The following is a 288,358-nucleotide window of genomic DNA, read 5'->3' as shown; positions in this document are numbered from 1 at the left end:
CAACAGTCTCCAACCCTATAGTAAATACATAGACCTATGAATATGTACGTTTATTGTCCGTCGGATCATGCAGGGGTAAAGAAAATAATATAAATATATCACTTTACAATGTGCCAGCGGAGTTCGCAATTCATTGTAGTAGAAATCAATGTGTAACAGCTCTAATGATCAATGCATCTCAAACTTTCCCCGTCAAAATTCACAAAAAATGTAATGAATTGCATTTGTCGTTTAATAATGACTCAAGCTTTAAATTCACAGCATGAAGTGTACAGATGAAAATCTGAACATGGTCACTACAACTCGTGACATCGATACCAACCGAACACTTGTTAGGTATGCGGACTTAATTTCTCTTATCATTGTCTTTTTTTCAAATTTACAATTGAAAGGTATGTTAAATCTTGTACCTAAGTCGATTTGTGTTAAATTGTCCAGAAAATGGCATATTTCATGCTAGATTAATTTTTCTATCACTGAAATTTTAAAAAATTATCTGTATTTTTTTTTACGTGCTCATAAAGTTTGAGAGCCAAGTCTCGTCAAAGCAATACGCTGACGATCTGCTCCTAATCCGTGCACAAACTTCACGCTTATCGAACACCATTCAAAACAATTTCTGGCCTATTAAAACGGCCCAGGTAAGGAGCCCTTCAAACATGGGGTTAGACTCTTACGGTCCTTTTATGGTATGCCACAATCAACACACATGCTCGATCGATTTTAATTAAAGCAGACGTAAGTACTTTTTTAATGTTACGTACTACGAAAAAATAGTGAACCTTTAAATTGAAATTATTTTTAACAATGAAATTATGTCCAAAAAAAAATCGTAGGTAGGTACGCCATTTTTACTTTATTGTGGTAAATCCGTTACGAATTAAAAATAAATAAAAGAAAGTCGAACCTTCAATTTAAAATTGGTAACAAATTAAATAAATTTTTAAACAAAAATTGGATTCATAACTGAGAGAAAGTCTTTCACACGCGATCGTCACTGTTTAAGAAACGAGGGTGACAAAGGGAATCGATAATTAAGGCGTATTCAGTCGGTGATCGGAAACTATAAATAATAGAAATCCTGCCCTGACCGGATCTCCTTTGTGCGCAATTATTATAAGTTCCTTGGTAAATCGAACCCTTTCGAAAGGATCAGATTGGTTTAATAACATGCTTGAACATTTTCACCTCCTGTCTCGCAGGTAGCATAATTATTGTACGTAGGTACCTATATGAACCATGTCAAGTTTTAAATATCGTCTCTACATGAATAAAGAAGCATGTTAAAACTTCTAAATAGGTTTAAGATACTCGTAATAATTTTAAATACTACCTACTTAATATTTAAATAAAAGCAATTGGAGTGAAAACAGTGCCATATATTTTAAAACATACAATTGTGGCTATCAAAATAAATGTAACCTTAGAAACAACCAAAATATAAAGTTTGTATAACAAAATTAAATTTCGCGCATCCCAGCCGGTACATCGCAAAAAACTGCCAGTTTTAATCTCTTGCAGAAAAAACTGTTACAATTAGACGCTTTTTGTTCATTGGCATTTGAATCAAGAAAAAAAATCTTTTAAGTGACAAAAATAAAGAAGTACAATGACACGTCAGGTTAGGGTTGATGGGTTTTGTCCCCCAAGAAGTATTGGGTGACACCGTGATCGCAATTTCTGACGAAGGCCTTTGTCATTTTTTTATACATTAAAAAGTGTACCGACTTGCATAAATTAGCTGGTGTATTTAGAGCGGGACATGAATATTCCCATGTGAATTATGATTGTGTTCAACCTTATCTCTAACTGTAGGATACAGCAGAAATTAAAAGTCAACATGGTAATAGAATTGCACCTGGATTTTAAAGCGACGATGCTGTATTCATGCTTTAATTATAAGTCAACAACACGATTTGTGATTTTGAAGAAAAGTAACTAAATCTTTGTGTTGGTCTAAAATATCTAGTCAATTTTTATGCATGTAATGAGAAATATGAAAAACACGCACCATTCTAAACTAACTGCTTATATGTTAAGATCTGCTGTAGATATCCAGTATCGAAATATAAATATAGGTTCTCACTTGTAAGTTGATGATGACGATGATTATGTTAGAGTATATAAAATGTTAGTACCTAATCCGAGTTTCTACGGCACATATTTATAAACACTTGAGTTAAATCCAAAACACAAACAATGTTTCTAAGTCCGTTTACCTCTCACCACACTTCCAATATTGTAACGTAAATAAGCCCTAATATCACCCCAACTAAACAGGCCCGATATTCCGTGTAACCGGTTATTTATTGCCCCCTATTGTCTATATCCAAGTGGACAAATTTACGACACTTTACCTATAAATCATTTCTTTGGGGACGTTTTAAATACATTTTTATAACCAAGCTCGATATGAAACGCGATTCGGCTCCGATTCACGGCGAAGAAGTTCCAAAACGTGAATCTATCTCACGTGTTGTCATCAATTGGAACGGGACGGGTAGCTATTTTAGGAGCACGACACCAAAGCAACGTAGAATGATACGATAAAGGTAAAATTTATAAGTAATTTGCGAATAAATCTTCCTTTAGCTAGGGGACTTTTTTGCTATCTCCGGTCACAATGTAAGAAGAGTATTAACGTCTTGTTCCTATAATTGTCACACATATTTTAAAATTTCTTCTTCAATAGGCATCGAATTATTCTTTACGGGGGATATTAATGGGAACGAAAATGGTATTATTTTTGACGACACAATGCGTACAAACTTTTGGAGAATTTTGTAAAATTTCTTATTTTCATTGTTTAATTTTGAGGCCACCTATTCTGTTTCCTGACGCAGTTGTATTTTTTGTTACAGAAGGTGAGTCCAACTTCGGAATTCACATTTGTGGAACATCAATACGTAAGTTTAAAAAATATTGTTATTCAAGAAATAACAACAGAGAATCGACAACTTTCCTAACATGATTGACATAAATGTTGCGAAAGGAAACTTATGTAGATTTTGTAAACGCGGCAAACAATGCCAAATCAGACATCGTAGAAGACCCATTAGTAGACAAGGCAGTGATTATACTAACAAGCTGAAGCGAGGCGCGACGAGCGAAGCGGAAAACTGGGAGGGGGGGGTGCCCTCCCCCCAAATCGTCTCTATTTACGCAATCACGACAATACGTAATGATAAGTAACTGCGACTCAGGCAAGCTTGTACTCGGTAATTGACATTATTTTCCAATTTCTCCATTTTTTCCGTATAATGAAATCCGTGCGCAGTAGGCTGTTGTAGAACGCAATGAGCTCAAATCACCTGTTATGCCATATTTACTACCTATTTGAGGATAAACGCCGCAATAAAAATTACCCGCCTCGTATAATTAGGTAATACATTGTATTTTGCCTGCTAACCGACTATTTTTAGGCATCAATTCAGTGCACTATAAAACTTGTTAAAGAACTTGCAATATAGTGATCATTTTCCTTAACACGTCATGATTCACTCAAGTATCTGGACAAATTAAAATGACGTAAGGTTTTAACGAATCCGTGATACTTAATGAGTCACATCTTGGAATATCAATACCGATCGCAATGTTGCACAAAAAGGCAATATGAATCATTCGTAATTATAAAGAAAAAGGTCGATATAAAAATAAAAATAAAATAGTTTTATTTGCCAATATGTGTACAAGTTTTTTTTTAACCTATGACTGCCACACTAGGCTATGCCTGCCTTGTGGAGTCAGATTGAAAATACTAAATTGAGTTACAACCTACGCTGAAGTTTTGGTTTTCTAATAAGTATAAATAAATTGTGTGGCAGTTTTCTCTTTCAATCGGCCAAAATTAAGAACGAGAGAACCATGGATCGCAGAAGTAATATCACAGCACTATCTATCACCCACTCACACACGAACAACAGTTAGCTCTCTCTACATATAATTTAAAGCCATTAAAGACATCTGCAGACCCTAGCAATGAGCTTCGCTTACTTGGGATGCGTAACGTCCCTTTGGTGCCCTTTTTTGTTTCTACGTACGTGCGGGGGTGACTTTTTCGAGCAAGGGGTGAAAGTGTGGGGTGGTATGTTTATGACTCCAATGTTCTTGACTCATATACCTCGTTTTATGAAAAACTCTGTCTTGAATTGCCATTTTGGAGTCATTACCATGTTTTTGATGGCGTTCTGAGGGACGGATTACCGTTGCGCTGTATGCTTAAATGATATGAGGAATATTAGTAAGATACATGTCAAGCGAATTCAGTTGCGGGTTCTTATTTTAAGTTTTAACAGTATAGCCATTTTGTGATTAGGAGGGGTGTAATCAGCTTATTTGAATGTGGCATACTCGTAATATAGACTAAAAGTAATTCACCTGTGAAGTCATTACCTATAGAAGCGACTACCATTGTTTTGTTATGGTCGCAGGTCAGCAATATAATATATGAATGCCAGAAGTAAGTAATATGATTACCTGGTTACGCACGTAACATCATCAAAGAATATAAACAGTAATGAAAGCAACGACTTTAACAACCTTATTAGCGTATTGAACATCTATTCTCTCATTTACTATACTTAATACAGTCCGATTTTTTCGAAAAAAAAACTAAAGAAGGAATCAAACGTATGTAGTAATTAAAAAAATAGTTATGTAGTAATTGAAACTAAGTTATCTATGTATATAAATTTCATTCAGTGTCTTTGATTTTGTGTTTATAAAACTACCTATATAAGTATGTATACAATTACACTATAGTTGATGAGGTGTGGACCCTCAGAGCAAGTGCGAACCTTCCAAACATTGGCAGCTTTAATCAAAACGCGTTCCCCTGATTAAGGCGATCCTCCGCGGCCATAAAAACATTATCGTCCCTCCGTAAAAAAATAAAGAATACACACAATGGGAACGGATCCGATGCATCAGATATTGGCAGTTAGCCGCCATGCGTCTTTGCTGATTAGATCCAATGGCCTCGTTTACAGTTGATCTGTCCGTTCGTTTTATTGTTGTTATCAATTGCTGAGGCGCTAGCAGCGTCAGACGACATTAGCACCATTGAACACAGTGGCAGTTGGATTAAAAATTATTTCAATCCATTTGTAGAACAAGCCAACTTATTGGCAACAAGAATTTCAATTATTGTTTACTTCGTCCGCCAACTCGAATGAAATGTTAATACAAGCTTGATGCATTTGTATGACATGATATGCTTTCCTTTTGTTCTCATTGTAGACCGGTAACACTGGTTTTGCAGATGAGATATAAAAATTGGAGGCATTTGTAAAATTTGTATCATACATGCCCTGTGGCGTGGCGAAGTGTTCGCTTTTTGTACGATAAGTTTTTCGTCTGTACTGTGAAGGATAAACAAACATGTAAGCTTGAGGAAAATGCATTCAGATTGCTTAAAACTGCGGAGGTACTTAATTTACACCTCCGCATACAACCATGGGGAAAATTAGCAATACCATTAGGTAAATTTTAAGGGAGTTTTTTTCAATTTCTAATATGGACGGACCGGCAAAACAAAAATAAAATAGCCTTAGGGTTGGAATCTGAAAGCGCCGAGAAAAACATTCGAGCACAGTTCTGGCGATATTCTTAATGCACCCCCACACAAATTATCGATTAGAAGCTTTTTTATGCAAGAGGGAGTGCGTTAGGGGAGCATGCCTAGGGCGAGGAGCTGAAACAAAAAACGCGAGTGAAGAGTAAAATAAAAAGTTTAAACAAGTAGGATTGCAATGGTAGCCTCAAGACGCAAGAAAATCAATAGTCGATGCCGCCCCGATGCAAATCTTCTTGCATCCCCATTTGAATTTCAATGCAGCGAATTTGGAGTTTGGTGCATAATGTTTTATTTTTCGTAATTCCTACGTGGCAGTGTTTTTAACGATGTCGATGTTATTAACTTGATCTGAATTTAAATATATGTCCGTGGTAAAATTTCCTGACACGAATTTTAGAACACTTATGTATACATATTTACCTATCGTAGTTGAGTTTTGTAACAATTTATATGTATATATGACGACCGGTCTGGTCTAGTGGATAGTGACCCTGTCTGCTAAGCCGATGGTCCTGGGTTCGAATCCCAGTAAGGGCATTTATTTGTGTGATGAACACTAATATTTGTTCCTGAGTCATGGTTGTTTTCTATGTATATAAGTATGTATTTATCTATACAAGTATGTATATCGTCGCCTAGTACCCATAGTACAAGCTTTGCTTAGTTTGGGGCTAGGTTTGATCTGTGTAAGATGTCCCCTAATATTTATTTATTATTTATTTATTTATATCTTGTGATGAAAATAATAAACAAACTAATTAAATTAAGTTCAAAATTAAGGTTAATTAGTTTAAAAAGGTTAGACAACTGGGTTCTAACAGTCAGTGTATATGTTAAGAGGCATCAGGTTAAAGAAATAAATTACATAGTATTTCTTAATAAAATTCATTATTTGTAAGCATCCGCGCGTGTCTTTCAAATTACATTTCAATCGGCTTTAAAACATATAATTATATCTTGAATTCATAGGCACCAATCTCCATCAAGGAAGCTCTTGAAAATTTGGCAATCAATCAACGACATCTTTTATAAAAAATGCTATACACACCGGTGTACCCTAACACGTACATATACACGGCCCAATTAAACCGCCCCAGGCTCAGATATGCACTCTTCTTGATCGCTCGAGCGTCATCTTTAAATTTCCGTCGTTAAGATTTAATTTTTATCAAGGTCCCCCTTAAGGGGAGCGAGGGGCAACCTGTCGCACCAAATATTTTCCTACGTAGTTTTTTTCCTCCTTCGATGGCACTTACTTGCCTCCCCGGCCTCCCCTTGTAGGTACGCATTTTTTTATCATTAAAACCCGGAGTGGGGTCGCCGACCCGCCGTTGCCAACTCGCGCTGTCATAACACGACATAATCATACGGAACCACGGATTGAATACTATGTGCAACATCGCGTTTTTTGCTAACGATATAAGTTACGTAATGTAAGTACAGTTAATGAGAGTTATATATGTACTGTAATGTAGCATATTAACCACAACGGCTATTTGACTTACTCTAATTCTAATATTAAAACATCTTCTTTTCATATGGCCTTCATAAGTAATAAGTTGGAAGATGCATTATGCATTTTTACATGTCTTTGATATTAAGTATATATTTTTTAAATCATACTAATAAATCTTATTAATAAAAACACGACTAACCAATCTATTGGTTTAGCATATATTGTGATTCTTTTGTGTTTTTTCCAACCCAAATCGTAATTTATTTCAGAAACACTATTTGAGACTTGCACCATTCCTGTCTTATCATACCGTTTAAATTGTGAGTAAGATTCAGACATTAGCAGTTCAATGGTTGTAGAAACCACAGAAAATTTTCCTTATCTACATCTTCAGTCGAGCAAACATGAACAGTCGGGTCACAAGGCCATGTGTTCTCATAGATTGTGCAAACAGGGGGAGACAATCTGTGAGGCAACCAGTGTGTAACGTGACCTCATGTTCCATAACGAGTACGTGTAGTCTGATTGAGCTTTTACGCTGGTCGGACTGAGCGAGCAACTCTGCACCGTTCTGTAAGCGATAGGAATAACCCTCTGGTGCACCCCGTCGCGTCTGGCCACGTCTCGTAATCCGTCGAATTTCTCCCGAACTTTTTCCGACCACTTATCACCCCCGTCCGAGCTCCACCACTAATTGCGTCCGTTAATTACGAAACGTCATGAGTGTTTACCGAGAGAGCTAAGTGTGAAGTTCGCCTCCCTAATGCCTTGGCGTGAAATTACTTCCGGCCAAGTTGAAACTTTTTGTGAAAAACTTGCCCGGATTAATTAGCTGATGGGTGGATTAGATGTAGTCTAACAAGGTTATAAGAGTTTTGGGAGAGTTTTTGTGGATTGGATTAATCCTATTTTGTTTTTAACAACAGCTTAAGCTCTGATGAAATTTCGTTTGAAAAAAGATGAGTGTTTTTTTTTCTGCAAAACCTCTCATAAAAATGGCTTAGTTATGTTATTAGATTTGGCAAGATGTTCGCCCAACACTTACTTTTAATTAAAACAAATAGAGCGTTCGTCTAATTTAGGATCAACGTTGCGCAAAGAAAAACAAAGCTAGGGTCATGTCAAAGGAAATTAATCGAGGCAAGGTGAGGCATCAACGCGGTAATTAACACGTAGCGGCTTAATTACACAGCCACATTGAGGCTAAGTGAAACGTGTCATCCCTGCTGCCTTATTGAGCTGGCAGCCTTGATCCTTATTAGTGTTGTAATAAGATCAAGGTTTGATTGCCATGTTGTTAAGAGTACAACGCGCTAGATAAATTGTGTTCAGAATTGATCAAAGTTGTCGGCGTCTAAATTAGCTATATCAAGTAGACTCAATGTAGTAAGAGGTTGGTGCTTAACGTGCCTGTCATTTAAACGACACTTACCAAGTTGTACCTAGAAGTACAACATGCCGAAATAATCATAAAGTATCTAAGTATCTCAGTATCGGCTGTAACCACCGAGATGCAAGGCTTTTGAACGAACTGAGAAAATGACAGATGTTAGTGAGTTTTGGTTGTATGTATCTACATAAAATGATATCATAGACAGACACCAAAATAGTGAGTCTTTTTGACGATGTCCGAGGACAAAATGAAAAATATCTCCCGCCGTCTCGTCTTATTAACATTCCGCCCCCGTGCGTTTCCGATGAGTAATTACTTTCTTAATTCGCGTCATCCATCCTCAAAATAGGGCAATTTTTCATTCCGCGAGCCTTGTATGAGCTTAATGGCAATGAAAAAAACGTAGTATAGGCCTTGCTAACGGGAAACAGTATTAATATTCGCTGCAATAGGAAATTGTAGTGTAATTACTGTTTTTCGTTTGCATTCGTGTGAGTCGTTGACCGAGGCACAGACCGAGGGTAAACTGAGGAATATTCCAGTACTGCATGATGGTAATTATTTCAAATGAATGACTGCCTTGCCAAACTTAGGGAAATACCTAGTTTTCGGAACAAATATCATACTGCAAAAAAGAAACTTAGGTACTCGTTCAATGTCTTCAGAAAAATGAACAAAGATTAATAAGTTTAATAACCATGTTTAAGGGCACACATCGACTTAGCACCAACCAAAGCAAGTAAAGCTTGAGTACTAGGCGACGATATAAGTACATAGGTATTTATAAAAATAATACACGCTTAGGTCTTTCTAAAAGACAATACATATTTTTATTTTTGTATTCGATACGAAATACGGTGTTCCTGCTTTCGTAGAACCAAAAGAGTCGCATTGGAAGAAAATTCGTTTCATAATTACAATCTTGCAAAGCTTTGTAACAATTAGAGAACCGCCTTTCAAATTCAGAGCCACGAAAATGCTTAGAAGGTTTACAAACCCCGAAATAATAGAGCATCGTTAGTGAAATCCGGGCTTACAGGCACAAAAACCTGAGTCGTTGTTGGCCTCTTCCCTTCCTAGATTTTTAATTTATTCCCCAAAAATATAAAAAGGATTCCGGGGAGAAGTCGTTAGCGATATTGTAATTTGATTATTTGTATTTTTTCGAATACTTTTAATCACTGGGGCTCAGCTCAATGGTTAGGGGAAAATCAGATTTCAATTTCAATTAGTGGAGATCTTCGGAAAACCGAGGAGCGAATGAGCATTGACGAGGTTTATTCGTTAATATAAATGAGTCAATCGAGAGGGAATGAGTCAGCCTTTTTTTTTGGCTATTGTTTTTATTTGGGGAAAATTTATTTTAATGAATCATGCCGAATCAGTGGAGGCTTAATTATGATTTATTATTACAGCTATGGCATCAACGTCATAAATTTATCATAAAAATGACAATTTCTCGGAAAAAAAATAGCGTAGGTATGCATAAAAATGTTTTTATTTTGGCGATAAATTATTTATTTAAGTACCTATTTGTTGTCAATACATGCAATGTTTAATTACACAAACGGGTCTACCGCGATATAATTTCATTATTTTTACCTTTAATTCCGACGTTAAAGGTAAAAATAATGAAATTATATCGCGGTAGACCCGTTTGTGTAATTAAATATGTGTACAAAACGCGAGAGTTTAAACTGTTATACATGCAATGTTACTTTAACAAATTTGCTACATTCGTTGAAATATTATTTTTAATCGATATTTTTGTGCTGATATTTTTAAGGAATTCCCTAAACATTTCTTAAAAAAGAACTTGAAGAATAGAAAAATCTAGTTAGGAATATTGTAGGTATAGGTTATTACAAATTCACATAACCGCAACATCGCCGTCAGTAGCAAAATTAATAAATCGATCGTCCTTTGTATATTACCTACCACTTACTTATAAATTGTAACAATTCAAGATTCAATTTTATTTTCCTAATAACAACGTAACTCCATTTAAAAGACCTGCGCATGCAATTATGTAATAGTAAAAAATTACAGAACTAAACCTTTTACCTCTACTGAATTGTCATATGTAGGAAATTATTAGTAACTAGGCGGGCCGGCGGCTCCGCTCGCGTAAATGAAATAAAGAGTTTGTCTTATGTTTCGTTAATTACCGACATTATTATGTACCTATTCAACCCTGCCAGTGTTCATAACTCTGTGATAGGGACTTCTTATTTGTAACCGTTATTTGGATAAATTAATTCGGAAATTTCTCAATAAATGATGTCATTTGATAAGATAAAATGATGGCAAGATTGTATTTTTTTAAATTATTATTTATTTTTATAAGCCCAGTCCAGTCAGCAAAAATGTTCATTAGATTAATTTCCGCCTTAAGACGAATTCGGACGACCACCGCCCATATATCGCCTTTTCATACAAACGTAGGTAGTCCCCATTTTCCTTTCTGGACATAACAATACTTACTACGGTGACGCAACGATCCAAAAAGAGTCCTGGGCTCCGATACCAGATCACGCCATGTTTCTCGGTCTTGCGATAGCTCTCGCCAGTCGCTATGGCCGAGGTTGAGCAGGTCTTGAGCAACGACGTCGTTTCTGCGGTACCTAGGACGTCCAATCGGGTGTCTCCCATTTCGTTGTCCCAAGTACGCTCTCTTCACAGCAAGATCCTCTCCCATTCTCTCTGTGTCCGAGCCACTGAAGCTAAGCCGCTTTGGTCTCTCCAATACTCAAATATATCGGAACACATCCTTATTTCTATGGCAACAAAGTTATATTACGATATATTTGGCTACTTTAGCCTGATCTATTTCATACTGACTGTACATTGGCTTCATGAATGTGTAGTTGCATGCCATTAGATATATATCGTAGCCACCAAGGTCGCTCAACAATATCTGAACATGCACTTTAAAGTTACATTATAATTTACATTGTTCAGACTTCAGATATTTGTGAATACCTCATCCACTCCGATATATCTGATGGTGACTTTCAGCAAGAAGTAAAATCTTACCTGGTCGAGTCGTATCGTATTAAGCGAGAAAACAGTTTCCAAATTGATTAAGTATACCTATCTCTAAAGTCATCCCTTGAACTGATGGACTTCATATTAACGTATCCACTTTGTATTTCTGGCCTATTTCGGCAGCCCGTTCCCCGGACGAATGGCAATGTTTGCCGAAGTCGAATTTCTTTTTGACTTGATTGACTGTGAATTCAAATTGACTCCGAATAATATAACTCAAAATAAATTTAAAACAACAAAATACAAATTATTAATAATATGATAATATTAATTTGATTGATGTCATATTTGGCATAAGTCACTCGTATGGGCGTACACTAAGGTTGAGGTTGACATCACTTTTTATATTACTTCGTATAAAAACACGTAGGAATAACTGTATACCAACATGACAAACATAATTTAGATTACTTTACACCGAAACGAAACGAACCGAGAGTTGCCGAGAAATAGCCGATGTTCATACAATAAAGATTGTTATGAAAATTTCTTTTCCTTTTTGTAAATTAAATACGCGTCGAAAGTCGCGCGCGGTAGTTTTTACGTTCTAGTTCTATTCCCATATTTAGATAATTGATTTGAACAGTTTTTTCTTATCATACGTGCGTCGTATTCGAGAAACGTGTCAAAAACTTTTTTAGAAATTTGTAAGGCGCCATCTCGCTTCTTCCCTCGTTTTTTATCCCGTTCTGGTTTTTCAATTTTATATATATGATTTGTAATGCATGGGAAACCCTATGACACAAAATCATTTATTTTTACATAACCTACCTACATTCCAGACACAAAACGTACAACAATAATAGATTTTTTGTATACATGTAAGTAAAGTTACTGTACTTTATGTTAGGTAAGTACTGTACACTTGGATGATATTCGAAAAACCGCGGGGCACTTTTGGATGAGACTAGCCCAGGAGCGGGATAAGTGGCGTACACGAAGAGAGCCCTATGCTCAGCAGTGGTCGACTGAAGCCTAAAATGATGATGATGACTAAACGTTAACCCTTGAGCTTAGTATGCATTTAAAAATAAGAGAAAATTATATCCATTTAAACCCTGTTTTCGTTTAAAAAATCAAAGAAGAAAATCATTCGAGAAATCATTTAAAGGTGTTTAGTTCCCAAGTCAATCTTTATCGATGGTCCTCCTAAACTCAAATCTCCAAACCGTAAATAAAAATTGCCGGCACGTCATAAAACCAGACAATTAGTAGTTCTCAGTGCACGCGATGCACAAATAATTCATTACCAGGCCGTATTCACCGCATACAATCACTTAGACTGTCATGCAGGACGTTTAGACTTAGCAAGTGGAGTAATTACTGAACCGCTGAAAGGTTAGAAATAATTGGATAATGGGGGCAGGTTATGCACCGTAATGACACGTAGTTGTGGTCCTATCGATAGAAATAGAAGTTGGAAGACGTTAACGAGCAGGCTCTATTGAATTTCAATTATAAATGAGTGATTTCAATGCGTTTGCTGGTTACGTTCGCTTCCGCGTTAAGCTACTATCTACTATCTAAAGGGTTGTCGGAGGTCAGTCACAAAGTTGCTCACTGTTGATGAAATCTTAGTCAAGATAAAATGCTACATAGTTATATAAAAAAGTGTGTTCGTAATTATTTTCTAAAAAAATCTCTCAATTTTAAATCACTAATGAGAAAAATAAATTACAAATAGCCTGAAAGAAGGTTTCACGACAAATTCAATTTGTCAAGAGTTATTCGCCGACACGAACCAATTAGAAGCCGGATGTCAAGGAAGCCGCAATTAAAAGGAATCCTCGAATATCTTCCGACGTAATGACTTCTTTGCTTGTTAATTCCTTGTCGCGAAGGAAAAAACCGGAGTCGGATTAATTCCAAGTGCGAGTCGATTGTTTGCATAAGCCTCGGCTCGGAAAGCATCACCTCTCTGCCACCGGCTTAAAAAAATAATTAAAATCCGTAATCACTCTTGACTCGGGCTCCCGGGGGGACGGCGGTTTGTCTTGCTTCGGGCGAGCGCTTTCTGAACAACTTCAAATTTTTACAACGACCCCACCTTCGCAAATTCGTTTACGTGACGTTTAAAATGACTTGTGCTGTTGATAAAAATAGCTACATTACTGGCACGATTCATTTCACAATATTGTTCCAGTAGTGGCATAAGGGTATGTTGGAATGTTTATTGTCGTCTCAGAAATCCCAACGACACACACGACAGTCCGGAAAGTTTGAAAGTCGCTTCGTTATAGGTTACCCGCAAAATATGAAAGCTTAGTTCATCCCTCGCATGTTCGGTAGTAGTTTTCTGCCCTCTTAACAACATATTTCGGCATATTTCGATTACCATAAAGCGCTTGGCGTGATGTATATTTACGTTTCATTATACTTGTTCCAATACATGCACCTTACGGTGTAGTTATTATGGCAACTCATACTTTTATACGTCCAAAGATGTTCGTGCACTCGCTGATTCGAGCTGTATTGAAGAATTTTCATGGTTAAATTTATATTTCACGAACTCAATAAGATGTGAAATAACTTACAATAGGTAAAATTCTCCATTCTCCGTTGAAAAGAATTTGAGCTTATCACGGTCCTAAATTAATAAGCATTCAAGTCGAGCCAAGTAAAAATGAATAAAGCTCGTAACACCGAACAATGGCGTAATAAGGATGGTGCATTTTGTCTCTGATAGCTCGCTTGCAAAACAACAATAATTCTTCTTCCCGTGAAAAGATTTTCAGCGTTATTCCACTTGAAATTATTATATTTTTTTCTTGTCGTCGTCTTGCCATTGTCTCGGATGGGAGGTAAGTAATGAAGGAAATTGGGGGTTCTTGGCCGGGACGGAGGGACGCTAAGATTTGCGTGGCCGACCGCTGGCTAATGCCGAATAATGAAACAGCTTTGAGATATTCTCCGCTCAGCGGTTGGGATTTATTAGATTCAGCCAAACGGAATTAGGCACTTACGGGATATATCTACTCACACAGACATGCGGCCTCTATATTCAAACGGCCTAGGCCTGTCATTGCGCGGGATGTGTTGTTTGATTAACATTTCTCTCTCTACAATTAGGTAAACTGTTTGAAAACTTCAAGTTCTGTTTATTTTACGTAGGTATTAATAACAGTAATCTAATAAGGCTCTTCCGTAATTATGAACTATTAGCTAACAAATTAGCAGAAGACGTTTGATCGCGGTGAAACTGTTTTGTTTAAAACGTGTTTAATTCTCCCTACATTATTTTATTCATACTTGGCAACGTTTGAGTAACTGTTGTGAATAAAATGAACGTCGGGCGGTTCCATTTTATCCACAAATCTTGGTTTTGTTAAGTCTCGAAAGATTCAACAATTTTTAGTCCGGTACTTTTTACGCTCGTGGTGCATTTTCAAGTTAACATTATGCTCAGCATTTCTCCGCAGCCTTCAGATGTAGTATCCTAGTTTTATTGTGTATATGACCGAGTGTTTAATCAGTCAAGTTCTAAATTGGATCCACTTTCCCGCAAATTCGAGGCCGCAATAATCCTCCTCCGCTCACTCACACGACACGTCCCAACTCAAACATTACTTTTGTAGTTTCCTATTTACATATCCCCAAAGCGGCTTTCTTCGTAAACTCCAATATTTCTTGGCTCATACTCGACCCGGCTCAGAGCGGTCCGCCATCCAGCATTTTTAATCTCGTTGCCCGGATCTCGGGAGCCCACGTGTGCCCGCGACCCTCTGTGTTTACCTTCCGAAATAGTTTAACGGGAACAATTTGCATCTGCTTATGCACGGTCCGTCCTCGGTTGTTAACTACGAGTCTTTTCTTGTGACAAAGGCAATCGCAAATTTGAGAGCGTACGCTGCATGTGTTTACATGTTTTACAACCTGCTGATATTTTGAGATGGGCACACAATACATTTTTCAAACTGAATTTGCATTTACGTGATAATAACATTGTGTTCAAGTACCTACATAATGTTAGCTTAATGATACTTCTTGAGTATTGCTGTTACAGATTGTTATATTCAAATCAGCTTTGCGCGGTATTTTAAAATATTTTTCCTAAATCATGAATACAAAGGAGAAGTAGATTTTTAAGTTTACATATATTTTATTGTAATACGTTTTTTAATTAATATATCAATATTACGAGAAGAGCTTGTTATCACGACTGACCCTTAAACTTTTCGAAGTGTGATAAAAATGTAGTGTTTGCTTCAATCCTAAGCACACACGAGTGTTCCAGAAAGATATGGGCAGGTTAGAGACGTGGGCCTAATCGATATCCTTATAATGATTGCCAGAGGAGCTCGCATACGAAATAAGGAGGGCGCTTGACGTCGAAGGTGTCCGAGGGGGGGCGGGCAACGGAGGGGGGAGATATGAGACGATTTAGATTTTTTCCCTCTTCTATTCTTTCGTTTTTTAGGGGGAGCGCCCTCGAAAAGGGTGAGGAATTTAAGACGGTGCCCGATCGATTTTTCGCGCATGCATTGGTATTCTCGTAATGTCATACTCCAGATTAGAGTTATGCTTTTTTATATGCGTCATTGTTGAACTGGAATGAGATGTTGACATGGCAATGTTGTTTGTCGCCTAATACATTGTTTAGCGAATAACTGCATTCGACAAATCAAAAACGCTTTACGTATTATTACGGTTTACCTATTACGTACGGTCCAATCAACCTATTACAAATCTGTAACGAAAATAGGTACATGTATAAATATTTCCGCATGAAAAAGTTATTTTCATATTCAGTGATATATATTTACGTAATAAATTCGTGTAACTCGTTAAATGATGAGATGAGTGTAAAATTAACGTGTAGCAAACAATTATTTTATATTTAATAAACAAGACCTTGCAGGTGAACCTTGCAACAGTGCACAGCACATGAAGGGGTATGTATAAATACCTACACATTATACAATTGGAACTTATACCACGTTGTTTACATCCGTATACTTTATCTAGGACAGTTTTAAAATGCGAACGCTGAAGTAGGTATTATGTCTATAAAGTACACGCATTATAATACAGTTACGAGGATACGTACAATTTTTACTCGCATTCTTCCTGGAATATTGAGTTTTCTATTTCATTGGCAGCAACTTCAAGCTGTCACACTTCAATATGATGAATGATAGATCGATTACGAACAGTTGTTTAAAAAATATTATTAAAAATATTGACGGAGGCATCCTGTAATATGAATGACAGAAAATATAATTTTGAAGTAAATTGAACGGATGGATTGAAAAAGTGAAATGACTAATTCAGCAAAAAAAGATCTTAAATATTTGGGTATATATATCATCTAATAGGATGCTAATAGATTTGTTACGCAATAAAAAAATGTAACAGCATTTTTCGTCATTAATAGATGACCGTCAAACCGGCACAAAGGTAAGGCGCGAGACGCGTCAAAGGGGCTAAAAGCCTTTCGGCCCACAAAAAAGTCTCAATTAAAACCTGACGGAAGCTTTTAGAAGGTAATCCTTCAAATTGTTTCCAACGCCCCCTCATTAGCACCGAAAGTGTTAAAAAATAAACTTTTTAATCTTTATTACTCGACTCCGCTAAACGGGTTAAATTTTTATAGAACAACAATCTGGATCTCCTTTTTAACCCTTCTTTAATTTATTAGTGGGCAGGGTGTTGCTTTGAATTTTTCGTCTATGTTTAATTTAGTGACTGGCTGTCATAATTTGGGGAGAGTTTTAATGCGATTTATCATTAAGATTGTTTCACTTTTCAACTCGTTTAACTTTTTTGTATTTTGCGTGGTAATAAATTTCTTTGTTCACGACCTTCCTCACCTTTTTACCACGGCTCATGATGGGAGCCTGAGGTCCGCTTGGCAACTAATCCCAAGAATTGTCATAGGCACTAGTTTTTACGAAAGCGACTGCCATATGACCTTCCAATCCAGAGGAGAAACTAAGCCTTGTTAGGATCGTCCGGTTTCCTCACAATGTTATCCTTCACCGTTAATAAATTTCTTTGTTAGGTTTTAGTAATATATTTTTCTAATATTTATTAACTCATCGATGACTTAAGAATCATACTAAAAAGCAGATTTACTGTAAAAATTTACAGCAATTCTGCAAAAAAAAGCCAATCTTAAAGCCTGTCAAAACATTTATTTTTGAATCCACCTTTATAGACATTTATTTTTTAAATAACACACAGTACTAATTTGCATAATCAGTCATAAGTACAAGTAAATATATGTGTTTGAACTACAAGCCACATCTCTTTAAGTACTATGACAGTGAATAAGGATATTAATTCACAACAAAAAAAAACTTTAAATTCAACCAGCGTTCATTACGATGTAAACAATGTTCTATTATTCAACCGAAAAACAACGGAACAAAAAGAAAATTTCCGTCCTAATTTACTGTTTTACCAATAAGTATCACGAAAACAGAATTAAACAAACCGAATGAAACAAACTTCGCTAATTACACGAATAAATCCAAACAATTCCCCACAAACCCCGGGGCCCGCCGAATTAAAAAGAGAAACCAGCAGATTGGCAAAAAAACATTTCCTTGACAAGTTTTATTTACCATAAACATTGTTATGGCGACCAGGGCGATGAAAAAGTTTGCAGTCATTAGATTCGTTAATTAATTCAAATGAAACTGCGACGAAACATTTACATTCCCTTCCGTGGGAAAGGAAATCCGCGGGAGTTCTGTTCGCGAAAAAATCTGTGCGCTAAATGGAAATTAAGGATTTTTTAAGACGGGTGTTTGACGGAATTAATTACTTGTCTTGCAAGTTTCAGCCCCTCTTAAGTTTCATTAGCCGATATCACTGGAGTCAAGGGTCGAGGGGGCTCTATAATGGTGCAATAATTAAGACAAAGCCTCTTGTTTCTGTGAAAAGCTTGCTAATTATTCATTTCTGTGCCCGACACAGAGATTTTATGGGGTGACAATTTGTAACGATTTCTCCCGTTATCTTCATCTGCACTCCATCTTTCACTTTACATTACTTTTTACCTTTTTAATGGACTTTTAAAAAGAATTGAGGTTCTCGATGGTTATTGAATAATAATTTAAGTGAGAAATATCCTAACTTTTCTTTAATAATCCGAATGGAAACATTTTTGCTTCGAAACGCAAAAGCTTTGCTAACTGCTTCGTTTGAATTTATGAATATTATCGATAATTAATTTAAAAAGGCGTTAGATCTCCATTAAATCTTCGACCATTGATTATCATCTCATATACACAAAGCAGGGTTTGTCATAGGTTAGGTTCTGCTACCCAAAGTAACAGTATTCACCACAGTACATACTTTGTCAAAAAACACTGTTTTTTTACTGATAAAATTATACATCTGTATTTTTAAACGGTACTGAAGGGTATTAGGTTACCTATATGCTTTGCTAACTTCTAAAGTTCGTACGTTTTTTAACTATATCTTAACGATATTTAACTATAGCTTTCTAATTAGTGCCCTAACAAACTTTTCTTTCTGGTTACGGAGAGTCATATAATGAGATTTCTCCATCCATTTAGTGTTTTGATTTTAAAGCCTGCGTTTTATGGCTTTTCATTGTTTTATGGCCAGTCCCCCACACCACGAGTCTCACTTAGAAAGCCTCTTTTATAGTGTTATATTGTGGTCTAAAACGGGGAAAGAACAATAAAATTAAATCCTATTCCATAGCGTTCGATAGATAAGTACGTCATTAGCAAAATATACGAGTATCTCTTTCTCGTTAAAGTCTCTTATATCATGCATAATTTAATATAAACATAGAGATCTCCTGACATTAACACAGTGTGTACATTTGTCGATAATTTGACCACTTTTAATAACAACTCATGACATAACATCCATAACAAACTTTTTTGATATCGATCTGTATGAAGTTACTGATGGCAAACAATTTAATACAGACTAAAGCGGGCAAAAGGTAAATTGCGGGATTTTCCAGCCCAATTTGTTTTCACCAGTTAATAAAACACTAGGCGGAACCGCACCCTGTGTCCGGCGGTATCATCTCGACCCACTTCTTTCGACACCTACGCCCGTCGTGTGCCGACAACAACCGTGAAAGAATTAAAAAAGTCCACACAAAATTATCTCAACATAAACGCCATGTACGAGGTTCGATCTGATAATGCCTCCCATTAATTTGTGCAAAGTTCGCGTCGACACCGCCGCTCTCCTTATAAAGGTGAGAGGACAAAATTTATAAGTTCGATTACTTTAATCTCGGCTAACTTATGCGAGTACAATTTCGAAGCTGACAAAAGAAATGCATGCAATAAATCTGGTGTGCTTATCTTGTGAATATAGCCGTATTGTTGGGGGATGTCTGCGATCTAGAACTAACATGGTGTAATTAATTTAATGAAGTAGTGTTATAAAACACGCGAAGTTTTTCGTCGCGTGTGGACGGAAGGGGACGTTCTGGGGTGTTCTTCCGGACGCTTTTCTAATCCAATCTTTGGTAGACTAGTATAACGGCGCTCTCTAATTACGTCTAGTTGTTTAGGATCTCTAGGTCGCAATTAAACTGGCTAGCCTGAGCTTTCAACTCGAGAAGCGAGGGGAAGATACAGCAAGTTGGGCCTGTGAAATTGTGAATGCAGATGGAAGTGCTATCGCGCCGGGATTTATAATTTATTCGTCTGTCTGTACATTTTTAATCGGGCCATGTGTTTTGTGCAGCAGTAAACAGCCGAAACAGGTTAACTTATAGAAACACAATTATTAATGGTTTCAGTTTTTAGCTCCATCAAAATCCAGCACGATTACGACAGAACAACCTGATCAAGTCAAGGGTCTAAACTTTGATCTGAAATTCGATACCTTAAAAGGATGTAAATCCTTTTTACAGTTACAAATAATCAAATATTTAAGTGGGTACCGATTCCCCATAATTATAGGAAATTATGTTTTTAGGTAATTAAATATAGTAAGTAACTAAAATAGTCGTAGTTGAATCAAAATAAAATAAAATAAAGAACTATTTTTGCAAACAGATTGCTATAGTGGCTTCTATACCTATGCCATAAATGGTCACAGTCATGTAATATGATATATGCGCAGCTAGCACTAATCAACTTAGCACTAATGAGCGCAATATAAATCGCGTCTTAATCCGAGCGGGCAATAAATACGGGCATGAGCGCCATATTTCTCGATTAAGTGCGAAAGTGAGTGCGCGAATAAGTGTTACGCAGGCGGTATGCAGGCTAAGCGCAGACGCACACTTTGGTACATTTAATAAATACGCAAATTATGAAAAAAAATGTAGGCATTAATTGATGAGCATGTTATCATTTTGTGCAATAGCTAAGATTCTTTTTTTTTTCGGTGATAGAAAACATCGTGAGAAAACCGGAAATCCCAATAAATCCTAGTTTAATATACCTCCCGGGTTGGAAGGTCAGATGGCAGTCGCTTTCATAAAAACTGCCTACGTCAATTCTTGGGATTAGTTGCCAAGCGGGCCTCAGGCTTTCATGAGCCGTGGCAATGCGAGGAAGATGATGAGCAAAGTAAAATTATTCCAGTAAAATCATAAAGCTAGCTTTGCGATCAAGTAAAAAAGTAAGGGGTAATGTCATGACGATTGCAGCACAAATGAACTCCGACCTAAAAATTTTAACTACTTAACTATCTTTATAATGTTTATATTAAATAACGGAAAAAGGAATGGATATGGGTATGCGCCTCTAAGGCGTGTAAACAAAAAAAGGGATAAATGGAAAGATTCGCACGCATCTGGTAAGCTTCCACAGCTCAGTTCTGTTGGTTAAGAGGGTTATGTAGCATAATTTCTAAAATCAATTATCCTAAGTACGAAATTCCTAAAGACAAAACATCGAAAATCAAAATGTCTAATGTACGAAATTCCTAATGACGCATGTCCTACGGTTAATCAACCTATTTTTTTAACGTCTAAAGTACAATAATGCTAGTGCACGAAAATACTAACGACCTTTTTTCCTACGTTCAATTGACTTAAGTTTAAAATGTATAAATTGCGAAATTTCTAACGACATTTGTCCTACGTTTAGCTGACCTAGCTTAAAGAGTCTAACGTACGAAATTTTCTTTTCAAAAAACGTCTCTTTTGCAACTTAACTAGACGGAGCACCGCTTGGCGGGGCTCCTATTTCTGGGCGGTTTGCCCTTCGGGCATCTGAAGCTACCTAACGAACCTAACCTAGCTAGCTACCTACGCTTTTTCCCCCAAAATGTACTGTTTTCACGGACGTCATACTAAACTAAATCAATAGGTTTTCAATATATTGTCATTAGGCTTTTTGAACTTAGCTATTTTGAGCACTAGCACATATTGACTTTCAAAGAATTGTCCTTAGGCATTGTGTACAAAGGAATATTTATTTTCGAAAATGAGATCGTTCGATTAAAAGTGTATTAGGACATGCATCTTTAAGAATTTCGTACATTAGACATTTTGATTTTCGATGTTCTGTTTTAGGAATTTCGTACTTAGGAAATTTGATTTTAGAATTTACGCTATATAACCGTTAAGAGTCATCGGACCGGTGTGTAGAAAGGGCGCAAATTCGAGTCTTGTCGGCAGCAGTGACATTTTTCACTTTTCCTTAAGTATAAAATTTGTAATATCGCTCGCAGACGTACCTATCTGCTTGATAAAAAATTGTAATTATTTATATATTCCGATTTCTCAAAAATATAACTTTTCAAACCTGTTGGTCTGCAACGATCCCCTTCTGTGGCGAGTCGAGTGGTAGGCGTCATTAAGCCGCGATTGGCCACGCGCATCAGCTCCGCTGTCCGCACAATTATAATCAGCACTCGTAATTCTAAAGCAATCAAAGGTGTGGCCTGTTTGCATATAAATTTCATTGTGATCGTGAGCGAAGTATCCCAGTTTATGTGAGTTTCAGTAGGATATATCATGCGGTGTGATAAAATTCGTTATTTATATGTTTTGATGTAAATCTGGTACACAGATGTCACTTTAAATGTTTATGATGGTCGGTATTTAACTTGAAATTGTTAATGTTTTATTATTTTCAATTACAACTAAGTTTTCATAAAATTTTCAACTGACTATGAATGAAAAAATCTTCAAATGTTTTGCAATGAAATACCTAAAATTATTTAAAAATATGACGTAATTAATGAAAATTATAGTAATATTTAAAATAGAACATAAGTATATAGTTCAATAACTTGGTAAATATTAATGTACAAAAAAGAAATCTATAAATATTTTTGTCCGTTTTACTTTCCATGCAAAAATGTATACTTTCATTTTATTATGGGTCACGTGCAAGTACCAATACGTACCTAAATTTAATTAATGATGACAAAGTCAATGCCCGTTCAAAACTAGCAACAACACGGTTGATAATGAACCAAGATTATTATTTAGCCTTGTTGGCATTCTATCTACATAATCCTAAGCAAAGCTTCTTACCATAAATAATGCGTGTAGTCTTCCAAAGATAATAGTCCACGCGCGTAGGCGACTACGGATCGACAATCCTGATTGTAAATCAGCGTTGGCGATTCTATCTCACCAATCGACAATCGTATCGTATGGTTTGATAATAGAATCCTTACTGGCCACGTGTTCTTATTGCTTACGTCAGCGATTCAGGTTCTCAGGACAACCAGTGTAAAGGAACCTACAAATGTATCTCAACTATTGCGAATCTAAGTCCGCTCTTATGCTGGTTTCTCTGATTAACCCAAGTGACAACTTAGCAAGCGATTTCTATAACATTTTTGGTGTTAGTGCGGGTGAGACGACGCTATCGGCTTCAGTGGCCATTTTGAATTGGAACTGGTTTCAAAGTCGTAATACTGAAGTGACAGACGCGCAGATAAATTAAATAAAGGATGACTTTACACATCCTGAAATGGCATCTAGTGTTGTAATAATAATGATTCCTTAATTATTTATTCAATTTTTTTATTCATCTACCATCCAAAGTTTTGATTTTGAGAGCTCACGATATCGTGTAATTTCAAGGAAGACCAAGAACAAAATAAAATGAAACATCGAATAAAAAAAGCAGTTATGACGTACAAGAAAAACAAGAAACGACGTTAGATAAAAACCTAGATGGAGAGAGCTGCTTAATCAGCTCCACCGGCAACAGTTATCTTACAGGTAATTATGATGTTAGTGGTACCTTCATAAACCGGTACAGCACTTAGATTTCGAAACCCTTCGACTTTTAACAATCAAACTCCAAACCCGTCACCCGTCCGTGTTAATAACTGCATCCCAAACAACTATGTTAATCCATACGGAAACAGAGATTTATCGACTTGTAAACAAAAGAAACGCCTACGACCGCGGACCAGATACGAGAGTGTAGGTGTCCTAATAGAGAAATTACTTAGAATAAAATATAAGCGTATAATATGTAGGTATTCGTTGTTCCTTACACTTACAAAAGGGATTCTGTCCAAGGGTGTTATTCCAGTGGCATACAAAATATACACGATCAAAGACTCTGAAAACTAGTGTAAGTGCGCTCGCCTAGATGTTACGGAGTTCCAGATCATGTTAAACTGGCTCATTTGAAAAGTGGACGTGTCTGAATTCGACGAACCAATGAGAATACTGAACCTTATGTTTGCGGCAGAGATAGGTCCTTTTGGAAGGATAAAGGAGGATTGATAGGGAAAGTCTCGTACCCACGTGCGAACATGTCCGCTGTGTTGATTGTAATTTGTAGATCGCGAACGTTGGCCGGCCCCGGGCGAGTCTGCGACGAGATTTAATCCTATATCACTTCAATATTTGTATATAGTTACAATATATTAGGTGTCCCAATGTTACTTAAGAGCCCCTTAAAAATATGTCTAATCTGATATAATCGCTAAGGAGTAAACCTAAATATTGCAAGTACCTATTTTATTTTTATTGATGTTTCGAGAACTAGTCAAGACTAGCGTAACCTGTTTTAAACCGTGCATCGTATTTAAAGTATTCTAGTTAAGTTCAGTCTTTGAAGATTTTTTTAATGCGTTAAAATTGACATTACCTTTAATCAACCCAAAACCACTTACAATCAGATGATTTTAAAATTAGATTTCTTAACGGTTAGTTATTAGAGATTTGGGTGACAGGCGATCTTATGAATTCCGAACAATTTGACAACATACTCCATGTTGCACTTCGCGCTGCCAGGAACAGACACAGATTAAAATAACATCTCCTATCAGAAGAAAACTGATTTCACTCGACCCTCATCAACGAGAACACACCGCGAGGAAAAGGATCCTATCAGGATATGAGATTCGTACCTAGCTGTAAGCAACGGTGTCCCAAACGTTAATATTAAAAGCATTAGGTATATACCTAGCACTAGCAGAATAGCCCCGGGGTTTGTCGTCCGGCGGTACCGATCGCGTAATTTATCCCGCGCCCGCGGCGTGTCCGCGCGGGATTAGTCCATCACGGGCTGCGCGAGCGCCGGTTAACCCAGTCAACGAGGCCTTTCATAAGGTTTTTTGATTAAGTCATTATTCATATAAAATAATGACACTAGTGTAAATAAAAAGTTAAATACATTTAAGTATTAAATTATTATTCAATCTTTCGATCACATATTTTCAATGAAACATAATATGTAGATATTACAACATTGCAGGAAACGCGTATGTTCTCCAGGGGTAGCTTTATTAGTGTTAAGTATTTTAGCCTCAGATTAGACTCGTGTTAATGTTATTGAAATAAAGACGACATTTATTTGTGGTTTTAATCTCACAATTATTAAGGTCAATGGACCCTTTGATCGGAGTCATCTGCGCCTGGGCCGGTAATGCCGCGAATTATGGCACGCGCTTAATTGGAACACGCGATTCAATACAAATCCAACATTAAGGCTTCGATGCAGGATAAGGTATATCTAGTTCTGTAATTAGTTTATGTAGCTTCAGATACCATAGTTAAAAAAACACAGCGAAGTTAAGTTTTTCCTGGCATAACATGCCAAAAGTATCTGCCAACCTGGAATTATTCATTTTTTTTTATTCTAGCTATATATTTCAAATACAACACTTGATCTAGATTCTAGTTAATCCATTGCCACAGGCAATTGATTTTTATTTAAGCACCAAGACTAAAAATTTATTATAATAATATTGATTATTTGCATGTAGAAATGGTAGGTATATAATGTGTTGGAGCCGTGCACCTACACGTCACACCAGTAGTGTGTTGTCTCTCATAAGGATCTGTATATTACAACGCGCACGTGCGTGACTACGCAAACGCATCCGGTGCACACAGGCCTTTAACAACCAGTATTTGCTTGATGAGATGATTTTCTATATCTATTTATTATTTATTATAGCCTTTTCTTCCATATCCATTTTTAGTTTAACTTTGTATTTTTGAACTTGTTGTTTTATTTATTTATATGGATCCCTCTCTGGGTGAAGGCCTCCTCCAGTTTTTTCCATCTTTCTCTGTCTTCTCCTGTCTCCATCCAATGTTTTCCGGCTATTTGGGTAATGTCTTTGGACCAGCGTTTCTTCGGCCTGCCGGGGGGGCGTTTTCCGTGTGGTCCCTTCCATTTTGTGGTTTGTATGGTCCATCTTTTGTCTGTCATGCGGGCTACATGGCCAGCCCAGTTCCACTTAAGTTTGAGAGCATGGGTAAGAGCGTCGGTTACATGCAGTTCTCGTTCAAAAGTATCTGCTATGTATATAAATGCTACGTGTGTACATAATATTAATCTCGGCTGTCAGAGAATGGTACATACTTTTGACGCGTAGTCTGATCCGCTACTATTGATTCTGACTGTACTTTGTTTCAAAGGATCTTTAACATTTTTATTATTAAATACATACCACCTGTTATATCACCGACCTAATCAATCAGATTAACGCCAAAATATTTGACATTATTATGCTTGTAGAAAACTATATCATTGACATATCTCATCAAAAAACCGGTTTTGCTTAATTCCTTTAAAAAAATGGACAGGATGTCAAGTCTAATGACCCAGCAACTTCGATTTCTGATAAAAATCTAATCGGAATCGATATATGTAAATATTGCAATAAATGAACGTTTTGGATCAATAAAGTCAGTTAAAATTCGTAGGTAGAGCTGGTTTCTTCCATTCATTAAATGGGCATTTCTCAGGAGGGCCATTTTTACGTGTCCGGGGCAATAAATGATTGAATTTACTGTTCAATAAATCTGAATTAATTTAGGCCTTATCTTCAGCCTATATTCTGTCTGGGACACTATCAAATTATCTATTTATTATTTATATAATACAAGAAAAAAAAATTCAAATGCCAAAAATGATGTTCGGTGGGAGTGTCCCGCACCCAGATTTTATGAAACAAAAAAATATTACTCAAGATGGGGCATTAGATCGGAGTTATTATGGGTATTCACGCATAAGTTATTAGTTAACTTATCATATTCTTTATATCACAATAATGTGTTTGCTCAACTCATTGAATAAAACCAAATTTACGATGTGTCCCGGGCTAGTGCCTGATTTCGGTGTAATTTGCAAAACATGTCGGTACTCCTTCAAAGTTGTAAACCAGGAACTCAGTGTCTCAAACATAGTATGCTTTAGTTGTGTCTTAACCGTTGAATAAAGTAGAAGTACAGTCACAGTTTAATTAAGTGATTTTTTAAAGGTTTTTCCGTCCTTCGGTGGGTTTGGTTCTATGTTTTTTTGAGATCGGTGGTGCAATTTACTCCGGAATTTTTAGTGCATTTGTCGTTATGCAAGTGATTAAGAAATCCTCTAAAGTACGTAAATCCATCATTATTACATCTCCTCTGTATCACTCATGCTATTTCTGTTATTGCTAAAAAGCGATTAATTTTGACATCGCTGGTGTTGATTTCCTTGGTTTCGGTGGATTTTTTGACCACCGATATCAAAAAAGTGATCACTGAATTCAAATCCTGCTTTGTAAACTAGCTTGTTGTACTAATTTATCACACCTAAAAAGTGCAAGATACGTTGTATAAACGTAAAATTATGTTTGTAAGTAAATTAAGTCATAATAGGTACAAAAAATCACTAGTTTACTATGAGTAGTTTTTTAAACCAGTCGTGTGTTGAAACTCGTAGACCCATTGTTTCTTTCTCTGTCTTGATATTCTCTTCAAACCAATGAAGTAAATTATGTTAATTGTCCTCTGTATCACCTGAGGCCCTACACCTCGATACCTTTCAACGTGTCAGCCATGTTAAATGAATGCAGTCAATTAGATCCTACTTCTTTTAAAATAACTTGTGTATGTAAGTACTATGCAAGGTGCACCCAAGGGACAGGATGTTCAGAACAAGGGATTAAAAATAAAGTGGCCGTATAATGTCGAGATCGCTTCAAAGGCACTGAGCGTACCTTACTGATCGATATTTCTAAAGGATAGCCATAGACACAAATTGAACATAGCAAATGTTTTAACAATCCTCAATGTCTTATGTATTTATGTCTAAATATAGGAGTTACAATTTAGCCCAAGTGTTTGAGGGTGCTGGAGATCATAATGAATAGGTATTTAGATCTTCAAGCATTAGTCGACCACTTCAAATAGTTTTAAATTGACGGAGTTCACGCTTTAAAACTCTGTTATTCAAAAATACTTGTTTTCCGTATTGTATCACATTGCTTTATAAGTGCATTAAACATTTTTTGAGCATTGAACGCCACTCCAAAGTTTCTTGTTTATCGGGTGTAGGTAACATAAGTTTCTTTTTGATGCATGTGCGGTCGGATTGTGTGAAACAATCATCTTCTCCTTCATAGCATTAATGTGCGAATTTGTGGTCGACATGTCTGAAACTCGTTCCAGGACCATACATCGCCCTATTATATGAGGACAGTCAAATAGTGTAGGATATCTTCTAGAGATGTTGTTTTACAAGCCGTAATTAGGTTATTTTACTTATTTTTAAATCTTGGGTCTATATCTATTAAATTTATGTAAGCTTTCGAGATCATTAGCCTTGTTACATCGCTTATCATCAAATAAGATTGAAAAATATGATTAAAATGTAATATAATTGAGATATACAATTGAAATGTGATTTTTGTGTATGCATTATTGAATTCGGTGATCCCAATTGATTTCAGTGCCTGCACATGATTTCGGTGTTTTTTAAATCTCAAATATCTTAAAAACTATAAGGTTCTAATGGAGGCCTCCACTACCATTATTTTTTATATTAAGGCTAGATTTTAGGAAATAAAGTCGCATATCAAATAAGTAAAAAAAAAAATTTGGCACCGAAGTCAGGCACCGAAGGTCATCTCTGAGAATCACCCAAATAAGGCGTACGTGTTTATAAGGTAATTTATTAGTACTTAACCTAGTGTAACCTAGTAGTAACTTGTTAGTGGATCTAGTTCAAATCTTGGTAAAACAGTGTATGATAAACATAGAACACTAATAAACTGAAATAAAGGTCATATACTAAGAAAAAATAACCAAGGCCTCCGAGTGCCCCAGGCTGAAAACGAACCAGCGTCCTCTGCTATCGCGGCAGGTGCCTGTGCCATTCGGCCACCGGGCTACAGCGGCAAATAATTTCTGAAAATAATTTAATTTATTCAAATACTTCTAATAGTATAGAACACTAATACCTAAGTATATTTTTTGTTTCTGAGTCTTTTACAGGTTGCATATCTAAATATAATTTTATTTGTCTAAACATACATCGCCTAAGCAGCCTCTAACGATCTTTGTTTGTTTTGGGACTAGCTCGATTTCAGTAAGAGTTCACAGTCAACCCCTTATTTCAATTGAAACAAGTAGGTACCTGCGTAACTATGACAATGCCAATACAAAAGGAAATTATAATTACCTTAGCTTCAATACTGCGCAATACCAATTATAATGATTCCCTAATTCAATAAGAAAAACGTTTTAATAATAACAAGTACAAATGACTCCTAATCAACTTTAATCATTCGTATCTCGAATTGGGTTGCCGTTATTATAGTAATGGCTGGCGGAACACACAAACAAACATACATGCAGGTAATTAAAGAAGGGGTTTCGTAATAGGCCGATAATTTCGCCCCAACAGCAATTTTCTAGAATTATAAGAGTAATGACGGCGTTTGATTACGTTACTATCAAGTTTTGGAACATTTCTATGATAAATGACTTGGCGATAGGATTTATCGTGCTCTTAATCGGACCACTTAAGTTTGTTAGCGCGCCTTTAAAATTTAATTCAAAAATTATTATCGTATTAACGATCGGTTATTTTAAACTTTATTATACTAAAATAGGAATTTAAATGTTATTATAAGTACAGGAATCGGCAGTAATACCTACCTTTTTTTTTTTTTTTTTTTTTTTAATCTTATTTTTATAGAGGCTTTGGACACTCTAGGTGAACATGTCAGCCTCATGGGTGCTTTCATAGTTCCCTACTCAAGGGAGAGATCAATAAAGTGGTATACACTGATTGCATTATCAGATAAAGGTTCTGCCAACCAACAATTGATCTGTCCATTGTGCATGGAACCCAAACTACCAAAAATTCTTTTTCTCAAATCCGAATTCCGGACGCAGTCCAACAACACGTGAGACAAGTCATCAGTCCTCTGACAGACTAGACACAGAGGTGACGGTTTAACACCCATCATGCACAGAAACTTATTTGTAGGGATGTGTCCGGACCGGACTCGGAAAGCTGAGACTAACACTTTTCTTGCGAGATTGGCAGAATCAAACCAGGGTATCCACAAGGGTCTAGCTTGGATTGTTCTGTACCAGATTCCTACACCCCTTGATAAAGCTTGTTCTCCAAAATGGTATTCCCATTTTTGTAAACATCTTTTTTTAATTCTGGGAATTATTTCACATGGATATGGTATAGAATCTAATACAGAGCCATCCATTACAGCGGTTTTAGCAAGCTTATCTACTGCCTCGTTTCCTGCTAACCCTACGTGGGAAGGAATCCACTGTAATTTGACAACCTTATCATTACAAATAAACTCATGAATTAACTGGAGAGCTTCATACGCAATAGGCATGCCTCTTTGTCCATAAACACAACGATTAAGGTGTTGAAGTGCACTCTTTGAGTCGGATAGTATTACAACTGGAGCACTATTAACTAGATTCTTTGCATAACACAGAGCTTCTTTAATAGCTACAAGTTCAGCTCGCATAACGCACACGTCATCATGAAGCTTCCACATGAGAGAAACATTACACTGAGGATCAAACAGAGCTGCTCCAACACCTTGTACACATTTCGAACCATCAGTGTATATTTTATAAAATTGGATATACTGCTCAGTGAGCACCCTCAATGTAGAATTTCTTAAAGCCTCATTCTGTTGATGCCGCTTAGGAACATCAATATAATCAATGCTATCCTGTATACATGACTTGGTGTTGACCGAGGACACCCACGTGTTCAAAGAGTACATATCCAATTTGTCACAGTGATGCACAGGTAAATCTTTCCATTCATCATAGATGTTTGCTAACAAAGGAAAATTTTTATCAGAAAATAGATTACGTTTAGCCAAAATGCTCTGTAACGCGGAAATAATGGGGCTATTTGATCTTGATCTTATTCTTAATAAAAATCTACAACCCAACCAATAACGACGCACAACCAGAGGAGGAATGGAGAGTTCACTTTCCATAGCTATAACAGGAGTGCTGCGAATGAAGCCTCCGCACACACGCAAAGCTCTATTTTGTAAAATATCTAATTTCCGTAAATGACAAACAGCACAGCTTCCATAAATAAAACTACCATAGTCCAGGCGACTTCTTATGAGAGATATATAGAGGCGCCTGAGATGTTTAGGGTGAACTCCCCAAGACCTACCCGCTAGAACCTTTAAAATATTAATGTGTTTGTAATTTCTTTCACACAGCTCTTTTATATGGAGACCCCATCTCAAGGTTGAATCCAACCATAATCCTAAATACTTAGCTTTACCAACCACCTCGAGAGATTTGCCATTAACAACTATGTTAACATTAACAGCTTTCCGTGATCTTTTAAAAACACATACTTTTGATTTATTCTCAGATAGATACAAGCCAACTTTTTCTAGACATCTAATCAAACAATCAATAGAAAGTTGAAGAACACTAACTGTATCTGAAGTACGCCCTCTTTCCACTGTTTTATACAACACGAAATCATCGGCGTATTGTGAGATACAAACATTATTAATACTATTACCTATTTCCATGGTTGCTATATTAAATAAAAGAGGAGAGATGGGATCTCCTTGGGCTAATCCTTGGTGTGTATGTCTAATTAAAGGGTTACCTCCACAATTCAGAATAATTCTACAGCGCCTATCAGAAAGGAAATTCCATAGATATTTACATATCTTATTACCTATGCTTATGCTTTGTAAAATGTTAATTAATGAACTTATATTTATGTTATTATATGCATTATCGATGTCGATAAAACAAGCCACAGTAGGTTGTTTATTACCAAATCCTTGCTGAATATCAGATGTAAGTAAAGCTAAATTATCCAAACAAGACTGAGACCGTCTGAAACCAGTCGATGAACTGGGAAGGAGACCCCGACTCTCCACAAACCATTCAATTCTCTTCATAAGAATCAAGTGTAGAATTTTACACGGACAAGACATTAAAGAAATCGGACGTAAAGAAGATGGTAAGCCAGGGTCCCTCCCCGGCTTAAGTATAGGGACTATTTGGACATCTCTCCACTGATCCGGTACAACCCCCGTCTGAATTATGAGATTAAATATTTTTAGCAACATTAATTTACCATTGTTTGAAAGATTAAAAATCATAGAATAAGATACGTTATCAACTCCTGGAGAAGTATCCTTCTTTTTTAAACAATTTAGTAATTCAGGGAGAGTAATCGGGATTTCTAACACAGAAGATTGTACACTAGAAAAGGTCGGGTCCGGTTCAGCAACACTATCCGGGGTCAACGAATGTAGCAGATTCCTGGCGTTGTCGGGATCGACTCCAGCCCGGCCTCCAGAGTTTCCTTTCATCCATCTCATTTTCCTCCACATGGTAGTAGGTGATGATTCATGGTCGATGCTCGTACAAAAATCTTTCCACGCTTTCGAGCTAGCCCTTTTTATTAGTTCATTGGCTTTTGACAACTTGTTTTGCCAGCAAGAAAGATTTGATGGAGTAGGATTACGTCGCACCTTTGCCAGGGCTAGACGTCTCTCTGCTACAGCTTTGGATATTTCTGAATTCCAATAATGTTTTGGTCGAAATTTTGATGAAGGGTCTTCACTTGTTTTGATCCAAGGGATATGTTTATCAGCTAATGATTGGATGTTTTTCAAAAATATATCATAACTAGTTTGAACGTCATCATTCACTGAAACATCAAACACTGTTTCTGCTTCTTTATTGTACTCCACCCAGTTAGCCTCTTTATAATTCCTCTTCTTGGTAAACATTTTCGATCGGATATAACCACAGTTCATCTTTAATATCACATGATCACTACCTAAATTTTCATTACAAGTCTGCCAGCTAACATTAGTAGCAATATCCGTTGAAGCGAATGAGATGTCAGGTGAAGATGTCTGTAGGCTGCCATTAACCCATTTTATGCGAGTGTGTGAACCATCATTTAGACACACAAAATCATTATCAATCATAGCTTTGTACACAGCCTCTCCTCTCCGATCGGATTTACATGACCACAGGGCGTGATGAGCATTCATATCACCAAATATGAGACACTCTGATTTAACAAAACTGAAGATTGAGTCCCAATCATGCTGATTAGTGGTTACGGAGGGAGGGCAGTATATCGATATAATATGTTTAAGGCCAGGGATATTAAATATTTCAATAATCATAACTTGCATTTGAGGATTCGTTACATTATAAGGTCTATGTGAAAATTTAATTGATCTGTGTATGATGGCGCACAGGCCGCCATAAGAATCGGACCTGTCTGCTCTTACTACGTTATATCCATTAAATTTGAGAGTAGTTTCAGTAGAAAGCCAAGTCTCACTCACAAATGCCATATGAATTTTATCTTGTAGTAATAATAGTTCAAAGTTTCGAGCTTTAGGTTTTAAACTGTTAGCATTCCATTGGTAGATGCTTATCAAATCCTTTTTTGTTGTGTTACTGTCCATTATTGTGATTTTGGTATAGCTTTAACAACATCTCTATAGTGAAATACTTCTGAACTAAATTCTTAACCTCGCTCCAAATAAATTCCATAAATACCTTAATTTTATTTTCAAGATCTCCCTCGGTTGACATTGCTTCCTTTATCTTGTCTATAAACCTATCTATTAAGGACTTTCGTTCTTTGCGAGTTCTTCGAGATTGCTGAACGGGGACTACATCAATTGGAGGTCGGGTACTTTCTGTTTCGGATGATTCATCGGCACTCATATTATGTTTCTCTCTTCTCCTCGATTTGCGGCTTTTTTTGTCATTTTGTTTTTTGGGTTTGCTTCCAATATTCTTATTTTGGGGTTCTTCTAATTCGCTTTCAGTATGCTCTTCTTCAAAATTATAATTACTAACTGAAGCCCCAGCACATATATCTCTATAAGAAGGCTTCGAGGATTCCCCAGTTGAAAATACTGGGGGATTAGGATTCATTAGAAGAGTTTCTCTCGCCTGGAAGCTACTGTTTACATCAGTATTCTGTTTTTTTTCTTCGTTGATTTTCTTTAAGGCTACTTTATATGTGCAATTGTTTTGCCCCATAAATATGCGAACGGATCTCTCTTTTAGAAATGCGGGACATAAGCTTTTCATCAAAGATAAATGGTTTCCTTTGCAGTTCACGCATTGGAACTTCTTTGTTTCACAATTTTCATGTTTTTCTCCGCATTTAGGACAGATTTGTACCTTGGATGGACAAAAATTACTGACATGGCCAAATCGCCAGCATTTCGAACATTGCGTGACTGGGTACTTATACGAGTCTACCGCCATACGACATCCATACGCCTTAACGTAAGGGGGCAGGATTGACCCTCGAAAACAAATACGTACAGTTTCACACTTTACCCACTTACCCTGCTCATCTCTTTTGTTTAATCGTTTGACGGCTAGAATCTCTGTATCTGAATCACACACGAAAATATCTTTTAGGTCCTTTTCATCAACCTCAAAATCTATATCTCTTACTACCCCGTAGCAGAATGGCAACTCATTAGTATTTCTACAAATCCACTCATATTTCTTCGCAACTTCACTCTCCAAGAAACTGTTTGCGTTAGTATTGGTATTAAATCTGATTAGTAATTTGTAAGGACTCTTATATTTTACTCTTAAGACGCCCTGCACATTATGACTCAACAATATCTTTGCAAATCCCAATTGTTTCGGGAGAACGTTCTTGGAGCTAACTGAAACCTCATAGATAATATCATCAGACTTCGGTAGAGGACTAATCGAAGGGGGTGAGCGACGTACATCTCTACGTTTATTCCTAGATACGACCGTAAACCCATCATCATCACCACCTTCCTCCACCTCTAACCGTCGCTTATCACGTCGCTGGTCCGCAGAGTCCGGCTCCGGCACCACAACGCGTTGGTTACCGACATTCAAATCTCCTTCATCCCATTGTAAGTCCATCTCGCCATCTCCTTGAGGAAAGGATTCCTCGGAGCCCATGATAACCTTCCTGATTGATTCTGGGGACATTTCGGCACTCGAGGCCGGCTGCGGGGCCGGTTCCTCGCCCAAATCACTCATAATCACAAATTGAGGGTAGTTCGATAAAACCACTAAAATTGTGTTTACACGAAAAGAAACGACTAATTAACTTAGTTTTTCACTTATTATCAATACTATAGTCATTATAATCACTTTTTACACACTCGGAATTATAATACTCTTAGCAAAACAAAAAAAAACGGTATTACAATAAGGTAAACAAAGGAACGCGTCCTAACGTAATCGTTGCGCACGCCAGACTGTAATACCTACCTTGTGAGATGAATTACCTAAATCTTACTCGCATCTAAATCGCAACTTATCGACCGTTTCATACGTTTCGACTGTTCAAATGCCAACGTTTTCTATCACAGCACAAGAATTGCGAGTTTACCTACTAATGCAAATGATTCATGAATTCTACTTTTTGCTGTAAAACGTTAAGTCTTTGGAACGAGCGCTATGGCCCTTTACCTAAATTGAAATTTTCGCATTTCCTCCGCAAAAAAATGCAACACCGCCAATCTATGTGCCATAGAGGCTGTCTTGGAGGTTCATTGGTCTACCAAGAAATCCCGTAGCCAAATAAAAAGGTTCAATGGCTAAGTGAGTTCTTACTTAGATACTTCCAGCCTTTTCCGTTCCCCAGCTAGCCAATCAGCCAACATTGTCGACTGCAGGCAGGTGTGAAACACATCATAAAGGCGCGCCAGTGATGTATGACTCGATTTGTTCCAAGGCTTGTTTACATAGCTTATTTGTAACTCCATTTATTTGGGAGCCGTCGGTCGCAGGTCAAGCCTTGCAATAAGCTTTTTGGGAAATTGAGCACAAAACTAACGTGCAATCACTGAGTATAAGGGAAAATCCATACAGTGACATGTGAAACGATCAAACGATTTATGGTTGAACAATTAAGTTGTTTTTAAGCTAACGATGTAATTTTCACTTTAACTATACCTAATTAATGGATTTTATGGATACCCTGAACTTGAATTTAATTTAGTTTTGCAAGTTCCCGGCATTTCGCACTGTATCCAGCACCATCTTTCTATTTCGCTATATAAAAAAGCACAATTCTAAAACTAAGTAGTGGTTGTAGCGAAGAGAGATTCCGATGAGGGTTTGTAATCCTTAAAACAATGCATTATCCGCTTACGATTTTTGGCTCTTAAATCTTAAGCAGATTTTCCATTTTAATTAAGCTTTGTGTTATCCAAAGCACTCAATTAATTTAAATGTTTAATTCCCAGCCGCAAATATCCATCAAATTCTAACCTGTGTCAGGCAATAGCACAAAGCCAAGTCATCAAGCATCATTTATATTGTTTTGATTAATTAATTATTGATGCTTGAAAAAGCACGTTGGACCGGTCCGTGCCTCGTGCTGTAGCTGTATTCATATCGCTTAGAAAACTTTCGCCTGCGAGCGCACGATCATATATTTTAAAACAATTATACAGCCAAAATCTTCTGCTGAACGTAGACTTTTATGTTGCTCCATACTATTTACCTACTCGCTTCTGGGCTTTCCCCATTCAGCCACTGACATCAACTCACCTAAGATTTATAAGACTAAGCTAAACCACACTACTATGATTGCACTGTTTTTCTGTCCATTCTCTCTTTCATATACAAAATAAATGCTTTGATTTGATATACATACGCTGGTCCACTCGAGAAGTTCGTTCGGTAACCGACTATAATATCAGCAACATTAACATAAAAATTTTAATTGCCTTCTCACAAACGTTATTAATACAATATATACATTAGCAACATAATCATACTGATTGTGTTTCGATGTTAGTCTTGAGGAGCGCGGGGCTAGACGGGTTAGAGGTGATTTTATCTATTTGATATGTTAAGTTTAATTTGTTAGTGTTATCAGATCTTAGATGGGCATTGTTTATGTTACTTGATTTTATTTGTTACGTCACACTGATTTTTTTGTTGCACGATTACACATACACTTGCATTGTACTTTTTGTTTTGATTAATGCAAAATGGTAAGAATAGGTTGTCAAATAATTATTGCAAATCTTGAATATTATGTTACTAAACAGTACCTTAGAATACTCGTATTTTGTACAAGTAGATTTTACCCAAAGTTCCCTTTATAAATATGATTCGAGATAAGAATGGATGTTTATTAACCATTAAACGCTATGCGAATTAAGATAATATTCTAATTTACATCCCACGCAATAGTTATAAAAATTTATGAAACACCGGTATTCTGTATTATATTTTAATGAGAAAATAATAGAGAAGAACTGGCCGATAAAACAAATAATAGGTAAAGACATTTTTACTTTATATAAATGGTTTATAAAGGCAGTTTACCCAACTAGCAAAATAGTCGTATAAGAATTGATTTACTCAGCCTGTAATCGTATAACAGACGAGTTACGGTTGTTGAAGCACCAATATATCGTATAATAGCGGTTAACTCGACTATTTAGCAATTTTCGCTAATTAGTGCTATAATCATGTCGTATAAACGTTTATAGCACTATCTTTTAGCACTTTTATTCCACCTTTTAATAAATGCTGAGTTAGCGCTACTAAATCACTTTTATTCAGCATAATTGTTCTATTAAAATCATATAACAGCTATAGATTAGCTAATTGTCTGAATAAGGCGCTTTAATACAACTGTTACTTAACTCTCTTCTCTGTTGCTATAAAAGCCTATTAAAAGCAATCAAATAACCATTTGGCAACAATGCTGCTGTAACAGCGCGCTTATATCATAATTCGGGTAATGGGGTTCAAACCGCTGTTATAGGAGCTGAAGTGTATTTACAGGTTTTATTCAAAATGTATTCAGCTTAGAGTACTTTTAAAGAGTTTTGAACTACATTAACAGCACAAGTCAGCCATGTTGACGTTTCAATATAGCCCGGTGGCCAACTGCATGAAACCCTACCTGACAAAAAATAGAATAATCCTACTCTGTAGGGGTAGCTGACTTTTAGTAGCATCAACTGTTCTTGGTCGGCCGCGGCTTAATTTGGAAAATTTTGCGCTAATGGCAAAATAGTGGCACAAAAATTCATAAAAAAAACCCCCATCGTATAATAGAATGAAACTTGCATGGTAGGATAGCTGCCTTTGAGGACAGCAAAACAAAACTGGTCAGCTACATCCTGTGTTGGCAGGTTCTTGTGTCCGACCGAATTTGTGGTACCACGTGACAGCTACAATTTACCTCATCGAAAAATAGAATCAAAACAACTGATTGTAATACCTACATTAAATTTGTTGACATATGTCTTGGTCGGCCTCACCTTAGCCTGACAGCGTTTTCAGTCCGTCCGCATTAAAAAAAAAAAGTCAATGGCAGCTATCCTACCATACAAGTGACATTCTATTTTTCGATGAGGTAAATTGTAGCTCACTTGGTACCACAAATTCGGTCGGACACAGGATGTAGCTGACCACTTTTGTTTTTTTGATGAATATTTGTACCACTTTTTTGCCATTTGCGCAAAATTTGCCAAGTTAAGCCACGGCCGACCAAGAGCAGTTGAAGCTGCTAAAAGTCAGCTACCCCTACAGAGTAGGATTTTTCAATTTTTTTATCAGGTAGGGTTTCATGCAGTCGGCCATCGGACTATAAATCCATAAACATGGCGACATCATGTGCTATAAGTGTAGCAGTAAACGCAGTTACTCGACTTATAGTCGAATTAATGAGATATAACAGAAACTAGATCGTGTAAGCAAATTTTTACTTATTTTTATTAATATTTTTTTATTGAAATTTAAGAAAATAGGCGGCCCATGTATATATATGAACCAGTGCCTTTGGTTTTATCAATAAAGTATTTTTCGCGCTGGGTTTTACTGTATTACGTGTACTTACAGACAGTAAAAACTTATGTACACAATCACGGTAAAAATAAATGTCATGGATGACAGCAGTAAAAAATACTTAAGTACCTTTTTGTTTTATTAGACACGTGAAGACGATTAGGCCTCAAACTTAATCAAATAATTGAAATATAATCGCTTACCTGAGATCGTTTTTAGCACATATTAGTTGAATAAAAGCATTTACTGCACTCTTACACATTTAAAATGCCGAGTAAAAGCAATCCGGCTACCTTTACGAAACATTTTTGCTGAGAAAAAGCAGTGCGGCTGCTTTTATAAAACACTTTTACCGAGTAATAGTAAATTGCTAATGTTTATAGAACAAATAGTCGAGTAAAAGCACTATCGTTGCTATTAAAACACTAGAAGTGATTTTATCCACTTTTACTCAACTCTTACAGCATCGATTTGCTTCTTATACAGCGCTTACTCGATTTTTATAACACTTTTAGTCTGTATAAGTGCGCCTTTTCGCGTTGAGTAAACGCTTACAGGACTTTTACTCGACTGTTTTTACACCGTTTATAGCACCAAAAAGCGAAAATAAAAACGTGCTCTCAACTTTTATAGCACATAGATTTGCTAGTTGGGTAATAAGTAAACGGACTGTGTGAGAAACGATACAAAACGGAATGTCGCGATGACGTACTATAGTAAAAACGACATGCTACGCCAAGTACAAATAACTGGGAAGAGCCACATAATGGTGAATCAAATAGTTATCAAAATACGTAAGTACATGAATGAAAATTAGAACACAGATGTTTAGAGAATTACGTTCTGAGATGTAAGCGTGAACTTCAATTCCTGTGAAATCAAGGCAAATACATTTACGAAAGAAAAAAGTCACTACACCGCTGTTAATAAAGTAAAAGTGCACACATATTATATATATATCATAAAACTCGTTGATTATAACAACATAAGGCATTGTACATAAACATTATGCTGTGTAACAACCACGACGAGCCAACGAGACAATTATACCTACATGGAAAAAAGACATGTCATTAGAACGTGAAGTCTTCTTAATGACAAATTATGGATAGAGCATCGTTGTAGTATGGCGGCGAAGGCTGGTGGCGCTTTCACGGGCGGGGAGCAGAGTCCTGTCATTTTGTGTATGGCTGATTACCGCCTGTGTTTGACGAGACTTATTCTCAGTGACATTGTGGCTATAATATTCTGTTTTTGCTGTGTACTTAAACCAGGAGAGTTGGAATTAATGAATTGTTTATTATTGCGTGCACTTAAATTTTCGGCTGCTGTGGTATCCAACGATAACTATAGTCCAATTATAGTGACGAGTAATGCGTACCGCTAGGCCACTAGGTCTCAGGAAGGAAAAAAGTAGGAAAGCGAACCCCCGAACCGAACCCATGGCAATAGTTAAGGATGCATCTGGGATGGGAAGAATGCTAACATTATTATAATCACAGAACGGACATAACCATTCATATGTATGTGGTCGTCAAAACTACTCAAAACTCGTGGGTTCAAACCTTGGTTGTACCTACTGTATAGAGCAGAAAAAATCGTTCTCAAAAACAATGCAAAAAGATGAGTAAAAATTTGGTCAGGATCCTTATCAATATCCTACACAGACAAGAGGTTAATACATACGTACTCTCTCCTATCAGCTAAAAAAATGTATTACCCTCCCATAGAAAATGGACCAGCCAAAATGTATGAAACAGCCAAATTTTTTTTCCCGATTTCGGGGTTAGTCCCATAGTAAAAGTTGCTCAGTATAATCCCAAAACCTCCCTGGCAACGGGAATGCACGTATTTTTGGCCATCCTGCATATCCATGAACATGTTTTACTGTTTTACATTATAACTAAACCACCTAATACATCCTAGAGACTACCCATCAGGCATGCATTACAATTACCCCTCGTAAACGATATGCGATCTTACACCCATTCATTACAACCTACTATTCCTTGCACAACATTTTACGATCAAGTAAAAGCATTCCATGCTCGAATAATCATTGTAAAGACTTCTCCAAATTACACGCATGAGACAGCAGGCTGTTTACACTAAGCTAATAGCTTGTAAAGAACAAATTATAGCACTTGTCACTCACAATCTGATAACTGCTGCTTGCAACCCGGCGAATGTAACTAGGACGCCAGTACTGATTTGCATTCGTTTTACTGGGACTTAAGGCGATTCTTGCTGTTTTTGGACATTTTTACATAACTTCCTAAAATCTACACCTTTCAATGGGAAAATACATATTTATCGTTAGTTATGTACATATACACCAAAAAAAACTATTTACAGCAAATCTAATTTACTTACTTACTTGGGCTTTTTCGTATGGCCCAAACTCTTTTTTAACTCCTACTACGGATTTTAGTTTAATTTTATGTTCAAATAATAGGAGAATCGCGACCATTATTGGGAATTAGACAAAGACAACTGTTTTATAAAGAATCACTTTTTTTAACATGGAACATTGTTGGGCAAGTTTACCATAGTAAAAAAAAGATCAAGCAACATCTATAATACCAACAAAGGAAAATTATTAAACTCTGTAAGTCAATGTGTACCTAAGTATGGTTAGTTTTAAATAAGTACAGGTGTATGACTAGTGTTCAATTCCTGCATACCTAGGTATGAATTATGATTATTATTGTTAAATCGATAATGAATTTTGACATAAATGAAGAGATACACTTTAAAGTCAGTGGCAGGTATATGCGCCTTAAATAAATCTGGATTTGATGAGTCGCAGACGTTTTCTATTATAGGGCGGAAGGGAAGGAAACTAGAACTTTCTGCGCCGCTACAGAAAAAGGGGTCGCTTGAGGTAAATTGTGTAGTAGAAAATTCAATTCAGAGGTAATTATTTACGTACCTCCTCCGAGCATGGATCAAGTCAAATATTTAAGTATTAGTTAAAATGGAAATCACAAGGTAGGTTGTCGCATAACGAATTGTAGGTTCTATAAAAATAGGTAATATTTACCTACTGCTTTTTAGGGTTCCGTACCCAAAAGGTAAAACGGGACCCTATTACTAAGACTTCGCTGTCCGTCCGTCCGTCCGTCCGTCTGTCTGTCACCAGGCTGTCTCACGAACCGTGATAGCTAGACAGTTGAAATTTTCACAGATGATGTATTTCTGTTGACGCTATAACAACAAATACTAAAAACAGAATAAAATAAAGATTTAAATGGCGCTCCCATACAACAAACGTGATTTTTGACCAAAGTTAAGCAACGTCGGGCGTGGTCAGTACTTGGATGGGTGACCGTTTTTATTTTTGCATTTTTTTCCGTTTTTTTTCATTATGGTACGGAACCCTTCGTGCGCGAGTCCGACTCGCACTTGCCCGGTTTTTGCATATGAGTTTGGACAGTTTGGACCCAAACTAGAGTTTTAACTACGATAATAGCCAGCTTTAATTTGATTGGAAAGGAAACTATAGAAAGGTAATGTAGTCTCAATGGATTTGTTTTATCTAAGCTCTTTCTTTCGCACGGTACATTCAAGACAAGTATGAAACATATAAAAATTATAAATTCAGTTTGATTGCTCCTTCTGAAAGTTCCTTAAAATCCCTTTTATTATGCCTTAATAGTATTTGGAACTTGTCAGGTCAGGTGGCAGTTGCTTTTTTTAAAAACTGGTGCCTACGCCAATTCCCGGGATTAGTTGCTAAGCGGACCCCAGGCTCCCATGAGCCGTGGCAAAAAATACCGGGATAACGCGAGGAAGACGATGAGTACCTACATATTTGGAACTTGTATGTCCCTTGTGCACAAATCTGAAAATACTCCGTGTCCTTGGCAAAGTATTCGTAACCTTCCAAGGCTCCTATAATAAGATCAATTTCTGTTCTACCAACGGTACTTATTAAAATTCGCAGCTGCGGACCCGTTAATCCCGAATCTAAGTCGATCTCGACATTTATCGTCTCCTTATTCCTCCACAAAACAAAATAAAGCGTTAGGAGTCGCGAAGTTAGCTGCAGTGTCCATTGTTTCAAGGGGCTATCAATCACCTATCCCGGGGGGAGATAAAACAACCTCCTTTTTGAAGTCGGTTAAAAATAACGGTTATTGAAATGAGGGCCGCTCTTTCCGAATTTAAATTTTGATAAGGCGATGCCTCGTTTTGTGCTAACCTGGAGTTTTTGCTGTTGCTGTCTCTTAATGTTTGTGACAGGGTAGCATTGAATTTTTAAATCGTGAGGTTGAAACTTTCTTCCATATTTACTCAATTTGTGATATAAATATGTTTGATGTGTCTCCACTATAGTGATTTTAAAAGTTTCACTTGAAAAACCTGTGCCCAGAAAGATGGCCAACCATGAGGGTATACTATTAAAATGTAATTATAGAAAAGTATTTGCATACTTAGCATCATTCACCTGACTCCCGTTTATCAAGATGACCCGTTATCTTAACATATCTATGTAGGTGCCTAGTTTTATTTTTAATGGTGTCCCTTAAATTACCACACTAATTCCCTGTGTATTCCTTGAGAGAGTTAAACCTTCTGATATATTTGTCTCGGGATGCGTTAATCATTTAACTCCCAAAAATTAATTTTTTACGCGCCAAATGACGTGTATTGTAAATCCATATAAAATTCTTGAAAAGTAATTGAACCATATTTTTTATGAAACAACCAAATATGTACTTCTAAATCGAAACAGTTGTGATATATATGTCTCTGGACGCGTTAATTCGTTTTACACCAGTAAAAGCGCCTCTGCACGATCCCAAAAATTTCGTTTTTGCGCGGCGGCCCGGCCCGAGCCTGAATACGTTAGCGGATCCGAATTAACATATCCGAAACGGAGACGCGAATTGAGAGTTTTTGTTCTTTAGTGGCTTCTAGATTTCATTTTTGTATCGCGTTTGTATAGAACGATGATTTTCTTGGGTAATTTCTTCTAGGATAAAATTCGACATACCTAAATCACTTTCTGCCTTTTATCATGTTGAATAATTTTACGGTTTAGACTCACTTGTTTTAAGTCACTCGCGCAACATATTTACAATCTTAAGAAGAGCCTAGGTCTCCTTTCTCAAGCACTAATTGTGCGAGCAGCGTTCACGACGGCCGTCTATCGCGTAAGTGTATGTTATTATGTCTCACAACAGTTTAAATTCAATTTTATCATGTTGTTTATAAATCTATTTAGTGAAAAGTTGTATATTCCATTATAAGTAAATTCCAAGATATAAGATTGCAAACCTATATTACCTACAATTACTTGGTAAGTAGTTTTTATTAGATTTCATGTCAATTTTTATACCAAATATTGCATCATAAATTGATTCGATAGTGTTACATTGTAAAGGTGTTTGTCATTCTTAAACCGTCGTGTTAAGTACACTTGTTACTAAATTTTGACATAAAAACATACACGATGACCAGAATATATTAATGTATTATTTAGCTCACAGTCCACTTAAAAGAAAGGTTATATTTACGCCTGCGCCATTCCACAGTCATGAAAATATTTTAAAACAACTTAGGCATCCAAAGATATCCAATAAGAGCTTTCATACATGCAGCAAACGCAATATACTTTTATGATACGCACTAATTTTGAAATTCCATCCTTAAATTGTTTAAAACAGCACTCATTGACACCACAACGGTTTTTTACCCGATACAGTATTTATATAGTCTCCGGATCAAGAGTTGTAAAAGGTAATAAAACACCATTTTTATATCGCCTGTTTAGACAGAGTTCGAAAGATGATAACAAAACCTGAACAGTCAATACTGTTAGAACTTTTAAAGTCAACATGGCGTAAGCGTCATTATTTAGTAGATCGAGCTATAATATACAACTGAAATCGTCTGATGATTTTTTGACAGTTATTCTTGGTTCCTTTTATCGTTCGCTTGTGTCACTTACGTCGTTATAGCGTTGAATCGCTGTTGTATAGGACCGGATATCGCCGACCATTCACAAAAAACGCACACACACGACACACGCGCTGAGCGGTCAGTTCGGTTCATTCATAAGTATTTACAACGGTCACAAAATAGTTGATAACGCTGTTAAGCACGATAAAATACGAAAATTGAAGCCTAAAGGATGGTATTCTTAATTCGATATTTGAAATGGGCTACTTAAATTTAACGACACTCTATATATGATAATTAATTATAATTATGTTTCTTTTAATTTCTTCCTAATCTTGAGATGTCTAAATTTATTTTGAAACCAGTTATGAACATACTTAAATACATTAATTTTTAGACGTTAAGTATTTTGACAGATTTTTTTGTAAGATCAATGTTTATTAAACATGTTTTTAATAGGTATTATGCGATAAGATTGTAAAATATTGTTAAAGAATACCTACCTACCTATTCAGATACTAATTAATATTTTTTATTAGAACATGTGGGTGTACATAAAGTCTTTTTATACATTAAGTATATTTACAAAAGAAAAAAAAATCAACTAAATAGATGTATTTATACCTACCTGAATTAAAAAACACATTAATATATTGTCTTGAAATATGACAATGGACTGATCACATCTGTATTTTATTTTCCAAAACATACTTTTCTCCAATATTAAGTGTTTGCGTGGGTTGATCTTATGCCACACGTTGTAGGTTAGAGATGCAACCTATTTCAATTTACCGTATCGATAACAACAAAAACTGTTATCATTTTTAAAGACAAAATAGTAAGGAATAATAAAATGTCAACATGATGTACACTCTACCTGTTACGTTATACAGAAAGAACATATTTTTAGGGTTCCGTACCTCAAAAGGAAAAAACGGAACCCTTATAGGATCACTCGTGCGTCTGTCTGTCTGTCTGTCTGTCTGTCTGTCTGTCTGTCTGTCTGTCCGTCTGTCACAGCCGATTTTCTCCGGAACTACTGGACCAATCAAGTTGAAATTTGGTACACATATGTAAGTTTGTGACCCAAATACGGACATGTAACGTAAACAAATGAATTTTAAACATGGGGGCCACTTTTGGGGGGTAAATGAAAAAATGAAAAAAAATAATTTTTCAAACTATATCATGTTACATATCAAATGAAAGAGCTTATTGTAAGGATCTCAAATATATTTTTTTTATAATTTTCGAGTAAACAGTTTAGAAGTTATTCAAGAAAATAGGCAAAAAATGACCATTCCCCCCCCCTTATCTCCGAAACTACTAAGTCTTAAATTTAAAAAAAAATACATAAAATAGGTCTATACCTATAGATGACAGGAAAACCTATTAGAAATGTACAGTCAAGCGTGAGTCGGACTTAATTACAGTTTTTGATCCGACCGCTACGGATTTTTTAAAGAGATTTCACTCACGTTTCACATAAAATATACATTGTTAACAGTGCCGGATTACTTAGAGTAGTAGTTTTCTTAGAGTAATTGGTGATAATTTTCTGATAAGATAATCATTTTAAATATTTAACGGTCTTACCTACTTACGAGTAATTGTAAGGTCAAATTAAAAATAATGTTTAAAAAAATATGTTAAATTGAGAGCTAGCTCAAAGTTTTTTGTACTCGTCGACTTTAATGGTTGAATTAATAAAGACTTTGTAACCAATAAGCAAAACAAGCACGTGCTTACGGCACCACGTTCAGGGAGGGCACCAAAATGCCAGGTTGAAAAAGGTGAACAAATTTTAAAATTAGGGACAGACACATCGTCGTTTTTACCACACGTTTTTTTTAGCTGTCCAAAAGCTAATTTGCAAAAATAATGGCGCGTAATTCTTTGGGAAACAATCGGTAGCAGTAGAAGAGTCGTGATTACATGCATAGATTCGATTTCAACCCACTCTTTTGCGGTTCGGCGTTAGGTCTTATGCGAGGCATTCTGCCTTACGGCAAAGTTGATCTTCTGCCTTAATTACACTTGGGCGTGGATACAAATCCAAGCTTTCCTCTTTCGCAGCTGGGCCTACTGCCTTTCTCACACTTCGCTAATTCAATTCCAAGCTCTCTGCTTTCTTGCATATTTTATGCATGAAAACAACCTCGCTGAGACCCTTAAATATCGAGCCCTATGCGAAGCTAGGCTGATAGAAAACTGTCCCATCCCTTCTCTGTATGAAATCCTGGATTCGCGCCTGGTTGGGACTAAAACTAAAATTGCGTTTTTATATCGAAAAATTTCAATTACTTTATAAGGTATGATAAAGGTGACATTCAGGTGGCGACTGCAGCAACATTACTCTGTTGCAACGTTACTGCTGCAGTACTGTCAACTTCCGTGATAAAATGATGTGACTGATTTCCATACTAAAAGTAAAAATGTACAACTGTCTATCATATTGCGTTTTTATATCGAAAAATTTCTGCGCTCGCTTCGCTCGCGTTTCTATTACTTTCTACGCTATGATAAAGGTGACATTCGGGTGGCGACTGCAACAGCATTAGGTACTCTGTTGCAACATTACTGCTGCGGCACTGTCAATTTTCGTGATAAAATGATGTGACTGATTTCCATTCTCAGCTGTAATGCGGCAATGAACTTCTCTCAATTTACCAAAAAATCAATGTAATCTTGATGACCCTAGGGAGAGGGGGCACCTAGAAATGCTTAGGGCATCAAAATATCTTAATCTGGCACTGATTGTTAAAAATTGTGTAATATACGGAACCCTTGGAACGCGAGTCCGACTCGCACTTGGCCGGTTTTTTTATTACCACACATACTAAATAAGTGCCTATGTAATTATCAACTAGGTATAGCGTACCTACATTCCTTTGCATCTTAACTCTTTCCGTTTGCTTCCTAAAGGAACCCGAGGGGTTATGTAATCCTAACCCTAAAGTACATGAAGTAATTGACCTAATAGGTACCTACATTCCTTTGCATCTTAACTCTTTCCGGTTGCATCCTAAAGGAACCCGAGGGGTTATGTAATCCTAACCCTAAAGTACATGAAGTAATTGACCGAAGCGGAGCGAAGGTCTACGTTTTGACTCGGGCATTTTGCTTTTGTATGTCCGGATGTTCTCCTCTACGGCTCGCAATTCTTAACCGATTCTCGTGAAATTTTGTAACCGAATTCTATGATTCGATAAAAAATTTTTGTCGAGCCGGTTTTTGGAATTTTTTTAAAATGGATAAGTTGTGACAGCTCGCGCTTAAACAAATAGTCGTATCGGTATCATAAGAGTGTATTCTTTTTGAGAGAAGTTTACAGATTAAATGGCCAAAAATTCAGAATAAATATTTCGCTGGTTTTGGAGGTATTAAGATATTTTAGTTTGTATGTCCGGATGTTCTCCTCTACAGGTCGCAATTATTAACCGATTCTCGTGAAATTTTGTAACCGAATTCTATGATTCGATAAAAAAAAATTGTCAAGCCGGTTTTTGGATTTTTTTTTTTAATGGAAAAGTTGTGACAGCTCGCGCTTAAAGAAATAGTCGTATCGGTATCATAAGAGTGTATTCTTTTTGAGACATGTTTTTTTCACTGGTTTTGGAGGTATTAAGATATTTAGTTTTTACTTGAGAATGAGTAGCTAAATTTCGTCACCTTAAGTAAGAACCATCATGGCGTATTTTGCAAACGTTCGCTTTTTTTGTTTGCACAGAAGGTCTGGGTTCGATCCCCAGTAATTATAAAACTTTTTGTATTTTTCCCCAGTAGGATATAACTTTTTGTATTTTTTTTACACTTTGCGTATTGTTTTTTTTTATTTACTATATTTTCATCGTGCCCAATAAGATATGCTCGCGAGGTCTACAGCTCACAGAGCCACTAGTCATTTTGTGGCTAAATATAATGAGTGTAACACATTTGCACAGCCACACCTTAAAACAACGTGTTGTCGAGATCGAATGACTCATTGAAGTCTAATCTAGTGTCATAAAATTTCTATCGTCTTTCCGTTTCACTGACCTGTTGTGGGCGGTAGCTAAAAAAGTAAAAAAGTAATTCACAAAAAAGTTCCATTTTCAAAAGCTTTTAAGTATCTAGATGTTTATGTTACTCATGCACTGAGAAAAAAAATCGTTTAAATCAATTGAAATTGCATATGAGCCTATCGAACCAAGCAGTAAAGTTTACTGTTCGTACGTTACGTACGTACGTACGTACATTAGTTGATATTGTATATAGCAGTTAATCTTAATGAAATCACTTTAATGTGTGCTCGATAGATCATATTTTATTCAGTGTGCAAAATTTCGTATATTTATTAGGTATTTCCCGAGTCAAATATGTATGACAGAATATTAAAAGATTATTTTAAGTACATATTATGTATATTCGCAAAACGAAATAATTCGGGACTGAAGCATTACAATTTGAAAAATTTATAACAGCGAATAGGTACATTTAATAAACATTTTAAATAGTTAAATTAAAGGTTTCAATAAAATGTACTTTATTAATTGACTGGTGACTTCTCATCTGCCAACAAATTTAGTTTCAGTCCAGATTTTAACTTGCCACTCCGTAAATGCCATACATGTTTCCCCGTTTCTCAGTTGTCCCAGTTTTCAATAACGCAGGATTGTAAAGTCGACTGACTTGTCGTATCTGTGGTCTATCGATATCTAAGCCCGCTGTATCGACCATCACATGTTAATTAATTCCAGCGTAGGCGTCGTGCTACCATTATCGATAGAATTATGTGGTAGGCCCTATTTTATGGTACCATAGCTCTTGTCGGAAAATGATAAAGATGTTCTCCGATACTGGTACCTAAACTTATGTGACTTTTTGATGTTAATTAAATTTATGAGTGCGTTGCATGGAATGCCGGTCTCAGTTGTATGTGACGAGTTGACAAACAGTTTTTGCGACGGCTAGTTGCTACCTATTTGGTTTACATACAATGGCTTCATGAAGATGTGAAAAATAAAGGTATCTTAGGTATCATTTTAAAGATTTTAAATAGGCCTATTAGGTACTAGTATTACTTACATAAGCATTGACGGAACATTATCTACTTATAATTTCTTGGGCGGTGCCTACACAAAGTTTTGTGTAGTGGAGAGTTTATATGAACATATATTTTTACAGCTTTCTTCTAAGTTATTATGCCACCATATAAATGATCGTTGGCGCTCAATTTATTGTCATGCTAAGCGCAAAATACTAGGTACAGTTTGTGACATAACCGCATTTTACAAATAAGGCATTTGGTTTCCATGTCACAAAACATAATTAAATTAAATGAAAATGATCTATCATAATTTCCTTAGACTGTACAATATTTATCAATACTTAAGTAGAATTATATTTCTTTATTGTTCTACTCAAATTAGCATTCAATGACGCCAAAGGACAATTTTAATTGCCAAAACCGAATTCGAAATGCGATCCGGACAGGGAAAAAGTAAATAAAATTAATTCATTATTTCGTAAAGCAATTAAGAGGGTCCAAGCCGTGAACAAAGGGACAGGATACTGGAAATTTGATTTGGGCCCAATTAGGGTCATCTAAAATGGAATTGAATTTGAAAATCGGGCTCAACGATATCGGCAGTATGGACTTGGCATTTCCTGAAATTTCTAGTAGGTACTTGCATATTGGGCATAGATTTTTTTTATAATATAGGGGTCATCGTTTACTTGTTAGGTGCAATAATTTGATTGGAATCCTCCAGCAAATAATGCAAATATTGTAATAATATGCAGAAGGCGGTAATTTTGGACACGGCGCGTATAGTACGTCGGTTCCTCACTCTGCGGCCCTGACCACCGGCAGCTTGGGCCAAGCGCCGCTGCCGGCGGCACCCTAGGTTAGGTTTTTTATAATGTGTTTATATGTATTTTTTATTGTTTTGTAAGTGTTTTTATATTTTACTTTTATATTCATATTATAACAAACCTAACTTAAGACGAAAAATAAATAAAGAGAATAATAACTTTCCCATCTTACCTTGGGTGAAGACGAGAAAATTGGTGTTGATTTAAGTACCTATCGTTTTTAATTAATTACCCAAATTTGAAGCCATATAGTGATTATTTCTAGTGGTTTCTGGAATTACTGTACCTACACTAATATAAAAATATTCTTAATTTTATTATTTATACTAATGTGACTACTTAAAAAACACAAACCAACATATTATATAAAATAATTTGATGTATCAATTCCTAAGTTGCATTGACTTTAAACTGACATTTTCAAAGCGTCCATATCCCTCAGTCTATGGTATATCCGGATACGGGCCGGAGATCCGGGTGAGACGGATAACCGGGCGACAAGGACGGCAGACGCAACAGGTGGCGTTTTCAAGCCAATTAAAACCGGGCTTAATTAATAGGGGAGCCTGTTATTAGCGAATCTCTCGCTTTGGGGCTTTTGAGAGGCAATTTTAGATGTTTTACATTGCCGCTGTAGCTTTAGGGTGTCCATGGATTGAAGATTGGACGTTTCAAACAAATACTTGTTTCATTAATGATTGCTTATTAATGGTTGGACACTTAATGCTTTATTTGAATGAATTGGTATTGTCTTGAACACAGTGCTGCATCTTTTGAGTTTAAGAAGTTTACTGCTCCAAACATACTACATAAGTTGATACTGATAGAAATATTTATATACATAATAAAACTTTCTGTTTTGAAAACTAGATACTACTTAATAAGATTAACTCAAATGCTTGTTGTAGACTCTTTTGGCTAATTACCTAAAATAATAGTATACAGACTGTTTAACACTTTGACTATTTAACAGTCTAATTAAGACATCGTTTTGTTTTGAAAAATAATGGTTAGGTATACGTAAACAAACTTTACTTTCTTAACTTAAAACATACATATTAATGTACCTTTTCACATTCCCATTCAATAAATAGGTAATAAGTAAAATAAAATAAAAAGCCTTTTATTTCATCCAAGTAATAAAAGTGAAGTAGGTAGGTAGGTACCTACGTAGTTTAGAATGATGCCACAATAATAGTGGACTCAATGTTATTATGACATTTAAGCAACTATTGATACTAGCAGTACTTAGCTTTGCCACAAATGTCTGCATTTCCTTATCAAAAGGCTCCGCGCGGGGTGATTTTTAAAGGAAACCCCCTGTGGGGGCGCGTCAGCGTGTGCGTGCTTTAGCGTGTGTTACTATTCATATATGTGTTAATGCGTTTTCTTTTTACCAATTTGTGGGGTGACAAGGTTGAGCGATAAGAACGGACGGGTTTCAAATGTGATTGACGTTGAAACAGTTTCGTGATGCCACTCCATAGTTTGAGATTTATCTTATGTACCTTTATTTAGCGATTTGTTTATTTAGGTATTTATGCACAAAAGGAAACCTCACAATACAAAAGGTGGCCTTAATGCCATAAGGCATTCTCTACTAGTCAACATTAATAATATCATTGACTAACGTTCTTCTAGTTCAGTGATTTTTAAAATGATTCCGTTTACAATTTATCTCAACGCACCTTGTGTAATAAGGATTTTGCAATAAGGAATGAAAATAGCGAATTGGTATAAATTATTCCGCATTAATATGTAGGTACCTATAATAAACATTATATCTGTCACCTGATGTTGAAATCTTATGTACTTAAGTTTCAAAACCCTCTATAATCTCGATATTGCATGAGACTGACATTCGAATAACCCCACAACATCCCAAAACACGGTCACCCTACAAAATGTCTTCGTCGCACACACCGAAAGCTTGCATATGATTTGCACCCACACACATCCACATATGTGTGCGTCACTTCGCTATTCACGATTTTCGCATCGATGGTGTCGGTATTGATTTCGTATTGTCGTTAGCTGCGACATGTAAAAAGAAAAGGGGTGTTAAGGAGGTTATACACTAGCGGTGTCCGGCGGCGGCGCGGGAAAAAACGGACGGGTGACTAGAAGCGTGAGGGTATATTGGTTGTATCTCTTTTACGGTTCAGTGATAATATCGGAGTTTGATTACGACGATAATCACTTATAAGCTAAACTATATTAAGGTGTAGGTAATACCATTACTGGACTCTGTTTTTCTCAAATCCCTTTTAGATAGATAAAAATGTAACGTAGAAAATGGTTTTAATGTTAGCTGATGAGATGTTGTGTCTTTTTTTTACCTAGGATCTAATAAATATCGGCTTAGACTCATTTTGGGTCATCGTGCCAAAAAAAAGTACCTTTGTAAGTGTCTAATAAATATTTGTCTTTTCTATTCCCCAAAGCTGCATACACTCTGCACTCTCTATAATCTATGAAACAATTTCTCATAATTGTATACCTACTACATATTTATAAAATTTATCCATAATTATAAAACCTATAACAAGTAGATACAGTCGGTTCCTTACATAAGTCTCCACTTTTCTATACAATTAGTACCTATGGTACTTGGGTACTTAAGTTGGGGCACGGACCGTACGTGTATAAGCTCCTTTATAAAGAAAAAGGGTCTCAAACACGAGCCGCCATTAGAAAAACGTCGCGATAAGGATGTTCAATCATTTCGCTACCAATAAGGGGTGATATCGATTTTGCGAAAATGTCACCCGAACGATATCGAATATCACTCGAGCACACCCTCGTTTTAGGGTTACTACTTAATTTTTATGTTTTTAGTTTTGTTTTTATGTGTAGTAGGTAACTTAATTTAACAAGTTGGATACATTTTTTTTCCCAAATAGGTACAGTCGCTATCAGATAATATATTGGAGCGGCAAAGGTGCTTAATAATATCTGAACACGCACTCTAACGCCTTGACAATATAGGCGTGTTCAGATATTTGGGAGCACCTTGGCCGCTCCGGTATATCTGATGGCGCTTGTACATGAGTTTTTATTATGAGTTAAGTCCGTTACTTCTTAAACATTTACGTATAGTCAGCAAAACTATTATGTATGCAGGGGTGCTAAGCTAATAGTTTTGCTGACTGTACCTACACAAAACGTCGAAAAGGTTTGAGAATCAGAATAATAAATTTGGTCAATAATAATTGATTCACTCTGTTCATATATTTGTGAGCTGATACATTAATTTTATTTTAACCAGCTACTCGAAAGAGCCGCGATGCAATAATCATGTTCTTGTCTAGTTAGAGAATTTTCTGAGATCCTCCTATTTGTACAAAAATAACGTTTAACTTTAGTAGGTGCTAATTAATTTAATTTTAGATATTAAGAATTTGTCAATGTGTAGGAATGTATTTATTTTTGTATTTTGTGATTTAATTTTGTACGGATATTCTACAATATCGAAATATAAACCCAAGAATCACCAATTTTACGACGACAAAAAACAATGATTTTCTTTTTTCAAATTATTTCGTAATCCAGGAATTTAACTTAGATACAATTAGTTAATCTTTTTGTCACCCAATTCAAAATATACAATTAAAAAATCTTAGAAGGAGAAGAAGGAATTTAACTGGTGTAAAAAAGGGCAATTACTAGAGAAAGCTCATGCAGAATATACTGACTATTTTTCTTTAAGGCCATAAATGCAGGACTGAACTAGGACGACAACATATGATTAGAACGTTTTTTTAAATCCATTTATTTCAACATTAAGACTCGTGCAATTTTCTTATAATTATCATCAAAATACACTACATAAAAATATTACTATCACGGGTCTCATTACTAAATATTATTATTTGTTAGCCTGTTGTGTCCCACTGCTGGACAAAGGCCAGTCTCTTTTTAAAATATAAATGTGTAAAATATATTAAAATAAGTGGAATAGGCGAAATAAATATGTGTTTTGTTTTACTAGACAAACATCACTGCACAGGGGCTCGAATATCGCAGTAATCAATTAGTACCTAAGTCCTAAGTAATTAAGTTATCTTAGTGTTAAACTGTGTACCTTAGATACCTACTTATTACCATGTTTTGTTTCAGGTACTATTCAATTTCAAATCACCCACTGCTGTTTTATGTAAGTTAATTAATCGAATCTTATTTTAAATGTGTAAATGCAAATACGAGACCTACTTACCTAGGTACATTTTCATTTTGTTCGTAAAAAAAACCAACTTATTTTTTTTTAATCCTCCAACTTCTAACGCGAGGTATTAAAATTAATACAATACAATAAAGGAACAAACTTTAGAAAATATCAAATTAAAAAGTTACAAAGCCTAGATGCACGTAAACCAGTTCTCAGGCTCAGTGTGCCACCTAATTAGTCCTTAAGAACTAACGTCGCACCCTACCCGTCAAAAGATGGCAGCACTTTCTTCGCGAGCCCGCTAAGTAACACACTCGCTCCACACACGGATTTTTCTACAGTTTTCCTCATACGCGGAAAAGCTGGGGTGGTTTTCTGCGCTAATAGTTTTAACTGTATTACATAGGGGGCGTTGTGTGAACCAAACATGTGTGTGGCATAATGTCATGTTTTTGCTTGGAAGTTAGGTTGAAGAAATCGAACATATGAGAGCAAATATTAATGTAGGTAAACTTATCATAGATACAAACAAGATATATACAGTGGTTTTACTAAAATAAATTAATAACTAGCTTAAATCTAAAATAGGCCCTGAGATATATTCTTGTGAGATAAGTGGCTTAAAGTACCTACCTAGGTAGACCTACTACTCTTAGTCGGACATCGTGAATTTAAAAAGGTTCTGAAAAAAAAACTTTTAAAATTAATATAGCTGGTCAAGCAGATCTTGTCAGTAGAAAAAGGCGGCAAATTTGAAAAATGTAGGCGCGAAGGGATGTCATCCCATAGAAAATTTGAATTTCGCGCCTTTTTCTACTGACAAGATCTGCTTGACCAGCTATAAATATGCCTTAACGTGTCGTGTATAGTGTATACATAAGAGTCGTATAATTTTATATAAGGTTGACGAAATATAAAATGAACCGATATCTCGAACATGTCTTAACAAGATCGGCTCACTTTATAATTCGTCAACTTTACCTATAGGTATATATTTTTGAATATTGAAATTAGGTACCTGATAGGTACCTACAACTGTACCGTGCCGCGTGTGAGTCAAGATAATGCCAAAAAGACCCACAAAATATACCTATACTTTTGTATTTAACACGCAATATTTTTTTACTGTAAAGCTTACTAACACGTACAGTTAAGTAAATACCTATAAAGCTTAGATACACGTGACAGTGTCAGTCGGCTGGAAGCGCGCATCGCGTTTACGTTTGGTACAAGGTCAGGGGTTGGCCGCGCGGGTCAACGGCCGCGCTGCTTTTGTAACCGAATAGGTTAGGTCGAACTTGAGCGGATTTCGCGCCAAAACTTATATGTAGAACTGTATTTTTTAACGTGTTTGATGGAAATAAAAATGTGAACAAACTTGACATTGGATTTCTCAATGTCAATAAACAAAAACATTCTCATGCATTCATTATAGCAATAACAAGCTTTGTAGCAAACTACTAACTTTCTTTGTAGATAGGTACTAATTAACTAACTACATACTTATGAAATTTTCTTACATAATTAGGTATGTACCTACACATCTACAAGTTGTTCAGTTTGACCATAGGTAGGAGTCAATCCCTACATTTAAACGCCCGAGTCTTCAACTCTTGGAGACCCGATACAACTCTAAGAATAATCTGATACTTAATAGTTTTTATATAGGTATAGGGTCATTGCGCTAGTTTTCGTCCGGTGTCAGTTTCCGTCCACTTGAGAAATTTGAATATAAACCTTCATTGCTGCACAAATTTGCCTATATTATTGCAATCCTTAATATCTAACCAATTTATCTATCAACATAAAAATTATATTTCGCAAGAAGCAAATTAATTATAAATGAAATGTATTATTTGCTAATCCGTCAAGTGGACGGAAACTGATACCGGACGGTAAACTGACGCAATTACCCTATTCGATTTTTTTACTGACACTTTTACGCCAACAGGCGCTTTGATATTGTTTAGGTAGGTAGGTTACCTACCTACCTAAACAATATCAAAGCCTACCTACTACTTAACTATTTTTTTTGTGTTATTCGACATGTAGAGACTGCATACATTTTTAAGTACCTACTTACTAACTACCTAATTATCAAATGTTTCATTGAATTTAATATTTGTAATAATTATTATTATCTTTATTTATTTCTCATCTTAAGTTAGGTTATTTTATAATATAAATATAAAAGTAAAATATAAAAACACTTACAAAACAATAAAAATTTATATAAACACATTATAAAAAACCTAACCTAGGGTGCCGCCAGCAGCGGGGCAAGGCCCAAGCTACCGGTGGTCAGGGCTGCAGAGAGAGGAACCGGCGGACTATCCGCGCCGTGTCCAAGATCACCGCCTTCTGCATCTGACCCTTGATCCAACCACCCTATCTTTTAATTTGTATTGCTTCTAAAACAACATGACGTGTCCAAGTGCCCGTGTGGCCTATTTGCAAAATAAATGTTTAAGTTTGAATTTGGGTTCAAGGCCAAAAACAGCCGATACCTAGTATACCTACCTACCTATTTATAGGTAGTTCAACAAATTCCGTATAGTCGTCGTGGGTGGGCTACCGCACAATGGAAGATGGCAGCTCATCCGCCACTTCGCACTTGCCTATAAAACAGCTTTTTGCGCAAGGAAGTCTGGTGGTCAACATAAAAAACAATACAGTTATGATTTACAACAAAATAAGTATGCGACAAAAATCAAAAATTGATTTCTTTAATAATCTTTTGTCGCCGTCTGGACATCGCATTGAGACAATTATAATAAACTCAGTTAGGTACCTACTTGATAATGGTACCGTTCCAATAGCAGAGTTGGGCAAAAATTAACTTGAATAAGAATAAGAATAAAAACAGAAATTTTATTCTTATTCAAATCGATTTGAATTAGAATAATTCTTGCACTAGTTATTTTAGAATAAAATTAAGGTGAATAAATCATATGACTTTTATTTTAAATGCGGAATAAAAAACAGAATAATGATTCTAGAAGTGGAACTATTCTAAATAAAGTTTTATTCAATTAAAATGTTATTTAGAATTAAGTTAATTTTTGTAGTACAATCGGTTATATTTTGTAAGTTGATTTTCACCCTTCTATTTAAAAGTCGGATTGAATTGATATTTATTACTTTAGTTTAGGTACAGTACACATTGAAGAGTTCCGCTATACACTATCTAGTTCTATCATCCGATCAGGGTGCTTAGCCAATATGCCAAACGTTAACGCTCCGTAGAGTTGCGTATAGTCTCTCTCTATCACTCTTACATATTAGTGCGATAGAGAGATAGATAGCGTTTCGTTGTCGTAGCACAAACGATTGGCATGTTGGCTACGCACCCAAGGTGCCTAGCCAAGATGACAATTTTTCTTTTTAATTTAATAACCAAATCATTAGGTAAATTTAGCTGTTCTGGGGGCCTAGCCAAGATGCCAATCGCTTGTGCTCCGACAACGAAGCACTTTCTGTCTCTATCACTCTTACATATTAGTGCGATAGAGAGACAGAGATAGCGTGAGCGTGAGAGACAGAGACAGAGGTAACGCACCCAAGGTGCCTAGCCAACATGCCAATCGTTTGCGCTACTACAACGAAACGGTATCTGTCTCTCTATCGCACTAATATGTAAGAGTGATAGAGGCAGAAAGCGCTTCGTTGTTGGAGCGCAAGCGATTGGCATGTTGGCTAGGCCCCCAGAACTGCTAAATTGTACCCAAAGATTTGGTTATTAAATTAAAAACAAAAATTGTCATCTTGGCTAGGCACCTTGGGTGCGTAGCCAACATGCCAATCGTTTGCGCTACGACAACGAAACGCTATCTCTGCCTCTGTATCGCACTAATATGTAAGAGTGATAGAGACAGAAAGCGCTTCGTTGTTGGAGCGCAAGCGATTGGCATGTTGGCTAGGCCCCCAGAACAGCTAAATTTACCTAATGATTTGGTTACTAAAATAAAAACAAAAATTGGCATCTTGGCTAGGCACCTTGAGTGCGTAGCCACCATGCCAATAGTTTGCGCTACGACAACAAAACGCTATCTCTGGCTCTCTATTGCACTAATATGTAAATGATAGAGACAGAAAGCGCTTCGTTGTCGGGGCGCAAGCGATTGGCATCTTGGCTAGGCCCCTAGACCAACTAAATTGAACCTAATGATTTGGTTAGTAAATTAAAAATAGTACGGTTACTGAAACTATGCGACAGTCAATTTGTAAGATTTTATTCCATAAATTGGGTATAAATTAGACAAGAGACTAACTACTACTACATCTACCTAACTATACGCAATTAATAGTACCGGTACCCAGACCACATTTTTATTCGTGGAATATTATTTCGAATAAAAATCATGATTATATTTATTTGATTAAGAATATGTTATTCTCATTCAATTTTTTCCCATACGAATTATTCCCGACCAAAATTATTTGAATATTTTTGACGGGAATAAAATCGAGATGATTTTATTCCTACAAATTCTTATTCAAATAATGATTTTATTCTTGAATGCCCAACACTGTCCAATAGTGATCGGATTTCTCCTGAAGAAATTAATATCATTATTAGGTAACTACCTACTCACTTCATCATAAAGTTGACCACATATTTACTTTTAACAAAAAAACATATTTTAAGTTAAAGTAAAATAAAAAAAATATATTGATAGCTTTAGCACCAGAGTCTGTGCGGAAAGAGAAGAGTCGTGGAATGTAAGCGAACCCATACATTCTACGACTCTTCTCTTTCCGCACAGATTCTAAACTAAGACGGAATATGACACAAAACAAACAATTGGTCATTCTAACAAACCGTTAAATTGTTCCAAATTTGGAAGCTCAAATATTGGCCGCCTCGTCTCTACCTCATTCCTTCATTTGTTATTTTGGACTTTATTATACCTACACAAGGAGGCTTATAATATTCTGATTTTAATAACTGGTTATAAATTTTATCTGGATTTGTTTTTGATATAATTTGTTATGATTATGGAAATCTCACTGTTGCTGTAGTTGGCAAATCATATCAAAAACAAGTCCAGATCAAATTTATAACCAGTTGTTAACAATCAGAATAAGATCAAGTTCACTTAGGTGTTTTTTTGTTGTGAGATAGGTAGGGACCCTAATCTATACAGACATCGAATTTTATAAGGCAAAATTTTATGACCGATAGGGAGTTCCTATTATCGATAAACTCAATTATCGATCCTTTGCGCTCAACATTTCGATGTCTGTCTCGTACCTATTTTATACCTATAGGTGTCATAGGTTGTAAAAAAGATACGAGTTAATGTGATATTTTTCAATCCGTTTATTAGAACAATTATTTAGGTATACAAAGATACTTATTGTTAAGTTTTGGTGTAAGCATAGTATAAGTCTGTTTAGTTAGTTCCGATCACAATATCTATCCTAAAACCACTGTCATACCTCCTAGTGGGAATTGTCGTAGGATATAGGCTACCATTTTGTAATTTTGCCTGTAAATATTAGGTACTTATATTGGCCTGTATCTTTTTTTGTCTCCAATAAAAAATAAATAAAATAAAATACTTTTTTACTTTGACTTTGACTTTGAAATATAAAACAACTAGATAAATAACTTAGTTAATATGCACTAAAATGGAATATTTCAAAGATTAAAATTTAACATTTTAAATTCCTTTAAGTATAGGTACTCGGCAAAGATAAATAGGTAACCTTAGTAGGTATATTTATTTACGTACGTTCACATTAGTAAGTACCTACACTCTGCCACGAAGATCGTCTTATAGAAAAGTTTTTTTTTCTGGATGACATGGGTTTATTTGTAAAGTTTTGATTGGAAATAATAGGCAAGATACTAAATTACAATTATAGTACACGATTGATTTTTTTTCGTACGGTGTTACGTTTTTATAATAATTTCCGCGAAATAGTAAGTACCTAAAAAGCCGGTTTTCATTATATATTTATTTTAACAATTTTGAAAACGATACAAAAGTTAATACTAATCAAGTAATCACGGTTCATATCCCGGTCGATATAAGTCTATTTTTATTTTACTTCCAATATTATGTAGCTATTTAAGTAAAGGTTAGGTACAGTTAATTTTGAAAAAACTGGGCAAGTGCGAGTCGGACTCGCGCACGAAGGGTTCCGTACCATAATGAAAAAAAAACGGAAAAAAAATGCAAAAAAAAACGGTCACCCATCCAAGTACTGACCACGCCCGACGTTGCTTAACTTTGGTCAAAAATCACGTTTGTTGTATGGGAGCCCCATTTAAATCTTTAATTTATTCTGTTTTTAGTATTTGTTGTTATAGCGGCAACAGAAATACATCATCTGTGAAAATTTCAACTGTCTAGCTATCACGGTTCGTGAGATACAGCCTGGTGACAGACAGATGGACGGACGGACGGACGGACGGACGGACGGACGGACGGACAGCGAAGTCTTAGTAATAGGGTCCCGTTTTACCTTTTGGGTACGGAACCCTAACAATGTCAAGTAATGTAGAAGAATTATTAAAAAGATCCAATATAATTGATCTAAAGTTATAGTTTTCCCCTAATTTTCTTTTTTCCAGTTTCCAATTTCCAGCTATAGTTCTCGTCCACTAGACTAGACGCAACGGAGTAGCAACTACTTTTTTTTATTCGCGACTAGCGAAATATTTTTTTATGTATTACTTTGAAAAAAACTCGTATCACGTTTTGTCAATAAAAAGAATAATGTGGTAGGTAACTGCATACGAGTTGCATTAGATGCATATACAGTTACTGCGTTTCGACTTTGAGTTTATAGCGGTGTGAGATAGTGTAGGTAGGTACGAGATTTTTTCAAAGTAAGTACCTAGTGACGAAGTATTATCGATATCGTTTGAAAAATCTTTTTTCACCACACCAGCTCGGAAAGGCTTACTTTGCACTTCGAAAACTAATAGCAAAGTTGCATTTTATTCACATGTGAGGCATGTAATCAAATGCTAATTTTGAGTTGTTTTCTTATGTTTGCTGGTAGAATTGACTTTTAAATGATGATTTTGGACGATAGGTACATATTTAATGACATTCATTTTGATTTGATTTGGTTTCATTTTGTTTGATATTTTACATTTAATATTTGCTTCGGGTTGGTGTGGTGAAAAATTTTGTGTTTCACTCGGGGGCAAATTTTGTTTAACCCTCGTGCTTTGAAACCCTCGCAACGCTCAAGATTCCATTTTTCGAACCACTCGCTACGCTAGTGGTTCAATTTTGGAATCTTTCGCTTGCTCGGGTATATTAACACGAGCGGTTAAACAACAACTTTGCCCCCGAGTGAAACAAATAACTATTGTCGAAGAAATCATAGGTAGGTATTTTGCACCAAATATCTACCTAAATGCGATTTCTGCCTAAGAAGAAGAAAATAAATGAGTAACTATGTACCTCGGTATAGGTAAACTTAGGTATACCTATAGAGATAAATAATACCGAGAAAAAAATGTACCTATGCAAGTTGGTATCTAAAACTTAAATAAAATTTAATTAACATATAAACATTACCTAGCAAAAGCAAGATTTTTCATCAGTATTAGGTACTTATAAATTATATCTAACATTGTCTAGTCAAGTAAGTAGGTACCTATACCTACCTACCTAATTAGTTATTTGCTTTCCTAACTAATTATCTATTTACCTTTTAGGTAGGTATCTACGTAGGTTGGTTTGTTTTATTTGCCACCTGCCATCCATCCCGGCGCTTGAAATGAGTTTCCATTACTTTTGCACTTATGTTTCTAAATAATTATCATCAATATTTATTAATAATTGTTTTAGTCGATAGAACTCCTACTAATTGCCTTCGTATTGACTATTGACTTTTAAATAACGATATCATCTCTTTTTAACGAGCTCTATCATTAATTCCTACAATAAACAACACAAATAAATGGTCAACATTTTAGTTATTCAGGAGCCAGTTAATTACCTGCCAATTAAGACGAGGCATCACCTCGAGAACAATCGCGCAAAAACAATTAAACGATCGTAATTAAATCGAGGCGTGGCCAGGCGTTAATGAGGGGCCTCAGAGGCGGCAATCAACATTAAAGATTGGCGGGAGATGCGGCCCCGCACCCCTCATTACTTATACAAAATACTTAAGACGAGTCGTCCCGCTCTCCGTGCTAATAGATCGCGCCCACTCGCTATCGCCGTCCCGCTTCGCCCGTAGCGTAATTAAGGCTCGCCTCGCCTCGACTCGCTCGGCGGCCCCGCCCCTCGCGGGGCGCGGGCGCACGCCGCGGGGGGGCCAGCGCGCGCGACCGCGTAGTGTGCCGGCGACCGTTGGCAGTGAAGCGTCGCGCGTCGTTACTCCGAACTCACACACACTAACTTTTAAGTTCCCAAGTGTTTACGGTGTAGTTCCTTGTGTTTTGACTGTGATTGTTTCATCATCCGGATACTGGACAAGTGATATTGTGACTGTGAATGCGATGCCGCGACGTGTTTAGCCGTTCAGCGGGCGATGCTAAAAGGTTGTAATTATTATAATTATTTTCTTGTGAGAATCTCACTGGAAAACCAGAAAATGATTCACGGGCGCGGTATTAACATTGTTGGCCGATAGCCCAAGTCGCCGGAACGGGCATGATTGCAACTTTCAAATGGCAATTAAAATCTTAAGTGCAAATTGGCAAACCTCATAAAGCCCGGTACAGTGTAATCGGAACCTTATTATAGGTATCTCATTAGACTGTAGGTGTTAGTTTATATGTTAATTAAACCAGTGGTTTATGACCGAAAGCTTATTAACGTGCATTAATGAGATTTTTGATTATAAGAATTATAAGTGACTTGAGTTGATTGCGCTCCGATTGTAGACCGATTCATTACCTATTTTTCCTTTGTGTACACAATCTAATTAGAAATCGCGGGGACAAGTCAAACACAAAAAAGTTGGTAAGTAATCTAAAATAATCATGAGGACAAATAAAGATTGAAAAAATTAAAAAAATTTCCGGTACCTACCTAATAAATGACGCCGAAATAATACAAAAAAGAAAACCTCAATTTGTTAAATACTTAATTGTACCTAACGAAAAACTTTTTCTTAAACTAATCGGATGAACTAATTACAGAAATAGTGCATTTTAAAACAGTAAAAACAACCTACTTAATCACTTTTAAAAACAACCTAATCACTTTAGAAAAAACGCTTGCCGTGTCGGACCTAGATTGTTCTTTATTTTTTAATAAAACGACTTATTTTTTTATTACTTCTACCTATCATTGTTCTGATAACGGACTGCCAAGATGAATCCAGCGTTTATTTTTAACAATAATCGAGTTTGAAACGCTTTGCAGAAAAAAAACAACGTCTTTGCTAGAAAAACATAAAACGAATGAATCATAACAGCATCCTTGGACTAAATTAATTAACTCCTTATCAAAATAACTTTATTTTGGTGCGTAGGTATTTGTGACTAAGAAAGTAATTTCCCGTGCCAATTTCCTTCCTGTTATTGTTAGGTTGTTAGAAATACCTAGTGAGTAGAAGTTATCTACTTTATGATTTGTTTATTTATGTTGGCCAAAATTATTTGCCTACAATTTTTCAAGATAGTTATTTATAGTAGTAGTACTAGAACATCGGGATATTTTGATTCAATTGCTTCGATAAAAGAAGTAACTTAACTACGATTAAATTCTTATTTAGACATATTTATGAATTAATTAATTTTCGGTGAAACTGGGACGAGGTATACCTATACATACATATTAAACATTTCTGATTACAGATTATTAACCTAATTCATTACCAATTTAAAAAAGAAACAAAAATATTATAATTAAACTTGACCTGTAAACAAAAACATATCGGACTAAGTATTTTTTTAATCAACCCACAGGAAAGATATTGATTAGTAGGCATATTAGGTACCTACATATCCGGTACCGACTTATTATTTGGTTCAATAACAGAACGTAAGCGAATTTGACTTAACAGATCGGATATTACATGAGCAATTTAATAAAAAAAACTATGGGTAGTAAGTAGGCATGTACATGTAGTTATGTATTAAAAAAACTGCTGAAAAAAAACCTGGCTAAAAACAAAACGCGTCGCATTCTCACAACGGGGCGGCCGTAATATCAGAACCGTTCCCAATCTCCCGAAGATCGATATGCACAGATTGATTCATTAATCAAATACCAAAGATCCTTATCGCCGAGGGAAAAGTATTTAATTTATTACCACTAGGTAATTGATTTGGCTGCGTAGGAACAATGCCACTGTTGGTATGGTAATCAGTTTGCTTAACTTACCTATTCAAAATGGATAGGTATTTGCGAAAACAAGCGTAAGGTGGAGCTAGTGAATTTATTAATAATTCTTATACGATGCTTAAATGTGTAGAATATTTCATAGGTGAGATTCAGTTTTTAAAACGATGGCGTATTTTTAAAAAGTAAAAGAAGTAAAAAAGAATTATTTTGGTTGATAAAATTACATTAAATTAATTATTTTTAGGTAAGTATACCTACACTAAGTTACGAAGCATAGCTACCTAAACCACACCACATGTAGCGTATGTCTCCGTATGATCATTAGGTACGGCAATGTTACGTACCTAATTACCTACCTATTCATAATAATAGGTATGAAATACGTGCCATTACTATACTATTGATATAAAGGTGCAAAAGTATACGGATAAAGGATTATTTGTCTTGAATAAAAGACTCGCAATTTAAGGTTACCTGTATAAATTTAAATATATGGTGTAAAAATTTATAGTTCACGAAACCTGACGCAAAGTTTTTGTCAGAATTTTGACAATTACAATTTCTATTGGTCAACATGAATCTGTCAGCGCACATGGAGTTAATATCTATAGGAATAGCTAATACAATCACCTGCTGTAATAATATCTTGTACAACAAAGGGCGCAAAAATATCTGACGCTATCTTATTTGTCCTTAAAAGCGTTTTGACGGTGCCAAAACTAGCCTAGTCGGTAGTGACCCTGCCTACTAAGCAGGAGGTCCCGGGTTCGAATCCTGGTAAGGGCTTTGTTTGTATCACCAAATATCACACATATTTGTGTGATACACAAATTTATCACAAATATTTGTTCCTCAGTTATGAAAGTTATAAGTATTTATTACATATCGTCTTCTAGAACTTACAACACAAGCCTTATTGAACTAAATGTGGGACTAGCTAGCGATTTGTGTAAAAATATTGATTTATTTAAAAGAGTGTCATATGTTTTACTCGCTTTGTTGTGCAAAATTTAATTGTAGATGACTGTACCCTACTTATCATGATAAATCACAAATGTTCCATCAACAATTAAAATTATTAATGGTCTGTCCGGTATTACACTTCTAAGGAAAATTACAATTTGCTTAGATTATTTAATTGCAGAAAATAATTACGGCAGGTTACCTAGGCAATACCAGTACGAGTGTGAATACCATACCCATACCCTTATAATAGGAAGCTATGATATTACGATCTAAATATCTAACATTCACTGAAAAAAAAAAATGTTCACTTCGGCCAAAGCAGGTACTAATTGACCGGCTCATGTGATTTATTGTGGATTCATGATCTTAGTTAAAGCAAACACTTTTTAGTGTTGTATTGTTATGACAGGTACTAAGTCTTTGACCTTAAATGCTTTTTTTATAAGAAATAAGATCGCAGAAATAGTTAAATATGCTTCTTATTGGTTTTTAATTGCCTAATTCGATGTTGAAACTAGGGTACTGAAAATTCCTTTTTAATACAGTTGCTCACAAAGTGCTACTTTACGTAGCTGTTTAGCGTGCGGAAAGTTGGTTATGTCGAACTAGTGCTTTTTACTTTTCCAATTTTTTTAAATTTATACTTGTTCCAATTCACGACTACTTATTGATGAGTGTTAATATTAGTTTCCTTTAAACGTCGTAATCAGCATAAAAACCTACTGTTAATGTAAGAATATGAAAAATATACATATTTCATATTTTAATACTTACCTCTTCATCATTATAACACGTTTATTTTTTAATATTGAATATTGAAAATTCCGTTCTTAATAAGGTGTCTGAATGGAACGGAATAGCTGCCAAACGCCCATAGATATAATATACTTAAAGACGACGTCTAAGCGAGCTGTCACTGTTACCACTTTTGTTTAGTGTACGATTAACAATGTTTTACTTATTTTTTCGCAACTGTATTAAAAAACGTCGTTCGATACACGTGCGGAAGCACTAGCATCGAAATGTACTATTCCCACTTCCTAAATAAATGACTTGTCATAATATTATATAATATGTAAAGTATTTATTTTATGACTCTTGCATGTTATTGAAGGGAAGGGATCACATTTTGGGCCTACTTTATAGCAGAAAATCGTATAAAGGGTATCTAATTTGACCCGTTAGAAAACTCGCGTAGCCGCGAGTAGCGCCACCAGTCACGCCATCTATCAGGCGGTAGTGGAACTAGAGCCGAAACGCCTGGGAAACTCGTCAAGCACAGATAAGACCATCGTGACAGCTCGTTGAGATGGACAACAGATAGGGAGATAACAGTAGATATGTATGTATTAGCTTGATTTAAATTTAAAATTGGAACTTTGATAGCGTGGGTGGAAATTTCGCTTTGTTCAAATGTCAGTCATATTATGTAAGTATTTGCTAATAAATTTAAATGCTTTGGTGCTTCATATTTTGATTCTCTTTATGACAGTCAAATGTCGGGATTTTAAATCGAGTATGTGCGTATTTATGAACAAAAAAATTACCTGCTTTTTTGTTACAAGTAAATTACTTACGCTAATTTGTAGTATAAATGTATGCTTAATTTGGTCTACTCTATTCACAATGAATATACCAAGTATCAAGTATTTTTCGTGATTTTAATGTAAATATCATATTGTAGGTACCTAATAGTTTTTGGAATTAACCTAACGATCGTATTTATTTCTTAAGTACCAAACTTAAGATTTAAATTTCAATATTAGATAGGTACTTACAACACAACAGAACAGGTATCATCACCACACCAGCTCGGAAAGGCTTAATTTGCACTTCAAAAACTGATAGCAAAGTTTCATTTTATTCACATGTGAGGGCAAAGTAATCAAATGCAAATTTTGAGTTGTTTTCTTATGTTTGCTGGTAGAATTGACTTTTAAATGATGATATTGGATGATATATATTTAATAACATTTATTTGAATTTGATTTTGTTTGATATTTTACATTTAATATTTGCTTCGGGTTGGTGTGGTGAAAAATTTTGTATTTACACACGGGGCAAAGTTGTTGTTTAATCCTCGTGCTTTGAAACCCTCGCAACGCCCAAGATTCCATTTTTTGAACCACTCGCTACGCTCGTGGTTTAATTTTGGAATCTTTCGCTTGCTCGGGTATCAATATTAGCACGAGCGGTTAAACAACAACTTTGCCGCCTTGTAGGTAAAACAAATAACTATTCTTTGTGTGACATTAAGAGATCAAGCCTACCACTTTACCTCTTCACGTGACTTTTACTTACCTACATATATAGGAAAATGAATTTATATTTCATTTACTTAAATAACCCTTTTAACGCATACAAATAACCGAATTTATACTGTCGTGAGCGTGAGTAATGTATAGATAGGACATATTCAGTATGATTTTTTTTTCTATCGCTCGATATGTTTCGGAGAGCACTAACAGTGCTTGAAAATTTAGATCTAGGCTAGAGATATATTTGGGCGTTTTCAGAAATAAATATCGAAAACCCGATTCTCACAGATCCCGGTGTTTTTGGGTTCTTTCAACTCAGAATCACTAGCATATTCAATTCTGATGATAAAATAAAATGTCCCAAAAATTTGTATGAAAATTGTACATTCCATTACGTCACGCACATACAAGTGAAACATTTTTTCATACTAAAACGTGACGTAATGGAATGGACATTTTGGGACATCTTTTTTTAATGGTGGGATGGAGAATGCTGTCGATTCTGAGTAGAATGAGCCCAAGAACGTCCAGATGTGAAAGAATCAGGTTTTCAATATTTATTTCTGAAAACGCCCATTTTTGCATCCAATTAAACTTTTGGGAATCGGGAGTTATGGAGAACCAGGGCAGAGGCCTTTGCCCAGCAGTGGGACACACAAATAAGCTAAGAAAAAAAATTAACTTTTACATTACATGGTAACATTTACGCAAACGGACGCTACTAGGTAGTTTATTGCCAAATATTTTTAATAATACTAAAACAAATTTAAGTTTAATACGTGACAAGCATAACGTGACTTAAAACAAATATTTAATTAAGGCTCGAAACCAACGGGTTTAATTAAAAAAATAACCCTTAGTCGCAAGTTTTCAGCACACGTACAAAATGATAGATTTATCAGAATCGGCATAATCTTAGTGTAAAGTCACCGACCTGAGACCGTTGGCACCTCGCCTAGATACATCGCATTACGTCGCAGAATCACAATGCCTCTTTATATTCTACCCGGCCGATACTGAAACATAAATAATAACATCTACGTCTTAAGAATAACCATGGAATAGAATAAGGTGTTATCACAAAAAATTATAATATTAAACGAATTAATGAGAACTTGCATAAATTCCTTATACACCTACTCAGTCTGATGTCACTGAATAATTTTTCGTTTCAGTTACCCCATAAATAAGCCTAGGTAAATGTTATAAAATAATAAAATAAAGTAACATAAGATGAGACAATTTTACTAAATAAAATAGAACCGCATTTAAATGTCAATTGAGGACGACACGGGTGAAAAAACCGTTACAATTTGACACGTATCCCTCATTCATCGTCGCCGTGTCAACCGTTTACCTAACAAATTGTTCTACAAACGTTAAGTTTTTCAAATTCAATCTAGAAGTGTTCCATTTCCGCCGCGCACCCGAATGTCAACAAAACGTGACGCCATCAGAACTAACTTCCGAATTTGAATAGGTACCGAACGTTTCGTTGCAGCTAACGTTAGGAAATGCAATTATGTTTTCTTTTATAATAATGATAGAAACTTAATTGTGAAAAATGGAATTTTGTAACGGTTACACTTGGCTGGCGACAAAACATCGCTAATTGAGTTGAGTTGCAAGAAAAAATGCATTTCAACGGTCGTATTTGTAAGCACTTTCTAGTTCAAATTCACTCGTTAGAGCAATTTATGTCGAGCGAGCGACATCAATAAGTTTTTCGTCGATTCCGTACGCGCATATATGGGTATGATAATTTGTTTCCGGCGCGTGCGCGGACCACGACAAACTATTACATTCATGGCGTTAGCACGATTTGCATTTGAAATATTTCGTTCGCCTCTAGGACGTACAATACGTACCTTCTCTTCTTAATAATAGATTATGTGCCATATCAGATTTCGTGGTACATTTTTCAGAGGCTCGTGCCGTCTTTCAATAATAGGACCCATTCGGTCTGCACGTGCGTAGAGAATGGGTAAGTCTTCGGGTTGTATTTAGCCTCTATAGTAGATCTAACGGGTACCATTTATTACATACCTTAGCATCTAGTTACGTACATCTTGTTAATATTTAGACCGACACGGTTTCAGGATCTTTGTCGCGTTGTAGATATTTATGTCTTACTTTTGCATTACATATTAACATGCTTGACTTCATCGTTTAAGCACTGTACGCGATATAGATACCTTTTAATTAGAGCGCATCTCTCTCGCGCCACTGTTCATTATTCCAAGTTGAAATGGGCAATAAATTATTTATATATACAGGAAATAAAATTTAAATCTCTTAGCAATGGTAGCGATATCGCTGAGCGTGCACAAAAAAGCCACTCAGTTGAATGGAAAGTATAAAAACCTCTTCCTATTTGGCAGTTACTTGAAAAATCAAATTAAACCCGCATATAGCGTTCATGAAATAAGCACGTACCAAAATATCGTCTTAAACTGAAAGGAGTAGGTAATCAAAAAATAATTATTGTAACTTAGTACTTATAATGGATTTGCATCGCATTTCTCTGGTAAAAGTAAAATGGCGCGATGCTTTTGTTTTATTGAATAATTGCCGGAGTTTGGGCCGAGAACTGGTTCCGCCAAGGCCAGCCGACGAACTCGCGGCTCTGCTCTCAAATACTCAATCGGAACAATCACTCCGTCCCTCTTCGTTCTCGGTCATACAAAAACTGGTCCGAGAGAGACGGCAAGATCGATGGTCCTGAGCTTTTGAGCGTAATTTGGACCTTAATCGTTCTGACTCAGTGCAATCGCGGTGCTACAATATTTAGCAACTTTTTAATAAATTTAAAAACATATAATTTTATTAAGTAAGTAGGTAGACGTGGGAAGTACATAGGTACAATTCTTGATAGGTAAAGAAGGGTATTTTGTTGTAGGTATACCTATAGTAACTTGTTTATAAGGAAATCATGACCATTACCAGGCGTTTAAATACCTATTTAAGGTAAATTGTCTTTTGTTTATGTACTTTTTATGACCATTTAAACATTTTAAAAGAAATAGCATGACACGGTCAAATATTAAAAATATTTTCAAACAAAACACTGTCCAATACAATTAAGACTATTTTTCAAAAATGGAACCTCAACACAACATATAAACAAAAAGATATTTCGTTGATAAAAAAAAGCCTCACCACCAAGACGGATGCCGCGCGGCGTTTCGCGTTGACATTGCGCGCGGTTTTTGACGCCTCCAACGAATTACGTTTTTACAGAATCGGAAATCGATTGTGCTGTCACCGAATAAGGCTTTTTACTATAGAATATTTGCACGATCGAGCTTTATAGATATTTCTTAATTAGATTTCTGGTGTTAAGCTGGTTAATTTCACTTAAAGATTTACTTACATTTTCTTTTAAATTTTTTCAGAAAAACTGTTCTAATCGTGTTTAAATATAAAACAAGTATTCTTATGTGAGATATAGATGAGTAATTAATTAATATCATCAAGGTTTGTTACGTCTAGATCAATAAAGATACATAGACAAATAAAGTACCTACATGAATTATTTGATAAGAGCGGTATCTTGTAATCCTGTCCATATTATACCTAAGTATATTGTCGGGTACTTCAGTGTGGTAATAAACGGGTTATCTGTCAATAATTAGTGATAGTGCCCAAAACGTTATCGCCAATGTTTGCTATTAAATAATCGATAAACGGTCATTGATATACGGTTAACTAGACAAAAACTTAAGTGGGCATTCAAACACGTGTAAATGCAAATCTCCAAAGATGAGTAGAACCTTGAGTCGTTAATCGCCGAATAATTATTTTAGCTTGAATGGAAACGGTGTCTGAAATGTAAAAATATAAAGTACAATAATCACCTGTATTAAGGTCATGATAAGAGCAGTGTAATGAATACAGTCAAAGCAAAATAAAAAGAAAAATAAGCGGTTTTAAAATATGATATGATTGTTGGAAGATACCAATGCGGATTCCTAGTTTATGCAACCAAGAATAATAAAAAGCAGACTTGGCTCTTAAGTAATTTAATAAATACCAACATCAATTTTTACACTTTACGAGTCCGTTCCGTACCTGAGTACATTTTTTCTTTTTTTGCATATTGAAACTAGTATGGCCACCTTACGAAGAATTTGCATTAAAAAAACATGTCCGCATATTACTAAGTACTTTGTATCATTTAACTTAATCCTGTTATAAATACAGTGAAACCTGGATAAGTGAGACTTCAAGGGACGAGCAGATTTGTCTCACTTAAAGAGGTATTCCACTTACCCAGGCTCTCAGTTAGCCAGGTATAAATAAATTTCTGTCTCATTTACAGAGGGTCCCATTAATAGAGGTGAGAATAGAGGATATATCTCAGTTATAGAGGTGGTTAATAAGGTATTTTGTAATTATCTTTAAATGTTTACGTAAAATAATCCTTGTCCCTAAATATTTTTTAAGTCTGTTTAAATATTTCTTTGAATTTATTTTGAATGATTTTTAAAGGATAGATTTTTTTCAATTAACACGGACTTCATTGCGTCTTAGAAATTTATTAAATAAAAAAAAATGTTTATTCTTGTTACACAAGATTTCAGCTGTCGTTTCGATTATTTTAATTACATAAAGTAACTAAATGATACTTGAAGTCGTTTAGACACAATTAAGCACATGCGGAATTTGTGGATAGACTAAGAGTTAGTACGAATACGGAAATAGATCAATAAAGTCCAAGTTAGAGAGGTCATAGATTGACGTTATCTCAGATACAGAGGTAATTCGTATAAAATTCTAAAAAAACAATTAGGAAAATGTAATCTTATAAATATAGTCTCAGTAAAAGAGGTAAAATACACTCTCTGTCTCAATTATAGAGGTAAATGTGACTATAAAATTACAACAATTAATCCCAGTTATAGAGGTTCGTTTTATCTCACTAACAGAGGTAATTCAGTGCTAAAGTGTCGGGACCGCACCATGAGTCCCAGCTATAGAGGTTTCTCACTTATCCAGGTCCCACTTAACCAGGTTTCACTGTATTAATATTTTTCATTGCGTTGGACTCTATAAATATGTGTACGCATGAATAGGTATAAATAAGTAGTTTCATTTGTTAAGTACTTGAAGTTCCACCACTTTTCCTTAGGCGCCCTCACCTCTTTTGATATACGAATTTCACAATTAGTATTTTAGGTAGGAATCAACGAGTAGTATTTTCGAAATTAAAACTGAGTTTATTTTGACTTCAACTTGCATATCCAGCACCGTTTACAATGGGTAAAAAGGTGCATTTAAAACTTTTTCCAGTGACAGTGGGATCCATCTTGGCGGCCATTTTTATTCCCTCGATTGTGCGTGAATCATTTCATTATGCATGCGGAGTGTCACTTTAATTAAGTTTTGTGTTTGTAGCATTGTGCTGCTTGTTATGAATGAGACTGCTTCGAAAATAGCTAAGTAATAAATAATCTAGAGAATTCCTACGTTTTAATGTTTTTAATAGTGTATTTTATTCAGAAGGAAAGATGTGTGTCAATAATAAACAGTAGCATTGCTTCGAATATATTTGTTCATTTCAAATATTTTTCATTATATATATCGTGACGTGACTATGAAAAAGAAAAAAAAAGTATCTTGTTCTGTCAATCAAAAAAAAATGTGGTAACTATGTATGGGATGCATACAGAGTTACTGCGTTTTAACTTTGAGTAGCAGTGGATACGAGATTTTTTCAAAGTAGTGACGACATGGCGGTTTTTATGACCTTAAAAAATGCCATAAGTGAATAGTGGTATGTCAAAAAGTTTTTAATGAAACATAACATCTTATGTTCTCTTTAATTTCGTTATGTGTTATGTACCTATTAACGTTTCTTTATTTCCCAGTTATCAAGTAAATCATAAAGAATTTTCCGTACATTACATGTTATCGATAATTAAAATTGGTGCCAATTAACTCGTAATTACACTAATTGTAAATCAGCCTAGATTAGGCGGCGTTCCATTTGATCGTGCCTTATCTTTGTTTATGGTTTAATTATGTTTTAATATTGGATAGGTGTGGATGGAATCGAATGTTCGCGGCAATATCTATGGCTGTAAATGATACGAGTGGAATGGGATTTTAATTAAATAACTGGGCCATCTGAATTGTATCATCAAATACGTAACATTTTATGTAGTAGTCAGACGTTGTTGTTTAAAGAAGCATCACTTTTGAAACTGGCATATCTAATGCATAATATATATCGTATCTAGACGTAATATTTGACGTATCTTAATGTTCGAATCGGGCCGAGAGTCACGCATGTTATTAAATTATAGGGACCCACACAGTCCCTCAAACTACTCGTACCTACTTCTGAAATGAAAAAGTGTATGTTGCGTACTTTAAATTAACCTTTCTTTTATTTGTGTTATGTAGCTTATCCTCGACCTTCCCCTTCCTCTCTTGCCTGCAATCTTTCCTTCTATTATATTATTTATAAAAGCGTCATGTCGTATAAGGTGGCCAATCAATTTCCCTCTCCTACTCTCTATTGACCTCAACAGTTGCCTTTTCTCTCCTACTCTTTTTAACACTTCTTCATTTGTGGTTCTTTCTGTCCATTTGATCTTTTCCATTCTCCGCCAGCACCACATTTCAAACGCTTCTAGTAGTTATCTCTCTCTTTCATAACACAAATAAAAGAAAAGGTAGCTGTAATGTCGTATAAGGAAATCAAGGAGGCGGCCATAGATAGAGTCAAATGGAGAGAGCTACACCGACAAGAGTCTTACTCTTAAATTTACGACGAAATTAAAATTGTATTTAAACAAACAAGTTAGTTCAATTAATAATGTTGACTTACAATTACAATCCTCAAACTTTACTACATGTCTATTATAATCATGTTTTTCTTTATATGGAATTAATTCCTAATTGCTAGTACTTATATATATTTATATAATAATTTAAAAAATGCCGACAATCCTCAAACTTTACTACATGTCTATTATAATCATGTGTTTCTTTATATGGAATTAATTCCTAATTGCTAGTACTTTTATATATTTATATAATAATTTAAAAAATGCCGATCCGGCTCTAGGGCAAAGTCTACAAAACGGCAGTAAGACCAGCCATGATGTATGGTAGCGAGTGCTGGGCCGTCAAAAAGCAGCATGAACAAAAGATGCACACGACTGAAATGAGAATGCTAAGGTGGGCAGCCGGAGTAACAAGATTGGACAGAGTGCGGAATGAATATATCCGAGCTTCTTTTAAAGTTGCTCCCATAGTGGATAAGATGGTGGAAAGTCGTATGCGATGGTACGGTCATGTAATGCGACGGGACGAAAACAACGCTGTAAAGAAGGCCCTGGCTATCCCGGATAAAAAGAGAGGTAGAGGGAGACCGCCCGCCACGTGGTGGACAACCGTTGCTAACGATCTAGAACGAGCTCAACTGGACAAGCAGACAACCCAAGACCGACTGTCTTGGCGCCGTAAAACGAGGAGGGCCGACCCCAAATAAAGGGATAAGGCACGGCAGAAGAAGAAGAAGAATTTAATAAAGTATAAGCTAAAAAAAATCAACTATCCCAACATTGCAAAAAATTTAGAGAATGTACCTACTTACACCCAAAGCTTCTTCAATTAAAAAAAAACCTCGAATGTCCCCTGGACTTGCATCCGACGTCCCAAATTACCCTCCCAAGTATCCCATTGTTCGGAGTTACCAAAAGCAATAAAAATCATCTTAAAACAATAGTACCCCCGGGCCACTGCGGGATGTGCATAATAATTACAAGCCGTATACGCATCGGGACAGGTGTGGCTGTATTAATGGACTAAATATTTTATTATTAGATTTAAAATAACTTAATAGTGCTGCAGATGTAACAGAGGTTCATTTGCGAAATGTTAAAGATACTGCACATACAGATAAAAGTTAACCGTTTGAACGTCGCCTATTGTGTGGACCGCGCCATCTTAAACCTTGTCGGAATGTACTAAGGTTGATATTGGGCTATAGCCGCGCGCGTCAGATGACGTGTTTGGCGATCAAAGATAGTGGTACTAGTTTCCAATTTTTTTATCGTGTTTTCTTGTATGAATCTTATTACCCATGACCTTTGGGCTACCAAATTATTGCATGCTTTTGATATGTATTATTACTGAATCCATTTGGTACCTTGGTTGGACAAATTTTATTTCATGAGAATCTGTATTGAGATATTTGAAATCTTTAGGATGCGGGGTCTTAGAAAGAACACTGCAGCAATGGCATCGGTGTAATAAGTAGATACTTCTAATTAACAATGCTACTATTTATTTTCCATTGGTATACATATCATCATTGTGATTACATACTTGGGTGAATCAACTTTTTCTTGTCACTCGTTACCATGGTTATGGTCGCCTGGGTCACTCTTAAAACTATGGTTTTCATGGTATTGAAAATAACCTAACATACATTTTTATGGCGGTTGTAAACCCTTTCCAAAATGGGACATCTACTTAGCATATTAGTAGAACGAAGTTTAACATTTCTTCTAACAAACTGGTGCTACTATTGTCGCCTGGTTGACGGGACAGAATAACAACAAAAAAGTTGATCCACTCACTTACACTATTTTCCAAGGCTAGTAATCAAAGCTGTCCCTTTACAATGAGATTATGTCCTCAATTTTCCCCACTCAGTGCGCGAGTTAAGCGCGTTTTAATAACATTTTCGGATGTGGTTACGTATATAATTATGTCCATATAATCAACACTGCCCAGCACAATTAAGTTTTTGGGAATGCGACAATCACCATTTGATGACGGCGGCAAAAAGGTGGACATGCTGTGTCGCTCGGTAACGATTATACGAGCATTAATGTTTGAGAACCAGTGATTTGTTGGCTTGAATTTAGTTTTATATTCCTGTGTCTAAATAAGTCCGAAAGCAAACCTGAAAGGAAAACCTGGAAGGTCCTGTTGAGAAAGGAGACCTAGGCTCTCCGAAACATGTCGCGCGAGTGACTAAAAACAAGTGATTCTAAACCGTAAAATTATTCAAAGTCCGAAAGCAATCCCTCCAGGCATCCACTTTGCCATATCTTTGATCAAAAAGAAAGTTTCTACATATGTACCTACATGGACTAGTTAAGTAGTTTACTTATTGTATCTGTTTCAACTTTTTTTCTCGTTTTTCGAAATAATGATCAAGTCATTTCATACGGGCATTTTTATAGATTTCTTTATTTGGCGGCTATCCAACAGCTGTAATTTCTTTAAAATAAAACTTCATCATCATCATACCGACCGGAAGACGTCCAGGCTCCGGACCAGAGATCTGCTTTTGTCCTGTTGCATTTTCCGGTTCGCGGTCGCCACTGCAGAACCTTTCTGCCCCAGCGGCCATCGGTTTATGAGCAATGTGCCCCGCCCCTTGCCACTTACCAATGCAAACAACTATGACTCTCACCAAAAATACGTTGCCAAAGGATTGTTGATAATTTTCATAAATGTGTGCGTTTGTGTATCAAAGCTAAATGAGGGTGTTTTAAAAATAATTATTAGATTTTCTTTGTAATCCATTATGTAAAAGACGGTTAGGTACCTATCTCATCTCATCTCCGAAAATTTTAAACTCGGATATTATAATCCCAAAATTTTCATATGACCCAACGCGTTTTTTAAATAAAACGATTTTTTTTTAGAGGGGTCTTCAATCTATCCTAGCCTAACCCAATGGTTTCTACAGGTTGCAGTTTTCAAAAGTTTGGATAACTTACCGGTGTGTGAATTATATCCATTTTTTCACCTTCTTCATTCGTAATGGCATGTCCACGCTGATCCAACGTGCCAACAGTTCACATCACACTAATGCCCGTTGGCAGTTATGTTGTTTCGGTCACATTTAGGCGTCACTATTTAATTGGTGTTGAAAAAATATAATACCGTGTCTCACGGAAGGCGCAGCTCAGGCAGATTATATCGTGTAAACTACTCTTTTTATTAATTACGGTCGTTCCATACTCATTGTTGCGGATGACATTTCGACTCGAGGCGAAAAAAAATAAACTTTATATTCGAATGAATTAAACAGACCTCACACTGTCACACTTATTCTTAACGATAACGCACTATGTAGACAGGTACGCTTACATTCAGATTTAAATTTAAATTTTAAACGAAATGCAATCGTATTATAGTTGAGATTAGGATGTGTATAGCTTGGCAGTCGAGGTGTTAGTTCGTTAATTAATGTGAAACACGGTTCTGAGATTAATTAGTGCTGTCCCGGCGACACTTACTCGACTATTAATCGAATAACGAACAATTCGACTTACAAATTGAAATCGAAAACCCGTTTTGGGTCCCAAAATATTTTATTTTTAAACATTGGCGCCGATTTATGGAGATTTACACTTGAATAGCGCATGACAATGATAACTTACCTTCATAATGGATGAGGGCAGATTTATGGTCAATTTTAATTAAAAAAATAATAAGCTTCGAATATCCGTCTTCGAATCGATAGTCATAAATATCTGTTATACAAATCTAAACTTGAACATAGGTATTGAACAGCGTTTACGGCTTGAACAAACAAATCGAAAAAGATCCGAAATCAGTTACGATGTAAAATTTCTACTCAAACAAATTCTACAAATTTAAATATAAATTGTACGAGTATAAGAAAAGGATGGAATGTATTCACAGCCACGTACGGAATTTCAGTTTATCAAACGAGCGATTATCGATGAATATCAATCGATTACGAGTCAGATATTCCTTTTTAACATTTTAACACGAACGGCATTAGTGGATCAAACATTCATGTCGCGTAGTTAATCGAAATTAGGCAGTATCGAAAATATTTATACATATTCATATTTTATCGACATAGTTTATCGATACTTATTAAAGACCGGCTACCACACGCTCGAGGTGAGAACGATGGCGCCCCCTGCTGCGCCGTTCAAGCTGATACGGGAACACACTGCACAGAATTCAAAATGAAGTTATGGCTTAACGTGCCTTTTTTCTCTCCTCTTATTTTATTTTATAACCCTGGTCAAGGTATACTTGTTATAGCCGACGCACAAAATACCAATATGTGTATAGCTACCCAATTATTAAATGGTACCTACGATTATACATTTTTGAATTACAACATACCTAACGTTTAAGGCTTGCCTTAAGTCACATATCATTTTTCACTCATACTTTTTTTGGTATGACGTGCTCTAGATAAATGTTTAACCATAACGCTACCATATTGAAATTTGTATGTTGTGTGTTAGTTTTCGTTAATTACAGTAGCGGTCATGTGAATCTCACTAGCGCAAACAACTCCCGAGCGCCTCACGCCATTTGCTCGCGAGTTGGACAAATATCGAGTGCCAGTGTTTACCGTGTTCGGGTAAATATCGACATCGGAGTTTGCGTTACGCATCACTAGCGCGTGTTTGTCGAGCGCGCGCCGCATGGGTGTGAGCACGTAAAGGGTTGCCCACTCGACAACCTCATGTCGATAAATATCCTCGTTTACCTTGTTACCTTAACAAATATTGTCGAGTGGACATTCATTAAACTAGCCTCTTGAAACTCATTATACCTATTCCATTATTTTCTCTTGCAAAATTTGCAATTATGATTTCAGCTCTTACTGATTGCTCGTGTTTCTATTAACATAATTCTCTTAGTTTATCTGTAACGAGCAATTATACTATTTATTGCTTTTACATAAATTCTCAATAACTTTTCCATTAGGTTTGACCGTCATCCATTATGCATGAGCCACCCATATTGTTTCCAAAACTAAAATGTCAAACGATTCATGCAATAATTCAGATTAAAACTGTACTTAGAATTATGTCACTTGCCTAATAGATTTAATATTTAAATGGGAATCGTGCTCGGGTTTAATGTGTTTAATCAATCATAAGCCACGATTAATTACTTAGATACGCGGCTCTGTCCGTCGCCTTGATTGTTCGCTATTTGACTAACTAAACTTATTTATAAACCTCCATTGTCCACTTCTTAGTATCAAAAGTTCAAGGCTTTTGTAATAGGATGTGTATTAATTAGATGAGTGGAATATACCAAGATAATGTCGCGAAACCATAGAGATAACAATTAATGACGTGACTTGAAATTTAGTGTAACATTATAATATCACTGTTTTAATATAAAAATGTCGTATTCGTCGTAAGCGTATCTTCACATACGTCTTTATATTCTCAAAGGCGCAATATGTCATATCCTACACGCCCAGATTCCGCGAGCAATATGCCGTCATTTCTAACAACTAATGGATGATCTAAATCTCATGTTTGTGTTATAGATAAATTATTCTAATCTTAATTAATTCACTTCCTATTTCAATTATGTCCAATGTCGAATTTTAAAGAATCTACAGCTAAAATGGGTTCACTACATCCAAATAACACTTAAAAAATAGAGGAACAGGCTACCGTAATCAAGTAGAAAATTAATCAACAGCAGTTTTGATTGAAATCTGTATTACCACATCGTTAATAAACAGAATGTGCAAGTAATGACCCGAGATGGACCTACTACCGGTTTTACTCGACTGGCTTGGCTCTCATTATCGCTGCGCCAGCCTCATTTTTGGACCCTAACGTATTCTTAACTTCAACCTCTACCTTTATGAATTGATATCTTGGCTTCTTTTACTTAGCAATGCGCTTTACATTTCTATTGCATTTGGATATTTACGGGCATTCTAAACCATCACTACCTACGTAAATGCTTAAATGCTATAATAAACTGCTATTCTCAATTTCTAGTTCGTTTAAAACGGCCAGTAAATCAAAATATGAGTCATTCTGGTAACCGACATATTCTTAAATCCTGTCAGAAATATGTACCATCACGCTACGCGATTGTTGCGCCGTTTAGGGTCCCAGCTAAATTGGTTGTTCAATACTTACGCTATAAAATTTCCAATTTAGCAAGAACCCTAAATGGCATAACAATCCCGTGTGGTGACTGTACCTACATAATTATATCTTTCTGTACGTTGACTCTCATACAAGTTCAGTGTATCCTGACTTGAGAAAATATGAGAGAACCTGTCAATAGTTTTTAGACAGTTTAACCTCTACGTATTTAAGTAAGTGTTATCTATGCAATGATCCTTTAGTTATAAATGTTATAATTCGAAAGGTAGTATAGACCATCGTGTGTGTCTTCTGTCAATGCTTTATTTTAAATTTCTACGGCATTATATTACACTCCATTGCCACGAGTAATCCCCAAGGTTGCTAGGCTTATAAATGCTTTGTTACTGCCACCGGTTTTACGTATATCGTGTTCATATCATTGTCTAGAGATGATACCTGCCTGGGTGACACCAGCGTTTTTGTCAGGTGTCAGTGATAAATTATATTTATTATGCAAACGATATCACAGTCGATTTTATTGTGAGTTGAATATGTTTTGGCATAATGTTTACATTATATATATAGCTACCGATTAAAAATGTTTACACATCCGTACTTCTTTTTGAACTAGGATTGGCGGAGTGTTTTGATGAGTTATAAATATGAATTATATATTATTAAGACAATTAATATTAGGTACCTACAATTCATTCGGTAGGAAAAGTTTCAAGCCAAAAGTAAGTAAGACATCTATATAGACACGCGGTAGCGTATCGTGTCCAGCCAAGTTCAAAGAAAAAGGAACTGGCCACGCATATTACTTAGGTACTTACATGTACTAGTAGATACGTCCTTATGGTTTTCCGATATTTCAGACACAGCAGACAAGGTGGTGAAAATTCCGAACGCGCACATACGCCTCATTCGATAAAGTTGATTTTAGAATCGTTACGCTTTGTCAGATCTGATATTTAGATGCTGACAATACCTAAATCAATAATTTATGCATTACTGATTATAATCTTATAAGCTTCCTCGCATACCTGCAGCTGTTTGGGACTATTAATAGTAGAGTCGTTAACCTATAAAACAAAAAGGTGTAACTTTGTAAACTTTTGTAATCTCTTATCCTGTTCAGGCGTATCGCGACAAATCGAACCCTTATGTGGGCGAGATAAAGGTGTAATTCTACTAGCAGGTTGAAGAGATGTACGATGTAGGGGGTATAGTTGTGAGTATGTTATAAGGCAACGCATGTACAGCCATAAAGCTCGTCCACGTGTGCTCGGAATAATTACGGGCATAAAACTATACCTAAGTGGTCCGGCTGAATCACGACTCTGCCATTGCATACTAGATCGACGTGTTATCGCTCAAAAAAATTACGAAATGTGTATTTTAAGTGAGGAGAGATGAAAAATACATACACTACACTTACTTTCTACACTTATTCGTCATCACCGCGCTTCGACAAATATGCAAGTGCGATTGTAAACACTGATATTAACATTATATTGGTGTCATATATTTTCCTTAACATTTTTCATGTATGTGATTAACTGCACTGCACTCGTGTTCCTAATAATGAGTCCTTATTCTTTATGATATAAAGGCGTATGCCACATCAACTTATCGTCGCGTCGTCTTTGTTGACCATTCGAGTCTCTCTTAATCCGAACTTTGTACGTATATTACAAACGCAATCGTTAATTATTTTTACTTTGGATCTTTAATTACGCAATTAAATCTTGTATCGAGAACGGCATTAAGTAGCAATAAGCTTACGAAAACACGCTTGGGCTGTCGTTAGCCGCGCCTTAAACATAATAATATTATAATTAAATCATTGAAATAACAGTCGCTTATTAATATTATCTAGGTGCGGATTTCGATATCCAGTAGCGATTCCGCAGATCCGTTCTATTGGATGAACCTAATAAAATCGATCAGCGGAAATATCACGCCGCGTATTATTTACGACTCCTCGAAATATTTGGGATTCCCGAAGACCATTTCCATTCATAAGTCCACTAGCGTTCGTAAAACCTGTTTAGATTTTGATAATTTTATTAGAGATCGAATGCACGGAACGCGAGGGACTCCTAACGTCTCATATATTACAGCTTTAACACAAATTATACGAGTTTAGAGGCACAACACAACGAGCGTGGGCGCCTTAATGTTAAAATGTGTCATATGTAATTATACGATCCAGAGAATTTTAATGTCTTCGAAATGTCGTCTTCTTTATTGGAATAGAGCTAATAGAAGCTTTAGTATACTGGCTCTATTGTGTCACAACATATTTTGTTTAATGTGAATAACAGAGGTATTTAACACTCAATACTTACTTGACACAGCTCGACAACGACCCTGCTCAGTAATAGGTAGTAAGTTTGGGTGGATGTTGAGAATAACGTTCCCTCATCTTTCATCATATAACCATCATATAATAAATTTTGGAAAAGTATCTACGAATATTTATTATACTATTTGAAGATAAACAATTATTCGATTCACACTTGTTTCAATCTCTAATGATAAAACAGAACAGCTCTTGCGGCTTGAAAAGGTAACTAAACTTAGCCCTAGATAGATACATTTAAAAACTCGAAATAATCGCATCTTTATCTCAGTAAAGACTCCGATTTTCAAAACACAAATGCGGTAAAATCGAACAATAGCAGCAGAATCCAAGTTTGAAAGAAACGCTCGACAATTAACGTAGTGACGATACGCACCAAAGCATCTCCACTGGTGCACACAGTAATTACCCCGTTGTCCATTCACTTTACATCATTACCCAGATTTCTACATCATCTTTATGTCTCCATATTTGTAGCACTGTTGTTGTGTGGCGTAAATAATTTCTTTTACTTGCCCCGGTATTCATTAGGGACACATTGTCTCTTTCGATTGTGATGGCGTCAGCTTCGAAAGTTTATTACAATAATTTTCCACAATTACCTCCACATAATAATTATAGTCATCAGCGCGCTCAGTCGTGGAGATCAAATGGTATTTGTACGCAATGTTGGCTATCCTTGGCGGTAACGAAGTGCTAAAACGTAAATCACAATTACATATCTATGAACACTATTAGTATCCACTTATGCAACACAGTATCTACAAGTGATCCGCTAATCATTCTCGCTTTGATCTTTAGAAACGTTAACTCCACAAATTCTTAGCACAAACAGTGCTGAGACTGGAGCTCGCTTCGGCGAATCAATTGAACAAATCGCTTTCGGCCACTAATAGAAAGAAAACGAACCGTGTTACGTCAGCTAGCAGATTAATTAAACTTCTTACTACTAACTTTATGTACTTTCCTTCCATTTATGTCACATCCATGTAACATAAGTACATTGATCAGGAGTTTTCCATTAATCGAACGCTGGGTAAGCTTAGCTTTTAATGGTTCTTAGACAGACAAAGTACCTACTCTAATCTTTAAAGTTTTCAAGTTAAGGTTTAACAAGCATGTTGGGTTTAATATTTACGACGTTTCTAGAAGAATTACGATCCCAGGGCATCATTGGCCCGCGGTGTTAACGCAGCAATCACGAGTGAAACATATTCAAATATGTAGTTACTTGTACCATAATTTGGTAGCCGTACATTGTTGCCGACTTGTGAATTAGCTTATTTTATTTGTCTTTGCATGCTCATGCTAATTTATTTTTTAGCTTTTAACGGTTTCATCATGTAGTTTAAATAGAACAGCAATAAGTGGTATTGTTGCGCGTCTTCGTATCCGTTCGAGTTCATTATTTTCTTTAGCTTTTTTTAGATCTCTCCGCGTTTGAGTATTTCTATGTAGGATATAAAAACCAACAAAATAATAAATGATGAATGATTGAATATCAAATGTAATGTTGTAGTGTAGTGCTTTGTCCCGCCGCTGAATGGAGCCGGGACGTCCAGGACAAATGTGGGAGATCATTCTTCATATTTGACGTCGCCGTGCATGGACATAATGCCATCCATTTAGCGACCCCGTGTCTACTATTGTCAACTAACATTCGAACGAGTCATTAAATTTAAAATCCAATCAATTATTACACTTTGAATAATTGACTGTCCTCCGCGCTTCGGGCGTCATACACAATTATCGACTTTCTACAAATCGAAACGGAATCGCCTGTAAACAGTTTTGCAAACAGTTGCTTGTTCACGTCGACGCCTAATTTCTTGTCGCCGTTTTTGGTGTCAGCTCTAATGTCGATAATTAAATTTTGAAGGAAAGGCGCGCTGCCATGCCTAATAAGTGTTACACGAAACTACCAGTTTTTGTCGCGGGGCAGGGACAATTAGCAGTAGATGTGTTAATTATACCACGCAATCTGTTATTGTAGGTCCACATGCCTGTTACCGCCAGTTCCACGAATCCGTGATAGGTTCATCATACGGCGCGACTCTGAACATTAATGGAAACTACATTGATATAAAATTGGACCGTAAAACGTTTAATGACGTCTCGTCAATCTGTAGTTTAGAAAATAAACAAATGACTTGTCACGCTTTTCGTCGTCCACAGCAATCAACAAGCCCACCCATTGAAAATGTAAAATATCCAATAACGGTAAAACTAATTATAGTTTCGGTAACGAATCGAGCATTCACGACATCACTGCGTAAGAAGTGGTCGGTGGAAACAGCAAAAAACGAGTCGTGAGGTGAACACATTCAGAAACTTCCCAAATAAATGGGCCAAAAATAGTTAATGTAACCAAGTGTTTTCAAACTACGACTTTTTCCGAATGAACACGAATATAGTTACGATGGATAATGAAGTACATGCTGATTGGTAAGCTGTAGTTTTTTCTGATTCAATTTTGATGTGGCGAGTTTGAGACGTGACACGAAGGGCTGAGGCTGCGGCGACAAAAAGTGCTCTCATTTACTAACATCGGTATCAATAAGTCGTGATTCGTAATTTCATACTGCATTTTCACTTCGACACGCATCGAACAGCACTTTGCCCTTTCCACTTTCGTTGTTTTTGTTACAAAACATTACAAAGTGATCTTCTTTACATCATCTTTTTGTCGAAAGATTATTCCCCTAAGTCAGAATAAATAGTATCAGGTAATTGAGTGTAACTATTCTAGAGTATAATATTTTAAGTTGTGTTTTTTTCGTATATGTCCATTGTCTTTCAGTACGTCACATCGGGCAGATGTTACATTCAATAATCGCAACATTATGAAATATCGCAATTAGTTCCAAATGCGACAAACTGTACGCACATGTGACATTATCACTATTTTGTCTTATTGTTGCCCGCAAATATGAACCCACACAATTTGGGGAATTAGTTATAATCCACGGCGACTCTATTGTTATGCATTGTTAGGGAGCCGGGATAGGGGAGACTGAATGTAATAATTTACGAATTTTGCCAAAAGATTGATTGATCTTAAATCAAATTCGCAAACACTAGAATTAGTCGATCGGGAATCTTGCATCAATACGGTCATTAAAAGGCATCGTGAATAAATTAAAGGGTGATGGTCAGGCTTGCTCGCGACGCAGGTGGAGGGTCGCTCGGGGCGAGTCGGCGCGGGCGCTGGCGTTATTAATAATCCGCGTGGACCGAGCACGAGCGCGCACGACCGGCCTGCGACGACATTCCTCACCATTGTGCCCGCTCCGCCCGCGACACTTTTGTCTATTCACACCTATAAATCACCTCCTCCGCTCAATGCGAGCATTATTTACTTCTAACGATCATCGCGCTACATCGATTAATTAGTCTAACACTACAGATAAGATAGCGGGGAAAGCGATCGCTTTCAATTTTCCTCTAGAGGGGCGACTTCTCAAGTGCGCGTTTAACGCGGACAATCGGAGATAAAACGTGCGAGACGACTCCCTTAATCCCGATCCAAGATTGCGAGAAAACGTTTTGACGTAGGGTGGTAACTCGCTATTGTCTGCTGGTCTAATTCGATTGCCCACACACAGACGTTGACGTGGGCGACCGGAGTACCCCTAATTAAACCTTTGCGACGTTAATGGGATTCGTTCGTCGCTAGGTCATATTGTCGATTGTAACCGCTTTATTAGGTAGGTACTTTAGTAAGTAAAAAGGTACAAAAACATGCATTCTTTAAAATGATAATAATCTAAACACCGTGGCGTGAAATTTGTTAGACTTGGTCTGCGTTCATTAGATGTGATCAAGCAGAAGCACTAAGCATCGCCCTTATTGAGTTAGCCACACGCGACGTTCGGCCGTGCCTGTGTGCTGGCGTTTTAAATTGATAGTAATGGGAATTAATTCTGAATAACAGTGATTGCAGTGAGAACTGAACATCTCTTGCTTTCATTAGATGTTGAGTTTATGTTTACATGGTCATTCCTCTCTGACCTCGCGAGATTGCGTCGATGACACGCTGCGCTGGAGCGACTACATCACTACAGACGCTTGGTAGCGAGAACCGCTCGAGGCCGCGTACTATCTATATAATCGGCCTGGTTAATTTGGTTATTAAATTATGTCGATGGCAAAAACCGAAGCCCGTTCGTTTAGCTTTAGGGAGTAATTAGCGGAATGAGGCTTATCTCGCATCTAATCACTGCCTCTAATTATTGGGTGAGGCCGCTAACATGCGCCGCGGCATGCGAGCCCTTCCCGCCGTTCACCTAATTGCAACAATCTTGCAAGTATTTTCTGAACACAAATCGACAATGATTACTCATTATCGTGAGAAAATTGTACCCAACAATAGTTAGAATCATTACGAGTTAAGCTTGTAAATACAACCAGTCGGACAAAGTAGAGCACGGGACGGGCACCGCCCGCATCGGTAATGGACAACTTTGCATATCAATACCTACTTTAATATCGACATGCATCATTTCATTTAATTGTTATACCTGAATGGACTGATCAGTCGGTAATTCGTCATATACTTAAATGACCCGGCCGAGCCGAACTGTTCAATATTTATAATCACATGAACATGTTAAACGTCAATTAATGTTATACGGGAAAATAATTGACATGAAAATGTTATCAATTATGCAATCAAATAATACCGACGCTCGCCTTATAAAGTCTTCTGGGCAGGCTAAAGTACTGGCTACCAAATGTAGACTTACTATTTTTTGCACTACTACTGAACGGGTTTGCGCAGCGATTTGTAAGTTTGTTTATTAAAATGTTACAATAAATACAACCGGTGAGGATAGCGTTAACTGTATTTGGTTGATATGACTTAATCACATAGGTTTACTTACAATATTGTTCAAAATATACAACCTAGTTTACCGCGAGCCGCATTCATGTAATTACTAATGCTTGCAGATTGACCAAAGAGGGAATTGTATAGACTGGTCTGGAATCCGTTGCCTAACATGGAGGCTGAACCTAGACCGAGATACAGCGTTGATGAATTGCTGTATCATCAAATTCAGACGTCTGCAGCGGCACTTCGAGCCGCGGTTATAAATGTTAACGATTAAAGCTGTAACCAACGGTTCCAGTTTCATCCGCACATTTGTCCCCGCGTGTACCACCTACCGTCAAAAGAATCTGTTCAAAAGTGTTAAATCGGTTAATATAATGATGATGGATGCCGGCCCGACCAAACAGCCCGCAGCGGGGGTGTTTTACCCCGCTATACAAATAAAATATTTTTATTATTAACCATGGCCCTGTGCTCCTCGCACCCACACTAGCACCCGATCTTCCCGTCCCTATCCCACCATTTAATCGAAATCATATTTCTGTTTTGTCATTATGGTATCACGTTTAGAGAGTTCCTCTCTTTTGTCCCGGATTTCGAATCGTTGGTTTCTTGTTTCCAATGCAGCTTACTTTTTGTTTTCTTTTTTAATAAGTCACAGCGGAGTAACCCGAGAGCGTAGGCAGAGCGCTTATTTGTGCTTCATCTATAATTGTCATCAGGTAGGCGACATTTGCGAGAAGGTTACAGTTAGACGCATTCATTCGACCTCATACTCACGTCTACGTGGTTTTTATCTCACAGTAGTGAACTCCTGTTTCCGATGCATCATTTTTTGCCTTGTTTACCGAAGCTAGTTCCAGTGAATGAACTCGATGTTGCACATAAAAAGGTGCAACCGTGTCAAAATCAGACATTATTGTTTAAAATCTAAGACAGACGCGTATGAGTTCCTTTCATCATCGCGGTCCTAACGTCTACCTGTAGGGTGCACAAAAAACATAGCAGGTAGCCCATTTGTTTGTTATTAATTCTCGCGTCGAATCTCGTTTTTTTTCCGCCGACCACCTTAATACGGTGAGAATATTAATTATAATTATAAACGGCCTCGTCGCGTTCGAGGTGCGCTGCCTTAAGTTTTGGTTCCTAAATTTAAATCTGATCATTTATCATGCGACAATGTCAATTTTATCTTGATCCCTTTTTTATTATGTTCCACTTTTAAGTCAGAAGTGCTGGTCATCAAGAGCACCTTCGAGTTTTATTTTAGAAAATAAAACTTCTTAATGAGTTTTCAAGTTTTATATGTTGTCCTAAACTCTGATGAGCTTAAGATACTCTTACAACTTTTAAAAACGGTGTAGGTGGCTCTTTATTTGTTACAATTTCCGATTCGGAACGTAGCACAATACATTGACGAAGGTTAGTAAACTCGTTTAACGAAAAAATAAGTAGGTGATCGTTAAGTAAGGATCGCGTCCCCTTCCCCAAACAAACCTGTGGCGAAACGGCGGAGGTTCCGCTAGGTGCGCCGGGGCAGGCGCGACGCAGGCAAATTATCAGGAAACGCCCGCACACGCTTTCTGCACACAGTAAGAGGCTAAAAATCATACTTAGCAGCTACTAGGCGATCGGTACGGCTACAATACTCGATTGTTACTTTAGCGTAATTGCAATAATAAGGAAAATAATGAGGTTTGTATTTAAAATGATAGCGGTTTGTTAACTGGTTTCGTAATCGTTATATTTATTATTACAAAAAAAATGTTATCATTGTCAGTGTTTTAAAAATCAGGTACGCCTACTAGTCTACTTAATAAAATTTTCGGAATTGGTGTCATACTTTATGATAAAAATATCCAGCAGCAATTAATATAAAGCAAACATTAGGTACCTATTCATAAGGAACCGCACTCAGAAAATTATATTTGAGTTCTTGTGAAAGAGTATTACCTACTTTGCGTGGATAAAATACAATCGCATATTTTTGAAGGTCTAAGCGACACGGGCTCGAAATCAGGTCACAGCGACCGAAGCTTGTAACGTGTATTGACAAATGCAAGTCAGTGCATGCTGGTGCATCGATAGGGCCCGCATCGCCTCGTTTTATTTCTCTTGCATTTTATATTGCCACCGGATATACAATAAAACTATCTTTTTATGAGGTCACTCCCACACGACAATCTTCGACGTATCTAGCCTATCCTTACCTTGGCTTCAAAGGTCTATCTCTAGATATCGTGCTCGTAGGGAGTTTTCGAATCCACGATCCATTTTAAACAATGCCTGACTAGAAAGTATGGTTTGTAAATTGCGCATTACATTGTAACCAAGTTTAAATGAGTCCGTTAGGTGTATGCTCAAGGTGTGGTATGGTAATAGGTAAGCATTAGCTCCTAGGCTAATATATCACGATCTAAGCATTATCCGTCTATCGCCCCCTGTTTAGGAGCAGTCTGAGGAAATCGCCTATTGTAACCGGTGAAATTTATTTTCTTCGGCCCGTTGGAATGAAGCAATTATCTATAGATCCGAGGATCACCTCCTATCTGTTTCATCAATACGGTCCCGAATTGATAGCCAAATGTATAAATTAAAAAGGAGATTTATAAAAGCAATTTCGTAGGCGTTTATTACAAACATTGACAACGACAAGCAAGAAACCCGAAGAAAACGCTCAAAGTCGAGTAAATAAATAAAAGATGGCGGCTCGAGCTCGCGATACTTCTCAAATTGAATATTAGATTGAAATTACGCGCTCGGGCTGCGGCTCTCTCCGCCTTTTGTTACGAGAATGATACATAAAGCGCGCGCGCATACAAACACGGCAATAAGAGTTTTAAATTAGCATTCTTTTTGTGTTACAAGCCACCCCAGCGCACCCCACAATCTTAATAACGTGAAGAAATTGAGTTGTTATACACCCTTTTCGTAGGAGGCGCGGGTGCAGCGGCACACCTCGCGGAGAAGCCTTTTTGTAATTGAATTTAGATATTCTTTCCCCGGATATAACGACGGGGAGGTCGGGCCGCTAGTTCTGCGAATGGAATACATGTAAATGTGGTGATATGAAATTCTCGAGTCGTCGTTGCCGCGGTGTCGTACGTTATTATTGCTAACGTTATTTTGCTTTTACCTTAGGCTCGCGGCAGTAACTTTTTCTATTAGACTACTATATTTTTCATGCCGTTTTCATACACCATTTCTTCAGAATCGTTGTAAATGTTCAATTTTCTTTCTATTTATTATCATAAGATTCATAATAAGTAAGTAAATATTTTTAAGCGATTTCGGAGAGGCGAAAAGGGGGATCATGGATTCCTTCCTACCATCACGTGACAACTCTTTATTTATATAGGTACTTACTGGTATGTGTTAATTAAGTACATAACACAAGTAAGTTTTTTTTAGGTAGAAACGTTCCTTCATTTGGCGCTAAAAGGATGGAGTGCATGAAAACTACCAGGACATGGTCAATCCCTTTTCAATTTTACGTTGCTTAAAAAAAGAAGGTAAAATTTGTAGTCAAAGCAAGCAATATAGACCAAACTAGAGCAGAGTAATAAAACTGCGAAAATCGATTAATATTCCAATTCCGCGCAATCTCTATCCCCTGTGAGTTATCAGTTATTGGAAACGTCAATAAAATTAATATTACATTTCTCACGAGTAAATCAGGGAGAGCTAACTGGTGGATGCGTGTGCGCAATTAAAACGAAACCAACAATCATACGCCATGTTTGTACACGGCCGATGTTAATAGCCTCATGTAATTACATACCAGTATCATGCTATCGTTGCTTCTCGGAAGGCTGATCGAATTAATAGAACCTTTTTCGTGTTCGCTTCTAGCGTGATGTCTAAATATTTTAACAAGGTTTATAGAGGGTAGCTGAATTTTAATCGTAGGTAGGTATAAGAGTCTGGCTGCCAAATGTTGTATTGAAACGAACTGGATAAAACATGGAATCATTTTTGCATCCTTTTTGATGATCGTTGCAACTTTTGGTAAACCAGAACATTACTTATAAATTACTTTGACTTTGTAGAAATAATTTGATACAAAGTGGTACATTTTCTACAACTTGAATGATTGAATCGGACTCACCACCACATTTCGGTGAAGGTAAACAAAAACAGTTCACAAAACCGTCATCAAGCTTTCTTTCATTCAAATCTTCAAATTCCCACAATTTATTGAAACTCTTTCTACACTACCATTATAAAACGACATTAAATAATAGTTAAAGTGAACTAATTTTCCAGTCGCCAGTGACCCGCAGACCATTACGAGTCAGCACATTACAAGACCAAACTTTGCTGCTTAATGCCCTCGCTGGTAATTGTTCCGACATTACAAGTCGACACCATTTATATTCACAAAATTGTCTCACTTGCCTGTGAGCTCTACCTTATACTCTAGTATAACTTGACTCTAGAATCCTTTACAGGTTCGCCTCTCTGCAGCTCAGACTAATGTTGAATATCCTGAAGCCAACTCTCGGTTACCTATAGTAATAAGCCCTGTAATTATTGGGCGACAACGTCTCCGACGAGAAAGCCTGTGTGGTTCCGCACACTAACGAACCAACACAAAAACTTGAGACACCGGAATCCCAATTCAAATCATAACCAAGAAAAATATAATAATAATCATTCAAATTAACATTAATGACACATTTCTCGGGAACTTTAAGATGGCGTCACGCTCATCGCTGAGATATAAAATTAAAACTAATTCGAGGTCTCAAATTATAGGAGATGTGCGGCGGATGTCGCGGCGCCAGAACCAAAACCGCACGTCATTGTTTTTTGTTCCGAGCCTTAGGATCGACCTGAGCCGCTAATTAATTATTTCACATGTATCGATCATTAATTATTGGGAACCGACCGATACCATCCACCCGTTATCATCTTAATGACGGCCAGCAATTTGTCGATTGTAATTATGCTCCGGCTCCGGCGTGATTATTTAAAGTTTTAACACGATCGAGGCATTATGTAGGTTTTAATAGCAGAAAGCATCGGGATCGAATCAATCTTAATCTCGTACAGAAACGTAATCCAGATTTATTTATGACGGAGCTGAGCGTGTGCTATTATGCTCGTCTGCGGCAATTTGCCTCGGAAATTGTCTTAATCGGCCGCTCAAGGGACTATTTATGTATAATTATTTCCAAATTCGACGCTCCGTTTGATGCCTTTCCGCTCTCTTTGAGGTCGTTCGACAAAAAAGTCATCTGTTGCAACAATTAAGTGAAGAAAAAATAGAAATAAGTATCGAAGGGTCCGCAATAATTACAGACGCAAATTGACGGTTCCTAAGAGTAGATTGGCGGAGTGGCGCCGCCAGGGTACCTGCAGCTTCACGCGATGTCTACCTCACGAATCACTGCAGCTTTGTTTAAATACTACAAATCATCAAAAGTACCTAATTGTATAAAGAACGGAGTGTTTGTTAATCTTTTTCAAAGCGAGATTGTAATCGCCGATAGAAGTAACAAGTCTGATATCTTCGGGCAGCAGCGATCGAGGTTACAATGGCGACAGCCGGCGGGCGTCCATAACAATTAGCTTTCCAAGCAAATAAATCATAAAATCATCATCTCCCTCGATCTCAATTCGGCGATTAAGTACCTCGTGAGTATTTACGATCCTTGAAGCTCGGTTTAACGTTTAATTAACTTCGTAATTTGGTTAATCACGCGCCGCTTTGTTTTGGGGTTAATTAAAACTCAAATTAATGGAAAAGTAAAGTCGTCGTTCGTTAATCAACAAGTGAGGCTCCCATTTCACGTCTCGTCTTTGTAACGCGTCGTGTGGTTTACGAATTCGCACTGTCACTTCATTATCGTGTGTAATGACAGACGTTTTAATTATGGCTTTCACTGGGATTTCAAAAGTTTACGAAAGTTTAATTATACTTACATAAAATACCCGTTAATTAGCAAATGATGGAGAAATTTCTGGATGTAAAATCTTGCACGGATTAAATTTTTATCAAATACAAACGAATTTTCGAGTGAAATACGTTTGGGATCTTAACGAGAACACCTGTTTATCGTAAAAACAATCTGAATACCTAATATTGGACCTAATTTTCAGCAAGTCGACGCGACATTAAATTGTTGACAGTATAGTTAGGTATGTGGCTTACTAAAAATTTTATGGCAGCCATAATTCTTAGAGAAAGAGCTTATTGGCACATGCAGAAGCTTATTACATCTCATAGAGGGAAACATCCCAGGAATCTCATAAGACGTACACTTGCTGGTCCGGAGCCCCGTGTCGAACACGGCTATTACCGTAACGCGCCTCGCCCGGCGCTCACGCAAAAAGAGCCATTCCCAGCCTCCAAGTTCAGGACCATTACCATTAATGAAGGTTTAAAGTTAAACCCTAACGGTAGACATCGCGATCCTTACCATGTAGTAGCCGGATTCGATCCCCATCGGCTTTCCCACGTCTAACGAGACTACCTCCATTACGTGCAACATTTTACATACATTCCCTCCACTTATTATCAATGTATTAAGTAAATCGTTCTCTCAGACTTCGCTCAATTTTATTTCCATTAATAGCTTTTCGACATTTTCGGTCCGGCCTGACAACGCGGGCTTAATACCTTATTTATTGTAATTCCTCGCGCCGACTTAGTAGATGTTGTTTAATGCGCTTTTACGATGTTTTCGTGAAGAAAGCGGCCGGGGGTAATTATTTAGCAGTGTTCTGCGGTTTCGTGGGGCGAGCGGCGGACGACTTAATGAGGGCTCGCGTAATAACCCTCGATTATTAATATGGACGTAGTCTACCGCGGCTCTCGTTACCGCGCATCTCTTTGCCCCTGCGCATGTTTGCTCTGGACTATACATTTTGTCTCGACTGTCAGCACACCCCAAGTATAACTTGCCCTCCAGATTCGTGACAAGTATATGTCGCTTAGAGCACTCTTATGATGATCTTCCTCAGGCGATGACGAAGCTTTTGTGAATTACCGCTATCGACTTCGCGACGACACCTTTTGTTTCTATTGCACAATCATAACGTATATGTAACACTGTGACATGACGTCGGATGATACTCGTTAGCCCGTTCTAAAGCTTCGGCATGAAACATTTAATGACTATGAATGTCGCAGTTTCCAGCCAGTAAATTCTTATTGGAAAGTGATCCGTGGCTCACGAATTCCCATTTCGCCGTCTACCGGTAATGAGAATGCTGATTGACTCAGCATGTTGTTTGCTAATTTATATATACGATATATATGTACAGTGGCGTTCAAAAGTGCATGGATAGATGTGGACCGTAATTCCTTAATATTACGGTTGAAACATCTCCATGCATTTTTGAACGCCAGTGTACAGTTGAAGCAATTGCACTGGCATCAGCTACTTCTCAGTTTCACTTCCATTGACGCCTTATCAGCTTAAATTATAATACATTGACTTTCTCCTTAAACAAATCCCGCAGATTAAGTAGCTGGTGATCATGCAGTCTGCCGCTCATTGGCTATTGACAAAATCATCCAAAGTATATAATGTCGATAACATTGTGGGAGCCTCATTAATGAATTGAAAAGCGCGCATCTTCATTATGACGGACTTTGTAAAGTATTGTAGCACTAGTCTGATGCGGGATCCTCGATTGTGTGCGTGCGCCGATAACTGTGTGTGTGGTGAACGACGTATCCGAACACAGGAATCGCATTTGTATTGGTGCACACAAGCATCATTATTTCCGTCGTAGTTTTCTCACGCTCACACACACATCGGCGTAAGTAATTTGCACTGAAATGTAACTACGTATTATGTTTATTTGTGTGTGAGTTTATCGGATATTCGTTCTGGTGCAGGCATCGGGGTATTTATTGGTAGAAATTGACAACTCCAGTGATTGTCATAGTGGGAAACTGAGCACGTGTCTCCTCATTAAACATTGACTCCACCACCACCAGCACTTGCAAATCCCAAATTATAGTTTTAACTATTCAAGCCTTATGATTTCGCATTTGTTCCATAATTTAAAAATAATGCTCCATTTGAATAGAAAATATTAGCTTTAGTAATGTCAATGTATTGACAAAGAGAGGTTATACTATGAGCATTTTCATATGGAAATTCCAACTAGAAATTCTTATAAGACTTGTTATCAACTAGTTGGCTGCAAGTCTAGCGAAAATGAGCCTTACTGCTAATAGCAAGTAGGGCGTTCACCTCAGTCTAATTACCAGCTCTTTGCATAATATCCAAGGCGTACACATTAGCACTGCAAAATGATCTACAAATTGCCATTGCTGAGACATACTATAATAATTACATAATTATTTTGTATTCCTTTGAGATTTTTTCCTGTTTATGATTAGTAGGTACCTGCCTACCATGTGTATTAAATATTTAGTTACATGTGATGATGTTAAATCTTTCAATTGGAATTTACAATTTAACGTCATAACCAATGGTAGGTATCTAAAATACGATTCAAGTCAAATCAAACTTACTAGGTTAGTTAACCAAATCTAATCTTACGCCTAAAACCCAAGAAAACTCCACGAAATAGATAAAATCACACAAGGAAACTCATTCACACAACTCGTAACTGTCGCCTGGGCCAATATTTGTTCAGAATATCGCCTGATATAATTTATCACGCATCAACTTAATTTCAAGGACCACACTCGATAGAGCAAACATGGATAGGTGCGGGCATTTGGGGAACTTACAAGAGATTTTGAAGGACGTACTCATCGATTAACTACATAATTGTATTGTTTTTTTTTTGGGTGTTAACTACCAAGCGATACAACCTTTGACGCTCTTAACTTAACATACAACAAGGTATTCCCTTCCTGAGGTATTTCTTTTGCGCTACAGTGGAAGCGTGTATTCAGGGTTCTCAAGGGCTCCTCCGATGTTGCTTAGGTTGGTATTCCACCTGTAGGTACAATTTCTTGGTCGAATGTGCATTGCGTCTCACTCTCTCACTATGCAAAATGTGAGACGCAAATACACATTGGACAAAGAAATTAGTCAGTTGGAATACCACCTTAAGTTATGTCTAATATGGACGAGTTGGACGACGGTGACTGCTTTTCATCAAGCGGCTCGTCTGCTCGTTTGCTGACTTTCACAAAAAAAAATATTTTTTCATATTACATAGATATTTATATGTATTATCACTTCGTATAATCTTACAAACATACAATTCATAAATAGACAATCTTGTAAGATAATTCAGTAAAATAAATCTTGTTTAAATACATATACCTAACTTAGCTGCTTATTTAATGGTAGTTATTTACAGAGATTCTAGAAAGCAAAATTTTCATTTTATTTTCAACGCAACGTAATGAATCTTACAATAACTATTCTCATTATTTAATTTACGGGTTTAAATATGTACTTACTTATCTCTTAGTTTCAATCTTGTAAGACAAAGTCTTAAGTCAAATAATTTACTGATAGGCAGCAATTTCAGTTTAAATAAGTCAAATACATAAATTGACGATCTTCCGCACTTAACTAATTCAAGCCTAGCCGACTCCTTATCAGACATATCCGGTGTAAGGAATACCCGATTTCATATTAACATTATAATAAACATATATTATAACGTTATCAGTCACATCCTGCCAGTTATTTATTCATTAGTAATATGATTAGTGCATGGCGTAATCCGCGAATTAGTCAGGCCATTCGATGGAATTTGAATTACCTACCTATATTCATTACTCCATGCAGATTTTCAAGGAAAACAAATGCTTATAAGATAATAAACAAGCCGGTTTCCTATAGATACTTACGTATTTTTATACCTTTAAGTATTATTTTTCGTTGATTTTTACTGACGCATCTGTATACAAAAAAAGCAGATATTTAATTACATTGTTTCAAGGAATATTTACATAGTGTAATGTCATTATATTATAAGTACCTATATGATACAAATCAAGTATCATTTATTCTCAGACAACTAAGGCCCATAGATCCATACCTACTTTACAAAACGAACATACCTATACTTACACAGTAAAAAAAAATATTAAGCTACAAAAATCATGTCGGCAATACAGTTTTCTGTTGCGGTACTGCGATGTAGGATTCGGCACCTACAGGTATCCATATACTTTCTGAAATGTTAGTAGGTGTCAGTATGTAGTAATATAAAACTTTAATAGCTGCTCTCAGGCTGTCCTCTGTATTAAGTATTTAATATAAAACTCATTTATCAACTTGGGACGGTTTGAGTAATCAGACTGATGATCCTCTGGAATTTAAAAACATAGGTAGGTACTTTGGTAGGTAGGTATGTATAGTGTGAAGTTTATACATCTCAATCATTATTCGAATATTTCGTGATATTGATTATCTCGAAGCTGTCAACTAAGTAAATACATATTATACCAGTCCTAGTTGCTCGGGCATTTGTAGGACACATATCTCTGATAACACCGAGATAACGAAGATGAAGTGTTAATCTTGTATTTTTAACGAATTTTTACTTTATTGATCAGTCGGAGTAATCGGTATAGACACGAATGATTCATCACCATACGTTCTTATGTAGTGGTTATAAGGATTGTTATTCGGTGAACTTTCTTAAAATGTTTATAAAAAATATTTTCTCAGGTTCTTGTGTTTGTTGGTTTGTTAATTGTAGAAGTGTCGGTATTGACAGCACTGACAGGCTGTCAGGCCGATAAATTGATCATAGTTGTTTGCGCAAATGTCTGTTAGATAAGCAACGATTACCATGTAGGTATTTTAATTTGGGTAAGCTTAGTTCATACTATGGGAAAGTCTAATCTTTAAATAAATATTTTTTTAAACGAGTGACAGTCGAAGTATTTATAGTCGAAGTATTGATCGAATACTTATAGCTGACTGTAGCTACAATTTTACGGTTGACAAAAAAAACAAAATTAGTGCGCAGTGTATCTTTGGAAACAAAAACAAGTGACATAAGCGAGCGACCCCTCCTTTTTCCGGTTGGGTCCATTCTATACAAAAATCCATTGAGCGGTCACCTTCGGCTAACTAGGTGAAACTAGCCCGTGAGAAATGTCGGACACATTCAATGTGCACTGATGTTTTAAATGGCCGATTGACTTTGACTCATTGATCGGTACACGGTTATCAATTAAATAGAAAATGAATCAGAGTTCAATTAAATACTTAGTCTAGAAAACACGCCTGCTATCTATAATAATTAATAATATTCCAGATAGTGTATTATAGATATAATAATATAATTTACCTACTACTATACTAGTACTAATAAATTATACTTAGTTATAATTGTCAATGCAGATTTTTTATTTGATTCGAATTTGTGTAGGTACTTAATGGGAATTAAATAGCTTGATTAAGTCAGGCTAGTAGTTACTTCCCAAGGCACCTCATAACTCATACCTACTAGTGACTCAGAGCTTATCGTAACGATGTTCTTTATTAACATATTTGTGTTACTTGTTACAGGAGAGCATGTGATGCCGGCCCTTGACGCCCGGCGCCATGCCCACGCCGCTGCAGCCCGGCGGCCCCGCTAGCGGCCCGCCTCCGGAGCGCAAGCGGCGCCGCAAGCGCGACGACCCGCAAAGTTCCGCCGCGCTAGAGCCCGACGACGACGACGACGGCGACATGAGTCCTGAGGAGGAACCGCGCAACGCGCCCGCGGCTCCGGCGGCGCCCGCGCCGGCGCCATCATCCGCGCCCGCGCCCACTTCACCCCCCGCTGCTCCCGACGCCGTTGACCTCACCTCGCGGAGAGACTCGCCACCGCTCTCTTCCGATGTCGAGCGCTTCGACGGCAAAATCGTCTACAACCCCGACGGCTCCGCCTACATCATTGAAGATCCCGAGCTATCGGAGGGTGAGACGAGCTTATCCGATCTCCCGAAAATAGAACCTGGGTGTATCGTCGATAGCCGTGACAGCAACGTAGTGGAGAGGCAGCTTGAATTCCCTCAGATAGCGAGCGCGTTTTACGTGTCGAGGAACCCATCCCTGTACGGTGCACTTTATGGCAGGCTCGCAGCGGAACGAGCCCGGGCGAGACCCGACGCGCCTGTCATGCACAGCTATCGTGTGTTCAGTTTTCGGGGTGGGAAGGACGCCCCGAGACCCCAATCCCCGTCTGTGGAATGTCCTGTCAGCGTGCCAGTGAAACCAATCCTTATGTGTTTTATATGTAAATTGAGTTTTGGATACGCCAAATCTTTTGTAGCGCATGCCCAGTCGGACCATAGTTTATCATTACTTGACTCGGAAAGAGACGCCTTATCAAGAGAAAATGCTTCCGCCATCATACAGTGTGTCGGAAAAGATAAAGAAGCTTTAGTCTCATTTTTAGAGCCAGTAGGCGCAACGGCGCCACCACGAGCGTCGGCTTCAGGAAGCCCCGCGAATGTGTCAGAATTATCGAGTCCATCAATGGACAAACGACCTGATATGGTGACACCTATTGATAGAGATAGTGACTCAATGTTACCCAACGGAACGTGTGATGAAAGGAGGCCGAGCCCACCGGCATGGAGACCGCCTCGGTCAATAGCAGAAGCTATGATTCCACAACATTCCCTGATCTCCGTTGCACACCCACATACGATAAACGCGTCAGTCCAGCCACGCGCAAGTCCAAATTCTTCTCCGCCATTCCAAGCAACACCTCCAGCATTTCTATCTGGCACGACGATAGGAGTATGTCCAGACCACCTCGGAGGACGACCGTCTGGAGCAGACTGCCCGAAATGTGAATTAATTTTGAATTCTGGCAGACTGGGAGGACCCCTTGCTGGCATGCACAGTAGGAACTCCTGTAAAACACTGAAGTGCCCTAAATGCAACTGGCATTACAAATATCAAGAAACGCTTGAAATCCATATGAAGGAAAAGCACCCAGAAGCTGAAACGAGTTGTATTTATTGTATAGCTGGTCAGCCACATCCTCGGCTTGCACGAGGCGAAACGTACACCTGTGGATACAAACCCTACAGATGCGAAGTGTGCAACTACTCCACGACTACGAAAGGCAATTTAAGTATACACATGCAGTCCGATAAGCATTTAAATAACATGCAAGAGCTACAAAATGGAGGAAATCCTGGGGAAGGCACTTTACCTCCTGCTCCTCAGCACACGCCACCAGGCCCGCATAAGCCGCCTCTACCGCACCATTCTCCTCTGGGTCAGAAACCAAAGCCTACATTCCGATGCGATGTTTGCAATTACGAGACAAATGTTGCCCGAAACCTCAGAATACATATGACATCTGAAAAACATACACACAACATGCTTGTACTACAGCAAAATGTCAAACATATGCAGACTTTATCAGCCTTACATCACAGACAACAAAGCCAACAACAACTGGAGAGCTTGCTCCACTTCCATGGCGCTGGTGATGCCCCTCCACCAAATCCGGAGGCTGCTTTAGCTGACATGGCGTACAACCAAGCTCTGATGATCCAACTCATGACGGGTGGCCCTGGGCCTTCTCCACCTGAACTAGGTGCTCATCTAGATGTCGGCCTAAACCCTGACGCGATGGAGCCTCCACCAGAGCCAGCCGATCCTGAACCGGAGAGAACCTTCCACTGTTGTATATGCAACTGCTTCTCAACAGACTCTCTCGAAGCGTTGGGCCACCATCTCGCGCAGGACCGCACCAAGATCAGAGAGCAGGAAATCCTAGCACTGGTGGCCGGTCATTACGTATGCAAACTCTGCACATACAAGACAAACCTCAAAGCAAATTTCCAGCTACATTGCAAAACTGACAAGCATTTACAGAGGTTGCAGCATGTGAATCACGTAAAAGAAGGGGGTCCGAGAAACGAATGGAAGTTGAAGTTTTGCGGTGGTGTGGGAACCGGAAGTGCTGGCGTCGGTGGTGTTCAGATTAGGTGTTGTGCTTGTGATTATTATACGAATTCTGCGCATAAGCTGCAGCTGCACGCAGCTGGGGCCCGGCACGAGGCCGCCGCGCTGTTGTTGAGACATCTTCGCGAGTGTGTGTCGCGAATTCCCCGTGAACGCCCGCGCGTGTACCGCTGTGCGCTTTGCGGTTTCGGCGCACCGCACCGTCTGCCGCTCCTACAGCACGTGCGCTCCGTCAAGCATCTTCAGATGGAGCAAATACATCAACTGCAAAGGCGCTCTGAAGGCAAAGATCCCACGCCTGATGTCGCCGAGCTCTTCCAAGTCATCCCTCAGCCAGCGGAGCTATCCAGCCCCTACGATCAACAAGACAATGGTAAATACAATATGTTAAATTAGAATAGTAATATCAGTCTAAGACGTTAATAAAAACTCCTATTTATTTCATTCTAGTTAATACAAAAACCCGTAAAGTATTGGATTTTGTTTTAATATGTAATTTAGAAATTGATTACCGTAAAATGGGGTGAGTAGGGATTGCGTGGAGAGTTGGGTTATGAATGGGGAGAGAAGGATGCCAGGGGGGTGAGATGGTTTTTAAAGGCTACTGCTAATACCTAAATAATGTATTCGTATTACATATGGAGCTATAGTGATATTCATAAGAAAAAAAAATCGATCCAACAATGTTCCAAAATCACCTTTGTATGAAATCCCATACGAATGAGCCCCAACTTCGAGGTACTACGGGGTGAGGAGGGATTTTGTGTTTATCGGTAAAGTTATGAAATGGAACTACCCAAAATCATATAAAAACTAAAATACAAACGTCCGGAACATTTATTATATATACCATTCAGTTTACATATGTAAAAATAAAATGTTATCGAGGTTTGAATGTCAGTTTTCTCCCTACTCACTCCATTTTACGGTAATTCAGCGTCCACCTTGTTTGCCTCTACTGAAATTAAAGTAGGTATAGCTAATTTAATAAAACAAAACCTCTTTTTTTAAACCTTCTTTTCATGTTCAGCGATGTGACAAGAAGGAAACAAGTAGTTTGTTTGATAATTATCGGGGCGTTGATAGCCTATTGTTAAATTTTTGCGTTCGACTTCCTTTTAAGCCATCTGTCTTAGTCTAATTATTTCGTTTAAGAAACTCATACCAATTTCTAGCCTACTTTATCATAAGATTCCTAAATTAATAAAAAAAAAATTACAACATAAACAAAAACAACATTATTAAAAAAAAAGAAAAAAAAAACTTCAAAGTAGATATACTCGTACTTAATGTAAATACATAATCGATATAAGGCAAACAATTTTGAGTCTTTTTGCCTCTACAGAAAGACTAAAAGGACTATTTTGCCCAAAACATTTTTAGGCAATATTATCCTCCAAAAATATCCGCTCAGCATCTGTTACGCTACGCGTCATAATTCAACAGGTTACTTAACGGTGATGATAGTGAACTGATTACATGCGGCGGCGCGTGCGCCCCTCATTTTTTCCAACTCGTTTTTCCACCTTACGCCAGATGTCGCTACTCGCAACAAACGTCTTTCAAAACAACTATGGCAAAATAAATTCATGATTATTTATTACTTTGCCTAAGCATATTTCAAAACATTTTATTCTATAAAGCGTAAAAATCCCATTAAAATTAATTCAACCAGAACCATTACCGGCGTTCGTATCGATAAAGTAATACTGAATCGACTTATGAATGTGATTTCGAAACGTCACTATCGCCTTCAATTTAAACCGATTCGTTCCTTAATCAATTTTGTGTTGCGTTTTTACTTGTGCTTCGGTGGATCTTTAACAGACATGTGTTTTGTGTTTTTGGTAACTATTAAACAAGTTAACAGACATTAGGCAATGTTTGCCTCGCCGCGTGACCGTCACTTAGGCAGGCAATCTCCATTCCGAGCAGCATTTAGCGGAGAATTCGTAATCACAATAATGAGATAATTACACACGGACTAAATTTAATTTAAAGCGCGCAACATTAGAACAGGTTTCTTTAATAACGTACGCCTTACACGGTGTCGCCACCAGGCGGAGGCTGTCATTGGCCGGAGGCGGCTCCGCCCCGCGCGCGAGGGAGACGGAAAGAAGATTTGAATTGAGAACGCGAATTTTCCATAAGTACCACACGCGGGACAATGACTCGCATTACGTATGTGGCCATCGCGCATTAAGGATGATTGCCCCTTGTGATGAGGAGCTACATCATCGTACAATGTCGCCGGCCGCATCGCCCATCGCATGTTTATGGCCGCGGTGAAATACGATAAACTTCGAGAGAAACGTGGAGGCGAAAGAAATCCGGCTTACACCATTGTGTCTCATGTTTATGCTTATTACTTATTTTCACCTTATAGAGGACCGTTTTAAACGATCGCTTGTAAGAAAATTTCAAGTCCGCAATGGAATTCCGTTAATTTTAAACCTAATTGCTAAAGTAACTCTAAGAACTTGTACGAGAATCATTATATTACTCAGTATCATAATTGGATATGACGCGTTTTTTGTCCCTTGGTTGCTTTATTCATTAATGTTTCTCATCATCAATTACAATTAAAACCAGATTATAACCGGTCTGAAATTACCCCTTCGTATTGAGTCAAAGAACCAGCTGGATCTCTGTCTGTGTAATAACTTTTTTGCAAAGCAAACTTGTAATATAAGGATTTTTTGTTAATCTTGGAATTCTCATAAAATGACCCCTAAATAAATTTAAAGAGATTTAGCCAGATTTTGTCTTTCAAATCTTGTGCATGTGTGCAATCAATTTCCTAAAAGCGGAACACAAAACGCAACACCTCCGTCTCGGCAGCAAAAAATCGTTCAGGCTCCATTGTGTTACTGACGCCACATTGTAAAAATCCTGACCTAAATCTTGCAAAACAAAACTTACATCGCACTGCACAATACCTACTTTACGACGCTATAACGATGTGGTGTTTCCTTAGAAAAGACCCTTTGTCCATTGACAAAAAGCGTTGGAGATGGCATTTATGCAGACAAGGTCCCTTTACCTGGGCATTGTTCTTTGCTCCCGCCAGACGGTGGGTCGGCGATTCTCCATCATAAATAATTACATTCACTGGTCACTTCGCCCTGGATTTAGGGTCAGTTGCGCTATTATTACTCGGATTTACTTACTTATCCCTCTCCCCTTCATTAGATGTAACGGTTTTAACTGATTAAAACTATGGAACGGGTTCCGAACAGGGGACACGACTGGTTTCGGATCTGCTCGACTGTGAGATATTTTTCGAGTTTTAATTAAGGGAAATATTAGTCCCTTACAATTTAATTTTTTGCACTGGCTGTAACTTTGATTGAGCCAAAAAAGGCTGCAAATTGTTACCTAAAATGTACATATAAGATTTTGAGAAATAAAATTTCATGACCCATTTTTCAAATGCACGTTGAATTCTTTTGTTTGACGGTTATCCTCGGATTTATTTGTGTCATTTTTTCTGTATCTTAAATGAGTACAATAGCCGGGTAGGCTGTCAGTTGCTCATCTAATAAAGCGTGATTGTAACGTTACTTAACGAATCTGCGCCCCTGCCGGCCGTTTCTTTCACCTTCCTTATTTGAGCGTAAACAATGCGGCCAGCTTCTTTCACACGCCGCGGACTTATCCCTGGTCAAATAATAATTGCACTCTCACATATCTCCACACTACCTGTCCCCCTCGCACCCACCGTCATATCCGTCAATGCATTTGATCCAATGCGAAACGAAATATTCGAAACCTTTTGTAATAATGAACAATGATTGTTTGCCCGTCCTGTATCTTCTTTGTGTGCGAAATTACAATATACTTGTTACCTTAGCATTAATGCATCTGTGCGTGTGTGCGTACGGGATGGATAGAGCGATACCTTTGTCTTGCCGGGACATCGCAAACAAAACGAACCTACTAATAATATAAAGGAGGAGATTCTTATTTTTAACTTCGATTCAGAAAAGTAACAAACGTTCACGCCGAACAATAGTGAGCTTCATTTATAGAAATAATCTTTTTTGTAGATAAATCTCGTGTATAGGTAGACATTGTGGACGTGCGGCTTACAGATCTGTATCCATTCGCATTGCGGATTCCGTAGCGGGAGGTTCGATGATCTATTTTTAACTTTTACTGATCCTATAACCTACTTACTTAGTGTTTATTTTTAGAACATGCAAGTAGACCATAACTCACGTATTTTATTTTGTTCACAGATAACAAAGAACCGGTTGATCAGAAGCCTGAATTAACGCAAGAACAGAAAATGATGCGATTTTTGGAGCAACATCAACAGCAAGCGCAGCAACAGCTACAACAGCAAATGCAACAGCAACAACAACAACCGTCACAACCAGGGTCCGGCGAAAGGGACGAAGAACGAGAAACTCCAGGCCCACACGCTTGCCCTTACTGCAATTTCAGTTGTGGAAGCGAGAGCCGACTACACGCTCATGTGACCGCATCGCACGGAGACAACGTCAGACACTTCATTTGCCCGCTTTGCCAGGACGCATTTAAGGAAAGGCCAGCTCTTGAACGACACGTGATGCAAATCCATTCCGTTAACTCTGAGGGCCTGCAGAGATTACTACTACTTGTCGATCAAAGCCATTGGCTAAACGGAGGTGCCCAAGCGCAAGGAGATGGACGCCAGGGCGATGAGGAGCGAGAGATCTCATCACCACGCTCTGAAGGAAGTGCGGACGGAGAAACAGAACGATGCTCAACTTGCAATCGTACTTTTCGTAATGTGGACGAATTATGTCAACATCAAAACGAATCTGGTCATTTCGAACTGAAACAAACACCTCAAGGCCCAGGTTACGTTTGTTGGAAGAAGGGCTGTAATCGGTATTTCGACACCGCTCATGCACTACAAAATCATTTCAGAGAAGCGCATGCCCGCAACTCCATCGCTAACATGTCTGTATCTGAAAAACATGTATACAAATACCGTTGCAATCAATGTAGCTTGGCTTTCAAGACTGTCGAAAAACTTCAACTTCACTCACAATACCACGTTATTCGTGATGCTACTAAATGTGTACTCTGTGGACGAAGCTTTAGATCCATTCTTGCTCTACAAAAACACGTAGAAACTTCACACCCAGAACTATCTGAAGAAGAGCTCGCTGCTTTCAAACGTAGTCTGGCCTCCAACCCTTTGCTACAGGCGAGCCAAGGAACAGCTTTAGATGCCGCTACAGCAGAGCTATTACGCAAAGAAGCTCTAAGAACGCCTGAAGATGAGATGGCTGAACTGGAAGACAGAGATTCAAGTGCAACCGTAGCAGATGAATCGGGCCACAATGATGCCGAAAACTCAGATGATTCCATCATTTACAAAGACCAACAGTTCCTAGAAGACTACCTAAATTCACAAGCTATGGCAGAAGATTCTTACAATGATCCAAATAGAAAATACAAATGCCACAGATGCAAAGTTGCTTTCACTCGTCAGTCTTATTTGACAGCGCATAATAAAACACTCCTACATCGAAAGGGTGAGAAACTCACATATCCAATGGAGAAATATCTTGACCCTAATAGACCATTCAAATGTGATGTATGCAAAGAGTCGTTCACACAAAAGAACATTTTACTTGTTCATTATAACAGCGTGAGTCATTTGCACAAATTGAAACGAGCCATGCAAGAACAACAAAATAACAACAACCCTCCCGTTTCACCGGGAGCTGGCTCAGCGCCTTCCAATTTAACCCTAACACCTAAAAGCACATCAAGTGAGGAAGATGAACGCAAGCGCTACAAATGTAACATTTGCAAAGTAGCCTATACTCAAGGCAGCACTCTCGACATTCATATGAGATCCGTGCTACATCAAACGCGAGCTGGCAAGTTGCAAGAACTCGCGGCCGCCGGACACGTGGACTTATCGCGCCCTTTGGTAGAGCAGCCGGACAGAAACGACCCCGCTAAAATTTTACAAGACGTGTTGTCGCCGAAAAATACATCCCCTTCGTCAACGAGCAGTGGGGGCCCGCGCTCATCGCCCCCCGCGCGGCCAGGTAGCCCGCGCTCCCCTCGCGCAGGTAGCGCCTCGTGCGATCGCTGCCACGCGTCATTTCCTACCGGGGAGTTACTCGACGCACATCGCGCAACTTCATGCCCGTTTGGCGATGCGCGGGCACATTCGCCGCTAGCTGACGCAGACGCAGCTGCTCTAGACGAGATGGTCGCCAAGGGCAACCCGCCCAAAAGAAACTCGCAAATGTACAAACAACTACTTGAGACATTTGGCTTCGACCTCGTCATGCAATACAATGAAAACCAGCGGCGAAAAATGCAAGAAGAACGAGAGATGGCGCGTGCGCCGAGTCCGCCACCGCCGCCGCCCGAGGAGAAGCCTCCGGATGGTGAAACCAAATCGACGTGTCAACATTGTAACAAGGAGTTCTCTAGTGTGTTCGTGTTAAAAACTCATTGTGAAGAAGTGCATAAAGATAAAGTTCCTCTTGAGTTCCTGGAGCAGTTCGCTGAACATTTCAAGTCAGAGTATGAGAGGAAATCTGGTGCGCCTAACTCGCCGCGTGCTGCCTCGCCTGCGCCTCAAGAGGAGAGGTCGCCCTCGCCCCGCGGCGAGAGTGCCGGCAACTTTAGTAATGAGAACGGAAACGGTACTAGCGAGGCTCAAGCCGGGGCCTTGCTGGCGGCTCAAGTGCAGGAGATGCAGGCCGCGCTGAACATGCTGCAGCTGCAGCAACAGCTCGGTCAGCTGCACCCGATGGTGGCTCAGATGATATCGCTGGGCCTGCCGCTGGGTCTGAACGTGGGCGCCCTGGCTGCCATGAACCTGCAGCCGCCGCTGGTGCCGCTGATGCTACCCCCGCCGCCCTTCGACGCGATGCCTTACGCTCACGACGCTCAGATGAAACAACAACAAATGTTGCAGCAACAACAACAGGTCAGTTGTAATAAATTATAAGTAATAAATAATAACAATTGGCTCTGTAATGCTATTTAAAAAGTTAAACGAATCTTTCATAGCTGTTGGAATTCCTTGTATATATAAATAAATAAACTAAACACTCACGTCAACTTACTATTCAGTATGAAGTTAATTACTAGTTGATTTTTTTATTTAAGTATCTTATTATTATTATTACATACTTGCACAATCAATTAGGTACCTTAGTACTTAGATTTAATTAAGGAATTATTCCGTACACGGCGGGAAGAAGTTGAACTGATAACTGGCGGGAAAAAATTGAAGAAATTTGAACCTTATGTGATTCTATTTTAAGTTCAAATTTCTTTGATTTTATATCTCGAGTTATCAACTTCTTTCCGTTGTGTACCGAATTGTGCGAATGTAAAATCATATCAATTAAATTAATTCTAATAAACCAACAATCACGTTATAAATAATCGATTCAATTAATTATGCAAGTTTTAGCTAAAAAATACTTTTGTTTACTTAAGATATATTAAAGTACATACCTATATACTCGTATATACTAACAAAATATTAAATATGATGTTTAGGAGTAATTGGTACATAAGTAAACGCTCTACTGCTTGTCATGCTAATAACTACACCTTATAAAACAAAGTCCTCCGCCGCGTCTGTCTGTTTGTGTGTATGTATGTTCGCGATAAACTCAAAAACGACTGAACGGATTTTCATGCGGTTTTCACCAATCAATAGAGTGATTCTTGAGGAAAGTTTAGGACTTTAGGTGTATAATGTGTTCAGGTTTTGTGTAACCCGCGAAGCCGGGGCGGGTCGCTAGTGCTAGCGCTAGCTCAATAAATAGATGAGATCCTGCTGTCACGTCTATTGACAATGACTTAAGTTTAAAGATGACATGTACTAGACAGTAACGAGTACTCTGACGTGTACAATATTAGGTATTTAAAGCAATATTGAGTTAGACCAAGAGAAGTCTGCAACGATTTTGATAGCACACGCAGTGCAAGTTTTACTTTAAACTTCAAACTTCTGTGAAATTATGACGGATATTAGCTATACTTAAATAACTTAAGATTATTTCAGTTCAGATAGGTACCTAAATAATCAATACCCGATTGCTGTAATTATTTTAAAACTATACTTCTTATTTAACGTGTCTATGAAGCTTATTTTCCCAATAGAATTCTTGGTAATCTTACAGTCTGTGTAAGATCACAGTAATAACATAATTATACGAACGTTTTACGATATTTTCTCAAATTTAGAAACTTATTCTTTAGCCATGCATGTACCTATCTACAGACCACGCAAAATCGTTTTTTACAGAGCACTCAGCGTTATCTAAGTTTTATTTGTAACATTAGGTATACCTTGTTTGTTTAACGATCACGAGGCACCGGTCTGATTATTCCTGTAAGCTTTACTGTTTGAACTCCGTACGGCAAGGATATCGACGGCTATTGTAAGATAACGATTCGAACGTTAGCTATCTGTTTGCATAAAGGCGACAGACGATCTTTTGTTAACTAGCTAGGGTCGAATCTTATTATTAACAACGGGTCTTGTTATTCTAACTTACCTGCGAACAGCGATCGATAGGGCCGTAAACAAATGCTTTTAACATTCCAGTAGGGCTTTGTCTATTACGAGTATAGGATGATTATTTTTTGTATTAAAAACCGTGTCTTAATTTGATTATTTTTTGTTTGTTAGCAGGCAAATGCTGCAGCTGGACAGAAACGCGCTCGTACTCGCATTACTGATGAACAACTGAAGATTTTGCGAGCGCATTTCGACATCAACAACTCGCCCAGCGACGAAGCCATCGCTAAGATGGCCAAGCAATCTGGACTCGCTACCAAGGTAATCAAGCATTGGTTCCGAAATACGCTATTCAAAGAACGACAGCGTAACAAGGATTCGCCGTACAACTTCAACAATCCGCCATCGACGACACTCAATCTCGAGGAGTATGAGAAGACCGGAGAGGCGAAGGTTACACCATTAGATTCCTCTGCGAGCTCGGATGAAGGGAAACCTCCCCCAGAAAAGAAAGTCAAAATAGAGGAGCCATCTATGAACCATCAGGATGTCAAATCGGAACCCAACGATGAGCCTTCGATCGAAGAAAAGTACAATTCTTATGATGATAGGCATCAAGAAGACAAAAGTTTCGTCTTTCCTCAGGCACCATCTCAAAGCCCTGCTCCCAGCCTAAACCATTCTGATCACCACCAACACATATCAAGGCCGCAGACGCCCACCCATCTGTCTCTGAATTCCTTGATCCAGTCGCAACTTGACTCTATCCCGGCTACGAGTATACCGCAGCCGCCTCACCCGTCGATGCTACCACCAAAGTTAAATCCAAATTTCACGTCCCCAAACTCCGCGCCCCCGAACGTCCTATCTTTGACCCCAAATCGCAGCCTCAGTCCCGGCAGGGGACCGGCCGATTTCGGACTTTCCGGGGGCAACTCGAACGGATCCAACAGCTCGGGGTCTTCTGGCAAACGCGCCAACAGAACTAGATTCACCGATTACCAAATCAAAGTTCTACAAGAGTTTTTTGAGAATAACGCATATCCAAAAGACGATGATTTAGAATACCTATCGAAACTACTAGGATTGAGTCCTAGAGTAATCGTAGTTTGGTTTCAAAACGCTAGACAGAAAGCAAGAAAAGTTTACGAAAACCAACCGGCCGCAGAACCACCTGCAGGTGCGACCGATGATGCGAACCGATTTCAAAGGACTCCCGGGCTTAATTATCAATGCAAAAAGTGCCAATTAGTTTTCCAGCGTTATTATGAATTGATAAGACATCAAAAGACACACTGCTTTAAGGAAGAAGATGCCAAAAGATCGGCACAGGCACAGGCGGCTGCGGCGCAAGTAGCAGCGACTTTGAGTAGTGAAGATTCAAACTCGAGTATAGTCGAGCACCACGCACCTCACGTGCCCGTATCTCCTGCGCCGCCTCGCACGCCAACACCCGCGGCTGCCACCTACCCGGTGTCTCCGGCGCCACCCACTCCCCATACGCCAGTTACACCCATGGCACTCGCACCAAGAAGTGATGAGAAAGATGGAAACTTTCAATGTGATAAATGCAACCTAGTCTTCCCTCGGTTTGATTTATGGCGGGAGCATCAACTTGTTCATATCATGAACCCAAACTTGTTTCCCACGTATCCACCGGATTCCCCATTTGGTATCCTGCAGCAACATGCACAGTTACAACAACTGAACGCTCAACTCGGCAATGACGAGGCGAGACACCCTTTAGTTGCAGCGATGAACCAACAGGCTGTAAAGAGGAAATTCGATGAATACGAAGAAGTGGACACTGGAGAACAGCCTAAAGACAAGCGTTTAAGAACTACGATATTACCTGAACAACTAGATTATCTCTATCAGAAGTACCAAATTGAGTCGAATCCTTCTAGAAAGATGCTAGAAAATATAGCTCGTGAAGTTGGACTAAAAAAAAGAGTGGTACAAGTATGGTTCCAAAATACACGTGCGCGAGAGAGAAAGGGGCAGTTTCGTGCGCATGCACAAGTCATCAATAAGCGATGTCCTTTTTGCCCAGCATTGTTCAAAGTAAAGAGTGCTTTAGAAAGCCATCTGAGCACCAAACACGCCGACCAATGTGCGCGAGGTGAAATCAACGTTGATTCTCTTCCAGACGAAGAACTAAGCACCGAATCAACTCCCAGTTTTGGCTCCCAACAAAGTGACCGGCAGCAAAATTTTTCGCAAGCGGGGGCTCCCATGTTGCCCCCTATTTTTCCACCCTTTCACTCAGACATGGAGAAATTTATCAAGCAGTACAGTGAGGAATCTATGAAGCGCTACGTTAGTGAACTACAAGCGCATGCTGCTGCCCAACAAAATGGCGGCAACAATGAGCCCTCCGAAAGACGCAATGAACATGGAAAACCGGAGATACCCTTAGATCTCAGCAAACCAGTCGACCTCTCAAGACCGGGATCAGACGCTGACGAACGCTCAGATACCGCATCTGAGACCATGGAGTTCTACGAAGAGGACGAGCCGACATCACCACTGCCCGGGCAACAGACCCCGAGACCGCCCGGCAAACGCTACCGCACCCAAATGTCCTCTCTACAAGTCAAAATAATGAAATCATTATTCAGTGATTATAAAACGCCAACGATGGCCGAGTGCGAGGCGCTCGGGCGGGAGATCGGGCTTCCGAAACGCGTAGTACAAGTGTGGTTCCAGAACGCGCGTGCGAAAGAGAAGAAGGCGCGGCTTGCGGCTGGCTTATCGGAAGTGTCGGACGCGCCGCCACCCGAGGAGTGTCGAGTGTGTGATTTCAAATACAGTCACAAGTACTCGGTGCAAGATCACGTATTTACGCGCGGGCATATCGCCACGGTCCGCGCGCGGCTCGAGACCGGCGTCGGCGTCGGCGTGGTCGGAGTCGGCGCGGAAGACAGCACCATGGCGCTCATGCAGATGGCGGCGCGGCTAGAGGGCGGCCTCGGCGGGGAGCTCCATAACGCGTTCCTGCGGCCACAGCTCGCTGGCAACGGTGAGTGCACTTGACCGCGGTTTGCGTCGCATACCGCTCCCGAGCGCTACGCGATTCGATCCGTTTACGTAGAACCTCGCAGCGGCGAGCTTCGCTCACTCGCGGACTAAGCATGTGTAGATCCATTGACCGCAATCTGAGCAAAGCTCATTTCGTGCCGTGACGGTCGTTGCTCTATTATCCTACTAGTGAGTCCTGTTGTATATAAAATTTAGGTTTAATTTCAAATAGTTTTATGCTTCCCATGTAGTGTTGGTTTTCCAGTGGCTTTGCGGGTCGATTTTCATTTTAAACTTGGTTGGGTTATATTGATTACTTGGTCCATGTCACCCGGCGTTGCGGTGCGGCTGGTAGTGATACTGCAAGCATTGTCGGTGTGAAGGCGGGCCGCCGCTCCGACCGGTGGGCGGCCTCTGCGCCGCCGCTATTCAAATGCAAACCATTCTCAACAATGGTAGGACGCGTGAAGGACGTTCGTATATCAAATGGGACCGATCTGGCGCACATGCATTTCGCTCCACATGAATAATCAATGATTTAAATGACGCCAATCAAAAGACTTTCTCGGAAATTGTACGTCAATGTCTATTGTCTCTTATTTTCATTTTGCTCCCGATGTTCGACTTCTGATTTGCTCATTGAAAAACCAACACTCCGTGGCGTGTAGACTAGTAATCTGTTGCATAATATTATTCTTCCTAGTTGTTCATATTTAAAACTCCTATTAGGTATTAGAGACTTGTCGATTGTTGTAGGATTTTAATGAAAACCAAATTTATATATTTTAGAGAATTTAAAACGTTTTAGTTATTTTGTAAAGTCATAGCGAAGCCTGAAGTCTATATTACTATTTAAATAAGGTGCCTTTTAGGATTCAAGTGTCTGTAAATTATTTTCTTAGGACCTCCACTGTATATAAGTTGATCGTGTAAAAGTATACTATTAGATGTAATAATAGTGCGCTGTACAATTGTTTCTGACGCCGCTCGAGATATGTATTGCGATAGATATATCTGTTTAGATATATAAATATATTTGTGTTTGTTTTGTAGAGGCATCTTAAGAACTTGTGATATAACCGTATCTTATTGTTTAGTTACTTCGAATATCGATCGAGGCTAACGTCTGACGGCGCGGGCCTCTAAGGACAAAAATATATACAGACATAACACTACAGAAGTTTGTCGAATTTTACATAATAATGAGATCCTTGGTCGCTTGTGGGGTCTTGCCGGCTGCAGTTTTTGCTATTCTCCTGACACATTTACATAAGAGTGGGTCGAAATTGGGGAGTTAGGCGATATGCAAATATTTAGTTGAAATTGAAATGGCGGCGCGTAGCGCAGCAACGCGCGGCGCACGCGCCGCGGGTGTTGCCATTATGGTTCTATTTACTCTGTGGAAAGTCGCGCCTCCCGCGGCATAGCGTCTTGATACGTCTCCATAGACCTTTCAAATGCAAATGTTCACTTCTCGGCACAAACACAATACAGCTATATACAATGTCACACGTGTTATTTTGGCTTCATTTTTATTTGCATATCGCATTTTTGTTATTATTTTCATTTAATTTTTAGTTATGTTTGTATTTATTTTTGTTTCTTAGTTTTATTATCTACGACTTTTTGTTTCATTGTGTAGATAAATGCGTGCTGAACGCATGCGCTTGTTTGTATACCTGGAGAGGTATTTGATGAACATGCCTCCAATACGACTTCCAATAATTTTATTTTAATATGTATAATTTAATTTTAATGTAACTATGCGCGATCTGCATTTACTGTTATTCAGCCTTTGGTTATTGAAACAAAGCCCAGTGCCAGCCAGTGAAAGCATTCTTTGGTATTGTTTATGACGAATAGAGCGCCAAGAGAAAGATTGAGAGTCTTGTAAACTGATAGTATTATTATAATTATTCTACAGTTATTATATTTGCAGAATTCGTTGAAATAAATGCAATATTTATATTATTGAATTATGTTTTGTTATTTTTGTTTTTCCTTGGTTCCTTTATTTATCTGAGTTGGTTTCTTTTGTTTTTGGAAACAATAAATTGCACGTGATTTATTATAAGAAAGTATGTTAAATAAACAAAAGGAAGCCCGTTTTAAGAAAGTATCCAGCTAAGTTGGAAAGTGGAGGTATTATACTGAGCAGGTGAGCAGAGTAATTGAAATAGAGTATTAGTTAGTTTTTGCTGGACCGCATTGTGCGGGGCGTGTACCTGGCAGTTTAAAACAAAGACCGGTATTGTTTCTCCATCCGCAAGTCTCGATGAGGTGAGACAATCCCCGCCGGCGTCGTGGGAGGTACTGCATTATAAGCCTGCCTTTTATAACACTGTCAACATTGTAGAGATGTTAACAGATTGCTAGTTGTATGCATTGAGAGCTATTCTTAAAACAAACAGGTTTTTTGTGCAATTTTTAATGTAAGTTCCTGTGACGATCGCAACGGCACGCTGCTGAGGATCTACCTGCTGATATTTGCTTAAATCTTAAGCATGTATCTCCTACAAATCGAAGAATATTGTTATTTTTCGCATATTTATAATAATCGTAGTATTATTAATGCACATGCTGTATGATTTTTTACAACATATACATTTCGAAGTACCATCTTTCTGATAGAAAGAAAAAACAAGTTGATTTAAAAGGGAAACTAAACGAGAGAAAGGTTTTAGTAAAATTCGTAGGGTTGGTCGCCCAAAATCTCAATGCCATTTCTGACATAATTGCAACCTGGAAGTCTCTTTCCGCAGATTAAGTAAAATTTAGTCACAGATATTCAATTTGACTTAGGTAGGTAATTAATAATTGGTATGGGAAATATTGTTATGTCTTCTGTCAAAAAGTCACAGATTGTCGAAAATAACCAATATGAAGCGTACAGGTTAATAGTAGGTATTATGTCTTGGAAATTATCGTTCAACTTAAAATGCAATAATATTTGAATGATACCTTCTCGATATTAAGGTACTAGGTTGTCCCTGGAGTCCGCTCGGCAACGTAATCCCAAAAATTTGCGCAGTCACTAAATTTTTACGAAATAATAACAACCTGAGAGGATAATCTAACCCTTTTGGGATAAAATACGTTTCTACACGATATTTTCCTTCAACGGAAAACGAATTGTAAATAACAAATACGTACGTAATATATTTTTTGATATTAGAGTTGATAACCCAAGTAGCATGGAAGTGTCGGCAACATCAATATAGTAGCCAATTAAGAACTTAGAGTGATTTAAGGGACGTATAAGAGTGTCAGAAAAGATTTAAGCTGTATAAAAGGTACTTTACAGACATTATACAGCTCAAGATGTATAAAACCATTATAAAGGATTCTGCGGAAGCATGGGGTGCTTTATCAGAATATAAAAAATCTACTACAAAACTAAAAGTGTTGTGAGAGACTACAAGCTAATTCTATCGTAAAAGCTGTATACAGGCTGTATTGTAGTAACACTTGGCACTTTTAGCTGTACAAAAGTATCTGTCAACTCCATTTTAAAACATTAAGTGTTGTGAAACACTACAAGGTAATTTTATCGTAAAAGCTGTATACAGGCTGTATTGTAGTACCACTTGGCACTTGTAGCTGTACAAATGTATCTGTCAACCCCGTTTTAAAGCTATTTCTTATGGCGTAATCTTACTCTCCTATAAGAATAGTAGTTGTATAACTTCTGTCTGTAAGGGTATTATAAAACCAAATGAATAAATGGCAGCTATAGTACAGCTTTTTTCTGTATTACTAATAGAGTCGCTTATAACAATCTTTTGGCGTAATTTTACACTCGTATAAGTATAGTAGTGTAATGATTTCTGAAAATAAGTGTATTATAAAACTAAAGGAATATATGACAGTTACAGTACAGGTTTTTTATTTGTTATACGGATCTCTAAAGAGCATTATAACTTATGTACGGAGAACCGAAATACAGCCAAACTAATACAAATATTCTATTATAAAGCTGTTTTAATTACAAAAGCTGTAAAAGACACTCCATTTATTACACAGCACAGCTACTAAGATTAACTATCCTGTAGGCTGTTTAAAAATTGTCGCCATTTTACAATAAAAAAAAAACGTATTTGTAAATATAATTAAAGAAATACTTGCAAATATTTAGCAGACTAACGCCGTGTTATGATTACCAGCTAAAATAAATTGTTTAGCCTTAGAATTAATATTTATAAATATTTTTGATACTCTAACCTTAAAAACAAACAGTAACTTTACCGATTTTTGACATTTTCCTTATGGTTTCTCTTTGTTATTTTGCAGGCGCGTAAATATTTTGCCAGAAAAGATACACAGGTTCACAATAAATAATAATCCGCATTTACCAATAATGTAATATTCCATTCAAGTCCTGTATAATATTTACTTTTACTTTTACCATCCACTATAACACTTTATTGTCGCCATTACTATATTACGAATGAACAAGATTAAGACATTTTAGTTTCTTAAATGATTATTATTCTCTTGTAATTCTTTCTTATAACTCATTTAAAACTTATATTCTTATATCGTACTTATAAGAGATTATCTGTAGTGTTAAGGTTTCCTGTTACACCGAAATATAGCTGTAATGCAGCTTATGTATTTCTTATACAGCTACTCTACAGCTCTAATAACGCCAAAGGCTGTATAATTTGGGCCCTTTTTTTACTTATAAGGGCTGTATAAGCGCTTATACAGCCTAACTGTACAGCTTATAGTATACAAATAAACTTTAATACAGCTTATATACAGCTTGCAATGCTACTTGGGAAGCCTATAGAACGCAGGGCCGTCTTATACTATGCTGGGGCCCTTGGGTACATAAGAATTTGGGGCCCTTTTAGAAAATAAAGAAAGCGAATTAAAGTAACATTTTTCTACTCTGATCTTCTATTTATTATGAGTAATCATATATACTGTTACTGTCTGTCCTTCGGGCCCCCTGAGGATGGGGGCCCTGGGCACGGGCCCCGCGTGCCCTTATGGTAAAGACGGTACTGATAAAACGAGTATTCAGCCTGCCTAATGTTTTCGTTTCAACGAGAGACGGCTACGTGACCTTCCACATCATTTCGAAAAAGGCTATTAACAGGCTAACCTAATTAGCTATTGTTTTATCTTTAAACAAATTATAAGTAGTCTGAGTACCTATTACATAGGGGAAACCGGGAAAATACGGGCCCCTTAAGCATATGCCGTGATAACGTGAGAATAGATTAAACTACACCATTACTTGGATAATCATTCATTAGAATAATCCACTGACTTCACTTAAAATACAAAATAATTAGCTCAGTCTACCATTTCTTTGGACCAGAGGCATTAAATAAAGTACAGATTGCTCATATTGCCCCGTGCCCGGGGCAGGAGGGTCATACCTGGGGCTTTATGGGCCGGAGAACTTTTCTGTAATATGTAGTTACCTATACAAAGATATGTAGGTACCTGTAAATAGGTATTTAGAACAATTAGAATGTGACAGATATTTTAGAACGCGAACTGCAGAGGACATATCTGGAAAATAAAAGGCAGTGTTTATTTAACGTAAATAATACAAACTTAATACTTAAGTACCTCATAAAGTAAAATAACTGTAGTGTCCGACCGAAGGTTCGGTTTCGGTTTCGGTTTCGGCCAGTTTCGGCCAAAAAATCATGTTTCGGCTGTAGTTTCGGTTTCGGCCAAAAAACGGCCGAACCTTTCGGCCGGGCCGAAACTTACGAAATGGTACTTCGGACAAAGACCAAAAGTTGGGGAATAAGTAGGACAACAATATTAATACATACCTACATATACTGATTCATGTATAGGTACAGAAATTAATTGGTTTATTATAAAACACAATTCCACTAATGAGAGCGCCACTGGACGGTCGACGCAGTCTTAAGAGGCTGTCAATACCTATAACGCGCACACTGTCTAATTGTATCGGAGTGAATGAGATAGCACTGTCGCACGTAGCCGTTGGTCGAGTATCAGCTCGGCACGAGTCGAACGATGTCTTTTTCGCTCTTATTCACTCATTTTTCTATCTACCTCTAATGGCAAATTTTAAGCGAGGCTAAAGGCTACGCTCAACTAGGGCCGCAAAGTTGATTTTCTCAATAGTTAATATTTTGCGAAGCTGAACAGCTGACTATTGATTAAAACGAAGAAAAAACCCTTAAAAGTGTCCCCAGTACAGTTTTTCATACGAATGCTCGACCTTAGCCTCACTTTTTACCTCAATTTACCATTGGTTTGTGTTCCACATGTCCTCTACTTCAGCTTAGCCTTTGGTCTCGCTGCGCCATGCTCGGCCTGCGGTCTCGCTTTTTAATACAATGGACATTGGTTGGAGTCTGTGCTTAACTACTTATCCTGAAGCCTGAAGCACGGCTTTGACTTCGCATGAAAGTTCGCCTCACTGGGGCACTTCGGACTTTTAGGCCCAGGGCTATAACCGCGAAAATCGAAGTTTGCAAATTGCGGGCATTTTTCTCTGTCACTCTAATTACGCCTTCATTGGAGTAAAAGAGAAAGATCCCCGCAATTTGCGAATTTCGGTTTTCGCGGTAGCCCCTCAGGTGAAGATCGGTACCCGGCCTTGCGATATTGTTAACAAAAAATTTCGCGCTCGCTGCGCTCGCGTTTTTGGTTGGTTTTTTGGTTGACCCTGTATCTTAGCTTGACTGGTGAATGAATAGAGTTAGACCAAGAAAATTCTGCAATGATTTTGATAGCATACGCAGGGCTACTAGTGCAAATGTTATTTATACGTCAGAATTTCATGGAAGTTTTGACGTTTAAAGTAACACTTGCACTGCATGTGTTATCAAAATCGTTGCAGAATTATGTTGGTCTAACTCTAGTAATTTTCTAAAAAAACTGCTTAAGTAACATCAATTACAAGGACATTGGGTGTTGACAGCCCCATAATATGTGTGTAAAAGCGGTTTTATGACATTTTTTCAGCGATTTTAACAAGTCTACAAAAGTTTCGGTTTCGGTTTCGGCCAAAACTAGAGCCAAAGCCGAACATTCGGTTTCGGTTTCGGTTTCGGCAAAAAAACATGTTTCGGTCGGACACTAAAAATAAGTAACTAACACTGAACCTAACAAAAAAAATAAAAATCCCTAAAACCTACCTTCAAAGCCTAGGCCCCTCGGCAAGGTGCCCATCGCACAGGCAGCATTCCCGCGCTGTAAGTTACATATAGCGATGGCAATCCTTTGCGCGAGAAAGCTGCCTGCGCGAGAGAAAAAAAATGTCAGGATGGCAGATAGGTACTTTTGATGTTGACTGTACCAGACGTAAGCTGAATCGATAAATCGAAATACACGTCTGTAAGTAGGTAGGTACCTGTAAATTACACGTCTCACTGACTCCGACTAATTCACAAAAACTAAAGGGCATGTAAGCGATATCACAATTGAACCTTTTTCTCTTCTACGAACAATGAGGTTTTTTTTTTTCAGTCTCCCACTCACCGCTTCGAGTGTTCATTACAAAAAAAATATTAAATTACAAGCACACAAAGAAATAAGGCTAATCTCGGTGAAAAAATATTCCGTTACTGAACTACCTAATTATTTCATTGTTAACTCACAATATATATAGGACGTGCTTGCCAGAAAACAGCGCGTTTTGTTAGCCCACAATGGAGGTTTTTTTGCATTAAACCAATATCATGGCTGTAGGCAATTAGGCAGATCAAGGATAGAATCAATTCGATGGCAATGGGTTACACGAAGTACCGCAAAGTACTGTGGGTAGGTAATCTAGGTTAGTGTTGTTTAATTTAAAAATAGAAGCTGGTGACATTCGACGAATTAGAACTTGGTCAACGATCACGATGTAAACCTAAAGTAAACTGAAAAAATAGGAATGTGAAAAACGAGGATGGTATCCATCGAAGATACATAAGGCCAGTCGTCGTGGAGAGCATATTATTACCTACATAGGTACCTAATTAACTGAATAAGAGCCCTAAAGTTACATTAATATATGAAACCTTACAGAATACCTGTTCTCTAAGTTCTGACGTAGATAATGAACAAAACGCGACAGCATTTAGTAGTAAGTATCTTATCAGCCAGAAAAAAGTTGAGAAGCAACAAAGTTAGGCACCTATTTAGATAAGTACTTACTTTATACTTATACTTAGACTTATAATTTATTTATTTACGTTACATGACCGTCTTTGGGTCACTAATTTACATATGTGTACGGACGGACAGACAGAAGCACGAGTGATCCTATAAGGTTAGATCCTATTAGATTATACTTTAGACGCAGACGAAGTAAAGTCTGTCTTTAGGGCTGACACAATCGTATCCCTTTCCCAACGGATTGCAACCCATACCAGCAAAATATAGCCTAGGCTACATACAGTGCATCTATTTCAGTCCATAATTAACTTCTCGTATGTGAATGATAAGGATACCTACTGACCAAATTATGAGTCAACTTTTTGCTCTTTCCCGAGAACGATTTTTTCTGCTCTACATATATGGCACGAGTGGCACGACCAAGGTTTGACCACCACACACATAGGAATAGATTAAGGTAGGTAAGTAAATAGGGAATATTACGCAAAACTCTGCGTAGAGGGCGTCACTAACTCAATCACATGGCCTACCGTGAAACACGACAATCAAAAGTTCGGTTTCTGCCTCTCTATCACTCTTGCTTATTTGATCGATAGAGAGGCAGATAACGAAATTTCGATTTTCGCGTTTCGCGGCAGGCCACCTGTTAACAAACCGCCTTGATGCATCGATGTCATAGAAAAAACTTGTCAAAAAACTGTTTAAGGCGTAGTGGGTATGTATAAGTTACTCTATGGTTTACTAAACAAATTAGTGCTGCACTCTGGCGGCAGAACATTGCAGTAATACTATTGTGTGTGAAATTTCAGACTCCTAAAATAAAGAGGAGTGCCTAATTAGATAGCTAAGACATCAATGGCCAATTTGCATAAACGTGCAGCGAATCCTCATATAGGTAGGTATACTTACTTAAATCGCAAGGAAGTATAAGCAGTAGGTAGACCACAGAGAAGACGTAGCTATACCATAGAGAAGTAAAGGTTCCGTCACACAGGCGCGTTTTACGGGCGGGGCGTGAGCGCGGCGTGAGCGTTTTATATGTAAAAGCGGGGCGCCCCGCTCACGCCCCGCCCGGAAAACGCGCCTGTGTGACAGAGCCTTAAGTAAACTAAATAAATAGTGATCACTCCACACATCAGTTTCCTTACTTAATAAATACCTAATAAGTTATTCGAGTTTAAAACTCGCTTAAAACTTGATACTTATTAAGCGTTCATTTTATTACAAATAATTAAGTCTTACTCTTAAAACGACAATTTCCAAAAATACGTTTTCCGGAAATACTCGTTGTCTATTTCTTTTCTCTCGTCCCTCGTCTTAGACCCCACAAAGGTCTTCCTAGCATAGAAATTATTCGATAAATCTTCCATTACCTACTCACTATCTTTGATTGATCCTAATCGATAATGGTTCACATCAAAACCAAAACGCAACAATACGGATCGATCCGCGAATTCTGTTAATCGTAATGGCCGCGGCGCGGCGCGGGCGCACGCGGTCACGTCGACCCTCCCATTACGCGCTCCAAACCGTATCGACAAATAACCACCAATTATTGGATCGCTCTACAATCTTTTTACAATTTCTTCTCCGTCCAACGTTATTATATTTCTATTAAGCCTTTTTTGTAATCAAACTACTAATGATTCGATTCCATTTCCTAGGCGGACGTGCCGTCTCCGCAATGTTAATGACACTGGTAATTAGATCCGGATGGTTCGAGGGCGTTGCTCCGCCGGTAATGGCCAAGTGTCAATTTTACTAAAATATGGCAATTTACAGGACGCCATTTTGTCGTGAGTAAATAGAAACAAAGCGCTAACGAACCGGCAGAAACGGTAAAGCGTGGCTTGTTGCACATTTAGACACGATTAAGTGCCGAAACAAGTTTAGTTCGAAACTTTAGAAATGTATTTAATATAGAACCTAAAAACGTCCTTACATATAGATAAATATACCTCCTTACTTAACCCTTTTTTGATTTGGCATTTATATTCGATACTTATTTAAAACGTTTTCATTTTACGCATGGCGAAAATTTGATCCCAATTTAACTACATACGTATGTAAGTATGTACATACGTATATCACTAATACTTACATCTACTTCTTGTCTATGTATGTGAACGAATTCGCACAATATCCCTCCCTATCACACACCATATCCTTTCCTATTTACCTAAGTCTAGGAAGGGAACTTACACTGGGAAATTTTGGGAATGTCCACTACACTTGTCTTGTCTACTTAGACATAACACTTGTAACCTTGTTCCAATTATTCAATTTAATGTTGATTTCACTTACTTAACAAGTACTAGTTAACAGGATACCAGTTTTTCGTGACTAAATAGAAGGAAATCAACTAGCCTCATTACAACGTTAGTAATCTGTGGATAAAGTAGGTAGCTGTGGGACATAATGCGTGATTTGAACAGGGACATGACATGACCGAATTAAGATTCGTAATAAGTATTTATTCACGTGCAATTAAGTAGTAAGTATTATGAATATTATGATATAAATGTCTCATTGTCGGCTCAGTACTGAGGAATAAGCGAAAATCAAACATTTTAAAACGTTTCCCATCAAAATTCTACGAATAATACGAGAGAGAGAGTACTTAAATAATAATACATAAGATCTACCAAAATTTAATTTGCTTATGTAGGTAGGTGCCTACCACTAACCTTTTACAGAAAACGCAACTAAGCAATCAATCCGTTGGAGAATTTGGAGATACCTACATTTTTCATTAAATCGTCCGTTACACCAATGGTAAAAATTAAAATTTACATATACTATGCTGTCACAGCATACTACAATCGGCCATTGGTCTCACGGAAATAAACGCACTTTAACCAACTAGCCACGGTAACCATTTAATAAAACGCATAGGTTCACATGATAAAGCCTGTTTAGAAGATAGCAGCGGTCGTGACTGCGGCGTAGCCAATGACACTCGGTGCCAATTAGAAGTTCACTCACCACGCCAATGAGGGAAGGAAAAAAGTGGGCAAGGGCGAGACGGTTTCATAGTGCGGGTTCTTGATTTTCATAGAGATAATTAAAGTAGGGGACATTGATTCAAAAACAGCTCCACATGATAACCCCCCCCCCCCCCCCCCCGATTTTATATATCGATCGACTTTTTAAAAATCAGGAACTGCATTCAGAGACTGACATATATTTAACCTACAACATTGTGAGCTTGTTTTACCAAGAATTTTCACCATGACAGTAAAGCTATTCTAGTGCCCTTCTGGACATAAACCACCTCCTCTTTTTTAACTTCGCCATTAAGCTCGATCTCTGGCCATTTTGGCAGTCAGCCTACGAATGTTTATCTATGCTCAACCTAGTGTAGAGAAAACTTTCTGCTAATTAAAGGCAAATTACTCATTCACTCTACATTGCACGGAATCCTAAGATCGTCCATTGTGCACGGAGTCATGTTTCAATTTGCAAAATTGATTTGTGACGCGACGACATCAGTTCCTCGTTTCGCTAAGTGCGAATTACTTAGTCGTTGGCTCATTTGCGCTGCTAACTGTACTTAATTGATGATAAAAAATCTCACTACACGATGGTGACAAACAAGCGTACGGCGCATCTGATGGAAAGAGGATTGCTATGACAGGTGTCGTGAATATGGTTCCAGGCACAAGTTTTATTATTATTATTTTGATTAGGGCAATTGAATAATTGTGTTTCTTCATTAAAACAACGTATTCTTGTGTCAAACAAATGTATTCTTACAAAACATATGTATTAGGCACTTGTCCCACCGCCGACGATGAGCGATAAGCGAGTAGAACGATAAACTAGAAACGAGTGGGCGAGCGGCGAGAAGCGAGTGTTAGCTCCAATAGTTTTGTCGCTCGGCTATAGGCGAGTGTTCGAGTGCGACGGGCTATTACTCGCGTCACTCGCTCGGGCGGTGCAGCGTAGCCGAACACGCAGACTGATTGGTCTCGCAGCTCGTGTTCTAACTACGAAGCGAGCATCGCCGAGCGAGTACCGCTGAGCTAGTTTTATCTTATCGCGGCGACAAACTAGTAGAGCGAGTGTTCTCGCCGGCAGTGTGAACAGCCAGCGATGAACTATTAATATAGAATAGAATAGAAATAATTTTATTCGTAAGCACAAACACAAAATAAAAACTTATACTAAACAGAGAAACATAAAGAAGAGAAAGTGCCACGAAATGGTCTCACCTCAGCATGTTGCTGGCGACTTCCAGCGCTGATCTTCCGATAAGACCATCCGGTGAAACAATCTATGTGTCTCTTTTACTAACACAGGATCCTAATATTTTGTTCGTTTCTTGGGCGAGAAAATCGCCGATAGTTAATCGCTTACTCGCTCTTTGTGGGACAAGTGCCTATAGTACCTAGTATAAATATAGTAGAGTAGTCACGCCGCAAATAAGTTCAACATGTTCCTAACTAGGTACAGTCACCTGCAATAATATGTTACTCTTCGAAACCGCAAAAATATGTGACACGCTCTTATGGCTCTACACATAAGCTCGTGTCAGATATTTTTCGGCCTCCGAAGAGTAACATATTATTGCAGGTGACTGTACTTGTATCTGTATTATCACCAAGAAATGTTGATGAAAAAGAATTTGCACATTTTACAAAAAAAACCTAGGATAGTGATGGAATAAAAACAGCACTAGTGTTGAGCCTCAACCGTTATTTTAAATTTTGTAAATTATTGTAAAAATTTAAAATACACCAAGTAGCAAAAAATTATAAGCATCATTCGTTCACGCTCTAAACGGCGTAAACAGGTCTTTAGTTCAATTTACTTTTGGCTTTAGCTTTGTATGGGGGATATACAACTATCCATCCCTATCTTTGTGGATGATCAAAGAAGGATAGAAAGTTTATCACCACTCACTCACTTAGGGCCCGATTCGGATTTTGAAATAGACATCTATTAGACATCACCAAGATACGATAACGATATTTTTAAGATCTAACCTGTCAATTTTGACATTTGTGCGATTCTGGAGATACTGTTGAACGATTTCCACAGGATACGACTTAGAGATCCAATTCACATCTAATAGATATCTCTATCTAACGTAAAAGTGACATTGGTTGCCCGAATTGCGCTGCAAAAGAGAACTAGTTGATATCTAAACTATAACTTATCTAGAATGGATATAGTACGTGTCGTCTCTTGTGAATATCTTGAAGTTCGAATACGGCAGTTATATAATCCCTATTTGTATCCCTAGTTATACGTTGTTTTTTTGTAATGTTAGAATTAAATATGGGGTATTTATTTAACCAAAACCATAGTTAAATAACAATTTAGATTTTAATTAACTAAGCAATCTGATTCCTGAAAATAAAACTTTACTGATGACTCGATCCCCCAAAAAATTCATAAAGTTTTGCTAGATCTTACTCACTTTAAATTATGAATGCGCAATCTTTTGTTCACATTTATAGCAGGTTCTGCTGAAAGAATTAAATTTTAAGTACCTAGGTACCTTCTTGGCTTGCTCAAAAGTTGTTCACTACTTATTTATATATCTACAACCTCAAGAAAATCAATCAATCCGTTTTGATAATAAACCATAAACTGCGATATTAATTCATAAATAATAAAATAAATAAATAAAATAAACTGCCATATAAAATGTCTATTTTCCGTCGTGCTAAAAATTAATAAGTACCAAATCACAATACTTGCAATACTTTACACAGCTTCCTCTATTAATTAAAACATATCTCCACCATTGATGTATACAGGGTGATTCATGAGACGTGAGCAGGATTAATCCTGCACACTCAGTAACTGATAATTGATCGATCACCGTCGTATTTAGGTGAATCAACCACACTTTTTCCTATTTTTTTACTTTTTGTGAGGGCCAATTTAATTCTCTACAATCATGGTCACCCTACAAGACCTAATTAATAAACATAAAACCTCTTTAACCGTAATGACAGTATTTTGATTACGAAGAAAATAAACTATCAAACTTGAGTGAGATACGAGTTTTCAAAAGTAACCAGTCCGTGATGACAGTGATGACATTCAATTTGACACACAATATCGGTAGCTATTAGTGCCATGCAAGTCGGAAATAAATGAAAAACATTTTTTTTTCAACACGATTAGAAAATTAACGTTAACCTCACTAATACTGATACGAAACAGTTGCTTACAATTTACGAAATGCGCAGTGTTAGTCCTGCTCACGTCTCCTGAATCACCCTGTATGTGACAAATTAGTTGCAGACATCATAAAATCGGTTAAACAGATTTGTAAATAAACGAGAATATTAATTCACTAACAATAGAAATTGTCCAAGTTCTGTCGTGTCAAGTCGCAACACTAGTCAACCACAGCGACACCTATTCATTAAAGGCACTTACTAACCAGGAAGATGTTGCCTCATTACTGAGTTAACCAACGATTATTATTTTAATCGCTTCTTAACTAAGTATCCGCTGAGACTAGACCGTAATTATTATAAATCCACTTTTGCCTTGGCAACATTGACGCATTATACAGTTGTTTTTCATACTCTTCAATTAGGATGAATACGTTTGTTAATAACAAATGTCAATTATATTATTGTCTTGAATAGATAGATAGGCTACCTTAAAAATTAATCAAATCGCCAAGAAATACGCCACAGAGCCATGCCGATTTGACGAGACCGTCAAAATTAAATTGGTACTCAGTTAAGATTTTTCTATGTTTATATGTATATATATGGATTTTGTCCTGCAGGTTCACTTACCAATCATTCAAATTATAATACACAAACCTGATGAGTAGAAAAATCCTTAATGCAATATGAAAAGGCAATGATTCAACTTAATGCGTTTTTACAAATTTAGGCTATAAAACCAACAACATATTTGTTCACACATGGGACTAAAATAGGTCAACAATCGATACTTTGAGTCTAGAGAAAATAAATATATTTAACAAAAAGCAAAAATAAACCTCTCAGTACCTTTCATTGTGCACTTAAATAGTTTTTATTACAGAGCTCAATACTCAAATCCCGAAAGCTCGGTACTTAGTAATAATATGCTTTGAACAGGGTTACAAGGAGGCCGTTCCTAATTTAATAATTATTTCATAAAATTTTGATCTTGTTCTGCTGCTCATGATAATAAGTGTAGGTGAAAGGAATCCGTGTCAGAAGGCATCTTGCTCGCACTTTTGGTGCGCGTGAGATGCCTAATGACATCAACAACAAAATGAGAATCGTCTTTAAGGAGGTAAAACCGAGGATAGACAACGAGGTGAGGTCGTGGTCGCCCGTGCCGCGGATTTTCATTAGCGGCGGCATGCGCGCAGACTTCGCTGATTGCTTACCGCTTAAATAGGTAATACCTGAGACGTCGACTTTACACTCTCAGGTAAGTAGCTACTTGTTTACTTGCTGCTATATTAGGGAAATTTTAATAAAAATGCTGGGAAGCGTTCCGTCCAAACAACTACTACTCTAAACGAATCCTATTTAAATGGTTTTCTCGGTTTTTTCGATTTTAAATCAGTCTTAATTAGAATACTCCAGGTACGTTTATAAACCTAAAATGTTTATGCTTATTTTTAACGGCGTCTGCAGACACCTAGAGTACAATAAACGTAAATAAGCGTCCTGTTTTTACTAACTTCAGTACCTACTGAAAAACGTAAGGGCATGATCGAATTCTCTGTTATTCCTATACCTACTTTATATTTGTATGAAAAATTATAACTGGGCTGTACTTTGGAAGGAAAAAAACAGTCGTTGCCGGATCTTTTTTTCGTACAGTCTACGTAAAAGATAATGTTAATATTTTTCGCCTTATTAGAAAGGGGTAAAGTGCAAAAGTTTAAACATATCTTTACGTCGACTGTACGTAGGTACTTACACTTTCTTTTAATTCCTACTACCTACCTACGCTAGTTTTCTACACTAACGGAAGCTACGGAAACCATCTCCCCAAATGTAACATCTAGCTCGTGACTGTATCTCGTCTAGAAAGGTTCAATCCAAAGGACCTACCTGTTAAATAACCATTTATACGCGAAGAGGATCATTGAACGTAATAAATGAATAAGTGAACATCGAAGCAATGCGTAAACACCCCGATGACGACAGAACGACACGCGATGCAATGGAACTTTTCCAGTGATCCCAATATGTCCAAATGAATACTTAATTATACATTTGAGAACGTTACAGGGCTATTAAGCACCCAGATTGTTCGATGTGGAGTACAGCACTTGCGATGCTAATTTTATAGATAACGCAAAGTTACGTGCATATTGAGCACAGACAAGTCGCCTTCCATATTTGATTTATAATAATGAATACAGAGCGCCTGGCTTTGGTCCCCAGTGTGTCCACTTTGAGAGTCAGATCTTGAATTGCAGCTGCCGCGCGTAATAATCGATTCAGCCTGAAACTTTATATTCCTTGCATAATAAATGACGTACAAAATCATCACAAATTACCTTATAGATTTGACTGTGAGATATATTTATGACTGACCGAGCTATTTGCGCAACAGGGTATACCTATTTACCTACTTCGTCACGGAAAATTCCAGCTTCCCTTTGGTTACTGAAAATTGCTATAAATATGAAAAGTACGGTTTTAAATTTTATATTTTGGAATTTTTCATGAATCAAGTCCATGTGTCGTGACACGTGAATGGCATCACGTGTAACTTCACAAACATAAAGTCTTACAAATTCCTGAATCAATTTATATCTCAATATTTCTATATGTAAAGAGAATCTGATTTAGAAATAGAACATCCACACGTGAGTCTGCACGTGTGAATGATTTATTTCTAGAACTTTCTGTCTGCATCAATAATAAATAAATATTATAGTTTCAATACTACATCCCAATAGTTCTTTCATCTGAAAAACAGAAACTCCCGATTTTGCCTGATTTTCCCTTAACTGATTAATTTAGATTTCCATAGAAATAATAACCATTTGAAATAAACAGCATAAATGGCAGCAAAAATAATAAGTAGTTACAAAATAAATCATTGTTGAGTCTTGTCACTAATAGAACCGAGAATCAGTGCGCTCTACTGGGCAACTAAAATGTTGCTCGCCAGCAGTTAACCACCATCTCTTTCCCGAGTAACACTAGGTATAGTATTTTTTTAAATAGGTGGTAAGTATTTAACATTCAGTTTATATTAGATAGTAGAGAGTAGTAGTGTGCATCTAAACATTAGAGGAGAATCAGTAAAGTTGTCCTTACATTTACAAATAGCACAAGATCAATTAAGATGTCATAATGTACCATGTAGGTATGTGTATATCATTACGTTCATAATATATTTTTAATTTTAGACAACTATAATTTCCTTTTGCCTACATCCAAATAGGCAGCAACGTCTTATTCGTTTCGCTTTTCTCAGAAATGTTGCCGTGGAAATGGTGCTTGAACATCTTTCAAGCCAAAGTATGCACGATCTTTAGCGAAAGCGTAAAAGGAAAATGCAGTAATATCACGATAAGATGCGCAAGCGTCGTTTTACGTGCCCGGCACCAGCAGGGGCCCGCATATCCGTCCTAATTGAGCGCGCGCTAAATAGTCCAGATTGGGCCGGGATTGTTATCGCATTGAGCAGTTAATACAATAAGGAAGTCCAACAGGATGCGCGTGAGTGGATCCGACGGCGGTGGGAACAGATTGGGTGCTAATTTGCCGATTTCGGTCATTGGAAATTATCTTTTAAATAAGTACGTTGAGTATGTGGTGTAGGTAGAGTCAGACCAAGACTTAAAATGCAGTGACAAAGTATGTGGGTGCCACTGGAAAATAAACTAAAAATATGACGTCTATAGTGGCATAGTGGCACCCTCACACTTTGTTCTGTCAAAGTCAGTGCAGAGACAGCTTTGATAAACCTCTTTTTTATAAACCTTTTTTTTTCTATTTGATAAATCGCATACGCCATACGCCAGCATTACTGCCTCACCAAGCATAATAGCAGTATAGGTAAAGGGCTTTAATTGAAACTCCCGAGAGTACTTACTAAACTTACTTGTTGTCATTGTGTTTATTTATTTCATAAGTATACTTTACAGCTCACGATTCTGAATCTTACACACTTGCAAGCAATTTAAATTACAAAGAACACTCGTACAAAACTAATTAAAAGAACTTAGAGAAATTACCTATATGATTACTCTCCTCCTAATAAAAATGTCCTAGCATTTTTGTGATCATTAAGCCGAATATAAATGTAGGTACCTAGGTAGGTATGTGTATTTTAAAGTAATCAGGATAAAAAATATAATTACAAATAAATATTCTTCGTTTTCGTTCCCATGTGACGTTAAACCCTAATCTTTTATCAGATCTTAAATTAAGCAAATAACGAGCACTCAAAGTAACGCTTAAGCAGACTCTTTGAAAGTAACATATTGCAAGATCGGACTTTATTTTAAGGGTCCTTAGCACAATATGCTGGCCTCATTATGAGGGTCCTTTGTCCTAAGAACCCGTTTCTTTGATTCTATTCATTTGGCAAAGGGACACTGGAGAAGTGTATCGAACCCAAGTGCCCCCCTCGGACTTTTCTATTCATGACCTCTTCAATATTTCTTCGTTACGAAAGAGCTTAACTGACTCCACAATCCTTTCGGAAAAGGCTCTTTTTGTAAGAAGAGGTAACCCTCGAACTGCGACTTAACTTTAGTTTTAATTAAACTTGATTGTGTTTTAATAATAATAAGGAATCCTTAAAGAACCTTTTGTGTACGAAACAATTGCAATTTTTTTACGATGGGTAACTTTGATAGTGAAGGAGTGGACATAATATTTTTTTTACTATCTGTGATTCCCACAGTCTCTCAACAAATGAAAGAATATTCGAGTTCTCTGAATTAAAATATTTCATTGTAATACATATGAATACTTCTGTCAATTTTTTTATCGGCTACTAAGGAGGGGTGTATTAATTAAATTACAAAGATGTTGAAATAACTTTGCTGAATTCAAATTATTTAAGTATGAATATAGTTTTAATCACGTATCTACTTACCACGTTTAACCTCTTTGATTATAAAGGATATAACTATGTACCTACGTATAATTTGTATGTTTTCTCTGCAGCATTATATTTAATGAAGTAAGTATTTACTTCACTCACACTCGATAAAACTTTCTACTTAAGTGATTTAAAATACCGGGTGGGGCTGGGGCCTGTAACAGGAGCAAAAAATTTAACTGTAGGCTGTACTCCTCAAACTGACCAACATTTGTCCAGCGAATTTAAAAAGTAACCTGTGTTTGTGTGTAGTTTATTCTAAGACGCATTTTTTTAATCTAAATATATAAACGTGAAAGACCTGACTGACTGACTGACTGACTGACTTAAATCAACGCACAGCCCAAACCGCTGGGACTAGAAAGTCCAAATTTGGCAACTAGATTCCTTATAAGGTCTAAGGGTGCACTAAGAAAGGATTTTTCAAAATTCATCCCCTAAAGGAGTGAAATGGGGGTCCAAAGTTTGTATGGGGAAACAAGATTAGTTAGACTATTTTATTCCAAATTTCACAGGAGTATTCCTAAAGATAAATAAGTAAACACGTGTTTCAGGCTTTTTGAAAATTGAACCCCTAAGAGGGGGAAAAGTCCCCAATAGGGTTGATATCTCAAAATATCAATATGGGTATCGTTTTCATAGTATTTTGAGACGCTAATAACAAAAATGGCATCAAAATTAAAATTAACGTAGCCGAAGTGAACACTCATCCCCTGGTGGGGGTGCAATGGGGTTGAAATTTCCAAATATCAATATGGGTATCATTTCCATGGTTTTGTGGGATTAGTTAGACTATTTTATTCCAAATTTCACAGGAATATTCCTAAAGATAAATGAGTAAACACGTGTTTCAGGTTTTTTGAAAATTGAACCCCTAAGAGGGGAAAAAGTCCCCAATAGGGTTGATATCTCAAAATATCAATATAGGTATCGTTTTCATTGTATTTTGAGACGCTAATAACAAAAATGGCATCAAAATAAATATTAACGTAGCCGAAGTGAACAATCATCCCCTGGTGGGGATGCAATGGGGTTGAAATTTCAAAATATAAATATGGGTATCATTTCCATGGTTTTGTGGGACGCTAATTACAAAAATTACAAAAATGGGATCAAAATTAAAATATAACGTAGCCGACGTGAACTATGGCCCCTGGTGGGGAATACTAATTACGAAGATAGCGTAGACGGTTGTAACATACACGCTGATTTACAGCCACACGTGATCCAGACTTTTGAGAATGCAATCCCTTAAAGTAAATTTTTTGAGCTACAAAATTATAAGATTACAAATACCTTCTCTTAAATATATATAAATATATAAACGTGAAAGACCTGACTGACTGACTGACTTAAATCAACGCACAGCCCAAACCGCTGGGACTAGAAAGTCCAAACTAGATTCCTTATAAGGTCTAGGTGTCCACTAAGAAAGGATTTTTCAATATTCATCCCCTAAAGGAGTGAAATGGGGGTCCAAAGTTTGTATGGGGAAACAAGATAAGTTAGACTATTTTATTCCAAATGTCACAGGAGTATTCCTAAAGATAAATGAGTAAACACGTGTTTCAGGTTTTTTGAAAATTGAACCCCTAAGAGGGGGAAAAGTCCCCAATAGGGTTGATATCTCAAAATATCAATATGGGTATCGTTTTCATAGTATTTTGAGCCACTAATAACAAAAATGGGATCAAAATTAAAATATAACGTAGCCGACGTGAACTATGGCCCCTGGTGGGGAATGCTAATTACGAAGATAGCATAGACGGTTGTAACATACACGCTGATTTACAAGCCACACGTGATCCAGACTTTTGAGAATTCAATCCCTTAAAGTAAATTTTTTGAGCTACAAAATTATAAGATTACAAATACCTTCTAATAATTGAACAGTACACAAACATCGTTTTTAAAATAATTATCATCTTAAACGGTTTGTTTACATTCAAAATACCTAAAACCATTAAAGTACATAGATTATTAAAAAAACTCTCCTGCGCGTGCGAAGCCGCGGGCAAAAGCTAGTATAATATAAATATAATAAATTTTATAAATACTAAAGATAAAATAACCACGTACTTCAGTAGGCGGAGCGCCTTAATAGTTAGATAACAATTTTGCTGACCAATTTTTGAATAAGTAAGTACGGTCTCCTAATTTAAACCGACAGCCCATATGCTTTCATGCTGAAACTTTCTTTTGCCTTTTTAAAGAAGCAAAAGGAGACCTTTCTATTAATTTGTGAATGCTGGATTCTTCGAGCTTAAGTGTCTATAAGAAACACCATAAATTAGAATCCGTTAATCAAACTCACCTTTATCAAAATACATAGTCTAGGGCGCTCTAAGTATTCACGAACCTATTAATTACCTAGGGATGCTCTCGCGCACGACCACGCCGCAATCTTATGCAATACTGCCAAATTGAAAAAGTCGTAACTCTATAGGAATCCTTAGAAGTTCATACGACTTTTAGATGAATACGGTGGTATGCACTTCGGGTAACTGACGATCTCGACCTGTGAACTGTGGGTCTAGCCTCAAATATGCTACAACGACACATTGATTTTGGTGCGTTAGCGACACATTAACGAGTAGGTACATAGTTTGCAAGTTGGCATGAGCAATTGGCGGAACGGCATACATTAGAGGTTAACACCAAATTTTAATCGTATTTTTTTCAACTTTATTAATTACATACTATTTTTGTTTCGGTAGTCTAATCATCGATAGGAGAGTTTTAAGGGTTAAATGTTGGTTCCTAATATACGCGCGGGCGAATGGTTCCTATTTAAGCCAGTAGTTTAACACTAAACTGGCTGCATTTGCATCATGCTAATGCACTGCCTATTCAGCACGATGACTGCGCCAAACAATGCAAACTGCCACTTACTGTCGCATAAACTATATGTGCAACTAATTATTAAGACAATACCTATTTCACAATCATTCAGTACAAGTTGCCTTCCGTTTAGACTGTTTAAATTTAACAATAATTTAAAAACGAACCTAAAATATACATTTTTGGCGAATACGTTAACCATTAATTTCCTGTCGTGATACGCTTGGTCTCTTCCTTACAGATACTAAGACCCCTTTTCACATGCTCCATATCAAAGTAACGACAGCACTATTATTATCACTCCGTACAATGCTACAATAATCGTCCAAATGACAAACCGTAGACTGTAATTGTACATTTAGCAAGTTTCACTTTCGAAAACGGACAAAAGCGGTTTATGATATTTAACATTGCCATGGTAGGTGCACTTTATGGTAAAGTGGCGCTTACAGGAGCCAGTGGCGTTTTGGAGGGTGAGGTGAGGTTAGGATGGAAGGCAGTGTGGCGTGGTTCCCTCTGCAGCGTATTGTTTACACAGGCATTATGGCAGTTAATGAGGTACTTAATGACCCCGTGACGCGGTAATTAATACTCTTAGACTTCTCATTACCTGCCGACGCACGGTTGTAGCATACAGTGGGTTGTGTAGTGTTGTTAAATTAAATTGTACACACGTAGGCAACACAACACGTGCAGGCAACATCAGTAACAGCAACACACTTGACTGACCGTTGGGAGACCTTATCACGGTGCTATAAAGTTTAAAAATAGTCAATAACAGTGTCAACTATGGTGCCTATGAACACGACATTCAAAAGTTATAGGTATTTAAAGATTTGACAATGTCCTGTTATTCAAGATACGTGTACAGGTGGGTATGTAGATTATTGCAGTAAAAAGGGGTTAGGAAAAACCTTTTCCTTCTGCCAGACTCAAGTATTCTGTGCCGAAAAGTTGCTAACTTTTGTCACTATATATCATAATATTAATCTGTTTGTGTCTTGTTGTAGATTTAATTTCTTTAACGACCTCCTAAACCTAGTCGGTAGTGAGTAGTGACCCTACGAAGCTGGAGGTCCCGGGTTCGATTTTCGATAAGGGCATTTATTTGTGTCTTTATTTGTTCCTGAGTTATGGATGTTATCTATGTACATAACTATCTTTGGGTATATATATTTTCTATATGCCCAAAATAGAAGCTTTGCTTAGATTGATCTGTGCAAGACTGTCCCCAAATATTTAATTTTATCTTAATCTCTGCTGTTTTCACGTCAAGTTAACCTACTGAGCTATTCACTATGTAAGAGCAATGGCGGCCTCGTGTCTCTAATTGCCGTACGCCTCTCGGCTAATAAACGTTGCGTCAATTTTAAGGGTTAAATGTTGGTTCCTAATATACGCGCGGGCGAATGGTTCCTATTTAAGCCAGTAGTTTAACACTAAACTGGCTGCATTTGCATCATGCTAATGCACTGCCTATTCAGCACGATGACTGCGCCAAACAATGCAAACTGCCACTTACTGTCGCATAAACTATATGTGCAACTAATTATTAAGACAATACCTATTTCACAATCATTCAGTACAAGTTGCCTTCCGTTTAGACTGTTTAAATTTAACAATAATTTAAAAACGAACCTAAAATATACATTTTTGGCGAATACGTTAACCATTAATTTCCTGTCGTGATACGCTTGGTCTCTTCCTTACAGATACTAAGACCCCTTTTCACATGCTCCATATCAAAGTAACGACAGCACTATTATTATCACTCCGTACAATGCTACAATAATCGTCCAAATGACAAACCGTAGACTGTAATTGTACATTTAGCAAGTTTCACTTTCGAAAACGGACAAAAGCGGTTTATGATATTTAACATTGCCATGGTAGGTGCACTTTATGGTAAAGTGGCGCTTACAGGAGCCAGTGGCGTTTTGGAGGGTGAGGTGAGGTTAGGATGGAAGGCAGTGTGGCGTGGTTCCCTCTGCAGCGTATTGTTTACACAGGCATTATGGCAGTTAATGAGGTACTTAATGACCCCGTGACGCGGTAATTAATACTCTTAGACTTCTCATTACCTGCCGACGCACGGTTGTAGCATACAGTGGGTTGTGTAGTGTTGTTAAATTAAATTGTACACACGTAGGCAACACAACACGTGCAGGCAACATCAGTAACAGCAACACACTTGACTGACCGTTGGGAGACCTTATCACGGTGCTATAAAGTTTAAAAATAGTCAATAACAGTGTCAACTATGGTGCCTATGAACACGACATTCAAAAGTTATAGGTATTTAAAGATTTGACAATGTCCTGTTATTCAAGATACGTGTACAGGTGGGTATGTAGATTATTGCAGTAAAAAGGGGTTAGGAAAAACCTTTTCCTTCTGCCAGACTCAAGTATTCTGTGCCGAAAAGTTGCTAACTTTTGTCACTATATATCATAATATTAATCTGTTTGTGTCTTGTTGTAGATTTAATTTCTTTAACGACCTCCTAAACCTAGTCGGTAGTGAGTAGTGACCCTACGAAGCTGGAGGTCCCGGGTTCGATTTCCGATAAGGGCATTTATTTGTGTCTTTATTTGTTCCTGAGTTATGGATGTTATCTATGTACATAACTATCTTTGGGTATATATATTTTCTATATGCCCAAAATAGAAGCTTTGCTTAGATTGATCTGTGCAAGACTGTCCCCAAATATTTAATTTTATCTTAATCTCTGCTGTTTTCACGTCAAGTTAACCTACTGAGCTATTCACTATGTAAGAGCAATGGCGGCCTCGTGTCTCTAATTGCCGTACGCCTCTCGGCTAATAAACGTTGCGTCAAACGTTTAATTGTGGTGTCTTTGGCCAATTACACGCATTGGTGCATCTGGGCCGACCGCTTGATAAGATTTCTCTTCTGACCTGAAGATAGAAACTTGGTAAGCTCAAACTGCTATCTGCGAGGCCGTGAGGTGACAAATGGAATTCATTAGGTATTATTAGTACGAGTCACATCTTGTTTAAAAATATTGAACAACTCCCTTAGCTATCAGATTCATTCACCAGAAACGGAGCCTTTCTGATAACAAAATATTAGTGTCCGACCGAAGGTTCGGTTTCGGTTTCGGTTTCGGCCAGTTTCGGCCAAAAAATCATGTTTCGGCTGTAGTTTCGGTTTCGCCCAAAAAACGGCCGAACCTTTCGGCCGGGCCGAAACTTACGAAATGTTACTTCGTACTATGAAACTAAACTATGTGACAAAGACCAAAAGTTGGGGAATAAGTAGGACAACAATATTAATATGTACCTAGCACTACTTACATATACTGATTCATGTATAGGTACAGAAATTAATTGGTTTATTATAAAGCACAATTCCACTAATGAGGGCGCCACTAGACGGTCGACGCAGTCTTAAGAGGCTGTTAATACCTATAACGCGCGCACTGTCTAATTGTATCGGAGTAAATGAGATAGCACTGTCGCATGTTACTGGGCCTGGGCAAAGGAATAATAAGAAAACTCATCATCTTCCTCGCGTAATCCCGGAATTTTTGCCACGGCTCATGGGAGCCTTGAGTCCAATTGACAACTAATCCCAAGAATTTGCGTAGGCACTAGTTTTTACGAATGCGACTGCCATCAGACTGACCTTCGAACCCAGAGAGTAAACTATTAGGCCTTATCGGGACTAGGCCGGCTTCCTCACGATATTTTTCCTTCACCGAAAAGCACATAGTAAATATCAAATGATATTTCGTATACCTATAAGTTCCGAAAAACTCATTGGTACGAGCCGGGGTTTGTACCTGCGACCTTCGGATTGAAAGTCACACGCTCTTACCGCTAGGCCACCAGCGCTCAAGGAAATATCTCGCTTTTTAATACAATGGACATTGGTTGGAGTCTGTGCTCAACTACTTATCCTTCAGGATAAGTAGATCGGCACCCGGCCTTGCGATATTGTCAACAAAAAATTCGCGCTCGCTGCGCTCGCGTTTTTGGTTGACCCTGTATCTACATGTTGGCTTGACTAGTGAATGAATGCAACTAGTGCAAATGTTATTTATACGTCATAATTTCATGGAAGTTTTGACGTTTAAAATAACACTTGCACTGCGTGTGTTATCAAAATCGTTGCAGAATTATCTTGGTCTAACTCTAGTAATTTTCTTAAAAGACTGCTTAAGTAACATCAATTTCAAGGACATTGGGTGTTGATAGCCCCATAATATGTGTGTAAAAGCGGTTTTACGACATTTTTCAACGATTTTAAGAAGTCTACAAAAGGTTCGGTTTCGGTTTCGGTTTCGGCCGAAACTAGAGCCAAAGCCGAACATTCGGTTTCGGTTTCGGTTTCGGCAAAAAAACATGTTTCGGTCGGACACTACAAAATATTTACAGTGTATAGGGCTTGTGCACAAATCACGCGAGGTTCGACAGGGGGAGGGGGGTCACGAAAAAATTACGATAGATCACGTTGGAGGAGGGGGGGTATAAGGAAACCTCACGTGTATTTTTCTACAGTGACCGAAACTAAGAAAAAAAATCTACCACACGAGTAGATACTTTTTGTCGGTTTCTTTAAACATAAATCTTCACTCTGCACTTATTTAACGAAAATAGAAAAATAAACAAGATTTTCTATATACATACAATACTATTTATCTTAAAATCAGGTCGAGTGAAAAAATTTCAAAAAAATACACGTGAAGTTGTGTGGGGGGAGGGGGAAGCCAAAAACCTCACCAAATATCACCAAGGGGGAGGGGTGATAAAAAATAGCCGAAAACACTTCGCGTGATTTGTGCACAACATTTGTGTACCTAAGTAGATACCTACATTTCGCACCGGGATTCATCGACAGAGTTATAAATATTATTTAATAAGTTAGGTACCTACCTATTTAATAGTATTTCACTAGAAGCGTGAAAGATTCGCTGCTACGAGCGAATTGTTTATGAAGTACTTGTATGTAGGTATTCTATGAAATTTAAATGGCGCTATTTGCATTTTGAAGACATTAAATACCTATTTCTAAGGTTCAAATCAGAATCTCTAAGAAGTTTGATATGAATTAGTATGGTCGACGAGTGCTTTTATAGAGTTCGCACCATGCAATAGTTAAATAGGATATGAATCAAAATCGACATGCGTACTCGATACGCGCTTAGGGTTCTAAAGAGACTTAGCTAGACCAATAGGTCTCCTCACATTAAGAATACTAAAATCTAGAAACTTAGTTCCACCAAGTTGAACTAAAAATAAGTAAAGCCAAAATACTACTATACCCATCTATCGCTATTACAATAATCAGTTGAAAGAGAAATGGCCAATTGGCCATGTATGGAAACTGTGGCAAAATATTACAGTTTAGGTAAATGGCTTCACCACGGTTGCTGGAACACACTTTCTAGGCTTTTTAAGCTAAGTACTGACACCTAAAATCAGTTCTCGTTAATCCGATTGACAGTCTGTTTATTCATGTATACACTTTGGTATTAAAAAAAAAAAAAATTATTATAGGACATTTTTACACAAATTGACTGAGCCCCACGGTAAGCTCAAGAAAGCTTGTGTTGTGGGTACTCAGACAACGATATATATAATATATAAATACTAAAACACATAGAAAACAACCATGACTCAGGAAGAAATATCTGTATCAACATACAAATAAATGCCCTTACCAGGATTTGAACCCGGGACCATCGGCTTCATAGGCAGGGTCACTCACTAGGCCAGACCGGTCGTCATAGTGCGCGATTTTAGTATCGTGCATAGTGCGCGTATAGCATATAAGTAGGTACTAAAATAAACATTACTTATAAAAAAAATCTAGACAACGAGATGAATAATCGAATTCCCAAGAATCACCGTTAAACTCAAAGACTATAATGAATCTAAAGTGTTGCAATTTAAATGGTATACTTTTGGTTTTTTAAGCAAGTTGTGACCGTGATATAAAATATTAAATAAAAATAATTCCATGACGTTCCCGTTCATTTAAGGTGTTAATATACAAACGCAATAACCTCAACGGGTGATTTTTTGCATAATTAATTCCAGTAAAATGTGCTATTGGCACGTTCACATTGTTACTCAAAATGAGAACGTTGGAAAAAATCGTCAAGCGACAATAACAATGGTCGAGAATTTGTCATTACGGGAGTACGTGACTGTAGCCCAAACAGTGCGACTGCGCCGTGTCTCGCTTATTTTAATATCGCCCTGATATTTTAAGGTTCCGCCTAATCCAACTTATTAATGAAACATACAAAATCAGCAAGTAACCATATGTCGTATTATCGCAAATTTAAGAGTTAGACTCTTGTCGGTGTAGCTCTCTCCATTTGACTCTATCCAGGGCCGCCTCCTTGATTTCCTTATATGTACTACATTACATCTACCTTTTCTTTTATTTGTTTTATGTAGCTTATTCTCGGCTTGTCGTATTATGCTAACCGCAAATTAGAAGCCATTAATTGTTTTTAAAATAGTTGAATAAATAAAGTTTGTAGATAATTTCCAAAGCAATACACTCTTTTTCTAAAAGAATGTTCGCGATGAATCGATGCCTGATCAATATTAATCTCCTCAGAAGGAACCCACTTCATCGCCTCTGTATACATAACAAAGTTTTTATACTTTATTTTCCGTCGCGTCGCTTTTTTTTATAGTTTTTGTCGAGCAACGTGACACTGTCTGATTTTCACGTAATCTGATAAATAATAAACAGTTCCTGAAGAACCTTCGGTACTATTATCATACGGCCTTGTGGCCTGTATAAACCCGCAAAATCACGTAAACACCCGCTGATAAAAGTTTCATGATCGTTCACGTGTAACCCCTTAATGGGAAAAGTTTCTATGTCCCAGTAATTGAATTCTATTCGCAAAACAGAATTCCTTATCCTTAGAAACGTTTGAAGTTTAATTGATTACCGGACTCATAAAATTTATATTACCTTTAATGTGAAAAATAAGATGCTGCGTAGTACGCATTCTAACTTAAAACTTCCTTAAGTTCCTTATTAAATATTAAAAGAAGATACATATTTTCCTACCTTGGCGTTCTATTGGGTGTTTTACAAACATAGGTAACGATTATTATTTGACACTGGCTTTTCATCTTGACTTTTCTAGATCGTGTAGTTAGGTACCTACCTTTTCAAACAAGAAGTGTAAGACGAATTGTCAAACCGGGAAGAGATGACCATTATTATAACTTAGCATATCATTTGTGAACCTACTGCAATCGCACAAGCCTTTGAACGTAACCCTAAAAGCTTTACTTGTTCTTAACTACCGTGTCTTTCATATTGTAATTGACCTTTTTGTTTCATGTACTCGCTGCCCATAAAAGTATAAGTAGGTATTGATTGTTATTAACTCTAATACGTTTAATTAATTGTCATATATGATGGATGGGGTCCGTGCCTTATCTCAACAATAATGCACCTTGGGTCATCTTAATATGGCAAGACGTTCAACGCGAGGTTGACGACGAATGTGGCCTTCTGTTTATGGGAACGTATATTAGAATAAGCTAGATTATTCTTTATTTACATTAAGGTACGGATCGAGAGTATATTAACATTATTTACAATTCCACTGACGATTGAATATCTAATAAATATATACAATACTGTGGAATAGAAACAGAATAATAATTTAAGCACTCTTATATTTATCTATGTACTTATTTACTTATAAGTCTTGTAACATTCGATAATTGCGTTAAGGTAAAATCGTCGCGTAAAAAAAGGAAAATGCATGTTCAAAGGGCAATAAATAAGTTCAAAGAATCAGAGAAGATACATTCATAATCAGAAACATGTATTCACATATCCACCTTTAGCGCCATGACATAAGGTGAAAAACTGTGTAGGTGTTTATGACCGTTAGTGTACAATGGCCAGCGCCTAACCCCTAAGCCCGCGCATATTTCCAAGAACACTGAATTATTTCACATTCTAAATACAACTCGCCGACACAACTTTGATGTCATTTAGCGAAAACAATGGAAAGATTCGCGCGCACAGTTGCATACTAAGCGCTGCATTTTATTTAAATAAACTTATTTTTATTATGGCCGTGTCGCTAAATTCCAGGTGCTTGCTAGTAAAATTTTAATGTCTAACTAAGTGACTCATGTCTTGATAATTTGAATGGGTTCTTTACTCTCCAGCCTATTCATCAGTAGATTGTATGAATGACATTACATATTAACTGTAAGTTTATTAAATATTCATGTTATTTCTATTAGTAAATAACTACCTATTAAAACATTGGTATATACTACAATCTTGCTGAGAAGCGAGATTATTTGATACAAAGTTTTGTTCAATAAGGAAACATAGTACTCGTAGGTACGTTTAGGTGTAGGTAAGCCGTTCAACATAGCATCACAGGGAAATCAAGTAGTATCAAGACATCATCACAATTTCCTCAAATCGTCACTTTCCGTTATGAAGATGTCCATCCGATCTTCGGTCACGCTCATGTAATATCCATCTTACTTCGTTACATTCAACTTAATCCGAGCCATTTGCATTTCGCACATTGTGAGCTTTCCCGCTGTTAAACCAGGTTTGACTAGCTCTTATGCCTTTAAACATAGAGGTCTTAATTTTCGTGATCAACGATGCACCTTGGGTGAGAAGTACATGTGTAAAGAAGGTAGTTTTCGCTATCATAAAGTGATCAGAACCCCGTTCAAATACAGCTATAAATCAGCCTGGGACTTTCCCTGGTCGTTATCATTCTCCACGCCTCGCCATGGCTTCTGATATTTTGCCAGCTTTTTGTACGCAGTTATATATGTAATGTAATGACTAGCTGTCATATTCCGCAAAACTATCAAGCGTGGCTGTGAATCTTAAATGGTGCCAACACCGTTTAAACGTTACGAGCTGACAATTGCTGGTTTTCTAATATTGTTGACACTTTGTTAACCTCTCTGCTGTAAAATTTGTAGTAAAACTCGAAATAACAACATCATTATTAGGTTTCTAAGGTTTAAAACGCTATTGTCTTATGTTGAATCTCATTTAATAGTGTCTAGTTACAGTCAGCAAAATAAAGCGCAATATTGATAATGTATTTTTTTTTTTCAATCTGACTGTTCTTTTCTTTTGGCTGTTTCTCAATCTCATATTAGTTAGATAGATACATTTTTTAGATTTTGAATAATGTACCGGAACAAAATAGAAAACCTAAAGTAGTTTCAACTTTTGTATCAGCAAAATTAACTTCAGCAAAAATGACGATTCTAAATGCAGAAATATCTATAATTAAACATTAAAACGACTCGTATGTAGGTTTTTAGAGAAGTTAATTGGTATGCATGAGGCGAGGTTGCGAACAAAAGGCATTATAGCATCCTGTTCCCGACACCAGCTCTTATTATTATCTTAATGATAAAAATTTATAGCTCCTTAAATTCGCCGTGACGTAAATATTAATATGTAATACCTATATATTTTTTTGTTATTGCGAATTATCCGTACAATGTTTTTAGTTTCGCAATGCCCGTTTTTTAAGCGGGCGGTTGTTTTATACGATCAAATGCATGAAAATGCGCTTCCGCTGCATTTACTGTGTAAAACAATATATGTTATTTTATTATTTTATTTTATTAGATTATCTAATGTAAAATGTAATTTTTCCTGCATTCTGTTGATCGCATGCGTTCAACGCTGCGTTTATCGCATAAAACAACCCCGCGCTTAAAGGGTTCCTCCCTTACCTATAGGTTTGCTATAGGTATACGTCAAGTGGGAATACTTACATATTTTCCCTTAAATCCTTCTCTGGAGACAACTGGATTGGTAGATTCAAAACGAATAGGGGTCTACATTGACCATTTTTTGATGAAATGAATATTTTCGAAAACAATCGCATTGGAAGGAAAAATAATTTAAACTAAGAGGATTTGTATCATTATAAATATTACTTTTGACACCTACGAACATGATCAATTTCCTCAAATTCAACTGAAGGATATAATTTACAAGGACACCTGTTTAAATTACTAGTATATTTTAATTCTCTGTAGGTATATGTCGGCGGCCGATCGTAAGATCACCAGATCGTGAAATTCCTAGACATGAAATAGGACCGTGAAATTTTTTGTCTCGTTCCCTGAGTCGACGGAGCCTCGCTACGTGGCGAGGCTCCTATTTCTAAATAGTTTGCACTTCGGGCATCTGAAGCAAACTAAACGAACCTACCCTACCTATCTATTGGACAGTATTGGTTTAATGTAACACCAATTAATGTAACTCACTATTACTATGTAACACCAATGTAACAACCATGGATGCAATAAATAAATTATGAATTATGAATGTGACTACCGTCAAAACATTACACAGGAACATTACGGTCAGCCTGATCTTACTATCGGTCACCGACATATACCTACCTAGGTATGTATACAACAACGCAAAATAGGTTTTATACGTACAGTCAGCTAAATTATTAGCTTAGCACCCCTGCATACGTAAAGCCACGTACTGTTAAAGCAATTGAACAAAAATAAGTTTTTGGCAAAAATTTCATTTTTGGTACAAGCTTTTGCGTTTGGTAGCGCTGACTGTACTTTTCTTACGACAGACAACTAATACTCATCGAGACAATTCTAAAAACCCCTAACACAATTAGGTTGCGCTGTTTCATCACAGAGTTCCTATGGCCACCTCCTGTCTCCATCATCAGATCAGCTCGATGGTACTATAATATTGCATTGTCATCCGATTTATACATGCATGCAAAATTTCAGCCCAATCGGAAACCGGGAAGTGGATCAAATTTAACTTGCAAGATTTGATTACAGACAGACAACGGTCAGGTGAAACTAAATAAAAGCTTGTAAAAAACTGGTCGTTACTGTTTAGTTAGATGTCAACGCATAATATGATTACTTTGATTGCCGTTACATACTAATCAAATCAACTATAAAAGGATAATAACTTAATTGTCAAGAAAAAGTAAAACGGTTCTTGCCATATCGGAGTATAGGTAGTCATTTCATACAATCTGAGGTCACATAAAAGGTTTTATGATAAGTATGTTACATTGTAAAACATTTATTCACACCTTGGTACATTTGATATCTTTACGGCCTGATTCGAGCTTTAAGTTAGGTACGTCAAAAATTTGCTGAAGGTACGAAATGTGCTCAAAATACATATGAAAAAAAAAGAAATGAAAGATATGATGCTGGTAAAAGATCCATGGTAAAAGTTCGAATCACACCGGTAAGAAATTCCTACTATATATATACTCTGTATCTTTAGGTATTTAAATAAAAATAAACAAAATCTACCCTCAAATGACTCCTGAAGACAGTTGAGGGTAGATGAAAACATTACATGATAAAATAATGTAGGTTAAAGTCAGTTCGTTCAGTGTCTGATCCAGGCGGTTTTGTATTTGGTTGGTTAACCAATAAATGTTATAACTACCCGAAAATGTACAAATTGTATGTTTACTTTTTTTACATACCTATATATAAAGACTATAGCTGATGCCCGCTACTTCATCTTAAAATAAGTGTAGTTAAATGACGAAATCGAAAAAAAAAATACTTATTTACCTATTATGCTTACGTTACGTTTACCCATATTAAATTATTGCTTTCTAGTATTAAAGGTATCTGACCTAAACAGCAAAGCGAGAGACAGACGCACGTAGTAAAACTTTCAGAGTATAAGTTGACATTTTTTAAAGTGACCGTTTAAGAATATGAGAGCTCATAGTTAATAAATTTCAACTATACCTACGTTGTTAACTACGGAACTCTAAATATCAATTTGTCATTTATGACGATTAAATAAATGCGTTATTAATAGACAAAAGCGCCATTTCATTGCTCAAATTCCACTTTTTCTGTTTCAGGTAAGTTAACGAGCTGATATCCTTTTACACCTACACTAAATAAGGTAAGTATTAAAATAATGGCCTATCTTGTATTGAATTTCGCTTCGGTTACGACCTAATAATTTTACAGTCAAGTGAACTCGAAGCCTATTAAGAATACTATAAATTAAAGCAGGTGGCGTGTGTTTTGACATTTTCAAGTATTTTAAATAAAAATGAGCCTAATTAAATGACCATTGTTCAATAATTCATGTAATTTAATATCGAACTTAAGGTATGCTATCAATGACATTAATTTGCTGGTTGCAAAGCTATAATAATAGGTTTTTAAATGCCATGTTCTACAATCATAAGTAAATTGTAGATACTACATACGATTTTGAGTCATATTTAGTAGGTACCTATTTCTCAATATCAATTTGGACGATGTACGAGTATGATAGAGCTGTTTCCCACTGACGTCCAATTCTGTTTGCGGGATCCTACATGCATACTACAGAAAACTGGATCCTTCAAAAAACCGTACCCGCAAAAAACTGGACGTCAGTGGGAAACAGCTCTTAGACGAATGTTAATTTTCAATTCAAAGGCTCCTCGGCTATCCATCAATTGTTTAAGTCCTGCACTATACATACTTGTGTATATTTACAAACGCTAAACATCACAAACCTAATTTGCATATTCCAAAAGCAACTGTAATTCATTCCTTATATTTTATTTACCTCGCAGTTTGAATCTGCATTTAAGGCGGTCGTCCAGGCATGTCCCTTCGATTTTTATGCAAATGTTTCGCGATGCTGAGATGGAATGTCCATCACTCGGTTTCTATAGTTTCCTTTGTTTTAGTATATAATTTGAATTTCTCTTACGCCAGAGACATGTGCCAAGATGTTTAAGGATGATGACAAATTCTAAAGGGACGTGTTTTTCACCTTATGACCATGGGTGATTTATTTTTAAATAAAGAGTTATGTGTTATATTTAGAGGTAGAAAACAGACGGTCTCAATATCGCTAAAACGGTATTAGGTATTTCGACACAACCTTTAGTTAGGATTATTCTCTCGTAAACTTAAAAAAAAATTCTCTCAATTAGAGGTTCAGGGGATTAAAAATTCCAAATAATTAAAGACTGATGATGACTGATGAGACGAATTCTTATGAAAAAAGTATTTCATTGCAAGACAAGCGGTCAGTCAAATTATTTATATACCTACCTATTAGGTATACATATTCTGGCCATGAAAGTAATGGGGTCCCTTTGTTTCCCATAAAGTTTTAAGTCATAATGTATTGTTTGTCATATTTTCGTTAGTCATAAAACTGAAACCGTTAACTTTCAGGATTTTCGTAAGGTTATTCTATAGATAGGTTAGGTTAGATTATGTTTGTTTTATGGCAATCCTGAAAAGTTACGCGTTTCTGAGAAAAACCAATTATGACTAAGGAAAATTCGGACAAACAATATATTATGACTTAAAACTATTTGGGAAACAATAGAGACCCGAAAGTAATACATGCACCCAAGCGCGTGTGACCTCATTGTACACATATGTATTAGGTACACATGTGTAGACGGTGCTTTAAGTCTTAAAAATAAGACTATCTCTTGGTTGCAAGTTGAGAATTGATTCAGATTAAGGCTTTGTCAACTTACGTAAATACAGGATCGTCCTCCGTTTTTGAAATGGACATTCAAAGCATTTGGTTCTTATTTTATTGATGACAAAACTGTTAAAATCTATATGAAATCTTGGTACAAAACATAAATATTGGTGGCAAATTTTAAAACTTATTAGAAATCTCTAGCTCGTTTTTTGCTTATAAGTTTATTTATACTATCAAAACAACTTTCCATAGTTTTCAACTTTTCATACACAAATTTTTGTCCCGTTTCTCATAAAAATTCTTGTACGGTCCCAAGTAACATACCTACTCAAATAGTCATAAGTATGTAGTAACATGTCCCGTTATTGAAAGCGTTTTCCTCCAAACTCCAGTTGTATAATCAACGCTTTTCTCGCGTATTTTTATTGATTCTCCCCCGCCTCCCACTGCAAGGAAGCTGGAAGCTACCTCCTACTGCGCATTCATAATCGTATCGGCACACACGGCACACACCACAAACCAAACGACACTTTAATACCTACCCCATAAGAATCATTTTCTATTAGAACCCCCTGAAAGAACAGAACAGAATCGTGCGTTACCAGCTATGAGACATTAAGCATCATATAAATTACATTAGCATATAAATAAAGTATTTTTGTTGTTGGTCTGGACGCAGTGTTCGGGTTTTTTACGATGCACGGTAAGCCGCGACATTTTTGTTTTCTTTTTTAGATATATACAAGACCAAAACGACTGCGAGCAAATATCATATATTATCATCGATGCACATTTATGACTATCCAAAGTAATAAATAAACCAAAAGGAATTGAAATTAATTAAGTTAGTAAGTACTTACTTAAATTATAATTGCAGAATCTCGAGTACCTATGTGTACCTACTTAGATTATAGCAAAACCTTCGCAGCAGCAACTTCAGCATTTGCAGAACCTTCGTCAATTAGGTAAACTAAATTGTTATGAAATCCTACTACTATTTTACTGCTTCCCACGTAAGTACGTTACTATAAACTGTCTATAATGTGAAATGTATATTTACCAATTATCTACTAAAAAAACTTCCTTTTCCAATAAACAATTGAGGCACATTAAAGAAGCATATAGCTTGTACTAGCGTCCGTATAGGTAGGTAGGTAGCCGATGTTTCCAGGATAAACGGGACAAACGAAGATGGGGTGCGGCGACGGAAGATAAGGAGGACACTTTGTAAAGCGTAATTATTTCACAGAGAAGACAAAACTAGACATTTCCCCTAAGAAGTTAGCAATCTGTTTTTCGTTACTCATTCAAATCCTTTATAACATTACGTAGCACAAGTAAAGGAAGGAAATTCCACGTAATACTCTATCTTTATTATTCTCTAAGAAAAATTTATTTGTATTGAGGAAAATTATTTATTTCTTTTTCCGAATCAAATTGACAATTCAACTATGAGACACGTGTAACATCCCACCCTAACAAATCCATTCCCATGGGCATAACGCTCAATCATTGACATTTTTTCATTTTCCTCCCAAACGAAACTCGAGTTTTCCTTACGTTCCTTTACATATACATATGAAAGGCATTAAGCATGTCGGGGAACACATTGTGTCTTGAATACTAAGGCAAGAAAAATTACGGGAGAGATAATATCTTGCGGGATCGGGATCGAAACATGTTCGCCGCATAATTCGGGCCGGAGCGACACGTAGACAAATGAAGGCAGTAGACCTTACGTCGGCCGTAACGCGGGCCGTGATTGAAAGCCGGGTAACGCCCGTCCTTTATAAGGGTTCGTAGATCTTTTGATTGACAAACTGCGCGACAACCCAGGAACTATTTTAAATCAAGATTTACTCCGCGCTTGCGGCGAAGTTCGCATCATTACGAATCAAGATGAAGGGTACGCGGAAAAATTGCCTAGGCAAGAACAAATCAAAAATATATGCACCCTTCCTCCCTACGTGACGTGGTTCTCAAAAGGCGATTTACATGAGTACCGTCACCTCGTCGCGTGCTACGATTTTTTATGTAAATCATACTATTTAGATATGCCACTAGACATTTCTCTTTACCCGCCCGCGGAACCTTCAAATGAACTCGATTTTTAAGCGACTCCGAAAAATGGGGTCGGTTCGACGGCACGCTCCGCGACGCGCTGCCAAACACACACAGTTTTAACCGATCTCCATCGTGATCTTGCAGTAACAAAGGTAAATAAATATAAAAAAAACATATTTGTTGCCAATATACTTTCAAAGATTTGTTCTTATCGCAGAATAATGAAGTATTTGATTTAGCACTGTGTGTGTGAGTTTAAGGAGAAGGAAGTGCATTAGTGTTTTATTTAATATGTAAAATTAGTATACCTATACCTATAAAGCGCATTAGACAACTTTGGCATCATATAAGTAAGACAACCATAATATTTTTATATTTTATTAAGGACATCGAAACATGTTTCTTTAGGTATACATATACGGTTAATTCAAAAGTTAAGGTACTAAGCTAATAAAAATACCAATTTAACTACTTTAGACTCCAAAACAAAGCTTACCGAGTTATTTCACCTTAAAATAACATTTAACCTAAACTAAACACAAAGAAACACCCCTTCGGAAACCTATTTACTTCCCGAATCCCAGCATTACTGCTCTGCCACCTGTACTAATACGTTTTGAAATCACGTAGCAATGTACCTTTATTTATATTAGGAAGCTGAGAGTAATGCCCCCTCCCACCCCACGTCACCCCCTTATTCCCTCATAAAGCCTCCTTATCTAGGATTTCGAGCCCATTTCATTTGAATGTGCGCCAGATACGTTAGTTTTATTTATTCGTATTATACATTATTACTTATAAATAATACAGTTTATATATGTGTCGTAAATCCAGTGACGTTTTGATGAGGCGCTACTAGATGTAAAGGTTGGTTTGTGCGTTAGGACTTACAATTTTATAAAGCTAATTTATTAAATATTTTTTAATGAAATCTATTCAGTAAATTAATAAATAAATAAAACAAAAAGCGTTTATTTTCAGACAATTTATAAGTCCATAGCATTGTTAGTAGGTACTTAAAAAACAAAAATTAAAACTAAAACTAACTTTATTAATACTAAAAACTAAGGTACTAAAACTAAAATGAATAAGACATGAATTTACATTTCGAGTAAGATCATTGTATCGTTCGTTAATAATAGTTTACTTACCTATTCAATAATATATATATTTTTATTAAATAATGTATTATGTTTTGTACAATTCAAAACAACTTTTCAATTAAACCTAGCCGCCCGCCCAAAGCCTTTCCTACACTGTACATAAACATTTTCCTTTGTCGTCCGCCCCATTATTATTGCATCTCGCAATTCAGTCTCAACAAGCCTTAAGGAAAACGCGCACATACAAACATAAGACAACATTTTCATTACATAACACACCTACACTAATCACCACGCCCACCCTGCCTTAATGAAGCGACGATGAGCGGTAATTACACCCAGTACGCCTGCGCGCCACGCCCAGCCGCGCAGCCTCCCCCCACCCTGCTTAATTACTGGGATATCACCCCTTAATGTAAGGGGTGCTAAGCGTGTGTGGCTGAAAGGGGCTGAAATTTATATGGGGAAGTGGGAGTCATATAAGGAAAGGCTCGTGTGTGTACAGTTTCACCTTATTGTTGATTCTAATTATGTGTAAAAAATATTTGTGATGTGCTGTTATTTCATGTAAATAATTGAAAAGCTATCTTACTGCCTGTGCCTTTGTACAAGTACCTATTTACTATAGCGGTGTAGTGTATGTGAATTCTCACATAAGATAACGTACTTACTTGAATTGAGCCCTTTATAATTTAAAATTCTCCACCATACCCACAGTTCACTATGTATAATACAACCACAAACGTAATAAGTATATTTGTTTATAGGATATAATGTTTTACGAGTACAAACCCGGTTATCTTATCTAGTTATATTCAAACGTTGTCAGGATAATTTAATTGAAACAGAAGCTGAAAGTTGGAAGAAGTATATAAATTCACCTTACATTTTGGTGCACTTCCAAGTCAGTCTAAACCCCCGTTTCCACTAAACCTTAAAGTCTTTGCAGCGTAAACAAACGAAAGGAATAGAAACAAACAATAATTCACACGTAAAACCAATGTAGTGAAAAATGAGGAAGCTCCGAAACGTGAGACGCGTGCCGAGCGCGCGCCCTAACAAATGACCACATTTGCTTCGCGTGTGCCGAACGGTATACAGCCAATGTAATTATGAAAAAGTCTGAAATATACATGAGTTAAACCAGCTTTATGTATACAGAAATGTATCTCCCATTTCTGAAAGGAACACATTTTTGCGCATGAGGTACTTTCTACGCGTTTTTGCCTGTTTGTGTACCTATATTTAATGCTTCCGTGTCCTATGGCGTACCGTACCTAACTAGTAGAAAAAAAAGTCAAATACGATCTTTAATCTGTCTTTATTCTTATTTAAGTAACATCTAAACAATTAGTTGGGTATATTTGTAGTAACCACCTGTGCAGCTTAATCCTTTGTAATAAAGCGAAAAATGTAAACATACTCTTTGACGTTGACTGTACAGTACGTAAACACTTTCCAAGTTTAGTTAGTTGGTAATATTCATTTTAGCGATCAACCCTAAAAAGGACATAGCTGTCATGTTATCTTGTTTTACATATATAGTCTTACTAACATTTTAAATGTTTACAAGCTTATTTTCTGCCGATTTCTGACATCATGTCGTGATTAAAATAATATGTTGCTAGAATTACATATATATCAATAAAAACACCGAATATACAACTACAACGGCGTTTTTAACATAGATTGAGCTATTACTCCCTCAAACATAGCCCGGTATATGCAAATGGCCCCCAAATTACAACAGAGATAGCTATGTGCGCGGCTCACACGTCCCGTATTTACATATGAGTAATAGCCAACCCTCATTTCAAATGCACGCGAGCACTCTTACCTTATTCGAAGTTTTCAGGCTCTTTGCCTAGTCAAATTGGTAAAGTCGCTTTGTATAGGTGCACATTAAAAGTTGGAGCGCCGTGGAAATTGAGAATCCGTTCGTATTGACGGTGTGGAGGTGCCTTAATGCTGAATGGAATTGATTTTGGGAACTGACTGGGATTATATTGAAATATTAGGTACGAACTTTACTTATGGTCGAAATCAACTCTAATAAGTGTTACAAGTACCTGAGAGCACGGTAGTATTCGCACCAAGTCACCAAATATATAATTAACTTTTTGAACAATTTAAGGGCGTGGTATAATGTAATTTACGGCCAGCTTTTTTCCATGCTTTTGTAATTAAGGGTTTATTTTCAAATCTGTCTTTAGTAGATATCCAGTCTGACAGTAAAAACCATAAAAGAAACCCGATATATAACGTGTATAACTAACAAATCAGGATGTAGTTGACAAATACATTTTGTATCCCGAAGCACCAACAAAGACTCCAAATTCAATATAAATTTCATTTTACGCCCCAACTATCACGTACGGGCATACAGAATACGTTCGCGGCAGAGCGTCCGCTGTCAAATTTTAATTTCTCTCTCAAATATTTACCCAAGGAAAAAGGATTCCCCGGCGGGCCTCGGTCTAATAAGTTTTCCATAAGAGCGAGGGAGGCAAGAAGGCAAGAAGGGGGCAAGAAAGAAGGCAAGATGAGGCAAGAAAGCTCTTATTGTGTTTGCCGAAGCTGGCGCATCCGGGCGCATACCTAACAAGATGAATATACCGCCACCCCTTTCGGACCGCCCCTACTACGATCAGATAGTGCACTGAAATTGCATTGTCGAATACTAATTCCGTTTTGCTGACCATCGGGATGGTGACAGTGGATTTACAACTGTCTAGGTATTATAACACACAATTATTTGACTGAAACCATCGGCTAAGTATTTTTATCACAGTTTATATGCACTTATCATAAATCTTAACATCCTTAGCACAATTACAACGGGCTATACGACTAGTTAAATACCTATATTCAATGGGTTAGGAGATGATGAAGTATTTAAGCCATTAAAAAAAATATTGAAAAATATTAACAAATTACATATAAACTTGCAATATATTCCACCCCGACCCCGTTACTATGCAATAATTACATGTATATTTGTAGCTATGTAGGTAATGTAACAAATATCAAATCTATATAAGTTGAGCTCATGAATGTATTATTAGGAATTTCAATTGAAATTTTCGACGGTACCTGTCTGCCGCCGGAGGTGTCATGCCCCCCGTCAAATCATGCAATATGAGTTAGCGCCAGACGCCAAACGTGTGTTGGTCTTATGCGAGCTACGAGTACGTAGCTATGCCATAGCACGCCATAGTATCAGAACTGAACACAGTAATCCATTTTTGAATGTGTAGAAAATTACGTTTCACGTTCTAATATCAATGCCTGCTTGTCGAAGCTTTCAGGCTAGTTAGACGAACAAATATCCAAACATACAAACTTTGCTATTTATAATAATTATAGTATGATCTGTAAGTATATAGGATATTTATTCTGACTTATTTAATAAAACCCTACTGTACCACACATCACAAGTAACCCTCATTTTTCTAAGCGCTAAAAATATTTACTTTCGTAAAACTATTATTTATTTGTACAAAAATGAAGTATTCACTCCAATGTCAGCTCAATTCTAAAACGATTTGCTGACGTCATTTCGAACGTAAACAGGGTATGTTTAGGTTAGCTACGTCACAGCTCGATATACTAGCAATAATGTGGAGCCAGGAGACCCGCGACCCCGCGAGTAAAACTAGCAATAAAGGGTAAGAGCATTGGTAGTAGTACCTATCATACCTTCGAGTATATACCTATGCTACGGGAAGTTTTTTTAAGTAAGTTCCTCACTAAAATAGTGTTTCTTTTGAAACGGCACTTAGCCTTTTTATTTTAAATAAATTAATCTATGAAAATTAAGATTACGGAATTTCTTACGTTGTTATACCCAGTAAAACCTCGAAAGATTTATAAATTATTTAACCGCGTGTAACGCGTGTTTGCTTTCTGTAAGCCGCATTGATAGTCGTTTGTGACTTGTGAGTTATTTTTTCAGAATCAACAAAAGCTACTTACCACCTGTGTACGTCTGAAAAAGATTTATTGTGCCTGGGTTAGAATGTAGCTTAATTAAATATTTAAATCACTATTTTTTTTTATCTGTTGAGGTCACGTAGGGTAGTTAGAAAATGATACACAGCACCTGCATAAAGGTACTCTCCGTAACAACCTCGTAACACTTTCATCATCACAAACAGGTGCGACTAAAAATAGTTGTTACATCCCTTGTGCGTAACAGCGCTGTAGTTGACAGGTTCTATAGAACTTGTTTATAATCCCCGCTGGTTCCGTGGCCTGACCTTGTGCGCCCTTCAGTCGCAGCCGTTCCGCCGACTTACTTATATTCCGAGTCAGTAAATATATAAAGACATGACGTAGGACTTGAGAATAATAAGAAAATGCAACTGCATGGGAAGTGCAACCCGGAAGTTGTTTTAGATTACCTCGTGAAATATTTTTGAAGTAATGCTCTCGCAAAGACAGTTTAACATCAGATAATAAGTAACAGGTGTGTCAATGATGAGAAAAATCTTAACTCGCATTTTTGCTTTACCGGTTAGATTGTGAACCTATTATTCACTTCTTATAGACGAGCTGTAGCTTTCTGACTGATGAAGATGGTGTCAAGCACTCAGCTCGTTTGCAAAACACAGCCATAACTAAACCGAGGGCTACCCTGGCTATAACTCGCAGGCCTTTTTTAAAGTCCTGAGCTCGGTATCACCCGCTTTGAAACGGCCATACGCCGACGCAAATATAAAAGGCTCACGTCCTTCGCCGTTGTCGCCGCGACCAAATCGGTCCAATATCGCTTTTTCCGTTCGATTATTTCAGCGCGTTAATGTTTTTATTTAAGCGGTATTGAGCGGTGTCGGCGTCGCCGCTGGCCCTAATTTATTGCAGGTCGACGCGTTCGCGGCGCGTGTTTTTGACGCGGCAAAAACGCGATGCTTGGCGCGCCCGCGCAACGCCCGCGGGTTTTTCGCCGCGTAGCGCTTTAATTACGACGAGTTAGGCCTGCCGCGCACTAAGTAGCCTCGGAAGGCTATGGGATTGGGTTGCCTTAAATTCTATATCCAACGATGTTTGATCATAGGCTGCGGTGTCCGCTTAAGATTAGCATGTCATACGTTTGTTCTATAAAATATTGGCAGCTAAGGCTAGTAGGTAACAATAGAGAACAGAACGTAAAGACTGTGTTATAATAAATATTATAGTCTGCTCTTTCAGGTAGGTAAATAAAATAACGTTAAAAAAACCCTGTCTCGGTTATTAATTAAGAATGTTTTAAAACACAACTTTAAGGATGCAACATTTATGAAAGTATCCACTTTTTTATCCTTTTTTTTATTTCCTTTACATTGCCCTGCTTCATTTTTATCCGTCAGTTTTGTTTATAGCACTAATTAAACGTGTAATATCAACATTAAGATTATGATTAATTTAAACAAAAATCGCAGTAAATATTAGGTATAACATTGGGGTTATTTTTAACCCTAATATCCCTGATTTGCCACGAATTTGTTCCCTTCAAAATCTCGATGATTTAAAAGATAACTGCTTAGCTAAATCTTTTTTTAGAATGTATGATGATTGGATGGCACGTGTGCCCGAGCCCTAAGAGAGCCTCTTTTACACTTGGGTATGCAGCGCCAAGCTGACTTATATTGCCGTATTTCCATGCTTCGAAAATACTTTCAGCCAATTTACTTTATGAATAATAAGAGAAAAATTGATTAGTTTGCCAACAAATTTATCACAAACTCATGTATTATAAATCACTTAGTAATTGGAAAAGTTGATTCAAATAGAAACGGGGCGGATTAATTTTCCGTAGGTACCTACTTAACTAGAAGAGACTGATTTATTGAAAAGTAATGCGAAAGTGAAACAAACGAGGAGCGTATTTCACGCACGTACCCGTTTTATTCTTTGGAAAAATATAAATCTTGTGAGCAATATTAAGTGGAGAAAGGGAGTATCTTTTATTTGTTGTCTCGTATCATAAACAGTGAGTGTGTAGACGTCGGCATGTTGGAGAGGCCCCCGCTGACCGGCCGGGAAACATACATTTTTAACGTCCCACCCCCGGGTGAGAAGGGAGAAAATTACAAAAGAAAACAGCCTTAATTTCCAATGTCATCTCCGTTTCGTCTAATCCGCTTATCGTTTTATATTTCGGCTTTTGAATTTTCATTTATTTTTGTTTGTTTAAGGAAAAGGAACGCTGAGTGGTCTCCTGGGTTGACTCGATTTGTGAGTTCTTTTTAGAAGTAAATAACTTTCGCGTATTGACCGTAAACCGATGATTTTACAAATGCAAGATTATTTCGTCAAAGTTTGAAAAAAACTTTAGTTTATTCAAATGTTTTTAATAATTCTGCTACATTTATTGAAATTTTACACCTACTTTTCATTACACTTTCAGTATTTAATCATTCCTATTAGAGAACTGAACGTAGTACTCTAAAGATTTTCTTCTAATCAAATTAAATAAAAAATACTTCTTCGGGCACCTAAAACCTCATTATTAGTCGGAGCTAGATGAAAAGACAAATAAAGTAGACAAATAAACAGGGACAAATGCTGATACTTACACACATTCCGCATCCCGATCTCACTTCTTTCTTATTGGATGCAGATTCAGCACACAATAGTACGTCAGATGTGGACGCGCATTAATCAGGAGCCCAACCACCATAATTCAATCACTACCTGCCGTTCGAAGGGTAAAGGCACGAAGAACTGACCGTCTTCATACACAGTTACTGCGTTGTTCGATTGGGCGAAGGTATGGGCATCGGGCAGGCTGCTTTATATCTGTAAGGATGACCAGCATGGAAGATGATAATGTGCAGGCTATACAATGGATGCGGCAGTATGACTGTGGTTTTAACATATTTGTGGTTGTTTATATTTTAAATATTAATATCATTCTAATTTTCATATTAAATTTACTTGTTTTTGTCATTTACGATAAACAATAAATATTTATGTACCTATGGTTAGGTAAATATAAATTATCAAAAATATTATTCATTCGATTTGCGGTATTTAAAAAGAATTAGGTTTTTTATAAGTACATACATGTGTAATGTGTAAGTTGAGACACTATTAGGTATTCAAAATGTAGTTTAATAAGATGCCATATCCACCGATATGTCTGCGGATGCGACTTCATATTTTACATAGAATGCGTACTGTCAATACAGCAGACCTCAATCACGGACAAGGCCAGCATTTGCAAATTAAACGCGATACCATCGCAGTACCACTAATAGGCACTTTTACCCTTTCTCACGTCAAGAATCATTTATAATTTTTGTTAATAAAAAGTGTTATTGTTCTAGACATATTGAGATATTCGAGACGTTGTATAATTTTCGACATAATTTTTTAACAATATTTATTCATTTTGGACGATAATACTGTTTGTCAATTACCTAAAATCGTTTGTTAATTATAAATAATATTGGTATTCGATTTAATCAGATATGGCTGTAAATTTACTAGTGTAACTAAAATTAGGAATTGTTGTTGTCTGTCCTAGGGCACCCCTGAGGTGCAAAGGGCCTCCACAAAATCCTTCCACGCCTTTTTATCTTGAGCAACCATCTTGGACTCGTTCCAGCTCAGTCCTAGGACTAGGAAATTAGGAATAGGTAGTCTAAATAATATTTATTAAAAATTACGTGTTAAATAATTGTTAATGATTTGCCTATACAGCTTACTATATTTACTTACTGAGTACCTACATTAATAAATGGACCGGATAATGACCAGGTTGTGTGTAAAGCCCACATGAGTAACGTGTTATGATAACATCTCGGCATTAGCGTAACGAATCGCAGTTCGAATCTTTATGCCTATCCCTGCTTATGTTCATAAGTTTAATGCTAACTACGTAACCACCATCAAATAAGGGCTTACTATAAAGTTGATCTTAACGCGTCAGTGAGATACGGCAACTCGTATAGCGTAGTCTTATTTGAAGTTATCCTTATTGTTATGTCGTAGTAGATATTATATCAAGCAAACCTAAACAATACAAAAAAATATAAATCCTTCAAACTAATACTTTAATGGGTTTGAAATGTTAGAATTTGTATAAAACACGACGTATCCTTAATCCCAAACAGTTAAATCTAAAGTCGGTCCAGCCAAGGGTTCATTTAATGACTAAAAGACCGTACAAAAATGTAAATTAGTCATATATTATGTGAGACTGTTCCGGGAACCGCATTAGACGCCATTAATTGAGCTAAACCAATAGAGACGACATCAGGACACGTGTAGCCCTCCGTTACTAAAAACTTAAAAAGCGGACTTGTGCTTGGCCGACGTATTCTAAATATTTCTTTGGGCCGCCGGGCCTCACTCTTTAATTGTTGTTTTTGCCCGGATTCCGTTTTTTGTGATTGATTCAGCATCAGCATGCAGTTGTCATTGTGTTCCTTCAGGTTTTGATCATATTTTTTTCTCCGACCGTCCAATTGTTTGTATGTTTTAAGGAACTGTTTCTTCTTTTTTAAACTCAACGGCATGGTAATGCGAGATCTTTAAATAATCAGATGAATTTCAAATGTGATGCATGGATACTGTTTAAAATTGTACATTCATAAAGCATATGCATTTATAAGATGTATTGACGAATAAATTGACTGACTGGAGGACGGACGGGTGGCTGGGAGGAACGGTTTAAACAAAGAAGGATAAATAAACGTTAAAGAATTTTAATAAATGTGTGAAGCACTAGGCGGGCCTACCTGAGCTCAGAGAGACTTCAGGCAAACGTGACAAGGAAGCGATGCTATCACGTCTGAGAACACGATTTTGGTTTTCAATTAAAGTTAAGTAACTAGTGAATTTTTGCACCATCAAATTTTGTTTAAGGTAGCACTATTGAAAACATTACCTTTCTATGTAGTAACTAACTATGAGTTACTCTTGAAAAATGTAATGGATATTCAAAGTGGGTTTTATTTAATTTATTTCAATTGGTCTCGTAAAATTAAAAGTATTTATGTATGTAGAGAAGTATTATATGGATAGAGACAGAGTCAGAGGTTTGATAATAGTCGTCCGTAGTCGCTCTACATAATAGTAGTCCGTCGTCGCTCTACATTCCACAGGGGCCTACCATACCATGTATGGCTCGCGCTGACGCTTGAATAAAGCCTATAAGGAGGGCCTGCCTTCTAATGTCGAGCCAATCGGGAACCGAAGACGGGACTTCGCGCGAGTCATCCACCACACATTTATCATATCGACGTGGCTGCACCCCTAACATTAATATGTAGCCATTCATAATGTTTCATTAAGTGTTAATGCGTTTATGATACGCGATCAAAAGCAAAATCGCCTTGACTATATCTCTATACGAGATCTGTTGCTTAAGTAATGGTGACTGACGATTTTTCACCGAATGACGCAGATACATTAGCGCTAACTACCTCAATGAAAGTAATAAAAAAATGAATTGGAAATGTGTGGTTATTGAAAAACATCAAATCAATTAAATTAACTAAAATTACCACCTTACGATGTTGTATAGAACTTATTCTAATTAATGACGTTTGGTTTTAACTTTTCTTTATGGCATATGTTAAGAGGTAGCCTCGAAGAAATGCTTAATGTTATGGTAGTTTAACCAGTAACTGGATAGGTATGTCGTCATCACTAAAGCATTGGTTTTGTAAATATGTACTATAAACCAAAGTTCACTGCGTACTGTCTTACCTTTCAGATATATGATTGTACATATTTTACTGATTTTAAAATGTCTATAGATACAACTTTTTCGTAGGAATTAATTGGCATGCTGTTAAAAAAACATAGGGGTGTTGAAAACCAGTACGACACATCACAGAAGTGAGTAAGCTCTCATCTCCTGAACATAATTGTGGCTGGCGGATGTTTTAGTGCGGTATACATTAGTCTGCGGATTCGCCCAAGTATTCGCCAGAACAAAACATAAAGCGGTTTACGACCGCCCCCGTTGATTTATTCCTCATTCATAATTTTGTATTTCGGAACATCAGAGGATTTAATAACACCAGATAGAGATCGCTCGAACTGCTGTAAAACCGCTCTCGTCTTGTATACCAATCGTAAAATACACATTAAGACGCATTAAGAGACCGACGTAATAGATTCAGCCAGCTTCAAGTCTTTTATCCTTAATCTAGAGTTATTTTAAAACGCAAAGAGATTTGGGAATTTTATTGGCCAACATCATAACCGTTTTTATTGCTATAAATCATTATTACACTAATAACATTTTATTATTTTATTACGGTCATCTAAAATGTGTACCTTAATAATGTTGTTTCGATCGTCTAAAGTATTTTTATCTTATCAACGCCAAGATGGAGTCAATGATTCTGTAGATAATTTCTCATCACGTGATAATCAAATCACTTGATCGACAGAAGTGCTCGTATTTACTTGCGTAGTTTTTTTGGATGTCAACGCTCTCTTTAGACCAGTGAAAGCACAGTAGCCGATGAGTGACGTGTCGTCAAACAAAAAAGATCGGCGCGGACGGCGCTAGCCACGACTGTCAACAATGTTCCGGCGCTAGTGCCCCTAGCAACGTAAACACTTAATTAACATCGTAAAGTACCAAGACGCTGCAATCTACCAACACTTATCAAGCGTCCATAATAATTTGAGACGAGTTGTTATGGTGAGGTGCAAAAGTGGCTGACCTGACATCACGCTTGTGACCCTCGACGTAGCTTCGTCCTCCTTGCTCCCCGTTAGCTTTCTCTGTCCCGCATCACGCCCCCACTCTTCCAAATCATCTTCTTATAGTCGCATGTTTTACTGGCGTCTTCAAATTAATGAACTCTAAATCAGTGACAGTAAATTCGAATTTGGATCGGGACAGGCGATGCGTGGAGCGCGCGCGCCGCCGAACGCTGCGAAGTCTCGGTCCATCACCGGCGTCTATTGTCATGTCGTCTTCCCTAGCTTTATAAACAATCTCTTTTATTTTCACCTAGAAGTTTAATCGGCTCGCGCTTGTGGGATTCCTGTCTCTATTCTTATCGGGTGGTCGTTTTGGAGGTAACAAGAGGACAAAGGTTGTTGTGAGGTGCCACGTCGTGTCAGCGGTGCGGTGCGGAATGAAGTTTCGTGACATCATTGTTTAGTTTTTATTATGTTCGTTTTTATAACCGATGCTATGTGATACAGTTAGTTATTTAGAATATAACTGCGAAGTACGTTGGCACCAAGTTCTACAGGTTAAAGCGCTAAAATTAGATATTTTATGTTATTTTCAGACATAACAGATAAAAAACATATATTGAGAACACAATAATGTTTTATGGGTTTCGCCAGATCTATACAACTTAAAGATGTTGACTAATTGTAAGCAATTCGTCATTCTAAGATAATTTTGTTGGTAGACCTGTCGGTATTACAATGCTTATTGTTTACCTAGCTTAAAATTGTGGAGAATATAGTACACAAGTTTCAAAGTTATCAGGACAGAAATGATAATATCCAATAATATACCAAACATGCAACAAAAATATTTAAATTTAAATTACCTCCTTAGCGAAATAGCGCGGTCATTTCAATATAAATTGCCGCAGCCAGCACCCGCAATATAAATAGTTATGAGAGCTGACAACAGCTTGCATTCGGCCGGCTATCAGCCCGGGAATCTCGCATTCGCACTTATTAAACTCACTTTTTATCGAGGGCAATTTGTCATTTATTCTGAGCTAGTTTTTGCTTATATTATCTCATATTAATTGCGTCCCCTCGCTCCTCGACTCATTTCCTAGCTGTTGCTCTTTAATAGAGGCTGAAGTGGGAATGCGGTCATAATTTGTAATGAGGATCGTGAGATATTTCTCTACGCTTCGCTTCTTTAATAGGTTTGCCTCGTTACAGCGTTCCCATGCTCTCTGTACGTACTGAATCACAGGTTTTTCTTGTTGTACTTAAATTGGGTGTGATTTAGGGTTTCATTGCTACTATGTTGATGAGAGCGCGGATGGGCGGTCGTTAGCGGAATTGACCGGTCACAACGAGGTTTGCTCAAGGGAATGCCCGTTGACTGATTAGGCTGTCTTTATTGCCTTGCCCTTTTACGTAACAACTGCAGATAGACCAGCATTCACTTTGATTTAGCTTGAACACAAAGGTGTTATGTAATAGCAGCTTTAAATGCCAAAAGTGTTTTAATTATATGAGGCAATGTTTTGGTCAAGTAAAGAATTTTATGTAGCTCATTTATTTTAGTCGCAAAGAAGAAATTATATTCGTAGATTTCATGCACTGGTGCTTCGCACACTCGTGGCCGCACTTATGTAATAATCCCCTGTTTTAGCGGATAATCTAGTGCCAAAATAATCCCGAATACGAAAATGAAATGGACTAAGTCAGAAAACAGGTTGAGCAATGTTAAACGGCGCGGACGCAAGGCCGTATTTAAACAGGCACGAAGAAAAATTAAGCGCAATTAGAGGAGCGAGACGGCGTGAGGGAATCTGGTGAAAAAGCGCAGGAATGCGCGAGCGACGCCTGCGACGCGCGCTCCGGTGCGCGGGAGCAGCGCACAGTGCACGCACTCAGCATGTGACAGTGCTAGGTGTGGGTGTAAAGTATGAGTACTTGATTTCATTAAGGGTGGCACTTTTCTTTTTCATCCTCATCTTTTCTTTTTCGTATCCTTGTAAGATGAGATGTGAGATCGTTACAGTGCATCTCAATGATCTGCGAACGGCTTGATTTTTGACTAAAGAACCATGGATGGCAGTTGATATTGAAATTAAATACCTAACTAAGTATATTCATTAAAAGATAATAACTTAGACTATAGGTATATTACTAGATGAATTTAAAACGTAAATAAACAATATTTATTATTTAATACACATCTCATAATAAAAAGTTAAAAAGAAACATTATTAGTCGCGAAAATCTTTAATATTTGATATAGATCAGCCTTTTATGTAACAGACACTATTTAGATGCCTTTAAAAGCTTAAACTTGCTAAACATTTAATTTGACGTTGATCTTTGCTTACTGTTTTAAATCTGTGTAATACGCGCATGTGTTGCGCAGGTCACTTTTCTTGCTGCCGTAGGAAGTTGGGTTAGATTAATTACGGTTTTCCTGCGAATAATTGTAGTTTCACACCTACCGGCACTTTATCCATTCTGATCTGAAATAAAAACTAAGCTAGAATTCAAGTCCGTTTATCACTAATTAATTGCTAAATATGTGGTTTCTTCTAGCCATATATTATAGGAGGTATTTATATTATACCCTCTTTGAGAATTAACTGTAGGTACAGTCAATGGTAAAAATATGGGTGTACAAATCATTTCAAAAATATGTCCCATAACTCTTATGTCAGTGAATTAAGAACTATGGGACATATTTTTGAGTAAGTTGTCTACACCCATATTTTTACCGTTGACTGTACTACCTCTAAACTAGTTTGTTCAAATTCTTTTTCCATTTTTGACTACCTTGTGGTTTGTGCACGAAGCAAAGTTATAGGCCACTGGTTGTAAAATTGATTAGGGGATATTTGTATGTTCATATATTTTTATACCGGGTGTGGCCTGTAATATGAGCAAAAAATTAAACTGTAGGCTGTACTCCTCATACTGACCAACATTTGTTCAGCGACTTTTATAAATAACTTGTGGTTTGATTTTTAATACACTTTAAAGTTTATTCTAAGATTGCGAATTTTGTTATGTTTAAGGCGTGACAAGAAACGTCAATCACAATGATATGGCGTGGCGATGGCGTCCATTGAAGATAATATTTATTTTGTATGAAAAATAGGGAGTCTAAATACTTCATAATTTTTAAAAGTTGTTGAACAAAAGTGTCACCGTTTGAGGAGTACAATCTATGTTTTAATTATTTGTTCGTGTTAAAGGCCACACCCGGTATAGTACACACCTTATAAGTACACACATATGTTACAATTTAATAGGTATTGAAGAAACGTCAATCACAATGATATGGCGTGGCGATGGCGTCCATTGAAGATAATATTTATTTTGTATGAAAAATAGGGAGTCTAAATACTTCATAATTTTTAAAAGTTGTTGAACAAAAGTGTCACCGTTTGAGGAGTACAATCTATGTTTTAATGATTTGTTCGTGTTAAAGGCCACACCCGGTATAGTACACAACTTATAAGTACACACATATGTTACAATTTAATAGGTATTGAAAAAACGTAACGCATTTTTTTTCTTTACAGGTACGTATCCGCCGACTCACATGACACTGCCATATTTGTAAGTACCTACTTAGTTTTAGGGATGACATGTGGGATTTTGCATCTTAACTACTAACCCCCTTATTCATAAAACTTTACGGGCCTGATTTGGTTAAATTATGTTTTATCCCTTTCTTACAAGTACATAAGTCTCAATGACAGATACGGACAAACGATTATTAGCAAATTGAGGTTTGTAGCGCGTTTATGAATTAGGGGGTAATTCATTACTTCTAATCCTAAATTTTGGCTAGCCAGTAGGTATGCTAATTTGGAATTAGGTATACGAAGCAAAATTTAACTGCTAAATTTTATTAAACAGTGCTATTAATTGTTACTACCAGCTATGTTATGAGTTCAATTGTCAAAACTTTTAATAAGTATAAAACAAAAACTATGACTTCATTAAATAGCAAACAATGTTGTGTTGCAGCATTCTGCAATTCAACATCAAACAAAACGAAAAGACATAAACTTAATTTTAAGTCATTTTGTTCACACAAAATTAGGTGGTGAAGTAATTGTTATTGTTCTCAGTGCAATTGTGTGTGTGACCATAACGGGGAACTGTTAATTATATAGCACACATTCTGCGGTATTCCGATACTTGGCCTGTCGATATTTACGAGAATTATGACTGGGCCCGTTGCGTGCGCTTCGGAAAATGTTATTGCTGATAATTGTATTCGTGACTTTGTTTGTGAAATGAGACGGGGCATGGATCAGAGTGTTTGCAGTGTGAATGGGCCTTTCTAAAGCTCAGCTTTAAGCGCTTTCTAAAGATAGAACAGTATGACTTCATCAGTTTTTCTGGTTTATGGCTGGGGCAATAAATGTAGGTCTTTTCATAACGAGATTCAATAGGTATGCTGTCTCAAAAAAACATAGATGTGGATAATGAGTTAATATCTTGATATCGTATAAAATTGTGGGCATTTAAACTTGACCGGTTACCCTTGGTGAAGAATCCTCATCATTTCGGATATAATTCCGCAGCGCAGATGAAAAACCGCACGAGACTTTTACGGCGACAGTGAAGATGGTTTATGGCGATGTTGACCAGTCAGTCGACCAGTCGGTCGGTCGATTAAACCTGCAATTAACCAAGGAGCTCATTGTCTGCTAAACTGTTGCTAACGTGCCTTAGCACTCCACCTGGAACGCAAAATACACAGTTGAAGTGTGATGTGATAAACCGAAATTATTTTTGAATTTAGCCTCATTTGATTATAAAAAGTATAAAAACAATATTTTATAGAGACCTTTATTTAAATAATAACTGTGTACAAGAATTTGTCCTTCCGGCGTGGCCTTAAAGTATGTAAACAGCAATGCAAATGCTTTCATACCCCCCAGAACTAAGCCATACATCAAACAGTTAAAAAGGCAAGCACGCCGAGCGACCTCTCACAATTAATTCCAATAACAACAATTAAACGGGCCCCTAGAGTGGACATAAAACAAACTGTCCGGCCAGGTACAACAATGGCCTCGGACGAGCGGACGAGGCAGTATAAAAACTCTTACGACATAAAATATTAATAGAAATGCACGTGTGTTCATTGTCAATAAATTACCCAAGTGACAGAGCAATAAAAAAGTATATTTCTTACGGAGTGAATGGGAGGCTGCGAGGAGGCTTCGATGTGAGGTAGCCAATAAAAGTGGCTGGCGTTCGGTCGTAAACTTCCGCCGTAGACTGCGTGGCGAGACGCGCCAGCCCGGCCTCCTGGCCCGGCCAGGCGGCCGATGCACCGAACAACACCTGAATAGATGCACTTCTAGAGCTTCCATCGGCGCCATGCACATAATTCAAATCGGAATCAACCAAAACATTTAAAATTCATGTCGTCGCCGCACGCATCTGATTCCCCGCGTTCCCGAAACGTTCCGCCGCACTCCGCCTAATGCGATTCCTCCCGTAATACAATAAGTGCCATGAAACTTGCATGAGTCACGTGGATTCTAAGAGGTATTTTTCTAGAGCCGATGCAACACCGAAAGGTCAGGGGAGATGTAAATTAAATTAGATTGGATAAATAATTTATAGAGAGCCTCGACAGCGGATGGACGGCTTGACGTAGGTACTGTCGAGATATGATCGGTGACCCGCTGCTCCAACCTCACCTCCTAATCTCCACGACTCCATCTCCTAATACCTCGTCTTGTTTCGTTATCGAACAAAAAACATGTAATGCTTTTAATTAGATTAAATTGATTTATTTCATATCGATCGGTTCTGTAGATAGCGTTGAATAGGCCAGGTAATTAAGCTTAGCAAATAATGACCGTAACGAACGTGCCATAGCTCATTGTTAGCTCTTTTGTAATGAACGAGGAGACGGGAATTCCTGGGATAGCTGCGATGCTTCATTATCTTTACATCTGATAATTTATATGATCTCAAGCGTCCGCGTGATTTAACTATTTCGCTTCCAGTGCAGCGCGTGGTTTTCAAAGAGCGTTCTTAATACAAAGGATAAAAACGTTATAGATTTTGGTTAGTCGAAGGGATAATTAACGAGAGTCTGTTAAACAAGGCGGAACGGCAGCTGGGCTTTGTCGATGCCGACAAAGTGATCGTCCACATCGCAATGGGCAGGTAAACTCACATTTCGCTAATGTGCATCGCTTTTGTAACCGCAGTACTCAGGCTAATGTAATTATTCTTCCCGGCCTTCATAAGTTCTAGACGGCTGGTATCACTTTCTTCATGCCTATTTTACTGGAATTATAAACTGTTAAACGTTGTAGTGAAACCGTTAACAACCTGTATTCAACACACGGTGACATCGAATGTGCGGTATATACCTAATAGTTATTTAAGGCAACAAGCATGTATTACTTGTGATGTGGCATTACCGTGTTAGAAGGTTAGTTAATGCGTAGTTTACACATGTTTGTGCGACGATATGTTATTAGGCTTTGTGGTCGGTGCGGCCTTATTAAACTACTGCACGATGACCAAACAATGCATTAGTATTACTTCAACGCTTCAACGTAGGTAATAGTCATTATAGGAGCAAATATGTACGTATATTGAATTGCTTTTAAGTTTAATAATAGCAAGTGGGCGATTAAAAGCTGAATTATTCAAATCTTAGAAGTCCCTCGACGTATCTACGCTTACCTCGCCATTCAAACATACACACACAAATACCCTGAATAAACAAGGCTAAAATAAATTACACAAACTCAAAAACTCGGCCTAAAACCGAAAAAAATCAAACCACCCAGCTTTTATTGACAAAATTCTCATGTATTTGACGAAACAATGAGACACGTCCGTCTAACCGTCGATCGTGATCCATAAAGCGCGAACTTAGCTAATGAAAACTAAAAAAATATATAAGTACACCTGGACAATATTAACTTAATGCGTTCCGGATCGTGTAGCTCTGCGAGCCTGTAACCCTTAATGTCATGACCAAAAGGGTGGTTTTGATCAGTGTAAGTGTTTGTGCAGCGGTAAAAGGCGGTGTTGTTTTAGGAAGGTACGTCTACCTGCGCGCGCGCTTCGCAGTGTATTGTCTAGTCCTGACTAAATGCGAACTGCACAGCCGGCTAACTGATGTAGGGTTGTCAATCTAATTAGCTGTTTTGAATTTATGTTTCAAATTAATTATTTTTGTACTCGAGTTTCTGGACGATTCTAATAAACGAGTAAATTATATTGGTTTAGTTTTCTCCTTAGGTACAAATGTGTGTTTCATCATCAAATGCATCAGTAGTGTGTATTTCAACTCTAAATGGCTGTACTATACAAAAACTTCATGACTTCAGGCAGTAGCGGATTTAAAGGGGCTAAGGAGCCCAAACCAAAAATAAGAAATATAAGGGTTCTTGTTTGTTGTGTTTGGCTTCCATTGATTACCATGGAAATTAATAAAAATATTGATGGCGTTATGATTTAATCCTCATCTAGTCTCCGCAATCACAGTATATTACTTCCACTATATTTATTTTAAAGTAAAATTTCGGAAACGGTGACAACCCTAATCAAGTTCATACACCTTCCTTTAACAATGGGTGAAATAATTATTATTTTTCATCTGCCACCTTTATGTCACAGTTATCAATCAACGCTAGGGCAAGCGTCCTTTTTACTCACATGCTATCTCGGAAAGCGCCATCCTTGTCCACAATATATATTATTTAATGAAAGGAAGCGAAGATGCTTTGCTACGTTTTGTGGTAGAGTTGATTTGACGCATGCCGAATTTTTAATTTGATTTTGGTATAAAGAATACGTTAATAAATAGTATATAGTAGGTGCAGAAAAGTACACACACGTAGCTTCCATTTTTTAATTTTAACATTATATAATTTCAGGCCTCTGTATATCTACTAATTATACCAATGTTTTAACCACAAATTGCAGTCTTTATGTCCTTGTAAATCGCAAAATTTGCCAAAAAAATCAGGGTTTTGTACTAAATATCTCCTTTTATCGTACCTATCCTCATTTATATTTTTTTATTTTATGTATTTTATATTTCATTATTTTAAGCCACTGTATATATTATCGCATTTTCCTTAACTTAACCTGCAATAACATGTTACACAACGAAGGCCGCAAAAATATCTGCTCTTATTTGTAGAGCCATATTAAGAGCGTGTCACATATTTTTGCGGCATTTGAAGAGTTCCTAACATATTATTGCAGGTAACTGTCCAAACAGCGAAAGCTTAGCTCACAAAATATTTCTTGTACCTACAGAACCCCAAAAAATCAACGCACCTGGGCAAGTGTCGCACAAAGAGTAATGACTATCCGAATCCCGATCGGGTTCCCTTCAGAGAAACCTTCATTAATTGTGAAACACAATAGTTTACTTAACATTATAATCGTTCGAGTTGTCATGCGAGTGATAAATAGTCTCGAGTGCCTCCTGTTTACTTTGTTTATTTGTCGGTGTTCTTAAATTTAAGCGTGTTTAGATATTTTGTTTTTTTTTCTGTACAAATACTTTAGGTACAGTCGATGTCAATAATGTAAGTACTTTTCTACATTTTTCCGCTGCCACGAGGCGAAACATTTATTTTACATTTTGACTACGGACATATATCCTATTAAATCACAATTTTAGGCAAGGAAAGATTAAGCAAACCCATGCAGGTTTTGTAAATTTGTACCAAAAAAAATGACTAGACATATTTTTCTTGGCATTAGAATTAAGGCGTAAGGCTCCCTTTGCATAAAAATAAAAAAGTCAATATGCTCGGTTTACAATACTGCACCGGCCGTGTACTCTCTGTGGCACGTCTTTAATGAAGAAATATTGCACGCGGGCGATAAAGGCGCGATAACGCGTCGCACCGCCCCGGGACTTGAATGAAGCTTACAGTATTAATTATAAAGCGCGGAGAATGGCGATCTATGGAACCTAATTCGAACTTACATTTCGATATCAAAATGATGTCATTTTGCTGTCGTTCGCGCGTGTGTTTCGCTCGTATTTGCTCGTACATGTACAATTGGTGCGAGCGAGACGCATGAAAAAATAATTTTGACATAAAAATAGAAGTTCAAATTGGCCATTATGGCTTGCGTTGCAGAAATGCCTAACAAGTATGTGTAATCGGTGAACGCGTTTATACTGGACTGCCTGGGCGATCAACTGACCGTCGCACACACGTGGATGGAATGACACAGCTTGACTGTATTCCTATTGGTAACCAAGCGCAGGCAAGCGGTTGACTCTAGTAAACCAATTCACCCCGAGATCCCGATTTTGCGTGCTTAATCGAAAATGGCTTTAAGCGAATCTCTCAGTTGCGGTTAGTGACCAAGCTCGTCTCGTAACAAGATGCATACGTGAACAAAATGTTAAATCAGAATCGGATACTTTTCGACTACTTTTCCCACTAAAGGAAGTAAGTGGGGGTGTGGTGTTGTAAGTGGAAAGTGCAAAATTTTGGCTATTTCCGTCATAGGGACTATTCCGTCCACTAGCGTTTTCTCGAACAACGAACAACATTGATAATTTCGTCGACAAAGCAGCGATTGCTTTTAGTTTCAGCAATAAAAAGCGAATGGTTTTTCCTACGATTGAAAATTAAAGAAATATACGCTCGTGGACGGAATAGGCCCTATGACGGAATTAGCCACATTGACCTTAGGTCCATAGGTACGAGGTCAAGTTAGACGATGAACAAACTAAAACCTGAAAAGTCAAAACTTGTTGTGTATAATGAGCCTGGTTATGTTTGTGATGACGATTATGAACATCGATAACGTTCAACTAAAATTTTAATTAAGGTCAATGTGGAGAAGGCCGGCATTTTTTAGAGCAAATATAAATTTCTTAGAATAGGGCAAGAGTTCTGGTATTTCTATTGATTCACTCAGACACAGTCAGAAAGGAAGAGCCTTGCTCCTTCTGCTCTACCGACCTTCTGTAAGAAATTGAAATTGAAGTTTTATGTATTTAATTCCTTTAATTTATTTATTATCATGTACTTAATGCCTTCAACTTCCTTAGTTAAGCGGAATCATATAAATATTGTTAACTAAAGTAGAAAATAACAAATACTTCGACTTAATTTACTTAACTTATCTTTAGAGGGTTAAGTTTTTGCGAGTCAGAACAGTACCGTGCGAAACACCTGAGCAAACAAGAGACAAGATTATCAGACATTACTTATTTCCGCTATTGACTGTTGACATTCAATATTTATTACCTTTACGTGGTTATCATGATAGACAGTGACAAATTATTATGAAACTTTAAGTTTTCTTCATTAATTACCTACCTTACCTACCATACTGTTTTTCCTTATATTTTTTTATTACCGAGCAATATGAACGACCGAGATTGCATAGAAGACGCCGGGAAAAAAATCATAAACAAATATCATCCAAGATAGCGGACTATCCATCCATTACATCCAAGAGACTATCGACCTTAACAACAAACCGTAAGACCTATTTTTGAGAGACAGGAGACGTGATGAAAAATTCGGCGTATTAAATTGAAACTACTCGAATATCGGCCGGCAAATCCTGAATGTGTTTGTTTAGGGCGGCCCACCCTAAAATATTTATTTTATCTCGGTTTGCCGAAGTCACTCCAATACGTTTGTTTCCATTTTTACCCTGTTCTGAGATAGGATCGATATTGGTTATAATTTATATGGCATATTTGTTTGTCTGTCCGTGGTGGAGATATGTAAAACTAACATCTGAGCACGTTATCTGGTCCAAATATGGTCACGCAATTTGAAGATGGACGATCATTATTGATCTTACCTTATGAGTTCACGTGTGTTTGAGGATTTTATATCAGTGTCAAACTAAAAACCAGACCATTATCGAAGATCTTGTTTGTAGAACTACAGCTACAGATATTACATATGTATTTTAAAAGATAGTGTCGTTTCACAAAAACTGACAATCAAGTTTTGTATTTAAATTTTCTTTACCAGATCAGTTTGAACTGCCAGTTTCATTCTAATGTATTATACAAACCAAAGCCATTTGTGTTCAAATCGGTACAAATTTAATTTATCTTGGCCAAGCATCACTGCTAACAATACAGAACTTAACATTTTTGTAACTTAAGAATAACAATGTGCAGTCACATTAGTTTCGCGGAACCTACGTTCTCGTTTAGTCACTTTCCATTTGCCGAGGTTCATATCATTCTTAAAGTCTATAGTATAAGAGCTATATTTGAAGATTTTTTTGTATATTGAGCTGTAAAGTAAAGATTGTAAATTTTGTAAATAGGAACAGCTACCTGAACTCATACGCATTGTCTTGGTACAATTGCGGTGCAGTCCCGTATCTCAAGGGATATAATCCCTTAACAAACGCCTTAGCTTCTTTTATTTTAAACCTGTGACGTAAATTCTTTTAAACAATAAGTACGAGTGAAAAACGACCTTACGTAACGATGATAAGATTTAAGGTTGGGTAATAAGTAAAAGAAGATTATAACAGCTTGCTAATCTTTTGTACAATTATTATTACCTTGTTTTAAAAAAACAAAAGGTTTTCATTCCTTAATCCCTTCCTTAAACCCTAAGGCACTAGATTAGAAACAAGTTTTCAAAGTGTTACAATAACAAACAATGCTATAGAAGTGCTATGTGTTAGATAACACGTCTTTACGCAGTTACTATATATCTCCTAGTTACTATAAGATGGATTGTTTTTAAAAGGTTAAGCTCCGATGAACTTACCATAATATGGAGGCTAATTAGATATATAGATATCATACACTCCTCAGTAAAAGATACATAATACGTAGGTACATAGGGAAAAACAATTACATATACTAATTATTTTGTTTGTCTTTTCATCGTTAATTTTCGCTTTAGGTATTAAAATAAATAAATATAACTTTTTTATAAACAATATAACTCATATAGATATTTTAAGTTATAATGCCGTTCTGGCGTGTAATGAAAATACACGACGTAAGTACGTCACATTTACAGCAGACAGTATAGCAACATGTAGCACAGGGTGTTATTAATTTATCGCGCTCATCAAGCGAGGCCCATTGTCACAAGCCTCGGGTTCACACTTCGATGCGTCCGCGCATGCAGCTGCCGATTTTAACAAATAGCTTTTATTGATAACCCTCTGTTGAAACGTTTTTCGTACATATTGTAAGTCGGGTATTTAATTTTTTTCTTGTAATTAATTTGTGTTGAACCAACTTTGGAACCGGTCTTCCTACGGAATATAAATCCGTGAACCAAAATGAAAACTAGGCGTTTACCATGAAACTGATTTCGTTGTAATGTGTTTTTTTTATTGGGGTAAGCATCTAAGTATTTCATAAATTTAGTAAAAGTTACAAACATTTCGTCTTCTGATAGTATAGTAGTATAACTTTAAACTATAGAGCAATGCAAATAAATGTTTATACATATATAATAGATGTGCTCATTCCATTTGTTTACCTTCTTTCTTCTTCGACACAATATATATAAATATATCAATTATTAATTATGTATATTCATTGCTCGATTACTGGAAATGTTCACCACAATATAATAAACGCTATGTAAACACCAGGCAGTGGATTTCACTTTACATAACGCCGAAAAACTCGCCTGTCATGCCTTTCGCTCATCATTCCACAAGTAATTAATATCGAAAACTTTCTCAATACCTAATATTTTTTCACGCAAAAAAATATTGGCATGGTCCATTGATACGATTCCATTGTCCATGCCCACCCCACATCGCCCTACCTGTTGTGAATGGCCAGCGTTACAATGAAAAAAATGTACATTTTTTCTCTATGCCTTTTGTCGGTGGCAACACTATATTTCACGTGGAACAATTATCATTGTCTTTGGCACCTCAGAACAGTGCGGTTGCGTTATTTCGCGTCTCTTTTGTCCTCTTCGAGATGTTTATAGATGCCGCTTTGTTTAACTAAGGAGGGGCTATTGTAGTCTTTTAAAGAGAGATGAAACTGGAAATTTATTAGCAAAATGTCACTTCAGCTAATCCCACAAGACAATAAGAATCTATAAGTATGTATGTACTTATACTTTCTATGTTAATAATGCAAGATCTAAAATAAGTATCATTGGCTTTAGAATTTTAGAGTGGGGGGGACCTTCAAGATATTCACAAGAGACGACACGTACTAGATCCATTCAAGATACGTTATAGTTTAGATATCAACTAGTTCTCTTTTGCAGCGCAATTCGGGCAACCAATGTCACTTTTACGTTAGATAGAGTAAGATATCTATTAGATGTGAATTGGATCTCTAAGTCATATCCTGTGGAAATCGTTCAACAGTATCTCCAGAATCGCGCAAATGTCAAATTTGACAGGTTAGATCTTAAACATATCGTTATCGTATCTTGGTGATGTCTAAAAGATGTCTAATAGATGTCTATTTCAAAATCCGAATCGGGCCCGCGTTCTCATTTGATCGTGTTTCGTCCCAACTTTTAGTTGTATTTAATGGGTAGTAATGTTAGTATTGCAGCTAAAAGCAATGTGGAACAATATCAGCTCCATCTGCCAATTATTGGAAAAATAACAAAGATAATTACGCGGGAAAGGAAGCCGGGATTTGGCAGCGATTTAATTTCGACTGCAATTTACGACTAGCAATAAATAATGCCGACGCATCGACTCCGCGCCATTGTCGCTTTTTTAAAACCATTAAAAATCCTATCAATGGCTTCCATTGGGATGACAAAATCAATTTGATTAGAAATCGTGTGAGGCATACGCTTGTCTCTTTCTGTTGCATATAAATAATCAATAAAGGAAAGTGACAGAATTAGTCTATGCATTTGCTAACTAAATGGAAATATTAAAACCCGTTACAAATTTCAATAAATAGGCAAATAAATTGCTACCCGATAATGTGCCATTGTTGCCCGGTAATGTTGATTTATATGAATATTCATGTAGTTAATTTCGGAACGGTGGTTCGTTTTATATATCGTATTTATTTTAAATGTTAAATTTATTGATTTGTAATAAAATAGCGTGACTCGAGCTGCATGCAGGCCGCACGTGTACCTTGTTGTTTTTAATATCATATTTATTATAAATAAAATGTACAAATATTCTATGCATTGTAACATTTAAAATATTTCTTTATGACAAAGTTACCCATCTACCTACCTAAGTGAGAGTCTGTCCTAGCTGTATTGAAATTATTTACCTCTGTTTAAATTTAATGTCCTGTTGAATATACAAGTACCAGCAATTTAGGTAAAAGGTAACTTATTAGAATACATTTCTACTTGGATCTATACAATATCTAATAAGTGTTTACCAACTCGAGTATATTTGCCCAAATATACTGCACACTGCATTCCCTTTCATTTTCTTGTTTTAACTCTAGATATTGTCTAAAATGCAGTTAGCGGTAGGTCGTCGCTGAGCTTAAATACATGGCAAAAGAGGCTTTAACTGCCAACGATTAAGAGTCAAAACGACGGCACGGTAGGGTTGTCGCCAGACGTTCGGATGCGCTATAATATCATGTCTAGAAGCGATTCGTCGTTGAACAAACAAGGTTTTTAAATGCTACCTAACTTGTCTTTTTTATATCGCCATTTGAATATTTCGATCGTTTCTGTTAGGTTCGTGACACGACACGGCACGGGTTCACGTGAGAGATATTTATAAAAGAAAAGCGGTGTATCGGCGATATAGCGTTATTTCCAATTTAATGATTGCTAATACCAAATCGGGGCCGTCGGCACGTCAGACTATCGTCGTTCGTAATCGGCCGCTATTGCCGAATCGTCCGCTTTATGCGTGCCTGCTTTATGTCATCGGCGGGCTCGAGTGAGGGGTGATAGCCGTCTTTACTGACGGCAATTCTCGTCTTTTACATGCGAACAACTTTTCAACTCTCTCAGTCAATTTGCCAACCTGTCGATTGAACTGGCGTGAAATCCTAACGAGCCATTCAACTTTTTTTCATTCACATCACCCAAATGTGCACATTTATATTCACACTCGTACAATATAGGCAATGTAAACACTTTAAAACCACCCCTTCCATTATAAAACCATGCTTCTGAAATATTAAACCGCTAACTTGAAATAATGCACGCTACAAACAAAACAAAAAAAAAACGTTTAAAAAAACCTCATCAACAAAAGTGACGAAGAAAAAAGTCCCCGCGTATATGCAAATGTCACGACTGCTCATTACCGCACCATAAAACCATAACAACAGTCATTACGGGAGCAATTAAAAAAAAAACTTTGCAACACTAACACTCTGCAAGTGTGACGAAAACCGCTTACTGCGCCCACATAGTTTGTTTCGGTATAAAAAAACTTTGAAAAACGAGGGCGCCACTGTCTTATGCAAAAAACTCCTTACGTATTCACCCCTCGCGAATTCTGTTTTAATGAATGCTCCTCGCGTTTTTTTTTTCTGAGCACTCGACGCAGTTGTTTTGACGGTACGCAATCTAGCCACTAATTGCTTTTTCCTCGTCGGGGCGAGTACCTCGCGAAATTACATTTTATTAATTGAATAATATTAATGATACTTCCTCAAGACGATCAATCTTTAATGACGTTTTTATTCGTCGTGAGAGTGACGCGAGGCGCTCTCCCTTTCCTCCGACCACTCGAGATGTTGTTTTTTTACGTCGATCGATGTTAATTACGTATCTAATGGCTCCCGTGATACACTTCCATTAATAATACGCCTGCGACATCGTCCCGCTTCTCCAAGATTTAATAACTACATAGTATAGAGATTAATAGTGCATCTGTGCCGACGTTATTATAAAAATATGTCCGCCTCATAAAAGCACTCCTAGCCGGTTTGGGTTTGGATAAAACTGTTCATTCCATACTCATAATTTATTTATAAATGCACTTTAGATAAGGTGGCGCGTGTTTAGTCACAATTGCAATTCTAACTTGCATTAGTTATTATAAAAGCGGACAGGCGAAACAAAACGTCTCATTTGAATGCAGTGTTCACTTCGTTCTGAGTGACTTTAATCCAAAAATTTGCGGCAGCTGCCAACTTGGGTCGCGCGCGAACGTTAAAAAGCTTAATCTATGTCGAGCCTAGCTAAACAAACCTTGATTCATTTAGGAGCGCATAAAATGTAGCATGCGCGTCATTGTTCTCCACCGTTATTATTACTGCTTTTTATTTAACCATTTTATTTTATTATCATAACTATTTTTTTCGCGATGAATCTGCGCGTCGGTATAATTTCTTTTGTTCCGCACGCTGTTGTTGTTTCTTTTTTGTTGTTTTTTTTATTGTGTTGCGATGTTACCAACGTAGTGTGCGGTGATTTATTCCCCCTTTCGGGTAAAACAACACCCGTGCGAGTTACGATTAGCTGGGAGTCGTAATATCTAATTACTATGTGTGGGCACGTACGGACATAACTCCCATGTTTCCTCCAACCGATGTGCTTTATGGAATTGGATCCTCATATTTCGGCAGTCTTGGTACGGTAGTTTGTCCGTGTCTCGCCTCTCGTTGCACTTTCTCCGTAATCTGATATCTTTATGTCACTTCGCCCCAACTCGGGTGAAAAAACCCGCAAATTATATCTCGTATAAGTAGGTAGGTACGGAGCGTTTTTTATGCATCTCCCTCGGGAAGGTAGCTAATGTTGGTAATTCCAAATTCAATCATCTCAAACAAAGGACATCTCACGCGTAGCTAAATGGCATTTTTTAATCGGATATTATAATTAATGTTCCTTTTGTCGCGTGCTGACGCGCCCTCGCGCGAACAATGGGATTTCTAATAGAGAGAGATATAAATATTTTTTCTTAGAAACTGAGACTACCTGACGATAAAACACAGGCGACGAAGACGCTCGGAGCCGAATTAAATTAGAATAATAAATAATCAGGAGAATCTCATTGTATAGACGACTAGGGGACGCTTGATTCCAAATGAATTAAGATAACTTGTTTGCTCAAAGTTTCCACTTACGTTTCGTGCGACCAAACTCTTTATTAGAACGCTAAAAAATCATATTTAATCACTGCATACCGGACCCTGCTTTGCTTGATTGCAAGAAACTATTACAACAACTCTCAAATGACCCCAAGTTCATCCTCGCGAAACTAGGCGTAAATTTTTTATCAAGCGGAGCTTAACCCTCTGACACAAACCCTTCTCAGACACATACAGAAAAAACGCTAATAGTCAAAATGCGTACGGTCAGTGTTATAAACCTTATTTTCAAAACGTTAAGATATAAAATTATTTAGTTTTTTTAGCTGTGGGTAAGGAGTGCGCAATAAAAAAAGTGCATTATATCATGCTGCCCTCCCTTCATTACGTGTCGCGAGGGTCGCCGGCCGCTGTTTTTCCATAGGGATGTTGTATTGTATACGAGTGAGTGTAAAGCAAAACATTTAAAAATTTAATCATTTTTCACTTTTCATGATCGTAATACTTTACGTAACTTATTAAGCAGAGACGCATAATAAGATATACACACTTAAAGACACTTAGATACACTTAAAGTTTTGCATAGGTATTTGGAAAATAAAGTTAGAAAAAGAGCACAACGAAATTTTATTTTTGAACGATTTTGCGAGAAAGACGAGTAGATTATACGACTATTAGCTAAACTTGCCACAAAAATGCAGCAGCATGTTGGCAGCATAAATGCTACTGCTTCTTTTGCCACGTCCAAATTCTTTCAATAAAAAAATCATTTTCATACATAGTCATCCTTTACTTTTTTGCGAATACAATTTATTTATAAAGTCCTAGTTGAACCCATTTCTCTCCTGCACCCGAGCATTACGGACGGACAAATAAATTACGCTTTGTGTCCCATGTATTGATTCATGTCCGCTTTTTTAGAAGCCATAAAACTAACGAGCTTCTCAATTGTGACTGCAATAAATCGGAACGACGCGTTTCCTAGCTTCGATTTCAGTCATTAGCTGCAAACATTAAATTTAATTTATTGATTGGAATACAATCTAGCACGTAATCGAAATGACATTGATACATAATGTTTAATATAGACTATAGAAACTTTAAATTAAAGAGAAATTATTTAAATTCTTCAATATTCAAGGATAAGTAAGTGCTTACCTACACCTAAAATAAAATAAGTATACCATATCTGTCTACTCACTGACTGTCCATTTTCATTGTTGGCGTAAGCTCCATGTTACTATTGTCAGTGCTTTACACAAACAACTACTTAAAAAGAAACATTAATTGAGCTTTTTACTTTACCCATAGGTACTATAGCTACATTTACTCAAAATTAACAAGTCCCATAAACTCGTTCCATATACAATATTTAATATTAAATTCTAGTAAAACAAATAGACATTAAGTCCGAAACCGGCCGTATCGCCATTCCGCGCCATAAAAATAATCAAATATATTCGTTCCATCTCATTTGGCGGCGTCTTAAACGATTTCTCTCGTCCGTCCTTTATTACCGAAAACATAACTCCTCATTTTCTTTTTTATCCCCTACTCACGCCGCCCGGCCGGGCATAAACCTAAACCTACAGGGGTAGCTGCATATTTTTATGTATATTCACAGACAAGGGGTGCTTCTTATAATATATTTTATTTACCCAATAATTACAACCAGAACGCTTACCTCAAAAGCAAGAAACCGTAAAGAATTTTTAACAAATAAAAAATGTTTATGATTCCTGACTTGTGTATTTTATAAACGTCGTTCATTCCAATTTGAGCTCAATTTTTATGGCCATAAAGTTGATTACGCTTCACCGGTAGTATCGTTAGAACTGTCAGGAATACATAATAACATATTGTTTCATTTACGCGAAAAACGTACATAAAGCGTTTTATCAGTGGGAGCCCACATATTGCGAGGGGACGGGATTTTTTCCTCGTGTAACGCGGTTAATTTCCTTTTTCCTTTTTATTTATAGTAATCCCTTTATAAGGTGATTACGGAAATGTGTTTTTGTGGACGTAAAAGAGCGCAGCGTGGGGCCCTACAGCCCTACACTCGTTCTTTACGGGCTTAGGCGCGGCGGAGGAAGTCGTAAACAAACAAACTCACACGACCACTCCGTCGACGAATTAAACGTCTCGCTAATGTAAGTACAATGCCTGGGAAATACTACTTTGTCACTATATAAGTGTTTAAACCAAGGAATGGATAGGTACTTGGTACTCTGACAACACACCGCTTAGACGTGTAAACCATCATTTTTAACAGTGGCGCTATTGTTTTAACTAAAACGGAACTTAGCCGCAAATAAACCAAGTTTCAAATTAACTCCTCATTAAATGTGAATTTACTATTACCTACATTGTTGAAAAATAGATGAACTTTAATCAGAAAATAAAATGGTCTAGAAGTTTTTCTTCCCTAAACAATTATCACTAGAATACAGTCATTACCAGACCTTGACCTAATTTTGCCACAAAAACTATTCTAGCACTTGCTATTCTATTATTTCCTCGGTTTCGCTCATGTTTATTGTAAAAAAATTCTAATACATTCGATAAAAAATACTTTGTTACACTCGCGAACAATGAAAAATTGTAAAATGGTAATTGCAATACTATGTGACCTGTTTAAATTCTTCTTGAGTGTACCATCACCTCTATCCAGTAACATTTAAGAAAAAGTCTTATTTAGTGATTTACGTTTGTTATGATTATGTTTGTTTGTTATTAATGTGGTAATTCTTGATAAGTAGATTAATTTTTGTGTTGTTCAATGATTAGGATTGGAGGTTTTCTAAAAATATAATTAAAATATACTCTACTAAAGTAGCAAAAGGCGGGCCGGTACAAGGAAAACCTTATCACCGTTGCACGTTGATAAAAAAAATTGTTGACATAAAAATATGTAAGAGCCCATACCAGTAGTTTTTGCAGCTCACTGAGTACAACACTTCTCATTCTTATCCCTTACCATTATAATCTTAGTTTTCCTATTAGAAATGCTACGCAGTTTGTATCTACTTTAGTGAGATAAATAGTCTTATTCGAAAGAAATAATGCGGATCTACTAACTTTTCTAACAACCTTTGAAACCGAAGAAAAGTGCCTCATTATTCCTCTCCCCTTTGCATATAATTGCATCTTTTTGTTTGAGCAATGTACCGCCCTGGGCCCTGATTTACGCATACAAGGTGTGCAATAATAATGCCGCCTCGCAAAAATATTATTCAAACACACAAACGTGTTCAGCAGAAAATAACTCTTAAATTTCAACCAGCAGAGCTCATTTTCGTGTTAGCCAGTTTTAATAAACGAACCATATTTACTGAAAACGTTGAGTAAAGAAATTGAGGGAGGTCTCACCCTCGCTTTTTTAGGGTATTTTTCTTGCGCCTCCTTAATTTATAAAGAAACTAGCTGCGTGGCTTTGATGTTAGAAAATTGAGAATTAATAATTGAACGTGAACGTATTATTTTATCGATCATAATCAACCATCAAAGTGGTAATAGCTAATTTTCTAACAAGTAAATTGTTTGCATAGATTCGATGATTTTCTTATTGGAGTTAGACGACTTACTACATAACATATCTATTTTCAATAACAATAACAACACTTTATTTTTACAATAACTTCATAACTATTAAGTAATCCTCAACTTGTACATTTTTGTAATTCAGGGTAAAATGTATTCAATAATTCATATTAATACAAAGTAAATATTGTTATTGAACTTATTAAAGTCGTTGTAATAAACTTTAGTATAACATTTTTCTTTTACACTTTCTTGTACATCCTTGTTTATTTAATCGCATTTAAATTAAAAAGTATTCAAAGCGCCTTTACTAACTTCGCACTGATCACGACAAGGCTCTCATTTCCGCGAAAGGAATTCCTTATTCCGTGCGATGACTTTCTTTAGCGTCGTTATTAAAAATATATCCTCTGTTCCCCTCCGAAAGAAAGTTGACTCATAATAAAGGCCGGCATAATTTTTCCTTTTAAAACTTTTTGATTAGATAAAATAATGGGGAGGTGGGGTGGTACTGAGGGTGCTCGCGGCGATCCGCCGATATCGGCATTATTCTAATTGTTGTTTTCTCTGAGGATGTTTACATTCCTTTGTATTCGGAAAAAAATACACTTCGTTAGGCCGCAAAGTTCAAATCGAAAATACGAAGGTAAAAATAGCTTAGTCTTCATTTATATTTACTTATTGCAAAAATACATTTACTTGAGATTTATTTTAAATACCACCCACAACTGAAGCTACCTACCAGAGTTGATTGGTGTTTTTGATATCCCTTGTAACGAATTTATTAGATAGGTCAATACAAAGAAATCATTGCCAAACAAAATCACTTGCGCAAACAGAGACCAAACATCGGCTCCTATATTAAATCCTTTTGGTACAGACTGCCTAATCGATTTAAATTGAAAAAGAAATCGACGTTTGTATTTGATATGTCAACGTCGTGTGCACTAACAGAATGTTTCAACTCAATGAGGACTTTATTGTTACAGAGAGAGGGTTGGTTTTAGCGCTGTTCTAAAAGTGTTACATATTAACAATCACGTGCCGGTTTATAACTGATTGGTTTTAATTTATTTCACTAATGTTTACATTACGATCGTGCAGATGTTCTGATTTAGACTGTCCATATACTTAAGACAATTTGAACAGTGTCAAAGTTGAAAGCCTTAATTATCTAAATTAGCTAAAGTCGTGACTAAACGTTATAATTATTTGTAATCATTCCTTGTTAACATTGTTTAATGCCTATTCTTAAATAAATATCAATATTGAACTTTCCATAGTTTGTTATATTTCTGACCGTAGATATTGTTATACCCTATGCCCACAAAATGCCTATCAAACCTTCAATTACAACTCAGTATAATAACTCCCCAAAAATATAAAATGTCACATTCTCCGTTTTAGGGTTGTCCCCTATTTTTTTTTCAATTTAAACCATTTGACAAGCGGCGCGTCGAACGCAGCTCCGGTCTTTCCGATGGCATACAATGGCAGTTTTCAATAAGATTGGTTACACTACACTAAGCAATGCAATCAATCAAAATTGCATCGATCTATACGGACGCAGGCCGCCCTACCCACGCCGGCCCATTAAACTTGCGTGCAACAAAAGCAGCTAAACAACCCAAATTTTAAAATAACCTTTCATGCAACTTATTGGCTAGGAAACAAATATTTACTTCAGAAATAACATGCATGATACCTATTGTGAAATAGTTAAGACATATAATAATTCATAATTCATTTATTTATTGCTTTGCATGTGTGTTTTACACTACCTACACGAGTTAATTGTTCCCATGACAAGTGCTAGTAAATAAACTATTAAACCAACAGAAGAATGTGTGTAATTATGGAAATTAATTGTAAAAGCGCTCGCGTGCCCACACGAGCTTCTTCAAGCCAAACAGAGCGTGAAATGCTTACAAAAACCCGACAATTACTCGTATCTCATAATTGTTCTTAATTGAAACATGTTATCATCAGTGTATCGTGTAATTTTTTATAATAGCCTCGTGTTCTTCCAACACTTCTATAATTTAATAACCATGTGTTTCTACCGCTTGATAGCATGCTTCGTATTTAATTATTAAAAGTCAGTGTTTTTCTGTTTGAATTTTATTCCTTCGGGTCAGAAGCGAGGGTTTGTTTGAAAGAGGCGTACAAAAAACAAAGTGGGAAGTTCTCATTAATACTAATATAATTGTAAGGCTGTAATTTCTCCGCTCGGAACGACTTATTAGTGAATAATAAATGCATGAGGAACGCCTCCGATGTGTTTTGAAATATTTCTTCATTTGTCTAACAAGCGTTTTGTCGTTTTTAGCTTTTTAAAATTCTCCACGCTAATTATAGTTTGTGTTTGTAACAGATAAATACACATCGTATTTGTTGGAACCAGCGGTTGGATCTAGTTAAAAATTAATAAAGTGGATGTAGTAGCATGTTGTTACATTTGCCGTTTGATAAAAGATTTCGATTTATCAACGATACCTACTATTCACTGCTTATACAAAAAAAAATGTAACTTATTATGAATATTACTAACCTTATAAATTACCTTCTTTCTACAATTGTAGTGCATAATTGTTTTCCATCATATTTTCATAGAAACGTACTAACGTGTCTTGCTATTTCAGGCAGTCTCGGTACAAAAAGTACTAAGGTTTACTAAAGTAAGTATCATGACATTCATGACAAATACGAACGTTTCCGAGAAAGTACGATCGAAAACAATTATGCACTACATCTGTAATCGTGCATAAACCGCGACTCAAACTGCAAAAACCGCAACGCACAACTTTGTAAAACAAAAGCACCATCGGCAGGCCCACAAAGTGATAATTAAGCCCCGCAGTTTCCCTGACCTGCCGCAATTTTCCCACGAGTTTTCCTCCTACCCTCCTAATTGTTGCCCTAACGAACCTCCAGTTAACCCTTCCGACATGCAAATCAACCCTTCACAGTTTGCCAGTTTTCGCGGCTTCATTGAATTAAAGCGAACATCGGCTAATAAGGAAAGGGTTGGGTGTATTTGTTTGCGAGATGATTCTGGTTGTTTAATTAATGATCTTGCCCTTCTGAGGTTTGTTTAATTGCGGAGTTTAGGGCTGGAGGCTGTGAGGTGATAATTGCTTTGTTTTGGGGAAGTGAATTATTTAATTGTTTTGTTGAGACTGATTTTTATTTCTTAAGTATTCAAGCATAATTATTATCTTACCTTACCGATTAACTACTTATTAATAACTGCAGCTGTGAATGCAGGTAGATTAATGATATTTTACATTTGACCTGTCTTAATTAAGTGTAATTATGATTAAGCCCACGTTCACTACTAAACCACAGGAAAATAAAAGCAATCTTGTAAATATTTATAGTACCTACCTATAGATTCCCTCAATCTTCCAAAAAACCTTTAAATTAAACTTAGCGTAAATCTTACATTTCCGAAACCGCCCAAACTTCACAACTCCTAAATCGCATTAACAGCAAAGTCTGTCCCCTCCTGAAGACCGCAAAAACCGAGTGGAGGAAAATCAAAGGAAAGTTAAATGAGCGAGTGTCCGCCCTCCGGCGTTAATTGCTTAATCGTCTCGTCGTGGGCGGGCTTAAGCCTCGCTAGAGGCCTTACGAGACGACGCCGACACGATTTTATACAACAAACCTCTTGAATCTTTTCTAAATTCTTTGAGTAAAGTTTTACTTCCAGAAGCATCCTAAAAAAATCCACCTGCAATTGTTATATTCTGAAAGTATAATTAATTCGAATTAATTATCCGGCTCGAAAGACCACCCTGTTAACACCATCGCAATACCTACTCAACTGTACTACAGATAAATTGGCGTAGATACAAGTAAGTACTTGTAAAAGGGTGAAATGAAAATAAGTAGAATGCAGGTTATAGATTTATAGATACAGTCGCCATCAGATATATCGGAGCGGCCGAGATGCTCAAAAATATCTGAACACGCTCTCTAACGCCTTAACAATAGAGGCGTGTTCAGATATTTGTGAGCACCTTGGCCGCTCCGATATATCTGATGGCGACTGTACTTAATGAATATCGTGAAAGAAATAGTCGTGTCGGCAACGTCTCCCAGCCTGACTAAGCCAGCTTAATTGTCCGGACTGACCGCTTAGCCGAGCCCCGACTTCCTACAAGTTGGTAATCACAAGGCTGCTTAATTACCCGCCTCGGACACCGGGAATTAATTCCGAGTTCACTTTGAGTACTTGTTTGCGAGGGGAGTCCCTCGGAGGTGTCGAGCGCTTTGATTGCTTTAATTTTTGTTTCTAATTGCGATTACGAGGTTGTTTTAGGGAAGATGATTTTGTGCTTTATGTACCTATTTAAGTATGATGCTATTAATTTATATGTGAAAATAAACGTTTTTTGATTTAATGAATGAAAGCGTCAAGTAAATCCCTTTTGTGACTATAGTCACTTAGTCTCTTGATACATATATCAAGAGAGGAATGGAAACTATTCAATTTGGGTTTTGTTTTCATATATCAATATGTTGACGGAGCTTTTTAAAAGCACTATTTGGAAAATATTGTGAATATCACAACTTTAAGGCATCTGTCCGTACTCGTGTTACATCAGTGTGTCGATCAGTGAGTGTAATGGACATTTGAGTCAACGAGAAGCCAGTTACCCTTTACCCCATTACCTGTTCCGATTAATTAGTGGACACGCGATTGACGGAGGAGGAAGTCGTTACCGCTCGATCTTCTCGAGGACTACGGTGATTCGCACGCCCTGAGATATGTCACGTCTTTCGTCTAGGGGACTCTTCAAAGTCAAAATCGTTAAGTCGACCATAGTAAACAAAACTGATAATGGAAATAATCTGTTTGCGCAATCTAGGGTGGCAGATAGTAAAGTGACGATTAGAGTACAACACAGTTAGGTGGGTGATTTGATTTAAATGAAGCTAGAAAATGTATTAAAATGAGAAAATTAAATTAAAAGAACCCAGGCTAACAAGTCTCGATTACAAATTAAACAAGCCAAGTGTCAGCGGCGGTGATTTAAGGAGATGAGGAAGAATCTAATTACAACGAGTCTTTCCGTGGCCTTCTTTAATTGAGAACTTTCCAGTGCCGCCGCCGCGGCCCCGCCGTGTTTGCATTTCCCCCTAATCGTAGCCCCGCGTCGATTACACTTTTTCACATTTTTTAATTTCGTTCGAGCTTTTAATTTTCTTCGCGCTCGCCTTTTCTTTTATAACGCCTCCTTTCCGTTCGCCGGCGATATTTCTCACCGCCATTATGCCGGGCCGTAATGAGATTTTCTTTCATTATGCTTAATCTCCCGATTAATTCAAATGTTAATCTCCTCTTTTCACGTAGCTTTTTTTACGAGCGAATCGCTACCGTGGCGAAACAGCGAGGCGTCGCCATCGTCGACGGATTTCGGGCGCGACATTTAAAATAATTAAGCGACGTGACTTTTAGGCCGGCGCTGGTTCCCAGTGGGCGAGCACGTCCGAGGAATAGGAGATCGGCCGGGCCGATTAGGTCATCAATAATTTAATTCGCAACAAATTCAAAACGCCGGTCGGCCCCCAGATAGGTGCGTCGGGACGTGTCCGGAACGCCAATGGCGAGTCTAGGACTGGGCAAATTGAAAACACCTCCGGCGCGGCTGTAAACACGTCACGTGATTTAGGTTTTAATCAAGTAGGGACGCGCCGCCCAGTCGTAATTGTGACAAATCCTCTGTTTGTCCGAAGGAACTTTTAACTCGCCGGCGAAGCGGCCGTAACGTCTGTTCGCACGTGCCGCTCCTACCGGGGAGACGGTTTTTTGTCGACACATGTGCTCGCTTCCACCCCCGGAGGCTTGATTAATTTTTAATATTTTTTCTTCCAGTTCACGTACGCAATTTTCACTTTACCACTTACACGGTGCACTTTGTTCCGAACGGGAGTGATCAAGTCACGTGCCTGCAGTAAAACTATTGACATTTTGAACTCTTGCTTCTTAGTGTCGGATCCAGGCCGTTTTAATCAAAGTTCAATGCAGCAATGTGACTAATTCCTATTACTATACGCGCGAACTGTGTTACTTGAAATTTAAGGTCTATATAAAGGGCTATTTTATTTTATTTTATTTTATTTATACGAGCTATGGATAGGTACAGGTGTCTGACAAAATTGTTTGTTCTCATGCCACTTTTACTATTAGGTATGTGGTGTAACAGAAGTTCACCTGACCTATCTTCATGCTTAAAGTGTAACAATAGTTAAATTGTGTGTCACTAGTACATGCCATTGAGTGAGTTAAGGCGACGTTTAGCTCGCCCGCGCTACTCCTACGGGCTCATTACCAATTAGCGACGATTAACACTGCAGTCGTCCTCGACGAGGTAATAAAGTTAACTCGTCCGCAATCTGGCGACGCGACGTAGTCGAAGAGACCTGACATTTCGCACTAAACACCTTTACGATTACCTATTACCAAGGACAGGATACTGAGAGGTGGATTCTCAGAGGCGTGATACAAAAAGCGAGTTAGTAAAAGGAAACAAAATCCGATGTACTCAATTCGGTTGTTTGAAAGTTTTTATTTTGTTACTTTAATGTAGGTTATCAAATTAGGTGTACGGTAGGTGTATGGATGACCTGATTTGTGGAATTCTATGTATATTTATGTTATCTATAGTTATAACAACTCCAGGTGATTAGTAGACTCTATAAGTAAACTTGTCATCTAAAGAAAGCCACATCTTTCCTCAAGATGGCGGTTTAACGATCTGTGCTCGGAAAACACAATGTACTCACCCAAAGAAAAGGGGTGTCTTGCGTACTGTAAAAAGCTTCAAAAGAATCCTTTGTTGAACCTCGTTTAAACCTCATCTTTCAGCAAGACAAAGGTGAAAGTGAAATGAAAAGACCAACGATCTCCGTAATCCCAGATTTATGAAACTCACTTACGGGTAGACGTTAATCTGTTAGCGGAAGAAATATCTTTAACAGTAGAATCTACGGAGCTACTAATAATTATGAACTGACTTTTGGGTACAAGAGTATGAGAGATACATATAGTCATATCAAACTTTTTGCTCGAGTCATAATTTATCCAATACCACTACAAACATACCCAGTGCAGTACGAATATGATGCTCGTTCTTGTCTACGTGACAGCACGATAAAACGGTGTCGTCACTTTCTATCCCACGGTGTTTTAACACTTTTTAAAGTGACAGTTTTATTTATCATGTGGATAAAGATGGCTTCGTTGTCGTCAATGCACTTATTTTAGACATGCCGTTAAACACACTTTGCATAATTACCTATTTTGGCATGAAGTTTTGGTATTTTGCAGAGTCTCGGCGCCTCTGTCCGTATAAAAGCCGCTTGCTCTTTAAGTAATCTGTCGCAATTATCGCGTGGCGCATATCCCGATTAGACGGCGCGACGACAATTAGGGCAGCGGACACTCGTGTTAGCGCAATGAGGAAACGCCTAAACACCGCTCGTTGTGCCAAAACGACTGCTTCATTGACAACCCGACAACGAGCTGTCCAAAAATTGTATTTCCTTGTAGTTTAGATTGCAGAGGTTGAGCGCCCAAAGAACTAGATTTTTCCGGTTTAAAATATAGACATTAGTTGCGACTTGATTCGGATTTTTACGCAATCCCGGCACTGCTAGTACCTACCTATAGGCTGCCTCATCCTAAAATTGAATGAAGATATTTGTACATACTAACCCGATGATTCCAGACTCAGTATTAGGTGTTATAGTAAGGAGGTCTGTTTCCGTTCGGAGTTATACTTCAACTAAAAGGTAGTGGCAAATAATAAATAACCACTTTTTCTTTTCACATACATACATTTATATATATATATATACACACACACAAACACAAATTCACTAGCAACAATTAACTTGATTGAGTCGCACGCTGATGGATAAGTTTAAATTTTATCTAGGTTAATTTATTTTTATTATAATTTAAGATAGTTTTACAATTGTTTGTGTCTTAATTCATTTATTGTAAAAATGTAAAAATAATTTCTGTTAGTAAGTATTTCCCCTTCCTTGGCTTTAAGGTTCAATTGTATAAACTCATTTGAGTCTGGGTTACCTACGAGACAGGCTGAGCCTAGTGTAGGATCCAGAGCAACCTGATATAATATACTTCTTAGCTGAGGTACCTACACTTTGTCAATTGTACATAATTAGGATAATCTTAGCCCCCCTGAAAATGTTTTTGTGTATTACCTACAATAAATTTTAGAAGTTTTTTTTGGAGTTTATATCAAATTATGATATTTCGTACATAAGTTATACCACAAAACTACATGCCGTACAAGTACAAGCAAGGAATCGAAACCATGACCTACGGATTAAAACCAGCGCCCTTAAAAACAGTCGGCTACCGGCATTAAGTAGGTACTCTTACGGTTGACTCCACGCCTGATTATTTTTAAGCCTAATGGAAAAAACCACTAACGAAAACGAACGGTCAGCACACGCATCTACTCCCCTATTTATAAATCACATCCGCACTCTTTGTAAATTCACCTCCGTAACCGTAACCGACCCTCGCGGAGTTCAAAGAGTGCGCCGTCCGGGGCAATGTCCAAATTATAAATTCGCATTAGATCGGACGCGCACGGTTCGTTTACCATTTCATTTTGGTTCAATATCGCCACTCTACTTTGTTCCACACACTCCCTGCGGCCCCCACGCCCCCTCCAGCGCCTTAAGACGCCGGGAAATATCTGCGTTTTAAGCTATATTTCTTTCATCCCTCATTTTTGCAGTTCGTAGCAATCTGAAATCCAACACGTCCCCCGCAGGGCCCCCTCCTCCGGGGGGTTCCCCCTACGTATTCTTGTTCCCGGATAAAAAAAGCGATATCTATTTATAAAATGTACGCTTGTACGTAACGTGTGTGGACGAGGATTAGCGCATGTGTGTGTAGGCACGCGAGTGTACGTGGCCCGCTCATTTGCAAACCGTCTCCTGAGATGACGTCCTCCAGTTGGTTATCCCGTTCTTATTGCCCCCTTCTTTCCTTGATTGCTGTGTATGTGGAAAAGTTTGGAGCTCTTTCAGTGATGGAAATTGATTTTGTCGCGGAAACGGAAAAGTTATAATACGACTTACTTCCAAAGTGTTGTCATTAATACTTTTATTCTCATAACGTCCACGGGATCTTTTAAACGATGTTCCCGAAGAGAGAGTATAGAGTTGAGGAAATGCTTTCACCGGGCGTTTATTTTTGCAATGCTTTTAGTGCATTTAAAAGTTAAAGTAATTTCAGAAGCTATTTAATAATTAAAAAGATCTAGCTAGTGAGAGAGGACGGTGTCGGGAGGGAAACTATTCTAAATAAGTAATCTGAGAGTGGAGGCGGGCGGCACTCGGCGGCTGGCGCAGTAGCCGCGCTCACGTATGAACGTAATTATCTCTCCCTCGCTCCCGCGGCGTCGTGCATTTTTTCGTACATATTAAACTCCCTCCCCGCGCCCGAGCCACTTCGCCCCGCGACTCCTCTTTTTAATCGATTTTCCCGACACAAGGGGTGAGTCCTCTGGGGTGAATGTAATTTTTTATGCGTTTTTTCCGACGGAGGAGACGGCCGCCGGAGGTGCCATTACGCCACGGCTTGCTGAGAATATTTTAATTATAAGGCATTAGCGCGTTTTATGATAGCACTCTCGCCAGAATTTATAAACGATCGGGTCTTAAAGTAATTAAATATTTGAACGCGGTGAGATTTCCCGAGCAGCCAGGGAAGTGGGATAATACTCCAGCCACTCGAGCATTAATATGATGGATAGAAAATTCGATGAAATCATTGCTTAATGGCCGTTAGGATTGCCGCGGGAGTGAAATTGAGTTTTTTTTTGCATTTTAACGTTACGGCGCAATCTGCACTAACTTATTTTTATTGCATTAGAAGGAAGGAAGTTATCGGATCTTTATTCGATGTTATAACTTTCTGATTGACATAATTTTATTACACATTGTTTTTACTTTTTATTTTGCTATGAGCGCGCTCCACTTTGCATATTATTGTGTGTGTGTGTGTGTGTGTTATTGTGTGTGTGTGTCAGATTCACGTTAATCAAACAAACTTCAAAATTCTGTCGAACTTACGAGTACAACACATCTACGCGAATTTTTATAGTTATACAGATTGCATATACATGTTGATTCAATAGCACAAACGTTTATGAACAACTTCAAAGTGTCCCGGCCACCCGCTGATTGATGGTGACCGTCCCTCTGCAACTGGCCAGTGGCGATTATCGCTTTAGATAGCGTGACACATCGTTTGCTCGGCGGTAGTAACGCTCGCCGATTGTTTTTGTTGCAGCCTAATTCTATCCGGTTCAAGGGATATGGATATAATCTTTAACAGAAAAAAACAGACTTCACAAAACAGTTTGGAATGCAATTTAAATTATTTACGATCCAGGCCAAATGATCGTCAAAGCCGCAGCAGTAATGTCACTCGATGGGTAGGATGACAGGTCATTTCAATACAATTTTGCGAGATTTGGCGTTTTTAGGTTACAAATTATACGGAGATGACACCTGTCATCCTACCCATCGAGTTTGGAAAATACTATAATGCATGCATGCAGCTGCAGTTGCCATCCGAATGTCACCTTCACTTGTGTAACTGATGTTCCTATGAAAGTCATACTATCTAGAGAAGCTAATATAATTTAGCAACTGTAGCTATCAAACAAAAACCGGCCAAGTGCGAGTCGGACTCGCGCACGAAGGTTCCGTACCATTCCGCAAAAAACGACAAAATAATCACGTTTGTTGTATGGGAGCCCCACTTAAATATTTATTTTCTTTTGTTTTTAAGTATCTGTTGTTATAGCGGCAACAGAAATACTACATCATCTGTGAAAATTTCAACTGTCTATCACGGTTCTCGAGTTACAGCCTGGTGACAGACAGACGGACAGCCAGACAGTCTAGTAATAATAGTAATAGTAATAGTAGTAATAGGGTCCCATTTTTCGGAACCCTAAAAACTAAACGATACATATCAAAAGTACTCACTGCAAACTATATTTTAAACAGAAACACGCATCTATCGTGTAATAAGCACATAACATCGTATCTTAATTCGATTACTGCGGTAAGTAAACGCGGACAAAGCGGATTCGAGTACTTACTACCTACTTACTCTGGTGGCGGCACAAAGCGCCGACACCTAAGGCTTCGTGTTAAGACGCCCTGGCAAGGGTTACATGACGAGTCTATATCAACCCACATGCCTATCGTAGTTTCTAGGTTAGTCAGGAGCGATGAAAACAGGTCAGTTTGTATAAATCTCATACGAAGTGCTCTGATTTGCTATTTTCTAAAAACTTTAATTTTTTATTTTCATTCGTAATTTAACTCGTGATGAACAATACTTTATAATTTTTATTTTTATTTACGGACCTATACGACCTTCAAACCTTCATGAAAAGAGCGTACCTACCTACTCCCGTGTTAAAAGCCGGCAACACATTCTGGTGCTGCAGGTGTCCTTAGGCGACGGTAATCGCTTACCATCAGGCGATTCGTCTGCTCGTTTGCCTTCTATATCGTCACTACACCTTATAAAACAAAGTCCCCCGTCGAATCTGTCTGTGTGTATGTTTGTTCGCGATAAACTCAAAAACTACTGAACGGATTTTCATGTGGTTTTCACTTATTAATAGAGTGATTCTTGAGGAAGGTGTAGGTTATAGTTTAGGTTTAGTTTAATTAGTTTAGTAATTCGATTCGAAGAAGCTCGTATTGAAATTTCATAAAGTAAATACGCATATCATGCCATGCCGTTGCACTCATCTATATAGAGACGAGACAGAGGGAGACAGATACTTGTATTCATCAAAACAGAGACTTTGAAACTATGTTATGAATTATATAGGTACACCTACTCTACAATACTCTACATTGTATAAGTAGTATACAATTCAAAGATAAATGTACGGAACGGAACCGTTCTAGCATGAGTGATCCTTATTTGATACTTCGAAGCAGAGGTCTCCTAACTACGGCTTACGGAGCCCGCGACATCAATAAAAGTTAAGGTTTGGCGTGCAATATTTTGTTTTGTTTGAATGCAAAGCAATAAAAACCCTACCGTGTATTCAGAATTATCCAAATGACCATCAGAAGGCTAAGGTTAACGCTGGCCTTATTCCACTAACATTCGCTCTAAGTCGAAGCTCCGTTAGCCTAATTGCTCGGCCGATGGGCGGGCGACAGTGATGCGCTGTCACTCGCTGTCCACTCCACTACGCTTACGGAATACGATGTTCGATGCTGAGATCGATTCAATGATAGAAATGCATGGTAACTAATTCAAAACCATACGTATCCCCTTAACATACCTACAGAAAGAGATAATCAATTGCGAAGTATTCTAATAACTCGCTTTATACTCGTATTCTATCAGCAAAATGTTTAAATTTATCAATTTCTTGCAAAGAAACCAGAAAATAAAATTTTAAGTTAATCTATGTTTACTGAGGAAAACATTTCTACCTAATCGCTTCAAATCTCTGTCGTTTAGATGTCGCTCAGTCCCTTATTTTGCCCAGTCTAATTACGATCCATCACGCCGGACTGACTGGTATCACTTCGAACTGCCCTTTAGATAGTTGATACCTTTAACCAACGTCGAAGTAAATATTTATTTACCATTTAATGCTAATACCTACATACATTCCCCAAATGCCATGTTACAGAAGAAAAGAAGTACCTAAAGCATCATTCTATGGAACTTGCTATGTACCTAAACAAACCGCCATATTGAAATTGTCTCTGAATGATTAATTTACTAGTGACTTTTGTTTACATAGTTAGCAAGTTCCATAGAATGACACTAGACTTTATACAAGCTAATTAAAATGTATAATTGATTAGCCTACAGCTCTGAAGTCAGTAGAAGCCCTGAACAATGCGTCCTCTAGTCCAATAATAGCTTCCTTAATGAGATGTAAATGAGCAGAGAAACGCCGTCGCCAGCGCGTTATAATAACGCGTAACGACCTACAAGTCCGGATTAAGAAGCCCTTTGACTTAAACCTGGCTACCAAAGAAACTGACCATTCCACGCGCTTTCCTAACAACGCAAAACGAACTCTAAAACCAACAGAGTAAAGTTCAATCTTGATGTTTGATTTACGTTTCTTGGATGCGATGTGTGGTCGTTTTAGTATCACAATAGTGTGGCTATTTTGTAACTAATTGGCAGAAAGGGTTGCGAATTAACGTCAGGGCCGCGGCGTGTTGTGGCAGCCGGCTTTGTGCTCCGTAAATACCTCGTTTATAGGTTTCAATTATACAATCATGCAGATAGGATAGGTGAATGCGTTTGTTGGAAGCAAATATCCTTAATCAAATTAGACTGATCAAAAAGACTAGATAATCTAAAGGCTTGTCTTTCTATGTGAATGAATATGGTTCATTTTCCATGTAGTTGACTGTATATAGCCAGACAGTCATACGTCAACCCTATTAAAGTGGTGGAACATTTGGCCATTTACGGCGATCATTAGCATGTCGATCCATGACATGCGTATGAGCAACGCCCGCTGCTGTTCTCATTACCAAGCCCACGATCCACCAATCGGAGCGGGCGATTGTTAACAGCCTGATTGAAAGCTATGCTCCGTTTCGCACGACATTATTCAAGCAGATTCCCGCATGAGATTAGGCCGGGATCGCGTCGGTGCCGAGATAAGTATAACTTAGGAGTCTGTAGAGGCAGTTCAAGCTATGATCGTATAAAGCTCGGTTATAAAGTACATATATACTTCCTGGTGATATTTACGACTTCTTTGCAAGGTTGTACAAAGTCATAACAATTATGATCTACCAAGTGTATACAAGTGACAGTCAGCTGCAGAAATAGTTGACCCCCCCCCCCCCCCCAGAAAATATTTTTTTACACAGAGGGGTTGGTTATCTCTACAGCTAACTCTACATCCCAACGTATTTAATATGAAAATAAATGTTATTCCTATTTAATCTTCGTTTCTTATGCAGCGGCACTATAACTGATGGCGAGGTTTCTAAATACATATTATTTAACTTTGAATATTATTAGTGTCAATCGAATCGAATCCATTCATCGGTTATATTAAAGGTGTCCATTCCAAAAAGTTAATATGTATCCGTGGGGCCCTGAATCTTTTAAAATAAATTTCATCTAGCTGCTTCATTATACAGTTCGCACTAGCGATATAAGGCCTGGTACCTTTTAACCAGAGAAAATAGGAGGGAAACTGGAGAGAGTATCTGTATCGGTGCACAATCGCTCTTGTGGCATGGCCCTTACTTTGAGGCTGGTATGTATTATGCATTCGCGAATATAGCCCGCATAAAGCAGCGTCCGAATCAATTACAGCGCGGGGCTCGTTAGAAACGCATCACGCATGTAAAATAACCTGCGCGAGCGACTTTCTTGATCCTGGAACAATGGAGACCCCAAATTGGATGGTGATAGTGTCTTTTTGGTTCGGTTTATATCTATGACAGCTGGTGCGAGTATTGTTCGGAACTAGTTTAAATTGCTATGTTTAGTTTAAATAGTTTACACGTTACTGTTTGTTTACTTAAAACAAACATTTGTTGGTAGGTACATAAGTCAGTTTACAAGGTTTTAAACGTACAATTTGTAAAGGCATTCGTAGCGACGATGACCCTCACTGTAAGAGGCTTAACCCCTTTGCAGCCGCGTCTGAGAGCTCGCGAGAAGGCGTTACACTGAAAAAAAAAACCTGGTACTGGTAACCAGAATCTGGTTAGCTGTACTATATTGTCTTGTTGTATATGTGACGACAGGACACTTTGTAAACATAACCAGACCATTCTTGTTAAATTAAATTTGTTAATTCTATGAAGTGTATAGTAGTGGGTATAAGACTTTTAGTAAACCCAACTAGCCGGTCTGTTAATGGTTACTAAATAATACAGTAACATATACGTTCCTGTCCTGTTGTTATAACAAGGTATTCAGTATATGTAACTGAACGATTTGTGCGGTGTACTGGTTTTATATTGTTCACGTTACCAGAACGCACTGTGCTAATGGGGCTTCTAAGCGAGCCATATGTTCACTGCAATATGTGGCCGGCAACTATTGGTGTCCTCTTACTCACATGTTAGAGAGGGACACTAATAGTTGCCGGCCACATATTGCAGTGAACATATGGCCCGTTTAGAAGTCCCTTCAGCACAGTGGGTTCTGGTTACGTGAACAATATATAACCAGTACACTGCTCTTCTAGTAAATACAGACAAGTTTTACACACTTATTTTTTTTTTATTTTATTGATCAAATAAGTAACACAGCATTACAGTAAAACCAAGGCACTGTGACACTACAAAAGAAAAAAACATTTTGTCTCCACAAAGAAAACAATAGACACAAAAATGACATACAAATTAAACATTGGATTTGGGCGACGACGTAACAGCGTGGCTCCGTAGCGTCGTCTGACTCGGCGTAGGATTCGGCAGGTTGCCCCGGAACCGCCGAAACACCACACCCTTCGGCCAGAAGTCCGCGCTTGCGATGGTGTCCTGCAGAGGCCGCGGCACGCGCACTACAAATGAACTGAAGTGCACATAGTGACGCGACTGTAGCTGGTGCACCCTCAGCGTGTAGCCAGTCTTCCGGCGGACGTACTCCACCACCTCGTCGGCCCCGGCGGAGTAATGCAGGCGAGACACGTAGAGCGCCTTACTCGGTGTCGCAACTCGTAGGCCAGAATTAACCGGCTCCGCAGTGCCACACAGAGTTTTACGAGGCGCCCTGCGCGCCTTGCGTTTCCTTTCCACCAGTTTGAATCCCTCCTTATCCACATCGGTGCGGGAGGACTTTTCCTTAATCGGAGCCCGCACATTTCACTGTGTCAGCAACACGCAAACAACACGCACTTATACTATACACTTGTACTAGTTTACAATAAAATTATGGACAGGATCTACGTAAATAAAACATCGACCGGCCGGAACGTAAGACGCTGGCGTAATGGCTGCCGTTCTGTGAATTGCGCAATTCCTTTCTCCGCCCCCCGCCACCCGCGCATACACCGTGGTGTTGGCACAACTGTTTGATTCGTTCAGACTACAATGCATTATAGTAACCACAACATAATAACTTGTAACGTGTACACTCGTATCTTTATTTTTATATATCAATAGTTAGTGTTACGATGCATATATTAAACGAGACAAACGTTTAATATTTACAACACTTGCATCTTTACATATACAACGAAATTGTAAGCAGTACTAAATTGCATTTAACTAGAATTAAACAGTGATGTTTAAAAAACAAGTTTTACACGATACAACATTTTTTGTTATTACTACCGGATTTTAGTAGGTATAACTATATTTTTAATTACTATACGTTCTGGTAGTATTGTAGAAAATTATTTTTTTCGGTGTACACATGTCGATACTTAACCCTATAGACAGCTGATTTATTTATAGCCGTATTGCCAGCTACATATTTACACGGTGTCAAGTAGCACATATTTTATTTAAAGATGCAAATTCCCATTTTGTCTTATCTGAATAGCAAGTGTTATTGATACTTTATCTTATCTTCCCATGTCGTACTTTGTCTTACAGGTTAGGTAAGATAAAGTACCTTATAAATTTAGTAATAACCAAAAAACAAGAAGACCAACGTAAGGTTTCTTTTGTTACAGGTGGCAACCCTAGCACCCCGCAACCTCAACCACAGCCGCAGGGTCTGATCGTGGAGACGGGCAACGGCGCCAGCGTGCTTCAGCTGCCGGCCACCACGCTCGAGCAGATCCGCCACATCGCCTCCGACCCTGGAGCGTCGACCTTGCGCCTCCCACCGCCCGCGCCTGAGCCACCTGCCGGCGCTCGCGAGCTCGATTTCGATCTCTGCTACGTGTGCAAGCACTGCAAAGTGGCATTTCCCTCGCCCGGGCCACTACAAGCGCATCAAGCTCGTTCGTGCTACGCGGGCCGAGAGAACGCGCGCGGCGTTATCAGAGTCGTCCAGCCCGCACTTGAGTGCCGCGCCTGCCCCGGGGAGCGCTTTCGCACAGGGGTAGACTTCCGTCGACATGCGGAGACAGAAGCGCATTTAAGGAACGCAGCGCCACCTCCGCCCCCTCCCGCCGAACCTTTGACGCACGAGATGGAGGACGTGGTGAACCAGATCACTCTGTTGGCTGCGCGCGCCGCGCAGGACGCCTCATCTCCGAAGGATTCCAACGCCAACTTCTGCGCGCCTAGCCCTCGCTTTCCCCCGCCCGGCGAACTACCCCTCGCCAGCGCCGGACACTAATCCTAATCTGACGAAATGTATAGTTACTATCCTAGAGCCCCTCGCTCTCTCCGTTGTCCGACAACGCAGCAGTTCACTATTAGATCTTAACGCTTCTTTTCGTTGATGAATGTAGCCGCAGAAGCGGCACTTTCCTAATGAAACATTTAAAGCTTTTAGTTTAAGTATTAGGTTAATCACGAGCCGACCGTCGTCCCGTTTTAGAATCTAGTCGGCGGGCTGCGCCGACGGCCGGCGTTTAGTCGGCGGGTCGACGGCGCCGACGCCGCGCGCCGCGCACTGGGAGGCGGCCGCGGCGAGCGCCGCGCGGCCGCGTATCGCGTGCGCACTCATATCATACGTTAGACAGGTTTTATTATATACGTTTATCGTGACAGCACGCGACCGCGGCCGCGTCGGCGCCTTCTCTTCTTTAACATCAACTCCCAGGAAAGCAAGTTCCTATCTTTATGGCATATAATATTATCGATATTGATAATTACGATTTAATTATTGTTTAAAGCTATGTAATACATACATATAATCGTTCTAATTTTAGGCATAGATACGTTCTCGTAAGAAGTTCCTGACGCATCGTAAATGTATGAAGATATATATAGTGATATACGTATATGATTTTTTAAAACATGAAGCGAAGTTAGGTACGTATGTTAAGCAGTAGAGCGGTGGCGGCCCCGCGCGGTCCCAGCTCGCCGGGCGCGCCTGTACGCGGGCTCGCCGCGCGTTACCTTTCGATGAAAGTGATGTCTGTACAGGCCAGGCCACGGCCGCGCCCGAGCCGCTCGCGGGGCGCGACACCGCGTAGGCTTATTGGTAACGGTTAATTATAATTATTATCGTAGCAAACTTTTCCAAAACGAACGAACTCGAAACTCGGGCTGCGCGCCAGCGCTCAGCCTACCTCGCAAACAAGTGAGTTTATTTTGGAACTAAGTGTGATTCTTGAATTTTTATTGATATAGTAATGATTATTAGTAGTGGCGTAAGTGAGTCCAAGGGCATGGAGGTACATGCGGCGCGGCGCCGGCGTCGCGGCCCTCTCGCATGTACATTCATCACTTTACCGTGTGCGTGGAGTCCCTTATATTTTCGATGGCACAGATCAAGTTATTTGAAATATTTTACATATTTACATTTTATCTAGTGGAGTTTACTACAATATTTTATCTACGAGTGAATCCTACTACAACATTGATTTGTTTTTTAGTAAAGTGCAATGTTTTATTCCACCGGTTACCGGAGGTCCTTGTTATCCTATAGGTATGTGTGCAATGACTGCGCGCGCGTCGCCTCCGCCTCCGATCCGCTCCTCGCTCTGTTCGCTACTGGAGTTACCTATACCAACGTTTTGATTGAAAATTTTATTCTACTCTCAATATTGAGGAAATTATAGCGAAGAGCGCGCCTAGTAACTTCGTAATGCAGACGAAATGCTTAGAGATACGGGAAAATGCTACTATTTATACTTAGTCCTTGCACGACTCATATTATAATTCGTCTCGACGACAATTACGCAAATTAAAACTTTTGACAACTATTTAAAAGTGCATGCTGAATATTTAAAGCAAAGTTGCTCCAAATCGTAAGTCGTACGAATTAAATGGCTGCAATTATATTTGGAAAGCGATGACAGCTTCATCGAGTGTTATCGGAAGCGGAGGCGACGCGCCCGCGAGTTGACGCGAAGGCGCGCGTTACTACAACATATTATTTTATTTGGTGGTTGAGTACATGAGTTAAGGCTAAGTATTACGAGCGACTGCTCGCGCGGTAGTTGTTGAAGTTGTGTTCGCCCGCGCTCCGCGCCGCACCGCGCCGCACCGCGCAGCGCCGCGCCGCGCCGGGCCGCTCTAGGTTCCTTAGGAGTTTTATTTGGATCGGTTTTGTAATCGGAAGTATGTAAGTTTGAGTTAGCGTAGGTGGACAAGTCGGTAGTACGATTGTGTCTCCGCGGACGTCAGCCCGCGGAATGAATCATGGTTCCTATGTATATTTCAATATTATCGCATCTAGAGTTTCACTATACTTTCCGAATACAAATTTTAATATTTAAGATTAATTCGGATTAGTCTGTTGTATCTGCTGCAGAGTGCCCACGGCCATGTTATTTGTTTATTTGTATAGGATACTTCTCTTTGTTTTATCATTTGTATAAATGTAATCTCAGTGTACCTTGATATTAATTATTATATTTTTTTGTTATTCTATAAACATGAAAGTGTGTAGACTGTCCTAATCCTATAGGTAATGTTGGTTACGAATAAGTTTACGATCGTAAAAAAGGTAGCACTTGTGTCTATCATAGTTCCTAATACTGTGTAAACGAGAACTTATTTTAAAAATTCTTTACTAGTGAAATATACCGTTCCTACTATTTTAATCTAACGAAAAATGTTATACTGATCCAAGTGAATAAATCATTTTCAAATTGTAAAATTTTATTGATGCTTCGAAATGTCAATTTGTTCTTAATTTGTTGATTGGTGTGATTTGGTAGCAAATGTTTGTCACTTCTCCGAGAAATATTGTTTTAGATAATTTCGTAGCGTTTAGTTTCTTGTACCGCATGGCTGCGCGTAGGCCTCTACGCGCTACGCGCTACGACCGCCGTAGCCACAACAGATAACGAATACATTGTCAAGTGTAAATGGTAAAAATAAACTCAAAGTTAGTTTATCAGATGACGGAGTTTTATTTTACTATCCTTCAAATAACTGTCTAGGACTTTATAATAATGCAAAATCATAGGAGTATAATACGAGCGTAGTTCTTAAACTGGCTCAAGTACACATAGGGAGCATTTTCCTCGTATTAGAATAAATTCTCAAGCGCAGGAGGGTAACTTAACAAGGAATAAGCATTTGATAAAAGAGGTAAGTATCGTTAGAGAAACAACTAGGTACCTACGTTGGTAATTTGAGTGCCTAGGGTTTATTTTTAATGATTCTGTGGATACTATTCAGCGGCAGTTCCATTTCACTACATATCGTTATCTAAAAGAAAATACACGAATTACAGCCGTCTTCGAAAAATCGGTGACTGTAATTTGTATCTTCTGCAAGCTTATGTTGTGTAATAAATAAATCTACATCAAGTCATATATTTAAAAAAGATCCCGACTAATTTGAGAACCTCAGTCAAAATCTTAAAATCAGTTTAAATAAAGACTTTCAAAGTGGCACATTCAGATTAAAAAAAAAACAATGTGATTTTAAGGTCAGTGCGCATCAATTGCACTATTTGCACTCCTATATCGATATAAGACGAACACCCTGAGATCAAAAATAATATTCGAAAGTATCCTATCCTGCCTAGGGCTTAGCTCGATCTTGCTAAATACGAGTATTCAGATGTATATACAACATATGTATTATAAAAGACAAAATAGTTTGATACATGCCACGGACGCCTCAGAAATTCCATACTGACCTGCACGATGGAGGACGAACGTAAGTACCAGTAAGTATGTAATCATGTATACATACACATATATTATATAATATATACACATATCAACCTAGCCCCAAACTAAGAAAGGCTAGTAAGTAGGTATCTGGTGATGTGATGATACACATACCGGTAAGCTGCGGCGGCAGCACGGTCGTATTTTTATCGCCTGTCAACATTCCTGTCACGTTCTAACAAGTATGTAAGTGCGAAAGTGACAGGCGTAGTGACAGACGATAAAAATGCAACCATGCTGCCACCGCTGGTGTTACTTTGATTCGTGATGTAACATTGGTCAGCTATTTTTAAACTATAAACCGTAAAATTAACTTTCTAAAATTATAAAATTCTTAAACTAACGTCCATAAACCAACTCCATATTCCTAAAAAAATTATGATCAATGTTACACCACGACTCAAATTCACCCCAGTTATCGGTACCTAATTAAATTAGATGTAAATATCCTAAACTTAGAAACAATTATCCGTTATAAACAAACAAATAAGTAAATAAATGTCCTTATCGTGATACGAACCAATGGCATCCAGTTTTGTAGGCAGGGTCACTACCGATTAAAGGGGCCCACTGATTAACAGTCCGCCGGGCGGTATCGGCCTGTCAGTTGTTCGGAACTGTCAAAATTTTGTTCTAACTGACAGGCCGATACCGTCCGGCGGACTGTTAATCAGTGGGCCCCTTAAGCTATAAAGCATCACGATAATTGATCTAAATGAAGAGTAAGATGCAATGGAGTAAACACAAAAATGGGGTAATTATGAAAATAACTAATTACTACTCAACTTTTTAACGGTCTAGTACCCTTACCACGAGTCACTGATAGTGTCAACAATTACATATAAGTACGCTAACAGCTACGTAACTTACTTTCTATGCATCTCTCGTACTGACATATTAGTGCGAGCGAGTAAGTAAATATTTTTTATTGTTCACCATACAGTTAAAAATATACAGAAAATTAAATACAGTTAAAAGCTAATTAACAACGGGCGGTCTTATCGCTAAGATTGCTAAGAAGAACGCGCGAGATGTTTCTATGTAAGTACATCGTTGAGATTACCTATATAAAGTAAATTACGTAAGCGTGTGTCACTGTGACACTGTCAGTGACTCGTGGTAAGGGTACAAGATTATAAGAAATCAACAACAAGCCTCATTGCCACCTCCTCCTCCAGTCCTAAAAAATCTGCTTAAGAAAAGTATAGAAAAAGATAACATTACAGGGTAGTATGTAATTTTTAGTGTTCCGTACAGAACTTTGTTCACGGAACATTTTATGGGATCACTTCGGTCTTGTTTCCTTATAATATCTTATTGTAGCCCTGTAAAAAACAAACCATCAGCGGAAACAACTGAAGTTGACGATATATAGTTTGCGCGTATTCGCCATACAAGTTGTTTGAGACTTGAGAGTTCGGTGTAAAATATACGACCAAACTAAGAGCCCTGGAACAGTATTCTGATGTAAATAACTATTAGCAAAAACTCTGTTTCATCATCATCATTTCAGCCTATATACGTCCCACTGCTGGGCACAGGCCTCCTCTCATGCGCGAGAGGGCTTGGGCTATAATCCCCACGGTAGCCCAATGCGGATTGGCTTAAAAACTCTGTTCATCTGCTGAAAAATTGTTTTAGGTATGTCACTTTAAGAACAGCGTTGATACTCTTAGGCCCACTTGCACCATTCCACTAACCCGGGGTTAACCGGTTAAACCTGAAGTTACCATGGTTACCAGTACAATTTGACACTGGGTTCACGGTTAAACCGCTTAACCCCGGGTTAGTGGGATGGTGCAAGTGGGCCTTACAAGTATTTTTTAAATTATGTATGGCTGTAATATTTTTGAAGTGTACAAGCACTAGTTGATTAACTATTATTATAATATTTCTACATGACACTAAAGCTCTCCAAAGGGATCAAAAGATCGGGGTTTATAGGCCCGTGAAACCCAAAATAGAGATACAAATTTTATAATAATGTTTATGGCGTTTTATTAAACATTAAATTATAAAAACAATATCATAAACCCAAATACACTCTTCGGGTGCATTGCAGAATGCAGACCCGATCAACGTCAGAGAGTTATCTACATATGTCTATCACACTTACTGCTTAAATATGTCTGAAAAAAAATGTTCAGGTTTTGATCTTATTATGGTACAACCTTGATGACCGCTCGCATTTTTTGATGCACACGAGATGTACTGTGAGTGGTATCAAAATTCAAACTCAAACTCATTAACAAAGTCCAAAAACTGAATATCGTTCTTGCTTCTCCTTACTTCGATTGCGTATTCTTGCGTCGTCTTCGTTCTTTAACCCAAAAACGTCACTGTTTACTCTGTCAGATCACATCCATAACATACCCAGATCAAATTCATCATGTTGTTACAATCTCAATACGCCTTGATCATAAACAATCAATTTTGAGAGGAAGCCCTTGAATTTCAAGTAATTTAATGAATCATGCGTTATTTTTGCGGAAATGCATTTTAATTTAAAAAATAAGATTGCTTTGTTAATCCAAAATAATAACGTGCAACTCAATTATTTTATTTTACTATTTTCATTATAATCGGTGTTTATTAAATGCAATGAATGTTAGCGTCCTCAATTTTATTTAATTATTCATATTCATTCTTAGGCTACGTAATGTATCATTTACATTTCATTAACCAGAAAGAAACGCATCAACGCTGAGATCGCTGAGAGATAATATCTATAACAAATCCAGATCAAATTTATAACCTGTTGTTTCAATCAGAATACGCCTCATGTACACGGATATGATGGTCGTTCTTGTCTACGTGACAGCGTGATAAAACGGTGTCCGTCACTTTCTATTCCACGGTGTTAAAAAGTGACAGTTATTTTATCACGTGGATAAAGATGGATAAAGCTATCCATAATACGCCGTCTGTACGGATATGATGGTCGTTATTGTCTACGTGACAGCGTGACAAAACGGCGTCCGTCACTTTCTATCCCCCGGTGTTAAAAGGTGACAGTTATTTTATCACGTGGATAAAGATGGATAAAGCCATCCATAATACGCCGGCTGGTCTATATTGATGCAAGCGATAGATGCAGATATCAAAAACATACCAAAATCAGATACATTGTTGTTTTTTTTAAGTTGAAATATTAGAGGGAGGTACAGCTCGTTAGGTTGCGTCGCTTATAAATGATAACACCTCATATATTAAGTTCCAGCGCCGTAACTCCTAACCTGCACAGCCAACATTTACACAACTTATGCAAAAAGAGACAACATAAAGTAAACATTATTACGCCAAGCCTGGAAAATGAGTCTTTCGGGGGCAAGCCAGTCGTGAAACAAAATCTTCAAACAGCCCCAAACACGGTCTCTAATCAGGCCGTGTTTGAAGAGAAAAGTAAAAAACAACCCTTAGTTCGATTGGCGGCACTGTCACACGGATGCAAAGGGGATCTCACTAAGTTATTGATTATATCGGAATAAGTCGCGAGGGGGGAACCCCACCGCCTTGAGGAGGTAAAGGATACATCAGCCGCATTATTTTACATATATGAAACATAGTTGCAGTGAGGAATTTAGGAGTGTGGGCGATGGAGGACCGTAGTTATATACGGAAGGGGTCCGGACCCAGATGCGGGGTAATCTTTTCTTTTGTTGATTTATGTTAATGCTTCCTAGATAGTTATAATTGATGGATAGCCTGGGTCATTTTTTAGGGTTCCGTACCCAAAGGGTAAAACGGGACCCTATTACTAAGACTTCGCTGTCCGTCCGTCCGTCCGTCCGTCCGTCCGTCCGTCCGTCCGTCCGTCTGTCACCAGGCTGTATCTCACGAACCGTGATAGCTAGACAGTTGAAATTTTCACAGATGATGTATTTCTGTTGCCGCTATAACAACAAATACTAAAAACAGAATAAAATAAAGATTTAAATGGGGCTCCCATGCAACAAACGTGATTTTTGACCAAAGTTAAGCAACGTCGGGAGTGGTCAGTATTTGGATGGGTGACCGTTTTTTTTTTTGCTTTTTTTTGTTTTTTTTTTTTGCATTATGGTACGGAACCCTTCGTGCGCGAGTCCGACTCGCACTTGCCCGGTTTTTTTACGTCTGCTAACCATTTTTGTGCATTTATCGGTGATTTTATGATCTGTTTTCTACATACAATCATAGTTGGTCATTGCAGATAAAATTACTAAACAGCAGGCCTATTATGGATGGCTTAATCCACTTGAGAAAACATCCGTCACTTTTTAACAGACCGCGAATGAAAGTGACGGATATCGTTTTATCACGCTGTCGTGTAGACAAGAACTACCATCATATCCGTACTGGTTACAACTGTAAATTTTTTCACAGCTGACTGCTATAAGGGTTTTATATATCAGCCCTAAAAACCAACCTGTTAAACGAATAATTCAATAGATAAAAAGAGAAAATTTAGCGAGCATTGCCTCGGGAGGGCTACTTTATATCCATTTGTGTTGCAAATCGAAGGATCCGGACATAAACAAGGCGGCGGCGAATTAGTAGAGGCATAGTGCTAACTCCGCTATTTATAAGGGCACAATTGCTTCAGAAAAGCTCTGCTTCGCAAGAGATGAGAACATATGAGGGGGCGGGGCGGCGGGGTCTCCACCCTTTACGCATTCACGCCAAATCCTTAACGCGCGATTTAAAAAAGAAAACTAACGGCGGGTGGCGAGCGGGGAGAGCGATTGAGATGGAAATGCCGATTGTCCGGATCGGGCTTGCGCCGATGCACTTGTCGCCGATTTGGCAGCGATCCAGATCCAGGATTTCATTTACGATAAATATCCAAAGGAACCACAATTATCAAAATACCTATGTTGATTTGTCATGAAACCCCAATTTGAATATTATACACAAAAAGCTAAACGTTACAATACTAAGTCAGCCATCAGTATAAATTAAAAAAACGTAATCGTTGAATCGATCAAACATGATATTGCAATTTTCAGCTTTTGTGCAAAATTTGTTACAAATTTTTAAGATGCACTTTAGACCTATTTTCGTGATTTTTTTCTATCGAGCTAAAAAGTGAAAAAAAGCAGGATTCGAACCCATTCGAGCCACGTTTTCTATCCCCCATGACTTTTTTCCATATATGTAGTATTACAGTATCACTTTTTTTCCATTATTATAGTACAGAAATTACAGATCTCGTTCTCTCACTAAAAATGCGATCACCGGCTCTTATGAATCAACTTATACTAACAAACTCGCCTTCTCGGATTAGCGTGCCGAATCGGCGGCGGCACGTCGGTCGGGAGCGCACCGGCCCGGATCGACTCCGATAACTCCGGTTATAACGACTGAGAGGGAATTTTAATGTGCCACCATTTTGGCGCAATGCTCAAATTTTACGACCACCGAGTCATTATGAGGGAAATTATTGGCGCTCTGATTGCTTTAGCTGTGATAAAAATTCTCAAGTCGGCAATAAGGTGGAACTAATTCGGAGTTAGACAGAAATGGCGCTTTCTTAATGGAATTATTTTACATAACTGCCTACTTAGGGATTAATGATGATGACTACGTAGTGTTGACTTTTGGTTATGATTAATGAAATGTTGCCAATCGATTATGAAATCAGAGAGATTTTACTCAAGAACGATATAATAAGAACCGCTATTTTATGTAATGTTAGCTAATAATTTGTTAGATTAGTGGGTACCTAGGTAATAGTGCTTCCACAAATCAATACAACACAATACGTATAAACTTTTTTCTTTAACACCTACACATTAGCTTACAGTTTCCAAGTAATATAAATTATGTGGTAGGAACAAACAAACATATGTAGGTTTTTCTTATATATTTAGGTACCTACCAAGATAAACTTCTTAATAGCTCTCGAAATTCCAATACCTAATTACATGAACAACAAGAACTTGAATAGATGATTATATATGTAAAAAAACATGATAATATATGTAAAACTAAATATCAACCTTAATAATGTGATAAATCAAGCTCCTATCAAGAATAACGCAGCTACTAGTAATCCCTTAAAGCGCTACAAAGAAGCAGCGACACAAGATATATTACTATTCAACTTACTTAAAACTCAAAGTCCATCAAAACTTTGAACAGAGCTTAAAAGTTAAAGGAAAATATCCCGTCAGGTGGAGTTTGCGAAGTTGGGTGATTAATGAAGGCGGCGTTCGCGCAGGCCTCATGTTCCAGACGTGTGCTGAGTAACCGACTCACCACAACCATAATAAAGTGACCTCGAGACACAGTTATGTATACAGTTCTTGATGTTATGAGAAATTTTCATGTGAAGTGAATTCAATTTAGATTAATTAAAATGAAAAAAAAAAACAAATGTCGCGGTGAGACTCAAACTCACATCGATACGCCTTTCTAGTCTACCTAAAAACCGTTTAAGTAGTCAAATACGAAATTCTGAATTTAGACTTTTCAGTACGGTACTCCATTTATAGGTATGTAGGTATTATTAGTATGGGTTTGGTATTTAAAGCTATCCTGGCTCTGTAAAGGCAAATATCGATGCGAATTCGAGTCCATTTTTTATTTTACTTTTATCGTTTGTAACCTGGAGCCTGTTCTGATTTAATTTTTTTGCGCTGAAACTGTTATGGATTTGATTGGTCAGTTGTCAAACAGTGACAATTCTAGCCCAGAAATATCAGTAGAGTCGGACCAAAAAAAGTCTGCAGCGGATTTGATAGCCCACGCAGTGCAAGTGTCATTTATACGTCATAATTTCATAGAAGTTTGACGTTTAAAATAACACTTTCACTGCGTGGGCTATCAAATCCGCTGCAGACTATTCTTGGTCCGACTCTAACAGTTTCAGAACAAGAAATTAACATCAGAATCGGGCTCTTGGTATCCGTAATAACTCATCATATCGGTCCAGAGCTCATCAAGAAATGACTGAATCGCCTGTAAACTACCTACATCCGTGAATATTCAAAGGTATGCGTGAAGTCCCAAGTCTCCAGTGAGCCAACGGGGGCTTACCGAAACCTTTTCGTGCAAGGAGGCATAGACGCGGTGACACGTACCATATGGGCTGTAAATGATGATGATGTTGGACCAAATTCTTGCCTCGTCCCTGCTCAGAATGGTATAATATGAAAACTATGTAAATACTCGTAAAAATTGGAGACCACACTTACGCTGGTACACTCAACGGCCGATAAACGATTGCATTAACAACCTAGGATTTCTGTAGAGAGTATTAGCAGCATCACTTCGTGGCGAGAATGCCACAAGCTTGCTGTTCTAGGGTAAGTTTTTGCATGGGTAATATGCATTTTTAGAAGATTCTTTATCCCATATCGGTGGCCAACAAAAGTACGATGAAGTTGACATCGTGTTTCGACTTCTTGCCATACAATAACGTCATTATAAGTTTTAAATTGATTTATCAAACATTGATTTATAAAATCTTGAATGGAAACTTATTATTTAGAACCGTATATTAATAAAAGCTTTTTTTGTGATACTGTACAAATATACAATTAGAGTCAGACCAAGACAAGTCTGCAACGATTTTGATAGCACACGCAGTGCAAGTGTTATTTATACGTCATAATTTCATAGAAGTTTCAATTTTGAATCAAAATCGTTGCAGACTTATCTTGTCTAGCATACTATACTTATCTAACAAGAATGCATGCCTGCATTTTGGAAAGTCCTAATAGGTAATTTTTTACCATAAAGCAAAGACTGTATTCTGCAGCTAAATTTCTAATGTTAAAAGGAAACGTTCCCTCTAAGTTCCAATGAGTCAGGGATCGGAAAATGCATCCCTTTCGGCCACAGTTCCACTGTGCTTAGTGTGTCTTCAACTCACATAAAAAAGACAAGGGTCATTGACGGAATTATATATGAAATAAATGCAAGCAATGCCATGATTTCAGAAATTTTATCTTTAGTTTCGGTATATTAACTGAATAATATCTGTTTAGTAAATCAGTTTTTTCATTTTTAAATTTCACTACTAACTAGATTAGCTTATTTTCAATTCTTAAAATTTAAAATAATCAGATTATTTTAAATTTTAAGAATTGTCACCGTTTACTTTTTCATTAATATAAATACTCTTCGAGGTTATCTACTCAGCTATTTGAAAGAAACCCGTTCTTAACTTGCAAAATTAAAACATCTAAAAGAGGAATCTTAACTTTTATTAGGGACCGGACCTTCACTCACCCCTACCCACTCGGACGTTACAGGGTTGTGTCGGCAGTACAAATTGCGCCACTGTTTACCCGAGCTGCAGGGGTTGCGATATCTTCAACCCCTTTCGAATGCGCTTGTTTGTAACGTCCAAATGCCAATGTCAAGTTGGATTTTGAGATTAGCAGATGACTTTAAGGGTTGTCTGACTTCCGACGTCCGATTGAACTTTAGATAAAATATCTAATACTTATCCAACAAGTACAGTCACCTGCAATATTATGTTACACAACGACGGCCGCAAAAATATCTGACACGATCTTGTTTGTTGAGCCATAAGAGCGTGTCACATATTTTTGCGGCCTTCGAAGAGTAACATATTATTGCAGGTGACTGTACCTACCTGCCTATAGTTGGGTAGGTTAGTCATACTCTTACATCTCGAAGAATACAAAAATCTAACACTTCATTTAAAAATTGTACTTATTTAACCCATCGTAACTCCAGACATATTTTTGATTATTCCAACATATTATGTTGTTTGTATTTACATAATTAAATATATAGAGGTACTACAATACAAACACTAAAATAAATTAATAACTAGCTTAAATCTAAAATAGGCCCTTGTGTTTGGTCTAACATGTTAGATTGATATGATCTATGTTGTAGTCCCAGTGCTAATATATTGCGACCTCATCTTGTATATTCTACAACTGCATAAGTACAAACGACCCCCGACCGTAACTTGAACATTACACCATAGCAAATTATCCGAGGAAGCTTATATAGTATGTTTAACAATGTACCTATAACTATTGGTATTCCGTAGTCTCCCCAACGTAGATGTATTCAAAAGGTCGACTATGAAAGGGTGCCGAGAAACAGCCCTAGTCAAGGAGTTAACCGCATAATTTAGACAGTCATTTGCGGCGAGTAGCGCCAAATGCCAAGCGCTTTCCGACCTTAGAGGCGCCTTTACACGATCAGCGAGCTCGAGATACGAATGCGGACAGACAACATTCGAGAAGTTACAGTGATTGCATTAAAAGCTCGTTTCCAAATACGAATCCACGTTAAAAATGGAGCTAATAGATGGCGAAGTCACAAACAAAAAAAAATCCAATGGTTGGAATGGGAATTTATATAAGTATAGGTAAAAATAGATATTGTGTCATAATAGTAGATTGTACAACAAGGGCATAAAGTGACCCATTATTACCCGAGGCAATTTTTTTTTAAATAGTAGACGAGGGTAAAAATGGACATTTATGCCCTTGTTGTACACTCTGCTTTTCACTTCGATTGCTAGGAAAATATACAAAAAATCAAATATTTTAGGTTATTTTAACGTATTTATTCAAGACTAAAGAAAATTGTTCTTGGGCCGGTCGGAGGCGCGGGGCACGCCGATCGGGAGAGCGCCGGTCGGGGGCGCGCCGGCAGGGCTGGCAGTTTGTATGGCAGAATTTGGACTTTATTGCTAAGTCAATAAGGGTCGTAATCGATGATTTTACTTTATGCTCTAGTGCATAAAGTAAAATCGCCTCGGGTAAAAATGGGTCACTTTATGCCCTTGTTGTACAATCTACTATTATACATTATTTAATTGCTCAATGCTAGGAGAACTTTAACATTAAGACGCACGACAGGTATAGCACATAATGTTTTCCGAGAAACAACGCCTCTTCTCCTGTGAAATATTTGACACAAGTCATAGTACGGTACACTGAAACAGCCTCATCATTTATCCCTACTTCCCTTCACCTTCCTAAAAAGATTTCACAAAAAACTTCAAAGCGCCCATTTGGACCAAGGGGTGCATTCCCCGAGCAGAAAATCAATAGGCTCCTTGTTTATTACTCAATCATGCAAATACATAGCATCAATTCGTTTAAATTGAATTCGGAAGGCCTAATTGGAATAAATATTACTGCACCCCAGTCGGACGCGAGCGGCCGAGCAAATGAAGATCTGAACGCACCGTGTAAAGGCCTCTGGGGGGATTTATGGCCATAATTCCGCGTGCAAAAGAAAACGGCGAGGTGTTATCGAGGCCGTATTGACACTTTAATGCTATTGTTTGATTTAGAGGGCTCATTACACGAGGGAAGAATAGCGAATAGCGCTCGTGAGCGCCGGACTTACCGCGCCGTTCCCAACCCGAGCTCTATTCATAATTTTCTGTTACAATTTAAGTGTCGCAATAAAAGCCGTTATTGCACAAAACGTTGTCATTTAATAGTTTCATGATAATGGCATAATGATAGTATGTTTATTGATGTCGTGATACCTGGTTGGCGTTTAAACAACTTTATTAATTACAATTGTTATTGATGGAATAGCTAGGGAATAAATAATCGAACAATCATTAATAGTAGGTATTATGTTTTTGTTGCAAACTGATTCGGTAACTTGAATTGCCTAATTTATTGATACCTATAGCTTTTGTTTAACTAGATACAATTCTAATACAAGTGTTAATTACATTTGAATCGATAAGGTACGGTTCGTGATCCTCTCTGGGAGCCCGCGCCCGATCGGCCGATACCGGCACTCGGCAGCGGCCGCCCGCGCTGCCCCGTAATAACAACAGAAAATTTTACGCTCCAGGACAATGCGATATAAAATTATCTGTTTGATCCAATAATCGCCCGGAACAGCCGGCCTTAATGCCGGGCAATCATTAGCTACGAGGGATAACGGAGCCCACGGCGGACAGCGCCACTAACTATGTAACCGCCGTCCGCGATGCGCCGTGACCAAACATCAATGCAACATCTCGTATTTTACGCGTACGTTTGCCAGAGATGAATTCCTTCGATCCCCGAGGTGATTCCTCCGACACAAAGGAATGACTTCATTGTACAATACAGTTCGGCCCGTTTTACTGTTATTGTGGAGGATACAAAATCGCGCGTTGTCTGCGATAATTACAGGTTAAGTGGTGTTTCCACGGACCGATTGCGGCTCAATAATTAACAAACGCGTTCCCAGAGATTTCGCGAGGAAACTTTAAGTGGTCACGCACGCGGGGCGCTTAATAACCTGTATCAAGTTGCGATTAAGTGCGAGCACTTATAAATACTCGTAATTATTTTATCTGGATCGATTAAAGAGCGGAGGACCGGGACGAGAGCTCGCGGCGCGCTCACTATCATTAGCGCGGGGAGCGATCGGTTATTTACGCGAGCGACCAGCCCGGCCGTGTTGGTTTACGGCGCAACCCCCAAGGAGATGCATTCCGCCATTCCACCGGCTCACGAACTCACGACTGCACAACAATAATTACCCGTGGGTGTACGCCATTATACTTCGCGAGCGATTATTATCAATCGTTGTGCGCTAGCGAACGGTCGCCGCTTAGAACCCGATGTAATGGGACGAAATTATCGTAATGCTGTAACGAGAGATGCAAAGCAGATTATTATTCGATAATTATACGAGATAAATCAAAATCTCACGAGTGCAAAAACAGTTGTCTCTGTCGGTTGCTAAGGTGACAGGTAAGGGCGTCCTTGTCGCCTGCCCGCGGCGCTGCAGAGCTTTGTCGCTGCGTGTGCGCCGGTATTGTTCGCGCGCCGCCGCCGGCGACCCATTCCTCACCCTCACCTGCAAACCAGGATATTCCTAATTTTACAGTAATCTCTTCGAACTTTATAGACCTTTGGCAAAATTGAGGCGTCAGTAAATCGTATTTATTGACGGCTCGGCAACTACAGTCAGGCGCAATTTGCAACAAAGTACCAACAAGTTTTGTGTAATCGCTAATCGCCGCGGTCGAGCACACAATTATCACAACAATCACGCAGCAAGCTATTATTAACGACATAAGTTGGCTAACAAACATAATTACTTAAAATTAGGTGTGTTTAAAATAACAACAGCAACCTTTTATTATGTGCCGACATGGATCGGAATTACTGGTCAATAAAAATATACGTTACAGGTAAGAGGTCAACAGAATGTAGATCTGAATCTCAGGTATCTCGATAAAATTTCATTAAGCTTAATCACCTACATATCTCGTTACCTAAGTTACCTATCATGTAACAAAGTGCCGCAGCGAAACAACTCTATAATATATATTTAGTTGTTTGCTATCGAAGTTTGCGCGAGAATACTTCGATAGATATTTGACAGTAGGTAGTATACTGTTCAGTGCACTGAAAGGTGGTGCCAACATTCAATTTCCAACTGCAAACATTCCACAAGTTCACAGTTGCACACTTCTAATTAAACTGTGTACTTATTTATGTCCTATCCTTATTATAATTCTCATGACACTATAAACTATGAACGACACTACACGTAACCCCATTTCTAATTGAGTGACGAAGTTGACACTATGCAAAGCGACCCCACACTTTTTTTGTACCACTACCACCACCATACCTTTGCACCATAGCCTAGCCTGATGAGTCGCCTAGATTTTCATTTACTCAAAAGGACAACCTATAAAATCAGTGCTCTCCTATTGGCTATTGTTACCAATCCGTTGTCACGACGCAGTCAGAAATGCCTTTATATGGGCATGTATTCACAATACCTAGCGATCATGCGTGAAGCAACTGCTTAAAAGTGCTAGTTTAATTGTGGATTCTGAAACCGTACCAACGATACGTAATCAGAGAGCGCTCTTATACTGGTTCACCAGAGGCTGACTCGACGGAAAGACGGGGTGGATCGGAACCCTCGGGTAAGTCGGCCTCGGTTCACGCTCCACTCATTACGCGGTAATGTGTTCCGTCATCGAGATTAACTCTCCTCTAATGGCTCCTTCATACAGGCTGCTGCTAATGCTTTCGTCTGTATAAGACGTTTTTTTTGTCACGATTGTGGCAAACAAGCACACGGCACGTCTGTCACCACCAGACCATTTAACAGATGGAGCTAGTGTCCGTGCTCTTACTAGGTACACAAAGTCCGTAGTTCGCTTTCCGTACATCGTGATCTTTGTTTATAATATGAAAATTTAAACTAACTCTCAAAATACTTCGGTCTCCATCATCCCCTCAGGCAACACATGTTCATAACTTAAAGACAGAAGATTTATGACAGATTTTTTTAAAGATTTCTAATTCTAATCGACTTCTTACACGCATGTGGTGGTGTTAATCTCCAGCATAAACCCAGAATACAAAATATTTAGCTTACACGTGATAGCTTACCAAAACGTAAATGAAACTTAGCTCTCTGCAAGGTTTTTATGTAGGTATATGAAGTTCCCAACACGCTAAGGCCAGCATGGGGACTATAGCCCGATCTATCTCGTGTATAAGAGGAAGCAGTGGGACGTACATAGGCTAACTATTATTATTGTTATTGTATTATAAAGTTTTACAATCAACTTATTGAACCTGACGTTACATTGTGTATATTGAGAACCTTTCAGTGGCGTGGCGTGAAAACCTTAGCCTTAAGAGCGATAACACTTAACTTCTGAAAGCAGTTCATAGTGACAGTACCAGAGCAGTGCGCTGTGCACCGCTCCGGCATCCGGCGATGCGGTTCCTAAACCTAAACATTCCTAAAAAACATACATACCTACTCGTATTTAGCGGAGGCTCCCAACACAAGCTAATTTTTCTTAGAGGGCTCCATCCTTTAGCTTACAGTTATCGAGTACCTAACCTACAAAAAAAAGAATTTCGTATTGTATTTTTTTTATTACTCCCCTTAACAAAAATATATAAGTTTCCCTCCTTCTCAGTTGGGTAATAAGATCCCTACGATCAAGTAAGAATTAGAACATCATGTATGAAACCCTTAGTCATTTCCACGGCGTCACCATTTATTCCGTATAATTGAGGTTTGTCTGCTTTTAGTAAAATGGCCAATTTCGTTCTAATGCTGTTTGGTCTGTTGATGTCGTTAAATGACACAACAGTGTATCTTGCTTGTTTTGCTTTTCATAATAACACCAATTTTGAGTAAAGTGAAATAAGTGTAATGCTCTCTTTGAAAGTTATGAATTTGAACTCGGAGAAAACACCTAAGTGGATATAGCCACAGACTTTGTTCACTTCGTTTTAGGACATAAAATACGCTAAAATGCTTTAAAACATAGTTAAGGTTGACTCACGCTAGACCGGGCCGGGACTGGGCCGGCGGCTTCCGACGCTTTGTTTTCTATGGAAAGCACCACGTGATCACCGATCAGCCGTCATAGAAGATGATATGTCGGACGCCTCGGCCCGGGCACAGCCCGGTCTAGCGTGAGTCATCCTTTACTTACAAAAAAGAAAAGGAGCAAAAGTTTTCTCCTGGATCCTGGGCAAAATCCTGGAGAATATATTTATTTTTTATTGAGAAACAAACAGTCATTCATTAACATTACTCAATAGATTGAGCAGCAGTAAATAGACCTATAGTTTCCTTAATGAACATATCAAAAATACGTACGCCAATGCACCTTACATACATACAACAAGAATACAACATACATACATATAATGTATGCAATAATATTCTGCAGCCACGCTGTTGACTTCTCAAGTGCAATACCATGATGATGATGATGGTGCATTCCTGTTATCCCTCATTAGGGACATTAGTGAAATACCATACCGTGTGTAAATCAATGCAAAACTCAAATCCCAACTCTTTGGGGCACCTGTTTGGCCCACGGGTTGCAGGTTGGGGTGAACTGTGGGCTTGCCATTAGGCGATTACCTATTACCTACACCGCCATGGCAAGCTGGCAACCTAAGTTAATTTATGCGGGTTTAATTAATCAACACCTACACTTACGTAGGTAAATATATACTTATCATAGATTATCATAGATTAAACGAAGTGCACTTGTTCCATACAACATTTTATAGAAGCCAGGCGTCTTACAACAGTTATATCGGTTCAAATACGGCAAAGCACCGACCATTTTCTCTATTTACGCAATAGGGCTCGCAAAATACGGAAATGTATTGAATCTATACCAAAGTTCACAACGAGGCTCTCGGCGGGAAATGCCGATGATTAGTGCACAGATTGCGTGGTATAACTTAATTGACGGTTACGCCAGTGATCGATCTGCGAAGGGCTTGGGACACGTCTGTGCAGTAGCAGAGCGGGTTTATACTTATAACAAACCTGAATGTTTCAATTATGAAGGTACCTAATTAACTAGTGTCAAATTAAGTTGAAGTAGATTTGTTGTAGTAACTACCTACACTTCGACCTGCCTCCAAAATCACGCGCCTGACGCAACGATTTATTATTATTCCACGTGTCATAAATACCTATAGGGGATCCTATAAATAATAATCTATTTAACACCTATATTACTCCATCGGCTCGTAAAAATCTCGTTACTTCTAGACTGTAGACAGTTATGCCAAACAAAAATCTTTGTGCGCCCCATCAATAAAAAAGCACCTTGAAATATCAAAAACCACCTACTTACTGTTTCATACGCCAAGGCGCGTCCCACATTGGGAGCCAAAACATGGGTTAGGTAGAGCAAACGAACTTTTGTATCTGCGCGATAGAGCTTTTAATTCAACACCTAACCGCTCTCTGCTCATCACATAGCGTGACTTACACGCGGAGCCGTAAAGGGGAAGTGGGGGGGGGCGAGCGCCGGCGCAGCGACGTGGTGGTGCGCCCCAGGCGACGCACTGTCTCACCTGCGCGACAGGGCTGCGGATTGCTTTCAAAACAGTACTTAAGACACCGACAAACACTACTCAGAATACTCTACACTATTCCCTTGCGTTTTATGACTAAGAATATGGCGTACGTCGGCTTCCAGAAATACTCGCTATTGTTTGTTGGTCACACTTGGAGCGAAAACGGACGTTCGTGCGAGTTTCGCGCTACCACTTGTCTAAAGGACTATTAAATGTTATTTCAAATAGACTTTCACGATCTTTCACGCTTTTACATTAGTAGCTGCCTTCCAACCCATACCTGTAACTTAAAAATATTCTTTTGCGGTTTTTTCTTTAGAACAAAAACCTACGTAAATAGCTACCTACTGCAAACATACAATCACGCAATACCCAACCGAGTGGATAGGTATACAGAAAAAAACACGGTTTCTGCCGGAATTCCACATAAAGTGACCAGATATTTTCATTGCAACTTAATGCAGATCCAATTTTTGTTAGTAGGTATGTCAGTGGCGAGACGAGACTTTTACCTACTTATAGGCTCGATTTCCATAAGATCCGTGCAAATTTTGAAAGTGTTATTCCAAATTGCCAATTAACCCCAAGTTTCCAATAATAAAACTGTTAGTTTTTTTGTAACTCACTCTTCTTAATTTCGAACCGTCTGTATACCGATATTCTTTATTTTACACCAACCTAATATGTTCAACAGTGCCACATAAAATCTCCATTTATTTGATTAAAACCCTTATTGCAGCGTGTTTCGCAAAAAGGTTTCATATTTCCACATTTGCACAGCCCTGGCGCAACATAACAAAGCAAAAATTGCTAAGATAATGAAGCATAATGCAAAGCGTGATATAAACTTTATACGCCAGCCCGCGGGTGGATTAACTTGTTAGCCCCCACTACTCAGCTTTATGACCATGGCCTCCCTATTTACACCCTCCAAATAGTGTTAGTACTGCTGAATTACTTTGTTAGAGCTAATAAAAGTACCCAGATTTCCTTACGAGTGCGTAAAACAGGGATAAGTACTTAATAGAATAGATAGGTTTGCAACAGTTGGCATGAAGGTAGATGAGAATTTCAAGATCAGTAATTAAATTAGGTAATGTGACACGGCACTTTGTATGGTTAGTTCAGTTTAACGTTTTTAGGATTGTCTCGAATATAGTGTAGTTTTGTTCTATGGCAAGGAAGTCTTTGATGTAGCAACAATATACATGACAGGCACTCTGCCAATAGGAAACAAATTGAAGCTGATGGTGTTGCTACTTCAAAATAAATCCTAAATTTATGGAATAATATTAATAAATATTTAAATCAAAAACTTAATTTATAAATACAAAATAGGTTGAAATATATTCAAATAATTGAATATGATTTATTTCTTTGGGTTATACTTGCATATAAAATTATTCCATGAATTTCATTAGTTACTGTTATTTTGATTGTGTCATCCCAGGGACAGAATGGTTTGAGATCATTTCCTGGCTGGGTTTCGCCCTGGATGGGCATCTTTTATACATAAAACAGGGAAGCGAAGTACATCATGCTCTGGTAGCATCGATCAGAGGCTTGGTTATGCAGTAGCCGCTGCATCCATGAGCTAGGGAGCTCATGCTGTTGTTATTTTGCCACAAACAGTAAGTAGAATATGATAATATATGGATGTCCTCAGGTGCAACTCCTTGTTGAATCTTTGTTTGACCATTTCGCTTTGTTTCCAGTCTGCTGGTAAAACAATGTGGTGGGAGGGAGTATCACAGCTGTGAGATGAGTCCACTCTAGGAATTTCCAGCTGGTGAGAAACTTAGAACATATAATGTCTCTTAGGTTAGCAGAGCACATGCTACTAGTTATTAATCTTGAATTGTTTCTTTCAGCTGACTGGGGTTTTTTTTTTCGTTTTTATGTTACTACGTATGTGAAATCAGTTCGCATATCAGAGTATGGAAGTCTGTCCATATTCCTAAAACTTCAAGTGTGTCTGGTGAGCAGTTCGCCATAAGAATTTCGCTCTTCTGCTGGATGGAGATGACGTCACTTTCAAACTGAGACCTTAGTCCTTCGGTGTTGCTCTGCGGTGTCGGGTCAGATTCCCGCTGCTGCAAATCGGCTCCGGCACAGCGGAGGATGACACGTCGGGCTTGAACTGGTGGAACAGTGTTATGAGGTTGGTGTACGCTTTCTTTCCGTCCTAGAAGCATTTCCAAATTTAAAGTTAAAGAATTTAGTAGAATCATATGTGATGGCAAATGATAATTTAGGGACTAACAAATTTAGATAGGTCTGCTTGTAAATCATTTTAGAACCATTTCTGGCACGACCCAGCTCTGTCGTCTGACATTATTAAAATAAGGTGCTTATGCTAGCTTAATGATTTACATGTAGAGTAACTGCCCGTGTTCGAATTAGTAATAAATGATGTGTCACAAAAACTAACTTTCATTCATGTCCTTTATTGCCCTGAATAGTTGATGGAAATAGGTTTAGCACCTGCTTGAGCTTTTGGTAAGATTTAGTTTTTATTTAATTTAGTAACTTTAATTGTCCGTGAGTTTCCTCAGGGAAAGCCCACAGCCGGGCTAGGATAATTAACGTGACAATTTGGCGCCCACAGATTCCGTCTTAAAGCCCTATTTGCATCATAAATCAGTTTGTATCACTGCCATCACATATAGATAAAAAAAAGTTTTAGTAGTACTTACGTTTAGGTGAAATTTTGAGCTTGTGCTTTGCTTGTGTACGCTCTGACAACGTTAAGTATAGGCTTTAGCTGTTTCACTTTGAGTTTTGCCTAAATTATTGCACGATATTCAGTATATTTTGTAAAAACTTAGAAGTAAGTGCTCGAATTTTCAGTTAGTTACATTGTGCTGACGTTTTGTCAGGAAGTAAAGTGTCAAACTTTAAGTACCATTTGGCTACTTTTAATGCATGAGATTTAGACTTAAGAGGCTGTAACTTAAGTTATTTTACATATTTTCTGAGTATTAAAAAAAAATAATGTGTAATTCTAGTGCATAATTTAGTACTCATGCACTATTTTATTGTAGCTGAGCTTTTATGAGTATTGCAATTGAATTGAGTTGACACTTTGTTAAGGCGAAGTTCGGAAAGCTTTTAAGCTCGTGCAGAAATTGCTTTAAAAATTGAGAAGCTTTGTATAAATAAGTTCAGACATTTTGACTCGAAAGTTTTTTAATAACAGTAAACATATATAGGACAGGTTATTTTTACACACAAATAAACTAATTCAAAAATAATTGTTATATTTTTATTAGAAAGTATAAAAAAAAAAAACAAATGGTGAAATTTTGACATTTATGAACACACACTTTTACTTGGTTTTTGAACGATTTTTTTAAATTGTGAACAATTTTGGTTTTGCATTCACTGTTATATTTTGGGTCGGAAAATTTAGTTCAATAAAGACAAGGAAATATACATACACACAGATAAAAAGTAAAACACATTGATATACCATTGTTTAATATAATTGTCAGACTACAATAGTGTGAGTTGGATTTGTAAATCTTTTGCCATCATATTTATTTTTGAGTTAAAAGTTATTATACAATGGCCGCTTCTGTGCAATTTCACTCTTTGCTGCGCGATGAATTGATTTATGAAGTTAAGATCAGGTCAGAGACACCACACTCAACAGTTGAGGGTCTTAGGAAACAGTTGAGGAATTTGGTAGGTGAGTGTCGGCCAGATGAGATTTTGGATACAGATTTGAACCCGGAGTCAGAATTGAAAATCATTTCAGATAAGTTAAATGATTTGTCATCCTTAGTAGCTAAGTTTGTTCAGTTGAAGGATAGATACTCCGGGAACAGGTCGAAGGCTTTGGGTAGTCATTTGTACTTCAGGCTTCTGCGGGTTCAGGTGGATGAAGATCCGGGGAAGTTGGCTCAGAAGATTGAATTCACAAATAGGCTTGACGCTTTGTTAGCACAGTTGGACAGTATAGGGCAGGCAGGCAGCAGCTCTAGCGACAGTGTGGCAGCAGTGACTCAGGTTTCACAGGCAGTCCCTACTAGGGAGCTGCAAGTTCACTGCTCCGGAGACAAAAATGTGGCTAAATGGGGAGTCAAGTTTAATGGTAACACAGATCCGAGGTCTTTCCTAGAGCGTGTCGATGAACTCAAGTTGGCTTATGGTGTGTCAGATGTGGTTTTGTTTAACTCGGCAGCTCAATTGTTTGTTGATCAGGGTTTGCTTTGGTACAGCGGTATAAAGGAACAAGTTTCTTCTTGGAATGACTTAAAAACCATTTTATTAGATGAGTTTGAGCCTGCAAACTTTGATTTTCGCCTAAGGTGTGAGATTCTTGCAAGAACACAGGGTTTAGAAGAGCCAGTGCACATTTATTTTGCAATTATGTCTTGTCTTTTTGGTCGCTTGAAGAATCCATTGCCGGAGGAGGAAAAGTTGCAGATTTTGATGAATAACATTAGGCCTAGCTTCTCACAACAACTGGCATTAGTAAAGGTTGATTCTATAGCCGAGCTGAAGGATTGTTGTAGGAAATTAGAGCAGGCATCACAGCGTACGCAGTATTTTGTTGAGCCCAACAAGTCTGGTTCGGCTCACACACTTAGTAGTGATTTCGCATATAAAGCCAAGTCCAAGCAGGTGAACGCAGTAGATGTTAGTAGTAGCAAGCGTTCACAAACATTTAGTAGGTCGCCAGCGCAAGCGAAATCGAGTGGGCAACAAAGTAACGCTGTTAGGAACGTCCAACGCTCGTCCACGCAATCCACACATGCACAGAACTCTGCCACGGTTCCTACTTGTTATAAATGCGGTGGCACTGCGCATGATTTTAAGAGATGCAGGGCTAAACCATCTAAAGGCGAGATTATTTGTTATTCATGTGGTACAAAAGATCATATAGCGAGGAATTGTCCGAACCGGCTGTCACAGACAACACAGACAGATCGTAAACGTCAAAGTCAAAGCGCGGAAATACGTTCCGTTTCACAGACAAAAAACGAATAGGGCCGAATTGTAGCAATATTTTTCCGGATAAATTGAGTGCTTCAATGAAAAAATTCTTAAGTTATAATTCGATTGCTACGATTCTCTTCGCACCTAGGGAAGGTGACATTCGGCCATATTTGAAACTTAAGGTGTGTAATTTTGACATTTACGGTTTGGCGGACTCAGGAGCCGCCGTTTCAATTTTGGGACGGCAGTCTTATAAAGATTTTATTAAGTTTGGATTTGAGCTCCAACGAATGGAGTCTAATACATGTAGCGTTGCAAATGGCGTCGTAGTCCAGTCACTGGGGTACATTTTTGTTCCGGTAACATTCAAAAATGTTACAAAGGTTATTCAGTTTTATGTTGTGCCCAGTATTGTCTCGGACGTTATTTTAGGCGTGGATTTCTGGCGCGCATTTAATTTAGCGCCAGAATTATTTGACAGCATCGACTACATAGAAAGACCAAACAATTATTTAAGTTTGTCCAGTATTTCAGTAAATCCGGTGAATACCATTCAGGCATACGACAATTTAACTTCAGCACAACAAGAACTAGCCGACTCAGTGGTAGGGAAGTTCAAGGATATCTCGTTCGAGGAAAAAGGATTAGGTAGGACGTCGTTAGTCGAACACGTAATTGACACTGGCGATGCCCAGCCTATTAGAACGCGACAGTATCCGCTCTCTCCGGAGAAGCGTGCAGCTTTAAGTTCCGAATTAGACCGGATGTTGAAGTTAGATGTTGTTACTCCGTGCGAAAGTCCCTGGAACAACCCGGCACTTTTAGTGAAGAAGCCAAATGGGGACTGGCGGTTTTGCTTAGACTGTAGGAAACTAAATGCAGTATCAAAGGGCGACTCGTATTCCATGCCATACATTCCGCAAATTTTAGATAGCTTAAAGGAAGCACGGTACCTGTCGACCATTGATTTGAGCTCGTCGTTTTGGCAAATACCGCTAAATGAAAGTTCGCAGGAGAAAACTAGTTTCTGTGTCCCTGGTCGTGGGTTATTTAAATTTAAAGTCATGCCTTTTGGGTTGTGTGGCGCGAGTGCGCGACAACAACGGCTCATGGATAAACTCATTGACCACAACATAACCAGTGACATAGAGAATGGTATGGTGTTCTGTTACGTGGACGATATTGTCATATGTTCGTCAGATTTTCAGACACATCTGCTTCTTTTGAACCGTGTGTTGGAAAAGTTGAAAATGGCTAATTTAACGATAAATTTCGGCAAGTCAAAGTTCTTTAGACAGTCCATTAAGTACTTGGGTCATGTCGTTGATGAATTAGGTTTAAGAACTGACCCAGAGAAGGTTTCAGCCGTTTTGAACTTTCCCATACCCACGACTTCTCGTGAAGTAAAGACGTTTTTGGACATGTGCTCTTGGCACCGTCGGTTTATAAGGAACTTCGCAAGTATAGCAGCGCCTTTAAATAAATTAACTTCAAAGGGGAAGAACGCCCCGGCTTTTCAATGGTCTGTTGAGGCCGATAACGCTTTCAACACCTTGAAGAATGCATTAGTGACAGCTCCGATTCTGGCGGTTCCAGACTTTAGCAAAGTGTTCTCGGTACACGCTGATGCATCTTCATATGGCGTAGGTGGCATGCTCTCACAGACTATTGATGGCCAGGAGCATCCTATTGCGTACGTTAGTCGTTCTCTGAACAAGTGTGAACGGAATTACAGCGCGACGGAAAGAGAGGCTCTTGCGGTTTTGTTTTCGGTTGAGAAGTTCCAAGCATATTTAGGCTCGCGTCGGTTTAAGGTGATTACGGATCACGCGTCACTAAAGTGGTTCATGAACCTGGAAAATCCATCGGGCAGGTTGGCACGTTGGGGTTGCAGACTGTCTCAATTTGATTTTGATATTGAGCACAGGAAGGGCTCCGACAATGTCGTACCTGATGCGCTGTCCAGGCTCATGAAGGTTGACGCCGTGGACCAAGTGAATCCTAACGACGTGACTGACGAATGGTATGACAGGACGTTTAAAGGTTGTGAAACTTTGCCGGCCAATTTCCCAAACTATAGTATTAGGGGAGGGAAATTGTACCGGTTGAGTAAAAACAAGTATAATCTTTTGCGAGAGTTTGACTGGAAAGAGGTAGTGCGCAAGGGTGATAGGAACGCTGTTTTACACGCGAATCATTGCGAACCAACCGCGGCACATTTTGGAGTATTTAAAACTCATAGGCGGTTGTCGTTGACATACTATTGGCCAGGGATGTATAAGGACGTTGTCGATTTCGTGAAGGCTTGCGATACCTGTGCAGCCTATAAGCATTCACAGAAAGCGACTCCAGGTCTAATGGGACAGCCAAAAGTATGTGATCGACCGATGTTAGCGTTAAGTATTGATTTGGTAGGTCCCCTTCCGCGCTCTCGTGCAGGATTTACGTTTTTGTTTGTGGTTACGTGTTGCTTTTCAAAGTATACGCTTCTTTTTCCGCTTCGCCGCGCAACCAGCGCGTTGGTGGCGAAGACTTTTGAGCACCATGTCATTTTGAAGCACGGTGTACCTGAAACCGTAATTACTGATAACGGAGTTCAGTTTACGGGATCGGAATTTAGACAGTTGATGAAGCGTTATAACGTACCTAAAGTTTTTTACGGACCTCGATATACTCCACAGGTAAACCTGGTTGAGCGATACAATAAAACGGTCATGACAGCTGTAGCTTCGTACGTAAAGGAGAACCATAGGACTTGGGACGAAAAATTGCACCAAATTCAGTTTGCAATAAACAGTGCAGTGAATGAAACCACAAATGAGTCTCCTTTCTTTTTAGTTCATGCTAGAGAGCCAGTTATAAATGGGTCGTTTTATAAGGACACAGATAGGGATTACGAGCCGGGTGTACCTAGGGAGGAATATGCGGGTAATTTCGGGATTTTAAAGGATATTTTTCATCAGGTTAGGTTACGTTTATTGAGAGCACACGAAACAAATGCTAGGAATTATAATTTGAGAAGACGTCCAGAACAATTTGCAGTAGGCGATTTAGTATGGAAACGTAATTATGTGCAGAGTGACGCACAGAATTTTAGGATGGCGAAACTCGCCCCGAAATATGTTAAGTGTAGAGTAAAGGCAGTGTTGTCGCCTTTAGTCTACGAGTTAGAAACTGAAGATGGTCATAGTATAGGATCATGGCACATTAAAGACCTGAAAGGGAAGGTAGCAGCTTCTGGTTTGGTGAACGGTGGACGTGCGGCTCGCGTACAGGGTACTGCTCGCCGCGCCACCATCGTTGACTGAACAGGGTGAACGGTGGACGTGCGGCCCGCGTACAGGGTACTGCTCGCCGCGCCGCCACCGTTGACTGAACAATAGAGCTCATACAGGTTTTTATGGTTGTAGTTTAGCAACAGTGTTAAATATTGCAAAGTCATATTTAATCACCAATTGTCAGAGACGTGGCGAACAGGTATAACTGTTTCACCACACAGTATGAACGTGGAAGGATGCTACGAACTGAAAGCGATGAATGTATGGAGCGGCGCAACCATAGCTCAATTAACGTCAAGAGCGTTGTCTTTAATGTGGGATTATTTTTTGCTGTCGTGCGAGGTCACGCAGAAATTTGGGTGTTATGGTGCTGATGGTTTTAGCCAATACGTGGCGGATTCCGTGCATGTGTGGATTGGCGTTGTTTTTTTTGTGTGAGAAGGAGAGGCTTTATTTTGTGAGGTATCGCAGGGCGCGCACTGCATACCGCGGACGTTGTTTTTCGGTTTGGTTATGTAGTCCGTTTATTTTTTTCTCTCAGCACACGTTCTCAGGCACATAACACATAATTATAATTTAGCTAACTAGCGGTTAGTAATTTTGGATATTTTGAATTTAGTTTGGAATGCAAATTTCGTTATTTAGCTACTCTAGTTTATATTAGTAAACTTAGTAGTAGGAATTGTTTGATTTTAATTTTGCCCGGTCTAGCGGAGAAATATTTTGAGTATGCTGAACATCGGTCCTGGCAGTTGGTTTGGTTTTGCCAGCGCAACTGGGTAAAGTTGTGCTGGTAGAACCAAGGGATGGTTTACTGGATAGTTGGATATTGCGATGTGGATTTTTCCGGCTGTGCGGATACCACATTTTTTTTTGTATTTAGGTTGTGTGGGTTCGAGATAAAAAAAATTCAAAATTTATTGGTTTATTGGTTTTGGTATGTGGAGTTGTGTGGTTTACTTTGGCTTTTCTGTTGGATAGCAATCTCGATCCTGCGGCAATCACTTCGGTGGTGGTTTTGTTTTGGGTTCTCCCATACTAAGTATGGTTGAGGTTGTTTTGTTTGTGTTTTTTTTTCGTTTCTTGTGACACATGATTTAGATTTAGATAGTCGCTGAGGACAGCGAGCGTTTTACCCTTGGTAAAACGCAACAGCGGGGAGAGGGGTATTGTGACACGGCACTTTGTATGGTTAGTTCAGTTTAACGTTTTTAGGATTGTCTCGAATATAGTGTAGTTTTGTTCTATGGCAAGGAAGTCTTTGATGTAGCAACAATATACATGACAGGCACTCTGCCAATAGGAAACAAATTGAAGCTGATGGTGTTGCTACTTCAAAATAAATCCTAAATTTATGGAATAATATTAATAAATATTTAAATCAAAAACTTAATTTATAAATACAAAATAGGTTGAAATATATTCAAATAATTGAATATGATTTATTTCTTTGGGTTATACTTGCATATAAAATTATTCCATGAATTTCATTAGTTACTGTTATTTTGATTGTGTCATCCCAGGGACAGAATGGTTTGAGATCATTTCCTGGCTGGGTTTCGCCCTGGATGGGCATCTTTTATACATAAAACAGGGAAGCGAAGTACATCATGCTCTGGTAGCATCGATCAGAGGCTTGGTTATGCAGTAGCCGCTGCATCCATGAGCTAGGGAGCTCATGCTGTTGTTATTTTGCCACAAACAGTAAGTAGAATATGATAATATATGGATGTCCTCAGGTGCAACTCCTTGTTGAATCTTTGTTTGACCATTTCGCTTTGTTTCCAGTCTGCTGGTAAAACAATGTGGTGGGAGGGAGTATCACAGCTGTGAGATGAGTCCACTCTAGGAATTTCCAGCTGGTGAGAAACTTAGATCATATAATGTCTCTTAGGTTAGCAGAGCACATGCTACTAGTTATTAATCTTGAATTGTTTCTTTCAGCTGACTGGGGTTTTTTTTTTCGTTTTTATGTTACTACGTATGTGAAATCAGTTCGCATATCAGAGTATGGAAGTCTGTCCATATTCCTAAAACTTCAAGTGTGTCTGGTGAGCAGTTCGCCATAAGAATTTCGCTCTTCTGCTGGATGGAGATGACGTCACTTTCAAACTGAGACCTTAGTCCTTCGGTGTTGCTCTGCGGTGTCGGGTCAGATTCCCGCTGCTGCAAATCGGCTCCGGCACAGCGGAGGATGACACGTCGGGCTTGAACTGGTGGAACAGTGTTATGAGGTTGGTGTACGCTTTCTTTCCGTCCTAGAAGCATTTCCAAATTTAAAGTTAAAGAATTTAGTAGAATCATATGTGATGGCAAATGATAATTTAGGGACTAACAAATTTAGATAGGTCTGCTTGTAAATCATTTTAGAACCATTTCTGGCACGACCCAGCTCTGTCGTCTGACATTATTAAAATAAGGTGCTTATGCTAGCTTAATGATTTACATGTAGAGTAACTGCCCGTGTTCGAATTAGTAATAAATGATGTGTCACAAAAACTAACTTTCATTCATGTCCTTTATTGCCCTGAATAGTTGATGGAAATAGGTTTAGCACCTGCTTGAGCTTTTGGTAAGATTTAGTTTTTATTTAATTTAGTAACTTTAATTGTCCGTGAGTTTCCTCAGGGAAAGCCCACAGCCGGGCGAGGAATATTTACGTGACAGTAAAAAATACCTACTCGTATGACTGTCAGCAATCGGACGCAGCACGAGCATACGTAAGAAGTTAATTGTATAAGCAAAATGGTGAAATCATTTTATGCACTGTCAGATACATTTTAAGGAGTCGATAAAGGAGTTTGTACGGTTTCTAATGTATAAAAAATAAAAATATTTTCTCCTTATTTCCATACAGCCGAGAAAAATAGGCTCGTCAACGGAGGATCAAATTACAGAGCTAAACATCGTTTCGCATCTCCACGGGAATGCATAAATATCTCTTAACGTGTTTAACCCCAAATCACTGTAAATTATTATTGGAAGTTTACATTATTAAAATAATGAAAATGATTGCTCGAGGCCGCCATGCGTGCTGGGTTGCCAACATAAAAACCACTTGAGGCGATTAAAAATAAACAATAATTGGGCCGGCCATTCACGCATGTGCCTCATTAAAACAATTAAATCTTGATTGAACAGAAATTATAGCTGTCGATTCTTAAACATAATGCGATGGAGCTGGAGCCCAGACTGGAATCTGCTCCGAAAAAAGATTAACATCGAATTTAATAAGAAACAATTATATTTGTATGTGTGTCTACGTCCCACGCCGGTTAATTTTAGTCCGCATAAAGTGTAATTATCAAAAATTACACATGAGATTTTTTAAGATAATTTCCTATTTTTTGTTGGCATTTGGAGTATCTGATTAGATACGTGATACAGTTCACTGACAGCGGAGTGTGGCTACCGACTGAGTAGTTTGATGGACCATTACACTATCAATCTCACATAGTTCCAGAGGGCTTGGTTGTCTCTGAATGTGACTCATTGGAAGTTGATTGAACTTTTTACGTACATAACGTAGGTTATTTGAATGTATTGTACTTAGCCAGTTATGTGGTAAGATTAATCAACCAATTGAATTATTGTTAGGCCATGTTGAAACTTACATCTTTTGACAACGATAGGTAATTTTTCGTAAGTCTACCAAAAAGAATAACAAATAGACTGTCGTATAAAAAGCATAGTAGACATTTTCAAACATTTAATGTCTATTTAATTACATTTCTTACCAAAATAGAAGTCTACAAGCATAAGCAGCCATATGAATCTTTACCTGCATGCTGCTGCTCGAAAACCGTGGCATTAGCTATGGAAATGAGATCATTATTATAATAATTATTAATCCGTTAAAGTGCCCATCATCCATCGGCAGAGTTAAGGGGGAATCTAATTTGGGCACACAATAATCAGGTTAATTTGTATCGTGTTGTCCAACCATACATACCTGGATGGTTGGATAACAATAGATACATAAATATTTAGGTACTGTGAGTAATAAATTAACTACTTAATTAAAACTCTAGAATAATATTTCAGTTAAATCTAGTAACTGTAATTTCGTAGGTACGATAAATAAATTAAATTAGTAACCTTTTTTGTAAAATATATTGTTTTTTTGTAAATATATTAACGAATATAAAATTTTATGTATACATACTTGGATGGTTCCAAATGAAACGGTTAAATTTTCGTCATATTCTCGTAATTTTGTGTGACATATTTTAATCTTTCCAAACTCCATATAACCTAATTATCTACTTATTAGAATATTTAGAATTAATGTAGTCATTCATGAAAATTATGCATTTTCTTTTCATGAACATCTAAAGCTACTCTCCCCTGTTTTGCTCGGTCAGTCTGTACGTAAGCGCTCTAAGAGTATGACTAATCTTAGTCTTATGAGCGCTATTACATTTCGGCGTTGAGCGAGTTTAGGTATTTTACGCGCTGCGGCAGGCCGTGCGAGCTCAGTACGCCGATCCCTTCTACCACACTCGCACTACAATGATGGATTAAACATTCTTGATCCTTCGCGAAGCATATTGAAATCAACCATAACAACACTAACTGTACTTAACTTTTAAAGTTCTAAAACTGTTATTTGGTAAGTACGAAAATACTAAATGCAGTGCAAATGTACATAGGGGCTGTTCATAAATTACGTCATCTATTTTTGACGATTTTTGACCTTCCCCCCCCCCCTCAAATCATCCAAAAATCAAGCTTCGGATGAATCTGTTTCCTCCTACGTCATGTTACCATCATCCGATGTCCAGACCCCCCCCCCTCTCCTCCCATTTGAAACGACGTAATTTATGAATAGCCCCATACTTGTACTTATGAAGGTATATTACTCGAAAGAGATTATAGGTACCTACTCGCTTATTTACATGTTTCGTCATTGCATTTGGTACCTATAGGTTGTAAAGTTTGTATCAACGAGGGTTTAAAAACGAACTGGTACTGAGGATCTGATGATGATTAAGGTGGTCACGGATACCAATCAACCATGTAGTAACATGATTAGGCTCGTTTGATTCGTCTCAACAAGATCTTTGACACTGAAGATACACAGGGTCTGATGATGGAGCTGGAAGGTGGCCACGGGTACCAGTCTATCATGTAACTAAACAACTTCGTGTTTGGGCTCGTTTGATTCGTCTCAACAAGATCTTTGACACAAGACAGTACTCAGGGTCTGATGATGGAGCTGGAAGGTACCATTACCAATCAACCATGCAACTAAACCACATCGTGTTTAGTAGTACTCAGGGTCTGATGATGGAGCGCGAAGGTGGCGACGGGTACCTGTCTTTCATCATCAGCTCCATCATCAGACCCTGAGTAGTATCTTGTGTCAAACATCTTATTGCGACGAATCAAACGAGCCCAAACACGAAGTGGTTCAGTTACATGGTAGACTGGTACCCGTGGCCACAGTCCAGCTCCATCATCAGACCCTGAGTACTAACTTGTGTCAAAGATCTTGTTGCGACGAATCGAACGAAGCCAAACACGAAGTGGTTTAGTTGCATGGTTGATTGGTACCGGTGACCACCTTCCGGATCCATCATCAGACCCTCAGTACTACCTTGTGTCAAAGATCTTGTTGCGACAAATCAAACGAGCCCAAACACGAAGTGGTTCAGTTACATGGTAGACTGGTACCCGTGGCCACAGTCCAGCTCCATCATCAGACCCTGAGTACTAACTTGTGTCAAAGATCTTGTTGAGACGAATCAAACGAGCCTAAACACGAAGTGGTTTAGTTGCATGGTTGATTGGTACCGGTGACCACCTTCCGGCTCCAACATCAGACCCTGAGTACTATCTTGTGTCAAAGATCTTATAGAAACGAATAAAACGAGCCTAAACACGAAGTGGTTTAGTGGCATGGTTGATTGGTACCGGTGACCACCTGCCGGCTCCATCATCAGACCCTGAGTACTATCTTGTGTCAAAGATCTTGTTGAGACGAATCAAACGAGCCTAAACACGAAGTGGTTTAGTTGCATGGTTGATTGGTACCGGTGACCACCTTCCGGCTCCATCATCAGACCCTGAGTATTATCTTGTGCCAAAGATCTTGTTGAGACGAATCAAACGAGCCCAAACACGAAGTGGTTTAGTTGCATGGTTGATTGGTACCGGTGACCACCTTCCGGCTCCATCATCAGACCCTGAGTACTATCTTAAGTCAAAGATCTTGTTGAGACGAATAAAACGAGCCTAAACACGAAGTGGTTTAGTTGCATTGTTGATTGGTACTGGTGACCACCTTCCGGCTCCATGATCAGACCCTGAGTACTATCTTAAGTCAAAGATCTTGTTGAGCCGAATCAAACGAGCCCAAACACGAAGTGGTTTAGTTGCATGGTTGATTGGTACCGGTGACCACCTTCCGGCTCCATCATCAGACCCTGAGTACTATCTTGTGTCAAAGATCTTGTTGAGATGAATAAAACGAGCCTAAACACGAAGTGGTTTAGTTGCATGGTTGATTGATACCGGTGACCACCTTCCGGCTCCATCATCAGACCCTGAGTCAAACTATCTTGAGTCAAATAAATACATATAGAATGTCAGGTCGTTTCAAATATTTTTAATCCTGTCGGGTAGTTTATTAAACTGTACCATTATAAATTATAATACTATAAAAACGGTGCTAGGATCAAAGTCTCTCGTTGCGGTTTACACGCACACAGTATAGTGTTTTACACGGCGCCCGCCGCACACAATGATAAAAAACCTCGTCGTCGCCGTTGAAAATGTGCGGAGCCGACCGATACACGTCCTGCCTCTACAAGCTCTGCCGCGGCACTGAGCTGGCGCAGCGCGCGTCATCGGTAATATAGAGTAGTTTTCAAAAAATTGCCAAAAAATTATAGTAGAATTTCATAAACACTAATGTATACCAACAGTATAAGCAAACGTTGCAGATTGCTTGAGTATCAAAATGACTTCGATATTAAGTAGATTTTCGTAGGAATTGACACTTGTTTCGGAGAGAAAATCGAGTTCGTTTTACTTTGATTTTCTCTTTCTCAAAGATATGTAGGAAAAATATAGTTTGATATGCCTAAAGTACAGGGTATTAGTAATACAAAATAGCCAGGTTTAGCAGAGTAAAATTCTCAACATTTCCAAATAAGAGCTCGCCATTCAGTGCTTCACGGGGTTTTTCGGAAACGACCATCAGAAAAAAAATCATTACTAATTTAATAAGTCCTTTTTCTAATATTTACAACGATATTTATAAAGATAAGAAGACGCTTTTACTGGAACACGTACTCATTGTTTCTAATAATGAGCGCAAAGTCCTGAATTTCGTCGACTAGTATCATCAATTTTGCATTATTTCGACTTTTCTTGTAAGAGCGCTCTTATGGCTAATATGACTATAGAGGACATATAGAGGTCCTTAATTACTCAAAGCCGGCTTACCTTACCTGCATAGCATATCAATATGCAAGATCGTGAAGCCGGATCATCATCTCTACCATCATTAACTTTCTACCTGAACTAATGCCAAAGCTTCCTCATATCTCAGTTGATGGAGACTTGACGAACGCTCATTTTGTAACTCGGCAACGAACGGGTAACATTTTTAACATTTCCGTAAAGTTTCCTTCAAACTTTGAATTGGTTTATCCGACTGAGGCACTGCAGAAGCAACATCATTACCTACGACATGTTTACGTCTTATGATATTTTTAATTCCATTTTCCCCGCGAAAGTTCAGAACCTACTCCGTTGAGTGTTGAAAGCTATCCAATTTGCGTAATACTGCCAAAATATCTCATTTCTACGCTCACTGCGGACGCTGGGCCCGAAACGTCCCAAAAAAAATTCACGTCAAAACAATTTGAGCCATTCTGCCTTGCGCATAAAGTAAATTATTGCTGACGCGTCGAGGCTTCCATGAAATGTTCTACCGTCGTATTCAAATGGAGTTTTGGCAATTCCATAATGCGAAAGTGGTCTGTTCAAGCTTTTGACTCTATGAAAAAAAGCACGAAATTCGGAAAACGATAGAAAAAAGGGAAACATTTATATTTTCATAGAGTCGTTATTTATGGTTGGATAAATTTACGTAAAAGCGATATTTAGAGTGTCGGCACTCTGCCGATTAGTACCGTAATGGAGGCTCTGTGGCCAGTGGCACGGGAATTACGGCGCTTTGCGAACCCTTTCAGCTTTGAGGATATCAAAATTATTTCAGAGAGGGCTTAATACAAGTGAGTTTCGTATTACAGAGTTGGCGCGCGGAGTTACGCTCTGTTGGCTCATGAGGCCGGCGCTGCTGTTTCAATTTACAGATAGCAAATTGCGAATTTCTTTTATGTTTGTGAGGTGTGTAGTAAAAAGATTTTGTTAAAAGATTATCCGTCCAAACTATATCTGATTATCCGTGGGATAGTCAATTTGTGTAAGAATGTCCCTGTAATATTTATTTATTTATATCAACTTTAGCAAGATTTCAAAATAGAGCGACTTACAGGCCAATTTGAACGTATCTACATTGACATCAAAATGATGTATGTATTTTAGTTATCTTGCGTCTCGCTAGCGCCATTAGACCTACATGTATGGATAAGTACGAAATGCACGATAATCTGATGTCAGTGTACGTTCGAATTGACCGTGATTGATCGTGATAGTGACATCATCAGATCATCACCGTCCTAAGATATAAAAAAAATGTATACGAATATACGAGTAAGCTCTCTATGGTGTGTTCAGAAACCACTTATTAAGCCATTTCGAATAAAACGTCATCTCGACTGATATCATAATTGTGGACAAATCAATTTTTTAAAGGTCTATGAATGTGTGTAAATTTTATAAGATGCATAAAAGAGTAATTAATTTCATTTATCCGATTTTTTTCAGAAATTGCGTCAATGTAATATTAGTGAAACGTTTCACCGGCTAATAGTGGTGTGGTGGTAGTGTAGTTCTGACCCCAGCAATGAAAGGATTAAGCTCATGCAATCAAGGGTTAAACGAATCAAGCCGCACTCGATCTAGGGTTGGCAATGTTTCAGGAACATTTATTGGTCAGCTGCAGGCTTCGTAATACTTAATTAGTTAGGTATTTGACAGGTTAGTGTCATATCACACGTCTTGAATCTAATTTTATTAGGGGCATAGTGAGGTTAAAATTTAGGTGCTTATGCGTATGTAGATGGTTGTGTTTATAGTAAGTATCTTATAAACAATTTCATTTTTCATACAAGTTTTTATCACTGACTTCATAGGTTGGGTCACTACCATCTAAGCTAGAAGGTCGATGTAACCAAAACAATCATAAAAAACCGGACAAGTGCGAGACGGACTCGCTCACCAAGGATATCGTACTTTTTAGTATTTGTTCTTATAGCGGCAACAGAATTACATTTGTGTACATTTCAACCAGCTAGCTATCACGGTTCATGAGAACAGCCTGAGTCTTAGTAATAGGGTCCCGTTTTTACCCTTTGGGTACGGAACCCTAAAAACCAAAACACAATGAGGTTGCGATATTTTATCAGATTCTATGGCTATCTCTGGTCTCATTCATCAGATCAGCTCGATGGCCTCGATGGTATCATCATATTGCATTGTCAACTTACTTATGTTATAAGAAGATTCAGCTCAACCGAATAATGGAGAAAGGGTTTAATTTAGCTTGCAAGATCTGTTTACAAACATACAGACGATGGGCCAAGTGAAACTAAATAATAAATGCCTGTTATGTATACAAATCAATAATATAAAATCGTCGTCTAGTACCCACAACACAAGCCTTATTGAGCTTACTGTGGGACTAGGTCGATCTGTGTAAAATTGTGCTTTAAAAATTTATTTATATTTATTTATTTAAATCAGAAGGAAATAAGAAGCAAGTGATGGGCAGCAAAGAAGTATTCGAAGAAATCATACATGCTGACGTATCCCTTAAACCTCTACTAAATACCACCTATCTACCTCCCATATAACCATTCCAGTCGCAGAATCACAAAGTGGTAACTAAATGTCAGATGTGTCGTAACAGAGTCCACACAATGTGTCTAGAATTGTTTCGAAACAAAGTGTCGTCGCCGTGTCTACACTTTTCCGTAACAAGGTGTCGACACATTTGTGTGCACTTTGCGTGCGGTTTGCGACTAAATCTGACAGCAAATTTGTGACAGCAAATGTCAATATAAAATACCTCTTGAAAACCAAGGTTTGTCAAACTACTATTAGTGTCTCGTGTGCTCGTAATTCTAGTAAGTCATCATGGGCAATGCAAATGATAATAATCGACCGAAACCATATAAACACCCAACACCCGTCAACCTTTTACAGAAAAGTTTTTAAAGAAATTCAATAAGCTACTTAGGTCAGGCAACGAATGCTCCAAAAGTTGTAGAGGGAAATGCTCGGAACACAATTTTTGACTCCGTAACTTGGTTTGACAAGTTAGGAGGTGAACATATCAAAAGTCCCCGGCCCTTGAGCGGGGGGGAGAGAGGGGGCTTTGAAGGTCCCATTTTCCCGTTTTTCGATTATATCTCGGAAACTATGCATCTCAGCGACATGGCCACTTATACAAAATGAAAGGTAATTTAATTTGTTACAAGTTTATTCCGTCAATTTTTTCGATATGTTGAATAGTTTTTGAGATATCCGCTCTTGAAAGTTTATTTAGGGCTCTCAATTTTATCTTGATATATCTATATCAGTGAAGGTGCTAGGCCGTGTTTGGTATCGTTTTCGTATAAATCTGGGGTGCTGAATCCATTTAAGATATCACATTGACACCATTCAACAAAATAAAAATAAATCTTTTTAGGGTTCCGTACCTCAAAAGGAAAAAACGGAACCCTTATAGGATCACTCGTGCGTCTGTATGTATGTCCGTCTGAATACACAAAATAGTTCTTTACCTATAGATGACAGGAAAACCTATTAGAAATGTGCAGTCAAGCGCGAGTCGGACTTAATGTACGGAACCCTTAATACGCGAGTCCGACTCGCACTTGGCCGGTTTTTTTGAAACTCTTCTTGACGCTTAACCGCTGAACCGATTTCGTTGAAATTTGGTATAGAAATAGTTTGCGTCCCGGAACAGGACATAGGATAGATCTTATAACCAAAATCATCTTTTGAAGGTGTGAAAAGTGGCGTGGAAATTTGTACGGGAAATCAATAACCGCTGAACCGATTTATATGAAATTTGGGATGGTCTACATCTTTGATTTAGTTAAAAATGATGAAAAAACATGACTTCAAACCTAAACTTAAACAGTATTAACTTCAAGAAGTCAATTCTGAATTCCCCCCTACACCTCATTTCACACCTTTAAAGGGTGATTTTTGAGATAACTTATTATATCCTGTCTCGGGACTCAAAATATATGTGTACCAAATTTAAATTAAAACTGTTCAGCAGTTTAAGCGTGAAGAGGAGTTTAAAAGAAAGTATTTTAATAAGTTTATATGTTTTTACTTCGGAATGGTGTCAATGTGATACCTTAACTAAATTTGGTACTGCGAATTTATACGAAAACGATACCAAAACATGGCCTCGTAGCTTTACTGTTGTAGAAGTGAAAATAAAATTGAGTGCCCTAAATTCTTATTACTTGGCCAAACTTGTGTAGAAGGAAAAGGTAAAATAAAAGTCTTCGGCAGGAATATAAGACACAAATATATTTTTTTTTTGCGTTACTATTTCATTCATCAAATATAAACATACCTTGATTATACTATTCTAGTGAGATCCTCATAGATAAACAAAAACATTTACTTAAAAAATTACAAGGTCGAAATGTCACGGAACTTTTTTTTTTCCTTTGTTAAGGGGCTTTTTCGATTGAACGAATATGTCACCCCATAAAAAACAGACTTAATTAACAAAGTTAAAAGAAAGTAAATAGCTACATCTAGTTTAATTACATCACACATTTCTGTCCCTCAGACCGCACTTAACAATATTTAGTACCTTTTCAACAACCTCAGACATGGGGTTCGAAAGGTAGGTATTACATAACCCAATGGAACTGTCATTGTCATGAAATATCTGTCTTCTAAGTCGCTCATTTCGGACACACTCCATTAAAATATGATACACATCCTCGACGCGATTACATAAGGTGCATAATTCCGAATTCACTTTACGCATGAGGTAGGCGAACTTATTCAATGGAATGTGTCCAGAGCGCAATCTCAATAATAAAACTAGATCCTGCCTACACAACACACTATTATCAATCCAAGGAGAATTAAAGGGTTGTGGCTGTATTGTCTTATACCAAATACCTTTGTCCCTAGATCTCTCGTCGAAATATTCCTTCCACAATTCGCGACACTTTAATTTGACTAAATGTAAACAGTCATTATTGCCCCCATATAATGTTTCAAGTGAAATTCAATGCCATCGCTGCATGCCTGTTTTGCTAATGCATCAGCTGTCTCATTGCCACTTATACCTACATGCGATGGAATCCATTGCAATATTATAACTTTTGCCATAGATTTAGTAATATGTCAAAAAAAAAAACTTTTATGACAAAAAAAATCTGGACACAATTTAAGAATCACCCAATTGCGTCGAGGAATCATCTGTATTTTTGCATGTTTCATTACCTCCTCGCTTCTTTTTTGTCCTTTGTATTCTGTAGCAATTTGTTAGATCTGAAAATAAAGATAACTTGCGTCGTCACGGATGTCGATTTATAGGTTTTAGGGAGTGCAGAATTCGAAAACGATGATCATTTTATAATCCAAGATGGCGGCTACGTATTTTGTCATAAAAGTGGAATCCAAAATAGTCATCATTTTCGAAATCTGCGCCCCCCAAAACCTATAAAACGACACCCATGACGACTTTTATGACAGTGCATGGCCGCCATTTTGGATTCCAAAATGGTCATCATTTTCGAAAGCGGGGCCCCCTAAAACCTATAAAACGACATACATGACGACTTTTATGACATAGTGCATGGCCGCCATCTTGGAATCCAAAATGGTCATCATTTTCGAAATCTGCGCCCCCTAAAACCTATAAAACGACACCCATGACGACTTTTATGACATAGTGCATGGCCGCCATTTTGGAATACAAAATGGTTATCATTTTCTAAATCTGCGCCCCCCAAAACCTATAAAACGACACCCATGACGACTTTTATGACATAGTGCATGGCCGCCATTTTGGATTTCAAAATGGTCATCATTTTCTAAATCGGGGCCCCCTAAAACCTATAAAACGACATCCATGACGACTTTTATGACATAGTGCATGGCCGCCATCTTGGAATCCAAAATGGTTATCATTTTCGAAATCTGCGCCCCCTAAAACCTATAAAACGACACCCATGACGACTTTTATGGCATAGTGCATGGCCGCCATTTTGGATTCCAAAATGGTCATCATTTTCAAAATTGAGGCCCCCTAAAACGTATAAAACGACATCCATGACGACTTTAATGACACAGTGCATGGCCGCCATTTCGGATTCCAAAATGGTCATTATTTTCGAAATCGGCACTCCCTAAAACCTATATATCGACACCCATCTCGACTTTTATGACAAAGTGTTTTGCTACCATCTGCATGCAAGACATTTCTATTATTTTTACGTACAAAAATGGCCCCCTGTCAACTTTCAATCGAGATTTAATCGATAATTTATTCGATTAATATTCAGATTAATTCAATTTCAATCTATGTTAGGTCGACTAAACTAATCGCGATTAAAATTTGAGAATTAACTTTTTTTATTCCATTAATTAGTCGAATAAACAGTTAATCGATTAATGCCCATCTCTGACCACGGCATTTTTACACTTTGAGAATATCTGAAAACAAATCAACACAAGGAGCCATTTTGCAAATCCAGTAACATACCAGTAACTTTGTTATTACTTTTGACAGCGCGTGTCATGTGTCAACACAGAGTCGACACAAAGTCGAAACATTTGTGACTGCAATATTTCTCAGCCTTGAACCATATTTATACATCATAATTAACAAGTTTCGTAGTATGTAAAGCGTTATTTCTGTTATTTAAGTATAGTATACGCATCGAAGTACTAAAAATGCTTCAAATAATATAGTTATGAACACAGGCACTGAGAAGTAAACAATTTCATTTCCGGCTAAACTAAAACAATGTGGTGGCGCGTTGATTATATTACACTTAGTTTATCAAATCACTCGAGCAGTTTAATTCCCCATAATAATTTAAGTCATATTGTAATATAAATGCAAACAATATATAATTACGTCTTGTAATCCGTTTAAGAGATGGCGTATTAATGTCACTTATTTTTATTTAAGTATTTTTCCATCTGACAGTTTCCATTTGACAGGAACAAAATGAACGAATGAACGAATGATTTTGGCATAAAGTAGTCGCAAACCCGAAACAATGTGTGCACACGGCGACCACACTTTATGTCACTTTGTGTCATGTGTCGACCCTTCCCCATTTCTGGTAACTGTGTCGACACGGCGACGACTCTGCGACTGGAATTGTGACCGAAACAGATGGTGTCGACACAAGATGTGTCAACACCGCGTCGTAACGGCGACTGGAAATGGTTGTATGGGCTACTTGCTGTCCAAAGAAAGCAGGAAGCACCCATCTGCTAGAGTAATAAAAATAATTATTATGATATCATTTTAACCAATAGCTGCCTCCAGGTCCAGAGGTAGAAGGAGGACCGTAAGTTTAAGTTTAAGGGGAAGTGAGTAGATTACGGTAACTTTTTATCATTTACCCATAATTCGAAACTTACTTCACTTTCAGGGTTTCGCCGTAACCCTTGGTACACATTTGGGCATCAAATAAGTGCTAACCCTACGCGGCCACAGTAGCCCTCGGCATGCCCGGCACGCACCCACTAATAAGCGATGAATAGAGCACGCTAATAAATATCTAACGCAGTTTATTACTCCAAATGAAATTATACCCACACCTGATGTGGTTATTAAAAAGATGTTTCTTGCAATAATGGTTAAGGAAATTATTGTTTATGATTGTTTCATTTAGCCACAATAAAAAAAAAGATAAAAAATAGAGTATTCAAGTAGGCATATTACAACGCGCTTATGAACGTCAAATAAAGCTATACCGGCTCAAACCCTACACCTCTGCCTCGAGAAGATTTAAATCCCCCATCAATATATTTGTTTATACAAAGTGGTAGATTGTGACCAAACCATCATCAAGTTAGAAAGTGATAAATAATAGTGCTACTCTATTATTGAAATAATAGGTAATGATAAATAGGTACCTGCTTATTTAAGAGGACTATTTTACGCTTTGTTATTTACCCACTTAATAGGTAATACATACATATATATATATATATATATATATATATATATATATATATATATATATATATATGTTTAATTTCGTAACAAATGATGTTTCAAAGCGTTAATTGTCATATGTGCCCGTCTACGAGTATCAGTCAGTTTCAATGATGCTTATGATCACAAAACAAATTGGTTGCTTCCAATAAATTCATTTAATAGCTTAATAAGTACCTACAGCGGTATAAATGGGTCAGTATGCGCAGGTAAAGGCATGAGAAATTATCTTTGAGGGACCATGACATAATGAATACACAACATTGCGTACTCAAGCGCGTTATCGAATCTCATTGATGAATCGTCACGCCTAGAATATCCTAACAACTAAATTAAAGAACTTTTTGTCATTACTTATCAACCTGCTGTTCAAATAAGCTTACAGTCCTCTGCCCAGATAAAGTCTCCCTGAATTAGTTGAAGCCCTGAAAATGTTATCCACTACACTGAAAACTACAGCGGAAACTGGGCTAATTCCAATTTATTTCACAACACTAACAATAGTTTTAGCTGCACAACCATCAGCGGTCTGTACAGCGACCCTCATTGGCGAACCGTCGCGCGTCGCCGCAGCTACTTTATCCCGTACGGGCGTTAAGTTATTAACGGCCTTCTTCATTTATTACCCCATACCCTCATACACTCGTGTACGGAATACCCGCCCTTCCCTTCGATTGCTTTATGATTTTAAATCGAACTTAATTTTGCGCTCCCGATGAACTGACGTGAATTTATTTGCGGTACGGTTGTGTAGATTTTTGCTGTTTTTCAGGATTACTTGGTTCCGGTACCGACATTAAAGTGTGTGGATTTTTTCAATAAAAATACGTCCATTTTGAAGCAGACGAAAATATTTAGCCTAATCTAAGGTGCATTTGGATTACGAGTAGATCCTTAAGCTAGAATTTGTCCCCGGTAAGTGCGAATTAGCGTTTTCACAGTAAGTGCGAATTAGCGTTTTCGCGCGTTATTAAGCACGGGCTTGGAAAATTAGTGTTCGCTTTTTTCAGCTCCAACCTTCCAGAAATTATTAAAAGCACTGTGTGATGACTTATTATTCCTATTAAGAATATTAAAACAAGAAAAAGTAAAAACGGAGCTAATATTCATGACATGTTGGGAATGCTTGTTTTAGGGAATATTTTATAAAGGTCTTTAGATACTCTATCTACCTACTTCATAAAATAACAGCTACACTGCCTCAAGGTAAGAAAAATTGTAGTAGTAGTAGTAGTAGTAAAACACTTTATTGTACAAAAATCAAAACAAAACAGGAAAAGTAACATTCGTCATTAGTACAAAGGCGAACTTATCCCTGAATTGTCAATGTATTATCATAATTTAACCCTAGGTATTTTAATATCGTTCAAGATCGTCAAGCCGCTGAAATTTGATCTCCTCTACAAAGTTATAAAGTTAACGATATGCAACGGGCAAATCCAACATGCCCAGAGCCAAGAGCGTTTCCAGGAAAATAGTTAAGACCTGTTACCCGACAACTAACAAGCGACTATCGGCTATCGGCCCAGGGGTCAACTGCAATTTCAACATTATTATGCAGCATTACGTTTTGCTTTTGTTATACAATAGAAATTTAACGCCTTCGCATAAAATTCAATTTTGTAATTTGTGACACTTTGTTGGTAATTTGGTGTCTGTTGGGTATTGGGGGTATAATAAATATATAAATCTTGGATAAAGCCTGGTTTACACTTACCACAACAATGAGCGACTTCATCTCACGTATTAGGTACGCGTATAGGTAAAGTAATTTTGTATAGGAATCTGTCTGTTACCTTTCATGGTTACTAAATCAATGGACCAATTTTAAGAAAAATGTGATACTAGAAAACTTAAGCGGGAAATGACAAAAACCGAACCCTAAGCGGGTAGATCCAGTGGCATAGCTAATATTAAATATAAAGCTATTATCTGCTATTATTAAACAAGTTTCAATAAGTTTCGGTATTGCTGCCTGAAACTGAAAAGTGTAAAAAATCAAGTCAATGCCCTTTAGTAAAGCTCGCTTCACGTAGTATTTTTGGCATAGTTTCAATGTCCCACCTGACCTTATGTACCACTCAAATAACTTAATGCTTCCAGACTGTAAATCTTAGAAAAAGTCTTAAAGATGTTTAAGTCATTAAGTAATGGCCACAAGATGCGATAAAAGGTAGTAAAACACACGCAAGTCGGCCGACTGACAACGCACCATATGCGCAGGTTAATTCCGCACGCTTCCTTATGAACGATGACCCCTTTATTACTTATTAAGGAGCCGGCCGCCCTCGCAACGTTATTTATGTCGTCTAATAATAATTTGTATTAAATCACCGCGGGACAAACAGGATTTGTTAGCTTTTGTTGTCGTTCCGGAATGAGACGCAATCCGTGTCTGCGTTTGTTATTTTCTTCTTATGAAAATGTTGTTTGTGTATCATTGAGTTGAGAGTGACGGATGGTGGAAAACGTCGTTATAGGTTTTAATGTTATGCTAGAATGTTTTATCGATGGATATATGGATATTAAAATGTATTTAGAAATATATTAGTATTAAATAAAACTCGAAAAAAAAAATGAAAAGGTAAACTTAAATATAAAAATAAACTAAATAAGTATAAAATAAATTACCTACTGAAGCCCGTCCCAGGCTGCCCCCGAAGCAAAGGTGCCCATCACGTTCGCTCGTTTTAAATTCATATTGACATTCAGCGTTTAAATATCTACATACATTTAACATGTCTAAGTAATTGAAACATCGAAATCCTGTTAAATCATTTACTTAATTGCCATTTTGAAATTCCAAATTGTAAGATTATACTTAGGTTTGTTACTTGAGATGGGTTTATTATTATCTGTAAGTTATGATAAATATATGGCCCGTATCTAGAGCATTGAAAAAAAAATAGGCACGCAACACCAATTGCTTAGATACAAACAAAAAAAAATTACTATCTGCTATTTACCCTTTCATGTCAACTTTTTTTAAAAGCGCAGTTGACAGGTGTAATGGAAAATCGTGTTTACAGTAACCACAGCCTTCGTGTTCCTTCAAATTACAGCAAAGATTTTTGACAGTAAAACGCCACGAATTCTACATATATCCTGTTGCCAAATTGATTCTCTACCTCTACAGACAACTGCCCTCAAGTTTTGATACTTTAAATAAAAATTTAAAAAGACATGAAGCGATATACAGTCCGGTTTAATTTTGGTTAACTACATTTCTAGCAAAATCCATATTAAACTCATCTCAGAACTATGTAATTAGACCACGGGATTTGATTGTACTTTTAGTTAATGTACCTACTTAATAATCCCATTTTCATCTAGCATCTTTAATAATGTTGGGTACATTCTATAATGTAGGTATATAAAAATATTTGTAATAAAAAAATCGTATAAATAGTACAGTGTAAACTATCAAAACCGTCAAGGCCAAACAGTCATTTTGGTAATGTAAAATTTCACACCTTCTAAATTTAACTGTCACAAACCTCAGTGATTATGGCAGTGTACAAATCGCGAATAGTTCAAACCACCTAAATTATGGTACGAATCTAGAAATATAACAGAGACAAAAAAGTATCAGGTGACTCTACTTTTAATACCTAGAGACATTTATTGATGCCAAATCACCAATTTTACTTAGGGCATACTGAAAATTCCTGGAACTGGCCACTATGAAAAAATATAAGTCGTCTTATATATCATAATCTAGAAACTTTCAGTATGGCCCACGTATTTACAGCCCATACTTATACATTATTAAATACGTTCACGACACAAAGCACTTTCACACTACCACATCAAATAAAAACAAAATGTTTTCCAAACAAACACTTAGCACCGAATCACTCCAGAGCACGGCCGGTCAACGAACGGTAAAGCTTCACTCATGACACGTCGAGGTGTAAATCTCATGCACTTATCTGTACCCAATTCGCATACATTACGGGCGATACCGCGGGCAAAACATTTGCATTTTAACACGAGTAATTATTAGTGGGCTTAATTATTTGCGGGAACGACGCGGTGAGGTATGCGTTGCAATTTGTTTTCGTAATCTTAATAGCGTTTGGAGAAAATATGCGTCGAGATTGTTTCCAGCCAGTTTGAGAGTGTATGCCAGAGATAAGACTCAAGTGGTTTTCTCTTAAATAAGTTGTTTTTGGGAGCAGGTACCTCAATGTGACGTGATTTTTTAAATAAAAGCAAGCATTTATAGTCCCATGCAGATTATCTATACTGAACTTGACAAACGGTGGGTCCGACAGGGCAGAGTATAAGCAAGGAGTGAGATATCCCACTATTCTTCCATTCAGTCCTGGTCAACCCCCAGAATGCATCCAAGTGATCCCCTGTTCCACCTCCTTCATCACATTATTCACATTACATATCCAGACCCACTTCAGTTCTTCTCACAGTGGATTGCAAGCATCCCATACACTGCTCCTGACAAACCTTAAGTATGAACTTCAGAATATCAGCTAATTATCATGTTTATTATATAATCACAATAGGTTAATTAGACTGGGCAGAATGCGTATGTCGAGTCGAAGAGTCTCCGCTTAAAACACAAGGTCATTCTTCAATAGCACTTACATAGATCCCCAGGTTTTCCAGGCGCTCTCGATTCGTAGATAGGTATGTCGACTCGTCGATATATTGTATAGTTCACACGTAGATAGATGATTAGATTACACTGTCTACCCCACGTTTAGTTCGATCACATTATTAAATTAATTTTAAAAAACCTTCCAATTCATTATTAAGGTCAGTGAACTCAGACGTAAATCACAGGACTGGGCAATATCTCTCGCAAAACACCTTTCGTAAAAAAATAAACCTTATAAATGAACAAAGAGCGTCGGCGCATCAGTCAGCCCTCCCGCGCAACTTTCAGCACATCGCCGCGCTTGCGTCAATTTTATTTTTTAATTATGGAACTGCCTAACGAACGCCTCCGACTTAAACCTTCGCAATTAAAGATACGTTAAATGCTGAAGATAGTCGTGATAAATGACACCTTATTATTAAGAGCTTACAGTCGAGATTGCATTGCAAAATAATCAAACGAAGCCTTTTAATGCATTGAAGGATATTGAAACCAGGGCTCCCCGGCCTGTCCACCGTCGTTGAGCTTTAACTTAAGTAATGAGATATGACTTCAGCTCATTATTATTTTCCTTGTAATTTGTGCTAAGATATAAATAAATGTGTTGTAAATTTAAAACATGAGAGATTTACTGTGCTGTAGGTGTAGGTAAGCTGTAGGTGATCTTTTTGCTCGGCTACTTGCGCTTCGTTACAAGTTATTTGCTACCAACAGATGTCTTAAACAAGTTATTTGTAGCCTTCACTTTTACCATTTAATATTAAATTTCTTGTGTTTTAATGTGAGCTCGTAAACTCGTTAGCCGGGAAATTGCAAGCAGAATATTTGAATCACAATAAACAATGTATCAGTAGATGAACTAGAGTAGAGCTACATTGTATTTGTATCATTACCGTGGCCATCGAAGCAGCGTACGTAAATGAAAACTCGGCTCATCACGTTCCGAATTGAAATCCTGCCGCAGCCGGACTTTTTCCCTTTGTTTTGTTATTGCCCGAGCCTCGATTATTCGAATTACATTTAATTCATTTCCATCTCGATGGTAATGTTCTATGCACGGCGTTTACCAGGGACAGTCGATCGAGACGCTCTCGATTCGACTCATTACAGTAATGACGAAAGATTATTGAAGCTTTTAGTGATTTATTTATGTGCTTGACACTGGTCATAAATTTAGTTGCCAACTTCAATCTTGGGTGTGTAATGTTTAATATAATTATAAAAAAACTATCATACATTTGTTATAACGCCATTTGATATATTATTGTATGTTATAATGTAATTTTTATTATACGTTTCCTTTATTATATAGTGATTTCATCTAAACTGCCATTGATATAATGCCTAATGTAATATAATTTTCAAATAGTATATAGACATGTTTTATAATGACATTTGTTATATAATATTTTTGTATAACGTAATACTTCATACAATTTTATCAAGTATAAATACATATATCGTATAACATTTATTGTCATATTTCATTTACTGATAACGTAAAGTTATAGGTACATACTTTTTATAACTAGTACGCAGGCCTACTGCTTTTGCTAGCTATTTTATTATAGGGAGGTCGCAGTTCTAACCTAACCTAACCTATTTTTTCACGGTTTTCGTTCTGCGGGGGCCGTAGTTCTAACCTAACCTAAACCACTTTTTTGATAGAATATTTTATTCTACAGAGGGTTAAAGTTCTAACCTAACCTAACCCTCCTTTTGTTAGGTAGTTATTCGTTTGTGCGGAGTCGCAGTTCCAACCTAATCTAAGATCTAACCCATTTATGTCATGCGACTATTATGCTAAATAAATAATTATGTGATGTCACTTGTTATATCAAATAATATGCTTTAGAGTATGTAATAATTATGGCAATGTATTTTAGACGAAGTGTAAATATACCTTATGACCATTATACCAATAATAACATTATGTATACCGTTAATTAGGTATTACGGAAGTATGCCATTTATTACGTTATTCAAAATAACGATATATCAAACTATAATATATGAAAAGTAATTATAACAAATGTAATGCACCCGTACACCGACATAGGATTCAGATTCAGATTTATTTATTACACAACATAAATATGAGTACCTACAAATTACATACACGTCAATTTATAAAACTAAGGACGCTATAAGCATAAATAATTTCGTACATTGACCCGACTGTTCCTATCTCCATCGCACGCGGATAATTATATTGCTGTCCTGCTCGCATAGTGTCATTGACCGCCGGCATCATGGGTGGACCAACAATATAATTAGGTACGCGCGTGCGATAGAGACAGGAACAGGCGGGTCAATATACGAAATTCGTGATCGTCAAAAATAAATTCAAATAATAACAAGATGATTGAGATAAATTATTTTTAATAATAATAATATGAGAATTTTCATCTGAAAAGGATCGTCAAGCCAAAATGAATGGAATGGAAAGGAAAAAAAAGAAAATGGAAATATTCAAAACTTTTTTTCAAGCATGATCAAATTTTAATACGTTGTGTTGACATCATGAAATGTAAACCTGTGTTTTCTAATTGCAGTCCGTAGAACCTTTATTCATGACGTATTTAGGTACCTAACAACAAAATCTACCTACGCAGTAGAATAGTAGCATTAGTCCTAAAGATCACTGCTACAGTAATATTATATCTGTCACAATATTCGGGTGCGTCTGCGTCCCATGAGATATAATTACATAATATATAATTTCATATTAATAACGTTCACAAGATATAATGAACGTTTGCTATAACATCAAAATCAATATTTTTATTAGGAATAACGGTCATTTAACATAATACTCATTTTGTATAATGTTTTTTTTATATAACACTCAAATACTATAAATTCGGTTTATATAACATACATAACGTATATCGATCACGTAACGTAAGTACATACGTAACGTATATACTATCTTTTAGTATAATGATTATAAAATATAATAGCGTATGATACCTGGATGCATTCCAGCGAGATTGGCGGGATCTTGCTCAGCACAGGGAGGACTGGAAAGGGAGAGGGGAGGCCTTTGCCCAGCAGTGGGACACACACATTGGCTAGTAAAAAAAAAAAAAAGATACTAAATAGGTTATAACTGCTACCTTGCCAGAAAAGTAGGTTAGGTTAGGTTAGAACTGCGACCCCTACAGAAAACAAACTGCTGCCAGAAAAGTAGTTAGGTTAGGTTAGAACTGCGACCCCTACAGGAAACAAACAGTTGCCAGAAAAGTGGGTTGGGTTAGATTAGAACTGCGACCCCTACAGAAAACAAACTGCTGCCAGAAAAGTAGGTTAGGTTAGGTTAGAACTGCGACCCCTACAGAAAACAAACTGCTGCCAGAAAAGTAGGTTAGGTTAGGTTAGAACTGCGACCCCTACAGAAAACAAACTGCTGCCAGAAAAGTAGGTTTGGTTAGGTTATTCTAAACGAGCATTATGCATTTTGGTGTTAGATGTATTAAGTAATTTACATTATAAATCTGAGATATTATGAACGTTATACATAATGATCGTTATATACAATGATATTATACTTAAATACCGTTATACTTAACAAAAATTGATATTTTGATGTTATATCTAACGTTCGTTATACACCTTGAACGGTATACAAAACAAACTTATACAATATGAGCATATATAATATGAATATTATAGTATAAGTTCTTCAGTCTTATATTACTTACCCACAATATTCATTACTTTTTAATTTACTTAATCACAAAAAAGCTAAACGACTTTCACAGTGGAATCGAGATCCAATTCCGTGGTACCGAGGCGGGCGCTCGGACTTAATATTAACGTGAAGAAAAGCGTCCATTAATGGCAATAAATGCGGTTACGCAAGACAACAGATGCCTGATGGACGATTTTTATTAGAAACGTGATGAGTAGTTCGTATCGAAATCAATGCCCGAGCCACCGGCGCACGTGAGCGCTGACACCTTCCGGCCGGTGTGAAGCATTATTATTTTTTGATAACTTAATGCCCGTCTCTGTAACGGTGTAATTGTCCGTTCAGCGGTTTGTATTCCGTCGAAAAGATAATTTCTCGGTTTCTTCCCACCCTTTGTGCTGCTAAACCGATTTCCTGCCGAGCTACGTGAAAATTTAACCGAGTTAATCCCCTATCGAGCTTTTAATGACATTTTCTTGGAACGTGAAGCCGCAAGAAAACAACCAACATGCCCGGTTAGCCGCAAATCATAGAAAGATTTGCGAGCATTGATAAAAATAAACGACGGATGAGATTACGAAATCAATATGAAATTGCATTTCCTAATGTCAATTGTTAGTTACGAAGTGCAATAAAGTTCCAATAATCATGATATGAAATAATTCCTGAGCGATGCGCCGGAGTGTCTTCGATCTCTGTTTAGCATGAGTGTCGGTATAAGTCCGTCTCTTTCGTGGCCCGAGGATCGCACGGGGTATGATGAACACGGTAATGATCCAATCAGAAGTGAAGTGCATCAGCCGGCCGCTGTGAGAATGCGGTTGGGGGTGCAAAAACTACGAGCACGGATTTAAATTAAACTGACCGCTTGCTTTTATTCTGAAACACCTTGTTGTTATATATTATGGTTTAGGTAATTATTTAGCTACCTACAGATCTGATTGCTCGATTGATTTAAATAATTACTGTACCTACATTATATATGTAGTATTTTACTTGTAGTAAAACTACCTACTTACTTGGAAAGTCGGAATGCCAAATTGCTAATATCGTAGGTACTAACAAACTCATTGGCTTCACTAGACTGCGGCGTCCAGTATGGCTTCGGATTCCAATTTTTAATCATTTTATATCATCATTGGATTACATGGATTACATACCTAATAGAACTTCTCAAGTTATAAAACTTATTGAAGTATGTAAATTAGGTACATAATTTACTTGACTAGAAGTCAAAAGATCTAGAATATCATCAAATATAAATAAAACTAACGCGAAACCCAATATGAGTGCGGTAGGCCGTTATGTGAATAATTGAAATAATCGTAATCCAAATTACGATGTATAATTTTCAAACGAACTACTTTACTGTAATATTTGTATGATGAATGAGTTTAGGAACTTTTATAGGTATAGGTAGTTAATACGATACTCGTATATATCAATTGATTATTTACCTGTCGCTTTTCGGTGAAAGAAAACATCGTGAGGAAACCGAACTGATCCCAATATAACTTAGTTCCCCCTCCACTTGCCGCCCTGAAACTAAGTTTGTACTAAATACCATGATATAGAGATCGACATATTGAAGTGAATATTATCATGATTGACATAATAATCACCATCAACCAGTCACCACCAGTTTTCTGTTGCGGCGTCACCAGAGCAGGGACACCGCAACAGAAAACTGCGTCACGAATATTATTTTACAGTACATATGGTCCTATTTTCCCGCACTAGTGCGTAAAATAGCACTTTTCGTGCGATGTCAAAAGTTTAAAGGGCCATATGTATTGTAAAACGTTGTACGATACACGTGCGAATAGGTAATTCGCAACTCGTGTCGATTTAAAACACTCCCTTCGGTCGTGTTTTAATTTATCGCCACTAGTTTCGAATTTCCTCTTTTCCGCACTTGTATCGTAAATAACTATTTTATTCGTATTTAAAGTTTTTATTATTGTAGGTATCTTTATACATATGTTAGTTTTTAAGGTTGTTGTTGTTAATCTATGGGCCTTAGTTGCCTGAAAATAAATGATTTGATTTGATTTGATAATAATTCTAGAATATGTGGAACCAAGAATAAGATATGTGAAAACATTTTTGCGATAACCATTGGAGTATGATACGACGACATCGACGGTCAATCTTCTTGTAACCTGTGCTTTACTCGGTTTAAATGTATCTTCTCTCGTCCCTTTAGCAAAATTTTCACCAACAATCCACCCTAATTACACGCAAAATTATTCATACGCCAAAATTACACGAAAAACTTGTAATAGTCTCATTTATTGCCCGTATTGCACCAATAGGCACTAAGTGTGTGCTTTTAACCATTTTTTGAAATTAAAAAATAAGTAATGGTCTCAAAACACTGGCTGTTACGTTTCTCCGATGGCTTGTAATTATTTTAAATGTCCCGCAAGGCGCGGACGCAGCGCCGCGGGCGCGCGTGATCGACTAAACTAAACCGTATTGAACCTAAACAAATTAAAATGGTTAGTGTCCGATTATTTTATTAAAAAATACTTAGAATCAGTGCTAGTGCTAGGTCACTTTCGTTTTGTCTTAACTTCCACTACATTTATTTTATCGCCGATTTAAATGACAACTTTAAATAAATTAGCAGGCCTTATTGTCGCCGTGTCGCGAACTGTTATTAAAATATGTCGAATTGAGCCCTGAGAGGCTACCGCGGTATATGGGATCAATGTATGTAATGTAATGGAAACACTGGAAACGCACAGATCTTATGCCATATTATATTATTAACAATATCTAATATAACTATCAGGCCAATTCGAACGTACGCTGACATCAGAATGATATCAGTTACCTAGTTATCGGACATTTTGCTCGCACTTTTTCGTAGGTACCTACATGTCTTGGCACGAGCGAGACGTAATTACAATAAATGAATGACATCATTCAGATATCATTGATATCAATGTACGTTCGAATTGGCTTATTTTAGTGAGACCTTGAGCCGTAATACCTATTACCCACTTTCGGAAAACCCAGCTATGACTCCCAATACTTTGAATACAGACAAATAGTCTACATCATTATCCTCATAGTCTTGACCGATTACGATCTCATTCTTATGTTACCACAATGTCCACAATGTTTGATGGTTGATCACATACTTGATAACAATAATCGAAGTGGGTCGCGCCACCGCGCACTGCACACTGTAAACCGTGTGCTCAGGCCATTTTAATTACACACTTAACATTTTCTAATGTTCACGTATTACTAGAATAATTCCGTTATCGGTCTTAGAACAACGTTACGTATCGGTATCTCGTTAATAAAAGATATAGATATAGATAAACGAAATTAATTATCGCTCACTTCAAGGCGGTCGGTGCGCGGTTTACAACTGAATTCACATTGATAAGTGTTTCAAAATGTCAGATTGGCGAACTGAGTGGCAGAACTTGAAAATACCAGATATTGAAGAAGATGTGAGTACCTACTTACATATTATTACAAAGTATTTTGCTAAGGTATAGTTTAAAATTGAAACCTAAAAGATAAGACGCTGGTTCTAACCGCTTCCGCAAAGTACCATCACGCTCTGCGATTGTTGAGCCATTTAGGGTCCTAGGTAAATTGGTTGTTCAATACTTCCGCTATGGAATGTCCAATTTAAGTAGAACCCTAAATGGCGTAACAATCACGGAGCGTGACTGTACCTATTACTTAGAGCTGTTGACTTATGCCTGATCTTAATTATTAAGCTTAAGCGTAGGTATAATGCATTCTAAACAAAATGGTTGCTTGGAGTCTAACTTCAAATGAAAAATATTGCATAACCACAGTGAGCAGATCGCCGTTTTTAACTGTCATCCACGGTAAACTAAAAGCTACTATTCCTAAAAATCTATTTCTGGAATTGTACCTATGCTATATAACAGGGGTCTCCAAACCCCGGCCCGCGGGCTAAATCTAGCCCTCGACGCGTTCCAATCTTCCAATCCGGCCCGCCGACACCCATCAAAGCGAGTGCCCACTGTCCGGCCCAGGCCGTACACCGGCCGGGTTCAGCAACCAGACAGCGCGAAAGTTTCTGAAGCGCAATATAGCTCAGGTAAAAAAGTTTGGAGACATCTGCTATAGACTATTATTTGACATCATCGACTACTACCTACTAGAATCTGGTATTACAACTTACTAGTTTTCGTTATCTTCCTCTCTATCGCTCGAATAAGCAAGAGTGATGGAGAGGCAGATATCATCATTATTTCCCCATTGTCCCTTATCAGTGCCTAATAATTATGGCCACTGTCCGTATGTAATGTAGTAGCTAGGTGCCATCAGGGCCGTCTTAAACTACCCCAGCATAGTTTAAGACGGCCCTTGGGCACATAAGAATTTGGGGCCCTTTTGGAAAGTAAAGAAAGCGAATTAAACTAGAGTCAGACCGTGAAAACACTGCAGCGATTTTGATAGCCCTCGCAGTTTAAGTGTCATTTTAAACGTCAAACTTCTATGAAATTATGACGTATAAATAACACTTGCATTGCGTGGGCTATCAAAATCGCTGCAGACTTTTCTTGGTGTAACTCTAACATTTTTCTACTATGATCTTCTATTTATTATGGGTAATCAAATATACTGTCTGTCCTTCGGGGCCCCCTGAGGATGGGGGCTCTGGGCACGGGCCCCGTGTGCCCTTATGGTAAAGACGGTACTGGGTACCATAGGAAGTACCTGTACCTACATAAACTACCCACTAACTAAACTATTCACTCTTGGCTCTGTGAGCCGTATTAGCCCGTAGCCGTAGACCTCGCGAGCGTAACTTAAAACTCAATAAATTTATGGCTCCGCCGTTTTAAAAATATTAAGTACCAAAATTTATACGACTAATAAAAACTTTTACAAAAAAAAAGAAAACCGACTTCAAAAAGGATAAAATAAAATATAATTGTTATTACATGTACATAACTTAAGTTTTCTGGCACTGTTCATTAATACACCGTTTAAGTATGTTTGATTTATATAGATAATTCATAATTCTTATGTACTTTCATATTTTAATGTTTAGGTTTATATAATCCAATTAAGGAAACTGTAAGTCTACAATATTACTAAATGCAATTGTATCCAATGTAGCAATACGAGACTGTTTGTTTCTAAATAAATAAAATAAAATAATCCGTTTTTAATTATATGCGTTACTAACTGATATGTTTGAAGTCGGTGCCAAGCCAAATTTGAAGCATACCATGATTTTAGGGCGATCCGATAACAATGTTTGCCATAACAAGGATTGCCTTACACGACAGCAATTATCATACTTTCTGTAGATACCTAAGAACCCACTGTCAATCCACCTTGGCGCAGTCCGTACCATGTTTGTCGGTACTAGTATAAAACCAATGCAATTGCTGATATGTTTTTTAAAGAGCAATTAATTTTTACTATTTTTCGAACTGTCCATAGTACTCAGGTGTGGGATTGGGACTGAGTTATTTCCCGCCTCTTATCCAGAGAACTTGATTTCAAAATATAAAACAATTCAAGAACCATCTACAGGGCTTTAACTTTTTACCTGCATGGCAAATTTCACCAGTTTACATGGCAGTTGTTTAGCTGAAAAGGTGACAAAGAGACAGACAGAATTACTTTCACTATTATAATACCTATTAGTACAGTTGTAATGTGATTTATAGACATAAAGCTGATTATTTTTGACCGGTATTGTTACTATTTGTCTTGGCACCGACTTCAAACATATCAGTTAGTAACGCATATAATTAAAAACGGATTATATTTTATTTTATCCTTTTTGAAGTCGGTTTTCTTTTTTTTTGTAAAAGTTTTTATTTTTCCATTTTTAATTGTAAGGCATTGTTAACAGCTTATGAGTGACGCGTGACGCATGAATGAAAATAATAATGATGCATATCACTAAATTCGTAATCATTCCTGTCACTACAGTGCACAAACACAAAATCCATCCTCCGCCCCGCCACTGACCCAATCCCTCAACCCCCAGATCACTCAACCTCACAGCACATCAACCCCTGATCACGGAACCCCTCGACCCTGAAGCCTGAACCACCAACCCTTCAACCGCCATTTCCCGACTCCTCAGTAGCCTTACCATAAGTCTAACACTGACATATTCGCTAGCGTGTGCGTAACTTACTTTCTATGCGTCTCGCTCGTACTGGCATCCTATTAGTGCGAGCGAGATGTATAGAAAGTAAGTTACGAAGACGATAGCGAAGATGTAGTGTCAAACTCGTGGTAAGGCTACAGTTGTACTTCATCAAATGGGTTATTAACGGGAGGAAATGTTTGAGTTACTATAAAAAACAACGATTTCGCCATACTCGTACCTTTAAAAATTGAGGAGTTCCCTCATTTCCTTATGAATTCCGTCACCAGATTATAACCAACAATATTATGGGAACACCTTGGAGGTAACTTCGTTCAAACAAAAAAATAATTACTCAAATCGGACCACGGGTTCCGGAGTAATCTACACTTATAAAATCATCATCATTTATCATCAACAATCATCATCATCAGGTCCACTCCATCAAATTAGTGGTTTTTAAGAGGAAATGCTTGATTTGCTTAAGACAATACCCAAATCACCATACATGTGCCTTTAAAAATTGAGGAGTTCCCTCAATTCTTCACGGATCCCATCATCAGAACAGCACCAGATTAATGTGGGACGCTCTTGGAGGCAGTTCCCTTCAAACAAAAAAAAATTGCTCAAATCGGACCTCGGGTCTCGGAATAATCGCTGAACGTCGTACATTTTAAGAAATCGTCATGATTATCATCAAAACAATCATCATCATCAGGTCCACTTCATCAAATTGGTGGTTTTCGAGGGAAAATGCTCGAGTTGCTTAAGAAAATACCCAAATCACCCTACATGTGCATTTAAAAATTGAGGAGTTCCCTCAATTCCTCATGGATCCCATCATCAGAACAGCACCAGATTAATGTGGGACCACCTTGGAAGTACCTCCTTTCGAACAAAAAAAGAATTACTCAAATCGGCCCACGGGTCTCGAAGTAATCGATGAACATACATAAAAAAAAAAAACATAGCCACAACCGAATACAGAACCTCCTTCTTCTATGAAATGGAAGTCGGTTAAAAAATAACTATTACTCATCGAACCTACTCACAAAATTTCACGAGAATCGGTTAAGAATTGCGACGTGTAGAGGAGAACATCCGGATCCGGACATACGAGAGCATTTTTGCCCAAGCTTAAACGGAGACCTTCGCTAACGGTCAAATATCTTCTAGATCAGGGGTCTCCAAAGCCCCGCCGAGACCCAAAGCGAGTGCCCACTGTCCGGCCCGCTCCAGGCTCCAGGGGTGAGCATATAATGAGTTCCATGAGGAACTGTTCCTAACAGCAGCAACCAGACACCCTCCCCCGGCGCAAAAACCGACGGTGGCCCGCTCGATAGTTTCTTAGGCGCAAATATGGTCCTCAGCTAAAAAAGTTTGGAGACCTCTGTTCTAGATACAAACGATGTCGCATTTGAGATCGATACACTTTATTTTTTTAATAAAAAGATCTATCGCAACTGCTCAAGCGCGGCGGTTACTGTTACCAGTGAACGGTCGGTCACGGGCAAGGCCAAACCTTAACAATCGGGCTTATAGGCACTTTTACCGAATATTTCATTATTTATCTAACTAGGACACACTCTAACTTTCATGTGAAAGTGTTTAAGACTATTGGGAAGACCATTAATTAATAAAAATTAATCGCGTGTGTGCTAAAGTGAGTAAACAACCATAACATAACAGTTGAATTGGAGAAAGCAAGATGGTCCACTATTTGCTTCGAGAGATGCGATCCATCGCGAGGGCTTCGGTGGAGTCTAAGCAAGAAACGGTTGGTACCTATACTCGTATTATTGTCAGGCTTCCGTTGTTTGTTATTATTGGTTATTAGTTTTTTTCACATTATCATGTCATCCACGGTAATTAACGATACGATTTTATCGTCACGACACAGCAGCACCTCAAAAGAAACAACACGATAAAATATAAAAGAGTATTAAGCAGTTCTTCGTTTTTATACAAGGATAAGGATATAGAGCCTACCGCCAACATCGAAAAATAGAAAATGGTTATCTGCCTCTCTATCGCTCGAATACGCAAGAGGCAAAAAAGATAGAGAGGCCTAGAGAGGCACGTTAACGAAACTTCGATTTTCATTTTTGCAATAGGCACCCTCAGATTAATCTGCGTTCAAGTTACTATTTGCATGTCACGATGGCTCTTAAATCTAAATTAATAATAGAAAATATAATAATGCTTTAAATTAAGAATTCCATTATCATAGAATAACAAGTTAAAATAATATTATAAATTCATTTGTCTTTAGTAGTGTGGTTGCGGAATAGCTATACCCGTAAACGCGCTGCTGTCACCGAGGGAACGCCCTCTGTTGGGCGACAAGAAAACTGTTATGACATTTAGAAACCAAATAATATTTATTTAAATGTATTGTTATCATTTTTTTTATCTCAATTGTGTTAAAATACATATTTAAGGCACGTGATAGTAGAGATATTTCATTAAGGTCTTTACTCTGGATAGTATGTATTTCATAGCCGGGTACAAGAGACACTTAACCTGAAAAATGTAACCTACTGACCAAAACACCAAAGAATATTAAATGCCTTTTGTTTTCCGTATCATATTATGTCAATTAAGCATAATATGTTATGCTATGACTGCTGTGAATGTACAAATTAGATCTGATACTGATTTACATTACTGTTACTCAAAGGGAAGCCAACAAGAGTGTCCTAAGGATGAGGAGTTACTGAATACAAAATACTGTAGCCCTAAACAAGAAAACGATCAGAGATACGTTGAAGACATGGCTAATAATAACCAATTGAATGGGTTATACCGTCCTAGGAGCGCCCTGGCTCGTGCATTTTATGAAAAACAAAGAAATGACAGACACCTGCAGGAATTTGACCAAACTGAGGTAAGCTTTATAAAAGATAGTTTATATTATTGATATTGTAACTGTCGTGTTCCTATAAGTATCTATGTATTGGCCTTTATCATATTTTGAGGCTGAACAAATTTCTTGTCAGCTATTTATTTACTTAGTTAATAGGAAAACCTGAGTTTACCTAAATGGAGCAATAATTATCTAAATTAACTAAGTTTGCACTGAGCAGAATTTGTGCTAGTGTTTTTCATTGTTGTTATAAAATAAAAGGACAAATGAAAGAATTTAACTAGAGCCAAACTCAAATTAGCGACTCCAGAAATCCAGTACACCCAAGTCTAGCCGAGTATTGCATTTATTTCATATTCCTAAAATGCCAAAGCAAATTCTACAAATTAGACCCTGTTTATTTAAAACAAAATACACTATAAACACCTGGAAACTGATGAAGCCAATACAAAGACATCCTGACCGCACATAACTATGTTTATAAACTTGTGTAGATACTACATTTCATACTTCAACAATCTATTAAGACTACATTTTTGTTTTTTTCCATGTTTGTAAAATGGTGTAAAATGTGTAAACATAGAAAATAAAATGTGTAAATACTGATGCAACAGAAAAATACACTCTCATACTAAATAAGTATAGAGTTACCATTATTTAGTAAGTAAGTAGTGAGTCATCTTACATGCTCCTTATTGGTAAGTGATGTAACTGAGGTACTATAAATCTGTAGCAATCGCACATTAAAACAAATTATGATATAACTCTTCGCATGGCAAACTCCCACAGCGGGAATGGGAAATTGAAATTTATTAACAACCAAAAAAATTACAGTAACAGTTCTAAAAATTGTGTATGATATATGCCAGCTTAACACATTCACTGCCAAGAACCCGCATCGTGTGTTCATTTTGTAGTGAAAATGGGGCGCCCGGCACCAAAAGTGTTAAGGGATAACTTTTACTGCGCTGATAAACATGGGAGGAAGGATAAAGTTTTTTCAGGATTTTGTAATGGAGGTACAGTCAGCAATTATTAGCACCTTTGCATTCAAACTTCTATGCAGGGTGGGGTACCTTTTCTCTGCAGCTGTCTGTACATATGTCTGCTCTTTAGCTGTAACTATAATTTGTTTTATACTATTTTTTACTTGTAGCTTGCAGACATGTATGTGCTACATGCAGAAAATAGAGATTGCATGTAGTGGATCCATGTTGATAAATAAAAATAAATAGGTATGATCATGGAACATTAATAGTTTTAAGTTCCAAGGAACATGTTTAATTTTTTATATTTTCCAAAAATTTCACTATAAGAGTAATTAATGATTTCAATAAACCATTTTAATTGGTATAGCATAATTATTTATACTTAGGGGCTGTCCATAAATTACGTCATCGATTTTTGACGATTTTGGACCCCCCCCCCTATAATCATCCAAAAATCATGCATCAAATGACCCCATTTCCTCCTACTTCATGCTACCGTCATCCGATGTCCAGACCCCCCCCCCCCCTAATTTGAAATGACGTAATTTATGAATAGCCCCTTATTTGCTAAAAGAAAAGCTTAATTTACAAAAGGTGGACCTAACGCCATAATGCATTCCACAGTGCCTTAATGTCTCACTGTAATACTGCGCAATATGTTTGAATAAATAAAATAAAATAAAATAATAAGATATAAGCATAAAAAGCATTTATTATTCTATTCATGAGATTTATAAAATATCTATCAGCTAGAAATTAAATGTAAAATGCTGTATTACAAGAAGGTAGTAGGTACACATTTGGCGTTAAAATAACTTAAATAATGTAGGTATGTATTGTATATTTAACTTCTAAAATAAAACTAAATGTAAACCATAAACTAATACTAAATGAAACTAAAATACATCTAAATTTGGGCCCCTTTGGTTGGCATGGTGCGGAGGCTGCTGGCAGCATTTCTCCACTGTATTGTATGGGATACCTACTAATATGTTGCGCGAGAAAGCTGCCAGGTCTTCGGTTACCAGTGAAGTCAACCAAGTGACTTATTATGTCAGCTAGTGACTTATCACCCTGCCTGTGAAGCCAATGGTCCTGGGTTCGAATCCCGGTAAGGGCATTTATTTGTGTGATGAGCACAGATATTTGTTCCTGAGTCATGGATGTTTTCTATGTATGTAAGTATTTGTATAATTATATTTATCGTTGTTTAAGTAACCACAACACAAGCTTTCTTGAGCTTACCATGGGACTTAGTCAATTTGTGTAAGAATGTCCTTATAATATTTATTTATTTATCTTATACCCTTAAACGAGCAATTCTTGTGTATTCATTTAAATATATTTATACATTTCGGGGATCTCAGAAACGGCTCTAACGATTTCGATGAAATTTACTATATGGGGGTTTTCGGGGGCGAGAAATCGATCTACCTAGGTCTTATCTCTGGTAAAACGCGCATTTTTGAGTTTTTATATGTCTCCCAGATATTTATCTACTATAGGGCATAGTCAACTTGTGTATTAAGGTACAGGCGTAATTCTAATTTTAATTATAAGATATGTATTCGATCTGGATTAGATAAGGATCGAATTCATATCGTATAATTAAAATTAGAATAATTAGGTAATTGATTGAGTTAATTGTATGTAGACTGTAGCATCCTACCAAAACCATTTCATAACCTTTCAGGACGCACATGTCTGTCTGCTACGCCGTAGCAATTCGCTTTGTACATGACTGTGCCGTTGATGTTGCTCTAGTGGGTTATGCTGGTACACACTAGTTATCTAACAGTTGACAGCTATCTAATATTACTAGTGGCTCTGGGAGCTGTAGACCTCGTGAATCTCCATGGCTCCGCCATTAAAACAAAAAACAAAAACAGAATCTATAAAAAACATCGAATCTGCTCCCAAAATTTTACGAGTATCGGTCGAGTTGAGACATGCGTCATGTAGAGAATTAAAAAACACCCTAAAAATTTCAATCGTGAGGACGGGTACAAATTATCGTCTACTTGGGGACCAGTGATTCAAATGTTGAAACCAGCGGATATATCTTCGGACCAGTGTACGGATACTGTGAGTGTTGCGTGTCGTGCCGTGGACAATAAACATTAAACTTTAACGGGTAGCTGCAATTTCTTTGTCTACCCCGAACATTTTTATAAACTAATTTCGGGTAGTTTAGTGGTGTTTTATTAATATCTCCGTTGACATTTGTTGAGACGTCAGTCTTTCCGTGACCACAGCTGGTGCAACTCAGCTGAAACGTCGGAATTAAAGGTAAAAACAATGAAATTATATCGCGGTAGACCCGTTTGTGTAATTAAATATATGTAGAGAACAGCCGGACATAGGAAAGCATTTTTGTCCAGGCCGAAACTCGGAAGTATGGCTCCCAGGGCTCGGAACCGGTTTTTTTGTAAAACCCGAAATAGCCCAATATTTTTAATTATTTTATGCTCTTTACGTAGGACTGAATCATGTATTTAGTTAATAACTTCGTATTATTAGATTGTCCCAGTAAAAAATAAATAGGTAATAAACCAAAGAACGAAAAAGAACGTAATTACTTGATGGCTCCCGCTTTGAGCTCACTCAGTCAATAAAGATGTCGTCCCATGAAACTTCACATTTCCCACGCCGTCCAAGGTCGCTAATTTTCCCTCACCGAATAGCTTGCACATAGCCAAAATATCACTCAAAAGTTCTGGCGCGCTCAACTCACAACCGCTCGGAGCAGTAATTAAGGGAAGGTCTAGCGAGTGAGAGAAATAGTGTATATCAGACATCAGTTTTGTTAACAGTGAGCATTTTGGACGTGTGTATCTATAATCGTGTCGTTGTATCGTGTGTGTAAACTATTCTGTGACCGTAGCACGTTTGGGGCACAATACCTCCATACAAGATATACGCTGGCAAGTTAATTTGTCGGTACAAAGAGGCGTCAAATTTGAAAAATGTTGGCGCGAAGTTTCGATTACTCATACAAATTTCGATTTTCGCGTGTTTATCTGACAAAATTGGCTTGTATACTCTGATTACCCTGGATACATCATGTATGGAGCTATTCGTTTATAATATCATTTTCCAAATTTGACCCTAACACCCGCTTGTTTATGACTGTCCTTCAACGTAATATGAACTGTTGATTAAATTAATAACTATAACAAACCACAAAATTTTAAAATTACTCTACATTCGTCTTTTCTCGGTGCCTAGCCAAGGTGCCAATCGTTTGCGCTACGACAACGAAACGCTATCTGTGTCTCTATCCAACTGAACACGCATTCTAATGCCTTGACAATAGAGGCGTGTTCACATATTTGTAAGCACCTTGGCCGCCTCGATACACCTGATAGCGACTATACCTTTATAAAAAAAATTAAGCAAGTTATCATATGCCGACCGATATTACGTCTCAGAAATTTCCTTTATGACACGTGTAGTTCGCAAATCAAATCTAGTGAAATAACGGCGGCCGGGAGCCTTGAAGGGCTCACAGCCTGATTGCCAGATCCAATTTTCCTCCTGTAGCCAATTCCCTCAAGCATCAGGTCGCCCGAGCACTTCTAGGCGCGTACGCAATCGACGCTCACGTGTACCTCCATAACGAGGATATATTTGCGTATGAAGAACACGAAATACCTCTGAATTGTGGAGGGAATAAGGCATTCAACCCGCTCCTCCCCACCCCGAAAACGCCTCCCGCTCGCGACCCTTTTAACTTTCATCTCTGTCGAGTGCTCGGTCCACATACTTTTGTTCTATTTGATCAATGTTATTAAAATGTCGCGGGCTTCGGGATTACAGACATCTGACTATCGTATAAGCCGCTCAAGTGTAATAAGGGACTGGATTTCATGAAAGTTTGCGGTTTGAATTTTCTTATCACGTTTATTGCACGGCCCTTGTGGTATTTTTTAAATATAAAACGAATGGAAAACAAACGCTCTCAATAAACGTTTGACTAATAAAACGGAGTAGTAGTGAATTTGGCTGACTTGCTTCATATCATCATCAGTTGGATACTTTTTATACTGTTCTTTTTCCGATTTTCTGAAAATATCATCCAGTAAGTACTAATGTACTGTAATTACCGCTATGGTCATTAGTATTTGAGAATAAGAATAACAACTGAAAACACATCCAAAACATTGATCAGACTGAACAATTTACAGGGAACAAGATAGATATACAGCCCAACCATCGAACGTTAGTCCGTTTTGTATGTTTCCAACTCTAAAGTGTGGTATCAGTGGTATCACAGTCAAAATATTAGCCCAGATTAGGTTTACCAGGCCCAGCATGTATGTATACAACCTTCACATAATAATATTTTTTATATATTTTCCGTAATTTATGTTACTTCAGATTCAGACTTAAAGATGACAAATTGACCAGCTCTCGAACAACGCGTCACTACATTTATAAATGCTGGTATACCTATGCTATATGTGCTGTGTCAAACTTTAAGAAAAGAAAATCTTATGTATAGTTATTTGGGTATAATTTCGACTTTTCAAAATCCTTTACATACGTGGCGGAATTTATAAGCTCAACGACGCGAATGAATAACAATCATGCGAGCGCGCACATTCGCCACTCGGTGCGCTCGCGTCACACGATCTCAACCGTCACCCGTAATCACTGCTATCCATTCTGTTAAAACCACCCGGGGATAAATTAGTTAAGTAGACGCTTCCGCTAATCGGCCGGTCGGTGCCGGTCGCTCTAAATGGATTAATTTATACTTATGAGCGAGGACATTTTCGGTGTCACGCGAGGATGGGGTGATTGTGTTGTGATTGCTTGCGCTTCCTATGAAGGCATCCTTTATTAAACGGGTCGGCCTCGTATCGCGCCCGTCCGTAACATTAAAACTCTTTAGTATTGCGTTGCGCAAGGCGATAACACTTTGCGATACATTATCCACTTGCTTTCATAGTTCACCAATTGACGCTGCATTCTATTTAAGGAACTCTTTTGACGTTGTAGGTCACCTTTGTTTCAATTAGTGTTTTGCGAATTTGAATAGGTGATACTGTATACTTACATTATAAAATGTCGTGTACCTGAGGTAGGTATATTGCATGCTAGTAAATTTCAGTGCTCATCAGAAGTTATCGTTGTTTAAGGATACTTTTCTGACTGAGATAATAGGCGGAATCTTGGGCCAACTTGAAACTGGGTATTTCAAATTAATTAATAAATATAAATAAAATAATAGTATTAAATATAATTAATCTCTTTTGTTTTTTTCCGTACCGTAGTGTCAGAAGTTTGAATTATCTCAATAACTGAAGAGCGAAGCTTACGTATTCCCCTGCTGGACTGAAGTCGGAGTTTACTTCAATCACATCCTCAGCCATTCAAATACGTTCATATTCCTATTTGTTTGTCGTATAGATGCACCTCGATACCGGAGGCGTGGTGTCCACGTCCTAAGACACCTGAGTCGCACTGGGCGCATCGCTCACTGCAATCTGTACATTATTTCTCCATTGTTCGCGTAACGAGCCCCCTCCCCCTGAAGGCGCCACCCGTCACCCTCCCCCCTGTTCCCAGGCACCCCCCCGGGCGGGTGGCTCGCGCCTTTCTTTTATCATTCCTCTCTTTATTTCCGAATGCAAATAATCCTCCACACGTGTGAGAACCGAAACCATTGTTCTCGCCTCCCGCCCCCACCGGGGACCTTGGTGACGCAATCTTTTTCTTCGGCATTTAGGCAAATGTGAGCATCTACAATATCAGCACATGACATGAGTCGTTACGTCATATTTTGAGAAAACTATACGAATCCAACTTGTTGACATGGCTACCGAACACTTGGTAAACAAACGTAACAAAACATATGCCTGTATTGCTCAAAAACGCCTTTGTACAAACAGCAACACTCCTAACTGTAAACTCTAAATCATAATTAGATTCCAAAAAAAGTAAGACAATGTTGCCACTGCAATAATTTGTTTGTAAAATAGTAAATTCCTTTTTATAAATAAATACGCTAAGATAATTTATTTATTGGTAATTTTACTCCTACGATTTAAAAAAGTACTTTTATTTACTTTTTTTTACATAAATACAAGACGCGCTAGTAAAAAGTGGCAACATTGTCTTACTTTTCTTGGAATCTAATTATGATTTAGAGTATAGTACATCGGTGGGCCTTATTTACAGAAGGCATAAGGTCCACCGATGGATCGATCTACTGTTAACAGTATGGGCGATGGTAACACCTTAGCTTTTAACCTAACCTCATGTTGCTTTAACATTTTTGTATTGAAATTTAATCATGAATTTTGACTATAAGTTTCAATGAAACATACCTACGTGTATTTTCAAAACCTTTGCTGTCCCATCAATTTTCTTTCGTAGACGAAAAGTAGACGCTCTCTACTCATTCTACATACCTATTTTTATTGCTCTCGACTATAGTTATATTTTTTTCTTCATAACTTATTATTAATCAACGTCTTATAAGAAGTAAATAATGGACGGCCAAAGGGCTCACTAGGGCAGAGCGCTCGGGCCAGCGGCGGCGGCGCCCCACTTGCCGAGTGGAGGACAAACAGCTCGTTAGGCCTCAGCGGAAGGGTGGAGCGCTGACTCCCAAGAAAAACGCTAAGTGGGAAATCAATAGGTATTAGGCGCGATATCGGACCACCGTGTCACACCATGATGGATGGCAGCCCCCAACTTCCCGCCTCGAATCTAATAATGACAATATACAAATTGACGTCCGCGACCGCTTCCGAAACGCGATAGTGCGCCCCTGTCACCACTCACATTATGTAAACAAACATGAAAAAACGGATCGGTCGCTCTCAATTTCAGTAATAGAAATCTCAATTACGGATATGTTTTTTGCGTCGCCATCTATCATGCGGCGTCCTCAGAAGGCTGCTCCCGTGTGAGTCAATCGTCGCGTCGAATAATGGCGTCGCCTCCGTGACGTCTCAGAGCGCGATATTGGAGAGGATCGGCGGGCGGGAGTCACTCGCGCCTCTACATATTGAAAGCTATTCGGAATTTGCAAATAAATACACATAGGTACATGCACGCCACCTTAGCGGGCCGCCGTGCGCGACACCTCGCGCATCACTGGTGCCTCTAATAAAATTGAAATCGCATTTGCTGACTCTCTGAGACCATCCTTCTTTGATATTGGAAGCCTCAAACCTATATTAGTTCTGAATTTCAAATAGTGCGCCCTTTGCGAACTTGGGCGGTTCACATTCTAATTTCTAAGCTACCCGCCCGAAGTGGAAATGGTGCCATTGAAAGGGTTTTTCTCATTTCGTTGTCTACGAATATGAGTTCACAGCCTGAGTGTGCGGTTGGAATGAAACTAGAAGAGATTTCATATTGATTGGGGTTGTGGTATTGACTGTCACCCACCCACATTTGCAAGCATGAGTCTGGCAAACGCACACAAACTAAGTTTAAGTACATTCCTCAACCTTTCATTAGAGATCTTGCTCATTTTCATGCACCCTCTTAACATGCAGTGACAGTGAGAGGTGTGGAAGGTCTAGATAGTAATTTTCAGAGTTAAGATAGATAGAATACTCTTTATTGCACACACAAGATACAGCTGCAGGAAAAAAACAATTGATTAAATATAGAGACAGACAACAGGCGGTCTTATCGCTAACGAGTGATCTCATCCAGACAACCTTTCGGTAGCGGAAATGGAGAAATTAATCAAAATGAGTTGGGTGTTGCTAAACTTTTATGAGGCCTACTTGAACACATACAATAGGCCTGATGACAGTAACAAAGAATCATAAAAATTATGGTTTCGAAGAAACATATATGTTAATATGATTTATAAAAATGGCCCAATCTCAGTAGGTATAAACTGAAGGATTATTAATATATTCAATAAAATAAAAGTACAGAATTCTCCAATCGGCCATTTTCACTGAAACACCAATCAGAAGCGATCTAAGAAGTGACGTCATCAATCCATGACATATTTCTTAGAGCAGCATAGACAACCTCATTTACCGTAATCCATACGTCCTCACCAATGAGTTTGGAGGTTAAAAAAATATATTATTTCGCCATTAAACATTTATTACGTCCAAAAAATATTATTACGCGATATAAAGTAAATATTTATTTGTTATTTTATAAATAAAATGCTATATAATACGATATTTCACCAAAAAACTTTTTAAATTATTTGGCTGAATGGAACTATCATTGCCATGTTGGCTGTCGTAACCAGAAAAAAATTAAAAAGTAAAACCGGCGCTCGGTATTTTTACTAAAAATTTACATGTATCTAAATAATTAATCTTAAGTTGCAACCGTGTGAGAGATTTTGTATAAAATGAGTTATTGTTAATAATTTTTGTAATGTATTTATCACCCCTAATCATAATATATGGTGCTGAATTAACAATATCATTCGAGTTCAAGGCAAAATTCGTAACTGTAAGTATGTAAACAATATCTACCACACTACCACCAACTAATTTATGACGTCACAAATAACGTGCGAGGCGTTTTCGCGCGAGGTTTAAACTAGCTACAATAAAATGCAATTATTTATGTTAAATCTTATGAGTATAGCTGAAATATTGTGTTTTTCGGAACCAATACAAGTGTACCGACAATATTAAAAGGGATTTCAAAATTTTTCATCAGGCCTATTACAGTAAATAAACGTAGGACCTACACATATGAAAAAAAATATATAAATAGACAATAGACATACATACAAATGTAGAAACAACAAACCAATATATAGCTAAATACAACAGTTACATGTCAGCCACAGAGTAAAAAATAATTACACTATGGGAGAGATAGAGAATGTTCTTAAAGTAAATAGTTTTTTCAAATACCTACATGAAGAGATTGAGTGCACCTAACGTCTAGAGGTAGAGTTCCAGAGTCGAACAGCTTTGAGTGTAAAAGAACTGTTGTAAAGTTTTGGAGAACACTGAGAAGAGGATCGGACAGGAAGAAGCAAGGATTATTGTCGTTGTAACAATACTTTCCTCAACTCTGTTCATCCAATGGGAAATGGAAAATTATATGAACAATGAATAACTGTCAACAGGTTGTATTGCCGAGACAGACAAGATCACAAAGGGGCGTTACTACCAATTCTGATATTATGGGTTAAATGATAACCATCAAGATTAAACAAATATTTACGTTACTATGCATTTCTACGGTTAGTCTACAGTAAGAAAGTGTCTTAAGTAAGTTAACTAATTTGAAATGAAGTGGCCAGAAAGAGCTCGAGCCGAACTCACAGCTCAGGCCGTTTTAATGCGAACTACTTCCGCGATGTCTAGTCTTACATGAGATTAAGCCGGGGTGGCAGGAGAGTGTGGGGGGTGTATTTATGTCACCTCGGGGACACGAGCGCTCGCCCCTCTCCCAATTATACCGCAGTAAAAGTCATAAAAAGACACCCGAAGTTTTTACACGAACCAAGAAGAGGCTCACGCGAAATTAAGAGGGGCGCCGAAATGTGAGATGAGCATGAATTTTTTATAAGCCCAGATGATGGTGCTCCGTTTATGATGTCTTATGGCGGTTAATGCTCGCGGAGCACGCGCTCTTTGTTTGCTCGGCTGAATCTTTGATGAGCCCGCTTTATTGAGCCAGCTCTATCAAATAATTAATTACTATCCGGAACACACCTTCATGCCTCGAGTGACCATGGCTTGATGGATGTGTATCTTTATTATCATCTCTAATGTTCCATCCTGCATCGTAAAGGGAACTCAATATGTAGCAGACTATAAAAAGCATTCACAAACACAGACTTAAATCGATAAACTGCAATTACCTACTTGGATACAGCACTTCAGTTTTTTATGTATTAAATATCATTTTTAACAACGGATATTCTATAAACCCGACACCTATATATTTTATTTATTATGCCGTTGCCTTATTGCATACTTATTTGTAACTTATGATGACTTTTAGATGAAAATAATACGTTGTTATTATCGGTAGAATCCTATACGAGTACGTAAAATCGATCGTACTTATTCAGTAGATGGACGCCATAAATTATACCTTTAATGCGATTTATGTTTACGAAAGCAGGTCGAAAACGACCTGAGACCTGGTTAACGCAAACAATGATTTTTGTTTTGTTTACGCTTTGTATGGAACAATACATTCTTACGTTTAATTTCTTTCGAGCCCCAATTGATTTCTTTTACGACCGTGTTTATTGAGTTCGCTCAAAACTCGAAAATGGCAATTGTATCGTTGGGGCTCGAAGCAGCGGCATTGCAGTCTGTACAGCTTTATCCTCTCAAGCTTAAGTTTTTCTAGACTGTAATAAAAATCTAGCGCAGTTCAAGGCATAATGTGTTCGATGCACCCGTAGCCTCGCCAGATAAAGAGGCAGGCTGAACACAATTCAATGTATAATTCATACGGTGAAAACACTTATATTAACGCGTTGCGTATCGCCTGTATCGCTACGCCATGTTTGTTATCGCTACTTTATGTACAGACAGCTGGATTAAAAATTATAATGAGTGCTACTAGAGCATCGGTGTAATAAGATCCTTACATTAACATGCTGTTATAGTATTCTATTCTTGGACATGTCCATTACGCCATCTCTGCGTCCCACAAATCTTTGTTTCTTTATCCATTGGACTGAAAGACGGCTCTAGGAGGATAACTCGTGCTAGTGACGGGACACTGACAACAAAGACTAAGCTAATGAAACTAGATAATGTTCTACACGTTTTGATTGATTAGTTCATTAAAGAAAATTAGTTTGAGAAGCAAATTTGATCTAAATTGTATTATCGTTTTATGCTCTAGTAATAAATACTAAAGTCTCCTGAGTTAGAAATCATGTTGTTATGGATCATTAATTATACAAGCCAATATAATCTTTCGCTTAAAACGCATCGCAGTTTCGAGCAAAATGGGTACTTGTTTAATTTCTGTGCCAGTTAAGGTGTCCGCAACTAGACTAAAACATGAAGGAGTTTATTGTCATTATTACTCTAAAAGATTGCGAGCTAGGTGAGTGTCTCGTTACATTCACGTTCGCGTAACGTCTCGTATCGTGCACACACGTCGTAAACTTTGAGCGGAAGTGCGGCGGAGGTGTCACGGCACCAAGGGTATGGACCCGTGGACCCTTGAGTATGTACCTGCTCTGCGTGCGTGCCGGCCTCCGGTCCTCGGAGCTAATATGATTATGACAACGCTACGTGCCTAACCCAGCGCCGGGAATCCTCGCACAAATAATCATTAATCTTTCACGGGCCGACGTCGGCCGCGATGGAGATTTAATCAGATTAAGGATCATCTTTTTTGCGGGAAAAGTCATGCCCTTTTGTTGCTAGTCGGCCGTCGCTCGCACTTTTGTGCTGAATTTATGACTGGTGACGTTTGTCCTGAATGTGAATTGTGTAGGCTTTCTCTTCTTACTTAATTGTTAGTATGGTTAGTCGGCGTGTGGCGTGTTAGGCGCCGCGGCGGCTGTCGTGTTGGTTGGTTGCTCTGACACTGCGGCCCGCGCCCGTGCGCCACGCAGTCTGACCCAGACGAGGCGCCCGACGATACGCTTTATGGCCGATACGAGACGTAAATAGGTACCCATACGGGGATACGACTTTCACGGTCAACAACTGTAAAACGCTCACTTATGAAAAGTATTCGGAGTAACGATATATAGTGTTCATCCATTTAATATTTCCAATATACCACCAAATACGATTTGAAATTTGAAAGAAACATACATGAAAGCAAATTCCGAGCAATAAATAGAGTATTCGACTGCCTTCTCAAAAATGTTAACACTTAAATGTTCGTGCGGCAAGCAGTCCGTTTGATTCGTAGATAGGGCGCTGAAGGCCGGATAAAAAGTAGAATTAAGCGCGGCGAAACGCGCGTAAAATTATTTTACCATTGTATGCAAATCAACGCCGCCGTGATTATTTTATTTCCTAAGAGTCTCTGAATATAAATCTCGATTAAAAATAAACTAGTCTGCGAAACGGCTCTTAGTTGATAGGTGTTTTAATAGGCCATTAAGCGCCGCGTTTAAATTTCACCAAGATAACTTTTTCAATTAATTTGGCGCAGACAGAGAAATAGCCGAGTTGAAGTCCAATAACGGGCTCAGACATACAAGAAAAGTATGAATGAGTAAATAAATACACGAAAAGTTGACAACACCGAAGTTTGCGGACGTTTACAACTAACAAAAAGGTTGTGCGTGCGCGTCCGCCGAATGTGGAAATACCTGTGCACATTTTTGATGAATCCCACTTCTGACAGCTACGCTGTCTTACCAGTGACCGATGTTTATTTCGATAAAAACATTTCTTTCCAATACCTAACGGACGATTTTTATTAGAACAGAACGTCTTGCTTTTTGTCTTCAACCTATATGATGCATTTTTTAAAATATGTAATTATATTTTTTTCACTAAGGAAATTGCCACCCCTCACCACGTAGTAGGCAGTTCAAAAGACTTTTAAAATGTCCCAGAGTAGAGTTGACATGTTGCCTTTTTCTGCATTCTTAACGATTTACATTAAACTATTAAGGGGAAGGTCCGGGTAATCGTAACATTCTTGACACCCGAGCGGGATAAAACGGGCGGCCATCTTGGATATAAACGCATAACTCATTTATTAAAAGGAATCGCTTCGGTCCCTACGGCGTGCGGTGTCTAATGAAAGTTGCGCTGCAAAAACGTAGCGTCGCCGGGAATGTGTCGCCCGCGCGTTCGAAGACGTGTACAGGCTATAAAAATACCAAATGTCATTCCAAAACGTTACCGAGCCTATAGGAAACGAAGGCTCATGCGATCCAGTATAAACATTGTTCCAGCTTTAGCATATTTGTTACTAAATCTGAGGGCACGTTTCAGTGGATCGCCCGAGAACCTGATCCGCTTGCGATTGCATAAGCCTATGGGAATATTTACCCGGACCGGCCCGCGCCGACTCGCGCCCCTCTCCATTTCTTTTTCAATCAATTCAATCAAAGGCTTCCATATTCGATTCCCGTTTGATGGCCGAACTGCGTGATATTTTAGACGGAAACGAGTAAAACTCGATCCACCAATTAACCGGTAGATCCTATGGGATGTAATGATGAAACCAAAAACCGTCGATTCGTTAAAATAAATTTACTCCCGAAACGACTTCTAATTTCGGACGCCGCGAGAGTTAAAGCGGCTGCTTTTTGCCGCTGTTAATTTTAGCGGACAATGGGTGGAGCGATCGCCGAACGCGTTCGGACAATCGACACTCCATTCTGAGCGCACTTAATTGCTCCTTTTGCCATTGAATAATTTCCATTCCAGCGCCCGCACATAATGAACGTTTGCTTATTTCAACAATTTTCCATTGGCAAACAACTCTATCACACTGATCTTTCCTGGAATTTAATTGTCGACCAGACGGAATGTTTCGATAATAGGCTTCAATGAAAGTGGGATCGACTTAGAACTGACCCATAGTTAACCTGGAGTTATTTTAACAGCCCAGCGCTTGGGTGGTAACGAGCGACGATATTGTCTCGAGACATAACGGCTGATTTTACGATCAAATCGGCCCAGTTGGTGCTTAATGTAGAACCAGTTTAAATACACTCGTAAATCTGGCGCGCGCGTGCCCACGCCTCGGATGACGGCTCGTCTGCGGCGCGTGCGGCTTGACAACTTTGACAAACCTGATCCCGAACTGACTTCTCGGACGAGCTTTATCAATAGCTTGCCCTAGGTTTTAATTCCACACGTAGCTTAGGCCAACCAGTCGATCAATTCTGATTGAGTCAACTACATTCAGGGTGTTGACTCGTTCCAGAATCAAACTCTCGCGTTGTCATTGTGTTGCGGAGCGAACCCCGTGATCCTTCGGGAGGCAACTGGAAATGCGTAATAGCTCATAGCTATGACATGTAATACATAGATACATTACAGTATCTCCTCCTTCTTCCTCGCGTTATCCCGGCTTTTTTGCCACGGCTCATGGGAGCCTGGGGTACATATACATTACAGTATCTACTGAAAAAAAACGAAATCTCAGCAAATTACACAACTTTTTGATCTATAAGGGGTTTGTACAAATATGATAATATTTAACAGACAGGCATTGAAATGCTATTTCATTTAAAACGTACCTAACGTTTTATTATGTCTCGAGCTGCAAAATAAAAACTAGCAAAAAGTTTTAAGTTTTTTTTTGTCTTTTTTGTTTTAAATGTAGCACTTTTATGACTGCTGATATAATAAATTCACTTTGAACCGTATTAGATGTGTTTCCTTCGATTCGATTTATACTTATGTTTAGGAAAAACTTACTGATATTGTCGTATCAAATTCAACTTTTTCTTACTATTCTCATTATTAAATTTGGGCTAAATACTGGGCATAAACAGAGTTTCGTAGCTTCATTGCTCTGCTCCCTAAGCGCAAGGTATAATTACAATTAGCATTAGTCCAAATTCATTAACGTAACTGTTACTCTGAAAAGATTAACAATCGTGAAGAAACGCAAAAGAAACTTCTAGGTATATATGTAGGTATTAAACATTCCATTACCAAATCCAATGGGTTTGATTAAAAGCCTACATTCCCATGCTCTGATGCGGAAGTATCGCAATGCAAATCGACGAATAACTATCGCATCCTCTAAACTGACCTCAAATCACATCAAACTCAACTTTATGAACACACATTAAAGTTTAAATTTGGAACATTTGAATCGTTATGCGACTGTGCGAAAGTATAGTCGAAATGAATCTGCGCGAGATCACGTCGCCTATAAATCCCGTCCCGATAGAACAATTAAAAGACGAGTTTGAAACAATTACGCAGCCCCTCCGGCGCGTCGTGACGGTACGGCCAACCGTGGCAATCTTAGTGTAATTGCGTTATTATAGGACATTTGTTTACTGAAAATTATGATAAATGCAAAATAATCGAGCTAGGCTATTAAATGGTTAGCACGTCTCGGAGATGAGTTCTAAATGTACGCGCATTATTTATATACGTATTTAATGCCACCCGTGAACAAGCCCTGAATGTCCTTCTTCTGCATCTTCTTCCGGCCTTGTCCCATTTCTAATTGGGGTCGGCTCTCCTAATCCTCCTTCTCATATCTCTGAAGGATATCTCGTTTCTGGGTCGTCACTGGATCTAAATTGTTATTGGAGAGATCCTTTTTAGGGTTCCGTACCCAAAGGCTAAAACGGGAACCTATTACTAAGACTCCGCTGTCCGTCCGTCCGTCCGTCTGTCACCAGGTTGTTTCACGAACCGTGATACCCTTCGTGTGCGAGTCCGACTCGCACTTGGCCGGTTTTTAATAACTGACTTCCATGTAGTAAGAGGTCTGCCACTGCCACGAGGATATGGTCCCGTCCCGATATGAGGCTTAACGCACTTTTTGTCATGTGATCCTGGTCTTCTCATGACAAGCCCTGAATGTCCTTGGAAACTTATCAGCCGGTTCATGCCCTACCGGCACAAGTATTTTCCAAAGGACCAGAGGAAATAGATAATATCTGGTGAATCAATATGAGCTGGAAATTTACACAACTGAAATGCAAGTTATACAACGAACTATTTCAATATATTTAAGGGTGAGTCTTTGTCATAACTTAGGTATAATCAAAACCCTAAGCTATAAAGCAACTGCCACTTGTTATGTAGTCGCTTGTAAACATGTATGTATCGCTCTCGACGTTCAGCTTAGGATCACGAGCTATTAAAACCAATATCCAATGTCCAAGACATTCATTAGTCGAAGCAGGTCCAGCCGCTAGGCAACGGCAGTATGTAATGGAATGGTTTATCGAGTAGTAGCATTGTCGGGCGTTAATCGAAATCAATTGTTTCACGGCAATAAGTCTTCGCAAGCAGTTTTAATTGAGACTTGCTATCAATGCTATCGTAATATCTTTGCCCCGGGCCGCTTCCATGGTTGCCTGTGATAGCAATGTCTGCTGTAGGTCCAAAGTAATCGCGCCATCTATGAATTAACTTTACTATTTTAATGACGGGAAATTGGAAAGCATAAGGCGATTTGAATTCAAATCTTATGTTGGGTTCTAGTAGTTGGGCGAAAATCCTTTTACCAGTTGAAAGAAAATTAAAGTGTGCTTACAAGTAAATTCAAATACATAGATGAATGTAAAGCATTTTTAAAATGGTTATAGAAAGTGTGAGCAATTTACGTGCACAAAATGTCACATCATATCATCCTATATATTTATATGAAAAATTTGGATTCCAAAACCGTTAGTTAAATTCGCTCTTGAAGCTACATCAATCATTATTCTGATCCGTATTCCAGGCACATAGAGCTCAGAATGCCCGGGCAGCCCGGTGTTTGTATGTATAATGAATATTCCGCGCTCATACATATCCGTGAGTAGTGCGGCTAGTGATGGGGTGTCCATGGGAATATTCCTGACTCGCGGGTATATAGAGGGATTTAAAATATCCATAAATATGACATTTTCATTTATAGTCTGTCCGCTTTTGTAAGATCAAAATAAATCTATATTATGGCGAACTTGATCTTAATTATTTTGTCTTCAATAACGCAAGTGAATACCTATAAACTATGTATATACATACTTCTGAAATCAATCACACAAATCTGCGTATTTATATATTTACAATCTGTTATTTTTGGAGTCGGTGCAGGTGCTTCACTAAGGTGCTCAAGTTTGTTTGAGGCTGGCACCGACTCCAAAAATAACATTTTTCCAAATTTATATGGGACCAACTTCGGGGTATACCCTTTCCAATAAAAAAATAATTATCAAAATCGAACATCTCTGTAAAAAGTTATGCGTGGTCATACATAAAAAAAAAAATATATATATATATATATATATATATACGCGTCGACTTGAGAACCTCCTCCGTTTTTTTTTTTCGTCGGTTGAAAATCGGACAGGTTGTATACCTACACAAGAGTATATTTGTTTACTTTAATCTTGGGTGTAGAGTTTTTCGCCCAAGAAGTGCGATACTTATTTCGAAGGAAACGTAAGTTTAGACTTATGTAGGTATAGACATCATGTCGATTTGAAGTTTATGCATTTTGGGGGAAAAATACTGGCATTTTGACTTTACTCCTTTTTAGGGTTCCGTAGCCAAATGGCAAAAAACAGAACCCTTATGGATTTGTCATGTCTGTCTGTCTGTCTGTCCGTGTATGTCACAGCCACTTTTTTCCGAAACTATAAGAACTATACTTTTGAAACTTGGTAAGTAGATTGGTATTCTGTGAACCGCATTAAGATTTTCACACAAAAATAGAAAAAAAACAATAAATTTTGGGGGTTCCCCGTACTTAGAACTGAAACTCAAAAATTTTTTTTTTCATCAAACCCATACGTGTGGGGTATCTATGGATAGGTCTTCAAAAATGATATTGAGGTTTCTGATATCATTTTTTTCTAAACTGAATAGTTTGCGCGAGAGACTCTTCCAAAGTGGTAAAATGTGTGTGTGTGTGTGTGTGTGTGTGTGTGTGTGTCCTGTAACTTCTAAAATAAGAGAATGATAAAACTAAAAAAATATATGATGTACATTACCATGCAAACTTCCACCGAAAATTGGTTTGAACGAGATCTAGTAAGTAGTTTTTTTTAATACGTCTTAAATCGTAAACCGCAATTTTATTATGTTACTTGCTGCTACGGAACCCTTCATGGGCGAGTCCGAGTCGCACTTGGCCGCGTTTTTGAGATTTAGGAATTTTGGTAAATGCGTAACATAACAACTTCTTTCCATATTGTTATAGTATTCAATGTTTTTTTTTTCTCTATAGAGTACATATCTAGAACATAAATGTTCGCTTGGACCTCCAGAGTAGGTTGGTATTGCGTTCCGCTCTAGCGTCCAGATATCTACATAGGGGCTGATCCCGTTTTAATGGAGCGCCCGGCAAACAAGATCCTGAGCTTAGAGCGAGAAATGTATGTACTTTCATATCTTTCTTCAATCTCAGGTAATGAAATATGCCTAAACGTAACGTGACCTAAAAGTAACACTCCTAATACTCACCAAATTATCGGTTATTTACCTACATCGCCGCTTTAGAAATTTTACTTCTTGCCTTATTGTTATCAATATTTTCTCTATATCCAGAGTAGAAATATGTAGGTAGGTAAGTATTCTTTGGAACATCACTAAATGCATCTCGCGTTCCGTTCTAGCGTCCAGAGATCTGCATAGGGGCTGATCCCATTTTAATGGAGCGCCCGGCAAACAAGCTCCCGAGCCGCTTACGGCAAATCCACCGGGATCCCCGGGCCACTTAGTGAGAACATAGCTTTTATATGCTGTTTTCCTAGGTTTAACTTATTTTTTTAAAGAAATTGCAGTAAATATGTCATGTCATGACGTGATTGATGAATTTATATGCTTAAAAAAAGCGGCCAAGTGCGAGTCGGACTCGCCCATGAAGGGTTCCGTAGCAGCAAGTAAACATAATAAAATTGCGGTTTACGATTTATGACGTATTAAAAAAAACTACTTACTAGATCTCGTTCAAACCAATTTTCGGTGGAAGTTTGCATGATAATGTACATCATATATATATTTTTTAGTTTTATCATTCTCTTATTTTAGAAGTTACAGGGGGGGGGGGGGACACATTTTACCACTTTGGAAGTGTCTCTCGCGCAAACTATTCAGTTTAGAAAAAAATGATATTATAGAAACCTCAATATCATTTTTGAAGACCTATCCATAGATACCCCACACGTATGGATTTGATGAAAAAAACATTTTTAGTTTCAGTTGTAAGTATGGGGAACCCTCAAAATTTATTGTTTTTTTTTTCTATTTATGTGTGAAAATCTTAATGCGGTTCACAGAATACATCTACTTACCAAGTTTCAACAGTATAGTATTTATAGCTTCGAGCAACACGGAAGGGAGGCGGCATTCGCACTATTTCCCCTCTGCCGAGGTACAAGATTAGCGCGTCAATCTAATCTAGCGCGGATAATAAAACTAGTTGCACTTGGATTTTTCACTAGACCGAGTCCAGACGCGCGCGTGAACACTGCTGCACAAAAATGCCTGTTTGCTCGGTTTTTTGTTATAAAAAGAGGTCGGGGACATCAAATTTACAAAAAGAAAGTGTTACATTTCACATGTAATATTTTTTTTTACATATCATACGTTTAATTACATTCAAACACAATTATTATATTTTAGTCTCATGTAATTGTTGGATTTATCGATTTTGCTCGCTCAGTACAAATTGCGGATCGGTCGAGCGACAAATCCGACTTCTCATCTCTCAGAATACAATAACATACTTCAACGAAAATGTGTTAGTGTGCGTGTTGTGACACTTGTCACTCGTCCGTACACAAAAAGAGATCGAGGTTTGCAAGATTTGTCTTTGACGTGTGTCATTTTCTATGTATTTGTGTCGTCATTACAGATTGGATTTTGTATGTAAGTGTGTGAGAAGTGCGACTGTGTGCACCTTTCCCCCCGCGAAAAATGGCAGAAAGATTTGTACGGTGAGATATCGCTTGGGCCCCTCCCTTCCGATGTGTCGGAAGCCGGTGTTGCTCGAAGATTTATAGTTTCGGAAAAAAGTGGCTGTGACATACGGACAGACAGACAGACAGACAGACATGAAGAATCCATAAGGGTTCCGTTTTTTGCCATTTGGCTACGAAACCCTAAATAGATACAAATATAAACTTTGCACAGTAAGTATAATTATGTATAAGCTTGCACATTCAAAGATACAGGATACGCATTAAGTATAGGTATTTCTCGTTAATACATGCATACATTTGAAAATATAAAAATATAACATTAAAGTATTAATGTAGCTAAACAAATAAAACCGCGTGACTCCGTGTAAAATCTATTCATATTTTGATATGATTTGGCTGAATAACCGAGTCACGATTTTTCAGTTGGTGCCTACCTACGGGTTTAGACCCAGTTCTACAGATTTCTATCTCTACATAATACAGAATACAGATCTTTATTGGTAAAAGCAAATTTTATTTATTTTAATTTTACAGATTTTCAATTTTACAGATTCTCAATTCTACATAATTTGAATTTTACAGAATCTTAATTCTACGCATTCACGAATCTACAGATTCTCAATTCTACATAATTGAAATTCTACAAAATTTCAATTCTATATATTCGTAATTATACAGACTCCCATTTCCACAAACTCCCAATTCTACAGATTCCCAGCCAAACAGATTTCCAGTCCTACAGATTCCCAATTCCACAGATGTTTGGTTCAATGTTTGGTTTTTATTAAGAGTAGGTCTCGTTGGTTGATTAAATAATAAGTTTAAAAATTCGCACTTGTTACGTTTGCTGTAAACTACAATTTTATTGTCCACAGGCAGAACCGCCTATTCGAATTTCAATAAATAGCTTTATAATTAGCTTTAGCTCATTGCTGTAACACAAAAATAAACCAAATTTGGTAATTTTGAAGGATGCTATTCTGTAGAGTTTAATAATTTGAGCAAAATTTTGCATCTGACTACGAAGAAAGCGGCTCTGGTTGTAATAGATAATAAATAAAGAATCTGTGCAGTTAGGAATTAGGATACTGTAGAGATGAGAAACTGGGGAATTAAGAATATGTAGAATTGGGAACCTGTATAATTGGTTATCTGTTAAATTGGGAATCCGTAGATTAGAGAATCTGTATAATTGGTTATCTGTTAAATTGGGAATCCGTAGATTAGAGAATCTGTAGAATTGGGAATCTGTAGACATGGGCCTAAACCCCTGAACCAACTATACAATTTCATGTTTATTGCCTTCAAATGAATGACCGTGTTTTCATTAAAGAGCAACTGTCGCAAAGGAATTGAAGTCATAATTAATTACGGACTGCTATTTCTTAAGGTCTATTCAGGTCTCAAAGAGTAGGTACACGGGTCCAACAAGTATAAAACCGTGCTGCAAACGCGGCAGCCTTTTGCATCTCACCATTCATTTTATATGCAGATACATCGAAAGCTGTAGATCCGTGTTTTTACAATATTCAACTAGAAAATACCTTGTACAGTAATCGGCAACAGATTTACTATAGGTACTTATACATATAGATATAGACCATAATTGTGCTATTTATTAATTATCTATTTACAATTTATTTTTTGGAAATGTAAATGTTAAATATTATTATTACTTATGTCATGTCGTAAAGGAGATATATTCGTCTTAAAAAGTAGTTTATTTTCTTCATAGTTTCTTTGGTCATTTACCCAAAATATAATATTACAAATAGTTACGAGATTGGCCAGCAGACACCATGTTATTGGATTGATTTATTTATTGAAAAAATGCCCCTAATTAATCTGGCATATGAGTATTTTACAATGACGCATGAATTAAGTCTTGCATTTTTATAAGACTTAATGTTTATAGGAGGTATACCGGTTGGTTTAAAGAGCAGCTCACATTAATATCGTCCACAATCGCCTCCACACCTCCAGCCATCCACGATTTCACACATTTAAACGAGAATTAATCTGGCATTGTGCGCTCGCGCGCGGTCGTTAATATTTCGCTCCGTATTGACAATGCGTCCACACTAAAGGATTTGATTCATTAGCCCAGGGACTAACGTCCTCGGTACAAAGAGCTCGTCCTATCCGAAGGATGCACTCACTGACCTTCTCGCTAACGAGTTGGGATAATGATCGTATTCAAAACGATGTGACTCGACGAATGCCGTGATAAACAATTACGATGATTATTAAGTTTAACCTTTAAATTCTTCTGCAACATGAGTCAGTTTTGGATTACTGGCATCTTTCACCGGACGGGTGAACAAAGATTGGCACATTTCTAAATATATTTGCCAAGGCGATGTATGCAATTCGCTCGGGGATTGGCGACCTAGTACCTACCAACTAGCATTGACCAAAACAGCTCAGACGGTCTCAGGGGAGCTAACACTGTCTTGCATCGCGAAGTTGTCTAGTCGCCTGCTTTCTCAATTATTTAAAAACTTATGTGTTTACAAAACTCAAGGATGTTTGTTTTCTTTTCTAGGTATGTTACTTTACTAACTATGCAACCTTTTAGTGCTTCACATCTAAATAGAAGTTTAAAATAATATTGTATTACTATTTATTACAAATAAAATAAGCATGTTATTGCTTATTCGTCCCAAAAATCTATTAATATATTAAAATAAATTTAAAAAATTTATCAATTTCATGAGTGTTGTATGAAATATGTAGGCTAAACGCGATACTCGTACAATATTAGTTTTCAAACGTCTTTCCTGTTTTTATCAATAGGTATAAATTATCCATGGACCACATCGCCAATAATAGTAACCCAGATAAACTCGAAAACAAAGTATGTATCTATAGTCATGGCTCGGCCTCGAAACCTTGTGATTGAATAAATCATTATCGATCTGTCTTCCTTAGCAGGTAGATCTGAAACGAGCCAAGGAGGTAATTTTTATTTATTCAAATCTTAGTCTACTCGTGCTGAAATCGAATATTAAGAAGCGTGTCTCATAAAAAGTCATTTTGTTCACAAACACCAAGGCGGAAGCAAATATACAAATAGTTCATGTTTATGTTGACTGTGAATGTTTTATCAAAATCCAAAGGAACATTCGTTTTGTTTATTGTTGAGAATCAGGGTGAATATACAGGCATGCCACCTGCCATATGCTATTTGGTTTATACGATGATTGTTGGCGATATCGACGTAATATTAAATTTACTAATATTTCATAACATTAATGAACAAATATCTTGAAAGCATTTATTGTTTTGTCGTTTTCATATTTAATATAATTTAAGTCTCTAATGCTATAATTACATTTATGTAGGTATATTATTATAATTAATTTTCGTTTTAAAATACCTAATTTTGTTTATTAGGTACACAGTGTTCTTGTAATAAATCGGTGTCATTTATTGCGTAATATAGGGAACGTGCATGAACTATAGGGGGCAGCTCAGGAGCCGTCAGATATTTGGCGCGAGGCGGAAATGTGAAGTTTATGCTTCCGATGTAGCCTACAAGATGGCAGAACCTCCAACGCGAACATTCCCTATTAAGCACAGCGCCTTCTCGTTGTCTGCTTAATTATTCGTTCTGTGCACGACTACAGCGCCGCCCTGGTGGCTGTGGGGCACATTATGTTTGTGAGAGTTAACAACTGTCATCAAATATCGTCGTATAAAATAAATATATCGTCATATTTTTCCACACCATGCATTAGAATCCTTTGTATTTCCCTTCCACGAGCATCGCGCATAGCCAATAGGTATTTTGACTTTTTTTATATAATTTAGTAATATATACGTAAATCATCGAAAATCGGTCAATCAAAAATTCATGTATGTCAAGGCCGTTTATTGTAAGATTTATGAATAAAAATAACGTTTTCATATCACGCCTGTTAATCCCGTTACGGTTAACAGTTGTTTTACTGGTGTGATTCGAGATTTTTTTATTTATGCGCTATGAATTTAGATGCGTAAACTACAACATTATATATTTACCCACTCTTATTGCTTTTTTACTTATTCACAGATACATTGATATCCTCTCGTCCGATGCATCATCTCTAACATAATTTGACGTGTAGCTTAATACCTACTATCCGTAATCGTAGATAAGAGATAGGTATATACTGGTAAAATGCAGTGTGAAGTTTATAGCTCAGAACACCAAAATCATCATCAATATTGGCTCCCATATGAGACACCAAATAATGTAGAATACACTTAAGAACTTTTGTGTTAGCTTATTTATAAAAAACATTTTATACAAACATTTTTACTACAGTTTACCGTACAATATCTGCAGACCATAAACATTTAACATTCAAAATGTGATGAAGACTTTATTATTAGGAGCCATGGTGTCGTGGGCGATGCTTTTCGCCGATGACATTGTGCTTGTGGGTAAAGACGGACTCGCAGTACAGAGCAGACTTGAGAAATGGCGGCAAGAATTGGAGAACGTTGCCTAAAGATCGGCAGATGTAAAACTGAACACATGTTCTATGATTTCGGCGGTCTCTCCAGTTTCACTGCCATATAACTCGATGGCGTTACAATGCCAGTCTGCTCCGACTTCAAGTCCCCAGGTTCACACGTGCAGTGTGATTTAGATATATGTACGAGTAGTTAAGTCGCATCGTATTTTGAGGCAACCTCACACATGTTTATTAGAGAGTAGCTAACCCAAATCGTAATAAAACGTTTGCTTCTAGAAAATCAATGCCTAATCTTCTTTTCAATTCACCAGCAACACAAAGTATGTAAATTTATGTTTTAGTTATTGATAACAATCGAAAAACAAGTGACACCAACGATCCTTACACTTCAGAATATCATCAACGTTCAGCATTCGAAATTTTCCACAATTTGTATTCCGTCTGGATAATTCGCCTTCGCCTTGGCCTGCATTCTGCTCTCTTTATCTAATCCATATCTAATACCAATTCAGTTCAGTCTGATAATATGGGGTTGATTCAGTTGTAGCTACCACGTTTTACTTTCCTTCTTTACTTGACTTCTTTTATTTTCTGTAAAATTGTTGCTGACGAATTGCGATATTCTTAAACGCTTGTTAAGTCTAACAAGATTTCACAGTGGTTTGCTAAGTTTCATGAATAACGGGGTCATTCTAGTAAGTTTTACTTTCCTGAAAATTAGTAACGCTTTGCGTTTGTGCACAGTAAAAAATGGGTGTTTTTTTTAAAGAAACGATACTTATAGATACTTTTACGATGAGTAACTATTATTTGTTACTTTAAGCACACGATCAATGTTTTCTTTTCTCTCCATTTTGATTTGACCATTCTTTTGTTGTATTCTGTTAAATATTTTTGATAAATCTGCGATGGGTTTTAAATAGGTTTTACTCGACAAAGAGCTGCTATATTTTTGGTCGGTTTTCAAAATTGAAGAGAAGAGTTTGAAATAACTTTTTTTTAATTGGTAGGCTTTATATCAAGGCGAAGTGAACAACTGTGTCACGCTCACACACATTTAAATTTTAAGCAATTCAAATCTAATATCAATATAAGAAGGTAAGTTATTTTTTATTCTAGAATAAAGCCCTCTAGTGAATCCCATAGTCCTGAAGTAGACTCAGTATTTTGAATGTAAAGACTGTACATTGCATAATCACCGACTGGATTCGCCATCAGGAGTCGATTGGAGTATTAAATATTTATTTCTTGCTAGCGTTAGATCGTAATTTACAGTGTTTACAATAATGGTGTAGTGATGTTTTTGTTTGTTTAGGTAGATCTTTGGATGGGTGAAGTTGATCTCGAAATTGATTTATTCATAGATGTCTTAAACATTCGATATGTTAGTGGTTACTCGATTTTCTAATTCGATTCGATTCGATGCCATGGTGCTGTACTATTGTACCTGAACATTTCAATAAAAATGTGGTGTAAATAAAGGCCATGTCACTAATTTTGCAATAACACAAGTAAAAAATAGCTGTAGATTGATTATTTAAAATCTTAAATGAGAATTTAAAATCTTGATTGAGAGAAAACGCACAATATTGCAATACATATGTTGTTGTTGAACTAAAGTTAGTCCTATCATATACGGGACAATACTTTGAACATTTGGGTATTATTTACGACCCCTCGTATCGTATCAAAGTCATAATAAAAATTGAATGGCTGCTACCAGCCGCCGCCGACGCGCCGTGACGATTGTTTCGACTACCGGTTTTAGATAATTATCTTTTTCATCACACACCCGTCTTTCGATTTTTAATATAAAGACAGATCGGGCATTAATTAAGCTGGGCTGATGAGTTCGCGGCGTCCCGCTCGCTCAGTCATTACGGCATGTAGAGGCGAGAAGTTTTTTTAATTTGTTATTATTCTGTGGCGTAAAGAAATGTTAATTTGAGGCAGCGTGAAATTAACAGCGGCCCTTTGTAGGGCCGCGGCGGCTGACTTAAACACACAACGGGTGACGAGCTACACGCTCCTTTCATACTCCACTCTCTTATTTGCACTCGAATTACTCTTTTTATACACTTTCATTAAGAGCTCGGGTTGTTAAACATCGATTTGTAGTTCGGAGCACAATCGCTTGTGCTTAATGTAGAAACTATGAATGGTCCAGTAACGGCATGATTATGTTCGCAATGTTCAATCATGTCATTACTAATATCTGAGTAATGTTCTATTTGAATCTCTTAAGT

The 288,358-nt window shown here is 37.8% G+C and overlaps 2 protein-coding genes and 2 long non-coding RNA genes across 8 annotated transcripts in view; 2 read left to right on the top strand and 2 right to left on the bottom strand.

Moving 5' to 3' along the window:
• The first annotated feature begins 63,190 nt into the window (after window positions 1-63,190).
• Window positions 63,191-203,674, top strand: LOC134795411 (zinc finger homeobox protein 3). 4 transcript variants are annotated; one of them, XM_063767245.1, is made up of 6 exons: window positions 63,191-63,405; window positions 99,925-102,700; window positions 106,569-109,279; window positions 111,002-113,852; window positions 158,679-158,718; window positions 200,380-200,515. In XM_063767245.1, exons 2-5 carry the CDS (start codon window positions 99,961-99,963, stop codon window positions 158,708-158,710), a joined length of 8,334 nt encoding a protein of 2,777 aa, XP_063623315.1. In that variant the 5' UTR covers window positions 63,191-63,405; window positions 99,925-99,960; the 3' UTR covers window positions 158,711-158,718; window positions 200,380-200,515. The 4 variants fall into 4 exon arrangements, with proteins under 4 accessions (XP_063623315.1, XP_063623316.1, XP_063623314.1 ...); XM_063767246.1 differs by lacking the exon at window positions 158,679-158,718 and adding an exon at window positions 147,747-147,790 and having other exon boundaries at window positions 200,380-200,496; XM_063767244.1 differs by lacking the exon at window positions 158,679-158,718 and having other exon boundaries at window positions 111,005-113,852; window positions 200,380-203,674.
• LOC134795425 (uncharacterized) lies at window positions 165,501-169,680 on the bottom strand. Its single transcript, XR_010144814.1, has 3 exons — window positions 168,341-169,680; window positions 167,682-167,820; window positions 165,501-165,647 (listed from the first exon to the last, which is right to left on the bottom strand). It is a non-coding gene; the product is annotated as an uncharacterized LOC134795425 (long non-coding RNA).
• Window positions 203,675-255,470: 51,796 nt separating the features above from the next.
• The window catches only part of LOC134795418 (protein-L-histidine N-pros-methyltransferase), an 83,168-nt gene continuing 50,280 nt past the window's right edge, over window positions 255,471-288,358 (top strand). Inside the window, exon 1 of one of the 2 annotated variants that reach the window (XM_063767256.1) lies at window positions 255,471-255,633. In XM_063767256.1, coding sequence (XP_063623326.1) covers window positions 255,577-255,633 — 57 coding nt within the window. In that variant the 5' untranslated portion in view covers window positions 255,471-255,576. Of the gene's footprint in view, window positions 255,634-260,601; window positions 261,166-288,358 lie in introns of those variants that run through there. The other variant, XM_063767255.1, reaches the window with a different exon arrangement.
• Window positions 280,637-281,716, bottom strand: LOC134795774 (uncharacterized). Its single transcript, XR_010144852.1, has 2 exons — window positions 280,914-281,716; window positions 280,637-280,804 (listed from the first exon to the last, which is right to left on the bottom strand). It is a non-coding gene; the product is annotated as an uncharacterized LOC134795774 (long non-coding RNA).

This window comes from Cydia splendana, chromosome 12 (assembly GCF_910591565.1).
Source record: "Cydia splendana chromosome 12, ilCydSple1.2, whole genome shotgun sequence".
NCBI classification, from domain to species: domain Eukaryota; kingdom Metazoa; phylum Arthropoda; class Insecta; order Lepidoptera; family Tortricidae; genus Cydia; species Cydia splendana.
This window is presented reverse-complemented; position numbering and strand designations above follow the sequence as displayed.

Bases quoted from the DNA above. Each gene is read 5' to 3' on its own strand.
- LOC134795411 (XM_063767243.1), top strand. From the start codon at position 99,961: ATGCCCACGCCGCTGCAGCCCGGCGGCCCCGCTAGCGGCCCGCCTCCG. The intron at 102,701-106,568 runs GTAAATACAATA...TTTTGTTCACAG, and splicing joins CTACGATCAACAAGACAATG to ATAACAAAGAACCGGTTGAT. The intron at 109,280-111,001 runs GTCAGTTGTAAT...TTTGTTTGTTAG, and splicing joins TGTTGCAGCAACAACAACAG to CAGGCAAATGCTGCAGCTGG.